At 38.4% G+C, this 288358-nt stretch overlaps 1 protein-coding gene and 2 non-coding genes across 9 annotated transcripts; 1 reads left to right on the forward strand and 2 right to left on the reverse strand.

The window, feature by feature from the left end:
* Positions 1-4081: 4081 nt before the first annotated feature.
* On the forward strand, positions 4082-236649 carry CHL1 (cell adhesion molecule L1 like). Of its 7 annotated transcripts, none has more exons than XM_049862001.1 (28): positions 4082-4328; positions 51257-51336; positions 132124-132291; positions 140466-140571; positions 144552-144739; positions 160412-160534; positions 161625-161795; positions 162754-162801; positions 165390-165510; positions 175275-175459; positions 182634-182765; positions 189811-189951; positions 190269-190380; positions 191734-191900; positions 194846-195011; positions 204322-204446; positions 208688-208789; positions 208983-209180; positions 211340-211410; positions 217133-217355; positions 218658-218773; positions 218901-219105; positions 219308-219430; positions 222702-222881; positions 226131-226292; positions 226901-227032; positions 229150-229222; positions 232829-236649. In XM_049862001.1, the coding sequence occupies exons 3-28, from the start codon at positions 132201-132203 to the stop codon at positions 233043-233045; spliced, it is 3678 nt and encodes a 1225-aa protein (XP_049717958.1). In that variant the 5' UTR covers positions 4082-4328; positions 51257-51336; positions 132124-132200; the 3' UTR covers positions 233046-236649. The 7 variants fall into 7 exon arrangements, with proteins under 7 accessions (XP_049717958.1, XP_049717964.1, XP_049717965.1 ...); XM_049862004.1 differs by lacking the exon at positions 4082-4328 and adding an exon at positions 4565-4693; XM_049862003.1 differs by lacking the exon at positions 4082-4328 and adding an exon at positions 5262-5464.
* Positions 82374-82447, reverse strand: TRNAI-AAU (transfer RNA isoleucine (anticodon AAU)). Its single transcript has one exon. It is a non-coding gene; the product is annotated as a tRNA-Ile (tRNA).
* On the reverse strand, positions 95051-95157 carry LOC126064459 (U6 spliceosomal RNA). The gene has a single exon (XR_007514532.1). It is a non-coding gene; the product is annotated as a U6 spliceosomal RNA (small nuclear RNA).
* Positions 236650-288358: the final 51709 nt, after the last annotated feature.

Consider the following 288358-nt stretch of genomic DNA (forward strand, 5'->3'; position numbering starts at 1 on the left):
CATGGGCATTGATTATGGATCCAAATAAAATGAAATCCTTGACAACTTCAGTATTTTCTCTGTTTATCATGATGTCGCTTATTGGTCCAGTTGTGAGAATTTTTGTTTTCTTTATGTTGAGGTATAATCCATACTGAAGGCTGTGATCTTTGATCTTCATCAGTAAGTGCTTCAAGTCCTCTTCATTTTCATCAAGCAAAGTTGTGTCATCTGCATATTGAAGGTTGTTAATGAGTCTTCCTCCAATCCTGATGCCACATTCTTCTTCATATGGTCCAGCTTCTCGAATTATTTGCTCAGCATACAGACTGAATGAGTATGATGAAAGGATACAACCGTGGTGCACACCTTTCCTGATTTTAAACCATGTAGTATCTGCTTGTGCTGTTTGAATGGCTGCCTCTTGGTGTATGTACAGGTTCCTCATGAGCACAAATGTTCTGGAATTCCCGTTTTTCACAATGCTATCCGTAATTTGTTATGATCCACACAGTCCAATGCATTTGTGTAGTCAATAAAACACAAGTAAACATCCTTCTGGTGTTCTCTGCTTTCAGCCAAGATCCATTTGACATCATCAATGATATTCCTCACTTCACGTCCTCTTCAAATTTGGCTTGAATTTCTGGCAATTCTTTACTGCAACCATTTTTGAATTATCTTCAGCAACAATTTACTTGTTTGTGGTCTTCTTTATCTTTATTAACACCTAAGCTGAAGGTGACTTCTTTGTACCTCCAAGGTTGCCTGTGAAGGGCCTATTCCTCAGTAAAACAGCTTGCTTTCCTGTATTACAGCAGTTGGCAAGAAAACCCCTGTCGATCTGTGACTTTTCTGAACTGCTAGACTGAAATGCCATTTCCCAAACTACAGCTCTTCTGCTAAACAATTTTTCTAGGAATGATGCCATATCACTAGCTACTTGGCTTTGCCAAAAGGCAATACTCCTCCAATGGCCTTAGCTCTGGGAACGATACCAAATGATGGCTCACGGTGGGGGTAGGCAATAAATCAGCAATAAAAGCTAAAAAAAAAAAAAATGCCCTAGCTTTTAATACCTTTTATCTGTTTCCAGATGACTGGTCTATCTCTCTCACCTTCTGCTTCTATTTGTAAAAAAACTCCTTTCTCCCTTTGTTTTGTGGTTTGATAGTTACATTTCTATTTTATGTGGCCTTCTTTGATAAGCCTATTGTGAGAGAGAAATTTATACCTTTCCAGGCTAATGCAATCAAATCACCATGAGATTCATCCAAATCTAGCCTTTCCCTAGTACCTATGTGCCACTGTGTGATGCCTGAAAGATTGCGGGCTGTTTGTTGAGTGGGAAATGGGTCTGAACAGAGTGTCAGAGGGTAGAATGAGAGCCACGAGAGGGTTCCAAAGCAGCAGCAGAAGGTGTCTTCAGCACAAACATCCTCTCTGGATGAAGGCTGCCTTCTGGCTTCCAGCCTCCTAAAAGCTGTGGCAGTGGACTTGTGTGTTTCTTGGGCTGGGAAAGCCAAATTTTCTTACCCTTCCTTGATAATACATTTACAATGTGAGCTTAGCCTTGGAGTTAAGAGCTATCAGGCGTTACTTGGATGTGGCACGCTCAGCCCTCTGCCTGCATTTTGCATTTCTTTTAAAGGACTTCCTTTAGCTGATTAAGTGGGAGAAAGATGTGGCAGTCTGCTTCCTTAAAGATTTACACACTTGTAAACTATAACGCAGTTCTACTCTGTCCTATAGGGACACTATGAGTCAGAACTGACTCCATGGCAGTGGCAGGTTAGTAAGTTAAAGGAGTCCCTGGATGGCACAAAAGGTTAACACGCTCAGCTGCTAAACAAAAGGTTGGAGGTTTGAGTCTACCCAGAGGCATTTTGGAAGAAAGGCCTGGTTATCTTCTTCTGAAAAAAAAAATCAGCCATTGAAAACCCTGTGAGCACAGGTCTACTCGCACACAGAGGGTCACCATAAGTAGGAATCTACTGGTTGAACTGGTCGTAATTGGTCAAAGTACTTTCTATTTTTCTCTCAGTATTGTTCGTTGGACTGGGTGTAGTTGGTTAAAATACATTCTAGCTTTCTATCAATACCATTTTTCTTTCTTGGTTCATCATTGGTTTCCATTCCTCCTTCCTTCTTTCCTTCCCTTTTTCCTACCCTCCTTTTGTCTCTATTCCTGCTTTATTAAAATTTGGCTGCATGGATTAAAGTACACTGTGTATGTGCTGACTTGACTGTCATCCTCAGTAAGCCATGGATGCCGATTCACGTATTTCCTTAATTATATGCAGTGTCAGAGGCTCAGAAGTATGTTATTTCCCTTTCAAGAAAAACCCGTATTTAAGAACTGACACTTCGTCTTCTTGTGCCTTGGTACGCTCTAATTTATTTTGGATTTGTGATTAAGAAAAGATGCACTTGGCCTTGTCTATAGAGTTTCCCACTGGACCCTCATGCTTCCAACATAACTGATAAATAATATATGCTCAATAAATATATTGCATGTGTGTTTATTTTAAAAGATTCAAATGTCAAACAATAAAATCACACAGAAAAAAGAGCTATATGTTTAAGAGTACCCTATTGGTCTGGCCAATGTGATGTTGTGAGTTTCTTCCTGGGTGGGTGTTTACCCAGAAAGTGGAAAACTGAACCTTGAAACCAACTTGGCTTCATGTCTCTTTTGTGGCTCTTTGACCTTGGAAAATATTTTCCTACAGGCACAATATTTTCCCTGTTGGAATTTTATTCAATATTCTGTCTTTGTTTCTACTTTAGAAAACATGCCACGTGAATAACAATGCCTCCAGCAAAGAAATTACTCCTGCTGTACAATTTAAACTCAGGACAAATCCTGCCCTCACTTGCATTTGCAATTTGCCAACACAGTTGTTAGGAACCATGTCCACACACGAACTGACAAAATCAGGCCCCCAAGGTTAGCAATTATTAAAATTTAGAAATCCATTTATTCATTTTGAAAATACTTTCTTCAGTTGCTTCTGAAGCAGAATGGTGAGCTGCCTTCCCTCTTGCTGCTCCCTGTGGTGGCATCCAACTCTGAGGGTAGCTCACAGCTCTCAATGGTCCTCATTGTTCAACACACTAGATGAGAACAAAACCAGACGCCAAGGTCAATCTCACAGCCTTAATGGAGTAAAACTTAGAAGCAGCGATTCTCTCACCATCAAAGAGAATTTATATTTAACGGGATTGTTATAAGTGGAATTGTGTGACAAATTTGGAAAATATGATCATGGTTGCATGGTGGGGAAAAAAAGATAAAAGAGGAGATATGTATCATTTATACGGCAAAATCCTGTGACTTTCTCATATGAATTTTGAAACCCTAAAATAAATATTTATATTTGCTGGTGAAATTTATTAAGCATTGGCAATAACTTTGTTTTTCTGTGTTGGAAATAAGCCCACAGGGCCTTCCTTTCTTATATAATAGTGACTTAGTAAAGAATAAATAGGAGAGACGTTAGGGAACAATATAAAATTATGGATTATAAGCGTTAGGGCAGAGTTTTGAAAAGTGATGACAGTAAAAAAAAAAAAAAAAAAAAAGGCTCCTAAATTTAAGTATGTGCTAATTTGGCAGTTGATGGTAGTGGCACCATTTGTAAATTAAATAGCAGGACCCACCACATCTCTAAAAAAAAAAAAAAAAAAGAAACCACATCTCTAAGCGAGGGAAAAAAAGGAAGGAGACTATTTTTGATAGGTATATGGCACCACGCCCCTCCAACATGCAGCAATCGGGGAAACTCAGACTGGAGATCCGTGTCTGGAATAAGTGCTGAGCGAAACCATCGAGAAAGGGGAGGGGTTTCTTTTAAAATTTTCTTTTGCAGATAAACGGGGCAGAGATCCTACCTCTTCTGATCATAGATGTTGAAAATGACGAGCAAAGTTTTGGCTTCGTCCCTTGCTTTGCACCATGAAATCAAAGTCTTAAACCTGTAACTCTCCTTGTCCCATGGGAGTGTGCAAAGGGAGGGAAAAGAAGCGGCGTGGGTGAGGGGTGGTGAAGCAGAAGCGAGGAAGCGAGGAGGAAAACGGGAGCCAGCCTCCGCCAGGAGGGTGTGGATCCGTTGCAAGCCTGAACAGGTCCTGCCTTCTCCTGGCAGGTGCCAGCTGCGGGAGGGGCCCGGCGGGACCTCGGCTGGCAGAACCGCGTGCGGATCAGCCGGGAGCGGCCGGCGAGAAACTGCCCCGGAACCGCCCAGAGCGGCTGGACGCTGCACGTCCTCCTCCCGACTCCAAGACAGCCTGGGGAGAAGTTTCCCGAGGGAAGGTGTCAAGGATCGGGTGGTGCCGAGGAGACTCAGGTAGGTTGAGGGGTGACGGCTAATTTGCATCTCCAAAAATTTTTTTTTTGATAGCCCAGGGGGCTCTCCCACCCTGCCCATTGGCCAACTCTGTGGGGGAGGTGGAGGGAAGATTAAGCAAGGGTTTGCTCGTCGATGGAGGGTGATCAACCTGCTTATGGACAGGAAACGGTTCGCAATCAAGGCTCTATGCTTGCCCAAAGTGGGGTGGTCCAAAGTCCCCTAGCCCCAAGCAGGGAAAGCACAACCCCTTTCCCAGCCCCGCCCCCAGGTAGCTGAGGATTCAGACCGCTCCGGGTCCGGTGGATGGAGTCAACAGGACCTCCTGGGAGCCTGCAGCCCCCTTGTTCTCCCCTTGGTCACCGGTAGGTTGACCCTCTGTCTCTCCCTTAACCTCGCCTTCTCTACCCCTCCCCACGCCCTGGAGAGGATTCCAGACCCTCCAGAGATTCCAGCCCTGTCTCCAGTAAAAGGTGGGAGAACAAGCTGGGGTTGGGGTCAGTCCCAGGATTCTCCCACCGTCCACCTCTCGGGTCACTGGGCTCAGCTAGCCCCTTACTGCCTCTACCCCCTCCCACCCCAGCACACACACCCAGTCTTGCTCCCACTATCAGGAGATGATTTCAGATCCCGGTGGGGGTCCGTGCCAGCCCCAGCCTGGAGTGAGGGATCTGAGGACATCGGAGGTGTGTGAGAGGGAGCCGGGGACAGGCAGGAGCTCCACCTCCGCAGACCACCGTGGGGGCGACAGGGCAGGCCGGGGGCCTGGTTGCCATGGCTCCCTGGTAGCTGAGCTGGGAGAGCTAGAGATGCCAGTCACGGATGGTCCCTTCTTCCTCTTTGTGCCTCTCTAGCTCTCTCTCTCTCTCTTTCTTTTTTTTTTTTTTTAGTATGAGTGTGCGTGGGGAGGGAGGGAGCTGGGAGAAAGTGATTAATCTGGAGAGCAGGGATTGGAGCCTGGAGGCTGGGGAACGCCGGCCCCTCTATGCCCACTGCTCTCGCTCGCTGCGAGCCGCACTTTCTCAGCCAGGGGCTAGCCTGAGGAATTCCCGTGACAAACGCCAGGTCACAGAAGCTGCCGCCACCGCTGCCGGCCCAGGTACCCTGCCGGGGCCGTGCGCACGGGCGAGCGCCGGGTGGGTGACGGACTGTTGGCCGGGAAGGCGGGCAGGGGAACTGCGGGAGGCGAGAGGAGGGGGCAGGTGTGTAGTGACACAGCGTGGCCACAGTGGCACTGCGCGGCGGGGAGGTGCCCCCGGCCCAGCCTTCAGTGAGGGGCGCCGGGGCCGCCGAGGAGCCTCCAGAGCCGGCAAGTGGCCGCCCGGGCACGCGCGTGCGCCCAGCGCGCTCCCGCTGGAACGGGCGCGGGCAGGTGGAGGTACATTTGCGCGTGCGCGTGGGGATGGGCAACTGGTGAACCACCTGGGCTGACCGGAGGCTGAGACTCGTGGGCACCCACTGGGCTTGATTCCAGCTCTGCCAACTCTGTGATGTGGGACTTTGGAAGAGCCATTTAATTTCCCAATGACTCAGTTTCTCCTTCGAAATAACGGGAATGATATCAGCACTTTCCTTATAGGGTTACTGCAGGGCTGGAATGAGATAATCCAGGTAAAGAGCTTAGCCCCGTACCTGATGCAACAGGAAGCACTCAAAGGTTAGTTCTTATTGAGGATGGCATTACTATTAATATTCATTAATTCTCAATTAGATGTGGTGCATTTCCATTTCTCAGAGTCTTTATTGAAGGCAACTTTCTATGTTTTCTAATTTTAGACGATGGTCAACACCTTAATAATAAATATTAGTCTTATTATTAATGCTCAGCCCAACTCCCACGGATCTCTGTCTTACTTCCTATTGGAACAGATAAACTGACACACTGCTGGTCATGTTGGCTCGTTGGTACATTGATAGAGACAGGCACCTAGAAACATACTTGGGAAAACTTCTAGTGACAAGGGAAAAATACAAGTTTATTCCACGGCTATGTATGTGAGGTTTTGTGTTTCCTCCTTTCCCAGGCTGATGATGTAGTTGAATTTGTCATAATTTCAGTCTCTTTGCGATGTACCACTCTGTGGCTTTCAAAATTTAACTTGGTTCCAGAGTCTAGTGTATGCCCTGGCTTTCCATTTATGGCCTTAAGTGCTGCAGTGGCTTTACCTCTGGTAATGGCAGAGCATGGTATATGATCACTTTGCAAGCTCCTGAATGATTGCCAGCAAATAAATGGAGATAAATAGTTGTCACCGGGCAGGCGTGAGTACTGGCTATGGCAGTTCATTAAAATCTCTTTCAGGGAATGTTTGTACCCACTTCACTGCAAAAGCACACTGGGATTGTTTTATGGTGATTAATACATATATTCCAGAATGTTCTCTATTGCATCTATACTTAATGGCCCCTTCCTCAAAGAAAAGGCTGTTGTAGATGTTTATTGCAACCTCACGGTTATAAAGGGGCATCAATGTACCCTGTGATGCGCAAACTGTACACCCCATGGGCCTAATTGCATATCTGACAGGATTTGATATGGCACATGATGTATTTATTTCCTTTAAGTTAATTCACTTCATTAAATGAACTGGTTTTAAATAAATAAATAAATAATCACTTGCTTATTCAAGAATAGTCATGTCATGGTGAACTTGAGGCAAGTAAAGGCATGCAGATGTCACCACCGTAAAACTCTGTAGTGACTTTTACAAAAGAGACTTCACTTAGAATATATTTGCTAAGCAGGAGTGCGATTTTACAGTTCTCTCCTGCCGCCTTTGAAGATAAGAGGTTATTTGATCCAAAATTGCTTTGTTGAAGTAATATAGCCTGATTCACTTCTACGGGGAATTAAATAAAGGTAATTATCATCAAGACTGATGGAAGTTTTCAGTAGTTTTTATCTGATAAGAAAGAAAAAATTAAGTAATGGAGGGGAGCTAATGGAGTCAGATTTGAAGGAATGGGTGTCAGGAAGCCCTGCGTGTTATCCAGTCAGGTAGTCGAGTACTGCTTCAAGTTTAGCTTTTATACAACACCTCCATCTTCACCGTGATCCTGTCATTTTTAAAAGGTACCTTGAGGAATTAGGGTGACAGCTTGCTGGAAATTCATGTGATCATTTACATCTTGTTTCCCAGGAGATTTGGCATTACGTGTTTCTTTTATTAGAAACATTTTGCCCTTCGGCTTATGATAACCAAGCAGAGCAATAGAGTCTAACATATTTTAGAAACTAGAATTTAGCTTTTCATCATTTTGCGTTTTCCCAAAAACACTAAGACTGCTTATGAAAATGCACATGAAAAACTTAAATTAGGCCAAAGACAAAGGGTTACAATAGAAAAGCAGGACAAATCAAGGAGTGTGGAGTCCTGAATTTGGGGAACTAATTGACTCGCAAAGGTGTAATTGAGGGAATCACTTGTCTGTGCTGAGGCTGTTGTCAGTGATATACTGTATTATCTGATTCAATCAGTGTTCCTTGTTATTTTTTCACACCGAGCCTGAGAATGCTATATTTTCAATTATGAACATTTTGATTACAGCTTCATTCTAACTAACTAATTCAGTCTGAAGAGAATGCAATTATTATGGTGATTTACATACAATATGCTAAGTTAACACGGCTAATGAGTGAAAGCATAATAGTCTTTCTATTCATGCCTGGAAAAATATTGTGCTCAGCATTCTTTCAAAGAAAAGATAACATTCTTCACCCGTGTTTGAAGTCTACCTACAAGTAGATTGGTATTGAGCCATTTTGTCTGCTATTAAAGAGAAATCTCACGTATATTGGTAATCACGTGCCTCTCCCCCTTTTTGGGGTGGGGATGGAAACATTCTCAATTTTTTTAGATATGATACTTTCTCCTTTCTCTACACCTTTATTGGAGAAAAGATTCTCTGTGTTTTCTAGTTTTGGAGGCTGGTTAACACCTTAAACATTGCTAATTACTGCAGTTGATTTTATGTGTGTCGCAAGAGTGTAGTTAGTTAATTATGGCTTTCTTATTAGCTTTTTTTTATTAGCACCATGTAGAGAATAGTGAATTAACACATCCCTTTGATCAAAAGAACATCTAAGTTTATCTTCTGAGAATAAAAGTGTTATTGTGTTACCGAAAGTCACTATAATTTTCCCAAGAAACAAATTAGTTGGAATTTTCTAGCACTGGGTTAGGAGGCTTGATGAATGAGTCGAATTGATCACAACCAGGAGAGAGCAGAGCTGTGGTTGCTTGGCAACCTAACTTTATTCTGCAATTTCTTCTGGTATATTTATCCAGTAAACTAGAAAATTCTGTTTTGTTAATGAATGTTTTCAGTCAGTGCACAAATAGACCATCACTAATTGAGATTTTATGTGTTGTGGATAAAAAATGATCCTGCTTACCTTACCATTGTGCTTATATAATGAAGATACAAACAAAAAGCAGATTGTTTTTTGAATTTTTTTCTGTAAAAAAAAAAAAAATCATGTCATTTTTACATTAATGTGTTTCTACCAAAAGAATACAGCCTGTATATCTCTTTGGAAGTCAGAATATTAAGTGTGTGTGTATGTGTGTGTATGCATAATTTCAATAAGGGTCAGAAATAGAGTTTGAGCAAGATGAGTTCTTCAAAAATCATGGGTTGTTAGTCGAACTGATAATTTGGTAAATTTGGGTGTGTCTATAAATATCCAGTCCAAAAAACGGTGGTGAGTGATGATTTGGATAGTAAAATAAATGTATTGAATTTTGCAAATATATAAATATAGTCTGCTTTGACCAGGGTTTCTTCCCTGGTGGTTTATCACATTCTCCCTTGTGATGTTGGGTCCATCTTATTTCCCCTAGAGTTGCATAAGTATGAACTCAGCAACTTGGTTGCCCATTCTCTGATCTACCTCTCCCTCACTCCAGGGACTGTACTCAACCCATTTTATTATACAGCCTATGAATTTTAGTGTGCATCTCCATTCCCTTCTCAGATCGTAAACTCCTTCAGGGCACACATCCCATTTTATTCATTTCATAAACGCTTACAGTGTCTGGCATAGTGGGAAGCAAAATGCCATGATGGTTAAATGCACTGGCTGTATAGTAAGGCTGCTGATGTTCAAAATCTTAAGTCTTCCATCTCCTAGGTGTGTGGCCTTAGGTAAGTCATTTTAATCTCTCTAAGACTTAATTTCCTCTATGAAAATGAAGGATAATATCCATACCTAGCTCATATGGGTTACTGTGAGCATTATATGGAGCAATCTTTGGAAACAGCTTAGTACACTCACTAAGCACTGAATGTTTTAGTCATCTAGTGCTTCTACAACAGAAGTATCACAAGTGGATGGGTTTAACAAAGAAAAGTTTATTCTTTCACAGTCTAGCAGGCTAGAAGTCCGAATTCGAGGCACTGGCTCCAGTGGAAGCCTTTCTCTCTCTGTCGACTGTAGGGGAAGGTCCTTGTTATCAGTCTTCCCTTGGTCTGGGAGCATCTCAGCACAGGAACTTCAGGTCCAAAGGACGTGCTCTGCTCCCAGGCACTGCTTTCTTGGTGGTAGAAGGTCCCCAACTCTCTGCTTGCTTCCCTTTCCTTTTTATCTCTTGAGAGATAAAAGGTGGTGCAGGCCACACCCCAGGGAAACTCCCTTTACATTGGATCAGGACTGTGACCTGGGTAAGGGTGTTACAATCCCACCCTAATCCTCTCTAACATAAAATTACAATCACAAAATGGAGGAAAACTACACAATACTGGAAACCATGGTCCAGTCAAATTGATACATACATTTTTGGGGGGACGTAATTCAATCCATGACACTCAATAAATGCTGGCTTTTTATTATAATAATTATGATACAAACCAAAAGAACCAAACCCAGTGCCGTCGAGTCGATTCCGACTCATAGTGGTCCTATAGGACGGAGTAGATCTACCCCATAGAGTTTCCAAGGAGAGCCTGGCAGATTCGAGCGGCTGACCCTTGGATTAGCAGCCATAGCACTTAACCACTACAGCACCAGGGTTTCCAGTAATTATGATATATAATTATTATACTTCTGTACCACTGGTGGTGCAATGGTTAAAACACTTGGCTGCTAACTGAAAGGTTGGCAGTTTGAACCCATCAGCCACTCCATGGGAGAAAGATCTGGCAGTCTGCTTCCATTGACATTTGCAGCCGTGGAAACCCTATGGGGCAGTTTTATTCTGTCCTATAGAGTGGTGACGAGTTGAAATCTACTCCACAGCGATGTTCCCCCTCCTTTGGTTTTGTACCATGTTCAGTGTGTGAATGGAGGTTGGAGGTTCAAGCCCACTCAGAAGTACCTCAGAAAAAGGCCTGGTAATGTACTTCTTTGGAAACCCTGGTGGTGTAGTGGTTAAGCGTTATGGCTGCTAACCAAAGGGTCTGCAGTTTGAATCCGCCAGGCGCTCCTTGGAAACTCTATGGGGCAGTTCTACTCTGTCCTATAGGGTCGCTATGAGTCGGAATTGACTGGATGGCACTTTTTTTTTTTAAATGTACTTCTGAAAACTCAGCCTTTGAAAACCCTATGGAAAACAGTTCTACCCTTCACACATGGAGTCACCATGAGTTGGAGTCAACTAGCCAGCAAATGGTAATGATCAGTGGTACTTTCAAATGGAACACTGTAGATACCTATGTCAAGTTTATGCAAATATGCTACCAGTAATTTTCTTCACATATTTGAAAGATGCCATGGAGTAGTGATTGTCAAGCATGGTTGCAAATTAAAATCATCTAGAGAACTTTTAAAAACTACCAACCCAGATCAATTAAATCAGCCTCTCTAGGGGTGGTGCTGTGCATCTGGTTTTTTGAGTCTCCAGTGAGATTCTACTGTGCCACCAGGGCTGAGAACCATGGCCTTAGATTGGGTAGGTCTTCCATGATATCGTGTTAGCCTGAGGCACTGACACATAGTTACCTTGGTATCATGAAATGTGGCTGGAAGAGAAAAACAAGGCTTTGGCAAACCTGTGAGGTTTTTTTTACTAATCCCTTTGGTTTAAATAGCACTTTATTCTCTGAAGAGCTCAAATGCACTTTGCTTTTACTTTGTATTATTTCATTTCTGAGCCAAAGTCTCTCTGAAGATGGTATGAAAGAGGTCATTACCCTGATTTTGCAGCCAGATGGAGTGAACGACGCTGAAATGAAATGATTTGACTAGATTCATATACTTAGAATGGGCCGAGAGATCAAGGTTTTTCTGACTTTCAAGTTCTGAGTATTTTTCTGTTTTGCTTTGAGTTTTCAAATGAGAGAGGGAAAGAGTTATTATTTTTGGACTAAATTACTGTGTAAAAAAGAGCTGTGTAGATGAGAATTTCTACCTTTCTTGTTATTATTTGGCATTGTGAAGAAAAATAGGCATTTTTTTTTTCTAAAGAAGAAGTGCCATAGTCTGTTTAGGATCCAAACTGGTGTCCCTTGGACTGAAACCAGCCCGTATATGTGTTTTCTTTGAACTTAAGGACTGTTTAAGAAATACTTCAGCCAACATTTAAGAACTGGAGATTTCACATAAAAATTCACAATTCTGGATTATCTTGAAAAATTTGAAGTTCTCACAACATTGGGCCCAGATGCCCAGGTGGCAGAGGGTGTCATGGGCTGGAGCAGAGTAGCACGATCCCTTTAGGCAGGGCTTGAGCTTTCTGGTTCCCCACAGCACTACCACTCCCTATTGCCTTAAATCAGCACAGCCTCACATGGTGGTTTCCTGCCTGGAACCAGCAGATGTTTGAATCTGTTACCTCTTTAACAAACAACCAAAAGGTTGGTAGTTCAAATCCACCCAGAGGTGCCTTGGAAGAAAGGCCTGGTGATCTACTTCTGAAAGATCATAGTCGTTGAAAACCCTATGGAACACAGTTCTGTTCTAACACACATGAGGTCACAATGAGTCTGACTGGACAACAAGTGGTTCGTTTTGGTTTAGTGGTTTGAAGAATGAATATTATTCTTGAGAAATACATATGCCCATGGTAGTCTTGAAGGACCCATAGTTCTGTTTTATGTGGGTAAAACACAGCCTCCCCTCCCCTTCACTTTGGTCTTTTCTTCCATAGGCCATACTCAAAATGGTTCCTTGAAGGGAGTTTAAAAAAGGAAGTACAGGCGTGCATTTCTTAAAGTCCACCGTACACTCTGTGAAATAGGATGTTATGTGATTTGGACATTGTTCAAAGGGCATATTTTATACAGGAGAGAGGCATGCAGGATGGTTACTGGGCAGGCCCCAGGCCCACGCCACTGTTGCTACTGCCACCCAGTTGGCTCTGCTGCTGCTGGTCAAGGCCTGATCTTTGAGAGCTGTGCCCAGCCCCCACCATGGGGTGCACTCACCCTCCAGCCAGCTGCCTCCAGGCACACCTCAGGCTCCCATCCCTTCCTTCCTCTGTGCCTGCTTCCCCTGCCCCCCCCCCCACCATGGGCTTTAAACTCTTCCAATTCCACCTGCCCCTCCTCTGCCTCTTCCCTGGCTGCCTTTCCAGCTCCTCCTCCCACCACTACCACAGCCCAGACCACATGGTGGCTGCCACTGCAGGAGGAGCTGTGGTCTCAACTGGGCATGACACGCAGGGCTCCAGGCTGAGTGGGGCAGCAGCCTCTCAGGGGACTCCCCTTGGCAGCCCAGGTGACATCTACATGGTCTCTGCCTGAGGTGAGCACAGTAGGACAGGCAGCCAGCACTCCCTCCCCCTGCCACCTCAAGGCCAGGGCTGATAGGGGACTGAGCCTAGTGAGAGGGACAGTTGAATCTACAGAATGGATGTTATGTGGAACGTACCTGTATTTGTAGATGGTGTTAACGAAAATCAACCAGGGATGATGAAACACCCCTGGAGCTGCCCCTGGTCCTGAAGGAACAATGGAGGGAGAAATTACAGGAAGGAGGTGAAAGCATTAGCTCTGGGGATGGGCTACCAGACAGGACTTATGGCTTTTTGTACAGGAACATGTTTTTGTGAGTTGTCTTCCACTCATGGCAACTACACGTACAACTGAGAGAAATGTTACCTGGCCCTGCAGTATATTCCTGATCACTGGTCTGCTGAAGTCCATTGTTGCAACCATCGTGTATTTTGAGCGCTTTCTAACATATATCTATCATTATATCAGGGGATATTCTGCTGTGATCTGTAGGGTTTTCACTGGCTAATTTTCAGAAATAGATTGCCAGGCCTTTCTTCCTAGTCTGTCTTAGTCTGGAAACTCCACTGAAACCTGTCCACCACATGGGACCCTGCTGGTATTTGAAATACTGGTGGCATAGCTTCCAGCATCATAGCAGCGTATAAGCTACCACAGTACGACAAACTGACAGATGAGTGGTAGAGAGGAACACTGTCAGATTTCAAGATACCACTTTCCTCTTGCCCTCAGATCTCTTGCTGCTTTCTCATAGTGGCCAAACCTGACCAGGACCAGCAGTCAGAGGGCAAGGGAGCTTGGCTGAAGTTGTCTGTAAAGGTTGGTTCCTGGTGACCAACAGAGCAGGATAGAAGAAGACAGAGAAATGATCTGAATCTGACGGGTCAAAGAATATCCAGTATACCTTGAAGACCTCAGATTTATGGAATGTGGTTGTGACAGAGAGCGGAACTGACATTTTTGGAATTGCCAAAAGCTGAGCAAAATGGAGACACATATTGAGTTTGCGTTCAGCGCCATCTTCTATTTTCCTCTGTCATTCCTTTCACCTCCCTTTATCCACTTCCCCAGGTGGGCATGGCAATGCCCATAGCCAGTTTCATCTGTGACATCAAAACACATTTGCCCATTCTCTTGCATTATTTCTGCTTTTAAGATGAGAGCTGATACAGCATTGAGAACAATGAAGGAGAATATGTATTACAGCTTCTATGGTCACATGTATTACAGCTTCTATGGCAACAGGTTTGTATTTTAACAGAGCTTCGCCTAGAACAAAAGCTTTTGTTCTAAGTGGTGACTCAAATGCTAGGGATTGTAGGTGTCATGCCAGGGAAGTGGATATACCCTCAAATAATAGGCTGGCAGCTGAAATCACTGTAACCTGGATATTTGAATCTCTGGGAAGGGCCCCTTTTCTTTGGCATAGTGGCACTGGGCTGTAGAGGATGGAGAAATCGGTCAAAGGTGCATCAGTAGCACCTCAACCTGAGGAATTTGTGCTCTGCTGGGACTAACAGATGTGTTCCCCCATGTGAGGAAGGTAGGTGGGTACGAAGAATGCGGCCAGTACTTATGATCTGAATGCTCTCGGAGCTGACTGTGAATTCAGTTTGTTATCGTACTGGAGACCTTTGCCAAAGGATGTAAAGTGAAAGAATATCAGCTTATTGTGGGATGCTTTATGTACTGCTCTTTTCAAAGGAAATAATACATCTAGTGTGTAAAGGTTTAGGGCAAAGATAAATATTGACCTTTCTTGAGACTTGACCTTCAACACTGCATTTCTGTTCACTCGAAAGATTCCTTCTGAAGGTTTTTATTTAAAAAAAACATCACAATCTTGCATTATTTTGGTGCTTTTTTTTAATGCTTTTTTTAGAGAATTTCCCCATATCATCTCATTTGACTTTTACAACAACATGGAGAACTAAAAGGGACAAGTTGTCAACCCATTTTATAGATGAAATAATTGAGGCAAGGTTAAATAGCTGGTAGAGAGGTCAAGCTCAGAGATAGCTGATTTATAACCCAGTTCATAGTCTGCTCTACTGTTTTTAACCAAAACAGGTTTTTATCTGAGTCAGCTCAGATTCAAGGGGACCCCACATATATTAGATTTCCTCATCTGAAAGAAAAGATATGTTGTGTGACTGATGGTGAATTTTTTTTTTTTTAGCAAACCCAGAATTAAGATACACACTGAAGGCTATAACCAATATAGGGAAAATATTTAAAAAGTTTTATTTCCAGGATTGAACATAATTCTGTCCAAAGATAGGGAGAGTAGATTTTTCCAAAGCATTCTTAATTCTGTGAGATTGTGTCTCTGTGTGTCCTATGAGGCATCAACAGTGACCAATTACTCAACAAACTTTTATTGAATGACTACTTTGTGCTAGAAACAGTACTGAGTCTGTGCAAGGCAGATATGATATTTAAACAGCCACCATTTATTGCTTCTTTATTATGTGTTTTGCAACCTTCACATCAGTGATTTAAAGAAAGTGCTATTATCATAATGCTCATTGTAAGTTGGATCACACAGACATAGAGAGGTCCTTGTCCAAGGTCCCACAATACAGCTTGAAATGGCAGAGTCAGAGTCAGGGCTCTAACTCAGAAGTATCTTATTCCCAAGTCCAGACTCTTAACTAGTACTCTGAACAGCTATGGAGCCCAACACACTCCTCAGCATCCTTTCCCTTTTTTCTTACTTTCGTTTCTGAAGTGTACAATGCCCACCCTCCTCCTCAGGCATTACATGGCAACCCACGCTGGTCCCAGGAGTGGCAGCATTTGAAAAGAGGTTTTAAATTTCTTAATGTGAAAGATTGATTGTGAGGGACGTCCATGAGGAAGATGTATTGGAAGAGGAGGGAACTATTTGTGTTCTTTCCAAAATCATCTTGTGTAAGCGTTTGATAACTCTGTCGCTGTCTATATCTGGTCCTGGGCTCCTGTATATGCGTAAAGCAACCTTCACCCCTTCCATAGCATTTGGTTGCCCTCGTTACCATTTATCATTTCTTGGTAGAAATGTTTCTGAAGCTGTTTGATATGAATATTCATGGATTTCCCTCACATCTGGGTGTTAAATGTAAACAGTTGTATTACACGGTTGGCATCTCCACAAAGGTGTGAGTATCTGCCACTCCAGATTAAGAAAGAAATGGTTGCCAATGGCAGATGACATATCCCAGCCTTGCTGTTCTTGAAAATGACACTGATCATAATGATGGCACTGCCTTTATTACCAGCTGTCAATTAAGACAAAGCTTTGGACAAAAAAATGACACACTCTTTTCTAGACACGGTCAGTATATTTAGGATTTTTGAGAGGTTTTTGATTTTTTGACTTGGGAGTATTTAGAAGAAAATATTAATATATTTTTAAAGTTACATAATATGAATAAATGAAAACCAACTGCCGTTGAGTTGATTCTAATAGCAACCCTATGGGACAGAGTAGAAAAGCCCTATAGAGTTTCCAAGGTTGTAAATCTTTTCTGAAGCAGACTGCCGCATCTTTCTCCCATGGAGCCTCTGGTGGGTTCAAAGCTTTGGCCTTTTGGTTAGCAACAAAGTGTTTTAACCACTGCAGCAACAAGGCTCCTTATAATATTAATAAACCCTTTGCCATGGAGTCTATTCTGACTCATAACAACCCGATAGGATAGGGAAGAACTGCCCCATAGGGTTTTCCCAACAAGCGGCTGGTGGACTCAAACTGCCTCGTGTTCGGTTAGCAGCCAAGCTCTTAACCGCTGTGCCAACAGCATTCTCAAAGCTGAGTGACTTGAAGAGACTCCTTTTTGTTTAACAAAAACCAAAAAAACCAAACCTGTTGCCATTGAATTGATTCTGACTTATAGCAACCCTATAGGACAGAGTAGAACTGCCCCATAGAGTTTCCAAGGAGTGCCTGGTGGATTCAAACTGCCGACCTTTTGGTTAGTAGCCGTAGTTCTCAACCACTATACCACCAGGGTTTCTGTTTTTGTGTACTAGACAGTGGCAAAAGTATGTTTGCTTGCTGCTTTGGCCAGACAGCAGATTCCATTTGCTTGGAACACAAGGAATGGATTCACTATCAGGCTTTTGTCTGACCTATGCTGTCTGACCTATGCCTGCTTCTCTGGAGAACAGCACTTCACTCTCAAGAAGTACATTTATTTTTGTGTTGTAAATTCAGTGACTTTCTGAACTAATTCTCTAAAATGCATCTAATGACACAATGAAGAATTTATTCATCAGATTCAAGTGTAAAGATGTAAAGAATACTTAAGGCATTATAAAGTGGCAAGAATTTGAAAGCATTGCCCACAATGGTAGACAAACAAAACAAAAATAATAATAACAACATTTTAACTTGTAATAGACTATACATATTTTCACAATAGACAATTGTAGGTTGTTATCGTCTACTAATTTTAGACAGATGCTATTTTCGGTAAAACCAAGGAGATCTGAGTGAATGCATACAAATAGAAAGGCAAAACAAACTTGTTTCACTTTGACCTTGACCCATTTCGCCCTGTGACCCCTAGCAATTCTCAGAGGAGCTAGATTTCCAGGGGTCTCAGCAGATCACTTTTTCCATGCATACAAGTTTCTGCATGGAATTGATTTGGGCTGAATAGATTTTGAACACAATTGATTTGCTTGAAATAACATTGAAGGACCAACACTGACCAATTCAGGTGCAACTCATGTATGCTTCTGTAAGTCAAGTTTAAATAAATTGAATTTGACCATAACCACGGTCTTTTCACAATAGGGCCGGCAGTCATCAGAGTGAATGCCATCCAATCATGTATAAAAACTGATATGAGTTGTCTGAACTGAAAATTGGCCTCCATGCAGAAAACCTTCTTCTGAAAACTTGGTTACTACCTTCTATTTTCCTGTCTCACCAGCTGTAAACTGAGGAGAGAAACAACATTTACAGCTGTCTCCCTGTGGCAGTTGGGGGATTAATGAGCTAATATTTGTAAAGTGCTTTGAAGATAAAAGTGCCAGCTATTATTATTACTAATAAGCCATTTTTCTCTGGTGTAATTTTGGACAGCAGCCATTAAAAACCCATTACTGTATTTAACAGTAACAATCTGCTGCAGCCTGGTATTTACTGCTTCAATTAAGCATACGTTCCACTTCCTTTGCCCCTCCAAATTCAGAGCTGGGGAGGAGGGACAGAAAGGTGAGTGTCATCATCTCCCAAGTTCAACTGAATAATGAGTTTAACAGACAGGTTGCTTGTAGTGGAGAATCTTTGCGCTGCCTCTGCTGGAAGCTAGATCGTGTCCCCAGTGAGAGGCTGGCTTGGCTGCACATTTAGTTCTGTGCCTTCTGAAGGGACTGGAATGCCAAGCGCTAGGCTTTTATTCAGCTGGGTTGACACTCCAGTTTACTTTCTCAGAAGGTTGCAGACTAGTACCTTTTTGGTTATTTGATACTATTTCCCTGAATGAAGTGGGATTATTTGGGTATGTCATGTATCTGTGTGTCTGTGTGTACACCTGACAAGTCAATACTAAAAATAAAGTGGAAAACCAAAACAACGATGTAGCTACTCCCAGTTCACAAATATTTAAAAAATAAAATTTGAGGCCTTGAATTTTATAGCTTATTTTATTAACCTTTCATTAATATAAATAAAGATTATTTTATTAACCTGTCATTAATATAGGGCAACAAATTCCCTCAATTCCAACTTATCCTGACTTATGCAAATATTACCCTTAAATATTGGATGATACAGGGCAGTGTCATAGATTGAATTGTGTCCCCCCAAAATATGTGTCAACTTGGTTAGGCCATGATTCCCAGGAGTGTGTGGTTGTCCTCCATTTTGTGATTGTGATTTTATGCTAAAAAGGATTAGGATGGGATTGTAACACTGCCCTTACTCAGGTCACCTCCCTGATCCAGTGTAAAGGGAGGATGGGCGGCAGTTGTGTTAGTGAGGCAGAACTCAGCATACAGGGTTGGAATGTGTCTTGAGGAAATCTCTTGAGACATAAAAGATAGAAGCAAGTAGAGAGACAGGGGGACCCTCATACCACCAAGAAGGCAGCACCAGGAGCAGTGCACGTCCTTTGGACACAGGGTCCCTGCACCTGAGAAGCTTGTCGACCAGGAGAAGATTGAGGACAAGGACCTTCCTCCAGAGCCTACAGAGAGGGAAAGCCTTCCCCTGGAGCTGACACCTTGAGTTTGGACTTGTAACCTACCAGACTGTGAGAAAATAAATTTCTCTTTGTTAAAGCCATCAATTTGTGGTGTTTCTGTTATAGCAGCACTAGATAACTAAGACAGGTAGTGTAAATGTTTCTCATTTATGGCCAAAAAAAGGCTCATTCATTCCTGGTGCTATTTTAAGTTAAGCAAGTAAGAGTAAATAATAGAAAATAAATCAATGACTATAAAAATAGTCATATTCATTTGGTGTTTGCTCACCAACAACTTCTAGTATTTAAATCCTAGGCTACTGTCTAAAAAGCTGACCACAGCATTCTGTGTATCATCCTAAATCTCTGTGTCAGCAAAAATTCACTCGGGTGCAAGCATTTTATTATGGAAAGACTTTCTTCACTCAGTGACTATTTACTCTTAATTTAGAACTGCTCTAATAAGCATAATTGACTTTTATTTTAGTGGATGACAGATTATAAACTGCAAATTAGAGCAGATGAGGTACATTTTGCAGATTCATTAGCAGACAAAAGAAGTGCTAGCTAACATCTCTTCAGCAAGGCATAGGATAGAAACCTGAGAAAAAGACAACTCAGAAATCATAATGACTGTATGGGTAGTCTTGAGTCTTTAAGACTTGCAAAATAATTTAAAAAATATATAAATTTTTGTGTCACCTAAAAAGTAATGATCATTTATCTGAAAATCATGGTGAACCCCTCATTTTCTGATGCTACTAGATTTTTAAGAATGTTTACTACAAAGCCAAAACAAAACCACAAACTGGTATGTTTCCATTTAAAAGCAATACACGAATAACTGTATATCCAAGGTGTTTGAAGGTAGGATCTTGTATTGGCCACTGCAAGTGTACCACAGAGTATGTCTTTTATTACTATCACTTAGGGAGACTCTGCTTTGTAAATACTATCACCATTCCACTGACTTCTGAAACTTGGTTCATGCTATCTTCATCATTTATTTTGTTGAATTGTGTGTGGGGAATTCGCCAGATGGTTTAAAACTTTTTAAGACCTCAGTAGGTATGTGTTTTGCGTATAAGATTCTTGGAGCATATCAGTAGGGAAATACACAAGCTGCTTGTCGTTGGGGGAAAAAAAGGTACCTAGAGGCTTATATGTAGCTTAGAGGGGCATGGTGAAAAATGACTCAGAAATGTGTCCATGTAGCAGTTTATGTTGAATGTGAAGGGACGGTGTACCAGTTATCTATTGCTATGTAACAAACTACCTGATAACTTAGTGGCTTAAGAGAACAAACATTTTATTAAATCTCATGATTTTGTGGGTCAGGGATCAGAAGGGCTCACCTGGGAGAGTTCTGCTCCACGTGGTGACAACCGGGGTCTCTTGGTGGCTGGACTGGTCTGGAGGCCCCGAGATGGCCTCACTTGCACATCTTGTGCTGTGCAAGGAGGGCTGAGCTCAGCTGGGCCCCTGGTCCTTTTTACCTGGTCTCGGTGCTTCTCCATGTGGTCTCTCCAGCACTGTCATTGGATTTCTTACATGATGGCTAAAGGCTCCAAGTGACCAAGTTGGAAGCTTATCAGTTCTCTTAAAGGATAGGCCTGGAATTGGCATGGTGTCACCCCCATTGGACTCCATTGGTCTAACCAGTCAGAGGCCAGTCCAGACTGAAGCGAAGCACTCATCCAACCTGCCTTCCTGGAGGGTTCTAGTGGACAATAAGAAATAGAAAGAGAGACATGCTAATAAATAATAATTCAACCCACTGTGATACTACTTATTTACTACGTAATTGATTATAAAGTGGAAAAAAATTCTAGAACAGGTAGAAAATCCCCTCTATCCTCAGGGGCCAACCTTTCTTTTCCCCACCTCCTAGACATCTTCAGACTATGAGAATAATGGAGCCTTTGAGAAGGGAGAATGAAGTGAGATTGCCCTTTGGCTAGCCAGGGGTGCCTGTGGTTTTGTCTGTAGGCGGAGGCTAGAGGTGAGAGGAAGGGAGCGTCCAGTTGGCTGGAATACTTTTGGCTGATTCTTTAGCTACATGGGCTTTTCTGATGCTTTTTCCTCTGCTCCATTTAGATTTATCCTTACACTTTTCCATTTAGCTTGCAAATAGCTTGGGCTTGGGAGAGCCAGGAGTACTTCCACAGAGCCAGAAGGGCCAGGGTGAAACCCAAACTATGGAAAACAAGGAATTGATGCTCAAGGAACCAGGCTTAAAAGGGAGAGAGAAAGACTTCTTCATTGCCTTCTGTTTATCCAGTATAGCCACAAAAGGAACAGGAAGCAGGCTCTTGGCCCTGAGACTGCGACTATGCATCTGGCCGCAGCACTCTGTTACCTGGAACTTAGAAGCCTGACAGTAATGGAAGGGGGAAAAGGGCAGTTAGTACCAACATTATTCTTCTGTCTTCCTGCTGTGCTATGAGAGCGCAAGGCAAAAACAAGTCAAGAATATACAGCTGGAAACTCTCTCAGGCTATTTTTTCCTCCTGAAATGCCTCCCGATAATGGGTGAAAAACAACTATGCTGGATATGGGATCAGTTTGTGTTTTGGTTGCCTCTGCTTCTTATTTTCCCAAATCCTCTTACCACTTTTTCCTTCTGTGACATAACATTTTTTACGCAGTGCTTGGGAACCATGCATACTATCATTCTTATATCTCTGAAGCATTATCCCGACCTGCCGATAAACATGAGTAGATATTCTCCCGTGATTTTGCTGAAAGCACTTACAGGGCAGTACTTTATACTTTTCATATTACAAACACTATTTCAACATGCAGAATGCTGTGTATGTAACTCTAAAACTATGCTATGGTGAATTTAATTTTATAGTAGCAATGCTATAAAATGCGTTTGAATGAGAGACACAATGCATATATTGAATTTGATACTCAAAAACTAGCTATTTAAGTAAGGTCGAACAAACAAACAAAACTATTGCCAATGAGTTGATTCTGATTCATAGCAACCCTATAGGACAGAGTAGAACTGCCCCACAGAGTTTCCAGGGAGCAGCTGGCAGATTCGAACTGCTGACCTTTGGGTTAGCAGCCATAGCTCTTAACCACTGTGCCACCAGGGCTCCTTAAGCAAGGGAGGTACAGTGACAACTGGAAGAGCTGGTACTTGACGAGACTGCCTTGTCTTTCCAGGTCTCGTAAGTTTTCCGCCCTTGTCAGGGTGCAGTCATAACTCTTTTCTATTGCTTGTTTTTTAGTGGAAAATGTTTGAGTTTTCCTTCTCTGACAGGTTTCTCCTTACACAGGTTCCGGCTTTTGTGGGTTTTAGCCCTGTTGATAGAGATTAGGTGGCTTGCACTCTTCTCAGGGAACTGCTATGTGAGAGATAAAACTTCAAATGTTAGGGTTCAACTGTGCAAAATCAGGATTGCCTTGGCATCATCATTTCATTTACCTGAAAATCATGTGGAAGCCCTAATTTCCTAGCGATTCCAGCTGTCTAAGAACATTAAATCCAAAACCAAAAACAAATCCCAAATTGATAATTTTCCATTTAAAAGCAATGTACTAATAACGTAAATCTAAGCTGTGATTGCTTGCAGATTGGCTTTTTGTATTAAGTTCTTTCAATGACACACCATCCAGCCACTGATAAAAGATGTCCTTAACCAGAACGTGCAAGTTTTCTGAACAAGTTTCCTTTTTAGATGATGTGACCTGATGAGCCTTATAATTTTTAAATTCTGCTTTCTTAGATTTCACACACACACAAAAATAACAAGTGGCAGAGATGGTAGTGGGAGTGGATGCGAAGGGAGAGTGGCGGTAAACTGAGGTTTCTGTAATGAGTTTAGATTTAGAAACTTATTTGGGGCTACTGAAACAGAGGAGAGACCAGTCCCTGGAGAAAGACATCATGCTTGGTAAAGTAGAGGGTCAGTGTAAAAGAGGAAGACCCTCAACAAGATGGATTGACACAGTGGCTGCAACAATGGGCTCAAGCTTAACAACAATTGTGAGGATGGTGCAGGACCGGGAAGTGTTTCATTCTGTTGTATATAGGGTCATTATGAGTCAGAATCGACTCGATGGCACCTGAAAACAACAACATTGAAACAGAAGCAATCCTCTGATTTTCTCTTTTTTTTTTTTGATATACCTAAATACATTTTTATTATAACAGTGCTTTTTCTCCAGTCTTGCTTTAGAGATTTGCCATTTTCTGTCCTCCATATCCTTTCTCTACTTTTAAACTACCACAAAGCCTGCTTCAACTTTCTCCTCGACATGTTAAGATTTATTTCTCACCAGCCATTCTGGAAAATTCCTTGCTCAGTCTTCTAATCTCTAGACCACTGTAACCTTTCCCTCGCTGGATTTCTGCCTCTTATAGCCTCTCATCTCCACTAAGGCTTAAATGTCACTGTTAAAATCCCCTTCCTCGCTTCTCACTTTGACCATGATGTCACTTACTTCCTGAAAATTTCCCCTGGCTCCCCACTGCTTTTTCTGGCCAAGTAGCTGTCACACTTGGTTTCCACATTCAGCCTGACTTAGCCTTCATTATTTTCCTGTATCCTTAGAGACGCTCTCCTTTTTACTCAACAGCTCACTGCTCCTGTCTTTTCAGATGGATTCCTGCTGTTCTCTCATGTGAAAATAACCTGTCACTCAATAATCTCTGATTCTCTAAGGCCATACTCCCTTAAACTCACTGTCGTCGCTACTTTTGTTCTGTATTTGTACCACCTGTTACAATTCACTTAAATTCATTTAAATTTTTAATTGGCTCATGAAAAAATACTTTGATTCAAAATGGAGGTTGTATTTCATTACTATCAATGAAATACCAGTATCAGTGGCAAACGTCTAAAGACAGCTACCAACATTAATACAATGAACAGAAGATCAGCATGTTCTAGTTAGATACAGTTGCCTACCTGGGCTTGAGGCCTGCTCACTTTTTATAGGAGTCCATGACTGGTGCAAATGGTTAACTTGTTCGGCTGCTAACGAAAAGGTAGGAGGTTAAAGCCTACCCAGAGACACCTCAGAAGAAAGGGCTAGCAGTCTGCTTCCAAAAGATCAGCCATTGATAACCCTGAGGGGTACAATTCTACTCTGATATACAGAATGGCAATGGAAACTGGCACAATGGTACTGGCCCTTTTTAGGAAATAGGGAGATTAGTAACTTTAAAGTCATGCCTGGGTGGAGCAAGCAGTTTGTGATTGGCTGCTAACCTAAAGGTTGACGGTTCAAACTCACCCAGCGGCTCCATGAAGTCCTGGCAAACCGCTTCTGTGGAGAGAAAAAAAAGAAAACAAAAGCCAAAACCTGTTGCTGTCAAGTCAATTCCAACCCTATAGGACAGGGTAGAACTGCCCTAGACTTTCCAAAAAGCAGCTGGTAGATTCAAACTGCTAACCTTTTGGTTAGCAGCTGTGCTCTTAACCACTGTGCCACCAGGGCTCCCTGTAGAAATCACAGCCAAGAAAATCCTATGGAGCAACTGTATCTAACTAGATAGGTAACACATGGGGTTGCCAAGGAGTTGGGGGCTGACTTACTGGCAGCTAACATCAACAAAGGCAACGTGAGGCTTTCAACTCTTTAGAGTCAGAAGGATTGAAAGAGAATTTCAAGTGGATACCATTCTCCTGACATGTTTATCTATGTCATTCCCAGAGCACGTCCCAGGATCATCTCCGTGTGAGAATACTGCTCTAGGGGACACAACCCGACTCAAAGAAGATGAAGACACCCCTAAGAAGAATTTGTCAAATTTCCCTCTCTTTCTCCTATGAGTTCCTGCCTTTAGTCATTAAATGAAACTTTTTTTGAATTTCCTGCTATATGAAAACCATTGTGCTGAGTAGATGAATTCCAAGGTGAATTAGACACATTGCTGGCTGCAGATACTTACAGTGACCATTGAATAGCATTTACACTAGTATATATGCATTTTCTGAGGTACTGTACCCCCAAAATATTATGGACCTCCAATTTAATTAAAGATCTGGGACATGCACTCAAGTAAAATGCAAAATAGAGCGTGAAGCATGTCATAGGAATGTAAGCACACGGTGCTATTAGAGATCAGAATAGAGAAAGATTCCTTCCAGCTTGGGCCCTTTTAAAAGCTATCAGGGAAGAGGTAGAATTTGAAAGGCAAAGAGGAAATCCTGTTGCAGTTATCATTTCTCTGCAGCAAAACAAATGTCCTAGCCCTATTTAATGAACATTTAAATGTTAGCAATGTCTATCACAATTTAATCTAGTGCTGTTCCGGTAAAACTTCTGATGTGATAAACTGTAATTGGAATACCTTTTTCAAGTTCTAAAAGGCTTCCCTTTATATAACATGAACCCTCCCTCATTTGGAGTTGGGTTTGAGAAAGACCAGTGTAGGTGGTTGATAGGTACCTTCACAGTATCTGTGCTTAGGGAGCCAGCCTAAAGCCTGCTTGATTGATGGAGAGGTTGGAGGGTGTGGATACACAGAACCACCGTAGGGATGTTCGGAGCCAATGAGATGCTTTTCAATTCTGAGATCACCAGGAAATCAAAAAATCACAGTACCTTCCTTATTTTTGGTTGAGGTAATTTCTCCTCATAGGTTTTTTGGTCCCTTTCTCTACCTGGTTCTCAGTATTAGAAGTCCAGAGGAGCCTGGATGAGGCCATTCTGCAGTTGGTCTTCTAAACATAATATGCATGTAAAATAAAATAAGAAAAAAAAAAAGGAAAAGTGATGACAAGGACTAAAAAATGTACAGTCTGACTGAAAAAAAAAAAAAACACCAAGATTTCTCTTGACTTTTGCTTATATTTACATATTCTTCCTACATTTTTCGAGTGAAAATGTTTTGTGTATTTTGTAAATGACATTGAGACTAATCGCAGCATTATTAATATCATCTCCTTATTGACCATGGAAACGCTTATAGAAGTGCCGTGGGGAATCTTTTATACTTTGCATTTTAATTGCGCTTCCTCTCTAAGTAATTTCACTTTTTTAAAAAAAGGTGTGGAAATGAACAACCACAATATTGATTAGTAATAGATGACCTTGCTTCTCATAGCACCTTGAATAATGCATCCCTCTCTTTGAGGGCTTGGATTTGCCTTTTATACCTAGAAATACAGAAAAATAATCCCCTAGAAAATGGAATTCCAACAAATACTTGCCTTATTAGAGTTTATCACACAGCATGAAATATTCTATCTGCTGGAGTTGCTCCTTGAAAAGATTAATTACATGTACCTGATAAGATAATAGTGACAAGATATAGTTTAGAGACTAGAAAGTTGAGGATTTAACCACACAGCACATATGGCACCTGCGTGCATGCACACACACGTGTGCACACGTAACCCTTTTTTTTTGCAAATCTACATAACCTCACCCATGCTGTGTTCATTCTCTTAGGCTATGCTTTCTCATAAAACATTCATCAGCAAAGTGAAAACCTGTTGAAGTTGTCTTGAATTTGCTTATGCCACTGTATATTCATTAACGGTAAAAAAAAAAGTGACATCTCTTGCTTGGCCACATGCTAGGTGATTAATTATAAACCTGTTTTGCACAGTGAAGCATTTCTCTCAAAAGCTTTACAGCCTGACTTTTGACAAAGCTGCATTGCTATCTAGTGAGTGATTCGATTGTGAAATTTCCTTCTGAGTTTGCCACTTCATGATTTCTCAGTATTTCTCGACTTCCAACATTTCCACTAATGTTTTATTTACCGGCCCCATGAATCAGTTTCAGGAAAAGTTGTGAACTGACAGCCTAAACCTTTGGAAATGGGTAGACAATGACTGTTCTGATGAGAATATGTGCCTTTAGGGATATTGTAAATAAAGGAATGCAGATTCTGAGACATACCTGCCAAGATGTGGCAGAAAATGTAAACAAAAATGCTGTGTAGAAATACCCAGTTTTTCAGAGGGACAAAATTAATCAGATAATTTTTAAAAGCTGATGTGTTAATGGTAGAATTTTAAGTGGGCGAACTGCAGGGGAAATAGCGTTACTGATATTTTAAGTCTGGATGCAACAGGGGGTGAAATTATATCTTTCAGGGTATTTGGCACAGAAATTTTAAATATTGTAGTTTTTTCTTTTTCATGTCCTGTGGTTTTAAGTTTGACCTTCCTATTTGATGATTCAAAAAGATCTTCACTTTTGTGTGTTCTTTTTACCGTGATTAACAGAAGAGTTAAAATGAATGTTTTTCTTTCATAAAAATAATGAAAGTTAATGTTGAAACAATATATAAGAGTATGCTTTTCTGAAAGAAAGAATAGCTTTGAACAGTAGGATCGTGAACGTTGGACCAAACCAGTCTGTAAAAGCACGTAAAAAAACGTAAAAGGGCTGACAGATTCCTTAAGTAGCGTGTGGTTTTAGCAGAAGTGTATGAACTTCACATTTCTGCTATCACTGGCAATACATTGACAATATATTTGGGAGATATATTTTCTAGGTTGTCTTAGTTACCTAGCGCTGCTTTAACACAAGTGGGCAGCTTTAAAGGTCAGAAATTTATTTTCTTACAGTTCTAGAGGCTGATAGACCCGATCAGGGCCTTAGCAGTATTGATTTCTTTCTTGTTGATAGCCCCAGGCATTTCTTGGTTCCTTGGCTTGTAGAAGATTTTCACATGCATGTCTTCCCCTGTGTGTGTGTGTGAACTTTTGTGTCGAATCTGCTCTTTTTATAACCCAGCAGTGATTAGGTTTAGGAGACACCCTACACTGGCATGACCTCGTTAATGTAACAAAACCAAAAAGCCAAACTCATTGCCCTCAAGTTGATCCTGACTCAGAGCAACCCTACAAGACAACATAGAGCTGCCCCATAGGGTTTCTAAGGAGCAGCTGGTGGGTTTACACTGCTGAATTTTGGGTTAGCAGCTGACCGCTTAACTACATAACAAAGAAAACCTATTTCCAAACAGGATCACCGTATTTTTGCACAAATAATGCGTGCCTTCTATGTTTGTTTGCCAACGGTGTCCTCACTCCTCAAGGTATTCTCATAAGTGCGCTATGCTAATTTTTTTTTTACAGCAACGTGTAGAAAAATCGGCATAGTGGCACTTACCTCATGTGGTGGGGGATAGTTGTCAAACAAATGTAGGAGGCGTGTGCTATTTGTGTAAAAATACTGTACATCCACATGTATAAGGATTAGGATTCCAACATATATTTTGGGGAGACATAGCTCAACCCATAACAGACGCCACCCAAGGAACACTATCAGGGTTAGTGAAGAGGCACTGCTAGATACTACTTCGACACTGACAAAAGTGGACCATAGGCTTTGGGAAGGAACTGTTAAATATGGCTATCCTTACCCACACAGCTAGCATCTTCCCAAGCGCGCAGTGGGTTCTGGGTGCTGCACCCAGACTTTCTTAAGCTATGTTGATTTATGGAAATGCTTTGATAGAGGCTCAAAAGGTAACACTGAATTCGCAGTGCAGGGAGACTCCAAGTCCTATTCTTTTTCTTTGTCAATATTTTCATTAGGGCAATGTAAGAGATTAAATCACCAGGAATTAGCGATGTGCCATTTCAGCATCCTCTGTACTCAACCTGCTACAAGCTGGTTGTGCTGGGTAGCAGTTTCAAAGTCTGCATTGGAAGGAAATTTTCAGTAGCTTTATTCCCCTACCCCTTTTTGTCCTGTGCACATTGCGGGAAGGACTCACCTTCTCTGCAATTCCTGGGTAGTTTGATCAGATTCATGCCTAGAAAAAAAGAGTATCAGAAAAATTTGCCTATGGGGCTGTAGCTGTGCTCCCAGATACAAGGCAAAGGAGAGGAACCTGTGCCTCCAAATGGAGAGAGAGAGAGAAGCTCTGATTCCAAGGAGTCACTCATTCGTTTATCAAATACTTATTGAGCTCTGAATAAATCCCGGGCACTGTGCTAAGCCCTGTGATAAAGAAAAATTCTGTGACTTCCCAGAGTTGACCATTACTAAGAATGTCAGCTAATAATAAGTAAACAAATAAAATCATTACAGGAAAGAAACAAAGGACTGTGATATAGAAAAAAATGAAAGGAGGACTTTTTGAAAGGGCTCTCTGAGAAGGTGACTTTCATGCTGAGACAGAAAGGTAAAAAGACAGACAAGAAAGGAGTCAGAAGAGCAGAGTTTCAGATAAGAGGCAGCAAATGGCACGGCTATGTGGAGGAAATTAATGTGGCCTGGTCTGAAACTGACAGGAGGCGAGAACCTGGGGTGCAGTGAGTGTGGAAGAGAGAGGCACAAGGTAAGGCTAAGGATGACCATGTAAGGTCACACAGGTCATGGGTGGGAATATGGATTTCAGGTGCAATATGGAACTCCAAAGCAATTGTGCCACTTGATCTGATTTGTGTTTATAAAAAATCACTCTGGCTCTTGTGTAGAGTGGATTGCAGTGGAGAGGAAGAAGACCAGTTGGTATTCTACACGAGAGATAAGCTTGGACTTGAACTCGGCTGTGATAAAGAGGATTTTTTAAGCAAGGCTGTGCTATTATTTTATTTATTGCACTTTTACTAAGATGTTATGGGTGAGTTGGAGTGATTGTGAAAAATAACACAGAGGCTCTGCATGCAGAAAATTTACCTAGGAAACAACCAATGAATTTGTAGTTGTGAGATGGCAAGGTGTAAGATATGTGCTTCCATGCTGCCTCGTAGCGTGATGAGTTGGATAAAATCCAGAGGGGCTCAGGACTGGGACAGGTGACGCTGGGTGAGCCTCTGGTCTGAATGAGAGCTGGCACTTGTAGAAAGAACTCGTGTATGCTTTCTGCACTGGAAGAACCTGCTCATTAATTCTTACATCAGTTATGTGTAGGGTATAGAAGATGAAAGCCACTTCCCATTCAATTATTGATCTTAAGCATGATGCATGTTGATTGAAATGGCATGATAATTGCATCAAATGAATTTTGGTTACCTTTTTCCTTGCTATATTTTAATGTATCATACTGAGGTTTCCCAAGTCAGTGGAAGACACGTTATCTGCCTCCTTTCTTCCAAGGAAATAACCATTGAATCATTTAAGGGTTTACTCAGTAGAAAATAAGTTATATTGACTTTTGCCCAGATTCCTGCCTTCATTCTTAATATTTATATTAGTTGACGTCAAACGCTGCTAACTGTGCCCCTCTTCTGGGAAAATTAAAGTTTCTGCTTTGGATATTCATTTTCAAATTTATGTGAAAAGACACTATCTATTAATTACTCAGAGAAAGACATAAAGAGCCAAAGGCCTGTGATACAGAAAAAGAGAGGTGGGACTTTAGAAACGGCTTTCTGAGAAGATGACTTTTAGGCTAAAACAGAAAGGTAAGAAAGCAAACAGAAAAAAGAGCCAGAAGAATAGACCTCCAGACTTAGTGGCAGCAAAATGATAAGAAAAAAGGTAATGCAATGGACAGATGAACAAAGGGAGAGCATACATTTCAGAAAAGGGAAACTCATATGACCAAAAATATATATAAAGATGCTCAGCCTCAAGAGCAATCAGGGCAGTGTTTCTCTCTGTTGTAGCTTGGGTTGCTGTGAGTTGGAACCAACTCAGTGGCACTTAACAACAACTACAGTGATCAACAGAAAACATAGAATGTTTTAACTTGCTGATATTAAAAAAAAGTATCGTTTCTTCAGCGATTAGAGAAAAAAAGAGTTATCAGGGCAATGCAAATTAAAATCACAGTGAAGACAAGCTGCTTTATCTATTCAATGGAATAACACTCAGTAATAAAAAAGAATAGACACTCATACTTGTGACAACATAGAGGACTCTCAAAGGCATTATGTTAAGTGAAAGAAGCCAGGCAAAGAAGGCTCCACACTGTATTGTTTCATTTATATCCTATTGTGGAAAAGCAAAACTGGAAAGAAAGAAATAAAATTAGTGGTTAAAAAGACTGGAGGGGTGGGAGTAGGGATTGAGGTGATGAGATTATTTTATATCTTGATTTGTAGTGGTGTTTATACAACCCTAGACTTTTGGCAAGCCCCAGTGGTACAATGGTTAAGCACTTGCTCATCTGCTAACAGAAAATTCAACAGTTTGAACCATCAGCCACTCTGCAGGAGAAAGATGTTGACAGTCTGCTTTTGTAAAGATTATAGCCTTGGAAACACTATGGGGCAGATCTACTCTGTCCTACAGGGTTGCTATGGGTCAGAATTGACTTTACAGCAACTGGTATACTTCGTCAATACTCATGAACTGTAGAGTTAATTCAATGGCATAATGGTGGCAAAATGGTTAAGAGCTTGTCTGCTAACCAAAAGATCAGCAGTTTGAATCCACCGGCTGCTTGGAAACCCTAGGGGGCAGTTCTACTCTGTCCTATAGAGTCTCTATGAGTTGGAAATGACTGGACAGCAATGAGTTCATACAGCATTATGTTGTCTTTGCAGAAGAATATAAAGAAGGTATTGGTTACACACTAGATTATACTGGTTATTTTCAGGAGTAAAGGGAAAATGGAACTTAGAAGGAAAATATCAGGGACTTTAACTTAATTTGCTGTTTTTTATTTATTTAAAAAGCAAGTTCTAAAATCAACATGAGAAAATGTTAATATTTGTTATATCTAGATGTAGTTACATAGATTTTTAATATTTTGTCTGCATTTAAATTTTCTTTATAAAATAAAAACACCTAAGCAACATTGCAAAACTGCAAATATATTAGTTAGTATACTTTGAGCTCTCAGTCGCAGAAGCACCATCACTGAAGACTGATGTGTAGATTTTTTCAGCTCTAGAAGGTGGGCCTATCGGAGTATTTACAGTCACAGACAGGAAACGTATTCAAAGATACACTTGCTTAGATCCAAGTGAAATCTCATACCTTTCCATTTTTAGTGTCATAGTAGTTGTGAGACATTAGACTAAAAGTCAACTTTATCTACTTTTTGCAAGAGTAGAGAGAATCTCTGTAACAGTCCAGTACTTACGGTAACATTCATACAAGGATTTATACTTAAATAGTATTTAGTGTATCAGATTATCCCCTCAATGTTCTTGTTAGTTCTGTAAGCACTCTTTCCATTGGAATATAGATAAACACAACATTGAAGGGAGAGTTTAAATTATTTGTTAAATTTTAAATTAATGAGGATATTCATTTATCTATCGTACCTTAGTATTTATTGACTTAGTTTATACAAATATTTTATTTGCTCAACAAAAATATAACTAAATAGATGACATAAGTCTGATTTAAGAATTTGGGTTTCTATAAGAAAAATCATAATTTTTACTGAGACTTAAGAATATTAGTTCAACTTTTTACAAAGTAATTAGAATGAAGGTACCATATATTTTGTCGAAATCCAAAAGAAGTATAAAAATTGGCCTCAAAAATTAGAATGGAAATTCTTATCTACACATTTTTATGTTATATCGGCTGTAGTGGTTTTCTATTGTTGCCATAACATATTACCACAGTGTTTTTAAACAACTCAAGTTTATTTTCTCATAATTCTGGAGGTCAGAAGTACTGATATCAAAGTGTCATCAGGGCTGTGTCCTTCTAGAGGCTCTAGGGGAGAATTTGTTTCCTTGCCTTTTGTAGCTTTGAGAGACAGCCTGCATTTCTTGGCTCATGATGCCATCCTTCATCTTCAAAGCCAACTGTGTGGTGTCTTCCATTTTCTCTCTCTCTCCCTCTTCCTGTCTCTCTCTCCTGTCACCACATCTCCTTTTCCTACTCTCTGACCCTCTTGCCTCTCTCCTCTAAGAACCCTTATGATTACATTGGGCCCACCCAGATAATGGGGGATCATATCCCTATCTCAAGATCCTTAATCACATCTGAGAAGTCCCACTTGTCATATAAGATACCATATTCAAGGGGCCAGGGATTAAGATATGGGCATCTTTGTTGGGGGTGGGGGGGCATTATTCAGCCTACCACAGCACCATTCAATCAATTTTCTGGTTGAAATATCCACAAAATTAAGTGACATTTTGGTGAAAGTTTTGTAGTCCATCACCATCACTATCTGAATTTAGAAACTGACACTTTAAGTGGAGCGTTACAGGAATCTTCATTACGTGTTACACACAAAAAAACCAAGGTCCTCCAAGTATTGACCTATAGAGTTAAAATAGCTTTTGTGTAAGAACAAATATGTTATACTCTTAGCCTATAGTATCTTTTCTTTCCAGGGTTATTTACTATTCATAATGTGGTCAATTATACTGTAAGTATAATTATTGTATCTAGGATAAAGAATAGGACACACTTGAGGAAATTGTTGCAAGGATTAAATGAGTTGTTATTTTTGAAAATGTTAAAACAGTGACTGGCACGCAGCATTTGCTAAGTATATGCTTGCTGCAATTGTTAATGTTTTTAGAGCCATATGAAGTATTAAAAACCACATCGGCTAGACCAAATTGCAGAATTCGATGGGAGAGAAAAGTGCAAAAATTGATTAAGAGAAATCAAAAGGACTTTGTTAGGACTGTGTTAGTTATGTTGACTAGAAGATTGTTTATAAAATTTTGTTAATTTGACATATAACTGTTGAACATTGGATATATACCAAGTTCTTTGTTAAATTCAGGAAGTCAGTTGTGGTCTCTGCTCAGAGAGTGTAGACAGACAATAAATAGACAAATAATAAATAGGTGCTGTGATAGCTGTACAAGTTCTCAGACTGTCCATTTAGTCCCCTGAGTTATATATCAAATTTAACATCTTTGAAATCTGAAAATGAATATTTCTGTGATAGCTGTACAAGTTCTCAGACTGTCCATTTAGTCCCCTGAGTTATATATCAAATTTAACATCTTTGAAATCTGAAAATGAATATAAATTACAGACTTACGTAGTATGGCAGAGCCCAAATTAATTCATAATGCATGTCTTTTTTTTTTTTTTCTTTATATGATAGCTCAGAAAGTGGAAGGGGCACCTGGGTCAAACACAAAATAATTCAATTTCATACACACTCATACATGCAAACTCATAGTCATACACTCACACAAACACACACATATATAATGACTGTGCTTTCCCGTTGTTATTAGCTGCATCCAGTCAGCCCCTACTCATGGCAACCCTGTTTTTTACAGAGTAGAATGCTCTATAGGGTTTTCTTGGCTGTAATCTTTATAGAAACAGTTTGTCAGGCTTTTCTTTTGCAGAGCTGATGGGAGGGTTCAGAGCAGCAACCTCTAGGTTAGCTGCTGGTCATAAACCACTTGCACTACCCAGGCTCCTAACCACCCAAACCGACCCATTGCTATTGAGTTGATTCTGATTCATAGTGACCCTATAGGACAGAGTAGAATTGCTCCATGATGTTTCCAAGGATCCCCTGGTGGATTCAAACTGCCAGCCTCTTGGTTAGCAGCCGTAGCCCTTAACCACTATGCCACCAGGGTTTCCAAAGGCGCCTGGATATCTAAAATCAAGAGAGGAATGGCTAGTAGGCAATGAGGGGGGTATTAATGTTTGCCTGCCTTCTTTTAAAGTAGAATTATTACCATGACTTCTTAGAGAAAAATGTTTAATGGTTTACCCTTATTGTTGTTTGGTGCTGTGAAGTAGATTTCCGACTTAGAGCGACCCCATGTGATAGAGTAGAACTGCCCCATAGGGTTTCCTAGCCTGTAATCTTTATGGGAGCAGATTGCCAGGTCTTTCTCTCATGGAGCCTGTGGATGGGTTCCAGTTGCCAACCTTTCAGTTAGCAGCTGAGCACTTAACTATTGTACTATCAGGGCACCTTATGGTTTACTCTACAGTGCCTTTAATTTTTTTAATCTTTCTCCTCGTTCCTCAAAATATGCCCCCTACTGACCAACTCTTTTCCCCCATGCATAGAAGACAGGTCAGTAGAGAGCTACATTTCTGAGCAGACTTGATATGGAAGAGTTTTGAAAACATACTAAGAAGTGTGTCTTATTCCTTGTCAAAATATTTTCTTGTTGAAAACAGGCACGCCTTTTGGTGAAAGCTGAAATTCATGTCAAGTTTATTCATGCCTATTATTTCAGGTAAATAATTTCACCAGGTGTCTTCATAGGTAAAATTAATGTTTATGTCGTGGATTTTTTCAAACAAGACAGCAGCGGGTGTGAATGTTACCAGGGCTTTAGGGGAGTAGAAATGTTATCCACTGCCTCTCCACCCCATGCTCATCTAACTCCTCGTTTATAACCACCCCCTGTGAGTGTCGTCTTTTAGAATCAAGCAGGGAGCAGTCCTGTACATCGTTCTTCATATTTTTCTGCCTACCTGCTTTTACAGAGAAGCTATATGAAAAGAAGCAGGGGAGAGAGGAAATGATCAATTATTCCCTCAAAATAGACCTGAAGTTGGGGTCTAGAATAGCATCATGCCTGTGTGCAAGCTTTAATGGTGCTGCTGAAATATCAGCGTTGGTTCCTAGCATTAACTGGGGAGTATTGCCTCTGAGCTAGATGAGAACAAAGGCAAAGAAACAAAAATGTACAAACAAAAAATAAATAAAGAAACCCCCTGGCTTTCCTCTAACATCTTCAGTTACTTTTACATGAAATTAAGGGCTAAAAGCCTTATATCCTTTTGAAAGACCAATGATATGTATGTGGAGAGGAGATATGAAAAGGCATGAAATAAAAATCACAAGCGATCTTCGGAAATAGGATGAATGCTGGAGACAATAGCCCGTGTGGGCAAGTCCTACAGTGTTAATGCTGATGCATCAGAGAAGAGATGGCAGCTGGGTTTATTTCTAAGTAAGCTTCCAGCGTTTTAGGCAAACCGTTCTCCTCTGTGCATCAACATCCTCTTCTTCTCCTGGATTTTCCTCTTGTTGTCTCTCCCTACTTTTTTCTACATTTCTACCCCTTCGGATATCTGCACACATTGTTTTCAACCTCTGGTTAACGATTTTGTTACAGTATCTGCACTCTGCTGTGTTCACTGCAGCGGTGGAGCCAAAGCAAAAGAAACCAGCCATTACCTGTCAGCAGAGACTGTGAGCACAGGCTGGGCTCCCCAGGTGTCCTCACCAGCTCCAGGAAGAGGATAGCAGCGTTTCTCCTTTTCTCTTGTACACTAATTGCAGTTAACACCCTCCTTTATCCAGTTTCCATCTGTCTGTCTGTCTACCTAACCACCTACCCTCCTACCCACCTACCCACCCAGCCACTCATCCACCCATCCATGCATCCATGCATCCCTCCCTCCCTTCCTCCATCCACCCAACCACCCACTCATCCATCCATTTATTTTAGCATACAGCTTTGCGAGAGAGGCAAACAAAGCCCGAATGTATTTGATCTGTAATAACACTGTAGTCAGGATTAAAGAATTTAAGACCAAATTTCATGATGTTATTGGAATGTAAAGTTTGAACAATGTTTTCTTCTCCAAAAGATTTTCAATTCAATTAAGTTTATGATGAAAGCACAGGGGTGGGTTTGAAGACTCATTTAGCCTCTATCCAGGTAGCAATCTTTTGCATGGAATTACAATGATTCTAAGAGGTGGGAGAAAGAAAAAAAAAAAAAAAGAAAGGCTTAGCCCAACTCCCAGTCAAATATTTGAACTGTCTTTCTGCTTAAACTGCAAAATTGTCTATTTAGTGAAGTGTTTAATGAGATACTTGCACATGAATGTAGACATGTTTACAGATACTAACTTGCATAAATATACATCCATGTGTGACAGGGGTAATATTTTAAAAGTGAGTATTTCTAGCTGGTTAATTTCTTTTTATTTTTGTTGTGGAATTAGGCAGGCTATAAATACGATAAATCGAATGCATGGGGGAGGACATGTCTGCATATGGGATATAGTGGCAATGCAATTTTATAATGGTTCATTTGCCCCTGTGAGGTCCCAGTGATATAGGATATCTATAGATGGCTATCGAACCCAGAAGGAAGATAAGGTGGCATCTTTCTCATGTAGATTTCTAAATCCTCCATCTATTTCTTTGAAATCAGAACAATAGCATATTTTAGACTCCAGATAGGCTGTCTTCTGGTTCCTGGTGATTGATTTAATGGTGGATTGGACCATATGTCTATCAGATATGGAAAGCAATATACGTTAAGTGGAGTAAAAAGGTTCTTTTAGGAGGGAAAAAGTGATTTAAATCTTTCGATTCTCATGGGATCTCATTAAAGTTCTCTTTCTCTAATACATTGTGCAGTCTAATAGTTACCAGCAACCCTGCAGTGCGCAGTGCTGATAGGTTAGTTTACACAGGATTAATTGCATAATTATGCAAGCAACCAGCACAGTGAACATTGATTTTTGCATTAGCCCTGTGTGTTGTTTCCAGGGGATTCTGCTTTCTATTTTAAGGTAGTGTTACATTTCACTTTTTATTAATTATAATTTCTGGGAGCTGGTTTTATGCCTGATACAATTTATTAAGCATTTTTCATTATCTTTATTTCTAATTGTTATGTCCTTCAGAAACATCATTAATTTTGAGCACCGATGTGTAAAAAATGACAGGAGAAAATGTCATTCGCGAAAGGTTCTCAGCCCAACCAGCCTCCCCACAGTTTGATCTGTAAGTTGCCACGAAGTTTTCCCTAGGATACAGAAGCGTTTTCAGTTGCAGCCATTCCAGTGAATAGTAATCCAAAATATAACCTGAAAAAATTAGATTTCTCAAACTAAAAAAACGTGGAAATCTGAAGGAGACTTGGGCACTCAGAACTGATTCCATTTTCTGGAGTCAGCAGATGCCCAGAGCCTTGTATTTCCCAGAAATATTTGTGACCGTGGGAGGACTAGAGGAAGAAGTGTTTTGCTTTAATTTTCCAGATAATTAGTTTAACTCTTAGGCACTACAGTTTGTCTACTCTTGGTGGTATTAAAAAGAGCTTATTGTGATTTCAGTGAAATAGTTATAGCTGGCCTCAGAATATACTTGGCGATCTTCCATGTAGTTTTAGGAAAATAATAATGATTGTGTGCAATTTAGACCTTAAATGTCTTTAAACTTTTTTTTGTTTTGAACTTGCAAATCACTTACCTGGCCCTGCCTCTACTCCCCCTTCACCTCAGATTTTATTAGATAGAATTTTCCTCCCTCCATTATTTTGCCATCTTTCCAAGAGAAGGAGCCACACCTTTTTGTTTTTGCTGCTTTGTTTTATTTTGTTTGGGGTGGATACCTCTCCCCCAACTCTACCATGAGCTTCTGCAGAAATATAAAGGCCCAGTAAGGAGCCGTACAAAGTGGGTACAGGCAGTCCTCGGGTTACGAATGTCTGATTTACGTACAACCCGTGTTTACGAACCAACCCCGTAAAGCCTGTCATATTAAAAATTCGAGGTACCTTCAATGATTCCTAACAACAAATGAGCACTACTTCACGAGGCACACCAAAACATTATTATTACTGTATTATTATGTTAAAGATGTTTTAATGTACTTAACTGTTCTAACTTACATATAAATTCGATTTAAAGACAGATTTAGGAACCAAACTAGTTTGTAATCCAGGGATTGCCTGTACCTAAAATGTGTGCACAGTGATCCCCCGGCCCCTATTGGTAGAACCCTCCTAAACATATTGTAACCAGAGCTTCAAAGGGGTTTATTGCTAAAGGATTAAAGGATCTCTTGTGTAACACATTCTGAGCATTCGGCTCATAATGAAGAGAATAAAACATGCTTTTAAGCTCCTAAATATGCCGGGATTATGTGGACAGACTAAGGCAGTGGCGGTTCTCTCTGGCTTTTGTGTCATTCACATTAAACAGGGATAGAGGAAAGCAGAGGTGCAAAACTTAACAAAATCCCAAATAGGAAAGCTCTGGGTTCGCAGCTGGTTCATCTCTCCGCACCGCATCAGCCGTTGATGATTAATTTTTCTTTCCGTTCCCAGCAAATAAATTTATTTTGTGTCATTTTAAACTGTTTATCTTCACAAAATATGAACCTTTTTTTGGTCATAAGGATTGTGTTATGATATTATTGAGAAAAAACTAGAGATAGAATCAGAACACTTGGCTTTTGTTACTTGCTATGTATGACATTGGGTTACTGAATCCTCTGAATTTTATTTTTTTCCCATTTATAAATGAATTTAATAGAATGTACTTGCTATGTTGTCTCATGGGTTAAATAAAATATTTTTGTGAAAGAAATTTGCTAGATTGCTGTTAAAGGTAAGATGTTATGTTACTATCATGTAGGTAGATTGCAATAAAAATTAATTAAGCAATTACAACAGATTTCAGATTTCTGAGATAAGGCTGAAAATTCTTTTTCCATTGAGCTTTTTCTTGAATAGTTTGAATAGCCCAGATAAGAGGTGATTTTTGAAACTGTTGTTACTGTGTCCAGTATATTACACGCATTAAGGTGTTTGTACATGGTATCCTATGAGATAAGTTAACTTCAATTTGGTCCCCATTACAAACATTTTAAGACTTTTCATTGAATGGGCCTATCTTATTTATACATTGCAATTAATAAAAATTAAAATTTATTATAATAAATTAGAAGTTATATAATTAAGGTAACATTTATATTCTGTTAATAACTATAGCCTACTTCATTTTTTGAACATCTTATTACATCTGTTCGTAGCAGTTTTAGGTTTTTATTTAGTTTTCTTAGAGTAACTTATTCAAACTCTGCTGATTAGTTATTGTTTTCACAGTTTTGCAGGTGAGGTTTTGCACCTAGATATTTCTAACACATTAAAGTTCACAGTTGCTAATGTGTGTGTATAAAATCATAACTAACACTCTATTAGACAGTACCTGTCTTACATGTTTTCCCATTTATACATTCTCACAGTCACCCTATGAGGGCTACAGGCAAGGCTGTTAACCTCAGTCAAAAAAAAAAAAAAAAGAAAAAAAGAAGAAACAGACATTTAGGGAGGTTCTGACCTACTGATGGTTACATGAAAGTGAATGCCAGAGTTGGTGCTGTGTCTAGATCATTTGACTTTACACTAGAGTCTAGAATTTTCCCTGCTATTCTACTCCCTTTTCCACTTAAAGATTTTTTTCTGAAAGGTAACAAGGAGCACTGCCAGGCAAAATCAGATAGTCCCTTCGTTCTTCCCTTTTTCCTTCCATTCCTAATGAATCAAGATCTCCAATATCCTTGCAACCTTCAGTGTATCTGAGAACACAAATGTATAAAGCTGGAGTTATCTTCCTGACACATACATCTGATCTTGTCATTTCCTGTCAGAAACCCACAATGGTCTTCTGTTCTAAGATAAAGTTTAATTATCTGAGCGTGACACCTAGGGCCCATCACACTGTCATTGAAGTCCACATTTTCATTCTCATATCTTTTTATTATCTATTTCCTGCCCTCACCTGCACTCATCTTTAGCCTCTCTACACTTCGTACATCTTCTTGACTGTGCCTGCATCCTTAAGGTTCTGAGTTGCCTCCTATCTGTCCTCCCACCCCCAACAGCAATACCATTGCTTCTCTTTGCAGCTTCATAAATTGGACCATTTATTTCCCGAGCACAAATAACTAGGCAGTTTTGGGGGATAAGTGTTTTTATTTTTTATCATGTTTATTTTGGTTCAAAAAAGTAATTCACCTTCATTAGGAAATACAGCTATAAAATCATTTCCAATCTCCATTTTGCCCCTCCCCCCACAAAAGCAGTAGTAGCAATTTGATGTATTTCCTTCCTATGTTATTTTTGATGTATAGATACATATATATTTTTTAATTGAGCTGGTGCTCAGTATCAAATTTTGTAATGCTTTATTTCAGCTAATATAACATGTTTCTTTCAGCATTCGGTATTCTTGGAAAATACATTTTAAAAAAAATTACCAACTTCTCTAATACCCCAAACCAAACCTGTTGCTATCAAGTTGATTCTGACTCATGGCGATTCTATAGGACAGAGTACAATTGCCCCATAGGGTTACCAAGGAGTGGCTGTTGGATTCGAACTGCCGACCTTTTTGGTTAGCAGCCAAACTCTTAACTAGTGTGCCACCAGAGCTCTGATTTTTCTAATATATAAGCTATAAGTATTTAATTATTTCTCTATTGTTGAGCATTTGGGTTTTTTCCAAATCTCAGTGTTATAAGTTACATTCAATAAACATCATTTTATATAAATTTTTAAGCATATGTTAATATGCTGAATCAAAACTTAAGCTGGATTTCTAGATGTATAAATATTGGTCAGTGCCTATGAAAATACAGTGGTATGTTAGATTATTTAATATCAAGGCAAAATGTTCTTAACGTTATATGGAGGCAAGCCACATATGGTTTTTGCATATATGTTGTTGTAGTTATGTGCCTTCGAGTCAGTTCCGACACATAGTGACCCTATGTACAACAGAACAAAACCCTGCCTGGTCCTGTGCCATCCTCACAATCATTGCTATGTCTCAGCCCATTGTCGCAGCCACTGTGTCAGTCCATCTCTTTGAGGGTCTTCTACTTTTTCGCTGACCGTCTACTTACCAAGCATGATGTCTTTCTCCAGGGACTTAGTCCCTCCTGCTAGCATGCCCAAACTAAGTGAGATGAAGTCTTGCCATCTTTGCTTCTAATGAGCTTTCTGGCTGTACTTCTTCCAAGACAGATTTATTTGTTTTTCTGGCAGTCCATGGTATATTCAATATTCTTTGCCAATACCATAATTCAAATGCATCAATTTTTCTTTAATCTTCCTTATTCATTGCCCAGCTTTTGCACGAATATGCAGTAATTGAAAATACTATGCCTGGGGTCAGGCATAACTTAGTCCCCAGGGTGACATCTTTGCTTTTTTAACACTTTGCATGTATGTGTGTGTGTGCGTTCGTATATATATAGTTCCTGCATATTCATCTCTCTATATATACATATCTCTATATAAAAAAAAAATCGTCTCTATATATATATGTCTATATCTATCTATATATTATATAACCCAACCCGGTGATATTATATATATACATAAATATATGTATCTGTGTGGCTATAGCACTAGTTGAACATTTATGTATCAGTTGAGGAAGTAAACACATGGAACTGTTAGTCTTCATTGCCAGCTGCTTTCTATTTATTTTATGTGCGATGTATATGTGTGTGTGTATACATATGTATTTGTATTTTACTAAATCTCTGCAATAAGCATTTATTACTTTAACTAAAAAAAAAAAAAAGCACTTGTAGTTATCCACCTTAACCAATTATCATCTCCTACAAATCCTTGCTAAATTCATGAGGAGAAAGTGAGTTTCTTGTGAGTGGAATTGTGAAACCACTTGAAAATTCCTTATTGTCTCCCAAGTTTCACTGTGGCATGAAACCTAAGGTTGCTGTCAAGACTAAAACACAAAGACAGTGCTGAAAATCTCTAGGAAGTGTGGGCAGAGTATTGAAAATTAGTCATAATCCAAGGGAAAGATGTATTTCAGCCCCGGGTTTGCCTTGGGGAGACGATAGGAAATCAGAGATTCTGAGACCCACACACGCCAATGTCGGGGGGACTCTTGAGGCAGGTCATGGGTTGACAGCTTCTTGAATAAATACTCTGTGACCAAAGTAACAGGTGCAATGGCTGAAGTAGGAAATGGGAATAATATCCTGGGATCAGATTTGTTTAGATAAGCCCCTATTCCAGGGATTAAGGGCTCCCCATTCATGGGTACGCCTTGACCACAGTGCCGAACACAGCATAGCCAAGTAATAAACACTCGAGTGAGTAAACAAAGACCCACTTGTACAATGTTTGGGGTAGAAAGTCCTAATAATAGGGATGTTACCATCTTTGCATACCAAGATGTGCCGGAATATTTGTGTCACCATGCCTGCAACCATAAGAAACAACAGTCTGCTTTAAAATTGTACTAACGATCCCATAATACCTTTGGCAATATTTAAGACTATCATTTATATAGCTGCATACTGGAGAAATCATTATAACCTTAGGGAATAAGTAACTTTTTGGTGTCTGCATTTTCTCATCTTTAAAATGAGGCTATTAAAAAACAAAGTATCTACTTCATGGGGCTGTAAGGTTAAAATGGATTAATATAAATAAAGCACTTAGAACAAACAGTGCCTGCCATATAGTAAGCCCCACATAAATGTTTCCTGTTATTACAAAATGAGCCTGGCATTACTATTACCTGGTTTGATTGGCTGTATCCAAAGAAGCCTTGCTTTGCAGATATGTGAGATTATTGTCACATACATTTTGGACTGTATCTAAAAAACACAGTGCTCCTCTATCAGTTGTGTTCAGAACTGCTACTGCAAGTTTTTAATAGACATTGTACTACCTGGGGAGATAGTCTCCAATTGCATTAGAAAGTAATATAAAATCAAAGCTGGATTCTGTTGGAGAGCCAAAAGCTTGTCTGATTTATTGTTTACTTAGAACATTGATATTTTTGCTTATTGTTTCCAAAACCATTTCAAACGTTATTTCCTTTCATACTAGCTCCTTTGATTAAAGCTTTTGACATTATTGAGAAAATAAGGAATGCTCCTTTCCATCATACTTTAAGGAGACTAGCAGGGGTCTAAAAACCAAAACCCAGTGCCATTGAGTCGATTCCCACTCATAGCGTTCTAGCTGGACAGAAGTTAGACCCTGGCCCCCAGATATGGAGATTTTAAGTTGTATGATTTGGAGAAGCAACAGCCCCTTCCCTAGTGTGGCCGGCACTAGAGTCCAGGCTTGGTGGTTCGACTGCACAACATGGTGGACTTGATCTCCAGTATTGTCTGCCGTCTCAACTTTCCTGGTTGGAAAACCATACATAGTATGATCAGGGGTCTGAGCCCTGCAGGTGTAGCCAGTGGCCTCAGGTTCTGATCTATCACCTTGATATTCTGCTGAGATGGATTGCCTTAAGCACTTGGCTAGAGCTGGTTTCCCAGGAGTTTTGCCAGAAAACTTCCTCTCTGGGTGTTTGGCCTGCAAGAGATTAATCATGTTGATCCTTCCCTCTCAGATCGTCAAGAGAACAAATTAGATTCAAATTTAATTTCAGAGAGAATGAGGAGGTAAGTAATTTTCCCACGGTGACACAGCTAGTAAGGGGCAGACTCATTTATTCATTCAAACAAATATGTGTTGATAGCCTACTATGTGCTACCTGCTGGAGCAGGATCAAAAACCAAACGTTGATAAAATGGGCCGGATTCAGGTCATTCTACGCTGGTTATCTGTAAGATTTTTATGAAGAGCTGTATTCTTCAGAAGGTACGCTGGTTCTCCATGAAGTTTTCAAATGTTAGAGATTAAATATAAACCTTCCTTTTTGTTAATAAACCAAGAATATGTCTCCACCTTTCCAGAAGCTGTTTATTTCTTCAACAGATGTGACCAATCATAGTAATAGAATTTCATTGTGTATAATTTATTTCTGAGGGATCACCCCTCTCTAAAGTTGTGACAGTCCACAATCATAGAAAACAACTGCATTCAACTTTCAAGATTTTATTTTGCTGTCTTCTGTGTATTTATCTTTTATACTAAAGATTTCTAACCTTTTTAGTCTTTCTCTGTGTAATAGTCCCATAATCCCAGATCTTGAATATTTTAATTACCTTTCTCAGTATGTTCTCTAGCCTCATTATCAGAGAATCTTTTTCTTATAATTATAGACCTTTAAGGCAAACAGAATCTGTAAAAACCATTCATTTAACATTTCCATGTTGTGGCTAAGAGTACTGAGGCCCATATTGGCTGAGAAACTTGCTGTGAATAAGCCCGGTGTTAGCAATGGAGCTAGGAATAAAACTCACTAGGTCTTCTGACTTGCCCTGGAACATTCTTTGCTGATTTTCCATATTATGCTATTGACCGCCTTCAGACAGTTGGATATTTACTTAAAAAATTACAGGATAGAGAGAAATAATCATTATGGGGTTTTTTTCTCAAAGAAACTGAAAGCATTTTACATGGATGATGCAATAATGGAGGCAGTCTAGTGTAGATAAAGGTGTGGGCTTTCGAGTTACATAGACTGGGTTTAAGTCTTGACTCTGCCAACCACTATCATTATGACTTTGTACACGCCACTTAACCTATTTTGAATTCATTTGATCTTCTATAAAACTAGGGTCAATACAACCTAAAGAGTGTACGTGAGAGTGTTACATGCGATAACATATTATCTGGAGTTAGGCACGCTGCCAGTTTTGAGAGTACAGTTCACAAGACTTTCCCCACTTCTGACACCAATCACAAGTTCCCAGGGTTCCTCAAATTACCCTCGAGTCTGATAATTTGCAACAACAATTCATAGAGCACATTGAAACTATGATGCAGTTATGGTTTATTATAGAGAAATAATACAAATTAAAATCAAGCAAAGAAACAAATGCATAGGACAGAGTCCAGGAGGGACTTCTGGTTGTCCTCTCTCTGTGGAGTTATTAAGGGCAATCGGTACCTGCCCCTGGCAACAATATGTGAATATATGCACAGTGTATTGCCAACCAGGGAATTCACCTGAGTCATTAGTGTCCAGAATTTTTATCTGGGCTCCATCACATACTGCCCACATGGATGACCTTTATTCTCCTTCCCTTCCTGGAGGTTGAAGTCAAACCTTTAATCTCCAGCACCTCTGAAGGTTGGAATTGATATGGCATGGCCCAAAGCTCCCATCATTAGTTGTATTGTTAGATAGTCCAGTGGTGAAAGCCCTCAAACAAATGCAGATACTCTGAACAGGAAGGACATTCCAGGTGTCTACGGATCACCTCCAAGCAGCCAAGGGCAATGGCCAGACCTCTTTTTGGGTAAGATTAAGTCTTCACTACACGTACATAAATTGCTTAGCATAATATTGAGCATATGATATAACTTCAATTGATGTTAGGAAAAAAAAAAAATCACATATGACCTTTAGTTCTTGTTAGGTACCATCAAGTCGATTTTGACTCGTAGTGACCTCATGTGACAGAGTAGAACTGCCCCATAGAGTTTTCCAGGGTGCAATTTTTACGGAAGCAGATCCCCAGGCCCTTCTCCTGCAGAGCTGCTGGGTGGGTTCCAACTGTCAACCTTTTGATTAGCAGTGAAGCACCATGAGGGCTCCACTGCCCTTAATAAGGGGGCCATTAATGGTTGGTTTTTAATAAACAAATGCAAAAACCAGTGATCAGAAGTGGGTACTATCTTCTTTCAGAATACAATAACCAGGAGTATTCTTAGGAATAAAGTCGGCATCTTTATATTCCTTGTATAAAGTTTTGCCTATAAATAGTTTCTAAAACCAAACACTATCATAGTTTTTCTGGAGTTCATTTTATTGAGTGTCATGTTATACTAGGCATATTGAAGAATTTTTGTTCATATGCTCATTTTTACTGTACTAGCTTACATTCTAGGGAATATTATATGCTTCGTATAGCCTTTCCTTTTTAAAAGACCTTTTCATTTGACAGCTTTGTAGTGTGCATATTGGCACACATTTGAGGCTATTGAACTCCATGATTTGAATGAACAGTTCATTCCTGCTAGGTAAATCTTAATTTGTGCCAGAAAAAAGGTTCTTTCAATCCCAACTTCTTAAGAATATTGACTTAAATACTGACTAAAAGCTGGGGTGCTCTCAGTTTATTTTTTAAATCACTAGAACATAGCCAGCATTCAAAGATCAATTGAGATTAGGTATATTTTTCAAAGAAAAATAAAAAGAAAAAAAAGAGAGCCACTCTTAAGACCAAATGCTACATATATTTATTTATTCATTTATTTGTTTGTTTGTTTATTTATTTATTTATTCGGTGCACATTGTTAAGTGCCCAGTATTGGACAATTTGACAGCCGCTGTGCTTGGGTGCTAGGGAGGCAAAAATTAATACGACAGTTTCCTCCTGGCTTTAAGGAACTCAGGAGCTTGCATAAAGTAGTGTAGAAATGCTTTCATGTCTTGCGAGAAGAAGGTATGCAACTACACAGGCATGTGACTGACACAGCAGTTGTATCCTCCTATTGGCTGAGTTTGACTGGAGACCTTTCAAGCAAGGGGAATCTGGAGACTGATCCAGCTCTCCTGTCATTGACTGCCTTGGGGTGATGATGGGGAAGCTGCCGCTGACCCGCCTTTCACAGTGATAGGTGCTGGGAGCAGCCACTGTTTACTGGACACCTTCTAGATCTCAGCCTTGCGCTAAGCATTTTGTACATGTCAGTCCTATTCATCAAACTCATCCTGCAAGTAGGTACCATTATCCCTTATTCGTCAGTGAGACAAATGACGCCCTGAAAGTTTACAAGATTAGCTGAAGATCACACAGTGACTAAATGCGTTGTATATTCACTGTATTTTCAGCCTAGTGTCCCCTTTGCTAGCTACATTGGTAGTAAACTCATCCCTCTTACAGACCAGAGTATGACCTTCAAACCTGTGACTGTCAAGTTAAGAAACCTTGAAGTGCCACTGTCATTTGATATGGGTAGCTTTCAGATAGTCATTCATTAATTCACCCAAATGTCCTTATTGAGCTTTGTCATGGTGCCAGGCAGTGGAACTGGGGATAGAGCAACAATCGAAATACGCTCTTTGAGAGCTCAAGTTACATTACATTAAATATAGAGTAAAACCTAAGAGGAGTATTTATGAGTAGCCCATTAAGCCTTTAGCTACTTGTGTGTAGAATGGAGTTGCAATCTACATAGGATTTATTGTAAATTCAATGAGTAAGGAAAATTTCACTTTAACAATATCCTACAAAGGTGCCCTGTTGAAAAATGATACATTTTCTCTAAAGAAACCTTGTGCATCCAGCTTTTCCTCCAGCACTGGAAGAGACCACCACTTTATTGTTGAGCACCTGATGAAGTCGTAGTTCTGTTTTCCTGGAGTTGCATGTTATTGCCATGTTGTGTGAAGCATACTGTTTTCAAATATTAGATAAACTTAAAGCAGCAAGATGCTCAGATAGACATACGGAAATGGTTTCAGCTGATTCAGAGCTACCATTTTACATTTGCAATGGAGACCTTTGTTCCCTGAGTGGACTACCCTAGTCCATTTTTTACTACTGCTTGCTCTTGAGCAAATTCTGTTTCTCCCTCTAATGTACACATTCTCTCTTTCTGTTTATTTTTTTTCCCTCAAATGAGAATATTTAATTAGCTCAATTTGCCGATGCGATATTTTCTTTTTCCTCAATAAAAAATCAATCAAGAGCCCAAAGGCCTATTTTGCCTTAACACGCTTCTAAGTTCTTCTGATGTTCCTTTCAATATTCCTGTCAATCTTCCCTTTAAATTAGGCAGGTATATTTATGTGTGTATCACTGAAGTAAAAGAAACGTAGGACCTTTGGAAAAAAAAATCTTTCCACTAAGAATAGAAAATAAAATATTAGTATTTCCTCTGATGGCGGTGGGAGAATGATTAAAGGTTTCTAGATTAAACAACTTCGAAAGACATTTTGTATTTTGCTAAATACAGTAAAAGGTTATGGGTAAGACATTTTCTAAAACTACGGTAAAAAAAAATGTTGCCGTCAAGTCGATTCTGACTCATAGCGACCCTACAGGACAGAGTAACAACCCTACAGGACAGAGTAGAACTGCCCCATAGGGTTTCCAAGTAGCTGCTGATGCATTTGAACTGCTGACCTTTTAGTTAGCAGCCAAGCTCTTAACTATTGCACCACCAGGGCTAAACTGTATATGTGTGTGTGTGTGTGTGTACTCTCATCATAATGTTTAAGCAGGTACCTTCAGTATATGTATATACTAAATTGTATAGCTTTTTTTTTTTTTATAGCTATAGTAGTGTATTAATAATTATCACAGGAAAACAGAAAAAAGAATGAGATAAAAATAACATGTATATATATGTATGTGAATATAGATAGTATCTATATATGTGGAGATATATATGTGAAGGTATGTTATATAATAAAAAATTTGTTTTAATATTAGGTGTTGTATTCTAAAGGATTCTCTGCATCCCTCTTGGGAGATCATGCACTTTCATCATGATGGAATGAAAGGATGCAGAGATAATCCTTCACACATACACAGACACAGACACAGACACACACACAGAGCTAGTGATTAGATTAGCTGCAAAGAACTTACAGACATGATTAATGTGAGTGCCACTGCAACCAAAGTTGAACGAAGCAGCTGAGAGCTCAGCAGGCATATGCTACTGCTGTGAGCATACAAATAAGTTTGATCAGTAGCTACAATCTCCATGTCTAATGCCAAACAACCGTCTTAAAAATCCCAGGCCAGGTTGTGGATGATTCAGCACAGGCACCGATCCCTGCTGCCATGGGTGTCATTGACAGTTGTAAGAAGGTTGGACCTGTAGGGAAGAGCTACCCACCACAGCTGTATGACACGGATAGCTTTTTAAGAGATGCCTCAGAGATTTAACACTGGAACAACAAAAGTGGTTCCTGGCTGTAGAATGCATCCAATTTTATGACATTCTTTATTACTGGGATAAATAAAGGGCATTCTGTATTAAATCATTGAACTTTACCCTTAGGATATGGTGTAGTGAGTCAGCAAATCTCATTTGGAATCAACATGTACAAATACTTCTATTTTTTCTTTCACCCCAGTGAGTGAGTATTTTAACACGCGTAGTTTTTTTAGGATGCTAGGTACGACAAAACGATGGCCAGGTTCTGTGTTCCTCTATGTAGGTGAATTGCTTCTATTAGTCTGCTTTAGCCAATAAAGCAGTTATACCCCAGAAAAGTGTATCACTGGGCCCACTGGTTGGCGCCATGTTAAATGCTGTTGTGTGCATTGTTCGTCCTCCATAAACATTTCTCTTTGTCATAATAGTGCCAATAATAATGGGGTCAGAAGTAGGCCTAATGGGATTGGAATGAGGTTACTAAACAAAAGTATAAAGGGAACAGTTTGTGCAGTGTGTCACTTGGTCAATTGGAAAGCAGTGGGGACTATTCTCATACTTGCCAGGGTAGAATTTTTCTTTTCAGTATATCGGTGTGAGGCTCTCTCCGGAGGAATTGCAATCTGTTTATAAGTTCTTGGCAACAGCTTTTGGAATAAGACCAAAGAGATTGTCAAATTATGCATGGAAAGGAAGTGGACTGCTGGAATATTTTAGCCATCCTTCTTTTTTTAGAACCAAACATATTGTAGTTTTATAAGTATCTTTAAAGTGTAATCACTACCAAAATGAGTTGGAATTATTAGACAGAATTTAGTTCTTCCGAATGAAGCTCACTAATTTATCAAAACTGGTATGCAAAACATCTTTGACTCATTTTGACCTTCTTTATGACTCACAGAAATTCTTAGCTTTTCCAAGGTGTGTTCGTGGGACAGCATCCGAGAAGAAGCTTAAAAGCAATCTCTCAGAGATTAGGAGCCAATCCTTGGGTCATCTGGGAATTAACAATAAAAGGGTCGTATATACTGGTAGAAACACAGCCTTCATTTCACATGTTGAGTTATAAAAAGCTGGGAAGCTTGACAAGAGCACACCTGGGTGAGAGATGGCCTCTTGAATTGACGGCTTATGTTAGCTCCCTCATTCATCGAGGTCTGATCTTAGGGAGTGCTTCCTGAGAGAGCTTTCACTGCCTCAGTCTCTATTGTTTTATTTTGACAGGTTGGTCACAGCATCAGACAAAAGCAAGTGGCTATCCTGAAAAACACTTCATGGAGAACTGCCAAGTAGAAATAATTACAAATTGTGGTCTCTGGCAAAGTACTTCAGGTCGTGAGGGAAGAGACGTCAATAATGCTTTCAGTGAGAAACGTAATTCCGTGGCTGTGTTCTGCAGGCCTACCCTCTCTGGCTCTGTCATTCGTAGACAAAGATTCACACAATGCCTTTTATAGCAACAGAGCACTGCTATTGCTTAGGTATCTGACTGAAAATTTTGGGGGGGCGAATCGACTCGACGGCACTGGGTTTTTTTTTTTTTTTTTTTTTTATACCCTGTGGAGCACAGCTGTTCTTGGGCACACATGGGGTCAACATGAGTCAGAGTTGACTTGAAGGGAACTGGTGGTAGTGATGGCGATCCAAATAGTCAATCAATTTTGTTACACAGGGAAAAGGTAAAAATCAATTTAAAATTAACGGTTAACGTGAAAATTATTTCTAAAATTATAACTTTTACATCTCTCTATAGGTACTGGAAACTGCAAACAATGATCCTGTCTTAATACTGTGTACGCATCATTGTGGAGCTGAGAGGAACTTCATTTACTGGTAAGAATGTTTTCCTTAAATCAGTTGCTTTCTGCATTTTCGAATGTACTTAATTATTACAGTGTGGGGCAAAAGAATAGACAGAGGAAGTGACATAGGATAAGGAGGATGTCACAGAATTCATGTGTTCATTACAGACGTAGAGTAGATATGGACCTGATAGATAATATTGAAGGTTTTTTTTTTTTTTTCTCTCTCCATTGAAAGAACAAAACACTTAACTAAAAGATACTTTTCTAGTTAGCTGACCTCTTGGCATATTTGAAAGTTGTATCCTGATGATATTTACCTAAATGCCATTTTTAATAGAAAAATGAATTTCATCATTTGGAATTGAGAAAGTTTAATTCTTAGGTAGCTTAAAGGTTTAGTGGGAAAACCTATAATTTCAGGGGCCAAATGGAGCTCACCGCCTTTATGCTGTAAGGTTTTATATCTGTTCCTTGGATTTGGATCAATGAGAATTTTGACTTGAATTCTCCTTGGAAGTTTTTTTTTGTTTTGCTTTGTTTTTTAAATCCCTTGTGCAGTACCATACTGAATTGTAACTAATTTCAAAGAGTTCGAAATAGTGTGTAAAAGTCCAGTGTAGAAGGCCAGGCTGACAGTATATAGCTATGGGTAAGCTATTCGGTCCCTTTAAACCTCTGTTTTCTGATTCATAAGATGGAATAATAGTTGTAATTGCTCATGGGTGCAGATTAAATTAGATTAAATTTGATATTGCATTTTAGCGCTGTGTTTTGCTTATATAGTATTCAGCAAATGTCAACTATTAGTATCATTATTAGTTTTTAAAGACAGAGTGATTTCAGGAAAAATGATGGTATTTTGAGATACACTTTTTACTTTCTCAAGAGTATACTTTGTCACCAAGAAAATATGAACTCGTATAGAATTAACATATTATCGGGGCAGAATATTTCTATATATTGATGGTAAACTGGGAACTTAATAAATGTAAAATAATGGATACAGTGTGTAGAACACTTAGATTTTATGAGTCATTGTTAGCATGTCTAGTGTTTGGTAACCCCAAAGACCTTCTAAAGAACTAGGGGTGAGGGTATTCCAAGAATTAGTCTATGAGGCAACTGTGTGTATGTGATTTTCATAACAGATGCCTTCTCATTGTTTTTAGATGCCTCCTTTGGAGCTTGCTCCAAGAGGGCTTCTCTGCACAAGGTTTCTAACTCCAGTTAATCTGTAGGTCTATTAGAAGATTAAAAAGCATTTGAGATATACCCTACTGTCCTTAGGAAATGTTGTTGTTGTTAGGTGCTGTTGAGTCCCTTCCGACTCATAGCAACCCTGTGTACAACAGAATGAAACACTGCCAGGTCCTCCACCATCTTCACAATCGTTGTTATGCTTGAGCCCATTGTTGCAGCCACTGTGCCAGTCCATCTCGTCAAGGGTCTTCCTCTTTATCACTGACCCTCTACCTCACCAAGCATGATGTTCTTCTCCAGTGACTGATCTTCCTGATAACACATCCAACATATGTGAGAAGAAGTCTCCCCACCCTTGCTTCCAGGGAGCAGTCCAAGACAGACTTGTTCATTCTTCTGGCAGTCTGCGGTATAGTCTATATTCTTTGCCAACACTATAATTCAAAGGTATCAATTCTTCTTCAGTCTTTCTTATTCATTGTCCAGCTCTTGCTTGCATATGAGGTGACTGAAAATACCATGGCCTGGGTCAGGTGCACCTTAGTTCTCAAAGCAAAGTCTTGGCTTTTCAACACTTTAAAGATGACTTTTACAGGAGATTTGCCCAGTGCAATGCATCACTTGATTTCCTGACTGTTGCTTCCATGGGCATAGATTGTGGATCCAAGTAAAATGAAGTCCTTGACAAATTCAGTATTTTCTCCATCTGTCATGATGTTGCCTATTGGTCCAGTTGTAAGGATTTTTGTTTTCTTTGCATTGAGGTGTAATCCATACTGAAGGCTGTAGTCTTTGATCTTCATCAATAAGTGCTTCAAACCATTTTTGCTTTCAGTAAGAAAGGTTGTGTCATCTGCATATCGCAGTTGTTAATTGGAGTCTTCCTTGAACCCTGATGCCTCATTCTTCTTCATATAGTTCAGCTTCTTGGATTATTTGTTCAGCACACAGATTTAATAAGTATGGTGAAGGGATACCACCCTGACACACACCTTTCCTGATTTTAAACTATGCAGTATCTCTTGGTGCTGTTCGAACGACTGCCTTTTGGTCTGTGTACAGGTTCTGCATGAGCACAGTGAAGTGCTCTGGGATTCCCACTCTTCCTAATGTTACCCATAATATGTTATGATACACACAGTTGAATGACTTTGCATGGTCAATAAAACAAAGGTAAACATTTTTCTGGTATTCTCTACTTTGAGCCTTAGGGAATACTCTTCCTAAAATCTAATTAATCAAATTCTCTGATAATGATTGTTTGTGATTGGTGCATTTATGCCATTAAAATACTTTCCTGATTTCACTTTAAATGAATTCCTAGTTTATAAGAAACCTAGGTAAATCTTCTGAGAAAGAAATGGATTAAATGCAACTTTCAAGATATTAAATTCTTAAAAAAAGATATTATGCTGCCATAAAGAACCTTAATTGCAGTTGTGTCATGATGATACATTAATAATTTTGTCTTTTGACATCATGAAAATGGATGGTAACCAGAGAAAAACGTTGCTCAGTCATAAAAATGCATTCTTTCCTTTCTTTTATTGAATTATTTTTATTTCTTGTGTTCCTCTCTATGATTAATCAAATCATTATTTCATCCTGCAAAATAAGTTCTTATGCCATCAGTTTTCATTGTGATGCTTGAGGGATTTAACAGTGCAGCTTCCAGGAAATATTTATGGCATTATAGTCCTAGAAAACACACACACACACACACACACACACAAACACGGATACTTAATCTTTAATTTTGTTTTGAAAATTCTTCATTTGGAGGTTTTTTTGACCATATACAACCTGTCAAGAATTAAAAAATGAAGTGAAACAATCCCCAAGGCCCTGATTAGATTATACCGTATGAGTACTTTGCTGTTACATTTTTCAATACTCAAATATATCTGAACTTGTTTAGAACACACTCTGTATTAAAGTATTAGAAATTTTATGAGGTTGAATTGTGCATATCAAATTAATGTAGGTTTACCTGTAAGTTTCAGTCATTGCTATACCTCTTTGTAATTGTCCAAAGATGATTTTATCCATATATCTTCTTAGAGGCCTAAGTAATTGAATGAGAGCTACTACATTTTTACTAGCAGAAGGTCACAATAAAATATGTGCTGTGTTAAATATAGTGGGTAATCTTGGGTCACCAGCTGAGACTGGTTGATGGTGCTTATCTCTGCATGCTGTGCGTCCTACTGATTTATGGATTTGGGTGTGTTTTCTTAGAGCAAAGACCAGGCTAGATGTCCTGACAGTAAGTAAGAGAGAGTAGTATTTTCATTAAAGTCTTAGCAAAGTGTTTTCACGTGAGAGAAGATTATAGCTGCCTCTCCTTGCTGGTCTGTGAAGATTTTATAAGGTATTGATTATTTTTCAAAGACACTCCAGTCTCCTATCAGAGGTCATTCACATGCTTAATTACATCAGGGCTTGGCTCCTGTACTCTGGAGAGGACAAGATGGAACAGACCCTCCTTTTTGAAATGTGTAGTGTGCTACATGCTGTGAAAACCTAACTTGCTTGGCTGATCCTGCCTTGCTCTTAGCTCTGTTTGCATGCCTTATCTGAGAAACACATCTCTGAGGGCAGAGTCCAGGTCAAACTTGTATTTGGAGCATCACTACTGAACCCTCAACTAGGGACACAGTGTTGTTGTTGCTAGTTGCCATCGAGTTGATCCCAATTCCATATGACACCATGCACACTAGACCTTTCTAAATGTGGGGGTGGGAGGAAGAAGATGAAAGAAGCGGAAAGAGAGGAGGAGAGGGTCTCCTGATAGTCTAGTCTTTGGATAAATTCTATGCTGAGACGCTCCTGAATTGCTCTTCTCGTCCCCGTAATCTTCCTGGCCATTTGATAGGAGTTTCCAGTCACACTTAAACTTGGCTACTGATGAGTTTTAATGCCCCTTAGCTACCAGCTCTCTGGTATTCCCACCTGGCCATGAGGGACCTGGCTTTATTGTTGGCTCTGGACTGTGCTAATTCAATTCAGGACAATTAGGAAATAAAAATATGAGGTACTGTCAAATGTGTATTATACAAAACTGAAAATGGCTCCTCGAGAAATGTAAGGAAGAAGACCCCCTCTGTTGAATAAGTAAGTATAGTTTTCCAGCATCTCTTGTGATGGAGCATTCAAAAGTAATAAAAAATTCCATTGAATGCCGGAGTATTTTGCATAAATAATTAATGCTTCATGTTTGACAATAATGATACTACACAGTAGTCTTTCCTCCCCTCCTCCATGATATGCTCCATGCCCTCTTCCCAGAATTAATTATTCCAATCCATATTTGATGTTTACACCTTTTAAATATTTATGGGCTGTTATGTTCCTTTACTGTTGTTTACCCAGCTCTAGAGACATTCAGAAGCCTTGCGTTTCTTCCTTAGCCAAGCACTCCATCCCCTTCATCATTCTCTTCGATGTTCTTTGGATTCCCTCCAGTTTGCATACATAATTTTGGTATTGAGGTGCCAAAAATACATTTGTTTCATTTGTAGTCTTATTGAAGTTACTTTTACTCAAATTGTACCCACAAATAAATGTGATCTCGAAGGTATGAAAATTCAGTGAGGACTTCGAAGGGAAGCCGAGATATACAAACATGTTGTTAAAATGCTACAGGTAGATTCACTAGGGAAATGTTAGAATCAACTCAACAGCACGCGACAACAGGGAAATATACATATCAAAAATCAAAAGATTTTAGAATAAACACTGTGTGTAAAATTACATTTTTAAGCCTGGGATCGTGCTGGCTTTGCAGATTTTTGTTGTTCCTGTCATTTTCTTGTTAGTCAATATTTTAATAGGTTTTTTTTTCTCTTCAATATTCCTGGCCATTTTCTTTTTCTCCCTGTTATTTTTTTTTCTTTCTTGCAAATTCAAAAGGCAGAATTGTTTTATCAAAAGGAAAAAGGTGCTTTTCCACTGCAGAGAAAAGACAAGTAAAATGACAACTAAAATATCAAAGACAAAGAGACACTGAGACCCAACAAAATTTGGGTGATCTTTGTAATAGGGATATATTGCATTTATATCAATATTTCAAATGATTGTTCAAGCAGCATGACAGACTGCACAAATAAAATGTCCATGAAAATATGTAGCCCAACCAAACAAGTGACTTAGAGTAAAATCCAATGAAAGAAGAAAATTGTGTTTCCTCCACAAAATGCCATTTTTGCCCTAGGGCAATCTCTGCTGAGGGAAAAATACCATGTTGTAACACTGACGTAGATCATAGGCGTCTCCCCTCAAAAGCAGATTTTATTGGACTACACATGGGTGCAGATATCTGAGGCCTTGGAATGGGAGAGAACCAATGAAATATATTCCTGCTATCACTGACTGTGCTGGGAGAGGGATAACATGAACAGGCACATCTCAGAGTGCAGTGATGAAGCAGGGACTTAAGAAGTAAATCAAAGCCTCTGATCAAAGGCTACTTTGGCCTACCATAAATGATCCTGCCATGGAAGGAAGCCTTACACACAGTGATCAAGGATTCGTGCCTTCACACACCCACAGCCTCCCCCCACCCTCACCAGGAACGAAGCAGACAGGGAGTGGAGGTGAGAAGAAATACTTCAAAGCTCGCTAAGGACACGGTGCCATATAATTTCCCTTTCTTAAGGACAGTGTTCAAGTGTTAGAAAAATGAAAATAAATTTTGTTTTTTTTAGTGTATTTGAATTTTACTTTTCAGATACCTAGAAGTTGGCACTTTTGGCTTAAGCAACTCATTTGTAAACAGATATTAGGCAGTACTTTTAGCTGCAGTTCCTTCCCTTTAATACCTATATTAGAGTCCTGGTGGGGCAGTGATTAAGGGCTCAGCTGCTAAGCAAAAAGTTGGCAGTTTGAATCCACCTGCCACTCCTTGGAAACTCTATAGGGCAGCTCTACTGTGTCCTATAGGGTTGCTATAAATTGGAATTGATTCAGTAGCAAAGGGTTTGGTTTGGAATGCCTGTATTAATATTCTATTCACAACAGCAGATAGTAGGTAAATAATTTTGTATTTGAGAAAAATGTTGTCTATTGAATTTAAGTTGTGTCAGGACTTCAGTCCACACTCACATGCTAATTGTTAACTTCTTGGTAACCAGCTACATCAACTCTTAGGCAACTTTTGTTGTTTTAGTACACATCGTGAGTGTAGCCGGTTCTTTAACTGTGTACAGATATTCCTACATGCTATATTCTTCTGCCATCCATACTTCATATTTTATAACATTTTAAATCTATGCCAAATGTAAAATGATAGTGCAAGTACAACAAACATTTTTATCAAACATCTTACCCAGTTGTCTAGTTATAGCATGTTTTTTTTTTAGTTTGTAGGGTTTAAAAATGTTTTTAAAAATTCATTAATTCGTTCAGCAATTATTTTTGCATGACTGTTATGAGCTACTGTGCTGAGGACATAACAGTGAACAAAATCTTGGTTCCTGCCCTCATGAAGCTTATACTCTACTAGGGCAGACATATTGATCAACTTATCATGCAAACGGGTGTAAAATTTCAGCTCTGGTAAGTGCTAGGAAGGAGAGTTAATTGTGGATTTCATCCACGGAGATCGGGGGGGCTCCTCGGAGGAACAGGTGCCTGGTCAGATATAAGAAGTAAATCAGACGGAAGCGAGAGCAGCAAGGAGCAGCTAGAGAACTTCGTTGTCAGTACGCTTACAGTTTTCTTGGGGTATACCCTGTGGTTTTTTGTTTTGACTTTTTTGAAAATCAGTACAGCTATGGGGAAGAGAACAGCGCTCTTCCCCATAATAGATAATTTACCAATTAACAGAATGGATTTTAACTTCTGAAAAATCTGAATTCCAAGCCTAATCAGGCAACTTCTCAGTTGAGGACTTTGGGCAAGTTAGTTAATTTCTCTGAACTGCAAACTCCTGACCTGTACAATAGAGATCATAATACTCATTTCATAGAATTATCTCAGTAAATGCTAGCCCTCCTTATTATCATCACATCACCATCATCACTGTGGTAGACTTGAATTCTGACACAGATTTGCAGTGGAAATGTAGGCAAATTATTTCATCTCTTTGAGTTTCAGCTTCATACTTCAGTAAAATGTGGGACGGCTGGATTAAATGATTTCCAAGAGTCATTCCTGCTCTAGCTTCCCATGGTTTTCCAAGCAAATCTAAAGCAGTCTAGAAATCATAAGAAACCTCTACGCTGGTGGGTTAAGGAAAGTGTTGTTTGAGGGAAGTAGATTTTAAACAAAGATACACGATTCCACCACTAAGCAAGCTTGCTTACGTTTTTTAATCCACATTTTAGAACTTTCTATTATCTGAGATTAAATTTTGTGGTACATAATTCTTCTAGTAAAAAGCGCTTGAAGAGTTTCAGTGGGATGTTTAATTTCCCATTATGGTCGGTTTCTCAAATCATTCTCTTTGTAATTGTTACATTTTTACAGTCCTGTTTAAAAAGAATTTAGTTTTCCAACTAAAAATATCAAGCTGAGTTGGAAATTGAAATTCAAGGACTGTGAAATCCAAAGATAAGAAACCAACCTTCAGGCCAAAGTTTTCAACCATCACAACATTGATAAAGACTGCCAGGAAGCAGTGTTTGCTTTTTTGTTATAAAATGTAGAGAAAATATTTGGAAGATACTTATGGCCAAAATAAAATTTTATAGCATTCCAAAACCCAGAAAAGGGAAAATGATTCATTATATCCCTTTTACTTATTTATTTCAATTTGTAAATATTTGGTTTGATTGTAGCATCTTTTCTTGACTCAGTTTACACTTCATTTAAATTACTATTTTTTTAGATTTAAAAAGTTTACTTTTGACAATACTTATGTTAAACATTTAATCTTTGCTTGTAGTACCACAGATATAAGAAAGAATCCAGATCTCTTTTTTCTATTTAATATTTTAAGACCTTCCCCCCTCATGTATTGTACATGATAAAAACTCTAAGTGCTTTCATACTTACCTTTGTCTTTACTCTTAGGAATACATGTTAAATAGGTAGTCCAGGTACTATTGGCCCCAAACTGAGATGTTGACTTGCTTAAGTATTTGTTGTTGTTGTTACCTACCTACTCTTGGGGACCCCATGTACAATGGAGTGAAGTGTTGCCCGATCCTATGCCATACCCATGATCAGTTGGGTATCAGACCATTGTGATTCACAGGGTTTTTATTGGCTGATTTTTCGAAGTAGATTTTCAGGCCTTTCCTCCTAGTCAGTCTTGTCTAGTAGCTCCTCTGAAACCTGTTCAGCATGATAGCAACATGCAAGCCTTCATTCATAGACGGTTGGTAGCTGTGCATGAGTTGCACTGGCCAGAAGTCAAATCCAGATCTCCTGCATTACGTAGAAGGCGAGAATTCTACCACTGAACCACCAATAGACTGATAATCACATATTTCTTCAATGAGAATTAGACCTCATATTGTCCAACTTGTAGACCAGTACATAATTCAGAGTCACCAATGGATCTTCCAAGGTAGCATAGACCCCGACTAACTGAATTAAAACATGCAAATCCTTGATATGAATTAATCATACCAAACTCTTTGCTATCTAGCCGATTCTGACTCATAGTGACCCTATAGGACAGAGTAGAGCTGCCCCATAGTGTTTTCAAGGAGCAGCTCGTGGATTCAAACTGTGGACCTTTCAATTAACAGCTGAGCTCTTAACTACTGCACCACCAGGGCTCCTTGATATGACTTAGAGCTGGCTAAATTGGTCAATCATTTTCTGATTGCCAGCAATTATTACAGCATTAAATGATATTTTATATTGATTTTCCCTTCTATTTTTTTCTTATACTATTTTCCCATTTTGTCGGCCTATGTATGGATGTGCTTTTCATTTGTGAGTGTTTAATTATCATGCCTTCGTATTGGGTGGGAGACCGATTGGCATGGATTAATTAATGTAATGAAATAATTACAGTTATTATAATATAACTATATAACAGCTAACATTAGGAAAGCCTGCTTGGCTAGTGGTTGTGAGCATGTGCTTTGGAAACCTAACTGAAATAGGCCTGAATTTCTCTTTCAATAGTTGCTAATAATGTGTGCCTTTGCAAGTTGCATAATCTCTTTGAGCCTTAGTTTTCTCACCTGTAAGGCAAAGATAATAGCACTTATAGAGTTTCTTTTTTTAAACTAAACACACATATAACTACATTATACTTTATACATGCTAATGGGCTCAACATTGTTATTAATATTAGTTTTATTGTCCTGGTCACAGGACTGTGCATATATCCCATTATAAGCAAATCATATTCTCTTACCCCTGTGGCTTTCTAGAATGGGCTAGGTAATGCAAGTTTGGTCATATACAGTCCTTTGCTGGGAATTTATCAAACTCAAGCTGTCAGGAAAAACAGAGGAGAGTCAGCAAGGTAGACTTAATAGAGTTCGAGTTCCTAGATCCTGGGATACCTGCAGCTGGTTCTCCCTCTGCCTTTTCTATGGTTTTTCTTTGTGGATCAATTCATTCCCCTTATTTAAGTTAAAATTGGGTTTCTGTGACCCACTAATGAAATTAAGTAATATAACATCTTAAGGATCACATTTTTTCGTCCTTCAGTTAACACTACCCCCAACAGAATCTTATCACTTATTTATTTGCATGCTAGATTTCTTTCTCCCTGTAACTGAAATGTAAGTTTCATCTAGACAAGCGCTTGCAAAACTCTGTCTTCAGCTATTGGAAAATTCCGACAACCTAGGAGATATTCAATAAGTGTTTGTTGCATAAATGGATGAAGGGAGAAGGGAAGGAATTGTTTAGTTTGTTTGTTTTTTAATTAAGTGCTACGTAATCAAAATTGCATCCATATCCTTTCCTGAATAGATTAGGGAAAGACACAGATGTAACTTTTATCGAGAACTTACATTGAGCCAGTCATCATGTTAAATACTGTGCACCTTCGAGTTCAGTAGTCTTATCCCCATTTTACAAATGAGAAAACTGAGGGGCACTGAGGCAATAACTTCACAGTGGTGGGCTCTGTGGTGACCTGCCTAGGTCTGTCTTCAGGAACTAGTGTTTCCACATTTCCGGTTGCTGGAAGTACTGTCGGCAGACCACCGTCAGGTGTCAGCCCCTTCAGGGATTGCCTCAGTTGAAGAGAATATTCCCTTGAACAAAGTCACACCTCCTTCCAAAGTAGTTCGTGTCTGTCATGGATTGAACTGGATCCCCCCAAAATATCTGTCAACTTGGCTGAGTCATGATTCCCTTGTATGATTTCTACCATTTTGTCTTCTGATGTGATTTCTGTATGTGTTGTAAATCCTATCACTATGATATAATAAGATGGATTATAATTATATTGATGACGTCTACAAGACTAGGTAATGTCTTAATCCAATATCTTTTGAGATATAAATGAGAGAAGTGAGCAGAGAGGCATGAGAACCACATACCACCAAGAAAGCAGTGCCAGGAGCATGAGGTTCTTGTGCTGAGATGCTCCCAGACCAAGAGAAGACTGATGATAAGGACCTTCCTCCAGAGCCGACAGAGAGAGAAAGCTTTCCCCTGGAGCTGGCACCCTGAATTTGGATCTGTAGCCTACTAGGCTGTGAGAGAATAAATTTCTCTTTGTTAAAGCTATCCACTTGTGGTATTTCTGTTATAGCAGCACTAGATGACTAAGACAATGTCTAATGTGGTGACATAAAGGCCCAGCACCCTCACCCAACTCAAGACAACTCTGAAGAATCATCCCTGCATCAGAAGTCCCTGTAGGGCAGGCTGAAGCCACTCTTTATACTATACCACCACCCAATTTCTCCCAGTGTTCAATTCTGCTTCCCCTCCTTTCCCTCCATGGGTATTGATCCCAAGAGCCCTCCCTAATAAGCCGGTCAGCTTCCCAGGGCAACCAGCATGCTATGGTAACTTCTGAAGATTCCTGTCCTTCCTAGTGACAACACCTCTCTGAGGAGGTAAAGTGGTCCAAGATCTGTCAGAGCTGGCAGAAGTATACCTCAGAAAACTGAGCTGAGAAAAGGTTATATGTTCTCTAGAAATTAAAAGACATGACCAGTGTGGCAGGGACAGTGAGCCAGCTAAAGGTTGGCTCGATAGGCCAGCAGGCACTTGTTTCAAGTTTTCCTACCCTTCTTTCTGGTCAAGTATCAGAATCACCACCCAAAAGCTACAGTAATTCTTCCCTTTAGAGCCCAGATTATGCTCTATGAAATCTTATTTGAATTCAGGATTTGAAAGTTTTTTTTTTTTTTTTTTCGAAATGCTATTCACAGGCACTTTGATTCTTAACCTCCTTACTAGCTTCCTACCATAATTATAGTCTCAGAAAGCAGTTGTTTTCTGGGAAAAGATGTTGTGAGCTATTAGTCCTTATTTAGTCAATCAGTTTTGTGAAATTAAAAAATTTCTTTCCTTATTCACTGGAAAGACTAGGGTCCCAGCTGCTGGGATTTAAAGGCAAAATAGGAAATTTCCTAGTTTCATCAAGTATAAAAACCTTTTCATACTTTTTAAGTGGTTATGATTTATACCACATTGAGCTACAATTAGGAATTATTCAAGTAATACTTTGAATTTGTAATTTCTAGGTCCCGGAGACACAGATGGGCACCGCTGCCATCTTTGTGTTTGAAAACTGGTAGTGGTGGTGGTGCTGTGTGTGCGTGAACTAAATTAGATTGGTATACTGTCTGGGCAAAAGTCTAAATACTAGGGTTTTCATTTTACCTTAGGAAAGTATCACTGCTTTCTGGAAATCTGGAAAATGCAAAGATACATGGATCATATATATGCTACAGGGTTTATTTTCTTACATTGTGTATATTTTTTCCCCAACATTTCCTGACAACCTAGACAGTAGTTGTTAACATTGACTGCCTATAATGATTACCCTTTAAAATCTAAGGATCCTTGAGCCGATAATCTAATTAAGTAGTAATTAAGTAGAGGAAGCCCAGACAACTGTTTTGTTTGTTGTGGTGGTGGCTCTTTTTAATGTTTATACATGGTCTGTTAGACAACTAGGATTGAGGACCACTGGCCTGTTATAAGTCTTAAAAGGAAAATGTCTATAGATTATGGATATTTCTTACTTTGTTTACTGGCATACTCTCCAATTTTAAAAATCCCTGGGATTCATGCCTCCATATCCAAAAGAACAATGAGCTAACTGCCTAGAATTATACCACTGCATTTATTGTAGTTGTTTTGAGCATCTGTTTGGAACAAATACATTGTAGAAAATGTAAGAAGATTACATGCCTCATGACAGAAAGCAAAAAGAAAACAAAACAAAAAAGCATTATTGATGGATGTAATTTAAAAATGTAGTAGAACTTTGGCAGGTATGAGAGCTGTATCCTAGTACCTTATTAAGTCTCTATATTTATGTATATCACTGTAGCATGTACTTCTCATGCGTAATAGTATACAGCAGAACTTCTCCTTTGGGTGATGTACAGTTGTTGCACAACCCTAAGGGATAGCTTCACATGGGATATAAATGAATGGTATTTCCTGGAGGTGTACAAGACAACACTCTTGTTTTGAACCCAGGGAAGAAGGGCTTGGAACAGTGGGTCTTAACCAGGTGGGGTTTTGCCCACCAGGGGACATTTGGTAATATCTGGAGACATGTTTGGTTGTCACACTGGTAGGAAGCTGTTACTGGCATCTAATGAGTAGAGGTCAGGAATGCTGCTAAATATCCTGCAATGCACAGGACAGGCCCTCACAACGAAGGATTGTTCTGCCCAAAATCTCAATAGTGCCGAGGTTGAGAAACTCTGGCTTAAAGAATTGTGCTAGCTATCCTACCACCTCAAATTCCCATATAACTTTGGGGGTAAGAGCAGAAAACTTATCCATCTTTTTGAGGCTATATTCCCAGAGCCTAATACAGTGCCTGGTAGATAGCAGATGTTCAATAAATATTTTCTTAGGTGACTTAATGGTTTGATTTAGACAACCTTGTACTGAAGCCTCTGGGAATCCAAGCAAAAGGGAGCAATATTAGGAGCAGAGACATGAGTCCTGTTTATTTCTGTGATTGTTCTTACATAGAAATTTTAATTCAAGGGGGACCCTAATATGCAAGTGTTGAAAGATGTCTTCTCCTTGAATTTTTCATGGTGCCTGGCATTCTCTAACTAGTTACTCCTTAAGGTTTTGTCTACCTGGGTAGCTTTCGTGGGTTAAGACTTCACGTCACCTTTTATATGGAGACATTAGCTTTGATTAGTTCATTGTGTCCCACATTATGGGATGGATACCACTGACGGGATATAAAATGATCATAGGTAGCCTAAGACTGAAAAGGATTAATAGATTTACATAAAGAAAAAGGTTTTTTTTTAAAATTTTTTCTTTTTAATTCTCTTTCAATAGTTCCAATTAAGTCGATGGCTAACTCTGTGCTAGCATGTTCTTACAATTGTGTTAATACTTGCTACTATCTATTTTTCATAAAGAGAGAGCAGACCTCAGAATCAGGAATTCAGCTGTCCACAACCTCTATTTAGAATTTAATTGATTTTTTTTCAACAGATTTATTTTTACTTAAAGAGGTGCTAATTTTCCATTTACCATGAGAACATATTATCTTAAGATATTTTAATTTAAATAGAAAAGTGAGTCAACTAAAAACAAGTGCCAAAAAAAAAAAAATCAAACAAAAAAAAAGTACAAGTAATGCCTGGCTATAATTGCAATCCTGAACGTGTCATCTGAATGTGTGGGGAAACATTAAATATGTTTATTTGATTATCTCACTGTGAAGACGAAGACAGAATCTGGAAAACACCAGCCTGGATGGTTCTGAAAGAGGCAGTGTGTCCCTGTATATGTTTATACATATGTAGGGCCACTTAGCAGATGACACTGGATGTCTGGGGGACCAAAGCCCCAGCAGGAGGGAGCAAACCCTTAAAGGACATGTGGTGCCCTTTAAAAGGCCAACTGCATCAACTTAAAATTTTTTACGTCGTCCCACGTGGCTGTCTGTCCAGGCAGTGCCAACATGACTTCTGGCTTGCGAGGCCTCTGAGAGTAAGAGGGAGTATTGTTCATGGGGGAAATCAAAGATCCTATTATGAGTCTTAGAATTATGAATCATGCATCATAGGTTCTTTTAGTCAGCCAGACCTCAGAAGTCCTTCAATTCAACCACTCTTTTGAATCTTCAAGCCATTTATATTACCACCCCAATGTGTGGTCATCAATTTGGGCACCCCTAATAATGGTGTCTATTCCTGAGCTTCTAAGTCCACATTTGCATAACGCCACACCTAGAATTATGTTTATGTAAGTTCGTTTCCCCCCCACCCCCAATTTTTCTGTCTTGTGGGACAATAGAAAACAAAATCCAATCCCTTTTCTATGACCTGCAGATGCTTGAAGAGAACACCTCCAGCTCCTTCAACTTTTCCTTCCACAAGATAGTTTCTGTCTCTTGTCACCTGCTGGGAACTCACCACTGAATAAGATCAGCTTTAAAGTAAAGCACCTAGACCTGGATAAAATTTCCCAGGCTTCACTTGAGTAGAAGAAAGTTAGATGAGATCATCACATCCTTTGTTTTAGATACCATATCTCTAACTATATCCTAAGATGACAAACCTTTTGGCAACTTCATCATATTATTGTTCATTAAATAACTGTTTTTAAAAATGTACAATAATTATGCCCCATCTTCTTTATTTTGTATTTATGCCAACATTATACGGCAGGAAGGGACTAGGAATTGTAGTGAAGTATGAGCAAACTGTTAAGTACCAAGAGAAATTGGAAATGTGGTGATACGTGGAAACATCTGACACTAAGTTTGAGCTGAGAAGCTAGGCATCTGTTTTATTTTTCCTTAGTCTGTTTAAAAGGCCTCTTCCGCAAAGTTCCATTCCTGAGCCACATACATGAACATCATCTTTGCAGACACCTCCCCTAAACTTCCCATCGCTTGCTCTCTCACCCACCATTGCTGGATCTCCCTGTCACCCTGTTTTATTTTTCTTCACAGCTCTGATCACTGCTGAGCATTTTGTGTATTTCTATTTATGTATTATTTATTTTTATTTATGAATCCACTGTACCTGGCACATAGCATAATATCTGGTGCAATCAGAATTTAGGTGAATAATCGAATAAATAAGAAAATGAATGAATCACAGTGTTAATTATATATGCAAATTTCTGGGCCTCACCCTGGACCTGCTGAGTTAGAATTTCTGGGGACAGAGCCCAGGAATCTTTGAGTTTAGCCTACTCCTACTCTCATCTATTTTCTAAAATTTTAGTGTTACTCTTTTTGAATAGGAGTCCTTGGGCGGCATAAACTCTTAATGCACTCGATTGTTAACCAAAAGGCCAGTGGTTGGCCTCCATCCAAGGGCACCTTGAAAGAAAGGCCTGGTGATCTACTTCCAAAACATCAGCCAATGAAAACCTTAGGGACCCTAGTTCTACTCTGACGCACATGGGTCTCCATAAACTGGAGTTGACTTGATGGCAAATTTTTTTTTTTTTTAAGTACACCAAAAACTGAAAATAAAATATAAAGAGTAAACTTTTTAAATATCAAAAATTTACCATAGTCCTTTAAATTTTTAAAGGAAGTTGTAAATCTGCACTAAGCCATTAGAATACAATAATTTCCATTTTAAATTTGAAGTCAATTTCATATTACTGGACACTTGGGAATCACTACCTTCCAAAACACAACATTCGCTATAATGTAGGTTTGTTATTTAAAGAGATAAAAGGACCCTGATTAAAGCTTGTTTTGCCTGCCATGCCACCATAGCTTGAGGATCCACTCCCTGAATCACACGCCCATTCCCAGTATAGGAGCCCTGGGGGTGCAGTGGTGAAGCTCTCTGCTGCTAACCAAAAGGTCAGTTGTTCGAATCTACCTGCTGCTCCGTGGGAGAAAGGTGTGGCAGTCTGCTTCAATAAAGATTAAAAACCTATGGGGCAGTTCTACTCTGTCCTGTAGTGTCACTAGGAGTAGGAATCAATCTGACCACAGCGAAGGGTTTTGTTTTTGGTATTCCCAGTATGATAGCAAAGATGTCTACGTAGATAGTTATCCAGGTACCCGGGGGCTTGTTACCAAACACACCCAGGCAGATCGAGGAGAAAAGTTATCTAATTGACACATCTGGGATGTAGTTTTTAAAAACTTGTCTGAAATACTGATCTCAGACAGAAAGGGAGAGGAATGCTGGAGAGAAAGGATACACATAAAAGCTTTCCTTGGAAAGAGAAACTCTTATTTTCCTATAAACTTCATTACTAATCAAATAAGGGAGAAGAGCAATAAGAAACAAACAAGATTAGAGAAGCCAAAATGGTTTTTAAATGAAATTATTTTTCTCAGACTTTTCCATGAGGCGTCAGCAGCTCGTAACTGCCAGCTTGTCTGAAATCTGCCTGGTTTTTGACAATCTGAGATGCTGCTCTGTCTGCCCCATTTATTGTTTATTAAGTTGTAATTAATTTTTTTCAGAAGTAAATGAGGAATCAGCTGGACGATGAGCTAAGATGTTAAATTCCAGAATGTGTTAGTCACCTCCCAGCCAGTCTGACTAGACTCACTTGTGTTTTCACCTTTCATCATCTGTACAAGAAAAGATCCAATGTTGCATAAAACCAGTTGTCCAGTCAATTCCAACTCATGACGACCCCATAAGCGTCACAGTAGAAATGTGGTCCACAGAGTTTTCAGTGGCTGATTTTTCAGAAGTAGATTGCCAGGCCTTTCTTCTGAGGCACCTGTGGGTGGACTCAAACCTTCAACCTTTTGGTTAGCAGCTGAGTGAGTTAATTGATTGCACCACTCAGAGACTCCAGTGTTGCATGAAGCAAGTGTAATTAAACAAAGTTGTACACAAAGGTTACTCAGTGCAGCTGTCCCCTGAAACATCTGTTTATCATGATGCCTAAATTATTTTTTATCTGCAAGTATACTCGGAGGTCTTAAACAAAAAATAAGGAGAGAAGGGAGGAAACGAAGGGGAAGAAAAGAGAGGTAAAGTAAGAGAAGAGAGAAAAGGAGACAAGGAGAGAGGAAAGAAGGAAAAAAAAAGGAGAGTGAGAGAGACTTCTCGCATTCAGAAAATGGTATTTTTTCCCCAATTAGGCATCGTAGATAAGGCTGTAGCTACTATTAAAATTACACACTGGATTGAAGTTAAGAGACGATATTCCATCCTTGAATTTCATACCCACTATTCATGTGATAAGGGGTTAAGCATTAAGCTGCTAACCGAAAGGTCTGCAATTAGAATCTATCAGCTAATCCCTGGAAACCCTATGGGGCAGTTTTACCCTGTCCTGTAGGGTCGCTAGGAGTCAGAATTGACTTGAGGGTAACAGGTTTCATCCATGTGATAAGGAGCCCTGGGCGCAGTGGTTAAGTGCTTCGTTTCTAACCGGTAGGTCATCGGTTGGAACCAACCAGCTGTTCCACGGGAGAAAGATACGGCATTCGGCTTTTTTAAAGATTTATAGCCTTGGAAACCCTATATGGGACAGTTCTACTCTGTCCTAGAGGATTGCTATATGTCGGAATCGACTTGATGGCAATGGGTTTTGTTTTCTTTTGGGGTTTACCCATGTGATCTCAGGAAGTCACAAATACAGTGAGCAAGATTTCCTACTTGTAAACAATATCAATTTCAGTTGAATGATGCTAAAATAACCTTCCAGCCTCAAAACAGTATGGCTCTTTGATTTTACTGTATCTGTCAGTTTTGAAATGCAATGAATGGGATAAGTATTTAAGACGATAAGCCACAAAGTTAAGCACTCAATCAGCATGTGTAAGGAAACATACATATATATACACATTTAAAAGATGGTAATAGTGAAGTACAACTATTGCTGGATTATAATTCAGTCTTCAATATTTCAATAAAAAGAAATTGAACAATATGTAGTGTTAATAATGTCTTCAAGTCATTAAATGTAAGAATTTTAATAGTCTGAGTATATCCCCAGCCTAGATCTACATTGTAGTTCAAGGGCAGAGATTACAAATTTAAATGCTAAGATGTGAAGCAGCAGGAGAAATGTAAGACAATAGGGAGTAGTGGGAACTGTGCACTGGAGAGCACATGGTCATTGTAAAACAGAAAGTTCTGCTTAGCTCTGGAATATTGTTGCCATGTGCCAAAGCAGGCATGGACTTGGGAGACCTTCTGTGTTTTTAAAGAAAGGATAGAAATTGAATTTTAGCATTAAAACTCCTAATGTTTAAGAGATGAAAACTCATTCAAGCTTTCAAAATTCTCTGTGTAGGCAGAAAAAAAATGTTAACGCCTGTGAGCAGAGTTTGTTTCTTGATTCTAGGGGGTCTAGAGTTATGTTCCTCTTATTCAGCTACCAGGTAAACTACTGCCAGTTGTCAATTCTTGATGACACTTCCCTCATGACCTTGTTCAGATTCATAAAGAGAGTATTCTTCCTCAGAGAATTCATAATGGCCCTGAAACATGAAGACTGCACAGTGCTGAATCTGAAATACTACACAAAATGAGGGAAATTTGAAGAGTAGATTCTTCTGAGGATTTCTCTGCTAAATGAGTTGCACCCAACTAGAATCCAGCTTGCCCCAGCCGATAGGCACTCTGGAATTGGAGGAGATGCTCCACTGACCCTCTCCTGTCCACTCTAGTGCCCTGAGACTACGATGGTGATTTATCAAATGAACTTGCCATCTGAAAGAGCTAATTCAGTCTCGTCCCCAGAGTGGTATTGATGCATTAAGAGGTTAGGGCCCTTAGAATAGTTAATGGAAAAAAAAAAAAAAAAAGTCAGTGGACTTGTGTAACATTTAGCTGAAAATATCTCATTTATACCATGATGTTTCTGACTTTTGCCAACTACTTCTTTGCACTATTGTGGCAAATGTTTCTTATTTGTTATTCTGTTTTCTTTTGAGAAAGAATAATATTAGGGAAAGGAAATGTTTATTTATCACTTGAAACTGATGGTGCTGGGATGTACTACACAAGAGGTCATAAAAGATCCCTTGTTCCCACTTGCATTTGTCACTGCTCCAATTCATTCATATATCTACATTATATATCTATATCTAATCCATGATTTATTTATGTAATTGATTTATCTCGTCACTTTTTTTCTTAAACACTAGAATTTTGTTACACCTTACTCATACATTTACTTTGGTGTGTCTTTAAGATTTCTACAGTTCTCTTAACATTGAGAACATTCAACGCATCTGTGTTGGCTTAGTGAATGTTGAAAGAATGATTTTATGATGCCACATATTTTTGCAACATGCCTGACATCAGAGACGGATTTCCCAATAAGCGAGGTATGCACAGGCTTATTTGTGCTTACTTACTAATTTGTAGTGCACAATTTCACCTGTTTTTCACCACATCCCATTTCACCAATGTGGTGAAACCTATGTGAAACTGTGCACTACAGATTAACAAGTCAACACGAATAAGCCCATGCGCACCTTGCTTACTGTAAGCCTGTGTGTGCGTTGCTTACTGGGTAAATAACCCTCCCCTGCTTGACTACGGCCAATTGTATCAGCTCTGCTGTTTGAATATATCCAGGTGCCCTACCAAACAGTGGTAGTTCAAAGTGCTAATATTGACTTTAAAACAGTGACTTTTCCTTTTCCGTCCCTTTCCAGTGACCTGCTTATCTAAGATGGATAGCACTGATAGGCTGCTCTCTCTCTGTCTTAGGACAGATTTGCAGAAATGCCTGCAGTTTTTGTTCTGCACTTCCTTCTCCCTTGGGCACTTTGCTATGGCTCTGTCATTCAAACCTTATTGTAAGGATAACCAGTTAGTAGTTAAATGAGTTGGAGGAGTCATTTTATGTACTCTGTTCAAATGAAACTGAACTCATTGCCACATGAATGGGATGAGTGAATTATTTCTTTATGCACTTTTCAAACACACCCATACTGTAAATGATACTGTTCATAACCCTGCCTTTATTGCTTTTTCCTGTGCCTTGGGAATCATTTTGAAGATGAGCTTATACATCTCCTATGTTGCATTACAGAAGAAATAAAAACTCAGTGGTAATAAGACTGTGTAATTTTTCTGATAAGCAAATACCTTAGCAAGGTAGAAGCAGTTTTGAAGGCAATATTCTAAAGGAATAAGAATCAAACCAAAAAACCAAATCCTTTGTCTTCCAGTCAATTCCAATTCATAACGACCCTATAGGGAATACAATGGCAGTTTGAATCTTTAAGAAATAACTCAGGATTGTCAATAAACTAACAAAATGCCCTTGACCTATATCACTTATGCATGATGCAGATATATATTATGAACCCACTGTGTGCCAAACACTAAGATTGTAGAAGTAAATAATTCTCACTTCCTGTCTTTCAGATACTCAGAGTTTGGAGAAATTTGGGAAGCAAGAGATCAGTGCTCATTATCTCTCAGAATGAACGATCCTTGCTCTTTAACAAAGACCATTCTGATTAATAAAATAGTTTTGGGGTTATAGGAGAAATGTGTCATTCTGGAAAACAAAGACCTACTGTCTCTTTTCACAAGGGACCGTTTGCATAAAAGACCAGAGTGCTTAGTGAATTAGACATCCACAACACTGTGTAAACATTCCTTTCCAGTCATTGCTTCCTGGTCACTAATCCCGGCTGTTTTGAAAAGCCTTTATTTTGAGCCTTGGGGCGGGGAAGGGGGGACTACCAGTGAGATACAGCCTTCTACATTGGTTGTATTTTTGGAAATTTGCCAATAATGACAGAAATTGCACTGTGTAATGGCGGCACCACACCTGTCTAATGTCTACCACTGCTACTACTACTCCTACCACGATTATGACTACTATTTGCTAGGCACAGTCACCATATGCCACATGCTGTGGTTTTTTCTGATTTGCATAATAGACATTACTTAATTGAGGGGTGATCTGGCAAAGTAGTTACGAGTGTGAGCTCCGGAGACAAACTGCCAAGGTTCATATTCAGGCACCTACCAGTTGCTACCTATGTGAACCTGGGCAGATTGCTTAAGATTACTGTGTCTCCATTTCCTTATCTTTAAAATGGAGATGACGGAATACTTACCTAGTAGGTTTTTATGAGATTAATCACATGGTACATGTTGAGTTCTTGGAACACGTAAGTGAGCATTTCATAAAAGTTTGCTATAACACTTCCATAATCTCTATTGATATTTGCTATAATATTTTAATATCATTTACCAATCTCCGTAACTGTAAGAATCAGCTGTTCTTATTATTGTCATTTGAGAGATGAGGAACTGCCTTTCATAATAATTTTTTTTTAGTCAAAAAACTAGTGAGTTTCCAAGCTGAAATTCAAAATCTGGTTGATGTAATTTTAAAGTCCATTTGAGGGATGATGTGAAGGAAGGAGGGAACAGGCCTGCACCTGAAATGTTTCTAGAATTCTACACAGTCATACATTATCCTCACTTTTTTTCAACAACTGTGGGGTTTGGGTGTGTGGAGAATATAGTGTTAGAATCTTTTAGTTGTTTACAGTGGAATAGGGGCTTAATGATGTGGAATTTTAAGGGTTTTTTTTTTTTTTTCTTTTTTTGCTTTGCTTTTTGTATTTGTTTATTTGCTTTTGTAACTTCATAGTGGAATGGAGAGTGAGTTGGTAAATTCGGATGAAATACAGTAAGTCCCTGGGTTACGAACCTCTGACTTATGGACAACTCCTACTTACTTGCCTGTTAATGTTACCTAAATTTGCCCTCACCTTGAAAGGATTCACCCAATCCTTACGTGCAACAAATTCTTTATCACAATCACCTTCCCTTCTGTATGTGCAGCTGTTAAGTCAACAAATTCTTTATCACAATCACCTTCCCTTCTGTACGTGCAGCTATTAAGTCGTTGACAAGTCCTCGAGCCTTTTCTTTTACTAAAACCAAACCCTTCGCTGTTAAGTCCATTCTGACTCATAGTGACCCTATAGGCTAAATAAGAATCATAAATCATATGCACCTACAAATTCAACTTAAAGACACACTTAGGAACTGATCTCAGTCGTAACCGGGACTATCTGTATCCAAGTGTCTCCTGGGATGGAAGGCATTTCTTCTACATATTCAGTGTTCTTGAACCTTGGTCTAAATAAGAAGCCTTTTAAGGAGAACAAACAAACAAAAAATTCCATGTGGCATAAAAGGGATGGAGCCAGTGGGTATTTGAAGGGAGATGGTGGTTATAGGTCTGAGCAACTTGCCCACTAGGGACAGACTGAATTCTCGAGGGACAGTTTATAAAATTTTAAGGCTAGTTATGCTGACTAGTTTTGTTGTCCAATACCCTTGGTTAAACAAAAATGCTTAGGGAAGGACCTTTCTTTCTTGCACTTGAAGAATTATGTAGCTTAGTCAGGACTTGGCACCAGCATCTGCGGCAGCAGGCGGACCAGCAGGTTAAGCCTGAGCTGCCATTCCTTTGGACTCACAGGCGGCCCTGATAGGGATTTACATCGCCGGTGGTGATGAATGGCAAAGGAAGAGGTGTCCTTTTCAGGGGCAGCTCTAGAATTTCCACAAAGGAGGGGTTCAATGGCAGCAACCAGGTTATAAGAAAGGGGCCAGGGCTTATGTTAAAGCTCTATCTGCATAGCAGATACGTTCTACTTACTTAGATTATAAATTCCTGCGGGATGTCTTGGAGTTGATGGAAGTTATGCGGGTGCTAACTCTTTTTGCCAAGGTACATGTTGGCATCACAGCTGCTCTTTGTCTGTAAAACAGTTCATTTCTGGCTTTGGTACAGCAACGTCATCAGCACAGAGGCTTGTGTTGCAGCAACCTATCTATAGAGATTGTGTGGTTTTCTTGCACAGAGTGAGGTTAGGAATGAGATGAAGTTTGAGTTTCATTTCTAACAAAGTAAGTCAAGAGCAAATGGGACAGCCCTTGAGCACTCATTAGCACACAGTGGATCCTTGAACCTGTCAAGCATCAGGACGGATATTCTCCAAATCAGCAAGGTAGTATTTGCAAAATTTTGGTCTAAGACACTCCAAGATACAGTTATCCATATGTCATATTGTAACAATAATAGTTATTGCAACCATAGTAATTAAGACCTAAGCTTGTTCCTTGGTTATTTTGTTGTTGTTGTGTGCTGTTGTAGAGTCAGCCCCCTAACTCGTGACGACCCCATGCACAATGGAATGAAATGCTGCCAGGTCTGGCACCATCCGGCAGCGGGTTGTGGTTAGGACCTTTATGATACATAGGGTTTTCATTGGCTGATATTTGGAAGTAGATTCCAGGCCTTTCTTCCTACTCCGTCTTAGTCTGAAAGCTCTGTTGAAACTTGTTTAGCATCACAGCAACACACAAGCCTGCCCTGTCAAATCATGTATGAGGCGCATTGACTTGAAATCAAACCCAGATCTCCTGCGTGGAAGGAGAGAATTCTGCTGCTGAACTATCGTTGACCACTCATCATTACCCCATTGTCGTTAGTTGCTATCGAGTCAAGTCCAACTCGGTGATGCCAAGTGTGAAGAATAGAACTGCGCCATAGAGTTTTCAAGGCTGTGACCTTTTTAAGGCAGATCTCCAAGCCTGTCTTCTAAGATGCCTCAGGGTGGGATCGAACCACCAACCTTTCAGCTAGTAGTTGACCCCTTAACCATTTTTGTCACCCAGGAAATCATCTTGAAATGCTACAAAACAAATGTACTGGATATTAGTTGCTCACAAATCATGAGGTAGCACCTCCACAGCCTTCACCTGCATAATTTGTCCTCATTTCTTTTGTATTGGTACATATGAAATATGTTTCTTTTGTACTGGTACCCTGCACTCATCTGCTATTTCCAGTATGTATTTAACCCCCAATGAGTTGTACTCGTCACAGTACTATGGGTACTATGGACTCTTTGCTTTGTGCTTCTTCATTGTACACCTAAAAAAACAAAAAAACACCATTGCCGTCGGGTTGATTCTAACTCATAGAGACTCTATATTGACACAGTAGGATTTAAATACATTCTTATTGAACTACTGAATATATAAGTGATACCATTTTTGTTCAGGCAGGTTTATATGACAGAAAAATCTCTGTTCAAAATTATGCTAAGAAGGAGCTTCTTGCCATCATTTCTCCTATGACCTGTGGGCACAGAATTTAATGAAAATTTGTTTCCTTGCCCTGGTAGCTACTTCTTTGCATGAGATCCTAATTAACCACAATGAGGTGAGTTAGGCCTGGGGGGGGGGTTAAGATGATTCATTTTCCTCTATTTTATGTTCACATTTTGGATCCTATTTATCCTTAATATTGCATTTACCTCCTAAGGAATTTTAGCGTGAGAAGTTTCTAGCAGCTTACTTGTATTATCTTAAAATTATGAGAATTTTTACTTTTTTTGTTGTTATTTTCTGTGTAGAAAATTAGAAGTGAAAGCACAGGTTGTAAAATTTCTTTTTTTGAGGATATAAAATCATCTTACACATTATATCGCTTTGTCTTCGCATATTTTAACGGTAGCTCCTAATTAAACCCTTGCATTTTTCTCAAAGGCAGGGCCAGTCTCTTATTAATTTTTTTCCATTAAATTGTTGTACAAAACTCAAGAAAAAAACACTAAATTGTATAGCCTTTTGCCAACAAATATTCTCACTAAGGTTTACGAGTTATTTTGTTAGGAAAAAAATATATGTAATGTGAACTATTTCCAAGAAAACATTTGAAACCAAATTGGGTCACATTTTCTTGAAGAAGAAAGTTGAATAATTATCACAGATATGCATTTGTCTTCGTATTGTCATTTTTAGGTACAAGTTTGATCAGCTCTTCTCTTGATTATCAATTCTAGAATGGTTTGTCTTTCCGATGACAAGCTATGCTTTAGTTTTATACTACAGCTGGTAGTGTATTTAATTCACATTTGTTGTCTTTATCAAGTTTTCTGTTTATTTTTGCTCCAAATGTGTTTTGCCCCAACGCATGTTCAGTAGACAGATCCTTTGCATGAAAATCAAAGTAGATTTTTAAAGCTTGTATGTTACATCCATATCACACAGTGAATAAAAATAATTTGGAATAGTAAAGTTTCCAATTTTCCAGAAGTGGTAGCAGAGCCATGGAAAATCTACTCAAAAGTGATGACTAACTTGTTCTCTCAGTACAGGTGTTGGATTAGATTCCATACTTCGGTTACTACAGGTTTCTTCTGCTCCTTTACCTCAAGATTATTACACATGTCATAATATGTCATGCAAAATTTAATATTAATGCACTTAGAGCTATAATTCTCAAAGTCTTATTTAGCACACAGAAAAGCAAATAAAAAAATAATCTTTGGGATTAGACATATTCAAGTTCAAGTCCTTGAACTCTTCATCATAGCAGCCTCAGGGTAGATGAACTTTATACATGACTGCTGGCTTCCTCCAAAGCAAGCCTCTTAAAGAGGCTCGCGTGCTTTCTTTGACCTCACCTCAGAATATTGGTTGTAAGTGAGTCCTGGTGTCAACCTGGATTCAAGGACGACATCTCTCAATGGGAGGACATCAAACAATTTCTGAACATGTTTAAAATCCACCACACTGTGAAGAGCCAAACCTACCTCCCCAATACAACCAAATTATGTCATAATTTGACAAGAGTTTTTTTTTTTTTTTTTTCTAAGAGATAGGTCAAACAAACAAAAATTGGAAAGAAGAAAACAAGGGTTACCTCCTACATCTACAACATACTACCTGTGAGAACCTGGGCGAGTCATTTTACCTAGCTGATTTGGAACTTCCTCTTACTAAAATGAGAACAAAAATGCCTATTTCACTGTGCATTTTTTAGATTCACACGAGGTATAGTATAAACTGTGTCTGCTACAGGACGGCTTATCATTTATTGCTAATAAATGTAAGTAACTATTATTGAAGTTAATTTGAAAGATATATATTCCTACACTCGTGTGGAAAAATCATAGCGCAAAGCTCTACAAAGACTGTGCTTACGGCTAATCCATGTGCCCAAAGAGAGATTAAATGGAGGGGATTTATGTCTTCATTTCTGAGGGTTTAGAAAAAGTGTCAAAAATCTTGAAACGAGGAAATGTAATTGTGAATGGACAATGGCATAAATTAAAAGCCAGAGTTGCAGAGCTGAGGAGGTTGATATATTCATGTTAAGCTATGGAAATCAGGAAATATGCAATATTGTTATCTGACAAATCGATTCAAAGAAGCAACAGGGGAAGGAAAGGGAAATCAAAGTGAACACTGATGTCTGTGGTATGATATGGTGGGGAAGCGTCATGGTTTTCCACCTAATGTGCATGATGTGTTTGAAGCAGTCTTATGAAAAGTCGTCTTTCATGTTAAGTAGAGATCATGTTTTCGTGGCATTTTCATTTGGTAGTCATATCTCTAGCTATTAAAAATCACGTTGTGATAAAACACTGTTTTGATATATGCTGACTGTGAAGTCAGGTGGTAGACATTTTCTGCACTGTAGCTGCATTTCAACAGAATTTGGTAAATGGAATTTTTATATTTCTACATGTATTCCTATGAATAATTTTACCAGTTGCTATTAAAACAGGGAACTCTTATATCAATGAAGTCCTTTAAAATTTTCTTTGCTTCTCTGCCTTACCATAATAATGCTAGTGTTGTTTAAAGCATGTTAGATTCGTACAAGCACAGGCAACAATGTCAAAAATAAAAGCCTCAGATCTACATTGGTGGTAGTAGTTTATTTCTATCATTACCTCGTTCTTTCTCATATTTGCATGGATTCCATTGTCCACCTCCAAGTCTTAGGTGTAATGGCAAATATATTGCCAATTTATAATTTTTTGTTTGTTTTTATTCCTACCATTGTGCTGTTCTTTGTCATTTTTTGCATGGAGTTCCTCCCGGTTCTCTTCCAAGTCTTAGCTTTAGTGACAGAAACATTTATAATTCCTGATCTTCAAGTCTGCTTCATTTCCCTTTTTCTCTCTCTCAAAAACATTTCTAGAATGCAAGCTCCATTTTTTTTACAGGGTGCCCTGTTTTGGTTTTGTGGAAATAAATAAATTAGACAAAGATCCTGCTCTCAGATAGCTTATATAGTAAGTTAGTGTATTAACCAGGACACTTTAAAATTGCAAGAAGCCTCAGGAAAAGATAATTTAATGCCTTGTAACTAAAAAGACTAGGGAGTGGTTCATAGAATGAAAAAGAAGTTATGAGGTCAGAGAAGAGTTTATGCTCAAGTGGTTGAGAGCAGCAATCACTATATTCTGTGGTGTAACTACCAAAAATGATCACAAAGATAACAGACTGACATGTACTCCCTCTTGATCAATGTTTTATTCTCTCAGTCTTTCATTCATCTAATACTTATGACTCCTTGGCATTCAGTGCTGGGATACAAAGGGGAATAAGACAAACTTCTGCCTTTATGGGAGTTATGTTCTAATCAAGGGAGATAACAAACAAGTGGTTCAATGGTTCAATGATGGAGTTCTTGCCTTTCATGCTGGAGACCTGAGTTTGATCCCTGGCCGATACACCTCATGGGTGGCCGCCACCCATCTGTCAGTGAAGGCTTGCGTGTTGCTATGGTGCTGAACAGGTCTCCACGCTAAGATGGACTAAGAAGAAAGCCTTGGCCATCTCTTTCTGAAAATCGGCCAGCTAAAACCCTATGGATCACAATGATCTGACCTGCAACTGGTCATGGGCATGGCACAGGACTGGTTTTGGGCATAGGGTCTCCATGAGTGGAGGACCAACTCCATGGCAGCTAACAAGAACAAACCAATGAAGAGATAATAAAGCATCAGGTGCTGGTATTTCCTGCTAAGAAAAGTAAAGCCAGGATATGGGCCACTGTTTTAAATAGGATGGTTAAGGAAGGCCTCTGTGAAGTGGTGACCTTGGACCATAGCTGAATGAACTGCACTTCTGTGAATATCTGGGGAGGAGTTATCCAGGTAGAGGGAAAAGCAAATGCCAAGATCCTTGCAAGGAGCAGGAGGTAGAAGTACATTATGTACTTTTTGTAAGTTTTGTGCATTTTCAGCCTTTTCAGGCATAGAGTATGCAAAAGCTAGATTTGCTCAGTGGGTTTTCCATGACCAAAGAATTTGGCTCACTTCTTCCCACTTCATTATATGCTCGGAAAGTGTCTAGTTCTCTCTGCCCCACCAGGGGAGACTTTCACTTCCAGGGAGCTGAATCAATATGTTTTAGTTTAGCTGTCTTTTTTCCACAAGTAGTTAAGCTTTTTAATTCCTTAGAGATGATTATCACTCTCAAACTTAATCATTTTCCCCTCAGCCTCTGTGTTATCTCCTTTAATCTTATTTAGGAGCTGGGTCCTCTAGATCTTTATTGTTTTGCCATTAGACTCATCAATATTTGCTTGGAGCTAAATTCAGCATATATTCACATCCTTTTCTCTTTACTTGCTCTCCCATTTCCCCCCATGGAAGGAAAAAAGGCAAATAAGTTATGAAATTACCAGACCCATGAATGTTGATGTCAAGTTCATGTTTTCTATCGTGAAGATGGCTAATAATTTAGCCATATTGAATATGACTGCTTCTTGTTTTTTTGAATTATTACATCCCTGTCTATATTTAAATTAAGGAACACTGGTGGTACAACATGTTAAGGGCTTGGCTGCTAATCTAAAGGTTGTTGATTTGAACCCACCCAGCAGCTCCTCAAGAGAAAGACTTGCCATCTGCTTCTCTTAAGATTAAAGACAAGAAAATCCTATAAGCAATTTTGCTATGTCACATGCTGTCATTATTAGTCAGAATGGACTGGAAGGCACCCAACAGCAGCAATATATTGAAATTAGTGATGGGGATATTAATATGCTTGTGTCAAATTTATTCCCCTACTGAATGTGCTTTCTAACTACTACTCTTGTCTATACTGGAGCTCATTATGCAGTATCCAGAATATTCTGTCTGAAATATTAATTTGATCATACCGCTGTTCTGCTTAAGATGTTTTGATGCCCTTTCATTCCTATTTGTGTAAAGACGAGCTCTTTACATGGCCTACAAGACCCTTGACGTAGACCCAAGTGATTCACACCCTCAACTCCGACCAAATTGCCTGTTGCTTCACCAGCTGCCGTGCGTTGGCCTTCTTATCCTCCCTGCTATTTTCCATGAGTCTCTGACCACAGAGCCTTTGCATGTGCTGATCCCTGTTACTCAACTTAACTTCCCTCTTTGCCTAGCTAGCTCCTGCACATCCTCCCATAACTCAGCTCAATAATCACTTCATCAGAGTCTCTTTCCTGGGTATATCAAATCCTCCCTCTAAAATAGCACCCCTTGCCTCTCCTTTTAGCACTTATCACATTCTCAATTTTATCTTTTTTATGTGATTATTTAGTTCATATCGCTTTACCTCATTTGAATGTAAGGTCTGGGGCAATGGGAACAATACATTTGCTTATCATTGTATTTTCTTGGTTTAGCCCAGGGCTTGGCACATAGTAAGCACTTTATAAGTGTTCGTGGGGTAAAGGAATATAAATGAACTAATGAGAATGTATGAATGAAAGTAAGTGTATGAATGAAAATAATGAATGAACGTCCACACCAGATCTGCTCTATGGAACTTTCTGTAATGACAGAAATGTTGTACATCTTCACTGGCCAGTATGGTAGCTGCTAGATACTTATGGTTATTTGGCACTTGAAATATGTCTAGGGCAACTGAGTAACTGAATTTTAAATTTTATTTAACTTCAATTAATCTAATTTCAATAGCAGCATGTGACTAAGAGGTTACTATATTGAAAAGAGCAGATCTATACAGAATATCACACGCAATTTCTGGTTCCTATAGAACATTACACACACAAAAACTTTGGGTAATATTTAGAAACCATAATCTTTCAATGTAATTATGTTCATTTTGCCTAGGTTAAATCATGCTCAGATTAGGACATTTAAAACTATTAAACCAACCAAAGCTGCCTTTCCAAAAAAAAAAAAAAAAAAAAAAACCATTGCCGTCAAGTTGATTCCAACTCATAGCAACCCTATAGGCCAGAGTAGAACTGCCCCATAGTTTCCAAGGAGCACCTGGTGGATTTGAACTGTCGGACTTTTGGTTAGCAGTGGTAACACTTAACCACTTGCCACCAGGGTTTCCTAAAGCTGTCTTTAGATAAGGAATAAATATGCTCCCTGTCATGGATTGAATTATGTCCCCCTGAAAATGTGTGTATCAATTGGCTAGGCCACGAATCCCAGTATTGTGGGGTTGTCCTCCATTTTGTGATTGTCATTTTGTGTTAAAGAGGATTAGGGTAGGATTGTAAAACTCTTACTAAGGTCACATCCCTGATCCAATGTAAAGGGAGTTTCCTTGGGGTGTGGCCTGCACAAACTTTTATCTCTCAAGAGATAAAAAGGAAAGGGAAACAAGCAGAGAGTGGAGGACCCCGTACCACCAAGAAAGCAGTGCTGGGAGCAGAGCATGTCCTTTGGACCTAGGGTCCCTTCGAGGAGAAGCTCCTAGTCTGGGGGAAGATTGATGAGAAGACTGATAGAGATAGAAAGCCTTCCCCTGGAGCTGACACCCTGAATTTGGACTTTTAGCCTACTTTACTGTGAGAAAATAAGTTTCTTCATTAAAGCCATCCACTTGTGGTATTTCTGTTATAGCAGCACTAGATAACTAAGACACCTACTATTCAGATTACTCACAATGACCCTAGAGGACAGAGTAGAACTGCTCCATAGAGTTTCCAAGGAGTGCCTGGTGGATTCGAACCGCCGACCTTTTGGTTAGCAGCTGTTGCACTTAACCACTACGCCACCAGGGTTTCCTAAACAAACTCTGGCCTGTACGGGGATCGAGCCCACGACCTTGGCGTTATTAGCACCACGCTCTAACCAACTGAGCTAACCGGCAGCGAGTTGGAATCGACTCGACGGCAATGGGTTTGGTTTTTGGTATTCAGATTAATTAAATGAGGAAAGACCAGCTTTTCAAGATCATAAAGCCACCATATTCTAAGCTCAGATGCTGCACTAGAACATTGTGCAGCTTTTGTTGTTTAATGTGTTTGTGCTACTGAGATGTAGTCTGACACTTCGGTTACCCATAGTTCCTTTTCATCGCAAGCAGCACTTTATTTGGTTTTGAATGCCTGTAATGGATTGAGTTGTGTCCCCCCCCAAATATGTGTCGATTTGGTTAGGCCATGTGTAGTTGTCTTCCATTTTGTGATGTTCCCATGTGTTATAAATCATAACCTCTCCTTGTGGTTAAAAGGATTACTCAGGTCACCTCCGTGATCCAAAAGGGAGTTTCCCTGGGGTTTGGCCTACACCACCTTTTATCTCTCAAGAGATAAAAGGAAAGGGAAGCAAGCAGAGAGTTGGGGACCTCATACCACCAAGAAAGAAGCACCAGGAGCAGAGCGTGTCCTTTAGACCTGGGGTCCCTCTGTGAAGAGGCTTCTCGCCTGGGGGAGCATTGATGAGAAGGGTAACAGAGAAAGAAAGCCTTCCCCAGGAGCCAACACCCTGAATTTAGATTTGTAACCTACTCGACTGTGAGAAAATAAATTTCGCTTTGTTAAGGCCATCCACTTGTGGTATTTCTGTTATGGCAGCACTCGATGGCTAAGACAATACCCCTAAAATGATGCTCAAAATTTAAATAGGATAATTTGACCACTTTCAGGAGTGCCCTAGGTATTTGCAATTGGAAAATTTCTTCCCATAATTTGGGAAGCACAAGATGTATCTGGCCTCAATTGATGTACGGTATTTTCTCCGTGTTTCTTTTGTTTATACGATGATTTACCCAACTATCAATGTGCAAGAAACATCACTGATTCTTTATTGAATCCCTTGTGCTTTCTACGTATACTGCTGCAATCTTGGTGGCATCTTCACTTACCATTCTAGTGGATCACATAAGGTTTCCTCAGCATTTTTATGAGGCAAGGAGCAGTATCTCTCTTTTCTAGCTAAACAATTTAGACAGTAAGCTCTCTTAGTGTTGGTTGCAGTCTGGTTTTGTTCATCATTGTATCCTCAGGTCTAGCGTGGCGCTGGGGACACAGTAGGCACTCAGTTCTCACAGCAGCCTACGGATTGATATTATTCTACCCATTTGCTAAGGATGAAACTGCCCCTTAGACGGGCTGGTGATTGTCCGTTTACACAGCTGGTGAATGGTAGCATAGGGCTGAGGTCAGGCTCTGAACCATTGTGTGACTCATTATCTAGTATAATACTAACATCATACAAATGTTGTTTGCTATATTAAAAATAGCATTTATTTAAACATCCCATTCACTGGCCAGATTTCCATTGTCAGGTTCAGAAAATAAATCACCGTTTGCAAGATGGAAGTAAATATTCTATATACTTTCCATTTACTGTGGAGGCTTTTAACTTTCACGATAGTACTTTTGGTATTTGTGTTGGTGTCCATTGTTGGCAAGGGTGGGTCCAGATTGCCTCAGCCCTATTAAAAAGAAAAACATAAGATGCATTGTTTTAGTCGCTCTCTGAAAAGGTAGAGTTTTGTCATCTGTAGTAAAATATTTACTACTTTGCTGCACAGAAAGCTAGCAGGTGGTTTGTATGATGTCAAGGGCAGGGAACAGTGGACACTGAGGGACCAGGAATTTTCCCTTTTTCTAGTGGCCTAACATTTTTATGTATTTGTAATAATGCTGAGGGGGTCTTTATAGTAAACGTTCTTGTTCTATAAAGAGAACTTTTTAATTGCAGAATTTGAAAAAAAATATGACTATGATTCGAAAGGATAGTTATTACCTTATCAAGTAAGGATAAACATATAAAAGGAAAGGTGTCCAAAAATCTAATATTAATTATACTATCAATAAAGATACTAGGTTCCATATACATCATATATATTGTATATGTCATTGGTAGTGAAATACATTATAAAAGTTATGAAAACAAACATATATTTTTATATCATTTTTTTAGGAGAGTGGTGTAAACAGGTGATTTAGATTTCGGGGTTGACACAGCTTTAACCCCAAATTCCTCTGATGACTAGTTTTTATAACAGGAACTACATTCTTAAACTTCAAATTCTCAGCCTTCTCATCTGTTAAAAGGGAACAATAGTATTTTAAGGATTAAATGAGATAAGATATAAGATGCTTAGTGAATTGCTTGGCACGTAATATATATTCCAAAAAAAAAACACACCAAACCCAGTGCCGTCGAGTCAATTCCGACTCATAGGGTCGCTATGAGTTGCAATCGACTCAAAGGCAAGGGGTTTGGTTTCTTTGGTTTTGGTTTATAGGCATTGTAGATAATAAAATATGTGAAGGAACCATCTTCAGAGAATAGGGTTGTGAAAACACTGACACTGCTATAGCCTTCCTTTGCAGGCTTTTGGGGGGCCTGCGGATGGGGAAAGGCAGAGTTTAGTCTACTTGGAAGAAAGTTAGTGTTTCGTAAAGTCGGTGGTTTAGTTATAGCTGATGGAATCCAGTGATCCAGTTGTCTTTAAGGGTGAGATTTTAACTAAGTGGCAATAGCAAGAAGAATTTGAGTCCCAAGGAAAACCTGAGGATTGGAAAGCCTGTTGTACACTGATTTAGAAAGGACTTGCATGGCAGCGGCGGAACATGAGGGTTAAGAGAGAATGGAATCGGGGCCAGATTATCAGAGTTCAAATCTAGATTCTTCTATTTATTTGCTGTAAGTATATAAAGATAACTTCTCTGGAAACTAGTGATAATTTTAGTATCTACCTCGTAGGATTTTGACTGGTAAGATTAAATGAATTACTTGTAAAATTCTTAGAATAGTGCCTGGTAAATCGTGGGTGCAATATAGTGTTTTTTTTACATATGTATTCATTCCAGGAAATAAACTAAAATATACACAAAATGGTTACTGATCTTATAAAAACATGTATTATACTTTTGCTTGGAAAGTGAAGGATATTTGATAAAATGTTAAGGTACCCCCAGTTTTAGACTTAAGTGATAATATGCACATCCTGGGATCATAAAGGAATTCTGGAGGAAATTTACATTTAAAAATTCAGTTAAAGAACCGGGAGGTAGGAAGGAGTGCCCAGGCTGTGAAATCAGAGTTTAATGGTCTATATCTGTAGACACACATGACATTAACACACTTAATTTGCCTGTTTGCAGAAGAACCTAGCATGCATCTCATGTAATTTCTTGTTGTTTACTCCACCGCATTAATTTCTATTATTTTTATCTTTTTCTGGATAACAAAATTACTTGCATTTCAAAGTACACTCATTGTACTTATGTTTATTTCTCTTACCTTATACTAGGAAAATTATGCCAAAAAAGTGACATTCAGAACTTACATGTTATTTTTATATTAAAAAAAAAAAAAAAACTTTGTTTACGTGACTTTATTCCTAAATGTTATATTTGCTTATTCTTCCGTTTCCTATTTTGCTACTGTCTTCTGTTATCTTTGACATGGCATTTGGGATTGATACAGGAGAAAAAAAAAAATTAACTCAGAATTAAGTAAGGTAAGCCTGTGACAATTTATTATATAACGCAAATATTTTGCTTTGCTCTTTTAACATCGGCCTTTTCTATAAAGAGGAGTTTTACAGCTACAGTTTACAGACTATACATTTATGCATGTAACATAATTATAAAATTCAGTTGCAGTTTGGGCAATTTTGTTTTATTTCGCTAGGCAGATTCATAGAGTAAGTGTCTATGTTTGTGTGCATGTTGGGAGGAAGCGTGGTTGCTTCATTACTTCCTCAACTCATAACTGAAAGTCTTGTTTCAATTCAATGAAGAAAGGAAGCACTCTTCAGAATATAATACTCAATACTTTATTCATTTGCCCTGTGGAAATTAGGCCAGGAAGCAAATTAAATGCAACAATATCCCAAAGAGAATTATTTTGCTTATACTTCCTAGTTTTTGACCACTGCCTTCTATGGTTGTAACCTTTCTAGACGTTCTTTTTTGGGGAAGATTTTCCTTATGGCCCATGGCAAGTCCTACTAAAATCATTTACTAGGTGTTGCAATTGTTCTTACAATCCCCACTGCACTAAGTGGTAACTGATCTGCGAGCTCCCATGTTTGGAAAATACCGTGATGCCACGAGTTAATTTCATCCTTGTCATGAGATCTTGCCTGAGATCTCAAGGGGCTTTTCAGTGTGTCATAGCACTGCAAGCTATTCGTTAGCTCCTTTCAAAGCAATGACCCATGACCAAGAGATCTTGTTGCAACATATGGCGACACCTGTCACCAAGTTTCATGACTGGCATAAAACTAACCTGTTTTCCTCTTGATTTGCCACTATTGACAATATCTTTTCAAAGGATGAGAAGACATTGTATTCGGAACCAACTTACTGTCAATTTCTAGAAGCCTGATGGGAGATTTGGGATACTGGACATATTGAGTGGACTGTGTCTAGCAGAAGTATATATACAGTTACTCAATAAAGATGGCATCTCATGAATTTTTGAACAACAGTCTGCAAAAAATCACATAGAAAGTCCTCTGTTGAGGAAAGAAATAAGGAGAGGAATGATATTATTTTGAGCCTTGTCATGGAAGAAGATTCCAGGATGCTTGGCTTCTACATATGAGTTTGATTCTAACTTCCAACTGTCTTGAAGCAAGCTTCAGATCCCTCTGATTGCTCCTACTCAGATCTGAGTATTTTTATGCGGACATGCACAAAATGAATGTACAAAATAAAAATAGAGTTAAGCCAAATATCTGAGAAAAATAGATTAATAATATTTAGCTTCCAGATCCTTAGCAGTTCATTGTTTTTCCTAGGGGCCGTCGTATCAGTTCCAACTCTTAGCAACCCTATGTACAACAGAAGGAAACACTGCTAAGACCCACTCCATCCTCACAATCGTTGCCATGCTTGAGCCCATTGTTGGAGCCATTGTGTCAGTCTATCTCATGGAGGGTCTTCCTCTTTTTTGCTGATCCCCTACTTTACCAAGCTTGATTTGCTTCTCCAGGGACTGGTCCCTCTTGATAACACGCCCAAAGTACGTGAGATGAAATCTTTGCTTCTAAGGAGCATTCTGGCTGTACTCCTTCCAAGAGCGATTTGTTTATTTTTCTGGAACTTCATACCATAGTCAATATTCTCTGCCAACACCATAATTCAAAGGCATCAATTCTTTTTTGGTCTTCCTTATTCATTGTCCAGCTTTTACATGCAAATGAGGCAATTGAAAATATCTTGGCTTGGGTCAGGCACACCTTAGTCCTCAAAGTGATATCTTTGCTTTTTTACGCTTGAAAGAGGTCTTTTGCAGCAGATTTGCCCAATGCAATACATCCTTTGATTTCTTGACGACTGCTTCCATGGGCCTCGGTTGTGGATCCAAGTAAAATGAAGTCCTTGACAACTTCAGTGTTTTCTTTGTTTATCATGATATTGCTTATTGGTTCGGTTGTGGAGATTTTTGTTTTCTTTGTGTTGAGGTCCTATCTGTACTGAAGGCTGTAGTCTTTGATCTTCATCAGTAAGTGCTTCAAGTCCCCTTCACTTTTAGCAAGCAAGAATGTGTCATTTGCATATTGCAGGTTGTTAATGAGTCTTCCTCCAAATCTGTCGCCACGTTCTCCTTCATATAGTCCAGCCTCTCGGATTATTTGCTCAGCATACAGATTGAATAAGTATGGTGAAATGATACTACCTTGACACATACCTTTCCTGCCTTTAAACCACCCAGTATTCCCTTGTTTTGTTTGAATGACTGCCTCTTGGTCAATGTACAGGTTCCCCATGAGCAAAATTAAGTGTTCTGGAATTCCTGCTCTTCATGATGTTACTGCAATTTGTTATGATCTACACAGCTGAATGCCTTTGCATAATCAATAAAAGGTAAATATCTTTCTGGTATTCTCTGCTTTCTGCCAAGATCCATCTAACATCAGCAATGATATCTCTCGTTCCATGCCCTCTTCTGAATCTGACTTGAATTTCTGGCAGTTCCCTGTCCATGTACTGCTGCAACTGCTATTGAATAATCTTCATCAAATTTTACTTGTGTTTGATATTAATGATATTATTCAGTAATTCCCACATTCTGTTGGATCACTTTTCTTTGGGATGGGTACAAATATGGATCTCTTCCAGGCAGTTGGCCAGGTATCTGTCCCCCAAATTTCTTGGCATAGAGGAGTGAGCACCTCCAGCTCTGAATCCATTTGTTGAAACATCTCAGTTGGTATTCCGTCAATTCCTGGAACTTTGTTTTTTGCCAGTGCCTTCAGTGCTGCTTGGACTGCTTCCTTCAGTACCATCGGTTCTTGATTATGTGCTACCTTCTGAAGTGCTGAACATTGACCAGTTCTTTTTGGTACAGTGATTCTGTGTATTCCTTCCATCTTCTTCTGATGCTTTCTGTGTCATTCAAAATTTTCCCCATAGAAGCCTTCAATATTGCAACTCGAGACTTGAATATTTCTTCAGTCATTTCAGCTTGAGAAATGCTGAATGTGTTCTTCCCTTTTGATTTGCTAACTCCAGGTCTTTGCACATTTCATTATAATATTTTATTTTGTCTCCTTGAGTGGTTGTTTGAAATCTTCTGCTCAGCTCTTCTACTTCATCACTTCTTCCGTTTGCTTTAGCTACTCTACGTTCAAGAGTAAGTTGCAGAGTCTCTTGTGACACCCATCTTGATCTTTCTTTCTTGTATTTTTCATGACCTTTTGCTTTCTTCAGATATGATGTTCTTTTCTTGATGTCATTCCACAACTAGTCTGGCCTTTGGTCATTAGTGTTCAATGCACCAAATCTGCTCTTGAGGTGGTCTCTAAATTCAGGTGAGTTGTACTGAAAGTCATATTTTGGCTCTCTTGTACTTGTTCTAACTTTCTTCAGCTTCAACTTGAACTTGTATATAAGCAGTTGATGATCTGTTCCACAGTCAGCCCCTTGCATTGCTCTGACTGATGATATTGAGCTTTTCCATCCTCTCTTTCCACAGATGCAGTCAATTTAATTCCTGTCTATTCTATCTGGTGAAGTCCACATATATAGTCACCATTTATGTTTGTGAAAAAGGTATTCGCAATGAAGAGGTCGTTGGTCTTGCAAAATTCTATCATATGCTCTCTGGCATCATTTTCTATCTTCAAGGCCATATTTTCCAACCACCAATTCTTTGTTTCCAAATTTTGTTTTCCAATCACCAGTAATTATTAATGCATCTTGACTGCATGTTCAATCAATTTCAGATACAGAAGTTGGTAAAAAATCTTCAGTTTCCTCATCTTTGGCATTAGTGCTTGGTGCGTAAATTTGAGTAACAGTAGTATTAACTGGTTTTCCTATCACTGACAGGGTTGTACTTCAGGATAGATCTTGAAATGTTCTTTTTGATGATGAATGAGATGCCATTCCCCTTCGATTTGTCATTCCCGGCATAGTAGACTATATGATTGTCCAATTCAGACTGGCCTGTACCAGACCATTTCAGCTCACTAATGCTTCCAGTATCAATCTTTATAGATTCCATTTCATTTTTGATGACTTCCAATTTTCCTAGTTTCATACTTTTTACATTCCGTGCTCTGATTATTAATGGATTTTTGCAGCTGTTTCATCTCATTTTGAGTCGTGCCACATCAGCAAATGAAGTTTCTGAAAGCTTTACCCCATCTATGTCATTAAGATCAACTCTCCTTGGAGAAGACAGCTCTCCCTCAGTGGTATTTTGAGTGCCCTCCAACCTGAGTGGATCATCTTCTGGCACTGTATCCGATGGTGTTCTGGTGCTATTCATGAAGTTTTCACTGGCCAGTTTTCACAGAAGTAGATCACCAGATCCTTCTTCCTAGTCTGTCTTAGCCTGGAAGCTCTGCTGAAACCTGTCTGCCATTGGTGGCCCTGCCGGTATTTGAAATACTGGTGGCATAGCTTCCAGTATCACAGCAACTCACAACCCAGTGTTTTGCTTAGCAGTTTAGCAACTACTTTTATGTAGGACAGAAACCCTGGTTGTGCAGTGGTTAAGTGCTACAGCTGCTAACCAAGAGTTCGGCAGTTCAAATCTCCCAGGCTCTCCTTGGAAACTCTATGGGGCAGTTCTACTCTGTCCTCTAGGGTCGCTATGAGTCGGAATTGACTTGACAGCAGTGGGTTTGGTTTTATGGAGGACAGAAAATAAAATACCTGACACTTATCTATGGCTTTCTACATGAGAGAAATAGTAATTTTTTTTTAGATTGATGAATTTCTTAGAGGAGAAATTATCTGGTTCCTTGCATTACTGTGCCATTTTTTTCAATAATATTTTATAGTGTTTTTGGTGAAAGCTTACATAGCAAATTAAGCTCCTATTTTACAATTTCTACACAAATTGTTCAGGGACATTCGATTCATTTTTCACACTTTGTCAACATTCTCTTTAATTGGGTTCTGGTTGTTCCATTTCCAGTACTCTTGTTTCCCTGCCCTCTTACCTTCTGATCTTTGCTTTAGAGTAATTGTTGACCTTTTGGTCTCCTGTAGATGCTCTTTTAATGGAACACTCTACTCATGGATAATATCCTTTATCTTGTGTGCCAATATGTTATTTTGCTAAAAGGTGGCCTTCAGAGATAGTTTTGGTTCAATACTGTACTATTTTTTGATCTTATACATTTTTAGCTTCTTTAAAAATTTATCAAAAGGGGCCTTTTTTTTATATAACTAGTCTTTTTTCTTCTTGTTTAGGTCAAACGCTTCCTAGATTCTGTAAGTTTTAATATTCAAATGCAATGAAAGAAAAAGATGAATTTAGTAGTCATTTTTCTCTATTTTCTCTACAATTCTAAGGAATAAATAGTGTTGTTTGGCTTCAATCTGGACTGGTTGCTCTAAATTCTACAATAATCAATTTTTTCTGGCATTTCGTAAATGATCTTTATTATTTAGTGGATTCCCTTTGAAAGTCTAAACATTAGTCTTTGTTTCATGGACTTGGAAATTGATGGCTACTGTTCTCAAAGAATAGCAAAGTGGGGATGATTGACGAAGTAGACCAAAAAGCTGAGTTAAAACAATGGATGCCTGGGAAGATAGTACTACAGACGGTGAGAGAAGTGAGCAGCCATAGTGAGGTAATCTGAAATAGGGATTGGGGATTTTAAACTGCTTAGACTTGATTAATAGATGTTGTAAAAATGAAATGCTGTGCCAGGGGTAAAAATGGCACTTGAGAGATCCCTGGAAATCATGTTAATGCCTTTAACTTTGTCAAGAATTATTTTTTCATACTGAGTATAAAACCACTGCATCAAAATGTACATCTTTTTTTATATTGTTGAGCTTTTTATTTTTGGTTTTCTTTTTTAACCACTTTTTTTTTTTTATGGTTATGTTGGGACAAAATCAGTATCTGCTAGCCAAAGCTGAAAAGAAAAGAGAGAGAAGAGGTCTATACATTTTGCAGGCATCGTTCTTTGGTGTACGTTTATGTACAGTGAAACTTGTGAGAGCCAGGATTCCAAGGCACTGCCTTGTTTTCTGGGTCTCACAAGTTTTCCCCATTTTCTATCACTTATTTTAGTGGGAAATATTTAAATTTTCCCTCTCCGACAGGTTCCTGCCTTACACAGGCTCCAGCTTTCAAAGATATTGCTGTGACATCTTTGCTAAGTAAACAACATGATAAAATTTTTAAAATAAAAAGTTTTATTTAAAATTAATTTATTTTATAATAATATATATTTTATATATAATTTATAACGTATAAAATCTTCTTGGTAGACCTAAGACATTTATTTTGATGCCAGTAATGGTGTTGGCAATTTTGTACAGAAAATAATGGGGAGGGAAATTTGCAGGGATTTTTCCAGGAAACCATGGTATCTCATTTTCTAACAAAATATGTCAAGAAAATTGAACATCTCTTTTCTTCTTAAAAAGAAAATAGTTTGTAGCCAATTATTTTATTATTAACAGCAAACTGAGGACCTACAAAATTATTCTCAGAAGAATTAAAATGTAGAAACATTTTTATTATTGGTAAAGCTGGATTAAAAACTGCTTCTGGTCTTCTTACTACATATGAGGAGGATCTCAGAAAGACAACTTGAATCTGTTTAGACGAAAGAATCAGGAGGTTCCACCACTCTCAAACCTTGACTAAAATCAAATAAATCACCTTTTCTCAATGAGAAGAAGTCAGTGTAGGGTGGAGAGATGAGCTAGGAGAATTTTTGTTTGTTGATTGTCTGCATAGTTTAATAAATACTCTTCTCTCATGAGTGATGGAATGGAAGTAGCCTTTTCTCCCTGGAAACTTTAGAAGTTTGGTTATAGTAAGTGACCACCTCAGAGCACATACACACACACATACAAACTGTTTGCTATAGGTTTATTTACATCATGTTGAAAATTAAATGAAGTTAATCTATCTTGCTTATTTTCTGTGACTAAACTTACATTGCTTTTGAGGATTTTCCGATTAAAGTTATTAGATTCTGTAACCAAGGTGATTTTCCTCTTGTTCCCCCCACTCTCCATCTCAACGGGACATCTGGAAATTTTTAAAGAAAGTTTTGGTTGTCACTACTTGGGAGTGAGTGCTACTGGCTTCTCTTGGATAGATGCCATGGATGCCCATAAACCACCTATAACTCACAGGATATCCCTGAACAGCAAAGAATGGTTTAGTCCTAGGCTGAGGTCAAGAAACCTGCAACACTTTGAGATAATTTAGTCCCTCTGGTAAACACTCATGTTCCAGAGTTCTATTTTCCATGTCTACTCAAGAAATTGCCTAGAAGCCTGGGAGTTTATGTGATTCTCAGATTGCAATAGAAAGGACTCTCAAATTCAAGTGTTCAGATCCTGTGCTGTCCTCTGCCATTAGCATTTAAGATCAGAATCACCAAGTCATCTTCTCTTTCCCCTCAGCTCCTTTAAAAATATGAACCTGGTAAATTGGTGGTCAGGTTGGTTCTCATGACCTACCAGGGCCCAAACATCTTCCCTTATTGATGGCCCATTTTGTGTTCTGCTGGTGCTGCTAGGCCTCTCTCAACCACATCTTCCATCTATCCAGCTTGGCAATGGATATCCCTCCAAATAGGTAGAGTGGCTATGTGAATTTTTGGTCAGCTATTTCTATGTCCTCCACACTATATCTTAGTTATCTAGTGTTGCTATAACAGAAATACCACAAGTGGATGAGTTTAACAAACAGAAATTAATTCTCTTACAGTCTAGGAGGCTAGCAGTCTGAATTTGGGGTGTCAGCTCCAGAGGAAGTCTTTCTCTCTCTGTTGGTTCTTGGGGAAGGTCCTTGTCATCGATCTTTCCCTGGTCTAGGAACCTGTCAGCACAGGGACCCGGAGTCAAGAAGGGCTTCTTTCTTGTGGTATGAGGTCCCTCTCTCTCCCTGCTTGCTTCTCTCTCTTTTTATCTCTTGTAAGATAAACGGTGATGCAGGCCACACCCCAGGTAATCTCCCCTTGTATCAGATCAGGGCTGTGACCTGAGTGAGGGTGTTGCATCCTGCCCTAATCTTCTTTAACATAACCTATTTTACGTCAGAACCCCTGGTGGCGTAGTGGTTAACTGCTATGGCTGCTACCCAAAGGGTTAGCAGTTCAAATCTGCCAGGCGCTCCTTGGAAACTCTATGGGGCAGTTCTACTCTGTCCTATAGGGTTGCTATGAGTCGGAATCGACTTGACGGAACTGGGTTTGGTTTTTTTTTTTTTTTTTGGTTTAATCTTACCTCCTTAACCACTGACAGAGTTTCAGATTTGCAACACACAGGAAAATTATATCAGATTATAAAATGGAGGACAACCACATAATACTGGGAACTGTGGCCTAGCCAAGTTGACACATATTTTTTGGGGACACTATTCAATCCATGACAAAGCCCATGGAAAGCTCTGGACTTCTCCAAGTCTTCTATTTCTGTGTTGATCATCTGCCTAACTGTTCTATCCACTATTGAAAGTGAAGTATTGAAGTCTATAACAATTGCTGTTGAATTGTTTATTTCGCCCTTCAGTTCTATCAGTTTTTGGTTTATGTAATTTTGGGCTAGTTTATTAGGTGCATAGTATACAGAAACTTTTCTCCAGTATATCCCTGTTATTACTCCCCTCCTTTTTTGCTATTGTCATATAAATTATATTTTTCTAGAGTGTAAGCCCATCAACACAATATTTATAATTTTTACCTTATGCAGTTGTCTTTTAATCAGATAGGAGATGAAAAGAGTTCCGAAGAAAATGCATTCATATTTCTTATTTATAAATTTTCCTTTATCAGTGGTCTGTATCTTTTTATGTGGATTCAGGTTATCATCTAGTGTTTTCCTTTCAGCTTTAAGGACTGACTCCCTTTAATATTTCTTGTAGAGTGGGATTGCTAATGACAAAGCTTGCAGTTTTTGTTTATCTGGGAATGTTTAATTTCTCCATCATTATGAAGGATAATTTTGCTGTATATAAAACTCGCAGTTGATAGCCTGTTTTTGGTCAACGCTTTCAATATGTCATCCCACTGAGAAATATGGAATGCTTCATGAATTTGAATGTTATCCTTATAAGGGGTCATTCAAATATTCTCTGTATTATTCCCATTTTTAGTATATATGCTGCCAAATTGAACACTCTGGATCAATCTACACTACAGGAGAAACACGGAAGACTCGGGGGGAGCTACTTCTGCTTTTCTCTTTATACAAGTTTCTCCTTTGCCACTTCTAACATAATTTCTGAGCCACGTTTTATAGAATGGAGTGCCCTCCAAGGAAACTTCAAAACATTTTTACTGTGCTCCTGGTGATTTAAGTATAAGCCAAACTGTTTGGACATTTTTCCAAGCTTGTGATTGTTTTCTCACACCCCTTGCTCAAAATATTTCCCTAGATTCCAGTTTTCTACCTCATTACATACAGAACCATTCCATCTACACAGTTAATGCAGCTCTCATGTCACACAGTGATTTTTATTCCTGGTGAGGGCACACACCTCCCATTTGAAGAAGACATTATTATATTTGTTTCACGGGTACTTAGCTAATATCTGGTGATCAGGTCCCACTTATAGCCAGTGTCTTCATAAATACCACTAGCATTTAAAGCACAGATCACCATAGTTTCAATATATATTTTTATGCAATTTATCATTTTACTATTAAATACAGAAACTTCTGTGTACAGATGATTAGATAATAGCAAGAGCATGTTTCCTGAGATTCACATCATATACAGTTTATTTCAGTCCTACACAGTGTTGAGACTGCCATCTTTCTAATTATGCATGTATATATCTAGCTATGCAGTGTCCATTCATCCATCCAATGCTGTTCTGTGCAATGTAGCAGCATCTCTGGCCTCCAGCTAGATTCCGTTATCACTCTCCCAGTCGTTTCAAACAAAAATGTCTCCAGATACTGCCAGATATTCTGTGGAGGATAGGCACCTCCCCTACTCTTTGAAAACCACTGTTTAAAAAGCATTCTTTCTTTTATTATATAACGCATGTCAAACAAAATCCATATTTAACAACACCTAATGAATAGGGATATTTATTGGATGAAATGAATATATTTACATATATATTTTCTATGTATTCATTTCTCATTCATTCGTACGCTCCTTTATCATGCAATATATTAAAAAAAAAAAAGACATTGATTCTGACTCATAGCAACCTTATGGGACAGAGTAGAACTGCTCCATAGGGTTTCCAAGGAGTGACTGGTGGATTCAAACTGCTGACCTTTTGGTTAGCAGCCAAGCTCTTAACCACTATGCTGCTATTGAGTACATATTGCATGCCAAGTACTCTTCTAGCAATTGGGGTATTAGTGAAATAGAAGTACCTCCCTTCATGGTGGTTACAGACTTTTTGTGGAAACAAAAAAAAAAAAAAATTTTTTTTTAATGAAAAAATAATTGGAAAAAGAAATATCACTAAGTGTGTTTTTGACAATAAAGCAAAGAATTGTGAGGGAACTCTGGGAACTACATTAGATTAGTGGACAAGGTAGGACACTCTGAGATGACAGTTAAGGTGAGACCTGAATAATAAGAGGACAGCCAAGCAAAGATATGAATGAATTATTCATTAATGGTGACTCATTTCTTAAGGCATAAAAGATTTATGCTAGGGGTCCTAAAGGAGTGCAAAGAGACGATCATCTGGTGGCATATGGCCTTATCTACATGTGGACAATACCAGGGTGTTTGTGTAGAAACCATTAGGGATGGTTCCTGTCTTAGTTGTCTAGTGCTGCTGTAAGGGAAATACCAAAAGTGGGTGGCGTTATTAAATGGAAATTTATTTCCTCACAGTTTTTTTTTTTTTTTTTCACAGTTTAGGAGGCTAGAAATCCAAATTCAGGTTTCTGACACTAGGGGGAGGCTTTCTCTCTTTGTCAGCTGTAGAGAAATGTCCTTGTCTCTTCGCTTTCTGCTTCCTGTTTCCTTGGAGATCTCCATGTGTCTCGGCATCTTTCTTTCCCCATCCCTCTGTCAGTTTGCTTGTTTAATCTGTTTTATATCTCAAAAGAGATTAACTTAAGATATACCCTACACTAACCCTGCCTGGTGGTGTAGAGGTTAAGTGCTATGGCTGCTAACCAAAGTGTCAGCGGCGTCAAATCCTCCAAGGACTCCTTGGAAACTCTGTGGGGCAGTGCTACTCTGTCCTGTAGGGTTGCTATGAGTCGGAATCGACTTGATGGCACTGGGTTTTTTTTTTTTTTGGGTTTTAACCCTGCCTCATTAACATAGCAAAAACAGTCCTTCCCAAATGGGATTATAACCACAGGCATAGAGGTTAGGATTTATAACATATTTTTGGGGGTACATAAATCAATCCGTAACAGTTCCAAACTAATTAAAAAGTCTGGCTAAATTTTAATTGAAGGTGTAAAGCCCTACAAAAGTCAAAGTATTTACTCTTGTGACAATGCCATGAAAGCTGGTAAACCATTGAAAAGCAAATATGAGATATGGAGACCTTGAACTACTGTCTGTGCCAAGAACTAGGGATTATCCAGAGAACCTTCTTGACACTATGTTTCTGGGGAGATGGGAGTGATCAGAGGAAACTGTTCAAATGAAAATCCTGGCCTGATATATTTTAAAGGGAAAACAAAAGCAGAGAAATAATGTATATTTATTTTGGGGATGGCTTCTCCCTCTAACCTCATTGGATCCAAACACATTAATCAGACCTTCTTCTAATTTTTCCATAATATGAGTTGGATTAGATCTTCTTTTCAGATAGGAATAACTATGGATAATTTGGTTTGCATTTTGGGTAGTTATATATAGAGTCGCTATGAGTCGGAGTCAAATGGAGGGCAATGGGTTTGGTTTGGATTTATACATAGTGATGGTAATGAAAAACCACAAGTTTCTGAGTATGTTGATTCATTTATAATTCCATTCTTAGTAGATAATGAAATAAAGTATAAAATACCACAGACTCTATCCTCTCATTCTATGATCAATCACTATAATTTATTCTGTGATTTTATGCTCATGAATATTTCCTGTATAAATAGGAGTTCTAGATAAAACTTTCTGCATATGTTTGCCTTTTTAAAGTGTGTTTATCAAATGGAAGTAAAGGGCTGTTAGGATGAATGATTGGAATATTAATTAGGATAAAGGCTTCATCATCACATCTTCACTTCACCTTTTATGCTAGATGCTGAATCAAGCTGAAACCGAAGTTGGAAGTCAAACATCTTGATGAAATGCAGACTTCTTAAAAAGAAAAGATGAACTAAAAAATAGGATAGTACTTGTTTGAGGCAAACAAACTTACAGCTGGGTGGTTTGGGCATTTAAATGAAATCTGATGAAATCCCTTCCACCATTTTTCCTAAAAATGTCATTGGCATTTCAAAGTAGTGTCGCCCGAGAATTCAATGTGTATTTTTATACCACAATTAAGTAATCAAGAACAGAATTCAGTACAGTGCGTGAGGACGTGATTAGATGAATAAAGGGAGTCAGAGATCATTTCATGTTCTTTCCTTCAATTTGTTTCTAATATAGTAGTTAAAATGACAGGCTTATAGGTCCGCCTGCTCCGCAGTAGAAGCATGGCTTCTCCACAGCTGTGCAACCTCAGTCAAGTTATTTAGGCTCTGTCTCAGTTTACTCAACTGCAGGATGGGAGTGATAGCAATTTATTCCTAGGACTGTTGCGAGATTTAAAAAAAGTGATATACATAACATGCATATGGCATAGCAAGTGCACAAAAATAATAAACTTTATCATTGGAAATTTTTCCCCCAGAAGTGATTAAAAAAAAAAAAATAGAGGCTTTTGTTTGTTTGTTTCTGAGGTCACTGCTAATTCTGAGTACATTGTGACTCTGCCTTGGTGACTGAGATAGAAAGGAAAAAAATGGTGGCCAGTGAGGGAGCAGTGTTTCTGGTCTTGTGATGACTTTATTCCGTTTTCACCATTATGTTTCTTTCTATCAGTTTTTTCTCTTTGCCTACTAGTCACTACCCCTATTTTCATAATTCTGGTTCTGTGTTAGATATCACCTTCTAAGGCAGGCTTTCCTTAACTCCCATGCCTATGTTTACGCCCACCCTATTCATGATTATAGTACACTGTTAGTTTCCAGTTAGCGCAACCTCTAATTTTGTCGTTTATATTTTCTCTCACCCATCATTAGAATGTTGCTGGGGAAATACAATTAAAAACACAATCTCCTGCCTTCCCAGAAAAGCCTCCCACTAGAATGTGATGCACATTCCAGGCAATCTCTACAGAGATTGCAAAGACAGAAAGAAATCACTCCATTCTGTGTAGCCAAGATAATACAGCTCATTACATACGGGACTTCAAGACAAACAATTACCAATTCATCTCTTAGGACTGATTTGGAGTCAGGCACACCGGGAGTTACACTCTTCTCTTCCCAGAAGACTGGGAGATAGAGGCTCTATCTTCCTTGGGAAAAACCACTGAAAGAAACACAGAAAGAGCTTACCATTACAACTTTTCTAAAGTAAATGCTGAATGAAAAGGAGGTGGAGAGGAGCTCTTACTTTATTTTCAGCAGGGAGAATTAAGCCTTTCATTTTGAATTTTCATTTAGAATCTAAAGCCTAAAAGGTGAGGAAGTCGGTTTTGTACCCCACACTGTTCCTAGACATAGCACTGTGCCAGGCACACACAGGCATTCAGTGTATATTGGATGTTGAAGATCTTCTCTTTTTCTTCAAACAATAATTACCATTTGGTAGGTGTCTTAGTCACCTAGCGCTGCTATAACTGAAATACCACAAGTGGATGGCTCTAACAAAGAGAAATTTATTATCTCACAGTCTAGTAAGTTACAAGCCCAAATTCAGGGCATCAGCTCCAGAGGAAGGCTTTCTCTCTTTGTTGGCTTTGGAGGAAGGTCTTTGTCCTCAATTTTCCCCTGGCTGACGAGCTTCTCAGGCACAGGGACCCCGGGTCCAAAGGACTCCCTCTGCTCCTGGTGCACCTTTCTTGGTGATATGAGGTCCCCAACTCTCCACTTGCTTTCCTTTCCTTTTTATCTCTTGAAAGGTAAAAGGTGGTACAGGCCACACCCCAGGGAAACTCACGATGGATCAGGAATGTGACCTGGGTAAGGGTGGTGTTACAATTCCACCCTAAACTGTTTTAACATAAAATCACAATCACAAAATGGAGGACAACCACACAATGCTGGAAATCATGGCCCAGCCAAGTTGATAGACACATTTTTGGGGGACATAATTCAATCTATGAATGTAGGCTTAGACACTTAGATTGTCTTCCTACCTTCTCTTATCTAAATCTAAGCAGAGACACAAAAAGCATATAATTTTGTAGTTATTACTTGCAGTGGACATGTCCAACTGGTAAAGCACCCCCTGTATAATCTTAGAATTTGTCCCTCTTTATAATCTTAGGATTTGTCCTGTAATCTTAAAATTTTATCATCTTAGAATCTGTCTACCTAATTTAGTATCACCCTTTGCTTACTCAGATCAGAGATTACAAATGTCAGTCTTTCACTTGGTATAATTAACCCTTCAGGTTATATTTACAATACGTAGAACTAACTCAACTGAATAAGAAACTGTTTAATATCCTGATAGTCCTATTTATTAGTATGCCCCTCAGATTATCAGGTATGCTAAAAACGATCATTTTTGTTCTGGAATTACATAGATACACCCTCCACAAGCTCACTGGCATTCAAGTTGGCTTTATTTTACTGGGGTTCTGATTGAAATACATCCTCACCCCTTCCCAAATACAGGACAAACCAAAGCTAATTTAAAGTGACCAAATCAATACACTTGGTATGATTAGTGTGTTTTCCACCACTTCAAGTGGTCACTACTTTAAGATATAACCTCAACTTTCCTTCATAAAATGTTGTTTAATTTAGTATCACCCCTTTGTAACTCAAATCATATTAAATTCTTGCAAATTTTAGATGCCAACCATATATAGAATTAACACACACACATATACAATGTACATACACACATATGCACTTTGCATATGCACAGATACAATTTACAGTATAGCCATAAGGTAATTAGCAGCTGGTTACAGTTTGCTGCTAATGAGGTCGAGGTCACGGGCTGACTAGTCCTCAGAGTCTGCCTTTTGGCACAGTTCCATTGCCACAGATTCTACCCTGATGCCTGCGCTGCTGTTTCACAAAAGCTGTTTGTCACAGGATGGGGGCCACGTAGGAGGAGATGGGCGCCCCCCTGCCAACCCCCTACCTCTGCCGGTCAAGGCACTCAGCGTTTTCCTGACAAATGGCACGTGAAGGTTGGGTTCCATCTTTGCATTTTCCATGTGTCTGGAACTGAGCTTTGTCCACAGGTGGTGGACAGAGGAAGTGTTTGAATCAACAGGACCAGGAACACTGTCTTTATATGTAAAAAATTGTCTATTATTATGCATAGCTTGGGGCAAGCTTAACTGTGGAACCGAATATTATTTCAGAAAATATTTGGAACATTAATCAGCCTAGTCATACTTGATGAAAAAACTTTCATTAAGAGAAATTAAATCTGTAAGCTTTCTTTTGTATCTATTTCCCTACTTTTGAGCATGTCTAATCACTATCCTTTCCATCATAAAACAGGCCAAAGGACAATGTGAGGTATTATCTATGGGAAAATATGTGAACAGGAAATCTGCATTTCAAGTGACAGATAACATCTTGGCATCATTTAGTTTGCTTTAATTTCTTAGTTTTGCTCCTTTAACAAAAATCCAAAAGCACTGGCCACAAAGTTATATTCATTCATTTTTATCTTAAAAACATAAATACTTGATATTGTATTTGGGCTGTGAATGTACTTATAGCTAATGTCTTATTCAATCCTTGGATTTATTGATTAATCCTCTTTTAGGAATTAGGATAAGCAGTTTTATTCTCAAACTAATTTACAAATATGATAGAGGGTATAAAGTCTACCTGAAAACAGAAACATTTATGTGCCTTTTACGTTATAAATGAGAGACAGTGAGCTCTTCGTGGTCACCTAGCCAGCCAATGGAAAACCTGGGTTTAGTATTTCCTCCTGTCTCTCGGTACCTCATTCGCTTGAGCGACAGATTTTAGTTCTTCATGCCTGACTCATATAATTTGGGAAGGGGCTATGTCTTCATCACTGTTCTATGTCTTCCTAACCCCTGGTCCATTGCTCGGACTACATACTAGGCACTCAATGCTGAAGGAATACGTGTTCTCTCTTCCCTCAGGAAATTTATGGATTTGTTCTGAACATCAAATGCCAATGAGATGGAAAGAGCTGTAACCACACAAAGAATATTAGCTAGGATGCTGCTTTTAATTGTTTTTAATAAGATAGTAACTGGCATTTTGATTAATTTAGGGAAGATACTATATAATTTAATATATTGATGCAGCCCTTTCTTGCTGTAAAATAGGGACTAACTGTTTACATATGTCCTTTCAAACTTAAGTAATGACTTGGGAGTTCCCTTAATGGAAGAACAGGAGGAGGTTGGTTCACAAAATAAATTGTGTTGATTTTACAGTTAGCAAAGGGGAAGAAGGACTTTTGGAATTTATTTAGCCCTTGGAAACAGAAAATTTAAACTTTTTAACAATATACATTTTAGCCTACCGCTGTTTCTTTATTTTTACAAATACATCCTGCCTTGGTGTTTTCCCTTTTGCACTCATTAGCAAAACAAATTGAATAAGTAAATTATGCAATTTTCTTCACTTTAATTTTTATTTCATTTTTTACCCTTTCTTCCTCAAAGCCATCAAACATCCAGCACTGGAAAGAAGCTCTATCACTCTGACGTGTAAACGAACTTGTGGCTATGTCCTTGGCTTTCCTATGATAATATTTTTAGGACCGCTAGCATAAGTTACAAAATAAATAATTTGATTTTTATAAGCAGTCAAGAAGGACATTTTTCTGAACATTAATATTTTAAATTACTGACACAATTACTCTCCGAGTAAAAAATTTCTTTAAAGACTTTTCTTTTTCGAAATACTAACTGATCCATATTTGCACTGGTAAACTCAGAAGTGTTTGGTCTTTGTTTCTTTCAAAATGATTGTCAGCAAACAATGAGCTTTGGATGAGTCCAGCAGCTTCGCTCCCCTAAGTCTGCAGAAGGACTTTTAACATCCTGCTGACTCGGCTGCTCCTGTCGGGCCTCACAGCAGGAAAACTGTCTCTTGCAGCTCAGCTTATGAATATAACCTTTACATCTTTGGAAATACCCTTTCCGAGGCAGGACTTATGCTTACCCTTGAATCCAAATGCTTATTTTGATATCAGGGCTTAACAGAAGAAAGACGAACTGGCAATGACTTGTCTTGCACTTTTCATGTTAGAAACTGTCTTTCTATTATTCGTATCTCATTCTTTCTTGCATTTTCTGCACTGTACAAGTGCTGAAAATCGTAAAGGTGTTCCTTACAGAACGACACTCCAGAAATGCTGACTCCGTATTTTAAATCTTGTAAAAATATCTAAGTGGCAGACGTATATCATTTTTATTCAAAGATGCTGGAAGCCAGGACTGAAAAAGGTTTGTTGTTACTGCAAACAGAGCAACTGACTTGAATGCCACCTTATCTCTAGGCTCTGAGGGATTTTCCTTGACATCTGCACATATTTAATGATGGCAAAGTTTTGCTTGACTCCACAATATATTTATGTATCACTTACTTAGCTTATGGAAAGCGAGAGTCAGCTTTTACAGTCATTCTGTAAATCCTTTAAAAATTATTCTGTTTTTTTCTAAATAGGAAATGATTTCATTAGAAAGAATATCTACATGACCACAATGGAAATTAATATAATTAACATAATTAGTAGGTATAATTCACCATGCCCCAGGAGGTAAATCTTGTTAGGGGGAAAATAATTAGTATTCTTACCCAAGTGAAATACCAATGCTATTAAATTATTTTTACCAACCCGACTCATGGATTTATGGTAAGACCAAACAAACACTGATTGGTTGCCTTGGTATAAATACATTAATCTGAATGCTTTAGGTTAGTTTAGAAAATAAGTACTAAGTCTTTCTTTTAATAATGGAGCTAATCATCCATTTATTAAAATTTACAAATGGTCAAGTAGAAATTACAAGGAAAAATTTGCTTAGCAGGAATAGAACTCTCTGGAATTCTAAATTAACTAGATTTTTCACTCTGTTTTCCTGAAGTAAAGAAGCAAATGTAAGCACACACAAAAACAATAAATGTAGGATATTTATTCAGAAATCAAAGGCCAGGCAGGATAGATATGTCCTACTGTTTGGCGAGATACAGCCCACTCTCTTATGCCTTTCACCTCTGCACCGGTCAGAGACTCCAAACGCTGCTTCTGAGCCACTGCAAGGCTTGAAGGCATCCTTGAACAGGTCACATGTGTTAAATTATACTTCCTAATGCTTACGTGGAAACCCTGGTGACTTAGTGCTTAAGTGCTACGGCTGCTAACTAAAGGGATGGCAGTTCGAATCTGCCAGGCGCACCTCGGAAACTCTGTGGGGCAGTTCTGCTCTGTTCTATAGGGTCACTATGAATCGGAATTGACCCGATGGCACTGGGTAATGCTTACATGGAAAGGCTGTAGATGATTTTTAATGATTAAATTTAGAACCAAGGAGATTATTTATGACTCTACAGAGTTAACAAGCAAAATAAATTATAACCTTCTCAAGTTGCCCATTTATAATTTTTAGAATTGCATATGCTTAAAAAAAAAAAAATCAAAGACGTACAATTACATATTGACCAAGATTCTAAAAATACTGACCACATCCAAGTTAAACCAAGAACCCTCATAGGCTGTTTGACATCCAACAGGTAATGCTGTCATTTTCTTTTCTCTCTCTCTCCCTCTTTTTTTTTTCGTATTCACTATGAGTCGGAATCGACTCGGCGACACTGGTTGGGATTGTTAGCGAATTTTGAAAAGCCATTCACAGTAGCCATTCAGTAAATTCTTTAAAAAAATGTTTTTTTCTAAATATGAAATTATATTAGAAACAGTGCCTGCATGCCCACAGTGAAAACTAAGATAGCCAACATAATTAGTAAGTTTGATTCACTATGCCCCAGGATGGGACGTATCTTGACTTTCAGAAGTGAACAATAATAGTTGCCCATGAGTTGATTCTGACTCCTGGTGACCGCATGTGTGTCACAGTAGAATTGCTCTCTGTAGGGTTCATCCTCCTTGCCCCCGGAGCAGATCACCAGGGATTTCGTTCAAGATGCCTCTGGGTGGACTCAAACCTCTAACCTTTTAGTTAGAAGTGAAGTTGACCTGGATTCAGTGTTTACACTATGAAAATACATGACAATATATGACAAATTGGCATAAAGTTACATGTCATTAATCCTTTTTATTGATGTGTAATAAATATTTATTGAATGCTTAATATGTAAGACACTTTCACGAAGAGAGATAGTTCAGATGACTTATTATTGTAATTATATTTATTAAAATGATAATAGTTTATATATAGGTAACTTCAATTTTTTCCTCTTCCTTCCTCCCTCCCTCCCTCCCTTCCTTCTTTCTCTTTTCTCCCTCTCCACCTCCATTTCTTTCTTTTCTGAGTATATATCAATAAATATTTTTTCACCAGGTCATTTCTGTTTGTGAGGCACAATTAGCCTTCCAATCTGCACTCTAAATTTATAAGGTTTGGGGAAGGAGCAGGACTTAGCATTCCTTGGTCTATTGGAGTGATAAGGAGCTAAAGGCCCACACAAAATTTTTTTTTTTTTTTTTTTACATGAATAGTTACCAGTCCATAAAGGGTATGGATGAAGTCGAAGAGCATACAGTATTTAATTAAGAGAGTTTTCTAGTGCCCCAGAGCCAAAGAAGCAGCAGCTGCTTAAACATCTCTTGCCCTTTGGCTGATGGACAAAAGCTGGGAATGGGAAAACAGGATTTAAGCGTGTAAGACTTAAACGAAAGTAATAACTACCATCAGAGTAACAACAACAAAAAGCAAATTAAAAAGTAGCATGAAGTCATGTTAAGTTAAGAAAGAGGACATGGGCGCAGAATTATAAAATGCTTTGTTCTTTAAAAGGAACTCATTCTTTCTTTTTTTTTCTCCTGTCTGGGACCATCCATGTCTACCAGAGTCCTGAAATACAAATTGTAAAGGAAAGTGTTAGCGTCACTCAAAAACAGTGAAAGATTAGTTCTCTGCCTTTAGATAAGTAATTTAATTGGAAGTATCCTAATACCGATTAAATGCAATTTCCTGAGCAAGTGGAAAAGGCTGATAAAGCAAAGCCAGGACTGTGGCTTTTCTTTTTTATTTCCTTTACTAGTAACTTAAAAAAAAAATATTAGCTACTAAAAAAGTGCCAGACAGTCTATCTAGTGAACAGGTATGGCTGTTCCAGTGAGCCCAGGCTTATGTTCTAAGCAATGATTGTAAGTAGATTGGTACAATCATCTGGTAATTCTAAATCTCTCTCATTTGGTTTGAGGTTAAGGCCTAACGCCTCAGTACCCCTCCTCTCCGGGGAAGAGCAGGAACCGCAGCACAACTCTGAAGAAATACTCCTCTGGTTCCCATCCAACTCTCGATCCTTTTATATCTTTGATGTGTTGAGTTTAGGCCCCTTCTTGATATATATGTATTTTTTTGTAGCACACTCTTTGGAAAGTAGTGTTACTCAAAGCAGGTTCTGCTCCGTGTGGCTTCTCCTCAGTAAGGCACACGGAAGTGAGGAGAGAGGAAGAGCATTTATTGCAAGCATGTAGGCAAGGAGCAAGGAGGTGTGTACCTCAAATCAAGCTCCCTGAACAACAACAACAAAAAAAAACCCAATGCACAAAGGGAGGCAGAATTTTATACTGTCTCTCACAAGGAAGTGCATACAAGTATTATGAACTACGTATGTTATCACGGCACACAAGCGCAGTAAGACAAATTGTCTTTTTTCTTTGACATGTAGGCTAGTAAATAGGGTTTGACTGGCTTGAGCCACACCCAGCACTTTGAGGACAATGGACAGGAGGGAGCAGGTTTCCCTTGGCCTGAGCAGCTCCCAGCTGAGCCACACCCAGTGCTATCACCTAAGGCTTTTGTTTAGTAATGGCAAAGCAGCTCCTGGCTGCGTGGGCTATCCCTAGTGCCTAAATTTCTTGGTGCCTCAACTGAAACTTTTGTTTTAATATCCCATTATGCACTTAATAATTTAATTGTTGTTGTGTGTCCTTGAGTTGATTGTGACTCATAGCCACCCCATGTGTTGCGTACAGAATAGAACTGCCCCTATTGGGTTTCCTAGGCTGCAAGCTGCACGAGAGCACATCGCCAAGTCTTTTCTCCCAGGGATCCACTGGTGGGTTCAAACCAACAGCCTTTTAGTCAGCAGCTGAGTGGTTAGCCATTGACCCACCAGAGCTCCTTTTAATAATTTAATTAATAGATTCTTATTTGTTTTTTCTTCACATTAGTAATTATTCCTGGTCTATCAGTGAATTAAGGTTTATGCTTCAATATGTATACTTTTGTATCTTTTATATTAGTCAAAACTATATTTTGTTGCAAATGGCAAAAATTGAACTCGAACTAGTTAACATAAAAAGGGACTATTATCTCATATATGAAAAGTATCTGAAAACATGGGTGGGGCTGGTATTAGACCATGAATGCTGTCAACACTTTCCCACGCCCTCCTCTGCTTCTCTCTGTGTTCATTATCTTTTTTTTTTTTTTCCATCTACCTCTCCATGAGTTTAAAAGTATGGTCATTAGCAGTTTCTGACTCATGTTTATGTAGTTTCATGACCACAGAGGAAGAGAGGCTTTGGAAATTCTCAGCGAGTCATTTCGGCCCCATGCTTATCTCTTGTACCCATTTTATTGGACGAGAGAAGTTAGATACTATGGAGTTCCCAGCTTTGATCATAAGCCCACATCTGGGACAAAATGGATGGGAAGTTATAAAAAAAAAAAAATTGGAAGAGGCTGGAGGCAGACAAAGACAATAGATACTCATTCTATCCTGTTCTCTCTATACAAACAAAGAGGATAAGGGGGAAAGTGCAGACAGAAACCAAGTAGAGTAATCAAACAGACACTCATATAATGTTTTTAGGTTTGTTGATATATATATCTGCATATAATTATATCAAGGAAATACCTGATGAAGTCAGGGATCTAAAGTGAAGAGATAGGAAGAGTGGGAAGGAGCCGATGTACATCATGGAAATGCAGAAAGGAAAGCGGGCAATCATAAACTAAGCATCTAAGGAGAGCATAGCTGGGAGAGAGTCAAAGTAAAGAGATTAAGACAGAGACCTGGTTAGGGGATAAGTATGAGGGCAAGAGACAAAGAGAATCAGAGAAAAAGAACAGAGAGTGACATGTAACAGGCTAGGGAAAGAAAGGTATAACTTGTTGAGAGAAAATTAACATGCAGTTAGTATTACCTTTGCGTTTGCACTTTTTGCAATGAGAAGTTTTAGAATTATTAGGAGGTAAATCACAGATTGCGAGGATGGTGCAGGACTGGGAAGTGTTTCGTTCCATTGTACATAGGGTGGCTGTGAGCTGGGACCAACTCGATGGCACCTAAAAACAACAACAGTACCATAGAAAGAAAATTGTGAGCAAAGCTGACTTCCAACTTATAAATGTGTTTCAATAGGGTGTGGATAAATATGATAATACACAATTTAAAAGATTAGGTTTGGTTTTCATCAATGGAAGATAGAACATACATATGTGTATATATGTGTGTATATATATATAGGTATATACTTAAAAAAAAGTCCTACTTCAAAGACTATGAAGAGAGGACAAAGCTATATCAAATAATGCATGAATGGTGTGTATTACAGAAGTACTTGTTCTAAAAGAACACTTCAAATACCATTTGGCTGCAATTTCTCTCTGGGTTTGCTTTGTATCCCATGGAGATGATCTGACCTTAAGCTTTTGTTAGCTTCAAAGAAAGCTTCATTCTTGCCTCATCTCTGCGGGACTGAAGAAACAGGCTCTTGGTTAACAACAGGAAACCAAATTGATTTTAATATTGTGAATGCTTCACTCCGATGCAGGAAATGTTATCTGGACCATCTCAGTGGGGTGGGGCTTGTGGAGCTGGATTAGAGTTCAGAATGGAAGCTGACTCTGTAAGTCAGCTTGTAGTTGCAAGGCCAGAGGGGGAGTATATTAGGTGGCCCTCTTGATAATCATCTGTGATTATGTTCATAGATTGATAAATGGATTGTGACTTCCATTGGAGGTACATGCAACCAAGCTTCTTCGTTGCTTTCAGTGGTTATGACTCAGGGAAGAGACAATATATCAGTCTATGAATTTTGGTTGGTTTTTATATCCAACAAGATTTCTCTCATAATTTCATCCCATTACATCAAATAGACATAAAAATGTGTTCTGTCAGGAAGCATTTATTAGAGGATGAGACAGTACAGTCAATCAGAATGTTAAAACATACCTCCATGAATCAGGGATCTGACCCAATATCAAGCTTTATTAATAATTTTGAGGATACAAGTAATCATGAAGCACAAGTGAAGCAGGAGACATCGTTGCCCTCCAAGGCATCTCTAGGTCTTTGTTGCAGCATTGGAGCACACCTTGAGCCCATATAGACATTATGCTCTAGGTATAATGGGAGATCTCTAGGACATGCTTGAAGTTCACATCACTCATATAGAAGGAGTGTTTAGGCCATCAAAATCTCCATTTTATATTCAGGTAGTCACAGCTTTTTCCAGGAAACCAGACACCATGAATTCATAGATTCCAGGTTTGTTTACCGAAAGCCATGCTAGATGATCAGCATTTCATAAATGAGGACTCTCTCATTAGTAAATGTCATTAACTTGCTTGCCATGAGGTCAGCCATTACCATGTTTAACAGGAATTTAACTGAGTCATCTTATTTATTTCCAGGGGGGTAGTCCTTTGGTAAAGGGAGAGAATGAATCAGGCACACTGCATAACTGTTTTCTTTTCTGTCATGGATTAAATTATGCCCCCTCAAAAATGTGTGCATCCATTTGGCTGGGCCATGATTCCCAGTATTGTGTGCTTGTCCTCCATTTTGTGACTGTAATTTTATGTTAAAGAGGGTTAGGGTGGGATTGTAACACCCTTACCCATGTCACATCTCTGATCCAATGTAAAGGGAGTTTCCCTGGGGTGTGTCCTGCACCACCTTTTATCTTACAAGAGATAAAAGGAAAGGGAAACAAGCAGAGAGCTGGGGACCTCATACCACCAAGAAAACAGTGCCAGGAGCAGAGTGCGTCCTTTGGACCCAGGGTCCCTGTACCTGAGAAGCTCCTAGTCTGGGGGAAGATTGATGATGAGAAAGCTGACAGAGAGAGAAAGCCTTCCCCTGGAGCTGATGCCCTGAATTTGGACTTCTAGCCTACTTTACTGTGAGGGAATAAACTTCTCTTTGTTAAAGCCGTCCACTTGTGGCATTTCTCTTGTAGCAGCTCTTGATAACTAAGCTGCTTCTCAACTATCTTCTTGGTGGTGCAGGTACAGGAACTAGTAAAACCGTCCCTGCCCTCAAATATTTTTGCAAGCTAAGTGGATGAACACAAAACCAGCATCATAGATAATGAATCTAAAACCCTAAACATAGTGTGTGGTACATAATAAGTCTCTCAATAGACGGTAATATTTCAAAAATAGTATTAACAATACAATGCTGAAGTGATAAATCATGATTAAATATTTTTTTGGAGAGCAAAGTCTAAGTGGACCATGCAATTTGAACTTAACCAAAACTCAAGTTTCATTGACATTAATTGAGTGTTCTCTTAGGCCAGACACTCATGAGGTAAATGAGACAGAATTATAGGTTTCTATGAGCTTTCAATCTTGGAGAAGATACAGCCAGATAATTAAATAATTAAAATGCATTATGATAAGGGAGTTAAAAATATTTTTGTTAGGTACAGGAGAGAAGCAAGCTTGACCTTCAGAAATATAGAAGTTCCAACAATGTACTATTTAAATTGAAAGATGAGTAAGCATTTATTAGGTAAAGAAAGAGGGAGAAAGTAAGATGGGCAAGGGGAGCCACCTAAGAGAACATGGAGGACGTGGGTTGCTGTGTGAATACGTACTCTAAGGGAGACGATTAGAAAAGTAGGTGGGGGCTTAAATGACAAATGATGCTAATAGAACTGAATGATAAAAATAAGTAACATTGCTACTTATTTTTTGAGATATTACCATGCTGTAGGTATAGTATTAAGCATGTTACAGACAGTGTATTATTTAATTCTCATAACATATTACACCAAACCAAACCTGTTGCCATTGAGTTGATTCCAACTCATGATGACTTCATGTGTGTCCGAGTAGAATTGCTCCATAGAGTTCTCTTGGTTGTAATCTTACAGAAGCAGATCAACAGGCCTTTCTTCTGTAGTGCCTGTAGGGGAGTCAAGCCAAGCCAAGCCTCTTGCCGTTGAGTCCATCCTGACTCACAGTGGCACTACAGGTCAGAGTAGAACTGCTTCATAGAATTTCCAAGGAGAGGCTGGTGGATTCGAACTACTGATCTTTTGGTTAGCAGCTGAGCTGTTAACCACTATGCCACCAGGGCTCCTATATATAAGTAGTCCAGTGCAAGCCCTTTACACCACCCAGGGACTTATAATAACATATTAAAAAAACAAAACTCACTGCCATCACGTTGATTCTGACTCACAGGGACCCTTTAGGACAGGGTAGAACTGCCCCATAGGGTTTCTAAGGCTGTAAATCTTTACAGAAACAGATTGCCACATCTTTCTTCTGTGAAGCGGCTGGTGGGTTCGAACCACCAACCTTTTGGTTAGCAGCTGAGCCTTTTAACCATTGTGCCACTAGGGCTCCTCTTATAGCATATTATGTGGATAGAATATCTTTTTTTCATGATTCTTGTATGCTGCGTTTGACCATCCTACTATAAACATGAGACCCAGAACATAGAAAGCATGGTTAAATACACATAAATATGAGGCCTAAATTAAATCCACTACCAGAGGTCACATGTGGAACCCTGGTATGTAGGCTCACCTGATTTCTGCAATGGAACCACGTTTCCTAATCCCTGAGTGTTTTTTTTTTTAAGTTTATCTTTTTTATTTTTTTAGATTTTATTTATTTTGTTGTTGACAATATAGAGCCCTGGTGGCACAGTGGTTAAAAACTCGGCTGCTAGCCAAAGTGTCAGCAGTTCGAATCTACCAGCTGCTCCTTGGGAGCCCTTTGGGGCAGTTCTACTCTGTCCAATAGGGTCTCTATGAGTTGGAATTGACTTAACAGCAATGGGTTTGGTTTTTTTGGTCAGGTTGAGAGTATACATAGGAAAACATACACAAATTCAACAGTTTCTACATGTACAATTCAGTGACATTGATTACATTCTTCGAGTTGTGCAAACAGTGCTACCCTCCTTTTCTGGGTTGTTCCTCCCCCACTAACATACTTACTGCTGTCTAAAGTTCCTATATAGTCTTTTGAGTTGCTGTTGTCAATGTAATCCCATACAGATAGATCTTAAAGGGACATAATGCTCAAGGCAGACACTTATTACTAGTTAAACTAAACTACTGTTTGGTTTTAAGAAGATGTCAGGGGATATTTTTGGTTTAAGGTTTAAAGATTATCTCAGGGCAGAGGTTTCAGGGGTTCATTCAGCTTCCATGGCTCCAGAAAGTCTGGAGTCCATGAAAATTTGAAAGTTTGTTCTGTATTTTCTTGATTTTACAAATGAAAATGTAGTCCATCAGCTATTTAGATATGGTATAAGGATTTGACACCAAAGATGTCTTACTTCAAACCCATTCCCTTTCCATGCTACTACCTGAGCTCTCATTGGCTGTGTTTGGTGGTTTGCCCAACCTGATAGGGAAGCAGTAGAGCAGCATCAGCAACAGTGTGTGGCTTCAGATGAACAGTTAGTCTCCATCCATAGTCTACATCAGTGTGCCTCTGCAAACACCCACAGTAACATCAAACGAAGACAAATACTGAGCTTGCTATGGAAATTCAATATCGAAACAAGTCCACTACCAACCTCCCTTCCAGCCAGATTGTAGCTCCTGGCCCATCTTCAACAGAAATTCTGTGACCACCTCTACCTTGAAGATGTCAGTAGAAGAATGACAGGATCATTATTCATTTTCAGAAAGATATACTGGCCATGAATGCGAAGACAAATTGAAGGTTGGAAAATCAGTGATTAGAGAAAATTGTTAGAAGCCTGCTGTAATATTCCAGGAATGAGGTAATAAGAGACAGTCTGGAGAGGCGAACTTGGATCAGCTGATAGAAACTAAAACTGGTAAGATTCGTTGAGGGCATTGAAGAAACTCAGACTTTTAGCTTGGATCACTAGGGTGGGTAGTGATGTTCAAAAACCAAATCCATTGCCTTCCAGTCTATTCTAACTTATAGTGACTCTATAGGACAGAGTAAGACTGCCCCATAGGGTTTCCAAGGCTGTAAATCTTTACTGAAGCGGACTGTCACATCTTTCTGTTGTGGAGCAGCTGGTGGATTTGAACTGCCAATCTTTTTGTTAGCAACTGAGCACTTACCCACTGAGCTACCAGGGCTCCTCCTCTGAGTGATGTTACTGAGATAGAAATTTCTGTAGGAGGAAAATAAGTGTACCTTTGAGTTTGAGGAGCTTGGACGTTGAAGTTTGTATAATTCAGATGGAGAGTTTGTAGGCAGATGTGAACACGATCTGAAGAAAACAGAAATGTTGAGGTAGAAGACAGTTTTGCATAAACTTTGACTGTGGGAGCAGTTGGGAAAGCATATTCAATAGCAAAAGAAGACGATAGGACTGAATACGGTAAAACTGTAGTTTTTACTGTTATTTCTTCATTTTTCTTTGATAGGTAAATGAAGGTTTATTTTATACACCCTCACTCTCATTTTGTTTATTTAAGCAGCAGGTATTAATAGGGTGCTTACTATGTGCCAGGTAATGTCTTTGGCACTGAGGCTCTGACGACAAGCAAAGACTTAGTGGTTCTTGCTCTTAGAGTTTATAGTCTAGTGAGGGTCTACACATCAATCGAATATTACACAAGGAAGTATATCATTCTAACCTTGTATAAGTGCTCTAATGGGAAAGGTATTGTTTCAATGGAAAAAAGAATGAAACTCAAGCCCTCTGCTAATGGCAGGCTCTCTAAGAAAGTAAAGCTTGGTTGTGATCTGAATGATACGGAGGAGTTGTCTACTGATGGAAGTGAAGAGTGGTCCACTGTGAAGGAAGACAATGTGGCAAGAGATAGTTTGGAATATTCGGGGAGTTAAAAGAAGAACATGTCATTGGTGCTCAAGAGCAAGGGGACTGTGGCTGAAAGATGCGAGCATGGTCCAGACCATTCGGAGCCTGTGGAAGACGATAAGGATTTTGATCTGTGTCCTGATAGTAAGGCAATGCCATTGAAGATTTTCACGTTCAGAAGATCATTAGCCCAGATCTTCATTATCCAGATACGGAGTGAAGAAGGAACCAAGGCAAATATAGAATGGATTCATCTTCCCCAAAGGGTCTACATTAGGAATTAGCTTAGCCTCATCAGGCTCTGAACAGAGAGCTTCTTCTGTACGCACAAATGAACATGGCTGCCTTAGTTCAAAGGCCAGTTTTTTGCACCACCTGATGCTTCAAATGGCAGATGACTTATCTCTGGAGCAACTAGATAGTTCTGGCAGTATCAAAAAAAAAAAAAAAAAAAAAAAATTGAGGAAATGTGAAGAAAAGACACTATTCTTTGCTGCTTAAGAGAATTCATTGCCAGCCTCCTAGTGGCTTGAAAGGTCGCAATAAATAAGCAAAAGTGACTTGTTAGTGACTTGTTTATGTTTTCTTTCCAGCACCACTAGCCCCCACTGAATGATTCCACCCAAATGGAGGTGATTTGCCATTGCACAAGAAGGGATTCTTTGCAATTATGTAGCTCTTTGATGAGATTCAGCATTGTCTGGTTAGAAGTGTGAAGAGCAAATGCAGAACTCTTGCTGTGAAAACGACTACTTTTAAAAAGATGGACTTTTGGCATATACTAGTTACCTTTGTTGTGGAATACTATGTGCAAATTGCCTCCTTGCCTGGGACTCTTCTTTCAAAAAGAAGTCACTCTTTGGGTGGCTCTATGGGGTCTTTTATTTATCAGTTGCTCCCTGATAAATTACGCTGTAGTCATACCTGATCATGGATAAACTTTCTTTCCCTTTTGACTGTTAAATTCAAACTGCCTGACAAATCACAACATATATGAAAACAGAATATCTCTAGAGCTGTAATTTATTAGTGCTAACATTTTTCTAACAGTGTTTTAGTAGCAAAAAAAAAATAGATAGTTTGAGTTCACCATTCAAAAGAAAGATATAACGTGGAAGAAATTAAAAAAAAAAAACCGTGGCTAAAAGTCACTTTGAGTTCACAACAAGTTTCATCAAAACATTTACAGATCGCCTTCTTTGTCACTGTCACTTGCTAGTCATTCAAGATATTTCAATGAATATGATATTGTATGTGGAGTCACAAAAAAAATGCAATGCAAAAGAAAACTGTCCTAGAGTACAGTGATTGTTTTTTGTACTTAAAAGTTATACAATGAATGAATTAATGTTGACGGTGTTGACAGACGTAAGAACACTCAAAATACCAGTGGGGACCCCTGTCGTAATTATACATTTATAGCCAGTGAGATTGAAGATCTTTTACAATTTTCCTCCAATAATTAGTTTCCTGAACTGAAATTAGAACTAGGAACTTGTGACTTTCCTAGGAAAAGCTCCAAGGCTCTTCCCTGTTAGTTCTATAAATATCACTCCATAACTTGCCTTTTACAGTTAACAATATATCATAGCTATATGATAGTATTTATTAACAATGGATTATATAACATACTGTAGTATACATTTTATATATATAAAACTTTATGTATTTTTTAATATATATATGTGTAAATTTTTAACTTTTTTACTAAATACATTTCCTTGTCAGTATTTTCTTTTACGGTGGGAATCACTTTTATTGAAAATTAAGTAAAAATAATTTAATTAAACTGGCATGTAATAATAAAAACTGAATATGCTTTAAAAAATATTAGTTTTGGAATCAAAAGGAGTAAGATTATTTTATGTTGTTAAATATATGTATTTAAGTAACTTGTAAAACTCTACCACAGGAAATTGTATCTAACTGGTTATCATACAAATAAAAGGAGGTAATCAGTTCAAAATGACACATAAGCTGATATTGCTTTCCTGTTCTTATTTCTTATTCATGGAAAGAGATTACAAGATATAAAGGGTTTAGGGATCTAGGTCACCGGCCCAGGATTCTGCATTAATTCCTCTCATAAAAGTGTAAAGGATGATCAATCAACTTTGTCAGCTCTAATACCATCATCAGAGCAGAAGATGAGCCAAAGGCAATTATAAGCTTTTTATAAATTTCTCTTAAGTACCTGGAAATCATATTTTGTATTTTATGGTTTGAATAGAATAGGGTTGCTTTTTAAGGTTGTACAGTGACAACTTTAAAATTTCTACCAACACATCCTCAGCATTCTTACATCTATCAGCCTATTTCAATAAAAACATCTATATGATTTTATACATTTGAATAAAGGAATCCCACACAGACAATATCTAGAATGTGACAATACATCCATATTATTTCCTTAACATGCCCCCAGATCTCATTGATCACAGCCGATTTCTTTCATTATGCTCCACCTAAAATATTTGAATTGGCAATAGCGATATTTTTATGAACTACACAGTTTAAGAGAAAACAAGTCTAAAGGTTTTAGTCTTACTATGTGGGAACCCGGGTGGTGTAGTGATTAGGTGCTATGGCTGCTAACCAAAAGTTCACCAGTTTGAATCCACCAAGCGCTCCTTGGAAACTCTGTGGGGCAGTTCTGCTCTATCCTATTCGATTGCTACGAGTCGGACTCAATAGCAATGGGTTTGCTTTTATATGACCTTTAGCATTCCTGGTTAAGAGCTACGGCTGCTAACCAAAAGGTTGGCAGTTCCAATCCATCTGGCACTCTTTGGAAACTCTATAGGGTGGTTCTACTCTGTCCTGTAGGGTGGCTATAAGTTGGAATCACTCGTCCGCAGTGTTTTTTTTTTTTTTTTAGCATTTCTAACTAATAAATTGCTTTGGATACTTCTGCTTTAGACAATGGAAAAAGAAATGAGGAACAAAACAGAAAGGAAGAAAAAATAATAAAAGGTTGTAAGACAGTAAAAACATAGAAAACCAGAGGTGAAATATCCCAAATCATGACTGGTTATGTTCATCATACAGCCTTGTTCTCCCCGAAGAAATGTCTTTTTCATGTGCTTAATATTCACTAGAAGTTGATAATTTGATGACCCTTGCAGTCACTACAAGATTCTTAACTGCCTTTTGACGATTATAGAAAAAATCATATTCAAGTACTGATTGTTGAAAGTCAAACGTTAAAGCCTTTGAAATGGGCCGTATGTGAAGGTTAATGCTATAACTTTCTCAGATTTATGAGAGTATCTTCTTTGACAATGCTTCTTTATAGAACGTTTACAGTACAAAATAATTTCTTCATGTCTGCATCCGGACCTAATCCAGTTTGTTCATTTATCATCATTAGGTTCTTTTTTGTAGACAATGGTAGGTTCCAAGTCTTAGAGAAAAATGAGGCGTTTAGATCTTTCTTCCTTACCCTGCTTCCAGGTGCTCTATGACAGTCTTATGTTGAAATTTGCCAGGTGAGCAAATATTTATTAGCCATCAGATGTGCACATGGCCTGAGCAAATATTTATTAGCCATCAGACATACGCATGGCGTGCACACACAAGTAGGATTATACTCTCTATTTTGTTAGCTTCGTAGGTCCAATCTGCTCGACATCTGAGGCACTATGACAGAATCTTGCAAGGAAGCTTCAGAGGCAGCTTAGACAGTGTTCTAACTGCAGATTCAGCGTCCCTTCCAATTGGAGTCAGAGAACAAAACTCTCTTGCAAGCCTTGAAGCATGGGCCTTAGTGGAATCCTAAGCCTGGAGTGCCATGAAACTCTGTAGGCAGTAAGACTCACTTGATTTTTATGCCTATTAACACACAGGTACATGTGACTGGATAATCATTTCGAATGGATCCACCGATATCTTGAATGGCTCTTGTTTTACTATGGAACGTTTTTCTAGCATCCACTTCATGATTAACAAGCCATATAATTTTCAGAATAAAGACAGCTGAAGAGCTTGTGGTTATCGACTTTACTGCTTTTGATTAGAGATTTAGAAGAGTTTTGTTTAAAGCTTTTTAAATATTAACTAACCATATTTATGGGCTAGATTAACATTGAGTAGCACACACATAACCATCACACAGTCTATGCTTAAGAATTTTAAGGCAAATTTTAGAAAATGTGATACTTTGCTTTCTGTTGGCACATGGGAATCACTGTTGCCTATGAATATGGCTGATTCCACGTAGACACTGATAAAATTGATGAGATTCATGGAAAGTTCTATTTCGATTAGTCTTTATAGAATCATGGCAAAAAGTCCAGTAATGTTCAGCTCAATGATTACACATTCAAACCCGTACCTACTTTAGAAGCTATCTCGGAAAATTCATTTTCTGAGCTTTTTTTGATAAATAAGAAAAAAAAATTAGAGTTTGATAGATATGCTGTATTTAGGCAGAGTAAATGAAATTCATTTATTTAGAAAGATTTATTGAGTGTCTCCTATATCGTAGGGAGGCATAGTAAGGACCATTCAGATCTGGTGCCTGCTTCAGGAAGTTTACCACCTCTTACAAACATTTGGATGAGGCAGGTGCAAAAACAACTTGGGAGTCTTGTTTATTTTACTTTTATAAGTACAATGTACTCATTAAAACCATTTGATTAATATTAAAAACTGGAAAATAGATGAGAACCATCAAAAACTTAGGTATATATTTCCAGTTTTCTATTTTTTAAATATAATTGTTCCTTGTAATCAAACATTGTATAGAATTTATCTTTTTAAAAATGCCATATATCTTGCTTATGGTTGACTTTTATCAATTTCCCGAGTTATTTTCACATGCATTGTATCATTTTCTTACTAATGGAAAACAAAGAGGTTTCAATTTACCTGGAAGTACTCCATTTTCTTTTTGAAAATTCCTTTCTTAATACTGAGCAGAGTTGAAATATACAAGGGGGAAATAGAGGGAATAACATTTAACGGCAGCAGAAAAGTAGAGGAGAAAAACATAAAAAAAAAAACTTTTATCTAATTGTCAGCTGGGTATCCAATAGCTATTTGTTAAAAGCCGGTAGCTTTTTTTAGATACTTTGAGGTGGAACCGGAAACCCTGGTGGAGTAGTGGTTAAGAGTTACACTGCTAACCAAAAGGTGGACGGTTTGAATCCACCAGGTGCTCCTTGGAAACCATGTGGGGCAGTTCTACTCTGTCCTACAGGGCCGCTATGAGTCGGAATGGACTCTACTTGGCAACTTTTTTTTTTTTTTTTTAAATAAGGTGAGGCCAGGAGATGGAAACCTGAAAAGGAGTTGAAGGGATGCTTTGTTAACCTAAGGACTTATTTCCTGAAGTTGGTTTTTGGTTATAGTTTAAAAATCTGTTATAATTGCTTTCTTCTATATATTGCAGTTCCTAAATTTTAAGAAGCTTGCTGTTTGATTATTTCAGATGGGACTATAATCCACAAACTCTCTTACTTGAATTAGAAGAGATGGAATCTTCTTGGTTTAGACAATAATGAATGATGTAAAGTTCTAAAATGTAAAGTTCTAGGTGCCAGTAATTCTTTTCATGAAGAAAATCCATTGTTAGATTATTTTAAGCCAATTTTTTAAAGAAGCTATTAGTTAAGAAATGATGAAATTTATCAGTAGGAAACTTTTTGATCAATTTGGGGTGATTCGTCCTAATTGACAGTCTTTAAAAGGTGACTTACTTAATTTTCAAGTGGTTTTAGGAACCATGGTTAAGAATAAAGGTTCTCGAAACAGATTCCACTGGTTTTCATTTCAGCTCAGCATTTCAGTTGTAAGATTTTGGGCATTCTGTATTTCAGTTTCCTTATATGTGAAATGGAAGTTACACTATCTATATCATGGAGATGTTGTGAGAATGAAATCAGTTTGTGTGTAAAAGTGATTATGACATACAAAAATTAATAAATATCACACACACGTTCTCACAGTCAAATACATTTCTGAAGCCTCTAATTAAGCAAAATAAAATTCTCAGCTTTTAAAATGCTAATGTGCATTGAAAATTTTCAAAGGACAAAATAGTGCATAGAGCATTTACTAATTTACTGACCACACACACATTCTTCTTCTCACTGAGTATATTAAAGCATCAGTATAGCTCAGAGTCAAAATACAAAACAGAAAACAAACCTGCTTCCATCGAGTCCATTCTGACTCACAGTGACCCTGTAGGACAGAGCAGAACTGCCCCATAGGGTTTCCAAGGCTGTCATCTTTATGGGAGAAGGGCTGCCACGTTTTTCTCCTGCAGAGCAACTGGTGGGTTCCAACCACCAACCTTTCAGTTAGCAGCCGAACACTTAACCACTGTGCCACCAGGGCTCCTTCCCAATAGCCTAGAGGAAGATAAACGTATTTTACTCTCTTGTGAGCTGGCCATCTGGAATCCTCAAGAAATGAAGCAAATGGAATGCTTTTGGTGACTAAAACTCCCTAAGAGATTTAAGCAGTGGTTACACGGGCATAAACATGTAAAAATTCACTGAGCTGGATGCTTAAGTTGTGTGTGTTTTAGAGGATCTGTGTTATTCCTCAGTTTAAGCAACAACAATAACAACAACTGCCTAGATGACAATCACGGGTAATAAAGTGTTTTGTGAGAAATGGCTCAGAACGTGACTTACGTGTTGGGATGCAAGATCACCCTTCCCTGCAGTCACTTGATCTGCATGCTCGGCGGTTTCCTTTCCTATCTTCCACCAGGCGAGAATTTAAATTAGATGTCATACAACTTGGTAATAATTTTGAATAAATAGGTAAAAAAAAAAAAGAAAGGGAAAAATGGGGAGAAAAAGATTATATTCCGTTACGCATACATATATCCCTGTCAGAACTTGGCCGCAGTGTTTTCCATTTAATTAAATAAATGGTATTATTAATATTAATTTATTCCACATAGTGATTATTAATTAAAGCTGACATCTTTCCAATAAAATCAATTTGCTTCTAATAAAGTCTGCATGTCTTTGATCTACTGTATACAAATACGCAGGCTCTGCAGGGAAGATGAATTAACACTCTAAGCAATTCCTTTGTCTTGTCACTTCAGTGACATGAAACAGTTTGAATGGATATGGCCATCATGTTCAATATCTCCTTTGTTTTCCTAGTGAAAAGCCACTAACAGTAATTTCAGGATTACTGTGTTTATGATACTTGTAAATTGATTTATGGTATTAGCCAAGCAGGTGATCGACAAAAGCCTTTTAATTTTCTTTTCGTCCCCCCGCCCCTCCTCACTTTCAAGGTGCTGAGTGGTTCAGGTTATATTTCAGGATTATGAAATGTGCTGGGTTTCCTCTGCATAGACCCAATTTTAGAATCTGGGCAACAGTTTACCCTACCCTGACAGTCATATAAAAGGGAGTTTCGTAAAGGGACACGGGAGGTCAAAGGGAAGCAAAGGTGACATCCGTCCCATCATGAAAATGTCAAACAGCCTTATATAAGACACCTTACTTGATGCAGCTCGGTGGTTCTTAAGCCCTTTTAATGTTACAGAAAATAAAATTCAAACAATTCCAAGTTATAACACTGTTCCAGTCTATTATACAAATCTATTGTTATTTTTAAAACTGCAATTTGGGCTCCAGTGTGATAATATATTCCTTCCTGCTGACTATAATAAAAGTTGTCGATCTATTTCAAGCTTCCCGAGTAGAAAAATGTTGTTTAATGATTTGGCATGGGCTGCTATGTATGAAGCTAATTCTAATCCCTAGAATTCATGGTGGCTGAAACATCTTAATGCTGTGTCTTAGTGGACAGGAATGTCCACCGAACACTTTTTGGGACTGTATACATTCCATTCCTTCTTTAGAAATGGCAGATGGACTGTCGCTGACATTTTTGCTTTGTGTAGTTGCTGCCGTAGAAATGAGTTTTTAAAATAATGATCGTAAGAGTTGCCTTCACCCCCCCACCCGCCCCATCGTCCATTTGCCTTGTTATAGTTTCTCTTTAAAATTTTGACCTGGATATGTTTGTGAATAATTACTGAGTGAAAATGCAAAGGATTTGGGAAATATCACTAAGGTAAAATTTACTATCCCATATTACCTGCCTTTCTCTGCTGCTTTTTGACATTCTTAACTACTCAGATTCTATTCCCTTCTTATTTTTAAAGTCAGGCATATCAGTTTGAATAGCATTTGCTGAAAGGAAAAAAATAGAAAGTGTTTACAATAGGACCATTGGAGAACCATAGCATCAAAAGTTTTAGTAAACCTGTTACCACTACTAGTAAGTGAAAAAAAAAAAAACAGCAAGGAAACAAAAAAATGATTATTAGGAAATGGTTATTATTTGGAATAGATTAACAATAGCCAGAGATCTTTAAAGTAATTTTAAAATACTTTGTGTTTCTGTTCAGTTTAAAAGGGTGGAATATATATAATTAATGCAAATTGAGAATTTAGTCTTAACCCACTTTATTCATTTTGTCTTTCCATATTTTATTAATGGAATTTAAATCAGTCTCCAATGGAAACATAATGCAAAATAGGTGAATTAAGAATCAAAGCATGATTAAAAAAATAAATAAAGAAGAAATACAGGGACAAATACTATGTTCACTTTACAGCAATTACAGACATATAAACCCTATAAACAATATGTTGTCTAGATGACTCACTAGAGCATTTAATCCCATTTAAAACTTTTTATCAAAATACAACCTACATACATAAAAATGCACATAAAGGTTTGAAGAAAGAGTTGAAGAAATTTAATAAACTAACACATGCTTGTAAACTGTACCCAGATAAAGATATAGAATATTTCCCACACTGTAGCAATCTCCCGCCTCCTCCTCCAGTCATCACCCCTGGCTGGTGTAACTGCTATTCTAACTTTATGTTTTAATTTTAACTTTGTTTTCATTTTCAATATAAAAAGGATAAATGCTTATTTTAGAAATAGATGGGAAGTTAGAAGGAACCGGCTTACATGAATAATTGTCTACACGAACCATGGGCTCCTCTACCCTAAGACCAGAAGAACTAGAGGGTGCCTGGCTACCACTACAGGACATTCCTATCAGGACCACGATACATGAACCCTGATAGAAATGGAGAAAAATGTAGAACAAAACTTCGAATATTAAAGAAATTCAGATTTACTGTACCCACTGAGACACGAGACATCCCCAAGGCTATTCCCCTGAGATATTCTTTAAGCCTTGAACTGGAAATATCCCCTTAAGTCACCTTTTAGGGAACTAGCAGGTTAGCCCATAAAGGAATGAATACCACCCTTGGGTGCTATGTTCTTTTTTTAAAAAAAAATCTATGTGAGACCAAATGGTCAACAAATAGATTCTAAAGCATAGATTAGAAAGTTGGGGGGCTGTGGGAATAGGTGAATGGGAACAAAACAAATAGAACAGAAATAACGAGAATTTTGATACAATGTAAAGAATGTAATCAATATTACTGAACAATATGTGTAAAAACTGTTGAACGGGAACCTATTTTTCTGTGTAAAATTCTACTGAAAATACAATAAAACATTATTTAAAAAAAAAAGAATCAAAGCATGAAAGAAATATAAAAATACATCGGGGCTATATGCTCACAGCTTCCCAGGTGTAAGTAATTGCTATAAACTGGGCTTCCATTGCCTTTTGTGGGGCCATGACTCTCCAAACCCCTAAAGCAATAGCAATTCACATTTAGTTACATTATTCCAAAGAGACTCAACGCTCGGTAAGTAGCTCAAAGAGAGCAGGGATTGATAGCACAGTTGTCTTAACAAAATCTGTTAGTTATGTGACTGGACTATTCCAGGCCTGCTCAGCACAGCCATAGAAACAGGAAACGGTGAAAGCGAAAGCTTTATTTGGTTGGCCAAGCAAAGGAGCACACCGGGACCTGCTTCACCAGGGCTGCTCCCAGAACAACAGCCCAAAGAGGTCACATGGATGAAGTAAATAGGGTCCGGGGTCTTCAGGAATGCCTTGAGATGGGACCAGCTTGCTGATTGGTCTGGCCCGAAAAGGCGTTCCTGGGGCAGTCCAGCCTTTCTGCGCTTGCTCAGTCTAAACAGGCAGGGGGAGGGGGTCTCTCAAACCGAATCTTAGGCTCCGAGTCCTCTCTTTTGAAAGCCTTCCCCCAATCTTGGGCCGCTAAAGTTGGATTCCGTTGGGTGGGATAAGAGTTCTGGGGTCACCCAGAGGACGGGTCAATGGTTCTGTGCCTGTCAGGCGGGCCAGATCTAGTTCTTGCTAGCTGCACCTGGTGCTGCGACCCCAGTCTCTTGTTTTCCTCACCTTGGCCAGAAACAGTATACCTACATGGGGAAATAGCTTAAAGACAGGGAGTTAGTTCGTATATCACGGAAAATGGCAGGCACAGCCCTTTGCCTATTCAAGATGGTGGGCAGGCAGCCAGTCTCAGTTAGCTGGTTGGTTTTAAACGCCGGCTAGTAGGCATTTTCATGACTTTGTCCACCGTTTGGATAAAAGAATCTCGTTACTGCTGTTGGAATGTTTTAGGCTGATTTCTGATTCCACAGACTGAAGAGACTTTAGAAACTTCATTATTATGGAAATATTAAGATACACCCTAAAATAGAATGGTGCGAGGAACCCCCATATATATATATTGCACATGTTCAACAATTATCAATAGTGTATCAGTTGTTCTAGACTGTCCTCCCTATTTTAATGAGATAATTCTGCATTGAAGAACACCCCCTCTCCCCCCAAAAGATTGTGTCATGCATTAAATTCTGTCCTCCAAAAATATGTGTTGATTTGGTTAGGCGGTCCCAGTATTGTGTGGTTGTCCTCCATTTTGTGATTTTCTGATGTGTTATAAATCTCTGCCTGTGGTTGAAGAGGATTAGGGTGGGATTTAACACCCTGGCTCAGGTCACATCCCTGATCCAACATAAAGGGAGTTTTTCTGTGCTCCATCTTGTATTTTACAAGAGATGAAAGGGAAGCAAGCTGAGAGTTGAGGAATTTATACCACCAAGAGGGCACTACTGGGAGGAGAGCGCATCCTTTGGACCTGGGGTTCCTGTACGGAGAAGCTCCTAGTTCAGGATTGATGACAAGTACTTTCCTCTGGAGCAGACCGAGCAAGAAAGCCTTCCCCTGGCTGATGCCATGAATTTGGACTTCTAGCCTACTTACCAAAAAAAACATCCATTGCCATCAAGTCAATTCTGACTCATAGTGGCCCTAATAGGACAGAGTAGAGCTGCACCATAGATTTTCCAAGGAGTGCCTAGTGGATATGAACTGCCAACTTTTTGGTTAGTGGATGTAGTTCTTAACCACTATGCCACCAGGGTTTCCTCTAGCCCTACTAGACTGTGAGGAAGTAAATATCTCTTTGTTAAAGCCGTTCACTTGTGGTATTTCTTTTATAGCAGCCCTAGATGACTAACACAGAGCGATTCAATACAGTAAACATTAATTACTGTTTATATGTCTACTATTCCACTGGGTAATTTTGCTGATCTTGGGGCCATTCTTAGCTGATATCGACCAACCTGGCTCTTGCATCTATGATTAGCTGGCAAGTCATCTGGAACTGACTGGCATAAGATGGCTGTCCTTTCATGTTTGGCTGACTGGTGGCTAGGACAGGAGGAGGTGATGGGATCACGTGTCTCTCATCATCCAGCTGCCTATCCTAGGCTTATTCTCATGATAGCTGGGTAGGGTTCTGAGAGAGAGAGAGAGGGAGAGAGAGAGAGAGTCAATGTGTGAAACAGCTTTTAAGACATAGGCTCAGGACTAGTATACTCACCATCTCTACTACATTCTATTAGTCAAAGCAAGTCATAAGGTCTGACAAACTCAAGAACTGAGGAAGTACATTCATGATGGGAGGAGCTATCATTTTGCAAAGGTTATGGATTCAAGGGGGAAAGGGAGAAAAATTGAAAATGTCTTTGCAATCACTCCGTTCTACTTTTTTCTTTCCTTTTGAAGAGAACTTCGAATTAATTAACATCATTTGACCACTAAATACTTCAATGAAGACACTTTTATTTTTTAAGTCATTAGGATTTTGTAACTGTAATAGAAGCCATATAAGTTAACCATTGCTTCTGGATCAGAATATTATTAATGGAGCCCCGGTGGCAAAGTGGTTAAGAACTATGGCTTCAAACCAAGAGGTCGGCAGTTCAAATCTACGTCTCATTATTACCACTAACAAAACAATCAGCATCATTATCATTACAACTATTAGTAAATGTCATTTATTATTCTATGCTAAACCTATATGATATTTTCAGTCGCCTCATGTGCATTGCAAAAGTTGGACAATGAATAAGGAAGACTGAAGAAGAATTGATGCCTTTGAATTACGGTGTCGGCAAAGAATGTGGAATATAGCATGGACTGCCAGAATGAACACATCTGTCTTGAAAGAAGTACAGCCAGAATGCTCCGTACAAGTGAGGATGGCAAGACTTCATCTCACGTACTTTGTACATATTATTAAGACGGACCAGTCCCTGGAGAAGGACATCAGGCTTGGTAAAGTAGGACAGCAATAAAGAGGAAGACCCTCAACAAGATGGATTAACACAGTTGCTGCAACAATGGGCTCAAACGTAATTGTGCAAAGTGAGAATTTACTGCCAGGCCGGGCAGTGTTTCTTTCTGTTGTACAAAGGGTCACTATGAGTCAGAACTGACTCAAAGGCACCTAAAAACAGCAAGCCTACATTACACTCATTAAACTCTCATAAGTGTGCTGTAAGGCAGAAACTATTAGGCTGATTTGTAGAGATGAGTAAGACTTTGTATAAACTGCCCAAGGCCATATAGCTAATGGTTTTGAACGTAGATTTCCTGAGTCAGGTCTCCATGATCTTATTCACTACACCTCACTCCCTTCTGTTGGCTGTTCAGCAGGTCACAATAACTTTGCCTTTATATAAGATCTTGGGAGCTTTAGGAGTCCCTGGATGGTGCAAATGGCTAGTGTGCACACCTGCTGACTGAAGGTTCAAGTTCACCCAGAGGCTTTCAGAAGAAAGGCCTGGCCATTTACTTCTGAAAACTCAGCCATCAGAAACTCTACGGAGCACAGTTCTACTTTGACCCTCACGGGGAAGCCATGAGTCAGAATCAACTCAATGTCAACTATTTTTTTTTTTTTTGCAAGCCTCAAGACCAGGTTGAATGGACAAAGGCTGGGCCAACTCACTTTTCCATTTCGAAAGAGAAAACTAACTTGAGTTAAGAAGAGAGTAAGTTGTTTCTAGCTTTGCCACTGTGAAGCTATTTTGAGACCATCAGAGGGGTTATGAAGTTACTTGTGGTATTGATGAGTGTATACTATAGGCCACTGTGTTTTGGAGAACAAAGGGCTTTATTTTTATATTATTGAACTATAAGCAGCCGCATGTGATATGCATGCCTGTCCATGTTTCTGCTTCTGTCTGTAAACCAGTGTGTTCTTAATCCTCATGGAACTGTTCATGCTGAAGAAACAGAGGCAGGTCAGGAAGTGTTAATTATATGATCTTACTGTTGAAAAACAGAATTACCAAACGTTATGGTCTTTTTGCATTCTGACAAGGGAATTATTACCGACTTTCCATTTTCCAAGCTGAAAGCTATTTCAGGGCTATCGTCATGACTTAATGGCGGTCTGCTTCCCCGGGGTTACATTTGAATTTCCAATGACTCTTATGTAAGAGCCTCTGAACACATAAGTCTCAGGTAAATTGAAGCTAATCCCTGTAGGAGATAAGGTCAGATGTGGAATTAACCGTTACCCACAATCTGGAAACTGAAGGTGTCGTCAGTGTTTGTTATGTCTTTTAATATATAGTCTTATTTTAAGCCAGTGGTTCATTGCGCCATCTTTTTATGAAAGAATTTCTTGGATCAAGGCTATGTACTTGAACTATTAAAATTTGAAAAATCAGATCATCACTATCGAACAATTATTATCTCCAAGCGATTTTACTATAGCAATTAGAGACTACTGAACTTGCTTGCCTAAATCAGGAGATGAATTGAAATTGAGTCTGTTCTTACGTATTTGGCTGTCTAGTATTTTTATTCCCTATTTCAGGGTGGAAAGATATATGGTATTTAACCTGGAAATATGGTTTCCTAATAGCATCATGGTTTTGAAACGCTTGCTCCTTACAAATAGAGGGCAGCTATTAAAGAAATACACGAGAAGCCCTTAAATCAATGGACATTGAATATTAATGGAACAGAATAGTATGTACTAGATTGCAAGTAAAGAATTATCTATATGTATAAATAATGAATTTAGATGACTATTATCAAACTGTTTCAGAAGAGGGAAGGAAACAAAAAATTCAAAGTACAGGCATTAATCTTTTCTTCAGACTTTTCATCTAAGAGATGGCTGCCTGGCTCGATGTCTCCTAAATTTGTACAGATAGGTAGAACTTAGTTTATCTAGTTTAGGGAGTGTCTTGCTTTTCATAATTAAAGCAATTTTTTCCCATATGTTTGTTGTTGTAGTTGCTGATTCTCACTATTCTCAGTATTCTCACTATTCTCAGTAGTTATGGCCTATAAAGTCCCCTCAAACACTGGATTAGTGAATACTGAACCATTGCAAACACAGGGTAAGGTTCCTATGAGCCTCTGGCCACATTTTTGCTAACCAATCAATATATAACCTTGTTTTAGTGTGTTTCTGTTTAAGGACACTTTTTGTTGTAGGATCGCTACAAATTGGAATTGACTCGAAGGCAACAGTTTTTTGTTGCTGTTGTTGTCGTTAGGCGCCATGGAGTCGACTTGACTCATAACGACCTATGCATAACAGGAGATATTGTCCAGTTCTGTGACATCATCTCAATTATTGCTATGTTTGAGCCCATTGTTGCGGCCACTGTGTCAATCTAGCTCATTGAGGGTCTTCCTCTTTTTTGCTAACCATCTACTTTACCAAGCATGATGTCCTTCTCCAAAGATTAGTTCCCTGATGACACGTTCAAAGTAAGCCAGTTGACGTCTTGCTGTCCTCACTTCTAAGGAACATTCTGGCTATACTTCTTCCAAGACTAATTTGTTTGTTCTTCTGGCCATCCATGATATTCAATATTCTTCCCAATACCACAATTCGAATGTGTCAATGCCATAAAAGAGGAAAGACACCTTATTTAATACACATTGTTGATTCATTGACATTGAACTCATGACCAATAGCACTATAACTCATACCTCAACCAAGCTTATCTAACACATGTATTTTTTCTTGTAAGGCGCATCACGGCGTTCTTGTGCTTATAAAAACACTAGACAGTACTTTAGCACTAGACTTAAGGACCATCTTAATCAGAAAATCACCAACAAAGAGCAGAAAAACATGGAAACCATGGCACTAAATAAACTTCCAAAAGGACACTTGTGTACAGCAGGAGAGCTAAAGCCAGAGGCAGACGGTTGCCTTGTTCAGCCTCAGCTGGAATTGTGTATGTTGGTAACTGCTATTTTTTGCCACGCTGTGAATGTGAGCAGATGACCACAAAAGTGCTGTGGTATTGATTTTCACTTTACAAATAAATTTTAGGGAGCAGATAAATTCACAATTATGGAATCTGCTTATAATGAGGAGTGACTATAACTCTTTTTATCAGGAAACTGAAGGTTAGTTAGTATAGTCATACATTTGAAAATATCTTTGATTATCAATGCAAGTAATATATCATTTTAGGAACTATTCTAAACTGCACAAAGATTTTTTTTTCCTATTCTCATTTTAGAGATAGATTAATTGAGATAAGAGGATGTAAATAATGTTGTTACTGTAATTCAAGAAGAAATAATTAACAGCTTTTTTCAGGTGATGGTGGAGTTTTTTCCCTTATGATCAATATAACTTTTCTCAAACCAGAATATAAATGGAATTACTCTCTATTCAGACCCTTCAAGCGCATAAAACAAAAGAGCAGGATAGTTACTAATTTAAATTTGACCTACTTGTACACAAGGATCCCTGGTGGTGCAGTGGTTAAGCACTCAACTGCTAACCATTGTTTCTAACCCACAAACTGTCTCTGCAGGAAAGAGATGTGGCAGTCTGCTTCTGTAAAGATTACAGATTTGGAAACCCTACAGAGCAATCCTACTCTGTCCTATAGGGTTGCTATGAGTTGGAATTGACTCAATGACAACTGGTTTGTTTTTTCTTTTTTTGTACACATGCATGGAAGATCTTGGTCCTTAACCTATTAAGATGCAACTGGAGATAAAATTTTAAAAGCCAAAATACTTGGAATTAAATATAAATAGCCTATCTGTCTATATCTACATTATTATTATTATTTACCAGTTCAAAATGAATAGAGTAATAGGTTTCAGGGAAAAGAAAAATCACATACATGAAAAACTGATATTACATTTTGGAGCAAATTGTTGTGTTATCATTTGCAAGAGTATATTATAAACAATGATTAGATGTTTCACACCTAATTTTGTTTTCACAATGTTCCAGAAAAAAAAATTAAATGGTAAAGAGAGGGAAAAGGAAAATTGAAATTTTAATCCTCAATCTATTCGGTAGATTTTGGAGTGATGAACATTCTGTTTATATGGAAGGTAACAGACACCATTATTAACTCCTTGTACCAAACTCACATCTGTGAATTTTAGTTGAGACTCCTGGCCCTTCTCCATTTGTTTTTGTTTTTTCTCTTCTTTATAACTTACTAGAACTATCCAGTTCTATTAGTGTGATACGTTTGAAGACAAAAAGTAATTTCACCAGAAAAATCAAAGATTTCTTTTTGTGATCTTAAATATTGACTCAAAAAGAGAAGCCTGATATAAAGACTTAATGTGAAAGAGTCACTTTTTTTGAATGAAATTAGCTGAAGTTATTCTCGCAGCCACTTACACTCACTGCAGTATACTAAAGTGCCTTCCAGGTAAAAATTTCTGTGGCTTAAAAATATGATTCATTGGAATTGTTTCTGGTTTATAATAAAGCATATAGTTAATGTCCCTTATTTTAAACACAATGAGAGACAACTAATTATATTTATACGGAGTTATTAGAGAACATTTTACTAACTCTAGTTATTAGATCCATTTTACTTGGATCCACAGTCAACACCCGTGGAAGCTGCGGTCAAGAAATCAAACAACATGGTACATTGGGCAGATCTGCTACAAAAGACCTCTGTAAAGTATTCAAAAGCAAAGATGTCACTTTGAGGACTAAGGTGCTCCTTACCCAAGCCATGGTATTTTCAATTGCCTCATATGTATGAGAAAGCTGAACAGTGAGTAAGGAAGACAGAAGATAAGTTGATGCCTTTGAATTATGGTGTTGGTGAAGAATATTGAATATATCATGAACTGCCAGAAGAACAAATAAGTCAGTTTTAAAAGTATAGCCATAATGCCCCTTAGAAGCAAGGATGGTGAAACTTCACCTCACATACTTTGAACATGTCGTCAGGTGGGACCAATCCCTGGAGAAGAACATCATGCTTGGTAAAGCAGAGTCAGCAAAAAAGAGGAAGACCCTCAACGAGACAGTGATCAACACAGTGGCTGCATCAATGGGCTCAAACAAAGCAATGTTTGTGAGGATGGTGCAGGACAGGGCAGTGTTTCATTCTGTTGTACACAGGGTCACTATGAGATGGAACCAACTCGATGATACCTAACTACAACATTAGAGAACAGTTTCGTAAAGAGAAAAAATATTGCCAAACAGGAAAATGTATTTGATTTCTACGTTGATGCTCTAGAGTATATCTAATACACTATTCTGTTTGTTTTGTTTTGTTTTTAGGTTTCCGGGTTAACCACATTATCCTTAGCTGTATACCAAAACTAGTTCTTTCTGTGTTATCTCCTTCCTGAAGAGCAATGAAGATGCTGTTAAGTGGAAGAGGATTAATCATATCTCTAATTTTTTTCCTGTTAAAATTCTCAACAGCGATTGAAATACCACTCTCAGGTAATGTTACAGCCTTTAGTAACTATTCATGAAATTTCATATTTGCATTTTGGTTTTTGAGTACTTGTAAATTGAGGATATGACTCTTATAACATTTTCCTGTAGATTTTCTAGCAAATTGTTGTCAGAAGTCAATCTTGCATTTTTCATTTTTTGGATGACTTATATTTGGCAGTTACTGTTTTGTTTTTTATTTTGCAGCTCAGGTTTGTTGCCTGTGATGCTCCTCTTGCATTTTGTAAGCCATATATATACATATACATACACATACACATGTATAATGTGTATATCTATCTATATCTCTACATCCATATATCTACATATGACAAGGTCTCAATTTACAGTGTTTGTTTCATCCCACTCAAATGATAAGTTTAAATGCTCTAATCTGCATCCGAATTCAAACTTATCACATGACAGGAAACATAACCTATAAATGAGGTGGTATTTTGTTATAAGTCTAAAATTGTCTATGCCTTAGTAGTCTAGTGCTGCTATAACAGAAATACCACAAGTGGATGACTTCAACAAAGAGAAATTTATTTTCTCATAGGTTAGGAGGCTAGAAGTCGAAACTCAGAACGCCAGCTCTAGGGGAAGGCTTACACTCTCTGGTGCCTCTGGAGGAACGTCCTTGTCTCTTCTGAGCTTCTGCTCTTGGGTGATTTTCATGTAACTTGACATCTCTCTTTCCCCATCTCTTCCTGCTCAATGCTTCCTTGTTTAATCTCCTTTATATCTCAAAAGAGATTGACTAAAGATACAGCTTACACAAATCCTGCCTCATTAACAGAATAAAGACAACCCCATTCCCAAATGGAATTATAACCACAGGCATAGAGGTTGGGGGCCACAATTTAATTCATTACATTCCACCCTTTGGTCCCCCAATTTCATGTTCTTCCCACATGCAAAACACATTTACCCCATCACATCATCCCAAAAGTCCTAAATCTGCTCCAAGTCCAAAATCTCATCTTCTGAGTCATCTAAATCAGATATGGGTGAGACTTTAGCATAGTCCATCCCGTGGCATAATTCCTCTTAATCTTTGAACCTGTGAAGTTTAGATTGCAAGTGATCTGTTTCCAAAGCACAATTATGGAACAGGTACAAGGTAGAAATTTCCATTACAAATGGGAAAATTGGAGCGAAAGAAGGGATAAGCATCAAGCAAGTTCAAAACCCAGTAGAACAATTTACATTACGTCTCAAGTCTTAAAAACAGTTCTCTGTTCTCTGAGACCATCTAGTCAATGGCCCTGCCCTCCAGATTCTGGGCATTGGCCACATCCTCTGGATTCTGGATGGAGGCCCCTTGTACTTCAGCTCTGCCTTCCAGGTCCACTGGTTTGGCAACTCTGCTCTCTTAGCTTTGGGTAGCCAAATTCTCCTAGTCCATCTGAGTGGCTATCCCACCCTCTAGGCCCTGGCAAGCCCCATTCTTCTGCTTCTTGGGCATGGCTGCCCCACCCCCTCAGGTTTGGGCAGTAGCCACATCACCCTGGCACACCTTGATGGCAGCTCCACACTCCAGAACTGAGTTGGTGAAAATCCAACTCTTTGAAATCTAGGGGACTATGGCCCTACCATTTGAGATCCAGGAGACCATGGCCCCCACTCTTTGAAACCAAGAATACTCTGCTGTTCATGCTCCTTCCAACAGTTCTGATTTCTTTTTTCTAGGGATGGTCATTTTCTTTTCTTGGAGGACAACAGATGTAGCTCTTTTGTCCTATTTCTTGCCTGTAGAATTCTAAGAGGCAGTGTTCTTTCCTTTTGTTCTCTCTCTGTCCCCTTCCATCTAAGCTGATAGGTTTTCTTCTGTTGTGGTTGGTTAGATACATAAGTCACAGGCTTAATCTCTTTAATAAAAGATTGTATGGCTACATTGTCAGTGAACATTCTAGGACATGTGTCCTTTGTACAACAGAATTTTCCAAACCAGCTGCTCCTTGGAAACCCTATGGGGCAATTCTACTCTGTCCTATAGGGTCGTTATGAGTCAGAATGGACTCATGGCAATGGTTTTTTTTTTTTTTTTAATTCCATATATCATTTGGAGAGCTATAAGGTAATAAGCATTCGCTGTTTCTTCGAATCTTGGCATTGAAAATGCTTTTTGCTGATGATCTAGATTCTAGACGAAGAGTCTTTACCTCAGAAAGTTTAGTAAATGTTAGAGATGCTAACATTGAACTGAAATTTTCTTTCTGAAGGACTTAGAGAAATTGAATGTGAATAGGAAAGGGAATAATTCTCTGACTGTAAAATACAATTTTTTTTAATCTGTTTCTGAGGGCCCGCATAAGTTACTTCATGTAGCAATTTTACATCGTACACTTTGGGAAGCTCTGAACTTGTAGGTCATTCCCAAGGTAAGAGTCCCTTCTCTACTATCCTTGATAGATCGTCAAGCCTCTGTTTCGGTATTGCCACTTCTCAAGGAATTTCGCTTAACTGTCCTGCAAATACAAGTATTTAAATTCTCATTTAATTAAGCTAAATCTGTCATCTTAAACACAATATGAAGTTCTTGGGCAGTGCAAATGGTTAAAGTGCTTCACTGCTAACTGAAAGGTTGTCAGTTCAAGTTCACCCAGAGGATGCCTCGGAAGAAGGGCCGGGCAATACAATCCACTTCTGAAAAATCAGCAATTGAAAACTATGGAGTGCAGTTCTACCCTGGCACACATGGAGTCGCTATAAACTAGAGTTGACTTGATGACCATTTTTTTTTCTTTAACTATGTATAAAATTTCATCACTGACCTGCCTATGTGTTGCAACCTGGTCAAGAGGCTGAAGTACTGCATCTTCAGTGGAGTGTTTTGGTTTGAGTATGCAATGCCAAGTGAAGAGCAAGATTCTTGGTGATGTCTGTAGAAAAGGAGTTAAAATTTTCCTTTATTTCTCCAGTAGCAACAAAGATGCCCCAGGGGTTCCTAATTCAGATTCCTGACTATATTCTCTGGCATATACATTTGCTTTCCATCTTTTCTCACTTCGTTCATCAGTGGTGAAGGATGTGAAATTTTGTATTTTTCCATAGCACACATTTTTATTCTGGTCGTCTCTGTTACTTAGGCATTTTCATGCTGTAATGTCCTTAGACAACAACTGTTATAAAACATTAATGCCATGTTTTCAGAACAACTGAATATCATCCATTTATTTCAGTCCTCTAGAGCACTCACTAGCAAATGCAACTAAGGCAGGTATCCAATTTGAATGTCAACGAGTCTGGTATCTCTATAATTGGCCTAATTATGGAAAGAAGGATTTATGATGTAGAAAATACATTCTTATAAACACCCAAAGGTTATTAGTTCCGTTCCCTGAATAATTACTTATTGCTGAGACTTTACAACCTTAGCAAATTTAAGAAAGAATAATGGCCTAATACACAGGTTGTTTACAAGTTACTAGCTGATATCTCAGGGACTGTTGCTATTGTGCATTGTCCCTCACCATTTATAACTGTAATACAATTTAAATGACATGAATTTTCAATAAGCTCAGGACCTGCTCTGCTTAGAAATAGTGGTAATCAGTAACAGGTAAATGTCAATGAAGATATAGATGCTTTCTGATGTTATTAAAATATTTATGAATATCCACTGAATTAAGACTGAACTTGGGCTAAGACCCCTAAGCTAGTAAATCACACTTATTAGACTTACTAGCAAAAGGAAAGTGAACAGAATTTTAGAATTGGAAAGGGCATTTAGTTATCATTCTAGGCTGGCCATCGAGGCTCAACATATGACTCCTGGACTCCTTGGGTTCCAGAGATGCATTCAGGCATCCTACAAGATCAGGCAGTTTTCATAACAGTGAGGTGTCATTTGATTCTTTTTCACTGTGTTGGCATTTAGACTGATGACATAAAAGTAAAAGTGGCAAAACTGCTCGTATCCTAGCACAGATTATTGCATTGGCACCACATTGGTACCAGTACTCAGTGTACTCTTCAGGGCCGTGGACTCTCATAGTAAAACAAACAAACAAATACAAAAACACAACAAACAAAATCAAAACACTTCAACTTAAGATTGTCTTGGTGAGACAGTAAGCATTATTAATTTTATTCAATCTTGACCCGTGAGAGCATTCTCTTTAACGTCTTGTGGAATGAGTCTGGAAATCCACATAAATCTGCTATGTGACAAAGTAGGATGATGGTCTCCACTCTGTGACTGTAGCATATTTGAGTCCCAAACTGAACACCATTTTTACTTGAAAGTAGAACTGACAGACAAATTATGGTTACTCAGATGCGTAAATGGCAGGCATGTTCCCAAACATGAATCAAGTGAGCCTGTCACTTCAAGTAAAACAACTCACAATATGCAGGCAGTCCCCGAGATACGAACAAGGTCTATTCCTAAGAGTGTTTTCAAATTGAATTTGTAGGTAAGTTGGAACAGGCGCATACGGTTCTTATTTAGCCTTACTTTAGTGCAAGAACAGAGTTCTTGTGGTGAGTAGTTACAACCCTTGCCTGCTAATTAAAATGTTGGTGGTTTGAACCCACCAGCTGCCCCTTGGAAGAAAGATGTGGCAGTTTGCTTCTGTAAAGACTTACAGCCTTGGAAACCCTATGGGGCAGTTCTACTCAGTCCTGTAGGTTTGCTATGAGTTGGAACCCACTGACAGCAGTGGGTGGGTTAGTGCAAGAAAAGGCTCGAAGCCTTTTCAATGACTTAAAAGCTGCACTTGCAGCAAGTGAACCTGCTTGTGATGGAGAATTTGTTGTGAGGGCAAATTTACATAACAGTAAAGGGCAAGTATGAGTTGTCTGCCAGTCAGATGTTCATAACCTGGAGACTTACTGTATGTCGTCAGTGACAGAATTTGAGTGTTTTATACAAGAATGAGAAAGCTTGACAGCTTCCCAACATTTAAGACTTTTCTGGTTAGCTCAGTGATGGTATTAACAAAAGTGATTTTTTAATATTCTATAATGAAATGGGAAACCCTGGTGGCGTAGGGGTTAAAGCTACAGCTGCTAACCAAGAGGTCAGCAGTTCGAATCCACCAGGCGCTCCTTGGAAACCATATGGGGCAGTTCAACTCTGTCCTATAGGGTCGCTATGTGTCGGAATCGACTCAATGGCAATGGGTTTGGTTTTGGGTTGGGTATAATGAAATGGGTGGCGCTGGACTGGGCAGCGTTTTGTTCTGTTGTAAATAGGTTGCTATGAGTCAGAACCAACTTGATGGCACCTAACAACAATGACAACAGAATGAAATGGGTCAGTATTTAGAAGATTTTCTTAATTCAGTGAACTAATATTTTTCCAAATGACCAATTTGTGATGTTACAAAATCATGCATGGGTAAAAGATCCATGACTAAAATATTTTAATGTAACAGAATATGAAATATTTATAGATATGGTTTCAGATTCCACATTGCAGTGAATGTTTAAGAAACTATCAACTTTTTGAGTTTTGGTTTGCACCCAAGAAGACTATCCATACCTATCAGAAGGGACTATAAAATAACCTTACCCTTTTTCAACTACTTATCTGTATTTTCTTCATATATTTCAACAGACACCTGTTGAAACAGATCGAATACAGAAGCAGATACGAAAATCCAGCTATCTCCTCTTAAACTAGAAATTAAAGAAATTTTCAATAATGTAAAACAATGTCATTCTTCTCATTATATTTAGTGTTTATATAATGTTGTTTGTTTTAACATGTGAGAGCATTATTTTAAAATGAATTAATCAATAAATATTTTTTACAGCTCCTCAATTTTAATTCCTGATATGGTAAATATTGATAGGGAGCCCCTGGGTGGTAAAAATTGTTAACACATTTGGCTGCTAACCCAAAGGTTGGAGACTCAAGTCCACCCAGGAACACCTTGGAAGAAAGGTCTGGCGATCTTCCAAGAAATTAGCCATTGAAAACCCTGTGGAGCACAGTTCTACTCGGACACACAAGGGCTTGCCATGAGCTGGTATTGATTCCATGGCAACTATTTTTTGTTTGTTCTTATTATGTTTCTGGTGAAAATATACAGCTCAAGTTAATTTCTCATTCAAAAATTTATACACATATTGTTTTGTGACATTGGTTGCAATCCCCACAATGTGCCAGCACGCTCCTGATTTCCACCTTGAGTTCCCTCTGTCCATTCGTCCAGTTCCTGTCCCTTTCTGCCTTCTCATCTTGCTTTACGACAGGAGTTGTCCCTTTGGTCTCACATTTTTGATTGAAATAAGAACTGCATTCCTCAGGTGTGTTATTTTTCATTTTATAGGCATGTCTAATCTTTGAAAAAAGGGCTTTGGGAATAGTTTCAGTTCTGGGTTAGCAGAGTGTCTGGGGGCCGTAGTCTTGGGGGGGTTCCTCCATTCTCTGTCAGACTGCTAAGTCTGGTCTTTGCTCGTAAATTTGAATTCTGTTCTACGTTTTTCTCTCACTGTGTCCTGGACTCTCTTTGTAATCCCTGTCAGAGCAGTCTTGGTGGTAGCGAAGCACCCACCTAGTTCTTCTGGTCTCAGGCTGGTGTGTTTGTTTAAATATTGATAGCAGTAACTGACATGACAAAAGCTCGTTGGGATTTCCTATGATTTTAAAGAACGTAAAGGGTCCTTGGGCAAACACTTTGAGAACAACTTATCTAGGCCAAATCCTTAATTTTACAAATGAGAAAACGGAGAGAGCGGTTTAGGGCCTGACTGAAAGCCACAGAGTTTAGGGTTCTCTTTGTAATTCCACTGCAGAATATTACACATTTAAATCAAGCTCTGTGCCTTTGGCAAATTGCTTTTTTCAAAATATATTTGCCAAAGTTAGGCTCCTGCTGATGAAGTTTGCACTTTTTTATGAATTTAATTCTGTCCTTTAACTAGAGGTTGTAGTAACTGTTCTAAAACAGAAATGTCTCAATTTGAAAAAAAAAAAATTGAGTGTCAGCAGTAGATCTTTACATACATCATGATCTATGTCCTATTTCAAACTTAACCAACGTTTATATCTTCAGCATTAACATATTTATTTTATAATCACAATTTCATAGACATACGATCTAGCTACCTGACTTGGTGAGAGGCAAAGTCACCCATGAGCTTTTTTAAAGATTGTTTCAGGGTTATTTAACTTGGCAAATACTAACAAAGCTTATCTTACGATGAAAGGGTGTTTGAATATGAAGAATCTTTTCATAAAAAAAAAATTATGCTATTAGCTTTTATCTTTAGATGAATGATTGTCAGTAGGTTTTCTATAAAGAAAAAAAAAAAAAAAGGGCTTAAGCCCCCAACAAGTAAGTGGACAAAAGAAACGAAAGGAGGATTTATAAATGGGAAATGACAGATAATAAGCAAGCCCAAGGAAAACATTTATTATCAAAAGGAATAAATGAAAATCATAATAAAGAGGATAAGGAGGTTACGTTTTCCTTCCTCAAAATTAGTAAAATATTTTGACATTCTCTATGCTAGTGTTCAGTGGGGAAACCACTGCACTCATGCACTGTTTGTATAAAATATGCCTTTGTCAAATGATAGTAATACTTACCCAGGTTCATTACCATTTGTATCTATACCGGGAAATTTATCACAAGTCAATTAATTCGATACGTGAAAAGTCTATATGCTCAAGGGTCTCCACTGAAGCATATGCTCAAAACTGAAAACAATCTGATGTCTAGTAGTCAAAGATTATCAGATAAGTTCTAGCATATCAATAGGAAAAAAAGAATGAGAAAGCAGAAAGTTAATTATAATGGCTATAGAGAAATATGAAAAATTATAAATACAAATCAGAACTTTCAAAATTATAAATACAAATCAGAACTTTCAAAATGATTGAAGTAAGTAAAAATGCATGCACACAAGGGTAATGCTTTGAAAATAGACATTTTAAGTTGTGATGATACAGGTTTTTTTTTCTTCTGCTTTAAAATTATTATATTCTGAGTTCAAATAAAACTAAGCTATATGGCAACATGAAATGATGCAGTCAGGTGTACTCTTATAATTCAATACATATTACAGAGAGAAGGTTAGATTTGTTCTATGATTTTCATTTTTATAGTGATCCTTTTAATTGTCAATATAGAAATCACTTTTAAAGTCTTTCTATTATCATAAAATTAACCTTGCCCAGTTTTTGATGAGTATATTCTTCAAATGCTTATTTTTATTTTTAGTTCAACAGGCTCCAACAATTATAAAACAGTCAAAAGTGCAAGTTGCTTTTCCTTTTGATGAGTATTTTCAGATTGAATGTGAAGCTAAAGGGAATCCAGCACCACAGTGAGTATTCCTTCGAACCAAATTATTTACGTGTGTGCCATCCTTTATACAACTTTCTCCTCCTACCATTATACCCTTGTTGGACTATAAACCTAGATATATTTGAAGCTAACGGTTTCCAAGTGAATGATAGCTATATCGATAAAAATAAAGTTTGGTGATTTTACAAATGTTCTTCTGCCAGTTCAATTACTTTTAATATAAAATAAGGTGCTTTTTCCTAAACACTTAGCATAGGTCAACGAATCCTTAACCTAAACAGAAACACCCAACAGTTCCTTACCCTAGAAGTAAACAAGGTAGACAAACACCAGAGATCCTTTATTTTATTTAGTAAAGGATAACACTTATTAAGTCAAATTTAACACATTTCTAAACAATATTCTATATATATGTTTATTGCTGCAAGTCTAAATCTGTCACATATCTTAGTGACTAGATTGTTACCTGATTTTTATTTTTTAAGTTATCATAGGAATATGAATTCATTCCAGATAGTGTCATACTATTTGTATGGGATATTACTCTCTAATATTATATTACTAATTAAGAAATTGTTACCCTAGGTGCTAAGGATCATTGAGGGAGCTTTTTCCAAGTACCCTCTATGTTCTGGAAGGGAGAAAGAAATGTATGTGTGCTGGGAGGAAGCCATGGGGAAAATTCCAGACTTTAAAGTTCCAGATGATTCTAAAATGGGAATCAACAATTTGTTTGATCTACTTCATCATTTTGTCTCTACTAAGAAGACATTTAATAAAAATAGATTAAATTGTATTGCAACTAACATTACTATCGCATGACAATTTGATATTCTAAAAATCATTATTAGTGAATCATTAACATGTTAAATTATCATTATTCCTACATTTTACCAAATAGAATATATTCAATCAGTGTATGTTAATATGAATAGAATTATAATGGGACGAAGGAGCATGTATTCAGTCAATATGAATATGGATGGATATTAGTGTATATGTTAATATTAACAAAATTATCATGTCAAAAAAGATTAACATACAATTATCATTAGAGATGATGAAATTTATTTATCATGCCCCTGTGCAGTATTGTATTTAACTGTGAAATGTTATTAGCATTTCCAATAAATTCAGAAATAAGAAAACAAAGTCTGCTATTAATACCATTATCATCATTTTTCCAGAGCCATATTCAATATAATTATGTAAAAAATACAATAATGCTAATAAATATTGGGAAAGTGCTATTAAAATTATATTATCATTAGAGTCATATAACTTGATATTCTATCTGAAAACCCAAGAAAATCCACTGGGCAAAAACAAGCTTTATAAATAAGAGGGGTCTCATTAAGTGCCTGATTATAAATAGATCTTATTTTAAAAAATCTTCATTAGATGCCTAGACAAAGCAGTTATAAAATAATTAGAAAATAAGGGGAAAATAACCCTTTTGTCGTAGCAGAAACAACAAATCCAGCAATCTCAACAATTACAGGGACAGCAACATCAACAACATCAAAAGCTGTGTAACAAGAGCTACGTAGGATCCAAATGGGGAGGGAAAACTATACAATTCTACCCGGGATCATAAAAGATTTTGATAAAGGAAAAGAAGTAACATACTTTCAAGTGGGAATGTTTAATTCTGAATACTTTGTGATCCTAGTAAACATATTTCAACTTAAAAAACAGACTCCATGTATTATTTTAGATGTAAAACCAGTAAAATGTAAACATAGAAAGTGAAGTAAAAGAAGGTGTGGGGCAGAGGATGGGTATATTCCTAAGAAAAATACGTATACCATTGAAGGTTTGTTATTCCTGTTGGAGGAATAATAGATAGATTAGTATAAGAATATGGTGTCCTGAAATATATCCAAGTTTGCATGGATAGTTAGTATATAAAATGCTGAATAAAATCTACTTGAGAAATTGTTATTTTTATATCAGATTGAAAAAAAGGCTTTAATAGCACTGTCCAAAGGACTGACACTGTCTTATCCTGGAGTGAGAATTTGTGTATATTTTTTTCTGGAATACAATTCTGCAGCATATATAAAAAGTTCTAGAAAACTTCCTATGTGAAGGAGAGTCAAGAATAGGAGGAGGAAATGGAATGTGTGGCTAATTACCTCCATGAACAACTGCCTCCTTTGCCCTGAGACCAGAAGAACTAGCTGGTGCCCTGCTCCAATTACTGAACACTTTGTTCGAAGATTCTGTAGAAGAATTCTGATCCAAAGGGGGAAAAGGCAGAACAGAATTTCAACTTCTCATGGACTCCAGATTTTCTGGAGCCGTGGAGGCTGGATAAAACTCAAAACCAAACCCATTGCCATGGAGTCCATTTCAACTCATAGCGCTGTGAGTTGAATGAAATCGACTTGCCCCATAGGGCTTCCAAGGCTGTAAATCTTTACAGAGGCAGACTGCCACATCTTTCTCCCAGAATGGCTGGTGGGTTAGCACACGAGCACTTTAACCACTGCACCACCAGGGCGAGAGGCATGGAGGCTGGATAAACCCTTGAAACTACCATCCTAAGATAATCTTTAAACCTTAAACAGAAAATATCCCCTACAGTCTTAAAAGCAAATAATAGCTTAGCTTAACTGGTAAAGAACGTCTACCTTGAGCATTGTGCCCTTTTAAGATCTATCTATATGGCATCAGGAAACCCTGGTGGCGTAGTAGTTAAGTGCTACTGCTCTAACCAAAGGGTCGGCAGTTCGAATCTGCCAGGCGCTCCTTGGAAACTCTATGGGACAGCTCTATTCTGTCCTATAGGGTCACAGTGAGTCAGAATCGACTCGACGGCACTGGATTTGGTTTGGGTTTATATAGCATCAAACTGACAATAGCAACTTGAAAGATTAGATAGGAATCTTAGAAGGCAGTGAGTTTATGTTAATGCAGGAGGAACAACTCAGAAAAGGAGAGTGAGAATGGTTATACAACTCGAAGAATGTAATCATGGTCACTGAAATGTACATGTAGAAACCTTGAATTGGTATATGTTTTTGCTGTGTAACATCTCAACAGCAGCAACAAAAAATAAAATTATTAAAAAAAATTAACCTTTGAACTTTTGAACTAGCTCCAAACAAATTAAAAAAAAAAAAAAAACTTCTTATGGTATTGGTCCATTTATCCTACTTTTAAGGAATTGACCTAATGTAGTATTTGGGCTAGTACCAAAAGATAAATATGTAGTATTGTTCATAAGAAGGAAAAATATTGAAATGGTTAAGTAACTTAAATAGTACCCAGGTAAATGAAGATAATGCAGCCATAAAAACTGTCTCTAATACCATCGTAATAACTAGAACAACTCAGTTGGTGTAATTATATTCATTGTGGTCACAATTGTGTGACAACTATGTTGAAAATACTTGTAGGAAATATGACCAAATTTAATAATACTTGCTTGTGAGTTTTTGGATTTTGGGTTAGAGCTTTACACACACATACACACACACAAACATTATACATTTATATTTATTGCAACCATCAAAATATCAGAAATGGCTTGCATTACCTTTCTGATTGAATATTTAAAAAAATGAAAAATGAACAGAATAAAACCTACCTTCAATTTTTATTCTCTCAGTTGTCACAGCTTTTTACGGCTTGCATGCTTTTCCAGATTTTGTGGGTAGTCTTGTTTATATTCTGTTATATTTCATTATGTTCTATTATATTCCAGTAACCAATATGTCTTGGTTTTGCCATTTGCATGCATTTGTTTATACTTTTGGAAACCCTGGTGGCGTAGTAGTTAAGTGCTACAGCTGCTAACCAGAGGTTGGCAGTTAAAATCCACCAGGCGCTCCTTGGAAACTCTGTGGGACAGTTCTACTCTGTCCTATAGGGTCGCTGTGAGTTGGAATAGACTCAGTGGCGCTGGGTTTGGTTTTTTGGGGGGGTTTAAACTTTTAAATTAAGAAGAAAATTATGATTTTTTGAACTATTAAATTAAATTTTATTTTATAGATTCACGTGGACTAAGGATGACAAGCCTTTTAATCTCTCTGACCCCCGGATAATTGTATCCAACAATTCAGGAACATTCAAGATCCCAAATGAAGGGCACATAGCTCACTTTCAAGGGAAATACCGCTGCTTTGCTGCTAATAAATTGGGAGTTGCTTTGTCAGAAGAAATAGAATTTATAGTTCCCAGTAAGTATTACAACGCAGATTTTATTTTACAAATGTTTTAGTTAAGTGTTGAGTAGGAGTTATACTAGGATCTAATGATATAAGGTGATATTAATTTATTAAGACATGTATAAGACAGCTTATACATGTCTTAAGGAGCCCTCGTGGGTTAAGCGCTCAACTGCTAACCAAAAGGATGATGGTTTGAACTCACTAGCTGCTCCACAGAAGAAAGATGTCACAATCTACTTTTCATAAAGTTTTGGAAACCCTATGGAGCGGTTCTACTCTGTCCTATAGGGTCACTATGAGTTGGAATCGACTTGGCAGCAGCGGGTTATACGTGTCTTATATTTTTTTTATAAGTGAGTCGGCACCAGATATTGATACTTACATGTGGGTGACTTTGAGAAGCAACAAAATTTTTCTGTGCCTCAATAATCTTATCTCCAACATGGGAAGAAATAGCGTCTACTTTCCCTGATAGGATGAGCATTAAGTTAAATACGTTATTAGCATGAGCCAAGTGGTACTGCAGTAACAATCCCAAAGTGCTTGTGTCAACACAAGCCTGTATTTTGATTATCCAGTTTGATGTGGATCTGACAACTCTTCAGAGCACATTCTGCCCATGCAGCCTCCTTGGTGATCAGGCTGATGAAGACATCATTATCCTATAGATGCACCATCTGAAACATATGCCACGTTGGTCAAAGGGGCTGGGGCAGAAAGCATGAAAAATGGTATACAGGCTCTTAAATGCTTTCACCGGGAAGTAACACAGGCAATCTCACTCATATTTAATCGGCCAAAGAAAGTCACACATTGGCATATAATTTGGGTAATATGAGTTTTCCTTAGGAGAGGAGAACCAGTTATTGGTACATATTAGTTATATCTACCATAATTAATATGGCACTGGGTTGGACCATAACTAATAATCATGGAAAACTGTAAAACATTTTTCTATCAATAATTGCCACCAAGATTAGTTTATTTCCTTATTGCCATATGTGGTCTATGTGCATGGAATATCTGATGACCGCTTTCTATATCTGGTCATTGATTTTCTCTGCTCTTGAAGTATGTAACGTTACATGATTCTAGCAGAATAAACTCTTATATATAAAACTGTGTAAACTTCTATTTAGCAATGTCTCCTTTTAGAGTTCTGCTCACTGAAGAAACACAAGGAAAATGTTAGGCTTTGTAGGATACCAATACTTTATTCTAGGGACAGAATGTACACAAACGTCTGAAGAAACAAATAACCAAGAACATGTATACTTATCATAAAAATTGTGGTGGGAGTATATTGTTCTGAAGTCCTTCTGTTATTCCAGAGGAGGCAACATATATTGATTAAATTTAGACTTCTCTAACTGATGTGTGTATCTTAAAATTTCTAGAGTACATACGCTTAAAATATAGGAAAAAAAATTGAATGATTCTCAAACAATGTGGGACATGGGAGGAAAAGAAAAAAACAAGACAGGAGAAAAAAGAAAGCTAGAGAAGTGGGACAAGCAGAAAAAAGTAGAAATAAATTTAAATAGATTAGTAATTATGAAAAAAATGGACTAAATGCTCCAAGTTAAAAAAAAAAAAAACTATACAGTATATATAAAATAGTACATCCAATTCAAAACGATACAGCCTTCCTAGAGATTAATTCACTAGAAATATATAATATCAAAATACATGAAAAAGAAATAGAGCTCTAAGGAGAAATACACAAATGTATCATTATAATGAAAAATATTAACTTATCTCTTGCATTATTTGTTAGTTGAAGGAAAAAAATAAGTAAGCACATATAAGATTTAAAGAACACAATTACAACATGTATATAACACAGTAGCTAAAACTGCAGAATATGTTTTCTTTTTAAGCACACAGGAAAAATATGTATTTGGTAGCATATTGAGATATAAAGAAAATATGACCAAAATTCAATTGAGTCAGAAATCAGTAATAAAAAGAAAACTAGAAAAGTCTCAAAACTTTGGAATTTGATAAACATACTTCTAAGTAATTCTTAGGTCAAATAAAAAATGGCAAGGGAAAATAGTATATTTTTGAACTGATAATAGTGACAATTCTACCTGACAAAATCTGTGAGGCAGGTAAAGCGTTATTTAGAAGGATACTTACCTTTAAAAATTTATTTTAGAATATAAGAATAGATGAAAATTAATGATCTAAGCTGTCTTAGTTATCTAGTGCTGCTATAATAGAAATACCACAAGTGGATGGCTTTAACGAACAGAAGTTTATTCTCTCACAGTCTAGTGGGCGTTAGCTCCAGGGGAAGGCTTCTCTCTCTCAGCTCTGGAGGAAGGTTGTTGTCATCAATCTTCCCAGGCCGACGAGCTTCTCAGTGCAAGGACCCTGTTCCAAAGGAAGCACTATTCTCCTGGCTCTTGTTTCTTGGTGATGTGAGGTTCCCATATCTTTCTGCTCACTTCTCTCTTTTAGGTCACAAAAGAGATTCATTTAAGACACTACCTAATCTTGTAGAGTCCTGCCTCATTAACGTAACTGTTGCTAATCCCACCACATTAATGTTATAGAGGCAGGATTTACAACATAGGAAAATCACATCAGATGACAAAATGGTGGACAATCACACAATACTAGGAATCATGGACTAGCCAAGTTGACATACAAATTTTGGGGGTACACAATTCAATCCGTAATATTCTACCCTTTGGCCCCTAAAAATTCATGTCCTTGCCACATGTAAAACACATTCATCCCATCATATCATAACAAAAGTCTTAAATAAACTCCAAGTCCAAAATCCAAAAATTTCTCTTTATATGAGTTGTCTACTTCCAAAATACGCTGGTGGAACAGGCACGAGTTAGACATTTCCATTACAAATGGGAGAAATTGGAGGGAAAGAAGGGATACCAGGCACCAAGCAAGTCAGCAGAACACATTACATTAGCCCTCAATGCTTGAAAATAATCCTCTGTTCCCTGAGACTGTTTACACAATGGCCCTGCCCTCCAGACTGTAGGTATTGGCCACAATCTCTGGATTCTGAGTGGAGGCTCCTTGGCCCTGGGCTCCAGCTCCACCTTCCAGGCCCACTGGAACGGCAACTGTGCTCCCTTGAATTTGGGTGGCCCAATTCTCCTAGTCCCTCTGAGTGACAGCTCCACCTTTTGAGAGCCCAGAGTTTGTGGCCCTACTTTTGAGACTGAGGCAGTTCTGCTTCTTGTGTCCCTTGTTTCTGCAGCTTCTTCTTTCTAGTTCCTTGGCCTCTTGGCCCCCTGGGGCCTCACTGCCTGTTTCTGCCCTGCTGGGGCAAGTGTTCCAAGGCTCTTCATCTCTATCAATAGGTGCCAGGAGGCACCCTACTCCCATTGCTATCCAGTTGATTCCAACTCATAGTGACCCTGTAGGAGAGTAGTACTGCCGCATAGGATTTCTAAGGAGCAGCTAGTAGATTTGAACTGCTGACCTTTTGGTAAGCAACCTAAGGTCTTAATGCATAGGTTGGAAATGAATATACTAACTTAAGCATAACAGAAAAACTCAAAGAAAATAGAGTGAAGGGAGAAAGTAATATAGAAGTAGGAAATAAATCCAACACAGACGTACAAAGCTTTTATAGTGAAAAGTATACATATTTATGGAAAAACATTAATGAAGACCTAGAAAAAAAAAATTTTTTTTTTTTTTTTAGGTAAGTGGGAAAAAAAAAATACCATTTTCATGTGTTGATTCAATAAAACTATTGTGTGAATTCTGTCTGAATTGATAACACAGATTAAATGAAATGAAAATCCTTACAGTTTGTTTTTCTGTTTGTGGAATGTGGCAAACTATTTCTCAAATATGTTTGAGGAACAAAGGGCAAAATTAGGTAGAAACTCTTAAAGAATAAGAAGAAAGTGGGACTTGCCTTATTAGATATCAAGACTCAATGTAAAATACTTGTAATTAATCCAGTGTGCAGTGTGGCTTTGTGACCAGCACCCAGTGCCGTTGTGGCTTTGTGAAGGGTTAGATAAATTGGCCAGAAGAACCACACAGAGAACCCAGAAACAAACCTTCATGTATGTGAAAACAGTATAAGACAGTTAGATGGATTTTTAAAAATTATTATAATTAAATGGTGCAAAAGAAAGGATTATTGCAGAAAAACGTTCAACTGATGTTCTACCTCACATCATACACACAGATTCCTTCCAGGCGGATTAAAGACTTACTAGTGAAAGGGAAACTCTTCAAATAAAATAGAAGATGATTTGGAAAATGTATTTATGGCCTCAGGGTAAGGAAAATTTCTTAAACCAGATGTCTTAAAGATTAAAGAAGGAATTCATTAAAAATACATCTGACTACATTTGATTTTAGATGTTCTTTTCATTAAAAGACCCCAGGAAGAAAGTAAAAAGACAAGCCACAAACCAGAAAAAGTTATTGGCAATATATACAACTAATAATGTTGACTATCCTGTATATATACATAACTTTAAAAGTAAAAACCCATTGCCATTGAGTCAGTTTGGACTCATAATGACCCTATAAAACAGAGTAGAACTGCCCCCTAAGTGTATCCAAGACTGTAATCTTTATGGAAGCTGACTGCCACATCTTTCTCCCATGGGTAGGCTGGTGGGTTCAAACTGCTGACCTTTCAGTTGGTTAGCAGCCAAGTGCTTAACCACTGTGCCACCAGAGCTCAATCTGTAATAAGAAAAAAAAAAAAGGATGTGGCAAAAGATATAAACTCGCATCTGAGACAAAAAGTAGGGTAGACAATAAAAAATAGGAAAATATGTTCAACATAATTAAAACCCTTTGCCATCAAGTCGATTTCGACTCATAGCGACCCTGTAGCACAGAGTAGAACTGCCCCATAGGGTTTCCAAGGCTATAGTCTTTACGGAGCAGATAGCCAGATCTTTCTCCAGCGAAGAGCATGATGAGTTGAAGCTGCCGACCTTTCTATTACCAGGCCAGCACTTAACCACTGCACTACCAGGGCTCCTTTCAACATTATTACTAATCAGAAATATACCACTTGGAACTCAAATACTAAAAGCATTTGACTCCATGAATTTGGGAAATATTGAAAAGTCTGAGCGTAATGCTTTCAGGTGGAAATGTGCTGTCACAAGAATCCCTCGCTACGACTGGTGAGAGTATAACTTAACCACTTGATCATTGTAAATCATGTTATCATCACTTTCTTAGGTGATATGTTCATATCCTATGACCCAGTGATTCTACTCCCTTGTTTTTGTGCAACAGAGGCATATGCCCCTTGTCCCTGTACCCCGGGAATGTTCATAGTTGCACTGTTTGTATTAAAACAAAAATACTGGGAAAAAACAAGCTCCCATTCATGTTTAGACTAGAAAAAGAAATTCTGGTATATTTACATAAAAAATACTACTTACCAGTAAAAATCAATGAATCTCAAGAATGTGTTGGCAATAAAAGGAAATCTCAGAAGAGCACATGCAGTGTGACTTCATTTATATAAGTTCAGAACTGAAAAAGTAAACAAAACATTGATTAGAAGTACACGTTTCTGTGGTAAAATTATAATGAAAAACACAAGAATGATAAAAAACAAAATCCAAGGTAGTAGTTACCTCTATATGGGGTTGGAAGGGGTTGAAATCAGCTCCAGAGAGATACTGGTGATGTTACTGCTTTGTAAACTGCATGGTGGGTAGGTAAAGTGTGTCAGTTGACTGACTGACTGACTGACTTCCTTCCTTCCTTCCTTCCTTCCTTCCTTCCTTCCTTCCTTCCTTCCTTCCTTCCTTCCTTCCTTCCTTCCTTCCTTCCTTCCTTCCTTCCTTCCTTCCTTCCTTCCTTCCTTCCTTCCTTCCTCCCTCCCTCCCTCCCTCCCTCCCTCCCTCCCTCCCTCCCTCCCTCCCTCCCTCCCTCCCTCCCTCCCTCCCTTCCTCTGTCCCTCCCTCCCTTCTTTCCTCTCTTTTTTCTTATTCTTTACAATCATTTTGTAGTCTTTTATATATTCAAAATAAATAAGTTGTCTGTAGTATGATGATTTGTCTGAAATATAAGCTATGTGTTGTTATGTGAGAAATTAGAGCATAGAAATGAACAGAGCAGTGACAAGTAAACCTTAAGTTGGGCTTAGGACTTTGGATTTGAAGTAAGATTCAATAGAAATTGTCCATGAATTCAGGATCAGAAAGCATTACCATGAAAATTGTGGTTGAGGGTCAGAAAACTGTGTATACTATTAACTGAAATAAGTTAAGACTAGAAATACAGAGTGGAAGAGAGCCAGAGATATTAAAAATCTGCTGTAGAGGACAGGGCTTTAGGGTGAATTCTAGTGGTTGCTATGGAGACACAAAGAAAAATGTAGTATCTAGACCTATTGCAGAGAAAGAAATGCCTTAATTGCAGAGAAAGAAATGCCTTAGTGTAAGAAACTCCAATTAAAGGATTTTAAAAAATATTTTCTCCCCTTATCTAAGCACACCAAGTTAAAGAGATGAACAATGTAATGGTAATTCTGGCCAGAGTCTGCTAGTATTGTAGTTAAGAGATGGAGTTTAGATTTGAGCTATGCAGTAGGTAATTACTCTATTTTTCTGCTGCTGTAGAAAAGAGCAAAATAAATTAGGTTTCTTAGGCATTATTTCCCATCTCTCCTGAAATTACTTCATCATCTAACATCTTTCTGAAATCATCTATGTACTGAATAGGACCACTACCCTTAGAAGTTTATAAATCAGAGACCATTTAAAATGTCCTATGCCTTTAACAATTGATTCTCTTAAGCTATAGAAAATTGATCTTTCTTTATATTGATAGAAATTTTGTGATTTGAGCTTTTAGAGTTTATATTGCTTATTTCTTAAAGTTTTCATTAGACTTTCCTTAAGGGTTTTAGCCCTCTAAGTTTTGACATGAGTATAATAGCTGAATATACCCTATTATTGTTCCCTACAAATGGAAACCTATGTCTCTCTGATATTTTTATGGACAATATTCAGTTTTTGTCTTTCAATGGCATTGCAGTAGTTTTCTAGAAAAACAAGATTTGAAAAAATAAATTAAAAACAAAGTATTATTTTCATATATTTGATAAACCATTTAAATAAATGTATTTCCTGGCACATGACACGGGGTTTTATTCAGTGAATTTTCAACGAATCTTTATTAAGCCAGTCATTTTTCTAGTAATTGGTATCTAAACCCTTTGCCATCTAGTCAAGCCTGACTCACGGCGACCCCAGGCAGGTCAGAGTAGGATTGTGCTCCATACGGTTTCCAGTGGCTAATTTCTTTGAAGTAGATCACCAGGCAATTCTTCAGAAGTGCCTTTGGGTGGACTCAAACCTCCAAACTTTCAGTTAGCAACAAGTGCAGTAACTGTTTGTACCATCCAGGGAAAGTCTCTGTCCCTAAGAAACATCCGTGCTGTGGATATGGGTAGGCGGAGCCAAGGAGCAGCGCAGCTGTTTTCTTGCCTTCATTGTCCTAGCCACCAGTAGCGTTGAGATGATGATATAAAAAGCTCTACTTTTGTCTGTTCAACACTCCCCACCAGTCAATACACAGACCAACCTTCTCTATTGTTGTTTCTTTTTCTTTTAAAATCAGCTTTATTGAGGTATCATTTTTGTGTCATAAAATTCACCTCTTATAACTATATAATCAATGAGTTTTTAGTAAATGTGTAGAGTTGCTATCAGTATAATTCAATATTAGGACACGTCCATCATCCCAGAAAGATTCTCTGTGCCCTTTTGCAGTCAGCCTGTGTCCCAGCTCCCGGGCCCAGGGACCCAATTTACTTTCTTCCTCTACACATTTACTTTTCTGGCCATTTCATATGCATTGAATCATACAATATGTGGCCTTTTCGGTCTGACGCCTTGCACTTAGCATAAGCTGTAGCATGTGTTAGTACATCCATGTTGAGTTTCATCCATGTTGTAGCACATATCAGTGGTTTATTCTTTTAATGTGAAATTCGGCAGTTGGATTGTTTCCACATTTTGGCCATTATGAATAGTGCTGCCATGAACATGCACCTACAAGTTCTCTGAATCATTAAAGCTTTAAGCTGTCTACTGTTTAAGAGAATCTTTTGATTGTCATATGTATTAATTGGGATCCCTAAACTAGGAAAGATGCCATATTATCATATTTTTCCGCCTTTGCATTGCCTTGGAGATGCTGCAAGTAATAATACAATTTCCGTATGCTTAGTAAAATAAGATGGCAGGCTTAGCAATGGCACCCTCCACCAAGACCAAAACAAACCCACGGCCATCGAGTGGATTCCAGCTCACAGGGACTCCTTAGGGTTTTCTAGGCCGTAAATCTCTATGGAAACAGACTGCCACATCTTTCTCCAGTGGAGCAGCTGGTAGTTTCAAACTGCCAGCCTTTCGGTTAGCAGTCCATCACTTTAACCACTTGGCCTACCCTGTTTTAATGAAAACCAGTTAGAATTACTCACATGCTGGATTCGTACAAGTGTACAACTTTCTTTATTCCTAAGATACACCCTGGCTATTTACCACTCTGGTTTGGGAATGATAAGGTCCCGAAAGCAGGTTATGATAGTGTTACCACAATCTGGCGAGTTAAAGCTGCCTGCTGCAAACAGGCAATTCTTCAGACGGGGTGAGGTGGGTAGCAAGAACTTTAGAAGATATACTGGTATATGGAGACAGAGGGGAATGATCTCCTCCTAAAGCGGTCTGTCTCCCCCAAATGGAGATTGGCTCAAAGATTTACAGGGCAAAATCGCAGGTTTCAGGAACTTGCGGAACGTCATTCTCTCCTGGGGTGGTTCTGGTGATCATGATCCCAGGGTATCATGTCATCCGCCCGGGGGGTGGCTGGTCTCCTGGGGTGATTTCGATGGTCATAAGATTCTCTTAGGTCCCGTCATTTGTTTTTACAGTCTGAAAAGGACGTTAGTCATTAGTAAAAATTCAACAAGGAAAAAGGAACTGAGCAGCCAAGAAATAAGTTTAGAAGAGAGAAAAATGGTGTAGGTCCTGTTAATAATGTCGTGGCCGAGGAACCTGTTTCAGTAGCATATGCTTCTTTTTTTTCTAACACATGCAGACCAACCCAAGAAGACGGATTTGTTCCGTTGAGAGTGCAACTTTGAATTGTAAAGGTTTAATTAAGGCCAAGGACTTTGCTTTCCTCTGTCAGAGTATGTGAATGACTGGAATGACACAAGTCGAATTGGGCATCCTTCCTTAGCATGAATTCATTGCGAGCCCCTGGACTGAAAGACAGTTGTTATTTCTCTGCAGTCCTAAATGGATTAATGGGGTGCTCTACAGGAAATGGGAATCAATTAAATCATTTTAAAGCCAGAAACGGGAGTTAGGGGTGGTATAGTGTGTGAGCTCAGTAACATGTATTCATGGTAATGATGCTAATCGCAAGCAATTTGTCAACCACGTTCAAGTGCAATGGAGGGCACTCAAAAGCCCACTAGGCCAGTCCTATAAACAGAGCGAGAAGTCAAAATAGACAAGCTCTCTGGCATAGGAAGGTCAGCCCATTGATGGGAAGGGCGGGAACAATGTTCTAAAAAAAATAGGTTCTACGTGAAATGCATAGCGTTTCTCCCCTTTTGGCCTCTCCTTACCTCCTCTGGAAAAGTTTGTTTGAAACATTTGCATAAAAGTACGGAAGTTGTTAACATATAGGCTACAGGGAAAATCAGCAACAGCAGAAGAAAACTCTTTTCCCTTAGCCACTTCTCTACAATGTGGCTGCATGTTTGTCTTAGCCATCTACTGCTGCTTTAACAGAAATACCACAAGTGGATGGCTTTAACATAGTCTAGTAGGTTACAAGTCCAAATTCAGGGCATCGGCTCCAGGGGAAGCCTTTCTTTCTTTGTCAGCTTTGGAGGAAAGTCTTTGTCCTCAATCTTCCCCTGGTTGAGGAGCTTCTCGGGCGTGGGGACCCCGGGTTCAAAGGACTCGCTCTGCTCCTGGTGCTGCTTTCTTGGTGGTATGAGGTCCCTAACTCTCTGCTTGCTTCTCTTTCCTTTTATCTCTTCAGAGATGAAAGGTGGTACAGGCCACACCCCAGAAAAACCGCCCTTTACCTTGGATCAGGAGGTGACTGGAGTAAGGGTGGTGTTACAATCCCACCCTAATCCTCTCAATATAAAGTTACAATCACAAAATGGAGGACAACCACAGAATACTGGGAATCATGGCCTAACCAAGTTGATACATATTTTTTGAGGGACACAATTCAGTCCATGACAGTGTGCCTAGCAAACTAAGATTATTTGGATAATATCAAAATCAAAGCAAACCCAAGCCATTGCCATCGAGTCGATTCCAACTCATAGTGATCCTACAGAACAGAGTAAAACTGCCCCATAGGGTTTCTAAAGGAGTGGCTGGTGGATGGAACTGCTGATCATTTATTTGGTTAGCAGCCAAGCTTTTAACTACTTGCCACCAGGGCTCCATTTGGATAATAGCTAATGTGTATCGAGTACTTTCTAAGTGCCTGGCAATATTTTTAATTGGTTTACTCTAAATCTTTTATTTAAAAATTGATACAAATCACTGAGTTAGGTTCATTACATTTCCTGTTTTATGGATAAGGAAACTGAAGCACATTAAGCAACATGTTCAAGGTTGCATAGTAAGTGTTGAAACCAGGATTCAACCCCAAGCAGTTGGCTCCAGAGTCCACAGGCATAACCCTGATGCTATCTTTACAGGTTTGCCTCTACCTTGATCATTCAGGCAACACATGCGCTAGATAAGCTGGAAGGTGCTGAAATTTTTTGTTGACAACATTTCTGCAGTAGAGAATCAGAGTCTTGTAGAGTCAGGAGAATATAGGGAAACTTTTGATGTTATTTCTTGAGTGCCAGACAAGGATACCCTGTAGAGGAATACAACTGGATAGCGATTCAATTGCCAGTGTCTTCTTCATTGAGGTGGCTCGTTAGCATGAATTATATTTAGTTAAATGACTCTGATGCAATTTTCATTATTATTCTTTGCGGTTAAGCAAGTTGGCATGGTGGGATTTATAACGTTTAGGTTTTATAGCATTCTCCTCATAAGAGGCTTCTAACCTAGTGAGGCTTTTGAGGAGCCCAGTGGGATGGATTCAAAGAATTTTAGGATTCCAGAGAAAAGTAAGAGGAGATGCAGAAAGGTAAAGATACTGGTCTGCAGCTACGCATCCAGTTAACTTTGGTGGTTTGTCTACAACTCAGATTATTCTAAAGCCCTATCGGATATCCTATAAAGATTAAACTCTTCAGGAATTTTCTTTCTTTCAAGTACATAGATATTATTTTCTCTATATCAGGTTAAAAAAAATTGAAATGGTGAGTTTTTAAAACTTGCAGAGCTCCTACAGATGTCTCAATTGTAAGTCTGCTGTGTCTCAGTATCTCCAGTAAGAAGACTGGTGTGCAGCGCATTTGTCTCTAGGAAACATTTTCCATACTAGATTCTAACAGGGGAAGTTTTCAGAAACCTAGCAGTGAATATCTGTGAGTGTTACTTATACCCTTGGAGTTGTTACTAGAAATTGCCTACTATACTGAATACTAACTGTGAAAGCATATTGGAGAAGAGTGAAGAGGCAGATGCAGTGATACACATGATTTGCTGGTGCACAAAGATTGATGAGATGAAATTGACTTCATCTAGACTGGGCTATGATGGAATTCCCAAACATTCTTAAAGTCTTGATTACCAATACCAGATGCCCATGAGTGGATTCCAACTCATGGTGACCTTATCTGTGTCAGAGTAGAACTGTGCTCCATAGAATTTTCAATGGCTGAATTTTTGAAGTAGATTGCCAGGCCTTTCTCCTGAGGTGCTTCTAGGTGAATTCAAACCTCCAGCCTTTTGGTTAGCAGCTGAATGTGTGAATCATTTGCACCCAGGGACTCCAAGTCTTGATTCCAGTTGCCATCTAGTGGACCCTGACTCAGGGCAACCCCATGTGTTTTGGGTAGATGCTCATGTACAATTAGCATCTGACCTCATTTGCAGAGAGGCCATTCCAGGGTCAAGTCCAGGCTTGTTGAAACACAGTTGGATGATTTTGTTTTTGGTGCTGATGGAATATTCATTTGAAATATGTTGGCAAATCAAAGGAGTGTAGCTGCCTCACACAAAAGGAAAAAAAAAAGAGGGTTTACGATTTATTTTTAAAAGTATTGCATCTGTCCAAACTCAACAATGCTAATGTCTATCACCACAGGAACTCAATTATCAAAAGTCATTGGTTAAAAAAAAAAAATACTTTTAAATAGAATCATTTCTTTATTTGAATTGCGGTAGACTTCATGGCTCCTGTTCAGTTACAGTAATTAAAGTTCACATTTATCCATGAGTGTTAAAAATTTTCACTTTCTAGTATGGCCTCGGGCTCACTAAATAGTTTCAAAATCAAAAAGTAAGGACTAATAAAAGTTGACAAATTAACACCCTTTACAGTATCTCTTCAAGGTCTTAATAAATATATAAATATTCTTCATTGTTTCCAGATATTAATTTCGTCTTGAGTTAAAAGCTGTTCCAAAGATCTACGGCAGCTTGTCTACAGACTTCATCAGTAGTCTGTAGACAAGTGGTAGACTTGTAAACTTTATTTTATTTTTCATTATTGATGCCTTGAAAGCCAGTTGAATTATATAGTTATATGGAATTAGTGTTTTTAATGTAGATTTAACTCATGTAGGCATATTTCATCTATTTAAATTTTTAGATTTTTCGTATGCTCAGAGGGTGCTGCTCTCCAATTCGGGTATTATATATCTTATTAATTACCTACTTTACATTATAAGTCACTCACTGAGCTATGTATTTGTATTCTGTGCCACCAAGTTTTCTAGGCTGTAATCTTTACAGGAACAGATCACCAGGTCTTTTCTCCCTTGGAACGGGTGATGGCTTTGAACTGCCGACCTTTGGCAGCTGAACACCTAACCTTAGCACCACCAGGGATCCTTTTTATTTATATCCGGTAGTACAAAGCTTGCTTGTTTTAGAAGAGGATTACATATTCTTTCCTTTTTATAATCTGTATTTCCCTACCTCTGGTGCCTGTTATAGCTGAGTATAAACGGACTCAATAACTACCCAACAACAAAGCTAATTCCAGTGCCAGTGAATGCTGGACTTCAGTTATAGCAGGTTATGCTAAATAAGTGATTTGAAATTGAAGCTTTGGGCATATAATATACCTCTTACTGCAAGATGACTTGCATGTCTGTCGCTCTCAGTCAAAGCCAAAGCTTTACCAAATCGGTGGCATCCATACTTTACCTGCAAAGATCTTGACACAGTAAACGTACTGAACATACTTTCCTATCTTTTGATGAAAACGTCTTGTTATCTATAGAAAAAGTGTGCTTCAAAGATACATGCCATTTCAAATATGTTTCCAGGTTTACCAAGAGAAACCCAGCAACCATCTGCTAGAATGCCAAATCTCAAAGGATTAAAAGAACAAAAACAAAAAATAACCCTGAATCTGAGTTGACCAAAATGGAATCTACCAAAGGACTGTCACATGACTATAAAATGAGCTGAAGCCTGCCTTCTAAACTTGCAAAGGCTCTGTAATAACCACACTGCCCCATTATGTCAAGTCTGGAAAGGTCCTTGAATTTAGACAAAAAAGCAACTCATTATAACCAGCTGGTGTATCCATAACAGAAATGTCAGCAAGCTCCCTTAACCTCTAAGGAGGTGAACAGGGGAGACTGGGGCAGAAGTGGACAATAAATGCAGAAAATATACAAAGCTTCTCAGAAATAATGATAATCTTTTGTGAACCATAATTTAAGAAAGAAATATGGAAATGGAATACCACCTAATAAATTCCCCAGACCAGGAATATTATAAAAGTCCTTTTAAAGGCCTTCCCTTCCATGAGAAAGGAACTCTGGTAGCACAGAAGTTAAGCCTTTGGCCACTAGTCAAAAGGTCTTCAGTTCAAACCCACTAATGGGTCTTTAGGAGAAAGATGTGGCAGTCTACTTCCATAAAGATTACAGCCTTGGAAACCCTAGGCAGGCCTACTCTGTCCCGTAGGGTCACTATGAGCTGCAATCAACTTGACGGCAATGGGTTTTGGTTGTCTTCCATAAGGACCTGTGTACTTCTGTAATGCAAATTTGTCAACAAAGTTGAAATGTACTAACATAATGTTCAGACAGAATGCATTTTGAATTTTCTTATAAATAAAACCAGACCCATTGTGGTCGAGTTGATTCTGACTCATAGGGAACTTATAGGGCAGAGTAGAACTGCTCCATAGGGTTTCCAAGGAGCAGCTGGTGGATTCAAACTGCCAACTTTTTGGTTAGCAGCCAAGCTCTTAACCATTACACCACCATGGCTCCTTCTTATAAATAAAATAGGATCATATAAATCTTAAACTTTGGTGTTGGATTTTGCAATGGATTGAATTGTGTCCCTAAAAAATATCTGTCAGCTTGGTCAGGCCATGCGTGGTTGTCCTCCATTTTGTGATTTTCCTATGTGTTACATAAATCATTACCTTTGCCTGTGGTTAAAGAGGATTAGGGTGGGATGTAACACTATTGCTCAGGTCACATCCAACGTAAAGAGAGTTTCCCTGGAGTGTGGTCTGTACCACGTTTTACCTTACAAGAGGTAAAAGGAAAGGGAAGCAAGCAGAGGGTTGGGGAACTCACACCACCAGGAAAGCAGTGCCCAGAGCAGAGCACGTCCTTTGGACCTGAGGTTCCTGTGCTGAGATGCTCTCAGACCAAGGGAAAATGGATGACAAGGACCTTCTTCCAGAGCCGACAGAGAAAGCCTTCCTCTGGAGCTGATCCCCTGAATTTGGACCTGCAACTTACAAGGCTGTGAGAGAAAAAGTTTCTCTTTGTTAAAGCCATCCACTTGTGCTATTTCTGTTAAAGCAGCACTAGAAGGCTAAGACAGATTTCAAACTTTGCTCAGTTCTGACTTATATTCTCATTGTCACTCTATTGCTCTTTTAGCAGATTGGCTGCAACATGAAAGAAAAAATAGGCTGACATATCGGAAGGTCCCATTTCCTACATCAATTTCATTTTCGTTTAAAATTTCATTTACTGGGTGTGATTCCAGTGTGAATGCCTCTCTTTGCAACTTAAAGTGGTCCTGTTGGCTTTTCATGGCTTCCTTCCTGATACTTCCATGTGGGTTTTGGATTTTTTCTTTAGTCTGATTAATGCTCTGAATGGACTATTTAGCAATTACTTTCAAAGACTTCACAATAAAGCAAGAGATAGGCAATATGTAACTGCTTAAAAAAGAAATCACAGGGTTTGGAGAAAAAAAAAGAAGATTGCATATCAATCAAAGCTAAAATGAGCAAACCTTGTGACCCAGGGTTTGAACATCTGCCCAGAGAGATAGGCACAAGCATGTTCATGTCTTAGGACATCGCTTACCAAAGATATGTTGTTGATAATTGAAAAATGAGCAAGCATTTTATAAGTTATGAATGGGCACACACCATATTCTTAGAAATATTTATCTCTGCAAGGGAAGATGTGAGCACCAGGATTTGGAGCGTCGAATTTATTCAAATGCGCTCATTTTTTTTAAAAGAAGAATGTATTAAGGTATTACTTGTGACATTAAAAGTGAATTTTTAACATAATGTCTTCAAATGATTTATTTACACCAGGTGTTCCAAAATTCCCAAAAGAAAAAATTAACCCTCTAGAAGTGGAGGAGGGGGATTCAATTGTCCTCCCATGCAACCCCCCCAAAGGACTCCCACCTTTACACATTTATTGGATGAATATCGGTAAGTAAGGTTCCGTTCTGTCAATGGGGGTGGGGAGGCATTTTAATTTTATGCATCATGGCACATAACATAGTGAAAAAAAATTAATATTAGGTATCATTGTGAAATCAAATGGATTTTTGAAAAATTAGACCCACTTTTAGTCGGTCCCCAATCTACACTGATGGGTATACATGAAACACTGAAATACCACCAAATATGCCTTTTGATTTTACCATATTAGAAAAGAGCAGAGACTGCTCTTACGTTAGAGTATGTCTCTGAGGAATACACATTCCATATTCCAAATAACTTTCTTACCTTTGGAATATAATCTCTGTTGTAGTTGAGGACGGCTTGTGTCTGTGTTGCTAGCTTTATATACTTCTATGTTAATAATGTTGGTAATGTTCCAACTGCTAAATACAGTGGTCTACAGAGAAATTCATATTACCTTTGTGTTTCATTTGCTGAAAAGTTTTACTCACTCTTCACTTGAAATTCCAGCTTCTTCTAAATCCCACTTCTGGCCTTTGTCTTAGCAATGCTTCCTAAAAATTTTTTTCATTTTGGCTCGTGAGAAAAATGATCATATTTGTATAGAACTCAGATGAAAGTAAATGAAGCTCCTCTTGGCTACAGCCAGAAAGTCCCAGACTGTATAACGACCCTAGAACCCTGCTGGCTGCATCTGAGGCAGAGAGATTAATATCTCAGACATACCTTTTGGGGAGCTCTGTTTTAAAGAAATACAATCCTAGGAAACTAACAATTATAATTAGACCAGTGTTTGAATTGACAAGTTTTCAGATAAACAAATGCAGACAGGAAGATCCACCCTAGAGGCCCAGACAGTAAGGAGACGTGGATAGGCCCAGACAGAGTGTCCACCAGTGGACTTCTTTGGTCAGTGATGAAAAGCATGCTCCCAGTTTTATTTCATTCATTTTTTTTTCTTGCTCATCCTCTGCTCCTATAGCAAGATCAGACTTGCGAGAAGAAGAACAGACAAGACAAAATAAATAAATAAAATGAAATTAAAGACAAGAAAAGGAGACGAAGCACAATAAGGGTCAGATGCTGCCTTTAATAATAAGACATTTTTTTCCAGAATTAGAACACATCGAGCAAGACGAAAGAGTATACATGAGCCAAAAGGGAGATCTGTACTTCGCGAACGTGGAAGAAAAAGACAGTCGGAATGACTACTGCTGCTTTGCTGCGTTTCCAAGATTAAGGACTATTGTACAGAAAATGCCAATGAAGCTAACAGTTAACAGTTGTAAGTCCAAATTATTTATTGTTCCATCGTGGACGCTGAATGCAAATGTGTCTTTAGTTCCATTCTGGCTGAAGCCATTGAAAGCTGGATTGATATTTTCCACCATTGTCTAGTTCAACTCTAGAGACTTCATCCAGATGAAAGAGACATCTGCAGCTGCAAGCCTGCGGTAGCTCTGTTTCTGGCAGCCAGAAAATCAAATCTCAATTCACGGTACAAATATATTTCACTTGAAGTCTGCTTAGTCGTTTTCAGTGGGAAAAATACACAATGAAATTCCAGAGTTTTGTAAGCAAGTGCCAGGCATTGATCCACAGTGATCTTGGATAACTTAGCCAGCTGGAAATGGTTGGTGGGAGGAAATATCAAAAAAGAGTTAAAAATAAAAAGATGCAGTATTCACATTTTTATTATATCAAGCCTTTTTTGCCCCACACACCTCCCTCCTCCACAAATTGGCAAAGTTCTCTGAACTGCTTCTCTTTCCTACTTGACGATGCAGATGCCAGTCTGGGTTCCCAAATGGGAAAAAGTAATTAGTGGGAGGAAGAATCATAAGATTCAAAGGGCATAGATAATCTCCAACAGTTCACCGACTGCATAATTGGCTCTAACATAGTTGAAAGTTGGCATTACCATTTCATTGTCTGATTGGTCTGCAATTTTTTCATTGTTATGTGTAGATACACGATGCCAGGGCTTCGCTAGAGCATTCTTTTGGTAGCTGCCGTTCTCTTATTTGGATCCTTTCCTCCTAGTTTCATCTGTGGACACTCAAGATTAAGCTCATTGGAGATATTTTTTAATTGTATCCCCCAAGACAATGTTCTAGTGAAGCACTGTCCTATCTCATTTTGTAATGTTTCTAAGAGAAAAAATAAGGCTATTCATTCTTTATTGATAACAGCATCTACCATTATGTTTGCATTTTGTTTCCTTCCATCTTTTCTTATTTCAGTAAAGCATGCTAATGACTCAAGTTCATCTACAGAAATTGGTTCCAAGGGTAAGTGGAACACGTGTAGACTGTTGGCATTTATTTTTACCTTTAGTAGCTCATTGTCATCTCAGAATTTGGACTTTTCCCTTTAATGCCTTTGTGAGTTTATTGAAATACTAATATTTCCTGTTAAAGACAAGGCCTTCTCATATTCTATTGTTTCCCTCCCCCCTTAAAAATATGCAAATGGAATTATCTTTATGAATATATGAACATATGTAAATATATGTTTACATAATATGTAATACATATAAAAATATAAATTTTTATATGCAATATATAAGCATATATGTAAAATATATATAACTACATATTTTATAGGATAATTATTTTGGGTACCCCAAAATGTCTCCCAGAAACCCTGGTGGTGTAGTGGTTAAGTGCTACAGCTGCTAACCAAAAGTCAGCAGTTCAAATCCACCCGGCACTCCTTGGAAACCTTATGGGGCAGTTTTACCCTGTCCTATAGGGTTGCTATGAGTGGGAATCGACTCAGTGGCAATGAATTTTTGGTAAAATGTCCCCCATCGTACATAAATTTAATAGTTCTTACATAAGGAAAGGAAAAATAAATGATGAGCTGTCGACAGGGTTAGGGAAAACACTGGGTTAACAGAAGGTAAATGGATAATTTTTTAAGACTTTTTTGGGATATTTAATATGCAACTGTGTATTATGACTCTCTGAGAAAGAAAACAGTGTTTCAGCATTCTCCAAACTCATTTGTCCATGAAACCTCTCCCATCCTCTCTCCCACAGATCGTCTATCAGAGCTGGTGCTCTGTGGACGATGCCTGAGTCAACCTCAATTCTACAGTAGGCTAGCTTCCACGGATAGGAATCATTTACACGAATGCAACACATATTCTTTAAATCGTTTGGAGCAGTGGCTAATACACCAGCAAGTCAGCAGAGGCTGGTGGAGGCTCCTGCTGGTGCACCCTCAGTTTGAAGGCAGACTGCTTAAACGTACATTCCCAGCATGATTTCCTTGGAGATCCATAACTCAGTTGTGTATACGGAAACCCTGATGGTGTAGTGTTTAAGTGCTCAGAGTGTTAACCAAAAGGTCAGCAGTTTGAATCCACCAAGTACTTCTTGGAAACTCTACAGGACAGTTCTGTTCTGTCCTACAGGGTCACTATGGAGTCGGAATCGGCTCAATAGCAACAGATTTGGGTTGGGTTTGGTTATACATATATGAGGCCCCTGGTGGTACAGTGGTTAAAGTGATTGACTGCTAACCAAAAGGTTGGCAGTTCGAAATCCTTAAAGATTTACAGCCTCAGGAACCCTACAGGGTCACTATGTGTTTGAATTGACTGATGGCAGTGGGTTTCATTTGGGTTTATGTACACACACACACACGCACACACATATATAGGATTGAGTTAACAGCGTGTGTATTGTTACATCTCCAAAGTACTGAATAACAATCATTGCACAGAGCACATGTTCAACAATTACCTTTAGACAAATGAACCCTTGTAAGGAAGGTACGGTAAGGTGTACCCTGCTTCCAGGGCCTTTCACTCCTCTCCTCCGAGACTACAATGTCACCTATTTGGTTCTCTTTCCATATCATGTCAAGTCACATTGACCTTGGATGGGAAATACAATTTGGGTGAACCTTTGGAAAATGACATAAAAATTACAGTGAAAATTGAAATCTCTCAATTTGCCATTGAGGGATTCTTAGAAAATAAAAAATGAAACATGTTGTTACGCAGTTAGTGAGAATGCTGGCCCATCATTCCCTACAATGCTCTTTCTCTGTGAGGGTCTGAGACTCTAAGTAGAGTTGCTTGAAGAGCTTGATAAATTCATAGATGCATAGTGTCCATCACAGACTTCCTGAATCAGAATTTCTGGATAGAGCCCAGAAAAAAAAAAAAAAAAAGCTTCATTTTAACAGGAACCCGATATAATGTTTATAAAAACAAAAACTTATTTCTGATGAGTCGATTCCAACTTATAGTGATGGCACAGGACAGGGAAGAACTACACCATAAGGTTTCCAAGGCTGTAATCTTAATGGAAACAGACTGCCACACCTTTCTCCCTCCAAGCCACTGAGGGATTCAAATCTCTGACCTTTTGGTTAGCAGCCAAATGCTTAACCTTTGTGCCACTAGGGCTCCATATATAGTGCTTCAGTACACTGAGCTAAAGAAACACACACACACATACATACACACACACACACACGGAGCCATAAAACATGACCAGGGATGATGAAAGTGCAGAATATAAAATCATAGGCTATCAATTAATTTAAGGGCCTACATTAAGAAATTAATTATCTAGAACAGTGTTTGAACTTCTGAATTAGAAGATGTGGTCTAATTATAGCCTTCATAAAACTTGGTGCGACACTTAGTTAACACATCTGTGTGACAACCCATGCTTCATGTTAAGAAAGAAGAGGAATCTATTTAAATGGAAAATATGTATATGTATATATGTATGTGCACACACACTCACATAACAATACATACATACATTCATAGGTATGTTTTAAGAAAGCCTTAGTGCCACAGACTTTAACCCTCTTAGCTTGAAAAAGTCTGAGACTCTTCTTTTCTGTTTTATAGCAAATTTGATCAAGCAAAGGAAACCCAGACTGCTGTTGCCCCTCACGGAGAGGGGCAGTCGGTCCTCAGAGGTCATCCTCAAAGGGGAAACGCTGCTGCTGGAGTGTTTTGCTGAAGGCCTGTGAGTAACCTGACTCCTGTTTGTGACTTTTCCAGGCCAGCTCTGTAAAGACTAAGACATCAGTTAAGAGGGTGCCTACCTACACATGTCGAAATTATTTCTTAAAAAAAAAAAAAAAAATGTTACCGCATTTTTGGAAGAAGGAATTCGCACTTCCCTCTATAGACTTCAGGCTGAGACGGAGGAGATTGGCTTATAATTAGATCCCTCTGTCGATCTGTGATAGTGTCAATGGAAAGAACAATGACAACATTTTCCTAAGCTTAAATAGGGGCATCCCATCCTTAGAACTTAAGGTTGTCAGTAGTCAGCACACTGCTACTGATGCCAGGTTTGTTTTTTTTTTTAATCTGTGCTTTTGTTATCTTGCCCCACTCCTGCTTGCGGTGCTGCTAGCCCTGCTCCCTTTCAGGTTCCAAGAGCCCTACTCATCTATACTTTACTCTGCAGCCCTTTGCATACATGGAGGAGGAGATCCATTCTGGGTAATATATTTTGTCATCAAAGCACACGTTATCGCACCTTTTTTTTTTTTTTAAACACCTGAAAAAGCAATCTGCTTTTCCATGTGTCCCAAGAAAAGCCCAGAGGACTTCCACTTGGTTGTCTTTTGCAATTGTTACATTTATTGAGTTAGTACCATAAGTCCAGTAAGCCAGTAAGCAAAAAAAAAAAAAAGAACACCAAACCCTCTGCGGTTGAGACGATTCTATCGAGCTTTCCTATAGGACAGAGTACAACTGCCCCATGGGGTTTCTGAGGAGCACCTGGTGAATTTGAACTGCCAGTCTTTTGATTAGCAGCCAAACTCTTAACCACTACACCACCAGGGTTTCCAAAGATTGGCGGTTCAAATCCAGCCACTCCTTGGAAACCCTGTAGGGCAGTTCTACTCTGTCCTGTAGGGTTGCTGTGAGTCAGAACTGATTCCACGGCAATGGGTTTAGTCAGTCCCTGACTCATGGCGACTCCATGCACAATGAAATGAAATGCTGCTTGGTCCTGTCCCATCCCCATGATTGGTTGGGGATAGGGCCTTTATGATCCACAGTGTTTTCATTGGCTGATTTTTGGAAGTAGACCACCATGCCCTTCTTGCTCCAGTAAACAAAGAAACAAACAAAAAAACACACCATTGCCATCTCGTCAATTCTGACTCATAGCGACCCTATAGGACAGAGTAGAACTGCCCCCATAGAGTTTCCAAGGAGCGCCTGGTGGACTCAAACTGCCAACCTTCTAGTTAGCAGCCATAGCTCTTAACCACTAGGCCACCAGGGTTTCTAGGACCCTCTTATTTAATATTTGGTTTTAAAAGGTCACCTGTTTCCTACCACCACACATCGACTCCTACATTGAGAATGCCATAGGTTAATGCATTCTACCTTCCCAGCACCTAAGTTTTACTTCTTTAAACCATAATCAATTTGTAAGCTAAGGGCTTCTTATAGCCAGGAGTCTAAATACAGAACTAGGACTTGAAAATGTAAAAATCATGTTCATTCATAATTCCGTGTATTCTGAATGACTGACTTTAAATTGGTTCATGAAGGAAAAAGCAGATTTTAATCTTCATTTTACAGCCAATAAGCTGTGTAAATTTCTCTTTCCATCCAGCAGAATTATACAGGTGGCTTATCTGTCTTAAATTGCCGACGCGTACTGATGCAAGTTAGTTACCTGTGCTGTGACATGACTTCTGTCAAGAAGTGTGGTCTTTTTGTATTGTTTTAGAAGACGGAAACCCTCAGATTCCATATGAATCATGATGGTAATCACCTGCCCTATTGGTCTTATTTATTTAAATGGTGGAAATTAATTTTTTCAGGGTTCATCACTATTCTGGGTTGACTCTTTGGGCAGAACGAACATTTCAATAATTTATTTTTCCTATTTTTCACAAATGCTGTCATCTGCTTCTTGACTTGCTTGGCAACTTCACTGCTTATCTTCAAAACAATTGAAATGCTTCTCTCATGTGCCTTTTAGAAAATGATATGTCCTGAAACAATATTTAAAAAGAAAGTGGACCTAAATGTATGGTGTACTTGGTATGAAGATTCTTGGTACATTGTCCTAAGAATTCTCACTTGAAGTGGTTTCTTCTTACTCGTACTAGATTTGCATTGAGTGATCCATGTGTCCTCTTTGAGATGAAGGGGATACATTTGTATAAAAGTACTTTTTAAAAATGTCTTGAAGAATTTAAAAAAATTGTATGTGTTTTATAAACCAGAAACCCAGTGCCGTCGAGTCGATTCCGACTCATAGCGACCCTATAGGACAGAGTAGAACTGCCCCATAGAGTTTACAAGGAGCATCTGGCGGATTCGAACTGCCAACCCTTTGGCTAGCAGCTGTAGCACTTAACCACTATGCCACCAGGGTTTCCATGTGTTCTATAGTAAAACAAAATATAGCTATGATGTATTATGCTCTTATTATGTGTCAGATGCTATGTTTTGCACTTTACATGAATTAGCTCATTCCTACTCACAGATTAGGTAAATGAAGCTCAGATAGTTTAATTCTTTTCTCCAAACATACTATAAGGCACAGCTGGGATTCCATCCTGCCTGACCCTAGAACCCGAAACTACCTCCGAATTTAACTACATCAGGAGGATATTTTAACCAAGTGAAAGCTATTCAGCTCAGTTAGGTGGGGAAAAACAAAATAAAACAATACAAAAAAAAAAAAAGACTATCTCTGAATGTATGTCGTTGTTGTTGTGTGCTGTTGAGTCGATTTTGACTAATAGCAACCCTATAGGACAGAGTAGAACTGCCCCATAAGGTTTCTAAGGAGTAGCTGGTGGATTCAAACGACAGACCATTTGATAAGCAGCCTAAGCTCTTAACCACTTTGCCACCAGGGTTGCCTCTGAATATACAGAAGTGGCATAAAGCGTACATTTCAATAGATGCTAGGTAATAATAAGAATGTAGATAAAATTTATAAAAACAGGGGAGTTTTTATAGGGAAAACCTGTGTCGGGGTCTACGTTCTGTAGTTTCTGTAAGGTGGGAATCAAGAATGATTGAAATTACATTTTGAATCTCATTCAGAAGTGTAAGGTATTCACATCCTGAAAGAAGCACAAGGGCACATTTATGCACCAATCCACACTCACTCACACCCTATGAAATGGGTGGCGGACTCATCTGCCCTGGTCGAAATGTTTTCCCTCTCTCTTTTGAAAATTCATTAGTTTGGGTTACTGTATGATTCTTTTGCCACTTTGTAACCAAAGGAAGTATAGGAATAAAAGCTGGCTGAACAAAGACCTGCACAAAAATTTTAGATCATGAGATAGTTCTTGTTTATGTATAAAAATGGCTTAAGGAATACATTATCCCTCAGCATTTCATTGTTCAAATGCTGTTATTAAATGATGTTTAAGAAAAAAAGGAAAAAATATTTGCAAGAGTGTAGCTGGAAATTCTTGCAAATGTGTAGATATGCTTCTAAATAAATTTTGTCTCACGTTCACCTGATACTTATAATGATCTTATTTTATTCTTTTTTCAATTTTATTATAACATTTTAATATATTTCAATTAACTCATTTTTAGTGTGCTTAAATTTTTTTTTTTTTTTTTTAGGTGAAAGGTTACAGCTCAAGGTGGCTTCTCATTCAGAAATTTATACACATATTGTTTTGTGACATTGGTTGCAATCCTCACAATGTGACAGCACTCTCCCCCTTTTCACCCTGGGTTTCCTGTGTTCTTTTGTCCAGTTTTTCTGTCCCTTCCTGCCTTCTCATCTTGCTTTAGGACAGAAGTTGCCCAATTGGTCTTGTATATTTGACTGAACTAAGAAGCACTTTCCTCACATATGCTATTGTTTGTTTCATAGACCTATCTAATCTTTGTCTGAAAAGTCGGCTTCAGGAGTGTGTTCAGTTCTGAGTTAGTAAAGCGCCTGGGGGCCATAGTCTTGGGGGTTCCTCCAGTAGGTCTGGTCTTTTGTTGTGAATTTGAGTTTTGTTCTGCATTTTTCTCACACTTTGTCTGGGGCCCCCTGTTGTGACCCCTATCAGAATCATTGGTGATGGTAGCCGGGCACCATCTAGATCTTCTGAGCTCAGGCTGGTGGAGGCTGTGGTTCACGTGGTCCTTTAGTCCTTTGGACTAATATTCTCCTACTGCCTTTTGTTTTCTTCATTCTCCTTTGCTCCAGATGGGATGGGACCAAAAAATGTGTCTTAGATGGCCGCTCACAAGCTTTTAAGTCCCCAAATGCTACTCACCAAAGTAGGATGTAGATCATTTTCTTTATGAGCTGTGTTCTGTCAATTGACCTAGGTGTCCCTGTAGACTATGGTCCCCAGCCTTCAGTCCAGCAACTTGGTCCTTCAAGGTGTCTGAATGTGTCTAGGAAATTCTATGCCTTTTTCTTGGTCAGGTTTTGCTGACTTTCCCTGTATTGTGTGTTGTCTTTCCCTTCACCAAAGCTGACACTTGTTTACTAATTGGTTAGTGATTTCCCTTCCCCTTCCCTCCCCACCCTTGTAACCATCAAGTGTGCTTTTTGCTATATGTAAACCTTTTCTTGAGTTCTTATAATAGTGGTCTCATACAGTATTTGTTCTTTTGTGATTGACTTATTTCACTTAGCATAGTGTGCCCCAGATTCATCCATGTTGTGAGATGTTCCATGGGTTCATCGCTGTGATTTATCACTTCATAGTGTTCCATTGTGGGTATGTACCAGAATTTTTTTATCCGTTCATCTGTTGATGGGCGCTTAAGTTGTTTCCATCTTTTTGCTACGGTGAATTGTGCTACAATGAACACAGGTGTGCATATGCCTATTTATGTGATGCCTCTTATTTCCCTGGGATATTCCTAGTAGTGGGGTTGCTGAATCATATGGCATTTCTATTTGTAGCTTTTTAAGGAAGTGCCATATCATTTTCCAAAATGGTTGCACTGTTTCACATTCCCATCAGCAGTGCATAAAAGTTTCAATCTCCCTGCAGCCTCTCCAACATTTGTTATTTTGTATGTGTGTGTGTGTGTTTTTAGTGTCAGTATTGTCGGGGTGAGATGGTATCTCATTGTAGTTTTGATTTGTATTTCTCTAATGCCTAAAAATCGCGAGCATTTCCTTATGTGTCTGTTAGTCACCTGAATATCTTCTTTGGTGAAGTGTCTGTTCATATCATTTGCCCATTTTTTAATTGGGCTATTTGTCTTTTTGCTGCTGAGGTGTTATAGATATTAGAGATTAGACCCTTGTGAGATAGTCTGCAGCCAAAATTTTTTTCCCAGCCTGTCGGTTCTCTTTTTACTCTTTTGGTGAATTCTTTTGAGGATCGTAAGTGTTTAATTTCAGGAGTTCCCAGTTATCTAGTTTCTCTTCTGGTGTTCGTGGATTGTTAATTATGGTTTGTATACTATTTATCCCATGTATTAGGGCTCCTATCATTATTTCTATTTTTTCTTCCATGATTTTTATAATTTCAGGTTTTATATTTAGGTCTTTGGCCCATTTGAGGTAGTTTTTGTGTGTGGTGTGAGAGATGGATCTTGTTTCATTTTTTCACAGATGGATATCCAGTTGTGCCAGCACCATTTCTTTTAAAGAGACTGTCTTTTCCCCATTTAATGGACTTTGGCCCTTTGTCAAATATCAGCTGCTCATAGGTGGATGGATTTACATCTGGTTTCTCAATTCTGTTCCTTTGGTCTATGTGTCTGTTGTTGTACCAGTACAATATTTTATTCTTTCAAATAATAAGTAGTAGAGGATTAGATCAGCTTTCAAAGGTGGGCATTTAAAAAACAAACAAACAAAATAAAACAATACAAAGTGACATGCTTGCACTATTAAAACACAGATTCATGAAAAAAAAATTCTATCTTCATGACACTAACTAAAAGACTGGAAGTTTGAACCCACGGGAGAAAGATGTGGCAGTTGGCTTCTGTAAAGATTATAGCCTTGGATCATGGATGCTCCATAGACACATTCAAACTCCCTGAGGGACCAAATTGCTGAGCTGATGGCTCTGGGGACCACAGCCTTGGGGAACATCTAGCTCAATTGGCGTAACATAGCTTATAAAGAAAATGTTCTACATTCTACTTTGGTGAGTAGTGTTCGGGGTCTTAAAAGCCTGTGAGTAGCCATCTAAGATATTCCACTGGCCTTACGCCTTTGGGAGCAAGGGAGAATGAAGAAAACTGGAGATACAAGGGAAAGATTAGTCCAAAGGACTAGTGGACCACATCTACCATGGCCTCTACTGGACTGGATGGTGCCCAGCTATCACCACTGACTACTCTGAGAGGAATCACAATACAGGGTCCTGCACATAGTTGGAGAAAAATGTAGAACAAAATTCTAACCCACAGAAAAAGACCAGACTTACTGGGCTGACAAAGACTGGAGAAATCCTGAGAGTATGGCCCTAGGACACCCTTTTAGCTTAGTAATGAAGTCACTCCCGAAGTTCACCCTTCAGCCAAAGGTCAGACAGACTCATAAAACAAAATGAGACTAAAGGGGCACAACGGCCCAGGGGGCAAGGACTAGAAAGCAGGTGGGGACAGGAAAGCTGGTAATAGGGAACCCAAGGTCAAGAAGGGAGAGTGCTGACGTGTTGTATGATTGTTAACCAATGTCATAAAACAATGTGTGTACTAGCTGTTTAATGAGAAACTAGTTTGTTCTGTAAACCTTCATCTAAAGTACAAAAAAAATAAAAATAAAAAAAGAGAAAGATTATAGCTTTGGCAACCCTATGGGGCGGTTCTACTCTGTCCTGTAGGGTTGCCCTGAGTTGAAATTGACTTGATGGCAACTTTTTTCTTTTTTTTTTGATAAGGTCCATAGCAGCCTGTAACTTGGCAAATTGCTGTTTTGGCAGATGGAGTGAAAAGTAAGCAGTTAGGAGACTTGGATTAGGCATCCTGTGAGGTGGTATGCTCAGAAAGCCAAGAGCTAATACATACTCACTGCGGCCTGTCTGAACATTGATCCCATTTTCTACGGAAGTGTGCCATAAGGTCCCTAAGTGGTGCAGATTTTGTTCCACTGCTAACTTAAAGGTTGGTCGTTCAAATCCACTCAGTGGCTCCTCGGAAAATAGGCATGGCGATCTGGTCCCATTAAGATTACAGCCAATAATCAATTAAAAAAAAAAAAAGAAAGACCAGACTTGCTGGCCCGACAGAGGCTGGAGAGACCCTGAGAGTATGGCGCCCTGGATGCCCTATCAACTTAGTAATGAGGCCACTCTTGAGGTTCACCCTTCAGCCAAAGATTGAAAAGTCACATGGAACAAAACAAGACTAAAGGGGCGCGCCAGCCCTGGGACAGGGACTAGAAAGTAGGAGGGAACAGGGCAGCTGGTAATAGGGAACCCAGGGTCGAGAAGGGAGAGTGTTGACATGTCATGGGGTTGTTAAATAATGTCATACAACAATGTGTGTGCTGTTTGATGAGAAACTAGCTTGTTCTGTAAACCTTCATTTAAAGTTCAATAGAAAAAAAAAAAAAGATTACAGCCAATAAAACCCCAGAGAGCAGTTCTACTCTGTAGCACATGGGGTCGCCATGAGCTGGAATCTACTCCACAGCAATTAACAACAACAGATGTGTGCCATGCACTCTCAGCCTGGTAAAACATAAAGCAGTCATTCCAGATCTGGAAATAGGTAAGTCCTTGAGCACGAGCAGAGACAGCAAGCGAGAAATGAGTTTCTTCCCAGGGAGTAGATACGTGTAAATTAAAAAACCTTTATCTTGACCTCCAATATTTTTGGCATAATAGTGATTATTTTAACCATTGCCTATTAATACAAATAATTTGAGATAAGGGACACAGCTTGAGATAATTGTTCAGTTATTAACTAGTAACTAACTGATGGTTTGACTTACAAGCATATATTCCAAAAGTAACGGTTATGAAGGACATAGACGAAAATAGCACAAATAGATTACAGGGATCCCACTTACATGAAATAGGCAAGTGTATAAAGACCAAAATTTTTTAATGGTTACTGGGGGTGGGCGGGAGATAGGAGGAAGGAAGACACAATGCCTAGGGAACACTGAGCTTCTGTTAAGGGTGGTAGAAAAGTTTGAGAATGGTTAATATTGATGATTGAACAATATGATAAACATAATGAATGTCACTGAACTGTACATGTGAAGATTGTAGAAATGGCAAATGTTTTGTTACCTACATATTTATCACACACACACAGAAGAACAGATTGAAGTGTCTGACAAATGTAACTTCTAATAAGTCATTTATTACCCCAGTAACCTTAGCAAATTAACTTCTCGTAGCTTCAGATGATGATAATAATGCCTGTCTTTAGCACATATTCAATAACTTACAATGATTAATGGTAAAAAGAAAAAAATAATACAATATGTTTAAGAAGAAAAAGTATCAGCATAAAGATAGCAAAATCAAGCTTCTTTCCATTTACTCATAAAGCCTGATTTATAGAAAGAATAAAAACAATTATCCATCAATGCTCTCTACGTAATTTTAAATCACATGAGCCATAAAGGTACCAATTCTTCACGTCTGAATTACAGGAGAAGAGATTTAACTCCAGCTGGCTTGATTTCACTCTCCTCCCCACTAAGGTAGAGAAAGTAATCTTGTTGGTGTATACAAATTATCAGGTTGTTTTGTGGTTCTTGTTTCTTTGTTCTGATTGGGTGATCTGCTCTGTCAAAGCCCTAAGCAAAGGAGATTTGATTCACTGGTCCTTCCCTCTATTCCCCACAAGAGCAAGAGAGCAACCTTGGTAGCACTATCTGCCCTGCAGACCCTAACATGCCCTAGAATGGGCTGTTTCTAGGTCTGACCAGCATATTTGGCTCTCCCACTACAGCCACATTCTCCACTTCGTTGGGGTTAAAGGGCTATCACTGTCTCCTTCTGGTGACTGTTGTATCCTACTTCATCATATTTTTCAAACTCATCCATGGAAAAGAGCTGCTATTTGTGGCTCCCTCAAACCATCTGCAGGGAGATTTTCACACTTAAAAAATACCTTGTAATACTATTTCTAAGGGTTCTGTCTTCATTTTCTATGGCTGCCACAATAGAAATACCACAAGTGGGTGACTTTAAAGAATGGAAATAAATTTTCACACAATTCTGGAGGCTGAAAGTCTAAATCAAGGTCTTAGCTGTGTCGATGCCTTCTGTGAGCCTCTCTCCTGGTTTTTTGGTGTCTGCTTGTGATACTTGGCAATCCCTGCCTTTCCCTGGCATTCCTGAGTGTCTGTCTTCCCTCCTTGTGTATTTCTGTGCCTATTTTTCTCTTTTTATAACTAAAAAATGACTAGGTTTAGGACCCACCCTACTCTGATATGCCCTTATTAACATGGAAACTAAAACCCCTATTTCCAAACAGGGTCATATTTACAGGTACAGGGTTAGAGTTTCCACACATTTGGGGGGGCACAATTTGATTTATAACAGTCTCCAATTATCCTTCCTCCACCCAGTTACACCTATTCAGCACTTCCATTTAGTTGGCCCTCTTACAGAGGGGCCACAGAAGATTTCAGAGGGAGCAGAATGTTAAAGGACCCTACAATGAGATGGATTTGATGCAACCCCAGAGATCACATGGATGGTGATGTGCTCTGACAAGGCCCCTGTTAGCGGACCCCAAGCACATGTGTAGAAGCAACAGAATGAGGAATGGGTCCTGATGGTTCCTTACATTTTATTTTCAACTCTCAAAAAATGTTTAGTTTGTTTATTTATTTATTTGCAGGCCAACTCCACAGGTTGAATGGGACAAACTGGGTGGTGATTTACCAAAGGGAAGAGTAACAAAAGAAAATTACAACAAGACATTGAAGATAGAGAATGTCTCCTACCACGACAAAGGAATTTATCGCTGCACAGCCAACAATTTTTTGGGAACAGCCACTCATGATTTTCATGTTACAATAGAAGGTACTTTCTCCATGTTGATTTATTTTTCTTCTATTAAAAAAAAAAAATTATGCATGTAGTGGGTCTTAATTCTAAAGTATACATTTTAATACAGATAGGTAAGCTGTCTCAACTTTTAATTGTATTTATAGTAAGTAACATTTTTTAACATTTTATTTGATTAGTTTTATTCTTTACCACACAAAGCCATATAGAAGGGTCAAATGACAAGGAAAGATCCATCTTAGCAATTAACCTGAAGTCCTATATCATCATATTGTAAGAACTGATTTTTATCATAAGGTACATGAGACACTACATAATATTAAGTTATAGAAGAGGAAATAAGTGTTACAATGAAAAGATTCTTGGGCCTGGAAGAAAGCCTGAAATTTGTTTCTCAGTCCTGTCATTTATTTGCTGTGTTTTTGATCAAGTTACTTCACCTTTCTGTACCTCAGTTTCTTCACCAGTGAAATGAGGAAGTCAGATAAATGATTGCTTTAGCTCTTTCCTAGAAAAAATTGTTTTTTTTTTTTTTTTTTTTTTTTGGTTTCCATATCTTGGGTTCAAATGATACTCAGCATGTTATTGTGGGGAAAGAAGAATAGATTGTATGCTATAAATATTGATTCTCTTTCACAAGGTCAAAAAAACATTATATTTTAGTCATCTTCTCTCCATAAGTCTAAGCTTTTTGATCACTAGACATTTTGCTATCATTTGTTGTATTTCTAGAAATAAAGAGCTGATGATGACATCATTTTTCAAAAAGGGGGTGGGGGCATGAAATGTAGATGATTGGGGCTATGCCTGCTGGGCAGAAGTAAGGTTATCTAGTCATCCTGTGAGTTTGATTGATGCAGACTATTTTCTACAAGTCTAATCATGTTTTCTGTAAGTTTGATCCTACAGTTTGGTTGACTGTATTGATCAAATTAAGGGAATGATGACTGTGTTTGCAGTTTAGTGTTGTGTAGGCTTAACTATTGAAAGGAACCGCCTGTTTAAGGCTACCGTTTAGTAGACCAGTGCTCTAGGGCTCCCATCTATTTTCCAACAAAGTTCACCTCTTCAAGCTTTAATTTGCACACGAAAAACCTAAGTAATGGTGATTGTTTTAGTTAATAGCAAAAGGAAAAAAAAAAAAGACAAACACAATCGCATTCCCAAGTAAATGTTAGGATAAGTGCTTTAGTCACGCCACTGCCTGGAGAAACACTGTGTTTCTGAGACTTCCCTACCACGTGTAACATTGGATAGAAAAGCAAGATGCGAATATAATTTTCCTTGATTCAATGAAAGCAAACCGTGTGTAAGAGAAAGCCCAATATTATGGATTAACATCGACACCTGCCAGCTGTGATATATTCCGCTGGAATGAAATTATTCACAAAGAAAGTCAGAGGTTGAGGAATTTATTTTATCTATATTTTTAGTCATCACTGGATGCGTCTGTGTAATTTGGCTAACAGACAACATGGGTGTTTTCTATTAACTCCTCCTCCCCTAGCTCCCGCTCTCACACACATACCCACAACCCAGACATGTCTAATTGTTTGCTGCTTCTACTCCAAGTTGCTGACTATTAGAAATCCTTCCAGATGGCTGGAACATTGCTATGGTAGCTGAATATTTTAACAATCTGGCCACAGCATTTTTTTTTTTTTTTTTGACTCTAAGACTGAAGCTTTCAAAAGAATTGCAAGGGTTGCAAAAAGAAAAAAAAAATCAAGGATGTAAAATTTATTATGCAATTTGAAATGTTGACTCTAGAACTCCAAAGGAATATAGGTGTCCTGAGCAAATTGCCTTCACTATTCATAAAACAGCTATTAGCACCATTGAGATGTAAATAATGTTTTATGGGAAACATTTAATCCTTCCCCCTTAATGAAAAACTACTAAATGTGCCCTCAGCTGTATGTTTTAGGAGTTTCTCTTCCTGCAGGCAAGTGAGAGTCAAACTAAGCTCAGTAAGTCTTTTTTTTTTAATTTCTTTTAAGGGTGAAAGCAGTAAATATAACCTTCATTAATCATGTGGATGGATGAGTTCACATTTATTCAATTTTCTTCTGCCTTTCTGCACCCTCTTCTTTCCTTTTTTTGGTCTCTTGTTTAGAAACCCAAATTAAATAACAAGGATTAGCCATATGGGAAAAGAGCAGTGCTATTACGTAGTTTGAAAATCCGGTCCATTCTGAAAACACTCCTTTGTTTAAATCAAAGCATGGACTGATGGACTGTATTATATTCTCCCCATATGTGCTATTTCTTCTTTATTACTAAACACAATCAAATTCTATGAGCTTGCAATTTAAGCTACAACACTCTAAATATATTAACAAACTGTATTTGCAATGACTATGGAACCCTGGTGGTGCAGTGGTTAAGAGCTTGGTTGCTAACAAAAAGGTCAGCAGTTCAAAACCACCAGCTGCTCCTTGGAAACCCTATAGGGCAGTTCTACTCTGTCCTATAGGGTCACTATGTGTCGGAATCGACTCATTGGCAACGGGTTTGGTTTCCTGGTTTTTATAATATGCATAAGCAAAAACAGCCAGATGTTTTCACTAGATACAACTATACCTCCTAGGTATCCTTGGTATAAATAACTACACATCCAGTGGAAAGGGATATATTAGGACGGCATCTGAACTATTTTAAAATCAGAAATAAAAATATGATCGATCTCAAACACATTTCAACTGACTATCTAAAAATAAACTCCCACTAACAATTTTTGAGTTGTAAACTTTTGGATCATTTAAAGGCTTTTGAACTTTAGTAAGGGTAATAGGAATGTATTTATACATGGTTAACCCAAAAACCAAATCCATTGCCATTGAGTTGATTCTGACTCATAGCCACCCTATAGGACAGAGTAGAACTGCCCCATAGGGTTTCCAAGGAGCTTCTGGTGGATTCGAACCACCAACCTTTTGGTTAGCAGCTATAGGTCACTGTAGCTCTCAACCACTGTGCCACCAGGACTCCTATATATAATTATTTACGTATAATATAATTCATAGTTGTTTAGCATTTTCAAAGGAAATCATGAACTCAGGAACCCTGTGGCCCAGTGGTTCAGAGCTCAGTGTCTAATCAAAAGGCTGGCAGTTGGAATCCACCAGTCCCTCCTTGGAAACCCTATGGAGCAGTTCTATTCTACAGCCTGTGGGGTTGCTATGAGTCAGAATCAACTCAATGGCAATGGGTTTGGTTTTGGGTCATGAACTAAAATGCAATACAATCATTGATATACTTAAGAAAGCCTCATTTTCCAATAACAAACCTGTTCCTAAAAAATTGCAAATAAATCCATTTGATGAGCCTAACAGTTTATTTATTAGAGTGTAGTTATTTAATTGAATCTATCTGTGGTAAAACAATTTTATTAAGAAAATATCCACTGTATTGTATGTTTTATTTTGTTTTTCTTCTAGTGACAAACATCTCTAATTAGCTTGATTATTATATTCTTTATATTCAGACATTTGCGTCTGTTTTCAGCAGCATAAAGGAAATTGATCACCTTGTTTTTTAAATTTACATTTATGAAAAAAATGGATAAAATTTCAACATGGGTAATTTTCATCAGTTACCATATATCTTAAAATAACAGGAAAGAGAATGGGATTTGATGATGATGTTTACATTCCTAATTTTTAGTTTTAACCATTCTTTCCTCTCAAGCCTTTGGTTTTTTTTTTTTTTTTTTTGCATCCTCTCAACTAGATCTTACCTTTCAGGAATAGAGTTGCATGGTCTAAGCTCTGGAACTCATCTGTTTCCTCTCTGCCCCTTCTTGTCTATAGTCTGCACCTCATCCACCAAAAAGTTCCTGTCCCTTAGCTCACATCCTCAGGCTCCACTTTAGTGCCTTCTTTAGTGAATAAAGTTGTTGTTAGCTGCCCTTGCATCAGCCCCCAGCTCATGACAAACCCATGCACAGTGGAACAGAACTCTGCCCAGTCTAGCATCATCCCCACGATTGATTGCAGATTGGACCATTTTGATCCATGAGATTTTCATTGACTGATGTTTGGAAGTAGATCACCAGGCCTTTCTTCTAAGCTCCTCTTAATCTGGAAACTCCACTGAAGCCTGTTGAGCATCACAGCAGCACACAACCCTCCGCCGATGGACAGGCGGTGGCTGCTCCTGAGGTACATTGGCTAGGAATCAAACCCGGGTCTTCTGCATGGAAGGTGAGAGTTCTACCGTTGAACCACCACTGCCCACGTAGTGAATACATTAGCAACTAGCTAACCTGTCAATAAATGGGTGAAATTATCAGAGTGAATGACTTGAAGGCAATGATTTCATTCCAACTAATTTCCCTTCTTTGTTCCCTATGCCTTTTTTACTGGAGTCTTTGGGGATTGCTCATTACAATTCAATTCGAAATCACTTAACATGCGTCAGTTCTGTACCAGACAATGTGTCAATGGAGGAGACACAAGGAAGAATAAGATTGTGCCCTGGCTCTCAGAGATCACTTTTCCAGTGGCCTTCACCACTCCACTGACTCAAAGAGAGTCTCATTCTGGGCTAGAAGTAAGGGCAGTGTCTTGGGAGACACAAGAAGGCGATGTTTCTGAGCAAGACAGGCTTGAAATCACTCTCAAATTGCACAGCAAAGTTTACCTTGAGTCTCGCCCAGCTTACGTGTACGGGAGAAACAGGGATGAGGAGAATAACACTAAATGTTCCAGCATTTATAGAAAAAGCTTATGAAGAAGGGTTAAGGTAAAGTTTAGTGATAATTCCTAGTGAATTCTCAAAACTTGTTGAGTCAGTTGATGAATGTTGGGGGACTTTAGTTTTGGGAGCATAAAGTGGAAGTTGGTGAATTTGGCAAACCTTGCCATCTCTCATTGGCCCAGACCAATATGGCAATGATTGAGAAATAATTAAAGCCATCTTGACTTTAGAGTCACATACCACTCACTGTGTATAGGTTCTGTCCGTAGATCCCTGGAATGGCAAGAACGGGAAAATGGGGCTTCTTTTGCTGGCGATCTTGGGCAAGGTAGATGACTTCTTCAAAGCTCTGTACTCTCATTTGTAAAGTGAAAACGTTGGCTGAAATGATAATTAAGTCGTCTTTTAGGTCAACAATATTAGATTTCAATGCAGACATAAAGGGATTAATGAAGCTTGCAAGATGAGACTAGAAATAGGAATCTTGATTTTCTTATGCACGAAGATGCAGAAAAATATCATCATTGCAAGATCTTTATTTTTACGCGCTCTGAAAGCATGTAGTAGGAGTAAGTATGAGTAGTCCTCGAATTACGACGTAGTCTAGTCACAGCGAACAGCACTTACAACTGTCCATTTTTTTGTACATATTATTGTTAGTAATATGTTGCAGCGTGTAATCTGCTGATGTTATCATTTTCAGATGTTCAATTTTATGATCTACTGTTGAGAAGACTGTCACATTTACATTTATAAAGATACTGATAATAAAAGGCAAGAATAGTGAAAACTAAAAAAGAACAAAAATGTGGTATTCGACTTATGTCAGAACCGACAAAATTCTACCTTAAGTTAGGGACTACGTGTAGTAGTAGTAAGACTACTACTAAGCAGTAGTCTTAGTTTTCTGCTAGAAATATGATTATTTCTACATTAACGGAACTTTTATCTAAAACTTACGAATGTTTAATTTTACTGTGGTTGTATGAAAAATCTGAAATACTGTTAATGACAATAACATCAAAAAAAACACATACAAAAAAAATTCTTCACCTCAGAAAATGATATGCAGTTTATTCTTTGGACTATTGCATTTTAAACTAAATGGATAAATATTTACAGAGTGTACAGATTATAAGTGCAGATATTTAACTTGGGAGTTAACAATTAAGTCCAAACCCTGTGGAATAATTACAAAGGTACTTATCTTGCTTGGGCTTGAACTTGACAGTTATTTGTATACTTTCATGTCCTCTGGCAAATTTATAGATGTTTTCTTTTCACCTAATCTCTTTTTTCCTCCTTTACTTTAAAGATGCAAATGGAATTTTTCATTTAACACATAGCTGTATCATTTTTTTTTTTTTTTTGCTTGTATCATTAAAGACTTGCCTTTTTGACTAAAACGAAAATACAAAAATGTCTTAGGGGAAATAACCAAGCAACACTTGATGGGAATTACTACCTGCAGGTGTTAAGCAATTTTCTCTGAAATGAATTCATCCAAACCATCCACACTTTAATCTAAATCTTTTATTCACTCCTGACATAGTAATATACTTAAGGTGACAAAATATGACAGTGATGTTTGCACTGAAATAAAAATGTCTCATTTTATTCTGAAACACCATTTAGAATTATAATATTGGAGCATAAGGGCATAGAAAGAGTCAAGTCATTTAAATGTAGCTTTTCCTCCATTATTTTGAGGGTGAACAGCTGTTACTTTTATGCTTTCTCCCTTCCAAAAATAAAATCTCTAGGAACGTTTCCCAAATGCACTAGATAGATAAAAAAGATAAATAGGTAGATATAGATACGTAAATGCCGAAAAGTCATTATTAATATTTAAAATCAGTTAATTAATTTTATTAACAATAAAATAATTTCAAAATATAAAAACAAAACAAAACAACAAACATGTTGCCATGGAGTCGATTCCAACACATAGCAATCCTATAGGACGGAGTAGAACTGCCCCATTGGGTGTCTAAGGAGGGGCTGGTAGATTCGAACTACTGATCTTTTGGTTAGCAGCCAAGCTCGTAAACACTGTGCCACTAGGGCTCCTCTCAAAATATATTTACTAAATATCATTCATTTTAGCTGCCAGCCTGCAGCCTGAAAATAAGATGTAGCCAGAACTAAAACTCACCACCTCTTTAGTCCTCCCTCATTTTGTTAGTGAGATGGGTATTTGTGTAGCTAAGTAAAGTGGTTGCAGGTAACTATTTTTAGTATACTGATGTATTATACATACTAAGACCCAACGCGCGCGCACACACACACACACACACACACACCATACAACACAAAATCAACGCCCACCTTGGTTTGCGGAGCAAGCTTATCAAAAAGAGCTGTTTTGAAACATTTGGTGGTGAGTGCCATCTGCTGGTACGTAGTAGAAATACAGGCCTTAATTATTTTTTTTTTTTGCCTTTAATAACAGATAAAATAACTGATGAACCATTCATTTTATTTCCAGAGCCTCCTCGATGGACAAAGAAACCTCAGAGTGGCGTGTATAACACTGAGAGCAGCGATATCTTGATATGTGAGGCTGAAGGAGAACCTCAACCCACAATCAAGTGGAGAATGAATGGCTCCCCTAATATCAGTAAGTGAAAAAACTAATTATAATGTGATGCTATAGGCAATTGTTTGATGGTCAGACACTGGTAATGTGTAAAACGTAGTTGGGAAGTGGCAGGACTCAGCAAGACTCATCTAACCAGAGAATCAGAAATTGCCTCTTCCTAAGTAATGTCATCTTTAAGATTTGATACTTACGGAAGAGCCATTAAATGAAGTCTGTACTGGGTAGGCCATAATAAAAATTATATATGAAAACAAGGTAAAAAATAAATAACTAATGAAGTGAAAGACGATGTATCAAGAAGGAAAGCCAACTGCTCTTCTTTTCCCTGAGAAGAAATAGGTAAAGTGACCTAGTGGTTGAGAGTCAGATCGGAGGTGAATACCTTGCTTAGATGCAGGCAACAGTGACCCAGGCAACAGTGACCCTTTCCTGAGTTCTGCCTTACAGGGACCTGCTTAGCTACTCTTGGACATTCCTGATTCCATGATATGAGAAATCTACTGATTCCATGATATGAGAAATCCACAGGGCCAAAAAGACATGCCAAACCTGGACCTGTACCCTCCCCCTTCTCTGCTCATTCTAGACCATCCAAGACCTGCAAATTCCCAGTGCATTTGACTCTGAGTCCACTCCAGATGGTCTAGGGATGGAAAGGCAGGGATGGGCCAGGGCTGAGGGCTACTCTCCCCTTTCTGCCCTTTTCCAGCATAGAACCCAGAAATTCTAAACATGAACCTGAAGCTCAGGTCATTCTGAATGTATTTATTAAGGTGGTTGTAGTTGATTGCATCAAGTCCGTTCCGACCTATGGTAACCCCAGGTGTGCCTAGTAGAACTGTGCTCCATAGGGTTTTCAAAGCTGTGACCTTTTGGAAATAGATTGCCAGGCCTGTCTCCCAAGGTGCATCTGGTTAGGTTTGAACCACCAACCTTTCAGTGAGTAGTTGAGCACTTAACTGTTTGTACAACTAAATTTTAAGCTAGAGCTCAGATCATTTTTAATGCACCTGTTAAGGTAGGATAATAGGACACATATTATTTATCAATTGCTTGGCTGGATTTAGAGTATTTACAGTATTGAGACATGCGTATGCAGCTTCCATTCATTCTCTTGCCCTGGGTCCACACATGCCAAGAATGGACCCCCCGGTGGCCCACAGACCTGGGGCTCCATCTGGACTGAACACCTTCCTAGCTGCGTAGTCTTGAGCTGTTTAATGAATCTCCTGAAGTCATAATTTTTCAACTTTTAAAACAAGGATATTCGTTGTGATTGAATGAGATAAATGCGAACCACCTAGGAGAGCACACTTTATTAAAGCATCATGGGTAAGTTTATGAACTGTGCAGCCTGACTGCCTCTCATTGCATCCTGGCTCTACCATTTACTAGCTGTGCGATGGGGCATATTACTGAACCTCTTACCACTTGTTTTCTCATCAGGAAAATGGGAATGAAAATAACACGTACTGATGAGAGCATTTTTATGTGAATTACAGGCAACAGTACACAGAGAATGCTCAGTACAGGAACTGCCACACAGACAGCACTCCCAAAGTGCTGTTTATTATTGTTGTTTTCACATACCAAGCGCTCAGGAAAGCTTAATTCTCATTATTAGTATCTTCAAGTATGGAATTTATCCTCATCTGTTTAAAAAACAGAATAAGATTTGAAAAACGAGGCTTTAGGGAAGTCACTGGTTGCCATCAAGTCAATTTTGACTCACACCCACCCTACAGGACAAAGTAGAACTGCCCCATAGGATTTCCAAGGAGTGGCTGGTGGATTTGAGTTGCTGACCATTTGGTTAGTAGCCATAGCTCTTAACCACTAGGCCACCAAGGCTCCTTAGAGAGATCAGAGGGAAATAAAAACTTTTTGTTCATAAAAAATACTAAGGATGCTATAAGGTATGCTGATTCTCTGAGAACATAAAATTCTAACACTTTATATTTGAATGGTGTTTGACACTTTATGAAGGGCATTCACAAATGGTTTTGAAACACATACACACACAAAACAAAATCCACAAAACTTCTGAAGGAGCTATTATTATTCCCAGTTAGTAGGTTCGTTCATCAGTAGACGTTTATTGAGTACTCCCTATGTGCCAGACATTGGGCTAATTCTTGGGATACAGCAGCGAATGAAACAGATAAAATCCCTGTTCTTCTGAGGCTGATATTCTCGTGGGGAGAGACAGTCAGTAGACCAGTAAGCCTGTAAATGTGTACTGCAGGGTGATAAAGTAGAATATAGCTGGATTGTTGTTGTTAGGTGCTGTGCAGTCATTTTTGGCTCATAGTAACCCCATGTGACAGAGTTGAACTGCCCCATAGGGCTCTCTTGGCTGTAATCTTTACAGAAGCAGATGGCCAGAGATCTTTCTCCCATGGAGCCACTGGGTGGGTTCAACCTGCCAGTCTTTCAGCTAACAGCCAAGCACTTAACCATTGTGCCACCAAAGCTCCTTATTGTTGTTGTTGTCAGGTGCCATCAAGTCATTTCCAACTCCTAGCAACCCTATGTACAACAAAATGAAGCACTGCCCAGTCCTATGCCATCCTCACAATCGTTGTTATGTTTGAGCCCATGGTTGCAGCCACTGTGTCAATCCACCTCGTCAAGGGTCTTTCTCTTTTCCGCTGACCCTGTTCTTTACCAGCCGTGATGTCCTTTTCCAGGCGCTGATCCCTCCTGACAACATGTCCAAAACACGTAAGACGCAGTCTCGCCATCCTTGCTTCTGAGGAGCATTCTGGTTGTACTTCTTCCAAGACAGATTATTTCGTTCTTTTGGCAGTCCGTGGTATATTCAATATTCTTTGACAACACCACAATTCAAAGGTGTCAATTCCTCGGTCTTCCTTATTCATTATCCAGCGTTCACATGTGTATGATGCGATTGAAAATACCTTGGCTTGGGTCAGGTGCACCTTTGTCATCAAGGTGACATCTTTGCTTTTTAATCCTTTAAAAGGTCTTTTGCAGCAGATTTGCCCAATGCAATGCGTCTTTTGATGTCTTGACTGCTGCTTTCACGGTTGTTGATTGTGGATCCAAGTAAAATGAAATCCTTGACAACTTCAATCTTTTCTCCGTTTATCATGATGTTGCTCATTGGTCCAGTTGTGAGAATTTTTGTTTTCTTTATGTTGAGGTGTGATCCACACTGAAGGCTGTGGTCTTTGATTTTCATTAGTAAGTGCTTCAAGTCCTCTTCACGTTCAGCAAGCAAGGTTGTGTCATCTGCATAACGCAGGTTGTTAATGAGTCTTCCTCCCATCCTGATGCCCTGTTCATCTTCATATAGTCCAGTTTCTCAGATTATTTGCTCAGCATATAGATTGAATAGGTATGGTGAAAGGCTACAACCCTGACACACACCTTTCCTGGCTTTAAACCATTGCCTCTTGATCTATGTATAGGTTCCCCATGAGCACAATTAAGTGTTCTGGAATTTCCATTTTTTGCAATGTTATCCATAATTTGTTATGATCCACATAGTCAAATGTCTTTGCATAGAACAATGTTTATTTCCTTTTTATTTCAAACTTAAGCCATAGTCTCATTTCTTCTTTTGATAATACCCTGAAGGAGGCCTGGTGGTGCAGTGGTTAAATGCCTGGCTGTTAACTGAAAGGTCGGTTGTTCGAACCCACCAGCCACTCTGAGGGAGAAAGGATTACAGCTTTGGAAAACCTATGGGGCAATTCTACTTTGTCCTGCAGGGTCACTATGACTCGTAATTGACTTGATGTCAATGGGTTTGGTTTTGTGTTTGGATTGTGTTGATTCAGAGCTTGTCATGGGACAGATAGTATAAGCAGAAGTAAAGGGGATAATGGAGTTAATATTAAAGGGCATGGAACTCTGGGCCTGCCATATAAGAGTGAAGAATCAGATCAGACTTCCAGGTCTTTGCATCAGTCTCTTAGAGTTAGCCATAAAGGACTAGGAAGAGCTATCCATCTTGCAAATTCTCAAGAGATAAGTAATAAATTGTCCTAAGGATTGTGATGATTGTGATAGTTTTCTATTGTTACTGTAACAAATTATCACAAATTTTATGACTCAAAACAACACAAATCTATTATTGTAGTTCTAGAGGTTAGAACTATGCCTCAAGCATAACAATGATTGTGAGAATGGTGCAGGACCAGGGATTGTTTCGTTCTGTTGTACATAGGGTTGCTCTGAGTCAGAACAGACTCCATGGCACCTAATAACAACAACATACCCAAACCCAAACCAAACCCACTGCTGTTGAGTTGATTCTGACTCATAGCGACCCCATAGGACAGAGTAGAGCTGCCCGGTAGAGTTTTCAAGGAGCATCTGGTGGATTCGAACTGCCGACCTTTTGGCTAGCAGTGGTAGCACTTAACCACTATGCCACCAGGGTTTCCAACAACAACGTAGGTTACATATATGACACAAGGCACCCTGGGCTAAAATCAAGGTGTCGTCAGGTACCTTAATCATCTAGTGCTGCTATAACAGAAATACCAAACAGAAGTTTATTCTCTCACAGGCTAGAAGTCCAAATTCAGGGTGTCAGCTCCGGGGGAAGACTTCTCTCTCTGTCAGCTCTGGAGGAAGGTCCTTGTCATCAATCTTCCTCTGGTCAAGGAGCTTCTCAGTGCAGGGACCTAGGTCCAATGGACATGCTATTCTCCTGGCTCTTATCTGGTATGGGGTCCTCCTGTCTCTACTCACTTCCCTCTTTTATATCTCAAAAGAAATTGACTTAAGACACTACCTAACCTTGTAGATTGAGTCCTGCCTTATTTATGTAACTGCCACTAATCCCACCTCTTCAACGTCATAGAGGTAGGCTTTGCAACACAAAGGAAAATCAATTCAGATGCCAAAATGGTGGACAATCACATAATACTGGAAATCATGGCCTAGCCAAGTTGACACACATTTTTGGGTGACACAATTTAATCCATGGCAGCAGGGATTACCAGGGATTTCTGGAAGGTCTGAGAAAGAATCTACTTCTTTGCTTCCAGCTTCTAGAGGCTGCCTGTATTCCTTGGCTCCTGGCTTCCTTCTTCTATCTCCAAAGCCAGCAACATTGCGTCTTTCTGACATTCTTCCATATTCGTGTCTTCCTCTGACTATAGCAGAGAAAAAGAAGTTCTCTGAATTTAAGGACTCATTGGATTAATTTGGGTTTATCTGGATAATCTCCCTATCTCAATGTCTTTCATTTTAACCACACTTGCAAAATCCCTTTTACCATGTAAATAGCATATTTGCAGGTTCTGGGGATTAGGGCATGAACCTTCTTTTTGGCGGGGGAGGGGGGAGGGCATCATTTTTCTGTTCATCACAGAGACATAACCAAAACAAAAACCAAACCCACTGCTGTCGAGTTGATTCTGACTCATAGCAACTCTGCAGAAAAGAGTGGAACTGCCCCATATGGTTTCCAAGGGTGTAAATCTTTATGGAAGCAGATTGCCACATCTTTTTCTCGTGGCACAGGCATATACTGGCAGTAAAATTCCACTCCTCTAGCTGTTTTTCACTAATCCCAACAAATACTTTTGAATGTCTCCTCTGTGATAGCCTCTTTTTTAGATGCTGGAGATATACGTACAAACCACACAGACAGGCCCTGTCTTCATGAAGCTCACGGTCAAATGTAAAAATTTTTTTGATTCCAGGGGCAAAAAGATGTAATATAAAATCTTCTATTTAAAAATATCATAATTAATGTCTTCTAAAACATCATATAAAACATCATATAGTTACTGTTTTGTATAATGGAGACACAATAAGCACAAATAGATTTATTGGTGATCTTATCATGTCATTAAATCTACAAATTTTAGTGAATTTGCCCTCGCTTGATGTTTCTAAGTAATGTGTTTCCCTTTGTACTGCTTGTTTTTAGGGTTATAGAAAGGCATGGCATGTGCAGTCTCTGGCATCCAGCTTTCTTACCTCTAAACCAAAAAAAAAAAAAAAATAGACCCACTGCTGTCAATTCCGACTATAGTGACCCTATAGGACAGAGTAGAACTGTCCCACTGGGTTTTGAAGGAATGGCTGGTGGATTTGAACTGCTGACCTTTTGGTTAGCAGCCAAATGCTTAACCACTATGCCACCAGGGCTACAGCAAATATATTTATACTGATCTAGTAGGTTCTGAACAAGGTCAGTGAGATAGCACAGGTGCCAAAGAATTCTTTGTCCCTTAGTAAACGCACCAGAAATGTCAGAGCTCCTCACTTCCAAAAGATATTTCCAGAAGTATTCTTAGATCCAAAGTGGGGTAGGTTTTATAGCCAAAGAATAGAAAACTTGACCCCTGCCTTCAAGAAGGATTTAATCTTCCTGGAAAAGTGAAATACATGGTATATATACCAAGAAAATTGAAATGAAAGATGTAAGACTAGAAAATTATGGACAGACAGAGAAGTGAAGCAGAGCAATAAAGGTGTCAAGGTGAGAAGAGCAGACAATATTGGTGCATTGGGAGGGGTGCTGGGCAGTATCAGGAAGGAAATTCAGAAGAGTAAGCAAAATTCAGAGCCCTGGTAGCATAGTGATTAAGAGCTCAGGCTGCTAATCAAAAGGTTGGCATTTCAGATCCATCAGGCACTCTTTGGAAACTCTATGGGGCAGTTCTACTCTGTCGTATAGGGTAGCTATGAGTCAGAATCAATTGGACAGCAGTGGGGTTTTTTTTTTTTGGAAGTGAGATTCATTTCTTAGTGGGACCTGAACGCTTAACGGGTAGATAATCTGTGATCTTATTCAGGGGTATGGGCATGGGAGACAGTGAGCTGGAAGCTAGCAGATATTTTAGCAATAATATTCATTTGATGAAAGAAATTGAAACCATAAACCAAAAGGGTTTGGGAAGAGAAAAAAAAAACATGGTTGAATCTACAGAATTCTAAAGAATCAGTTTTATGAATTATTATTCACCCTAAACTGGTCTTAAAATATAAATACTGTGTGACATGTTTAATAGACGGCATATAAATATTTTATTTCCTATTCTTTATCAAGCTGACATTCTTTAATCTCTTTCAGATCATCCATTTGTTGTCGATGTCAGGTCCCCAAAGGAAATCAGTTTTACCAATCTACAACCAAATAATACTGCTGTGTTGCAGTGTGAAGCCTCGAATATCCATGGGACCATCCTTACCAATGCCAATGTTGATGTTGTAGGTGAGCATATCTGAAAGCAGACTGTTAACCTACCATTCTAAAGAAGAATGGTCAAGGTCATACTCACACACACAGATTGAATTCTTGACACATAAAATATGGGGCAAAGTCGAAGCACCTTTCACCATGCATTTGAGTATTAGGCTTCACACTAAAACTGTACTTCCAGAAATGAACTAAATTGAGATGCCTTTCTAATTTAAGAATGTGTTCTGTAATATTAAGCTGCTTTCTGTTCCTATAGCATTAACACGGGTACAGTTTAGAACAATGTCATTTGCCATTGTTAAAATTGTATTTATGTTCTTTGCAACTAGATATCCACCCACTGATACAAACTGAAGATGAAGAAAATTATGAGGCTGTAGTTGGGTACAGTGCTTTCTTACATTGTGTGTTCTTTGCATCACCCAAGGCCAGCGTGTCCTGGTAAGCTGGCACACAGTTTTCTTAAGAGAATTTCAGGTGTAGAACCTATCTTGTTTCTTCATCCATCATTTGGCAGGCTGCATTGTGTGGTTATATGGACTCAATGGCTCTGAGAAGTGAGATAGCAAACTTACTTATCTTTCCCGGAAACATTGGCTTAGTTTCTAAATTTTTCTCACATGGGGAAATATCAAGAGCTATTTCTGTTCATACAGGGAAGCAAAGAATTGATTACTGAGACAATTTGAAATGTGGATTTATTTTTTCATTTTGGGGATATTTGAAGTCATACCTAATGTTATCGTTGTTGTTTTGGGACTATCTAAATAATTATCTAAACCTGTATTCATTTCTAAATATATATGCTTAAAAGTTCCCATCATCCATTTTGATTTTAATTTCCAATGTATTGTTGCTGTAATAAGTCTGAACATATTGTCATATGTGTCTAACATATTGGTTACTTTACTGGAAAAGCTTGGTTAAACTTAGTTATACTATTAAACTATTTGCCTAGTTTGGGTAAGGAGAGGGCCATGCCAGTGCAGGACTGTAACCTGTCTTTATTTAAAATTTTGATACTGTGTTCATTGCGAATTTTTGGCATTAATTTTGATTAAAAAAATATTGTATTAACCATTACCTACCTTAATGACTGAGATTTTTGGCACCCCCTAAAATTTTGCCTCTGAGGGAAGCATCCCGCTTGCCTCACCCAAGTCCTGGAAAATGCTGTGTGAGCAGGAGCCCTGATTTGCGCTTTACATTTTTAAGCTCCAGAAGTTGCTTGTGTGAGATTTCCTGTGTAAATCAAGCTGTGGCAGCAAATGCTCAGAAAATGGATGAGTGTAGGAGAAAAGGACCATGGAGTTGATAAGGGTAAATGTAATCCATGTCCACAGGACATACAAGACTTCCTAGACTGTAATATTTCTGAATGACCAGTGTTCTCCCAGGACAGCAGGAGTTTCGGAGGGTTCATTATCTCTTTCAATTACTAGCTTCTCCATTTAGTATCCTGAAGCAGTCATTAACTAAAGAGTTCACCATCAATAAGCCAACAAGTATTTATTAAGCTCAGAGGACAGATGCAAAACGGTGCTGACTGCTATGAGAAATACAGCAGAAGCAAAGAGCATGGACCAAGACTGCCTCTAGCCACAGTCTAGTTGGGTAGATAAGATATACACCCATGACCCATTTTGAGAAAAATGCACACCCCTATGGAATCTTTCATAAGGTCTGCTAAGCTCCTGAAGAAGGAGTTAGCTTGAATGACATCAGCAGCCAATTTCAAAAAGAGTGTACACTCCTGTCACTCTCCAAATTGATTTATGTTTTCTGTGTCCACAGGCAGAAGGTGGATGAAGCAAAACCTCTTGAAGGCATTCGGTACTATATCCATGAAAATGGCACATTACAGATCAATAAAACCACAGAAGAGGATGCTGGGCCATACTCCTGTTGGGTAGAAAATGCTAAAGGAAAAGCTGCCGTCACAGCCAACTTGGATATTAGAAGTAAATTTATTTTAATTTGCATGAATTATCATATGGGTTCCATTTCTCTCTCTCTTTCTTTTTCTTTCCTTCCTTCCTGTCTTTTGTTTTTTATTATTTTACAGTATTTGACTCTTTATGTCCACTAAGTAATTCAATGTGCCAACCCCACAGACTACATTTTTAAAGCACATAAACATTCTCTCAGGATGTCTCTTTATCCCTTATGTCTCACTGCACTCTGAAGTGTCAGGTAAAGATGTTGAAATTTCCTTATAAAGTCAGCGAAGATGATTTTTTTTATACTACAGAAAGCTAAAAACAAAACAAAAACAAACTAACCTAATCCAGATCAAGCAACTCAGCCAGGGTCAAAGTAGCAACAATGTGAAGCTCAAAGATTGGCCCAAAGTGGGCTTTAAACCTGCCTGAGTGGTGAGCTCCTGGCCCAAGAGATGGACAAGTTCACGAAGTTTCAGTCTGCCCTTACAGCCGTTTTATATGTAGTGAGTGTACAGGCAGTCCCTGGGTTATGAAAGAGTTCTGCTCCTGAGTGTCTTTAAGAATTTGTAGGTAAATCAGAACAGTTCCATACGGTTTTATTTAGCCTTACTTTAGTGCAAGCCCTGGTGGCCCACTGGTTAAGAGATATAGTTGCAAACCAAAAGGTCAGTAGCTCAAATCCACCAGGTGCTCCTTGGAAACCCTATGGGGCAGTTCTACTCTGTCCTTTAGGGTCACTATGAGTCGGAATTGACTTGATGGCAATGGGTTAATGAGATTTAGTGCAAGAAAAGGCTCAAAGCCTTTTCAGTGATTTAAAAGCTGCACGTGCAGCAAGTAAAGGTGATTGCGATGAAGAATTTGTTGTGAGTAGGGGTTGGTTCAATGGTTTAAAGTGAAGACAAATTTATATAACATTAAAGGGTAAGTAAGAGTTGTCTGTAAGTCAGACGTTTGTAACCTGCGGACTGTAGGTACACGACTCATATCAATGAAGGATTAAGGATACAAGTTTTTGCATATAAAGATAGTAATGTCAAGAATGGAGTTGAATAAGAGTCTATAGTGTAGTAATTTAGCGCATGAGCTTTACTCTCTACCAGGCCTATGTTCAAATCCCGACTCAGGCTCTTACCAATTAGGAAAACCTGGGCTCATCCTTTAATTTCATTTTTGCCTTAAGTTACCTCCTCTGGAAGATTAAAAACAAAAACAAAAAAACATTGCCATCAAGTCGATTCCAACTCCTACCGATCCTACAGGACAGAGTAGAATTGCTCCATACGGTTTCCAAGGAGCGTCTGGTGGATTTGAAATGCTGACCTTTTTGGTTAGCAGCCATAGCTCTTAACCACTGTGCCATCAGGGTGACAGGGATGTTATTATTTACAGAGTTGTTATAATTATAAAATGCCACAGTGAATGTGAACTTTTTAGCAGAGTCCTGGCGCATAGTGTATGTGCTTCTTAAATGATATCTATTATTATTCAACCGATCCCTGGCTTTAAATTTAAAATTAGGATATTTCATAATTCACTTAAAATTAAATAAATGTAATACTCTCTCAAAGTTTTGTGCCTGGGATACCAAACAATCAATTTTACTAACACTTTCACTTTTACTCTGTCACTTGAGTGACATGTAGATAGCAGATATTAAAACATAATCGAGGAATTGGAGGTGAGATAATTGATACGGCTCCTGAGAGGGCCACCAAGTGCCACATTAGAGTAAAGTAGACCTATCTTTAATCGGGTGTCACAGAGGAAGGATTTTATGTTTTGAAACAGTCATAATGAAGGAGACATTTTTCAAGACAGTTGTAGTGCCAATCTTTGAGCTTCATATTATTGCTAATAATGACTTATTTTGATTTTAAACTATCACTCACTGTCACTCATTTAACAGGTTTACTGCATGCATTCAACAGTGCCTACTGCATGCATTTAACAGTGCCTACAACAGTGCCTACTGCATGCATTCAACAGTGCCTACTCCATGCATTCAACAGTGCCTACTCCATACATTCAACAGTGCCTACTCCATACATTCAACAGTGCCTGCTGCATGCAGACTCCTCCCACCTAGGCTCTGGGGATAGTGCAGTGTGGTGGTATAGGCACAGGCCCTGCCTTCATGGAACTTACTTTCTAATTCCCCACCTTCATATTGATCATTAACCTGTGTAGGTGGCATCATCGGTTAACCTCGGGTTTCTGAATTAACAACAAACATATTAATAGAAAAGCAACTACTTTTCCTTTTTTCTCTGTGGTGGTTTGATCTTATGTCCACAAGCACAAGGGGAAATTATATTAGTTTCACCTCTTAGAGCCGCTTGTTTGCTCACACATTCCTTTTTCCCTTTACCCAGGAAGTAGTGGGGGGGAATTGGTAAACTATTACAGGTAGTCCCCAGCTTAAGATGTATTCGAGTTATGATGAACCACACTTATGACCATCTGTGTTTTTATACATCTTATTGTTGGTAATATGTACTACATACAATGTTGTAGGGCATAATTTGCTGATGTCATCATATCTGTAAGTTTATATGTCATGTTTCCAACTCCCAAAAACAAATAAAGTTCAGATTTACAAAGATTTTGGTAATAAAAGGCAATAATAATGAAAACTAAAAAAAAAAAAAGAAAAGAAAAAGAAGGTATTCAACTTATGTCAGAACCAGCTTACGACAACGGAGTCATTGGAACTGAACTCAGTTGTAAATTGGGGATGACCTGTAATTAATCCTCCCACCCAGAATTTGTCAGTTGCCCATCCTTGAATGGAAAGCAAATAGTAATGATACATGATGTTAGAAAATTACAGTGGGACAAACATCATATGAGGATTCGATGACTATGTTGACAGTTCTGGCTGATTAAAATTGCAGGCTCTTAATAGCAAACTAAGCTGTTCTCTGTAGTTCTAACTACTGTTTTTGTCTGATAAAAAACAGATGCCACAAAACTTCGAGTTTCTCCTAAGAATCCTCGTGTCCCCAGATCACATATACTTGAATTACATTGTGAGAGCAAAAGTGACTCACATTTGAAACACAGTTTGAAGTTGTCCTGGAGCAAAGATGGAGAAGCCTTTGAAATTAATGGCACAGAAGATGGCAGGTAAGTAAACTACCAAATATAATATTTGCATGAGATTAACACTTCTGCATTAAAAAATTATAAAAATATTCTCACTCAATTAAAATACAAAATTTGACTAACGTAGTTCAGTCTTTAAATCAACATTCAAAAGATCATGCGGTGGACTGGTTTCACTTTTCTATCAAATGCTTATCTTGTTTGGCTACCAACTTTTTATATAATGTGTATCATCTTGTAAGGAGCTCTGGTGGTGAGATATTTAAGTGCTTGGCTGCTAATTGAAAAGTCAGCAGATCAAACCTTACGGGGCAGTTCTACTCAGTACTATAGGGTCATTATGAGTTGGAATCAACTCAGTGGCACACAACAACAAAAACATCATCCTGTTAGTGCACAAAGTAGAAGCCACTGCGAGCATTTGGAACAGAAAAGGATTTATTGCATGGGTTTGGTTGGTTACAAAGCCATGGGAAGGGTAAAGCTAGGCTTAAAGGGGGCTGCTTACTAAGCTTTTGGCTAATGATACCCGGCACTGAAGCTGTGATCCAGAGGTCTAGAGACTGCAGCTGCTTCTGCTGCTGCCACTGTAGCTGTCCCCACGGTGCTGCTGGCGAGTCCAGCCACGGCCAGTTCTCATGGCTGCCAGAGTCACTGGTTGCCTCGCCGCCCCAGAGAAAACATTATCCATTTCCCTTCTACCTTCCAAATCTCACAGGAGTGCATCTCTTTGGCAGGATCTAAATCCTATCCAAATTCTTTATGACAAGTAAGAATCTAAGTTTGAAACTTCCAGGCTTTGTAATACAAAAAGAATGTTCCAGAAAATGTGAATAAATGCTGAGGACGATATTAAGCACATCAGAGAAAAACAATGTTGTACTGAGTGCCTAATATGCCTTCGGAAGGCATACCAATGTCCACTCCCCTCCCTCTTGCCTTGCTACTAAACAGGGGTTAAACACTGACCATCTTTGAGCAAAATCTCACCTGCAGTTATGTTTCGTTATTCATCATTACGACTAAAATAAATCTGAAGGTCTTTGGATAGGACACTTTCTCCTCAGATGAGATGGTAGCATAACGTCATGGTTAAGGGCATGGACTCTGGATTTGAATGGCCTGGGTTCGATTCCTAGCTCTGTCACTTCTTGGGTCTATGACCTTAGAGAAGTTACTTAACCTTTCTCTGTCTTACTTTTCCCTTCTATAAAATAGTTTTTGAGTTATACAAAAATTATCTTTGTCCTAGAGTTGTTGTGAATTAGAAAATGCTAAGTACTCAGTATGTTTTAGCTAGTCTATCTAGCCCTGTCTGTGTATGTATGTGTGTTTGTGTGAGACCTCTGTACTAAGGCATTGGTCTTAGCCTGGGTATTTAATTCTTTTCTTCCTCTGCCTTCTATATGTATGTGAAGGTTTGTGGAAAGGCAGCATATGTCTTGTAACCAGTTGTCACTGAAACAAGAGATCAGGTATATTTTCGTACGGCTACACCTTACAACACAGATACCATATCTTCCACCTTAGGTTAGGTCTCAGTTGACCTGTCAGCTACTCAGGCCTCCCCAGATCTCCCCCCTTGTCACTACTGCCTGGTTATTTGAGGTCGTCGTTGTGACCTCTGGGCTGCAGCCAAGAAGAGAGTCAGAGACTCATGTCCTGTTAGTGATGTGATGTACATATTTGGGCTCTGCTCTCAGAAACTCCAACCTGCCACTTTGTAGGACCCAGTTTTAAAGTTTGTGCAGGATGCAGGCTGACACTTAAATGAGCCTTTGGCCATCAGAGTTGACCGAGCATGTGTTGCAGCTGTTCTCCCAATTTCCCCTAAGGTAACCTCAGCTCAGGAGAGGCCTCAGGAGTGGGAACCCTGGGCACTACTGCTGCGGGCTGGCTTTGACTGGTGCCAAGAGCAGGTGTTGGATATAGAGCAAGGGATTGAGATCATAGGTTTTTGCTAAATTTTTAGAGAACCATCAGTAAGCTCCTGTTTCTCACCTCCTCCTGGGACAACTCCTCCTTATCAATAGGCTGGGGACAAGAAGCTTTTACTTAAAAAGAAGTTGAATTTCTAATCAAAGGTTAGAACCATAGAGAACACCAAGAAGTGAAAATTCCTGCTTCTTTTCCTTCCTGCCCCCTTTCACAGATAGGTGCATGCTAAGTGTTAGAAACCACCTTTCTGGACCATTATGCCCACTGGGTGCCTCGTGTTATGCTTGTGGTTCCCATACACAGTTATTAATCCTCACAGCAAAACTTTTAGGTAGGGTGAAATGACTCCAAGGCATTTTCTGTGAATTTCTAACCTGTAAGTGGTTGTACCCCACACACTATCGTTAGGAAAAGTGAAATAGGACATGGATATGAAAGCATTCTTAAAATTGATACTGTGCTTCACAAAAGTAGTGGGTACAGTTCATGGCTGCAGGCAGAATGAAGACTCAGTGGCAAGAAGAGAGGGATAAACAACGTATCAGAAACCAGGACTGTGTGGGAGAAAAGGGTGTTGAGAACACAAATTGGAGGGCTCTATCATTGGCACCAAAGGGGGGCTGTTTTTTCTCACTTAGAAATGGTAGAAAATGAATGGAGGAGGATGATACTGAAATAATAATGAAGTCATAATGAATGGTCCCTTCCCAACAAGTCAGAAATTAATGTAATTGGCTTAAGCATAGGGTCAAGAGGGACGGGAGTTGGGGGGGGGGGGACGTTGAAATATCTTCCGTGAAAAGTGTGATTAGTGATAAGCCAGAAAAGAATAAATGTTTTTGATTAATATCATTATCTAGCCACTATTAAGCACTTATCATGCCAGGCTTTATATATTAATCTCTCTGTGTGCTTTGGAGTCTTGGTGGCACAGTAGTTAAGATCTTGGCTGCTAACCAAAATGTTGGCATTTTGAATCCACCAGCTGCTCCTTGGAAAACCTATGGGGCAGTTCTACTCTGTCCTGTAGGGTCACTATGAGTCAGAATTGACTCAGTGACAATGGGTTTGATTTTCTTTTTTTGGTTCTATGTGCTTTGTCTCATTGACTTCTCCTGAACAGAAAGACACTATTGTTACCTCTATTTTTTAGATAAGGTGAATTAGGATCAACATATTGCCCAATAATATACAGGCAATAATTGGTGGAATAATTGGTGGAAATAAGCTGCAAACACAGATCTCCAAAGAATCGCTTTTGCCATACTGCCTTCAGCAAAACTTCGCTATGGAATGGAGTAAGAAGACAAGGAAGCTTAACAAGGGCCAGGGGCTAGCAAGTTGGATGTTGTAGATGAAGATGGCGAGAGGTTAGAGTAACAATAGATATCTCAGGTGAGATAATTAGGTAGGGGAAGACAGAGAAAAAGACTGGGAGGAGAGGGTAAGAATGGATGAAACTGAAGCTAAAGAACAGATTCTGTGAGAATAGAAATGATAGTACTTCTTTAAGCAGAATCCTATTGTGTTCTGTTCTGTCCTGTTCTGTCGCATGCCGTTGAGTCAATGTTAACTCATAGTGACCCCATGTGATGGAGTAGAGCTGTCACATAGGGTTTTCTAGGCTGTAATATTTATGGAAACAGATTGCCAGGCCTTTCTCTTGTGGAGCCACTGAGTGGGTTCGAACTGCTAACCTTTCAGTTAGTAGCTGAGCACTTAACCATTGTGCCACCAGGACTCATTAAGCAGACTCCAGTAGAGCTATTATCAGAGGCAGATTATCCAAAAGGCATGGTAAGCAAGGTGCTTACATTGCTTTCCAGATCATCTGTAATGAACCATTTCACTTTTTTTTTTTTTTTAACCACATCAAAGATTCAGCTACTAGGAATGGCTGGCATCTAACTCTCTCCCAATCCCATAGCTCCTTTCTGCAGAATCAAAGTCTCTTTTTAAATTTAAATCCCTGACAGAGGTGGATGACTCAATAAGCAAGGTGAGCACAGGCTTACTTGTGCTTACTTGCTAATCTGTAGTGAATAATGTAGTGAACTATGCTGGAAAGATTTCAGCAGAGCTTCCAGATTAAGACAGACTAGGAAGAAGGACTTGGTTATCTACTTCTAAAAAAATTGGCCAGTGAAAACCTTATGAATTGCAGTGGAGCATTGTCTGATATAGTGCCTGAAGATGAGCCCCTGAGGCTGGAAGGTACTCAAGAGACAACTGGGGAAGAACTGCCTCCTCAAAGAAGAGTTGACCTTAATGACATAGATGGAGTAAAGATTTTGGGACCTTCATTTGCTGATGTGGTACGGCTCAAAATGAGAAGAAACAGCTACAAACATCCATTAATAATCGGAACACAAAGTGGATGAAGTATGAATCTAGGAAAACTGGAAATCATAAAAAATGGAATGGAAATCATAAAGTTTGATATCCTAGACATTAGTGAGCTGAAATGGATTGGTATTCACCATTTTGAATCAGACAATCATGTGGTCTACTATGCCAGAAATGACAAATTGAAGAGGAATGGCAACACATTCATTGTCAAGAAGAACATTTCAAGATCTATCCTGAAGTACACAGCTGTCAGTGATAGGATAATATCCATTTGCCCATAAGGAAGACTAGTCAATGCAACTATTTTTCAAATTTATTCACCAACCCTTATGGCCAAAGATGAAGAAATTGAAGATTTTTATCAACTTCTGTGTCTGAAATTGATCAAGCATGCAACCAAGATGCACTGATAATTATTCGTGACTGAAATGCAAAGGTTGGAAACAAAGAAGAAATGAGTAGCTGGAAAATATGACCTTGGGGATAGAAAGGATGCCAGAGATCACATGATAGAATTTTACATGACTAACAATTTATTCATTGCAAATACCTTTCTTTAACAACATAAATGGTGACTACACATGTGGACCACACCAGATGAAATACACAAGATTCAAATAGGCTACATCTGTGGAAAAGATGATGGAAAAACTCAATATCATCAGTCAGAACAAGTTCAGGGGCCAACTGTGGAACAGACCATCAATTACTTATTAAAACAACAACAACAAACCAGTGTCTATATGCAAGTTTAAATTGAAGCTGAGGATAATTAAAACAAGTCTGTAAAAACCAAAGCATGACCTTGATTGTATCCCAATGGAATATAGAGACTACCTGAAAAATAGATTTGACACATTGAACACTAATAACTGGAGACCAGATGAGTTGTGGAATGAGATCAAGGACATCATACATAAAGAAAGCAAAAGTTCATTAAAAAGACAGGGAAGAAAGAAAAGATCAAAATGGAAGTCAGAAGAGACTCTGATACTTGCTCTTGAACTAGAGTAGCTAAAGGTAATGGAAGAAATGATGAAGTAAAAGAGCTGAACAGATTTCAAAGGGTGGCATGAGAAGACAAAGTAAAGTATTATAATGAAATGTGCAAAGACTTGGAGTTAGAAAACCAAAAGGGAAGAACACACTCGGCATTTCTCAAGCTAAAGGAACCGAACAAAAAATTCAAGCCTCAAGTTGCAACGTTGAAGGATTCTATGGGCAAAATATTGAACAATGCAGGGAGCTTCAAAAGAAGATGGAAGGGATACACAATCACTGTACCAAAAAGAATTGGTCAGTGTTCAACCATTTCAGGAGATAGTATATGATCAAGAACAATGGTATTGAAGGAAGAAGTCCAAGCTGCACTGAAGACATTCATCAAAAACAAGGCTCTAGGAATTGATGAAATACCAATTGAGATGTTTCAACAAACGGATGCTACACTGGTGGTGCTCATTTGTCTATGCCAAGAACTTTGGAAAGCCGCTACCTGGCCAACCGACTGGAGGAGATCCATATTTGTACCCATTCCAAAGAAATGGGATTCAACAGATGTGGAAATTATCCTACAGTATCATTAATGTCACATGCAGGTAAATTTTCTTGAAGATAATTCCAAAGTGGTTGCTGTACATGGACAGAAAACTGCCAGAAATTCAAGCCAGATTCAGAGGGACGTGGAATGAGTGATATTACTGCTGGTGTCACATGGATTTTAGGCCGAAAGCAGAGAATCAGAAAGATGTTTACCTGTCTTATTAACTACACAAAGGCATTTGACTGTGTGGATCATAACAAATTATGTATAACATTATGAAGAATGGGAATTCTAGAACAACTAATTGTGCTCATGTGGAACCTGTACATAGACCAAGAGGTAGTCATTTGAAAAAAAAACAAGTGGATACTGTGTATTTTAAAATCAGGAAAGGTGTGCATCAGGTTTGTATCCTTTCACTATTCAATCTGTATGTTAACCAAATAATCCAAAAAGCTGAACTATGTGAAGAAGGTTGGAATGGCATCAAGATTGGAAGAAGACTCACTAACAGCCTGTGATATGCAGATGGCACAGCATTGCTTGCTAAAACGGAAGAGGACTTAGAGTACTTAAGGATAAAATCAAAGACTACAGCCTTTGATAGGAATTACACTGCGATGTAAAGAAAACAAAAATCTTTACAACTGAACCAATAAGTATCTTCATAATAAACAGAGAAAAGATTGAAATTGTCAAGGATTTCATTTTACCTGGATCCACAATCAACGCCTATGGAAGCAGTAGTCAGGAAATCAAATGATGTATTGCATTGGGCAAATCTGCTGCAAAAGATCTCTTTAAAATTTGCAAAAGCAAAGATGTCACTTTGAGGACTAAGGTGCAACTGACCCAAGCCATGATATTTTTAATCAACTCATATGCCCACAAAAGTTGGACAATGAATAAGGAAGACCAAAGAAAAATTGATGCCTTTGAATTATGATGTTGGCAATGTATATTAAATATACCATTCACTACCAGAAGAATGAACTAATCTGTCTTGGAAGAAATACAGCCAAAATGCTCCTTAGAAAACAAAGTCTCAGTTACTTTGGATATATTATCATGAGGGACCAGTCCCTGAAGAAGGATATCATGCTTAGTAAAGTCAGTGAAAAAGAGGAAAACCCTCAACGAGATGGATTGACACAGTGGCTGCAACAGTGGGCTCCAACACAGCTACAATCATAAGGATGGCACAGGACCTGGCGGTGTTTTATTCTGTTGTACATAAGATAGCTATAAGTGGGAACTGACTCAAGGGCACCTAACAACAAAAACAGCAAGGTATATTGTGAGATTGGAAAAAAAAAAAAAAAAAAAAAGCACCTCCCGTAGGCCAATGAGTTAGCAAGAAGCTTGTTTTTCTTTCTGGCCTGAAGCAGCCTGGAACCAGAAAACAAATATTGATGAGAAGACAATGGGCTAGATTTTAGCTCCCATGGGCCCTAGTGGCTATAGTGGTTTTGTGCCTGGCACAAATGGCCTTGTTTGAAGGGGTTGAAGTTATTAATTTGTAGTACTTCATCAAAGAAGGTAAAATTTTCAAGAAATGGTCAGTGCATCCAATATGCTGATATTATGTCAGATGGACACATCACTAACATGAACTGAGAATTTAAGTTGCGTCAAAGCTTTATCAGTCTAGAATTATAGCAAGGCTCTTGACTCCAGGTAATATCAATTGGCAAATTGTTCAGTAATTGGTGTAGGACTTAAGAGACTGACTCTGTCTATATAAAGAAGTGTTTGACCGTACTACACTTTAAAGTGGTTTTCTCTAATTCAAACTGCTAAGGAATTGATAAGAACTCTCCTTTAAAAAGCTCAATTATATCAGTTTTCCCTCCCTCCTCACAAAGATGATACCTTTTAAATTATTTCAACTAAGTAGCAAACTGCTGTGAATTTATCTTAAATTTAATGGACTTTTATTAAAACAATAATTGAATAGCTGTGTTAACAATACATAGATATAGGGTCAAAGGTATTTTTTCACACACACAAAAAAACAATTTTCAGGTAGTAAACCTCATTATAAATTTGCAAGAACAGAATGACTTATAAAAAAGCTAGTCGCAAATGTTTTGCCAAAAGAAGTACAAGACTGCCATCTACTGTTGAGATAAATCACATATTTAACTGTTAGATTTTAATGTGCATTCTATTTAGGGAAACGAGAGCTTGTTAAAAATGGAGATTAGCCAACTCCATCTCAGATATTCTGATTTTGTAGGTCTGGGGTAGGATTCAGGCATCTGCCTTTGCAGCAAGCATCTCAGTTATTCCTGTGTAGGATGGCAAACCAAACCAAACCTGTTGCCCTCCAGCAGTGGCATCCCTAAGGAGGCGAGGGGGGTGATCCCTAAGGAGGGGAGGGGGTGCAGACCACACCAGGTAACACTGTCAGAGGGGGTGACAGCAAAATGACTGTCTGTAAAAATATCTCTGTAGTTAGTTGTAACAAGGAAAACATTTTTTGTAAGCCCAGCTTCCGTGTGTCAATATACGTACAACGCTGAAGCTCTATGCTAATTTACTTTGTGAACCTTCTGATGCACTCCAGTCAGGGCTGTCGTTGTTACCAGTTATGATGAGGCTTCAAATCATGTGGTTTCCTCTGCACACCGTGCAAGCGCGAGCTGTTGTTTTCCTTGCTGCCAGAGTTTGTATAGTCGCGGATTTTGTCAAATCATCTGGTGTTTTAGCTACAATATTGTGGTAATTAGTACTTGTGAACCTATATCAATAACTTTTTTGAGAACGAAGTAGTAATTAAAGGAAAAGAAGGAGTGATACACGGGAATTACGATTTACGAGTAACATTAGCACAAAAAACATCAGCAAGGATTCTGAATGGTCTGATGCTGAAGGAGGTCCATGGGTGGGGTGGGAGGCAGGGGGAGGGAGTGACACCATGAGTTACCGCACAGGGGGGCACCAACCCTAGTGACGCCACTGCCATTGAGTTGATTTCCACTCTTAGCGACCACAGGGCAGAGTAGAAACTGCCCCATAGGGTTTCTGAGGCTGAAATCTTTACAGAAGCAGATTGCCACATCTTTCTCCTACAGAGCGGCTGGTGGGTTCAAACTGCCAACCCTTCCGTTAGTGTCTGAGTGCATAACCACTGTACCACCAGGACTGTTTAAAAAGTATTCAAATAAATCGCAGCTGCTGTAACGTACTATGCGTTCTTTAGGCACATCAGACAACACACAGTTCCATCAATGATCCAGGCATCACAGATGGCTGGATTTTACAATTTTAGTTAAACAATCATGGTCTTTTGCATACATTTGCATACAACTGAATCAAACTTTATCTCTACTTTTCAACTCCGGCATTCTCTAATAAAATTTGCATTATGTGAAGTTTTTCTTTACACTTCTGCTCAAATTGCTTTCTGTGAAAACACACATTTTAAAAAGGATTGTCTTCTAGGTGTTTGTTTCTGTCATTTTCATACTCATCATATACTGACTTTTTTTCTATTAGGATAATTATTGATGGAGCTAATCTGACTATAGCTAATGTCACTTTAGAGGACCAAGGTGTTTACTCCTGTTTGGCTCAAACTGCTCTAGATAGCACTGCTGATATAACCCAAGTAACTGTCCTTGGTAAGTGCACTAATGAGAAACCTGTTTATTTCTTCTCCACTACAGATTAAATTCCATTGTTCCTACGTGATTAAAATGGTGATTATTTGATTCGAGCTCCTGCATGCATATTGCCAGTTGATGTTTTCATGTAAAAAGCTGACCCACTTTCAAATGTTTTCTCCTCTTCTCATTTTAAGGCAATTAATTTGTGCTTAATTGCCTTCCTCCATATGGGTAAGGTTGTCAGTAGAAGTGCAAGGTGAGCAAAGCTCTCAGCAGAAAGAAAAGTGAAGCTGGCTTGAGTTCCCAGAGAACTGAGCCACCCTTTCCTACTGTGCAGAGGAATAGGACCAAGTGATGGAAGTGGGCTGGAGTGGAGGGGCAGGATAGCAGCCTGTGGTGGTGGAACAGAGTCGTGCTGTAACCCAGAAACAGGCTGAACTCCAGAGGTTCCAAGAAGGACTTCGAGGATTCTGTAAAGGAATGCCTTTGATTTTTTTTTTTAATCAAAATGCAAATCAGAAACCAATGCGCACACTTCACTAGTGTGACCGATGCAATTACCCCTCAAATCACCAATGTTTAAACTGTTAGACGGTCTGCTGTGTACCTTCCATTTTCCATTCCAGATTTCTTTTCCACCCAGCTCTCTGACCTGGAAAACTGACCTGTAAGGACATCATCAGTAAACCACTAGCCCTCTGGCTTTCCTTTGGTTCAGCCAATGGAGAGCCCAGGCAGTAGAAGAGGAGGGTTTGGAGGGTGTTTGTACTCACTCCTTCCTCCTCCTAGGCTGGGGGTGTCCCTCTGCCAAAGGTCAGTGTCCCTCTGCCAAAGGTCAGTGTCCCTCTGTCAAAGGTCAGTGCTTCTTTCAAGAAGGCTGTCTCCACACAGTGCTTTCCAACGGGATTCCAGTAACTGCTTCCCCACTCCCACTATTTCAAGTTTTTTTTTTCTTTCTCTCTGCTACCTTGCCCATACCGTCTTAAAGAGTTCTTTATTAAAAACGATCTGAAATATCCTAAAGTGAGTAAGCTATTTCCTGCTGGGACCCTGGCTGATAATGGACATTTTTACAGTTTTCTCTGACTTCCTCCTGTAACTCTGTTTCGCTGAGCACCATTTCCTCTTTCCTTCAACTTGCCGATTTGCTTAAGCTCCCTTATCCATATATCAGATGTCTAAACTAACCCTAACTCGTGCCTTCGAGTTGATGTTGACTCATGGTGACCTCGTGTATTGCAGAGTAGAACTGCTTCATAGGGTTTTCTTGGCTGTAATCGTTGTGGAAGCAGTTTGCCAGTCCTTTCTTCCACAGAGATGCTAGTGGGTTCAAACCACCAACCCTTAGGTTAGCAGCTGATTACAAACTGTTTGCCTCACCCAGGGTCCTCTGTTATATGTCTAGGTCACTATTATTAATAGGCATTTATGTCTTTAGCACTCTGCCTGCTCGGGTCCATAGGTAGGTAACTCAATACAGACTGAAGGAAAAAGAATGGGGTTTCTTCTAGGTGAAAAAAAGGAAAACAGGCTGATCTCCTTAAGTAAAGCAAATGGCCACCATATTGGGCTCCCCTAAAAAAGAGAAGCAGTTTCCAGTTATGTAGAAGGTATAGGCTTTGTTCAAAAAATATTGGTCCTTTTGGGGAGATGTTTGACCATAAAGAATTTAAGTTTCTCCAGGCCTCTAGAAGCAGAAAGATTTAACCTTTTAGTAATTATTCCAACCAGACTGACCTTCAGGTAAATTCAAATTTATCCCAGGCACCATGAACATAGGAATAAGTCTCAAAATTCCTGGATTTTGTCCCTAAATATTTTGAGCAGTGGCAGGCAACAAGGGGACTGGGTTCCTTACCACTTGGTCCTCAACTTCTAAATTTCAGTCTTGTGATTTGGCTGCCATCTTCTAGAACCATTTAGTTTTGGTAATTTTAAATAAGTAGTGGCTCTTTTTTTATGACTATATACTGCTTATGTATAAACTAAACTACCTTTTTTTTTAGAATTGTTATATGCTATTCAGTCGATTCCGACTCATAGTGATCCTATAGAGCAGAGTAGAACTGACCCATAGGGTTTCTAAGGAGTGGCTGGTGGATTTGAACTGCTAACCTTTTGGTTAACAGCTGTAGCTGTTAACCACTGCATCACCAGAATAAAAATAGACAATTTTTAAAGAATATTCTATGAAATTATTCTATGAAATAGGCTGCATTTTCTTAGTCATTTTTTTCTAATAGTTTAGGTCAATCTCTGGTTTTAAAAAAGCTTATCTTAGTGTCATGAATTGAAATGTGTCCCCCAAAGATATCTGTCAACTTGGTTGGGCCATGATTCTCAGTATTGTGTGATTGTCCACCATTTTATGTGATTTTCCTGTATGTTGTAAATCCTATCACTATGATGTAATAAGATGGGTTAGCGGCAGTTATATTGATGAGGTCTATAAGATTGTCTTAAGCAAATCTCTTTTGAGATATAAAAGGGAGAAGGGAGCAGAGAGACATGGGGACCTCATAACACCAAGAAAGCAGTGCTGGGAGCAGAGTGGTCCAGATGATCCCAGACCAAGGGAAGGCTGATGACAAGGACTTTCCTCCAGAGCTGACAGAGAGAGAAAGCCTTCCCCTGGAGCTGACGCCCTGAATTTGGACTTGTAGCCTACTAGACAGAGAGAGAATAAACTTCTCTTTGTTAAAAGCATCCACTTGTATTTCTGTTATAACAGCACTAGATGACTAAGACTCTTAGGAACCAATAGTAACAAATGATTATAGACCCATGAGCAGCTTCCAAGGGGACTCCCCTTCCCCCCGCTTGGAAAACCATTTTTAAAAGCATATTCTTGACCCTTTTTAGATTGAAGTTACTTCAAAAGCCTTCACATGGACTTCCTTTGAGAGTATCATTCTTTGAAGTCTCAGCAGGAAGTCCATCAGCCCCAGGTCAGTTTGATTCCTTTTCATGTCAGAGGGATCAGATTTTAATCTCAGATGCAACCTGCTGCACCGTTTGCTTCAGCAACCTTGAGACATGAGTGGGCTCTTAGTAAGTGTTGAAGGGGAACCTAAGTTTCAGAACTCAGAGATTCTGAAATCTGTTGATAAAGAATTTATTTAAGGCCCTAAAGTTTGAACAGTCACCAAATACATTTTAAAAATAAACATGTTCCCTTATGAGTTGAAGAGAACATTTCTTTGTTTTTTTTATCAATGTAAATTTCCAGTTATTGGTAAACATTCAATAGGAGCAGTATACGTTGCTTCCCGCTTGTAGAAGAAAGAGCCCATTGAAAGGCTACAATTGGTAATATATTCATTGCTTTCTCTGAGAAAAGACCGATGTCCTAGAATACAGGAGAATTCAAACCAAATTTCGAGAGGACCATTACAGAGATCTCTTTTTACTGTTGCTGTTATTTTAAAAGTGTCAGCAATTTCCCTATACTTTGATGCTCTTAAAATTTGTCACCGCCTATTCAACTTTCTAGTTTCTGTCACAGCATTCATCAGTGCCAAACCTTCCTCTTCCAAGATACACTGTCTTCCTACTCTTTTTCAGAACTCAAAGCCAAGAGACTATAGAAGTTGCTAGAATATCCTGAAAATTCATTGTTATAAATTCCAATAAAAATTCAAAGCAGTTGCAGAAAAAAGACTGAGCTCACATACCTCTATCTTATTTTTCTATAACCATCGCACCTCATTTTTATTGCTCTAATACAATTATATGCATGACTGAAGCCATAATGTATTTTTTACTTACTCATTTAGTCACAAAACATGTATATGCAAAGCACTGTGGACAATGCAAAGGTTAATAAAATCTGGCCCCTACTCTGGAAGCCCTGCTTAGTCACATTAAAAAAAAAATACAGGAAATGAATTCGGCGTATGAGTAAGCATACCAGCTGGAAGAAAGTAAGTAGTCCGTTTGAGATAGATCATGATTCTCAAACTTGAGTGCTTTAGAGAATTGTTTAGAAATGCAGGTTCCTAGGCCCAATTCATTCAGTAAGCCAGGGCCTCGGAATCAGCATTATTAATGACTACCCCTTTTGAGAACTATTGTGTGCATAGAGGGAGATAACACCTCCAACTGGGAAACAGATGTGAAAAAGAACCAGAAAGACTGGTGAGATATGGACAACTCAGTGTAGAGACATGGACCGCCAAGAAGAAAAATGGCTAAGTGAGGGAATCAGGTAAACAAAGACAATGATCTGCATTTTCCTTACCTTCATCTTTCATTAGATCTGCCGGATCCACCAGAAAACCTTCTCTTGTCTGAAAGACAGAACAGGAGTGTTCGGCTCTCTTGGGAAGCTGGCGATGACCACAATAGCAACATCAGTGGTAGGGAAGACTTGGGATGACAATTATACTTACATTACAGAATCAAAATTAATATTAAAGTCATTTTGCCACCTTTGGTGGATTATCCTTCTTAAACATCCCTTTAAACTGTCAAATTGTATATAAATATTCATATAACTTAAGCATACTCAGTAGATTCTGTTTTTCCCCCCCCCCATCTTCATAATGCCAGAGTATATTGTAGAATTTGAAGGAAACAAAGAGGAACCAGGAAGATGGGAGGAATTGACTAGAGTCCAAGGAAAGGAAACAACAGTCATGCTATCTTTGGCTCCATTTGTGAGATACCAGTTCAGGGTCATAGCTGTGAATGAAGTAGGGAGAAGTCAACCCAGCCAGCCATCAGACCACCATGAAACACCTCCAGCAGGTATGTAGGTTCTCACATCAGTTTTCTAACAAAATATTGTGGAGTCAATTCCGACTCATAGCAACCCTACAGGACAGAGTAGAACTGTCCCATAGGGTTTTCAAGAGCAGCTGATGAATTCAAACTGTCGACATTTTGGTTAGCAGACGAGTTCTTAACCACTGTGTCACCAGGGCTCCAGTTTTGCTCTATCTTTGAATGTGTGAAAAAAATTAAAAGATTGAGAGAGTGGTGTAGGATTTTAAATGTCCCCACATAGAGAGCTTAAACAATTCTGTAAACTAATAACACAAAATATTCAAAGTATAACCCACTGCCTTTGAGTTGATTCTGACTCATAGAGACCCTGTAGGACAGAGTAGAACTGCTCCATAGGCTTTCCAAGGCTGTAAATCTTTGGGGAAGCAGACAACCACATCTTTCCTTCACCAAGCGGTAGGTTCAAGCAATCAACCTTTTGGTTGACAGCCAAGCGCTTTAAGCACTGTGCCACCAGAGCTCTTTACTCAAAGTATATAAAAAAAAAACATAATTATTGCATAAATGTTTGTTAGACAGCGGGGGATTAGAGGGTATTATACGAGCAAGGAAACCCTGGTGGCATAGTGGTTAAGTGCTACAGCTGCTAACCAAGAGGTCGGCAGTTCAAATCCACCAGGCACTCCTTGGAAACTATGGGGCAGTTCTACTCTGCCCTATAGGGTCACTATGGGTCGGAATCGACTCAACGGCAGTGGGGTTTTTTTTTATTTGATACGAGCAAGCATTGCTCTGAGTAATTTCTGATAGCTATCATGTTTAAATTAGATAGCATAAAGTAAGTTCTAAACAGAAGCACAATATCTAGAAAGTCAAGGATTCACCCTTCTGGAATAAATCTTTTGACTCCTTATGGACATCTTGTTACATTTTTAATTTATCTAACACCATTAGTTATTATACATTTAGTGTATCTTTGTATCTCAATATCTAACTAAATTCCCAGTACTTAAAAAAAAATTTTCATCTTAAGAATAACAGAGCTAAAATTTGTGTTATTAAATTGGCACTGGCCATCTATGAGGTCATAGCATATTTTCTTTCTTTTTTTCTGGGTGAAATAAATATGCTAGGATATAATTCTCTTTTTTGGGCAAAGAAGTTGCAAATAGAAGTACTAACTAAATTAAATACTTCTTTTATTTTTGTATAGACTGAATTTAGCACTGGATTCCATTCTTAGCCCTTTCTGATAAAATCGATCCATTGGAATATATTTAATGGCTACATTAACCAGTTGCCTTCAAGTTTTTTTTTTTTTTTCAAGTTAACTCTGATTCATGGCAACCCCATGTGTGTCAGAATAGGACTGTGCTCCATAGAGGTTGTTAATGGCTGTCCCCCCTTCCCCTCACCCCCACCCCACCAAGTAGATTCCAAGCTTTTCTTCCATGTTGCCTCTGAGTGGGCTGGAATTTCTAACCTTTCGGTTAACATCAAAGCTCATTAATCATTACCACAGCTCAGGGACTCCTATGGCTACGTTACATGCTATTTCCTGTCTAATATCTCTTAAAATTGGTTGTTGATATTTATGGATGATATTAAATTTACATGCCTAGAGGCAAATACTTGCAAATACTTTTCTAATGATAATTCCAATAGAAACAGCAACTTTTTAGTTCATAGTGCCTAAGAAAGCAGGTTTTACAAAAGAATATATATTCTTTTGTAAAACCTGCTTGGAAACCCTGGTAGCATAATGGTTAAGAGCTATGGCTGCTAACCAAAAGTTCAGCAGTTCAAGTCCACCAGGTGCTCCTTGGAAACCCTATGGGACAGTTCTACTCTGTCCAGTAGGGTCACTATGAGTCGGACTTGGCTCGACGGCAACAAGTTTGGTTTTTTGGTTTTAGTTTTTCATACATACACACACTTAGACATATCTACTCTTCATTGAGTGTGGATTATGTCAGTCCAGGAATATTACGTTACTCTTTTAAATAAAACAGTTATTTAAAAGCTTTAAATCTATTTTTAGAATCTAGTGCAGATGAAATTAATAAATATCAAAGTTACTCAAAAATCAGTTTTGGGGAGTGGGGTGGAGGATGACATGGTGATTTACCTGTACATTACCATATAATGGGAAAATCATTTTAATGCTTGGAATTTTTCAGCTCCAGACAAGAATCCACAAAACATAAGGGTTCAAGCTTCTCAACCCAAGGAAATGATTATAAAATGGGAGGTAAATATTCCTCAATGTGCTTTGTATTTTTTTTTTTTTTTTCTTTTAGATCTGCATGCTAAGTACAATAATAGAAGACTGTAGTTTTTAAAGAACAACAAAGTAACTTCTGGGGATGAGATGTATTTGTCAGTCACCATCATTAAATATTATAATGATCGTTGTAATTAGAAGGGTCAGTTGTGAAAGAGAGTTTAGCATGGCTACCTGATTTAAGGAAGACAATATAGATTGAAATTATTTGGAATCTATTGCCAGAAGTTTCAGATTTCTAACACTTTTACTACCGATGTCGTAGATGCTGTAGTATTCAAAAAACCCTGAAAACCTTTTTTCTGAATTTCAGAGTATAGTCTCCTAAATATTACCTATATCAAAAAGATGGCCCACAAGTTATAGTCATCATTTATTAAGCACTGTTAGGCATTTTATATACCCATTTCTAGTTCTTAAAACAACCTTGTCAAGAAAGCATCATTCATATCTTGAGCTAGGCATAGAAACTGAGGTCCAGGGTAATTGTTTTGCCTGTCACTGCACAACTAGAAATTAACAAAGTGAGAACTTGAACTTGGATGTCTTTAGACTTCGAAGTCCACCTTTTTCTCTTTACATATTTCAGTAGTGTTATAAATGCATTTTAATCTTTGAATTTCTTATGAAAATTTATATTTGCTCAGAAGATTAATGTTTTTAGAGTTATTTTCAAATTTATTCTGTAGCAGTGGAATTTTTTTTTTTTAAATCTAATTTCTTGGACATATTTCATGAACATTAACATTCATTGACCCACCTTCAATCATTCTGGTTAGTAATAGGTCACCAACATTGAATTCAATGTTGCTTTCTTTGTAAATAGAGTATTTTTTAACTTATGGTAGAATGTACTAATTTATTTCTGCTTCTTATTCCAGATATGATTTGTTATAGAATTTTAGAATGTGTAAAGTTTCCTTTGCTTTTTTCCCTTATTACATAATCTCATGACCTATACCTGAAAAATATTTAGCCAATAATATTCATATCAGCACTAACCCTTTATTTCTATTTCAATGAATCAAGTTTTATAAATTTAAAATGTATAAAACTTGAAAAAAATTGGTAAGGTAACAAACCTAGATATATTAAGGAATGTTATTCCTTCCTTGAATTTTCTGGTTATAAATAGTGGTCATTACAGTGTTCACAAGAATTGTTTAATTTATAGTCTGGAACTATCCATGAGTCTTTTATTCTTTTAGGGAATCTCCATCTTATCCTCTTTAAATTCTATAGAAATTTCTGTACGATAATATAAGTGGTTAGGTATGAGTAAAACTATATAATTATCAAGTCAGTTTTTCAGAGAAGCACAAAATGTTATACTAACATGGACCCATTAATCCTCACCACTCCAAGCTACAGTAGCTCGATGGTATCAGCCTTGTTTCCTATAGAGAAGCTGGGACTCTCAGAGCTTAAGGAGTTTACCCAGATGCCAGGTAGAGTCAGCAATGAAGAGAGGGCAGAAATCTTCAATCCCCTTAGGTGCTCATCTCACCTAAAAGTTCCTCTATTTTTTTTTTTTTTTCCTTTCTTTCCTAAAAGATGCACAAGACTGTCTACTAATGCTCTGTTCCAGGAAGAATGGGACTAAACTAAGAAAGTGTTTATAATTTGTCTTTAAAGAGCAAACAACATATAATTTAGTAATTCAGTAAGTAAAGGAGGAGTGTAGTCAGAGGGATTTGGAACCAGATTGATAGTTACATTCACAATATGTTTCATTTTGTTTCATATTATTGTAAAATGTCAGAAATCTAATAGCTACAGAAACCCTTTCATTACCAAATTTTTATTTTAAAGATTTTTTTTTTTCCAATGGTGTGTGCTTTCAGTATAGGAATGCATGCTTACTAAATGAATGGGTTTAAATTTTTGGTTGGTAACATGGATTCTGAGAAATGTGATCTGGTAATACAAGCCACTGGAAACCATGGTTGTGTAGTGGTTAAGAGTTTGGCTGCTAACCGAAAGGTCGCAGTTCGAATCCTCCAGGCAATCCTTGGAAACCCTATGAGGCAGTTCTACTCTGTCATGTGGGATCACTATTGTGCTCTATGGCAACGGGTTTGGTTTTTTTGGTTTTAATACAAGGCACCAATGAGGCGAGTGGCACTCAGGTGCCATCAATCCGTGGTATGACAATATACCAATAAGAACTAAACAGAGATTTTATTGTGATGCCTTTTCATTAGGTTACTTGGGGAACCTCTGGTTTTCCAAATATGACACAGAAAAACCAAAACAAACCCATCAGAGCTCCCTAACTATCACAAGGGAAGCCATAATTATGCTTACAAGCCTTATCTCACAAAAATAAAGGAATAAGGGGGAAAAAAAGGCAAAAGCCTAGAAAACTTAAGACATCCAGGAAGCACCCCCTAATCTAATGTTCATGTTACACAACAGTGTGGCTCCAGCTCAGGTCTGCTGAGCTTCACACATTTCAAAAGAGACCCACCTTGATGCTAAATGCATTAGAACCAGAACAATGTCTACCTACAAAATCTGGAGGCATAAAAAGTGACTGGTATACCATTAAACAGATAGTAACTGAAGAGTTAAGAACATTCATTCATTGAGTATTATTTTGCATGGATCATCCTGTAGAAAGGGGTTACATGCCAGAAATTTTCCAAATTGACAAGCAGATACTACGGATAAATTACCACATCCACTCAGACATTGACTCACAAAACTATCTAAAAGATAATGGTCAGAGAGACACATTTGTACTAAAACAAAAACAGTTGATCTCCCACAAACGGATTAATAAAGCATTTCAACACTAGGAACGGATTGTCCATTCTTAATTTTGTTGCCGTTCTTGTTTGTTTTTACATTAAGCATAAGTAAATTAAAAGTAACATGTTAAATTTTAACTTAATGGTAGAGCTAGTCTTTTTAGTTCACATTGTCTTCTAAAAGTCATTTTCCATATATTAGGTGGGTTATGAATCACCATATGTTTTCAGTGTCAAAAAATAATAATGCCGTACTCTTCAAAACAACAGCAAAAAAGAGCCCACTGCAAACCTGGTCAGTTAAATAATTTTATAAAAAGGGTTTTTGCTTGACGTTTCCAGTGTTCTTAATCATATGCATTTTATGTTAATTTTGAGCTTCCCTTAACCAAATATTAAATTTCTAATTTCAAAGGCACAACAAAAACCCCACAAATGTTGGGAAATAGAGATTTCTTCAGTCACTTGGTTATATGGCCACAGCCAAGTTTTAACTGCTAAGGGACCTCAGTTTTATTATTTTTATTGCAAGAGGAATAAGAAAATCCACCAACTTTAAAATGGAACTGGAAACTCTCATGGTGTAGTGGTTAAAAGCTACACTGCTAACCAAAAGTTCGGCAGTTCAAATCTAGCAGATGCTCCTTGGAAACTCAATGAGACAGCTCTACTCTGTCCTATAGGGTTGTTATGAGTCAGAATCAACTCGATGGCAATGGGTTTGGTTTGGTTGTGGTTTAAAATGACATTAAGGCATTACAGCAAACTATCCAGATTCTAGATCAGTAGTATAACCTTGCTTGGTTCACAGATCTCTTCTGACAGTAGTATAGGCTCTCTTTTTACAAAATTATACACAGAAAGTTTTGCTAACCATTTCATAGGCTTCTCAGATTCTTTGAAGGCCATCCACGGAACTCGTCTAGGGATCCCTAGAAAAGTTGGCCAGTTGCCCTCAAGTTGGTTCTGACTCCTGGTGACCCCATGTGTGTCGGAGCAGAACTGTGCTCCATAGGGCTTTTAATGGCTGATTTTTCAGAAGTAGATCTCCAGGCCTTTTTCTTAGGCACCACTGGGTGAACTTGAACCTCCAGCCATTTGGTTAGCAGCTAAGCACGTTAACCTTTTGCACCACTCAAGGACTCATATATGCCCAAGTTAAGAAACCCTTTTCTAAAAATTCCTTCCTCATGAGCAGCTTTATGGGGAGAGGGAGAGGAGTGTGGTCTTCCTCACTGCTCTGCCCTTGCTCCTTCTGGCCTTCCCTTTTTTGGAGCACTAATTCAAGAACTTGCTGAGGTTGTATTGGTCATTATTGGAAAGCCATAGGCAAAGCACTCCCTCTCTTACTTCAGAAGCCCAGGCACCAAAGAGGCTGGGAATTTAGATAAGCAATTTTTCTTAAAACTATTACCTCTATGATACAATTTATTTTAAAATTTGCCAGAGGGCTTTATCAAATGAAACTATTTTCCTTGGAGAAAAACAGAGTAAATTGAATAATATTATTTGTGCACATATAATATCAGTAGAGGCTGAGGGAATTATAATTACAGATTGGAGTGTGGAACTAAAAGCTTGTGGTTCAATTCATCTTGGCAATTTGAAAGCCTCTGGTGGATTTATATCCATATTATACTAAAAAAAATATTCCGGGCCAAAATTTTCCAACGAATGCAAGTATGAACAATGACTGTGGAAAATCTCACAAGGTTTTTGTTTTGTGTTGTTTTTTTTCTCCCAACTAATTTAAGTAGTCACCTTAGAACAAGCATAGGCTTGAAATCATTTTGCTGATATAGCACTATGCTTTCAACCTAATTCCAAACACACCTCTAATAAGTAGTTTCATAAATTAGATTGAGCCGAGAAGCATTACAAATTTTGGAAGAATACCACATATGACATTATTGAATTGCCCACATACACAGACAAAACTACTGTTTATGTAAGTCAATTTTATGAATTAGAATCACATTTTTAAGTGTATTTTATATAAGTGATTCATTTAAACGCATATCCCCATTTTTGTGAAATTTAACAAATGGTTTAAGTCACATCAACAGTTTTTTGAATTGAAGTATTGCTCAATTAAAAACAAAATGGAAAGAACCAATTTCCTCTGCTAGAAATTCTTCCATTAAATATTCCTTTACTACTATGAAAAGTGGGGGCATTTTCTCTTAAAGAAAGAAACAGAATAGTCAAGGAGCTGAGGAATTGCTTTATTACAGAGAGGAGATACAGCTTCTGGGCATTACAGTATAAACATGCATATTCTCCAAAAATACAGTTTTACTTATTCCTGTAATGGAGGGGAGATGGAGAAGAATGGAGCCATATGGAGAAAAGAGTCCTACCTGAAAAGCTGTAGGGAAATCTCACAACCATGGAATTCATGTCCATGCCCTTCATAAACCTGCCAATTCTTTGGGAGTGGAAATGTAGAATAGACAGGAAAGCATTAATAAAAGTTAAAACCCTCTGTGTAATTTCTTAGTGGATTCCTTCGTATATGATTGAACCCAAGGGTATAATCCAGGCGTCTAATGTGTGCACTTCTCGATACTTAGGGAAGTAGGGGATTAAGTTTCAAAACGAAGCTTACAGAATGACAAAATTTTTCACAATTGTTTCTAAACCAAAGAGGGGGATTTGAAATCCCCCAAGAAACGCTCCTGTATTGCAGTGTTTCCTATGCCACATAGAAAGTTCAGATTTCTGGGTAGTAATCCTGTGATTCCAGTTCATTGGGTGGGATGGGGCCTGGACATGTGTGGGATCACATCCACATCATGTGATCATGAGGCAGACAATCAGTCAACGCCACAAGACACACAGATCTATGGCTGGGATGAAATATCAGGTCAGTTGTTGCCACCATCTAGCAGCACGTATCTGTGCTCACACCGCATGTGTCTTGCCTTCTCTTTTAGCCTTTGAAATCCATGGAGCAGAATGGACCAGGACTGGAGTACAGAGTGACCTGGAAGCCACAAGGAGCCCCAGTGGAATGGGAAGAAGAAACAGTCACAAACCACACCTTGCGGGTGATGACGCCTACTGTCTATGCTCCATATGATGTTCAAGTCCAAGCCATCAATCAACTGGGCTCAGGGCCTGAGCCTCATTCAGTGACTCTCTATTCTGGAGAAGACTGTAAGTGATGCACTTGAAAGTCCTAACCACTCCAATAACAGTTCATCTCAAGATATTTTTCTGTGGTCAACAGACATTTTTGAGCACCTACTGCATGCAAAGAAGATAGACTAACTGTAGCAGATAAAAGAAACTTAACACTTGGTTCCTACCTTAGGGTTGACTGAAGGACATTTGTTTGGTATAGAGTACTAAGGAAATTTTGTGAGATTTTCAATTTTATTCAGTTTCCAGAAAGATAGAGCCACTTCTGTATTGAAAATTGAGGACCTGGAATCATCAGTGTAATCAGTTAAGCAGCACAACTGTCCTAACATCTTTAATTGTGTCTGTCCTTACTTGTCAAGGAGCTCCTAACCGCCCACTGCCTGCTGCTGTGCCCTGGGCCTCAGTTACATGTCTGAAGCCCTCCCAACACAGAAAAGATACAGACTTAGACTTATATATGGAATTTCATACACACACACAGACATACACACACGTAGCCACAGCCTTGCAGTACTGGTTGATATCATATTATTAAACACTGATTCCAAAAATAACTGCTATGAATGCAAAAGGATTATTGGAAAAAGGAAAGATGCTGAACTCCAAATAACTATACATTAGAGCTTATTTTCATTGGTTCTTCTAGCACACACAGTAATATTTTCGTAGAAGAATAGGAGCAAGTCGAGAATGAGAAATGACCAACTCTGTATTCACTCATTGTTCCATTTCTTCTATCCCAATAAAAAGACACAGGGCATATCAACTGTGTACTAAAATATCCATCTAGGCTGCTCTGTGTTTGGCTTACTCTCCTGTAGTAAGCTCCCCTATAGCATAAGGATGATAATGTTATCACTTCATAGGATTGTTCTAAGGAGATATGAGCTGATACAGATAAGTCTCTTAAGCAGTGCCTGACACAGAGCACATGCTCAATTCATGCTATCTGTTATTAATGTTTGAATTTCCAAGAAATTTTATTTGTATTACTAGTCTAGTTCACTTGCTTCCAAAGGCAAGATACCCACAGAATATTTCATTGGCCATGGTTCTAAGTTTCCAGTTATATTTGCCCATATTGTGGCCATCTGGGGAGCTGCATTTCTGATGTGGTACAGGCCATATTCTTCTGGAAACCTCAATGGGCTAAGAAACTCTTCCATAATGAGAACCTCTCTTGGTTCCATTCGGAATTGGTTTTATGAAAGGTTTTACCCCAGATTAAACATTATGAAAATGATCTTTGGTGCAGGACACAAGTCATCACACTTAGAGTTTATTAAAAACTAATCAATCTTATGTAATTAACAGATCCGGATACGGCTCCAGTCATTCACAGAGTGGATGTTATAAACAGCACTGTAGTTAAAGTTACCTGGTCAACCATTCCAAAGGACAGAGTACATGGACGTCTAAAAGGCTATCAGGTTTTTAACATATTTTTTTTTTCTTCTTCTCATTGTCGAATTAGTGTATTTCCTGCAAATAAGAACTAGTTTCAGAAGAACCTGCCACACTGGTTGATATGTTAAAGCCTTTCTATTTTCCTTGCAGATCAGTTGGTGGAAAACAAAAAGTCTGTTGGATGGAAGAACACATCCCAAAGAAGTAAACATTCTAAGATTTTTAGGACCAAGAAACTATGGAATGGTTCCTTCCTTAGATGCGTTCAGTGAATTTCACTTAACAGTCTTAGCCTATAATTCCAAAGGAGCTGGTCCAGAAAGTGAGCCTTATATTTTTCAAACACCTGAAGGAGGTAAGAGAATAACAATGTAGAATAATGCCAACAATAGAAATTATCCAATGGCCAAATAAAACATTTCCTTATTATTAATTAAAATGTACTTGACATCAATTACCTTTTCAATTTTTATAAACATTTTTCATCTAATAGGAATTTTTTTTTTTAAGAAAGTCACCAACTTATGAGTGTTTATAATTGGTCTTGTGTTTTCTAGTACCTGAACAGCCAACTTTTCTCAAGGTCATCAAGGTTGATAAAGACACTGCCACTTTATCCTGGGGACTGCCTAATAAGTTGAATGGAAACTTAACTGGCTATCTATTACAATACCAGATAAGTAAGTAGAGATTTGAATTGGAGTTAGCCAATTAAAATATTTTACTTTTGGGTTGAGTATTTGGTTTGCTATGCTGGGAGTCTAGTGATCACTTAAGGCCATGATTTGTAGTCTGGCCTACTTCCATCTAGCGCCAACCAACCAACCAACCAACCAACCAACCAACCAACCAACCAACCAACCAACCAACCAACCAACCAACCAACCAACCAAACGATTGCCATTGAGGCAACTCCAACTCATGGCAATCACAAGTGTGTCAGAATAGAACTGTGCTCCAGAGGATTTTCCGTGGCTGTTTTCTTGTAAGCAGATGCCAGGCCTTTCTTCTTAGGCTCCTCTGGGTGGACTTGAGCCTCCAACCTTACAGTTAGTAGCCAAGGGTGTTAACTATTTGCACCACCCGAGGACTCCTTCTTCTAGCCAGTGGTCTGTAAACTCTGATTTGCAGGCCAAGTCCTCAGCTTGCTGCTTGTTTTTATAAATAAACTTGTATTGGATCACAGCCCTGTCCATTCACTTAGGTATTGTCTATAGCTGCTTCTCATTACAATGGCAGAGTTGGGTATTTAGATCACAGACCGCATGGGCCACAAAGGCTAAAACTTTCTTGACCCCATTTCTAGGAGAAAAGAAAGGACGTGCCAATCAGTACCAGGAAACATGACTTTAATATTTATAGATAAGAGGCCTTCAGGATTAAGGAATATGCCAAAGAGCACAGAGTTAAAAAGTGATGTCGTGGTGATCCAAAGCTAGCCTAACTCCATGGTGCCGCACACAAAATGTCTATACTGCGCTGCCTCTTCTGCATCTAACGCGTGCTTCCAGTCTCAACCTCTAAATATCCTTCTGTCTGTAGAATCCTCTATTGGTGGCCTGTAAGAGGACTAATGAGTTGTCTCTGGACCATTGCTCAGTATACACTGCCCACATTCTGCAATTCCAGTAGGTTGAAAACAACACGATTAGAAAAAATTAGGTCATTTTTAATCATAGCACCTCCATCTCTAATAGTCTACTCAGCTAAGCATCATCTCAAAATGGAGATGAGGGAACTGAAGTCATAGAAAAATTTACTAACAGTTCCACCCTGGAATTTTTAAACTCTGAGGATATGAATACCTAAGCAGTCAAAACACTAGGTCTACAGAGGCCCAGTCTACACAACTTGCAAAAGCCACCTTGATCATAGTCCTAATATGCCACACCAGTTAAAGATTTGCAGAAATCCAGGCCAGGTGCTACTCAAAAATGCCGTTTCTACTGGGATTATGAGCTTGTGATATCCTCTGCTGAGTGGGGAATATATGTTCAAATAGATAATAGACATAATCCCAGAAGAAATAGCATTTTGAGATTTTTGAGTGCTTGCTATGTAGCAAGATGAGTACTAAGCATTCTTCCTGCACATTATATCATTAAAATAAGAAAACTATGAAGCATGTACTGTCCCTAATTCATGGAGGAGGAAACTGAGACATGTAGAGTATGTTTGGCCAGAGTTCCACAGTAAAATCAGTGCTAAGCAAGGTTTTGAACACAGGTCAGTCTCTTTCTAGGCACTGAGCTCCTAAGCCTACACCATTCCATGAACTGCTTTTCAAAAACGTGCAAAGTATTAAAGAAATGGGGCCTTGGTGGTGCAGTGGTTAAAAGCTCAGCTGCTAACCAAAAGGTTGGCAGTTCGAATCTACCAGTTACTCTTTGGGAACCCTATGGAGCAGCTCTACTCTGACTTATAGGGTCACTATGAGTCGGAATTGACTCAACGGCAATAGTTTTTTGTTTTTTTTTTTGGTTTATTGAAGAAATATTGGAGATTTTTTTAATGTCCATTTGTTTGATAAGGATATGCCTTTTCCTTATCACAACAATAAGAAAGTCAACACTAGTTAAACTCCAGCCCTCATATTTATCTGTATGTAAGATTTAAATTTAGAACATGGAGAGAGGAAGCTAAAATATTAACAGTTGTAGTGATTATTGTACTGCTCTATACATGGAATTTTAGAAAATAATAATTATGTACAATTTTGCTATTATTATTATTGTGTGAATGTTTAGGTATTTTGCCCTTTTTTGTTGCTATTATATATTCTAAATAGTTGTTTGTGTATATGAGGACTCTATGTATATACTTTTCTGAATTCTTATATTAATATGATTGCGGTAGTTGTTCAATTGATTCCTTGGTGTTTTACAGGTATGCCCTGAAATAATCTATAAGCAGTGATAATTTTACTGGCTTCTTTCCAATATTTGGATCTTTAGTTTCTTTCACAGGTCTAATTGCACTGTATAGAGCAAGGAAGGCATTTTTATGTTAATAATAAATACAATTTTCTCTTTGACCTTGTGTGGTGTCACGGACTAAGGGTCAAGAGAATTTTTTTCTAATCCTTTTCTTGCCTGCATGGCCTTGGGCAAATCATTGTATCTCTTGCACTATTTCTATAGTAACCATTGCGCAAATCTCATGTCCTTGCTGGGCTGTAAATTCTGTGAGAGCAGCTACTTAATTCACCTTTTTTCACGTAGCCCTTTACACAGTGCTAGCAGACAGTAGATATGTAAAATACTTGGTCCATTCATTTCTTGATTTTCCATATACTGCATACTTATTTGATGACACATATTAAACTAGAAACTGTAGAAGGCACAAATAAATCATTGTCCAAATTATTTCCTCAAAAGGGTAGCAATTAAGTGAAGTGGAAGGTGAAGATATAATAATGGAAGAAAGTCTGTCATTTTAATGGGTATGAGAAAGGTAGAATTTGGGGTCCAGTAAGAACATGGGCTCTGGAATCAAAAGGCTGTAGTTTGGATTCAAATCTCAATTTACCAATTATTAATATTGCTAGGGAATCCCTGGTGGTGTAGTGGTTAAGAGCTATGGCTGCTAACCAAAAGGTGGGCAGTTTGAATCTACCATGTGCTCCTCAGAAACTGTAAGGGGCAGTTCTACTCTGTCCTATAGGGTCGCTATGAGTCAGAATCGACTGGACGGCAATGGGTAATGGGTTTTGAATATTGCTAGATGTGGGGAAAGTGTTAAATCTTGGTAGACTTCAGTTTCCCCATTTATAATAAGGGCATTATAATTTAATCTACCTCATAGAATTAAATGAGTTGATGCATATAAATAAGTTAGAGCCTTGCATACCACAGGCATAAGGAGAAGCAAAAACAAGGAAAGAGACAATGTAACTTGAATTGTTAAGTACTATGAAATTGGAAACATTGTGGCTCATGTTTATTTCTTTAGTAAATGACACCTATGAGATTGGAGAATTAAATGATATCAACATTACCACTCCATCAAAGCCCATCTGGCATCTCTCGAACCTCAATGCAACTACCAAGTACAAATTCTACTTGAGGGCTTGTACATCAAAGGGCTGTGGAAAACCAGTCACTGAGGAAAGTTCCACGTTAGGAGAAGAGAGTAAGTGGTTTCTGCATGCCTTCTCTTTTTAAACAATTTTCCTGAAAGGAGCATGCCATGTTAGACACTGTAAATTAGAAATTATTGTGATCCAAATCTGCCTGACCTTTTGTTTTCCACTGATTTTAATTCAGAATTTATTTATCTTGTTTGTAAAGTTCATATTGACTCAATTTATGGATTTCTACAGAATAGCAATCAATCCATAGTCTTAGTACATATAAGATCAGGAACTATAATTTTACTTAATTAAAATAGAAGGACATAAAATCATAAAGGTATTCACAAGGTTAGTAGAGGCATATTTTTCTTTTGGAAATGTTTCCATAGAGAAAAATATTTATCTCTTGCCTTGGAAGACATTTTGCAACACTCGTCCAATAAATCTTACTTCCGTGCCTTGTCTCATTTATACATTGATTCATATATAAATTTTATTTTACTCTTGGGTGGTTGCTGCCAAATAATGGCTTCAAAACAGTCCCTAAATCTATGTTTTCCTTTTTAAAAATTTTCCTGATCCAATTGCACTTTTCCAATTTTTTTTTTTAACCTTATATCCATTTCCCTTCCCACATTATTTCTTCAGTTACAGATTTTAGCAGCATCCTTGCTAACCTTTTTATGATCACAATAGGAAGTCAACGGAAAACTAAGAAGGTAGAGGGAGAAAGGGAAATGGATCAGAGAAATTGATGTAACTAATCAATGGATAAAGGGGGTCACGTGTTTTGTTTAGGCTGGTCAGGTATGGGAGGCTAAGTAAGGGAAGAAGGGAATGGAGATGATGGAAGGGAAATAGAAAGGATCATTTATTTATCATGTGTTGTGTGTCAGACACAGTTCTGGATGTTCTTCAAAACTGTAGATGAGAGAAAAGGTAGAATCAATGGAAGAAACACCAGGAAGAGGAAATAATAATAAAGAGAAAATTTAAGTTGTCCATCTTTTGTTAATGTTGCATCTAAAAATATAGGTTTGTCAATCCATGTGTTTGTGCGTGAATAGTTATGTTCTGACCTTCATTGTCAGTGTACTTGTTCCTTCCTCATTGTTTCTATTTTATCTAAATAATAAATGGTTTTTGTTTTTCTCATACTCCCTAAACACTCATAACTTCCTTCAATGGGAAAAATATAAATATTCAAATAATTTCTCAAGAAAATTACTTCCAAAGTTGAACTGAGCATCAAGTGAGATGAAGAGCTAATTTATCCACTCATACAAGTTAGATGTAAAGATGGTGATTGAACAATTCCTAGTAATTAAAAAAAATTCTAATTCTCAGATGTTTAAAATTGGCATCAAGTGTTCAATATGAAGGAGACAAATCAGGATAGTAGTAATATAAATACACAACTTCCATATTTTTAAAATAAACTTTAAGGCATGGAGATGGTTGCTATTTTGGTAGAACCAAGACCATTGTATGCATGAGAAATGCTAGTCCCATTTTGCCCATTTGCAGCACATAAGAACAGAAGATTCACAACCTTTCTTACAATAGGTACACATTCTAATATAAATGTTGTAAAATTTGATTCTGGTTGCCTTCATGCTTGACAAATTGTTTTTAGAGGATGGAAAATGCTGTTTGTATGATTTTATAAACAAGGCTGTATCTTTTCTGCAAACTAAAGATGTAACTTTATTCATTTGAGTGTCTTCAAGTAAATGTCTTCTCTGTCTTAGATGCTGGTAATTTGAAAATGTTTCTTACTGGTGTGTTTGTGCTCTTTTTCAGGAATCTACATTTTCAGTATTCTACCTACTGCCCCTTTCCCAGTTGATACTGATTTCTCTTCTATAGGCTTGTCTTCCCCTCATTTATACAGAAGAATCTATAATCTGTTTTCCCACTGGGTTTCTCCATGATCTTTGAAAAGAGAAAAAATACATATATTTTAATTGAGGAGATGCATCTTGTTATCATTAAACACTCTGAAAATGTTAACTTTGGTGCAAACTGGAGTCTCTTACTGTATGTCTTTCTTCTCCCAGCCCTGCCTTGCTGACACACTTTAACATTATTGTATTTATTCAAAGGATGAGATTTAGTAGACAAGCATTTTTTTCCCCTGGTTATTTTCTGATAGTTGGTCCAATTTTAAGATGGTTCACATTCCGTAATGAACAAGAGAAAAAAAGATGGAGTTGAACAGAAATATTCTTTTGTGTGTGTGTCATTAGCAGTTTGAATAAAATACTTGCTTTCCTCAATATTTTTTAAAGCTACACTCCTTAAAGATTACTAATATTTCTGTCTTTCAAGGTCAAAATTAATTGCATCTCTATTTCATTGGTACTCAATCTTGAAGGCTTTGCTCAACTAATATAACTCTGGCCTTCTTTCTCCTGTGGTGCCATTTTTCAATGATGCCCTTTTATTACTCAGTAACTATATATTCAATTTTTACTCTATGGTAAGAAATTATAACTAAATTTAAAACAGGTTTCATAACTTCTTATATTCTTGGCAAGGAATATGTTTATTTTCACGTACAAATTAGTAACACTTTCTGCTTTATGTTTACTGTATTGCATTGATTCCTAGCAAAATCATGGATCAAATGCAAAAATATGTATATTTTAATTCAACTTGACTCATGTTTACTACTCTGATATTCTGCCATTAACATAATGATATGTTGGTATTTTTTGAAAAGTGGTAATGTCTCACACCATCTCAAAATCTTAGTGAAATCCATTTAATTCAAATGCACCTATAGACATGTACTTTATGTCTCTTAAGTTTCTACAAATATCAGATATTTAATATATGACCATATCACGATGCTATTCCATCATACGTATGGAGGAGAACAAGGCAAAAAGAATTAATATATAGTTAATTAGGATTATGTCACATGTTGTCAGTTATAAGCCAAAATGACCATACTGAGTTTCCCACTTGGTTAGTAAAAATCAAAATTGTGTTTTTTTAAGTCTGTATTGGGTTTTGAACAATTTAAGTGATGAGGCAAATTTATAGCACTATTTTCTCACTTAAGAAATACGTTCATCTTAAAGTGGCATTAACTGAATTTATTTCATTTACTCAGTTTTAGCATGTTATTAAAAATACACCATGCAATGTTATGATTTTCTTGATCTCTCTAAATTCAAGAACTCTTTGAGAAAAAATGCTACAAGTGGTTTTCTTACTCATCTCAAATAACAATGTTTTTACTTTTCATCTCCTGTTTCAGTGATTACAGTTCATATGATTTAACTGTGTACATTTTATAGGTAAAAGTATCGGGAAGATATCAGAAGGAGTAAATCATACTCAAAAGATTCACCCAATAGAGGTGTCTGAGTCGGGAGCTGAACATATAGTTCGCCTATCGACTAAGAATTGGGTTGATAACAATAGCATTTTTGAAGATGTAATTGAGACAAGAGGGAGAGGTGAGAAATGAGATTATATTTGGTGCAATCAGAGACAAATCCAGTGTTCTGTAGATTATTTCATTGTATTTATTTCCAATATTACGGATAAAACTACGGAGCACATTTGTTTTGTCATAGCATTCTCAAATTAGCACAATGAAAAATGTTCCACAGTGCTCCGACTTACCACTTGTTATTTTCACCAGGGTGGCTGCCTAAAAATACTATCTCCTGCTAATTAACACATGTTAATAACACAAATTAAAAGGAAAACAAAAACCACAGAGGCTCTATGGCAATCTGCATCTAAATAAGGCAGTTCTGCTTTTGCTTCCTCTCTGCTACTTCTGTATTTAACCTGATCTGCATCCACTATCCTTCTTTGATTTTCATCCACAGAATCAAACGCAACTTAAGAAGACCCTTTCTAAAGAAAGAAGGAATGCTGTATCAGTATTTCCCCCAATGAAATGCCCCTCAAATCACCTACCCTCTGGGGTTGCTCAAAGGAAAAGTGAAATTGATACTCTTTGATAATTTTTAAAAATGATGTCTGATTTTCCTGGTGCAAAATCTCAAAGACTGTTTTCTAGTGTCCAATGTTGTGACTTCTCTCTGTGCAACAGAATATGCTGGTTTATATGACGACATCTCCACTCAAGGCTGGTTTATTGGACTGATGTGCGCCATAGCTCTTCTGACGCTAATCTTGTTAACGGTTTGCTTTGTGAGGAGGAACAAAGGTGGAAAGTACTCAGGTAAAGCTGTTACAGAATTACAGAGTTACAGAAAATGTGGATTTCCACTTCATTAAGTAGTATTTTCTGGGAGGCATTCTTCAGAGACATCTTTTATTTCTATTCTTTAATTTCACATTTAAGTCAAATTTATATTAGGAAATTAGACATAGAATTTACAGAGAAGAAAAAATTTCTTTTCTTTTCTTTTTTAGCAAAATGTATGGTCTAGGAGCCCTGGTGATGCAGTGATTAAGAGCTCGGCTGCTAACCAAAAGCTTGGCAGTTTGAACCCACCAGGCACTGCTCGGAAACCCTGTGGGGCAGCTCTTTTCTGTCCCATAGGGTTGCTATGAGTTGAAATCGACTTGAAGGCAGTGGGTACATGTATGGTCTAGAATATTATCTCCAGGTGGTTACTTGTTTTCCAGTTCCTAGTACTTAAAATAGGCTCTATTTTAAGCCTATTTGCAGTGCTGGCAATGCTTCCATCTTCTTTTTTCTGTTTTAAAATATAAGAGGTGTTTAGGAGACATGTTACTAAGTTTTAGTGTCTTAGAAAAAAAGACATCCTTACCATGTCTCTATATACTTACATGACCCAAAGGTTTTTTGTATGACTGTATTCTACAGTGTTGACTCTACCAGTCAACTTGGTTAAAGTTAACCCTTGTTGGGAATACACCTCTTATTAGCATTACATATCTTTACACTGCCTCTTGAATGAATATGTAAGATAGAAACAAAATCCACCCTGTTGTTAATATGGGATGGTTAAGCCCTCGGCTGCTAACCAAAAGGTTGATGGTTCAAACCCACCAGAGGCACCACGGAAGAAAAGACCTGGTGATCTGCTCTCCTAAAGATCACAGTCTCAGAAGCTCTGTGGGGCAGTTCTACTCTGTCATATAGGGTTTCTTGACAGCACCTAAGAACAACAATAACAACATTATTAAAGTAATGGTTGGCTTTACTTCAATATTTAATTTCCAAATGTATTTTGTCTTTTTTCAAATATACCAAAGGAAAAACCCAAACCCATTGCTGTCGAGTTGATTCCAACTCCAAATATACATATTGCAATATTATTATTTGCTTAGTATTCATGATGTCTTTATATAGGACAGGAAATATAGGTCCTGCTGCTATTAATTTGCTGATGTTCAGATTGGTGAGTTCTTATTGCCTTATGTTTCATCCAGCAAATATTTATAGGAACCCGCCATGTATACAGAGCTACCATTAGCATAATTCCTAAATTTTTCTACAACTATAGGAATAATTTATTCAGTTATGTATTTTACACTTTCCTGTGAAGACTGAATTATTATGGATTAGGTTTTCAAAGACTAATGGATATTCTAAGTAATGAATTAGAAACTTTTAAGAGATAAAGCATTTCCCTTTGAGTATGCCCAACAAATAGTCATTTGCAAAGTAAAACCCTAACCACATTCTACCAAAAAAGCTTCCCCAAATCGTGCCCATAAAGAAACAAAATCAGCATTTCATATTCCAGAAAATCTAAGAGAATCTCCTAAGGTCTCTGGTCTTAGTGAGAAGTACCGTGGTAAAACGATGGTATCTCCTCAGGTAAAGAAAGATTTTTATCTGAGTTTTCCCAGTGAAATGAAGCAAGGCCCTTCTTGTCCTCCATAGCATTGTTTAGAATAACTCAAATTTTAAAATGTCACTATGGTCCTGAATATTTTGATTACCGAGGTAACACTGAGTAACGGAGTATCACCAAATGATTGATTGTTTTACTCTCTTTAGCTTCATGATGTAGATCTGCTATGAACCTCTGATACCTTCAAAAAGCTTTGGATAGTAAAATAAATGTTTAGTAATTTGATCTTCATTAAGAGACCTTAACCAACTTTGACCCCTTCCATAAGGCTTATTGCCCACATGATATTGAGTAGTCACGTGAAGTTTGGCAACGTGCGGAAACTCTGACAACAAATAAGTAGACCCCAGAAAACCTATTTTCTGAAAGAAAACTTGCCTCACTGGTATTAAGAAAAAACAAACAAACAAACAAACAAAAAAATGTTTTTAGCGATTATCCATCTCCCAACAGCACTGGTTAAATACCTTTAAAAATTCTTTGTATTCCTTTTTCTTTTTCCTTTTAGTGAAAGAAAAGGAAGATTTGCACCCAGATTCAGAAGTTCAGTCAGTAAAAGATGAAACCTTTGGTGAATACAGGTAAACATAAGGTTCCATGTTCAAACACATCAAAACACATATTCTTCAGGTGACAAGATCAAAGGGCAAGGTAGTATTTATTCTTAAAACAAAGGTTACTATATTGTAATGCACTTGTAAAGAATAGCTTGAAAAAGTAAGGCCTACTTGAAGCCTTAACAACAGAATTTCTGTTTGTGGGGTGAGGGTGTGCTTAAGAGCCAGCGTCGCGATAGAAGTGTGTGTTAGGAGACTTTTCCTCAAGCTGTATGGGTAAGGCAAGGACTCAATTTTATTTTGACTGAATTTCTGGAGTGATTAAATCATGTTGAAGCCACTTTTCAGCATGGCCGTTATGAACTCAGGTTGTATCCAGTTTACATCCACAAACACATATTGTATGTACCTACTGTGTGCATCTACAAACATAAGTGAGTTACAGATCCTGTCCTCAAGATATACCTAGCCTGCAGAGGGGAGAAAAAAGGAATAAACCAAACCCAAACGCCATTGCCATCATGCTGATGCCAACTCAGGGCGATCCCCCAAGTTTCCGAGTAGAAGGCACTCCGTAGGGTCTTCAGTGGCTGATTTTTTTCAGAGGTAGATTATCAGGACTTTCTTCTGTGGGGCTGCTGGGTTGATCAAACCGCCAACCGTAGAGTTAGTAGCCATGCACAAACCATTCGTGCCACCCAAGCACCTCTGTACAGGAATATTTTTATTATTATTAGGTACCATTGAGTCAATTCTGTCTCTTAGTGACCCTAGATGGCAGAGTAGAACTGCCCTATGGGGTTTTCTAGGCTGTAATCTTTATTTATTTATTTTTAATCTTTATGGGAGCAGATCACCAGGTCTTTCTCCTGCAGAGCTGCTAGGTGGGTTCGAACCACCAACCTTTTGGTTAGCAGCCAAGCACTTAGCCATTTTGCCACCAGGCCTCCTGTAAATGGAAATAACTGTAATTAACCAAATAGACTAAGACAGAAAAAAGGAGAGCAACTATGTCTGCCCAGGAGTGATTCTGGAAAGAGATCACCCCCCAAAAGATAAGCCAGAACTTAAAGGATGAGAAAGATTCTCAAGTGCAAAAAAAAAGTTACTCTTAACTGATGAGCAGAGGGTATTAAAGTGTGCCATACATTTGAGAAATAAGCAAGAAATCTAGCATGAGGTCGATAGCTCTTGAGGAACTGTGGAACCTCTCACTCACCGTTTTTCTTCCCCATCTTAGCCTTTCCACCACCCTCTCTAGTTCTTAGCTCTTCTTGCTTGGGATGCCATCATTGTCCTTGTTTTTCTTGCTTCTACTCAATCGGTACACTCTTTTTATGTTTTTATATTTCTTGAGAAGTCACATTAAATCCATTCCAGAGGAAGCATTAAAGGGAAGAAAAAAGAAAGAAAATTGAAACTTTACTCATTACTGTTGTATTAATTACCAATTCCTTCATAACCATTACCCCAATACTCAGTGGCTTAAAGCAACAAACATGTACTATCTCACAGTCTCTGTGGGTTAGGAATCACAGCAGAGCTTCGCTGCATGCCTGCCTCTGGCTCAAGGTCTCTCATGAGGCTTCAGTAGCATTTTGGCCAGGGCTGTGGTCTTACCTAAAGGCTCAGCTGAAGCACAAGCCACGTCCTAGTTCAAGCATATGGGTGATACCAGGATTCAACTTCATGCAAGGTACTGAACTAAGGACTCACGGGCTATTGGCCAGAGACCATCCATAGTTTCTTACCATGTGGACGGACCCATACAGCAGTTTTCGAAGCAGCAGCTGGCTTCCTTCGCTGTGATTGAGCGAGAAAGAGCACTGAATTTGGAAACGCTAGTCTTTTTAACCTCATCTTGGAAGTGATATCCCATCACTTCTGTCATATTCTATAGAAACGAGTCAATAAGTTCAGTCAACACTCAAAAGGAGGAGATTATGGAGGGGTTTGATTTCCATGAGGAAGAGATCACTGATGGCATGTGATAACTGCTTAATGTACTTTTGGAAGATAAATATTATTAATTCAATTTTATACATGAGAAACTAAGAAAACACTTTCTCCAAAAGCTTATATATAGCAGTGAATGGAGCTCGACTAGAATCCAAGGCTCTCATTCCCTCATACTGTGCTGCTTCTTTAAAAAAATAGGTGAAACCAATCCCCCTCACTAGCTTAACAAGTCATCCCTTTGTAGTAGTTAATATACTTTCCAACCTCTTTCTGGACCCAGTTACTGCATCAGTCAGGATACAACTCCAAAATGTTTTTTTCTTCCACTTGGAAGTGACACATGTTATCCTTGCTCACTTTTCTTTGACCAAATGAAGTCACATGGTTGATTGCATAACTCAAAGTGGTCAGGGATATGCCATGCTGCCAAATTTCCAGAAAACTGAGAGCTGGACGTATTTGACAAACAGCACTCATGACTAACACAAATGATAAAGTGATATTCTTATTTTGGAGTCCTGGTGGTGCAGTGGTTAAGAGCTATGGTGAGCTATAGCAAACTACAGCTGCTAATCAAAGTGTCAGCGGTTTGAATCCACCAATTGCTCCTTGGAAACCCTAATGGCCAGTTCTACTGTGTCCTATAGGGTTGCTATGAGTTGGAATTGACTTCACAGCAACAGGTTTGATTTTTGTTTGTTCGTTTTATTCCTATTTTAATTATATTTTCCCCAAATTCTTCCTTACTCAAATTTTATAAAATTATTTAATTTGGTATACAGCTTTGTAGTATTAGTTGGTACTTCCAAAACAAAATCGTGATCAGGAATTTAGAAGACCATATCATTTTATAGACATTTTATTTACTCAGAATTTCTTTTGTTGAAGATTAAAACCCAACTCATGTAAGTATTTATGCTATTAAACTGCCAGCCCTTTCTTTTTCTTTTCCTTAAAAAAAACCTGAGGTAGTAAACAATATTAGAAAAAGTTCTTGGGTTGCAAACAACAGAATTAAATTGATAACCTGAACAAAAGAGACATTTTTAGAAGGCTATGAGGGAGCTTAAAGGACCCCTGGTGGTACAATGCTTAGTTAAGTGCTCGGCTGCTAACTGAAAGGTCAGTGGTTCGAACCTACCAGCAGCAATGTGACACAAGAAAAAGGGCTTGGTGATCTGCTTCCGTAAAGATTACAGCCTGGGAAATTCTGTGGGGGCAGTTCTCTGTCACGTGGGACTGCTATGAATTGGAATCAACTTGACGGCACCTAAAAACAATGTTAGGGAACTTAACAGGATCAAAGGTAAGGCCAGGAGATCAAGACTTGGGGACATGGAGCTCCAAAAGTCTATGAAAGCAAAGAGAACTGCGTTCATCCTCTTTCTATGTCACTGGTTGAGCTTCTCCATATATCCCACAAAATCTTCCCTTAAAATTCACACCAGTGATGTGAATAACAGAAAAGAGTTTCTCAGTTACGCAGAATGGTACAATCTGGTTCTGACTTTTCAAATGCGTATTTGTGGAAATGCTGTTTGGGGTTTATTTCTCCATCTTCAGTGCTAATATGAATGTCCTGAAAATTATAAGTCCTATTAGCACTTGAGTCTTGCTTTATAAAAATACCTATTATTAGATTTTGTTGAACTATTCTTTTTTGTTTTCTAGTGACAGTGACGAAAAACCTCTCAAAGGAAGCCTTCGGTCCCTCAACAGGGATATCCAGGTCACAGAAAGTGCTGACAGCTTAGTGGAGTACGGAGAAGGAGACCACGGTCTGTTCAATGAAGACGGATCATTCATTGGCGCTTACACTGGATCTAAGGAGAAAGGATCTGTTGAAAGCAATGGAAGTTCTACTGCAACATTTCCACTCCGGGCATAAACACAACACATGCCAACAATACTGATGGTTCACACCAACCTTCCATATGTATCTGTTCAAGGGAGCAAGACCTTTCACATAGGAGTAAAAACATGTAGGCAGAGATTTCATCTAGAATTCAAGCATTCTAGAATTGTGTTGAGAAAAATAGCACTGCCTTGAAAGAATGAAACGCCAAGCACTTCAGGCCTTTTTTTTTTTTTTTCAGGTGCTCAAAATGCAGAACACAAAACAAATCCTGTATTTAGATTCACCTCAGTTGAATCCAAAGTACCCATTCAGTGTACTCCGTATGTACCTGGTTTTCCTCTGCAGCATGTTTGCTTAGGTGTTGCTGCCTTGGGGGCTTTTCTCTGCGTGCACATTTGTACACAGTCTCTGAGAACTTTCTTGGTGACTTTGCTTCAGTAGAGGTTAAAAGATGGTAAGCAAACTGGTTATTTAAAATGTAAAAAGGGTTATGAATGTCTTGTTTAAAACAGTTTACTGAATATATACAGTCTGAAGTTATTATTTAAATTTTGAGTAGCAAGAGTCTTAGGTGAACAAGTGACTAGTATTTATTCAGCTCCTAACTATTTGCCCAGAGATGGTCATGTTTAAACAGAATTATAACTTTTTTTCAGTTTCAATATGGATTTTATATTTCTATTAGTTATGCCATCAACAGACATCTCTCTCTCCCCAGCCTTAGACTAAATTCAGCTGCAAAGGAAGCAGTGGTCAGAAGGTGATCTTTGAAAGAATGGTCATGAAGTGCCCGTTATTCTAGCTACATCTATTTAAACGTCCATTTCTAAATTGACTGCTTTGACCCTTTTTCTGTGTTTATATAATGGTATGCTTGCATATATTTCATGAATGCATTGTACATATTGTGTTAATATTTACACAAGTTAAAATATAGATGTGTTTTATTTTGAAGTGAGAAAAAGAACATTAACAGGCATGTCTGTACAGCTAGAGTATATAGTAAGATATCATTTTTCATCATTACAGAGCTACCACCAATAACACAAGGTTCCAAGACCGAAGACATTGTAAAAAACATTTGGATTTTGTTCTTATTGCTTTTTTTCAACAATCTCAAAATAAGGTATCATATAAATATTGAGGGAAATGTTTTCATATTTTTCAAAAATAAGTTTTTGTTGTTGAGTGTATTCCTACCACAGCCCCAAGAAAGAAAAACTGTTTGCGGTAGAAATTCCTATACATATGTTTGCCTCTATCACACTTCAAACATCTTGAGAGTGGGATTTTTTCTATATTATCCTCTGTCAAAGTCAGTACGAATTTAGAGAACTAATTTCCTGGCATGTGGGCTACTAATCCTTTTAAAATTTTAAATGAAACTTATTCACAAATAATATGAAGACCCACACATACATACCAATAAAATGCAGTGTTCAACCCCTCATTTTATGGAAATATTTTTTTAGTTTTATACTGAAATTCTTATTATGTTTAAGTGAAATTGATGCATGTATTTAACTTGATTTTTTGAACTGTAATTATGGGTGCGAACTGTTAAATCCTCGACTTTGATTTATGTAATCAACTATATTTCTTGGAGGAGCAAAATTAGATGTGTTTATAATGGTCAGTGGAGTAATGCAAGTGGAATATCTAATTGTCCTTTTTAACTTCATGTGTTCTCCAAAATGTGTCAGGAAGAAATGAAAGTCTTATTTAAAACAGTATTTCAAGGGCTCAAGATTTGACCACTCTCATGGAAGTAAGCGTTTCGAAGGGAGAGTGCCATCCTGGTTCACCCCATGTGAGCATAAGGATCCACGTGTCAATCAGTGCAACTTGAGCTTTGTCACCATCTGGTTTCTAAGACACAACTAACTTTTCAGAAGGAAGACTATGATCCCGGTTTGATTTATCCGGGAGGAATTTGTGGTGCTCAGCTACTGATGAGGCCAAGATTGGGACTGCCATTTCTTTTTCTTTGTCATCAACCAAAAGATGGTTTTAAAAGAAGTATGTGGGTTGGAAATAATGTCAAATAAATCTACACCAGGAGCAGATTTATTAGAATTTTTTTTAAATTAGAAGTTAACTCTGAAATACTGAAATGTTTGCTTTTCCTAGACCTCAGTGTTTGCCTTTAGTGATCTGAGAAGCAAGAGTGTCCTGTTCATATTTTCTCAATGGACAGAACTTACATGTATGAAAAATGAGATTAGACTGTGACTGCTTCATGTTATCACTCTCTATTGCCTTTTCTCAATATCACTTGGCTTCTACTGGGAATCTTCAGTGCAGAAGGAATAGGGCCCATGACTTTTCCTGATTTTAATGATCAAATTATTGTTTTGTGAACCAGAGTAAGCTTCAAATTTAAAAAAAAAAAAAAAAGATTCAAATATTTTTAAATGCATTTTGTTCTTTTCCCTCAGCATCTCAATAACAGAGCTCACGATGTTCGATGATGATTATAAATGGATGCTATTTGCAATATGCCCACTAAGTGATAAGGCAGCAGCCAATACCTAGAACTTTATTCTTAATTAACTTTACACTAACTTTCTCTAGTCTATTGTCAATGTTACTTTTATGTCATATATTGTATATAATCTCAAGGATGGTTTGTGAGCATGAGTACCTAAAGAGTTGTCCAGGGTTTGGGAAAATTGAGATCTCTTCCTGGTTCCAGCACTGATTTTGTACACAAAACTTAGACTAGTTGCTTAACCCTTTTGCTTCAAATGGTCTCAACTATAAAGTGCTGACAATGTCCTGGGTTACCTTATCCTTATCACAGGGTTTTCTTTTTTATGAAGACAAATTTGAAAATGATAAAAGCTAAGATGCCTCTTAACTTCATAAATAAATCTTTAATCTAATCATGTATCTAAAAGTCACCCCACCCACAACAACTCAGTTCGTTTTTCCTGTAAACACATAAATATATTTTTATAGAAAAACGAATCTACAGGAAATAAAAGAAATCTGCTGTTCCATGAGCAGTATGATTTGCACATGCCATTGAAAATTATTAATCAGAGGAAAATTAAGCAGGGTCTTTGCTATACAAAAGTGTTTTTCACTAATTTTGCATGCATGTTTACAAGAAAATGTGAATTTGGTGGCTTTATTCTATTGGTGCAAAGGCATCCGATATTTTAGATGTGCCCATGTTTATAAAAATGTAGAGCACAATGAAATTATGCTGGAAGTCTCAAATAATATTTTTTTTTCCTATTTTATACTCATGGAAGAGATAAGCTAAAGAGAGAACAATGAGAAATGTTGGTGTGTTTTTCTAAGCATTTAAACATAATTGCCAATTGAAACCTTAAGTATGTTTACATGTCATTAAGATGTGATTCTTGTAACAATTTAAAACTGATTATAAAGGGATTGGATTTGTAATCTGTGGTAGTGTATATCCTAGTGTTTCTATAGCGAAATAAGTAGGGTTGATCCAAAGCTTACTTTGTTTTATATCATAAATTGTTTGGTAACACTATCAGAAGAGGTAAAGTGTATGTAGAATAGGTTCCCCTAATAAATTTTTGTTTGCTTAGATTAATATTCTTCATAGAACCTTATTAAAATGTGTCTGTATTGTAGATGGTGTTTGTATTATGCTTATGGATATGTAAGGTTTAAAATATTTTCATGAAATTCAACTTTGCAAATAAAGTTCAACTTCATGTACTCTATAAATGTTTGTATTCTTTTCTATTCAGAGAGAAAAACGAGAATTTGTGTATCAACCTTAATTTCGGTTGCCTCTGACACTAGAATATCTATAAATGAAGTATAAATTAATAAAGCACAAATGAGATACAAAGAACATATTCTGATTCCAATGGCTATTTAGGAATAGACCATTTAATATCATCAATATCTATGACATTTAACATGCCAATATATTTTACACTTATGATGCATAAAATTTAAGATGAATGGATATTTATCTGGTTATTTTCAGAAAAATGTAAAAATGTCACCTTTCAAGAAAATGTCAAGAATATTATATTTTAAAATAAGGATAAAAGGCAATTTTGGTTTAGTCCTTGAGAAATGGGACATCCAACCTGACTCAGCAAACAATCTATTGAAAATCATGGTCTTTAAAAAGAACTTTATCTGTAGTGGAGCCCTGGTGGCACAATGGTAAAGAGCTCGGCTGCTAACCGGAAAGGTCGATAATTCACACCCACCAGTCGCTCCTTGGAAACCGTATGGGGCAGTTCTACTCTGCCCTACAGCGTGGCTATGAGTTGGAATTGACTTGATGACAACAGGTTTTTTGGGAAAAGTGCTTTACGTACATTATCACCTTTAGTCAAAACAATCTTTGTTTAATTCAAGACACAGGAAAGTTAAATAACTTTGGTTAAATCTAGAAGTTAAACCTAGAGTTGTCTGACTTTATAGCTTAGGCTCATAATCATTATACTAATATATAACCCCCCCAAAACAAACCTGTTGCCATTAAGTTGATTGCAACTCATAGCAACCCTATAGGACAGAGTACAACTGCCCCACAGGGTTTCCAAGGAGTGCCTAGTGACTTTGAACTGCTGACCTTTTGATTAGCAGTCATAGCAGTCAAACCAGGGTTTCCATACTAACATATACTTTTTTTTTTATTTCTTTACTCCTCCACATTCTCTTTTAGAAAAGCTAAACAAAGGTGAGTTTGAGCCTAAAACTGACTTACTGATCATGTTTAGAAATCTCTTGGTTTTAAGATATGTGAAGACATACAATAAGGGAAAATAACAAATACTATGTCATATAAGGAAACCTTGGTGGCATAGTGGTTAAGAGCTACGGCTGCTAACCAAAAGGTAAGCAGTTCAAATCCACCAGGTGTTCCTCGGGAACTCTATGGGGCAGTTCTCTGTCCTATAGGGTTGCTATGAGTTGGAACTGACTCGACAGCAGTGGGTTTGGTTTTTTGGTTAATGTCATATAATACCATTGAGTGTGTGTAACCTAAATAGTAGTAATTCAAATAAATCAATTTTAAATGGATCTCAGGTATTTCATCATATTCTACTTAGTCCTTCGAGTAACTAAAAAGAGAGTAGAAGATTCTTACCAGAAATGGCTTCAGAAATAATTCTTCAGAATATTTTCAAGTTGGCATCTGTGTCTCCTTATTAAAATTTGAAATCTGTAATTGAGCACTTTTGTTCTTCTTTTGCCATTCTCATTTATTTCTCCATTAACTATAACACAGAGATTTCTCAGGCTGTATATCCTTAGACTAATGGCATTCCACTTGCCAAAGTAAATTGTATAAACATAAGTACAACAACTTTTCAAGGGCTCTTAGTTTGGGATACTGCTATTTTACTACAGTGAGGTTTACATCACACTTGTATCACATAATATGGAGTAGCATCGTACGTATATGTTATTAAAGGCTAAAATATGGACATCTCCAGGTGTAACCTGAAGAAAATCATTAATTGCATTGCAACGCAAATGTGTAAATTCTGTTAACAAATGGAGATGAAAATATTACACTGACTGGCCTAATAATAATGGAATAAAAATATTAAAATTTGTCACACGGATCATCAGTACAAATTTTGTCCAAAGGAGGTTCCTTGAATCACTAATTCCGTGGGATGTGGAAAAAATATTTCTGACCAAACTATTTTGAGAATACTGGTAAAAATAATTAAGTTGATATATTTACTGCATTGTAAATCTCCAGGGGGAGAACATGACATTCAGACTTATTTGACCCTAGAGTTTGCAGACTCAATTTTAGTTCTCTTTCCTACTCTAGTTTCTCCCTGAATTACTTCACCCACATCTAAGACTTAGATTGCAATGTACAGATAAATGACTTTAAGATATTCCTTACCTCATAACTTCCCTTAGATCCTTTATAAATGACTTCCTACTTGAAAGGAAAAATCCTCACAACTGGACAAATAAACCACAGCATGATAAATGGAGAAAAGATTGAAGCTGTTGAGGATTTCATTTTACTTGGATCCAAAATCAGCACCCCTGGAGGCAGCAGCCAAGAAATCAAAAGATGCATTGCACTGGACAAATCTGCTGCAAAGGACCTCTTTAAAGTGTTGAAAAGCAAAGATGTCACCTTGAAGACTAAGGTGCTCCTTACCCAAGCCATGATGTTTTCAATCACATTATATGCATGTGAAAGCTGGACAATCATTAAGGAAGACCAAAGAAGAATTGGAGCCTTTAAATTGTGGTGTTGGCGAAGAATATTGAATATACCATGGACTGCCAAAAGAACGAACAACTATGTCTTGGAACAAGTACAACCTGAATGCTCCTTAGAAGCAAGGATGGTGAGACTGTGTCTCACATACTTTGGACATGTTGTCAGGAGGGATCAGTCCCTGGAGAAGGACATCATGCTTGGCAAAGTACAGGGTCAATGAAAAAGAGGAGGACCCCCAATGAGATGGATTGACTGCAACAATGGCTGCAACACGGGCTTAAGCATAACAATGATTTTAAGGATGGCGCAGGACTGGGCAGTGTTTTTTTCTGTGGTACATGGGGTCGCTTTGAGTCGGAACCAACTCCATGGCACCTAACAGCAACAACACTTGACAGGTCCTTGGGTGACACAAACAGAAGGTATCTACTTTCAAGATTAAACCAAAACCAAACCTGTTGCCGTCGAGTCGATTCTGACTCATAGCAACCCTGTAGGACAGAGTAGAACTGCCCCATAGGGTTTCCAACGAGCCACTGGTGAATTTGAACTGTCGACCTTTTGGTTAGCAGTCATAGCTCTTAACCACTACGCCACCATGTTCTATAGATTACAGCCATTGAAAACTATACGGAGTGCAGTTCTACTCTGACACACAATGAGTAGTCATGAGTCAAAATCAACTTAACAGCAATGGGTTTGGCTTGGTTTTCCTACTTGACATCTCATCTCTGATGTCTCAAGGATATTTCAAACTCACTGTTTCAAAAATGAGTACATAAACTTCCCCCTCAAGCCTGTTTTTTTGCTCATTACACTCTGTAACACAGTGGGTCTCCCTGAATCGGAATTGACTGGATTACGATAGTTTTTTATTGCTAGTTTAGTGAATGCAAAAAACCTAGACATCATCCTTCATACAACCCTGTCTCCCTCAACCCCCACACTCAATCCACCCCAAAATTCTGTTGATAACACATCCTCAGCCTCCCTGGATCCACCATTTCTCTACACTGTCACCACTCTGGCTGGACCACTTTCTTGGGATGGTAACTGGTCAGTCTGTGTCTACTGTCTCCCCCTCCAATCTGTTCTCTATTACACAGGCAGTGATTTTTGAAGTACAAGTCTGTCCATGTGCCTCACTACTTTGAACTAAAAAAAAAAAAAGGCTTTCCGTTGTTCTATAGATAAAGACAAACATTCTCAACTTGGCTTTCAATGCCCTGCATGGTCAGGCTTCTCAAGTCTGGGAAAGTTAGTACTTGGACTACTAATTTATTAGGGAGTGCAGTCCCATGTCCACCAGCTGTGTGTCAGTTTATCTTACTGTGGTGCTCGTATGTTGCCATGATGCTGGAAGCTATGTAACCAGTATTTCAAATACCAGCAGGGTCACCTGTGGTGGATAACTTTCAGTAGAGCTTCCAGACTGGGAAGAAAGGCCTGGAGCCTACTTCTGAAAATAAGCCACTGAAACCTTTATGAATCACAGCTTATTGTCTAAGACTTCAACTCACTTATTTTGGATATACCATCAGAAAGGACCGACTGATGGAGGACAACATGTTTAGTAAAGATGAATAGACAACGTGGCCACACAATGGACTCAAACATACCAACAATCGTGAAGATGGTGCAGGACCAGGCAATGTTTATTTCTGTTATATATGGGATGGTCATGAGTTGGAACCAAGTCAATGGTGACTAACAAAAAAAAATTTCTTCCTAATATGAGACCTTTAAATTTCTTACTTCTCTTTGACAAAATAACTAGTCTATTTTCAAGTTCAATATCATTTCTTTAGGGAGACCTTCCAAGACTTCCACAACTACCTCAAATCACCCTATTTTAATGTATCATCATATTAAGTACTTCTCACTTTTAGCACAAATCACTTTTATTATTTGTCTATTTGATTAGTGTCTGTCTCTCATTAGTCTAAAAATTCTATAGGAGCAGAAAATCTATCTTCATTTTCACAGGAAATCTCAAACATCTAGCATAGTGTATTGCATGTAATAGGCATTCATTAAATATTTATTAAATAAAAGAATGAGAACCAGAAATAGGTAATGTTCCAAATAATGAAGGCATTTGAGGAAATGCTGATTCTGATACATGAAAAAAGTCTCCATTTGCACCATTTATTTGGCATCTATTATATACATATATATACGTATATAGATCCCAAATATTTGTTGTGTAAATTAGTGAACTAAAGCATTAAATGTGAAAATATGCAACTAATAATAGAAAAACTTATTAACCTGCTTATCAAAACCTATTGACTTGGGACTTTAATTTCTTTATGTTGACATATTGAGAGTAAACAGTGGCCTCAACCCAAAGCTTTTCTTGAGCACAGACACACAAAACTTAACATGTAGGCCTCATCACCATGCAACTATTTTTTTCCCCAAAGTTTATGTCAAGCTCTCTCTGATTCTTCTCTTGAGAAAAGAAATTACTACTAATGATTCGTTAAAAAAAAAAAAAAATTATGTGATACGTAATATGCCTTACCATCACACAAAAGTCAGTTTGTCAAACTAGGGTGGCTGGTGTGTTGCTGGGAGCTAATACCACTGATATTTCAAATACCAGCAGGATCAGCAGTGGTGGACAGGTTTCAGCGGAGCTTCCAGACTAAGACAGACTAGGGACAAAGGCCTGCTGATCTACTTCCAAAAATTAGTCAGTGAAAACTCTGTGGATCGCCACAGAATATTATCTAATATTATCCTGGAAGATGTGCCCCCTTAGGTTGGAAGACACTGCACAGTGGCTTTGAAATAGATTCAGACATGTCACACAGAATAAGGCCGCGGTTCATTATGCTGTACATGGGGTCACCATGAGTCGAAGCCCAATTGATGAAGCATTTTTTTTTTTTTAATGCTTTAACTCAGTAAAATGTTTATAATGTATGTTTATAATTCCATGGAGAAATGTTTGTATTATAAAAAGTATAAATGCCTACATAAAGTATGAGAGTTAAATTTAAGTTTTAAAATTAATTTTTAAAATGCCCGCATATACCTCTTTGACGAATTTAAACAATGGAAGTATCTTAAAAATTTTTTTTTTTTAATTTTGTACCGTTTAAAAGAAGAAGATGTAATTACAAGACTCAACCACTAGATGGAAGTGTTTTGAAGTAATATGAACTGCAATGTACAGAAAGCATCCTGTATTCAAGATTTTTTTTCTTGAAGGCAGTTTTTAAGAATAAGTATGTATTATGTATGTATGACCTATAATTTATTAACACTTCTTTCAGTTCTAAATTATGATCTCATTATAATCGTTACTGACTTTCATTAATGCAAGTTTTATGAAATTACATAGGGTCGCTATGAGCCGGAATCGACTGGACGGCACTTGGTTTTGGGTTATAATTTTGGGAGCCCTAGTTTCTGGGAGTGGCACAGTGGTTAAGAACTCAGGCTGTTAACGAAAAGGTCAGCAGTTCAAATCCACCAGCTGCTCCTTGGAAACCCTGTGGAGCAGTTCTACTCTGTCCTGTAGGGTCGCTGTGAGTCGGAATTGACTCGTAGGCAATGAGTTTTGTTCGTTTGTTTGTTTTGAGTTTTCCATAAATTTGATAGGAATCATTACTTTTCAAATCTTGACATAATAAAATTATTTTGTCATTCTACTTAGAGCATAAGAAAAAAATTCATTTCTTAGTTTAACTTTTTTTATTTCAGGTTGAAGCAGAGGGACGTGATCTCTGAGTTATTTATATTATTATCTATTTTTAAAGGAAATATTTCTTAGCTTTTTCTTTAGTATATAAATAAGCCGGGTACAATAATACCATTTTATTTCTGGTGAATCTATACATACCTATACCACAGGATGGAGCCCTGTTGGTGCAGTGGTTAAGAGCTTAGCTGCTAACCAAAAGCTTGGCAGTTTGAATCTACCAGATGCTCCTTGGAAACCCTATGAGGCAGTTCTACTCTGCCCTGTAGGGTCACTATGAGTTGGAATTGACTGGACGCCAATGAGTTTTGGTTTTTTTATATCATAGGATGAATATATACGTACTCATGAAGTCTGTAAAAATAAAAATGAGTTAAAATATGCAAATATCTCAGAATATCTGTCATATGCAAAGTGCTGATCACACATTATGAAAAATCAATTAAAGATTTTTATAAAACTGTTAACTGAGAATGTGTAGTTATAGACATGCTGATAATTCTAAGGTAAAGGATAAGATGTTTTTCTGACCTAAATTCTGTGTCTTGTCAATAAAGATCACTAAGTGAAATCTGGAAACCCTGATGGGGTAGTGGTTAAGTGCTATGGCTGCTAACCAAAGGGTTGGCAGTTCAAATCTGCTAGGCTCTCCTTGGAAACTCTATGGGGCAGTTCTACCCTGTCCTATAGGGTCACCACCAGTCGGGGTTGATTCGAGGGCACTGGGTTTGGTTTTGTTTTAAGTGAAATCTAAGTTGACATATAGTGAAAATAAAGCATCAATTTCAAAATCAAAGGGAACTCTAACTTCAGTACACGAAAGCTGAATGTTTTTACATCATCGGCCATTTCCCATGTTAATTGTCTGATATGTCAACGGGCTTCAGCATTACCTGGAGGGCTTATTAAAGCAGAGACTGTTGGGCTTTACCTCCAGAAGGTTCTGTAGACCTGGGCTGGGTCTTTTAAAAAGTTTGTGTTTTTAAAAAAGTTCTCGAGTGATGCTACTGCTGCTTCGGCTTCGGCTGTTGCAGGTCCAGCGGTCACACCTGAGAACCACTAACCTACGACAGTTCACAGGTTTGAAAACGGTCAGTTAAATCTGGGGAAAATTCAGAGCAAATTGAGTACTAACTACAGTGATGCTCCGTAAGTTCCCCGAACATTCTTTTCAAAGAAGAAGCTAATTGGCAATGTGCTGTAATATCTAAAGAGAATTTTTAGTTTTTACCTTCAAGAAATGTTGGCCCAGGAGAAATCGTTCAATTCTATTGTATTAGTTTTTTTTTTTTTTTTTAAATCAAGACAATGAAGCAGCTGCTCTTGGGGGACTCTGAACAGTAATGCAACGGTTGGAAAACTGCGTCAGCACCCATTCTGGTTCTGCAGCAGAGGCATCTCACCTTCACCCTTGATTCCCTCCAAGTCTGGGCAGGAAATTCCTTGCACGGGGATAAGCAGAGGCAGGACTTTCTTAAATCCTCCTGGTGGATTCAATAACCTTCGCCAATTTGTATTCCCCTTATATCTGCTATTTCTTTGTCTTCCCAGCAGCTTCTTAAGTACATACCTATTGCAGCTTACCATTAAGCTTTTCTAAATCATGCTACTTCTGGGATCCTCCCTGTCTGTCTGCTTCACAAATCTTTAGGAACTTTTGGAGTTAATGAGAACACCTAATGTTCATGGTAAGACAAACGTCCAAATTACCAAATTGAATTACCAACACAAAACTTTGCTGGTGTTACATGACATGAAATCTACTGGATGGCAACCAACAATAACAACAACATGTGAGCCTGGTTTTGTAAACAAAAAGCACCTAAGATAATACTTCTTCATAAAAATATAACTTATCTGAGAGTTAATATTTGACATTTTCGGGTTTTGCCAGAGTAGAAAAATTTACAAGCAAGGCTGTATCTGTGGTAAGTTTAAACCTGAGACATGTAAGCTCAGTGACAATAATATAAAATAAAATTTAAATATAAAGAAAAAAAAACCTATTAGTCCCCATAGAGTTAGCAAAGGGCAAAAAAAAAAATCTAAAGTTGGCAAAGGAGTTGCTAAACCCTTCACTTTTAACTCCTGCTGGTAAGACAAATTGGTAAAACAAGAAAGACAACTGGTCAAAATGTATAAAACAGCTACAAAATATGCTCAGAAATTTAGAGTATTGTACTCACTATTTTTCCTTCAGTTTACCTTCTGGTTTTTTAAACCATAAGGAAAAAAATTTAATTTTATGCAAGTGTTTGAAATGGTGATTTTCTAATAAAGTTTGCATTATGAAGACAGCACTTCATGGTAATAGAATGTCAGGAGGGGACAGAACTCTGGAGTTATCTAGTCCAGAAGTCAATACCTTGACATTATATTTAAATGCTGCATTTATGTACGTATGTATATTTTCTGGGGGAAAATCCATAAAAATTTTCATCAGAGTCTCAAAAGTGACCCCATACACAATTTTGTTACATTCAATATAAGGTTGCTGATTGCCTTCAAGTCAATTCCGACTCATGGTGACACAAGGTGTGCAGAGTAGAATTGTGCTCCGTAGGGTTTTCAAGGCTGTGACCTTTTGAAAGCAGATCAACAGGCCTGTCTTCTAAGATGCCTCTGGGTGGATTTAAACCACCAATCTTTCAACTAGTATTCCAGTGCTTAACCGTTTGTTCCACCCAGGGGTACGTATATATGAAATCCTTGACATCAATATTTTCTCCGTTTATCCTGATGTTACTTATTTCTTTATGTAGAGGTGTAATCCATACTGAAGGCCGTACTCCTGTGCTTCAAGTCCTCTTTACTTTCAGCAAGCAAGGTGTGTCATCTGCTTATCACGAATTGTTAATGAGTCTTCCTCCAATCCTGATACTATGCTCTTCTTCGTATAGTAGAGTTTCTGGGATTATTTGCTCAGCATACAGGTTGAATAAGTACCCTGAAAGAATACAACCCTGACACACACCTTTCCTAACTTTAAACCAATCAATACCCATGGAAGAGCAGTCAAGAAATCAAACAATTGATTGCATTGGGCAAATTTGCTGCAAAAGATCTCTTAAAGTGTTAAAAAGCAAAGATGTTACTTTGAGGACTAAGGCACGCCTGACCCCAACCACAGTACTTTCAACCATCCGATATGTACATGAAAGCTGGACAATGAATAAAGAAGACTGAAGAAGGATTGATGTTTTTGAATTATGGTGTTGGCGATGAATATTGAATACACCATTGACTACCAGAAGAATGAACTAATTTGTCTTGGAAGAAGTACAGCCAGAATGCTCCTTGGAAGTGAGAATGTGAGACTTCTGTCATGTACTTTGGACATATTATCAGAAGGGACCAGCTTCTGCAGAAGGTCCTAATGCTTGGTAAAGTAGAGGGTCAGATGGATGACGCAGTGGCTGCAACAATGGGCTTAAACGTAGCAAGGATTGTGAGGATGGTGCAGGACTGGGTAGTTTCTTTGTGTAGTACATAGGGTCGCTATGAGTTGGAACTGACTGAATAGCACCTAATAACTAAAACGTATGTATATATCCTCTATGATGTGTTTTGATATTTGTGCTCTTGCATTTGCCATTGTTCAGGATTAGAATCTCTTGGTAGAAAAAGTATAACATATAGTTAAATATTGTTATTTTCTAGAATAAGCCCAGAGAAAGGGTCTTTCCCAAGGTTACAATGCTTTTCGATAGTGACAGATATAAAAAAGTAACCTCTCATTGTTTAGGTAGATGTGTTGCATTCAATATTTCAGATTCCAAAGCCTGTCTCCATCAACTTAATAGCTGACTGACTGACCTACCAAACCCCTTTGAAATTCAGTTTCCTCATCTGTAATAATGTCTTACTTTTAGATTTGTGGGGATGAATGAATGAAAAAGATTATAACTCAAATAATAAGGAACAAAATAGATTTTCACCAAATGGTTTCTGCACACTAAAGACATGTTAGATATAATTATTGCCACATATGAGAATAAGTAAGAAAATGATTGCGATTGTCAAAATGGAAGCATCCATCACTGTTTTTTAAAAAAATAGAAAACTTTAATATTACATTAATATCAAGAGAAAACCTTACATTACAGATTTACCAAGAAATATCTTAACATCTGAACTACTCTCTGTACCATAAGTTATAGGGAAATATTTTTTGAGTGGGAACTGTTGAGTCTTTAATCCCACCAGAGGTCTCTCATCTTTCTACTTCGCTACTAGAAACAAAGCTTCCCTAATAACGATTCCAAGTTTCTAAATACTCCCACTGAAATCATCATGTCATAAATGATAACCGTCTGCAGCCTTTTTTCCCTGAAAAATGTCTGGGAGTCATTATAATTGAAACAAGTGGGAAAATTCTGTGGACTGACTTCTAATTGTAGTCTACTACTGGGCTTCCCTTAAATGAGCGGTTCTCCGTTTTGTAGTTTGAGTGAGGATTTTAAGGAAACTAATCTAATGCGACAGAGGAGATGACAACCTCTTTTAAGGATTCTTTTCAGGGCTCTTAAACTTTCTTCAGGACTCTGGGCAGATGGCTATAGTATTCATAACTCCACCCATTAAAAGTGTATCTTTGTTTTTATTCTTTCTCCCTACAAAATTCTTTATTTCTCTGCCAGCCTTGATAAAATCAGAAGACACATAGAAAGCAACTAATTGCTTGCACAAGTCCCCATTGTATAGTTAAGTTCATTGGAACACACATTATACTGGAATCCTGCAGATGGCTGGACACATGGTATCTAAAATGTTATTTATACTTTGAAACTAGTCACAATGTCTACACTTGCCTAAATAATTAAAAATGCATTCTCCATGTCAAACAAAGTCCATGCTCATCACTCTCATCCCGCATGCACTGGAGGACCAAGTTAGCAATTGTTCAGTTCATTTCCTACTGGTCAAAAACTAAAATATGTATATAAACATCACTGTGTGATATTAATAGTGACAGGCTGATAATAACAGATGCTAAAATGTGTTAGCTATTTTTTCTTCTAAGTATATCTTTGTGTTATAAAATACTAATTTTAAAGTACAGTTGACAAGAAAATGGCAAATTATTTTTCATGCCAACTCTAATCACTTGTTCCTGGCGGTCTGGAGAGCTGTCTTGAGAAGGAAAGCACATCGAGCTCCACCAACCAAGAGTGTCAGAATCGATTAGCAATGTCTGCTCTGGATCTAAGAAGAGGGAGTGGCAGCACATTCACAGAGTATTTGCCTTTCTTAGATTTGTGGTTATGGATTTTAGGTTTTAGGAGTCAGAGTTCTGGATTTAATTCCTGGCATCATCACTTACTAGCTAAATGATCTTGAGCAAGTTGTTTAATGTCTCAGAGCCTCGCTGTGCTCAAATGTAAGTTGAGGAAACTAATATTCTCTCTATCTCTCTTTTTATTATCATTAAATGTATGCTGAGTGGTACCTGGAATGTAGCCAAGAATTCAATAAAGTTAGATAGTCATATTACTGCTCCTACTAATGATATATTTTTTAAAAAGTAGTGTTTCTTTTGGTTCATTACAAATTGAAGAAGTAACTGGTGAGCAAGGACATTAAGAACCCATAATAAATCCCTTACCCATCCTCCTAATCTCCCCCAAATCATCTCCCTCAAGCAGATCCAAAACCAAAAGTCTGAAAGCAAAGCCTTCGCTGGAGGTAGCTGTGGCATAGTGGAAGGTGTGCTGGCCTTTGAAACATCATGGCCTCAGGGGGATCCCAGACTCTGCTGTTTGAACTCAGTGCCCTTGGGCCAGTCACATGGTTGGGCTTCAAATACCTACCCACCTTCCTCACTAGCTTGACATAAAATGTATTTGTGACATTATTGTTGTGAGCCATCCAGTTGGCCCCCAACTCATCGTGACCCCATGCCCAACACAATGAAACAACTGGTGCTGTGCCACCGCCATCACAGGTTGTGAATGGTACTGTTGTGATCCACAGGGTTTTCGTTAGCTAATTTATGGAAGCAGATCGCCAGAAATTTCTCCCTGGCCTATTTTAGTCTGGAAGTTCTGCTGAAACTTGTTCAGCATCATAGCAACACACAAGCCTCCCATGACAGATGGGTGGTGGCTGTACATAAGGCGCGTTGGCCTGGAATAGAATCCGAGTCTCCCGCATGGAAGGGGAGAATTCTATCATTGAACCACTACCGTCCTCTATTTGTGATACTGCAAGAAAATTTAAAAAGTACTATGCACATATGAAACTATAGCACATTTTAATGTCACTTAAAAAAAAATCGGAAAGCACAAGGAATAACACGATCTCATTTACCTGTACTTGAAATTATCAAGGTTAATATCTTGTCATATTTGTTTCAGGTCATATGATCATTTTTTTAAAATAGAACTTTTTGAAGAATAGTTCCTTATGTTGTAGTCCTTTAGGTTCAGCCCTCAAGAAAAATTCATCCTGTCGAGATATTTGAGCAATTCTTTTGGTCTAGAATTAAGAAGAGATTTGAAAGCTGATATACGCTGTGAAATTGTGGGGTCATCCAAAAAACACTGGCAATGGCCAAGTGACTTCAGAACTATCTTATAAGGGCCACTGCATAAGGTTGTTCAATCTCCGAGCTGTCAGCTGGAATTCTAGATGGGTGACGGATTTGCCGGGTTCAGCTCTTGCAAATCCAGCCTTTGTTTCCAATAGAGGGAGCTTCTGTGAAAGAGACCTTGACCGCACTGGTTTCCAAACTAATCACCAACACTTTGTACTACCAGGAGAGTCTGTCTCCAATTCCATTAATGCCCAATGAAATTAATACGACTCCTTTAACATTTTGCAATGTAAAATAATAAATTAACTAGAAAGGACTGTAACATGGCTCTTGCTAACATCTGCTCTGCTCTGGTTTTTACTAAAAGAAGCTGCACACTGGCGCCTCGGTGCCCTCGCACTTTTCAGCTCCATTTACAGATGGCAGAAGGAAGTTTAGCTGTGGTGTACAGTCTGTGCATATCATTATGATGAGTTATTTCAGCGGGGAAATGACTATCTAAAAAAGACCATGGCTTTTGGGGCCCAAAATAAGCATTTATCACTGAAAAGTTTCCGAGAGAAGCCAGTCTTGCCATCAGCCTCAGGGTGTGCATATCAGATTGTTGAGTGGAATGTTCAAGCTCATTATGCAGCTTTCTTACTGGTAAAACATCTGACTTGGGAGCTTTCCTTCTCACCCGAAAACCATTCTGACTTTTCTTCTGGAGATTAAAAAAAAAAAAAAGCCCGTATAACCCTGACTCTGTTTCTCTCTCAATCATCACACTCAACACAGTATTATTAGACCACCTAGATCACCTTTCTCAAAGAAGCTTCCCTGAAGCACTAATATTCTACTTGGTAATGTTTGTTCCTGCGATCCATGAGCAGCTGGGGGAGCGAAAGTCTTCTACGACCAAATGAGTGTGAAAATATAAGCCGAATCTCTTCTTGGTGAGTCAAAGTGCATGACAGAGGATGAGAAGACTCGGCATGCAAGCCTGTTGAATCCAGTGTTCACAAACTCGCTTGTTCTGAGAATTCTTTTTTTTTTCCCTACCCCATGGAACCCCTATTAACATCACGTGGGTCATTGTGAGAAACACAGTTTGGGAAACACTGATGTTGATCATTTCCTCTGCCCCACTTAAGGGTATTGCTCGATTTATCCAGTAATTAAAATCTCTCACTCTCTCTCTTTGTCTCTGTCTGTCTCTGTGTATGTGTGTCTGTCCTTGTCTCTCTGTGTCTGTCTCCCTCTCTCGATAGACAGCTAGATATGTGTATCTATATGTGTCTGTCTATCTACCTATCTATAATAAATTTTAGATTTATCTAGTTTGGTTGTTTATAACTCATTCACTGCATAATCTCAAACCCTCTAGTTAACTGTAGGTTGCCTGGTTCTCACCACAGAAAAAAGTAGAAAAGATTTTCCATTGCTTTTGTTCACAAAATGCACATTTTGAATCCACTGCAGAATTATTGCATTTGAGTCCGATTGTGTCCTTGGAAGACCAGATGGAAAACATACAGAGAAATTTCCTCTTCTAAACTGGTGAATGATAAGATACTTCTTCAGCCACACAAAAGAAAAAAGTACTGCATGAATTCTCAGAACATGTTTCCATCCTCACAGATTGAGCGTGTCCATGGAGTAAGTGAGATACAGACCTGGGACAAGCTTTCTGAATGAGGTAGGAAAGGGAAAGGTTAGAATAATATAATTCAGGAGGGTGGTTAAGAGCTCAGCCTATTGATTCAGATAGGTCTGGGATTAATTTGCTATTTCCATGTTCGTTAAGCGTTGTATCTTAGACACATTATTAATTCTTCTAGCATTTGTAACCACCTGTGCTGAATAACATGAGGGTGAAATGAGATAATGCATATGAAAGTGCTTAGTACAATGCCTGCTAATGAATAGCATTCCGATGTAGCTGCTGTTTTTATTTTGTCAGTGGGGACATGAATAGATGAAGAAGCTAAGATGTCCTCTCAAGCTGGCACCGCCCACTTCGCTAAGGGCTGTGCTGCTGGAGTTCACCTGACATTTGTGCTGAGTGTTAAAGCTTATCTTTTTTGTTTTCTTTTTATTTGTGTATTTTCCCTGCTGGGCATTTGAGGAGTTTTCTTCTTTCACCTGGAAGTATCCTTTCTGATGATGATGAGCTGATGTTAATTGAGCAGGTAACCTATGTATTATTATGAATTAGGCTTTATTTCTATTGAGCTAAATAGGCTTAGTAAATCAATAATTATGGAACAGGGTGTTAAAATAGATCCAAAGCTATTCATTATAAAGGATCAGACATCCAATAGTATTGTAAAGGAGCCCACCTGATAGAATTTGCAAAACTTAGGGGATCAAGAACAAGTTAGATGTCATTCAATCAGTTCATCCACGCTGAGGGTATAGGGTTCAAAGGAGACCCTTTGGGGAAGGACTGTGGAGTACCTTGTGTCCTGTGAGTCTCATCTCCCCCTATTTCACCTACGGGAAAAGGATAGAGGGCCTTTCCCCTTTGGACTTCCTGGGTGGTACGAATGGTTAATGCCCAAAAGGCTGGAGATTCAAGTTCACCCATAGGCGCCTTGGAAGAAAGGCATGGCTATCTACTCCTGAAAAATCAGCCACTGAAAACCATATAAGTATAGTTCTACTCTGACACACATGAGTCGCTACGAGTTGTAATCGATTCCATGGCAACTAGCGACATCCGTCTTTACTTCTGGAGAAAATAACCTCAACAAATTCATAAAAAGATCTTGAAATAGGTCTCCTCAGGTTGAGGGACACAGTAGACTATCGTCTGACTCCTATCTGAAACATTTAAAAGGCAAGAAAGGGATAACGGAGGACAGACAGGCTGAAAGGGAGAAACATGTACTTTGGAGTCATGTTGCACTCCCGAAGTCTGCTGGGGCCATGGATGGGCAGTTGTTTCCCAAGACCACACTCTGCTGGGGCCATGGGTGGGCGGTTGTTTTCCATGACCACAGTCTGCTGGGGCCATGGGTGGGTGGTTGTTTTCCATGACCACAGTCTGCTGGGGCCATGGATGGGCAGTTGTTTTCCATGACCACAGTCTGCTGGGGCCATGGATGGGCAGTTGTTTTCCATGACCACAGTCTGCTGGGGCAATGAGTGGGCGGTTGTTTCCCATGACCTCAAAGGAGTGACAGTGAGCACAGGTTGGAGAGTAGGTTAAAGGGCTAAATCTTGTCCCAGAAAATGCTCCTCAAGAAGTGATGAAACATCAAAAGAGAATCTAGCATTGGACTTCAGGCTTCTGAAGGAGCCTGTATAGGAGGAGCAGAGCCCTGATGGCGCAGTGGTTAAGTGTTCGCCTGCTAACCAAAAGGTTGGCAGTTTGAAGCCACCAGCTGCTCCTTGGGAACTCTATGGGGCAGTTCTACTCTGACCTACAGGGTCACTATGAGTTGGAATGGACTCAACAGCAACGGTTTTTTTTTTTTTTTTTTTAAGGTATAGGAGGAGTAGCCAACAGATGTAGAGCTATATTTGCCCCAGCCAATGGAGCTGGAGGGGAGAGCTCCCCAATAAAAGGAGGGGGTTCATTTTCAATGAATGACAAAATCCTCCAGAAGAATCAGATCCAAACACCTGAAAGGCTTAGAGATTGAGAAAATGAAAAGTAAACTGGCTATTCATCCCCCAGCCTCTCCCCCACCCCACTCCCCACACATCCAGATCCTGAATGCTGGTTTACTTTAAAATAAATGTTATCTGGATAGTTCCAGAACCTAAGCTGTGTCTTGTATCTTACAATAACATAAGGACTTAGCAATTCTTAAAATCAACCAAACAAGTCATAGGACTCCCTGTTTGCATCCAGGCTGAGGTATCTTTCTTCCATTGAGTGAAAAGGAAAGAGGAAGACTAAATAAAGTTACTTTATTAATAAAAAGAGTATTTACTTACTTAACCCCCCATAGGCACTGTGCTGGGGTCCTTGAGTGGAGCAAACAGTTGAATGTTTGGTTGCTAAACAGAAGGTTGGCATTTCAAGTCCACCCAGAGGTGTCTTGGAAGAAAAGCCTGGCAATCTACTTCCAAAAAATCAGTCATTGAAAACACTATGGAGCATAGTTCTACTCTGACACACATGAGGTCACCATGAGTTGGAATCAACTCAAGGACAATTGATTTTTTTTTGGAACTATGCGAAGTACTTTCTTCTCATTCAATGCTCCCAACAACCATGTGAGATAAACACTGTTCTCCCAGTTTTCAGGTGAGGCAGTTGAGGCTCTAAGCCTCTCTGGTGGTTTAAATACCAAACTGAAATTGATCCCATACCTAAGTGACTCCAAACCACAATTCCTTTCAAATCATCACAAAGCCAAAGCCTAACTTACTTCTAAGAAGAGCGTAAAGCTCTAGAAAGACTCTCAGTCATTTCAATATACAAAATTTTTATCAAAATATTATGAGGCAATTTAATCATTCTATTTTTCTTTAGAGTTAAGATGGCTTGGCTTTTCTAATTTGTCTTATAAAATTACATCAAAACTGATTTGGTAAAATTGTTCAATTTTCATCTCTAATGAGGAATTTTATTTAAATACTTAGAAACTGGATTAGATAGAAAATATCTTGGAGAATATCCTTAAAAGGAAGGTAAAATCTTCCATTTTGAACATGTATTATTTTCTTTTGCACATCGAATTCTAATTATGGAAGCAGAAACCAGGACAGTGATGCTTACCGGGAAAGAGGAGGTGAACAGTCTGAGGAACCAATTATTTTAAGATTCCCAGAGGTTTTGACACATTTTTATTTCATTCAGATTTTCTTTGCTTTTTTGTTAAAAAACAAATCCAGACTTAATAAGGCGATACTATTTAAAAGTAGTATTGCAAGACTGGGGAAAGGGCCTACGGCAATAGAGGAAGAGGGACTGTTACAATAGGGAGAACACTCTGAAAAAAAAAAAAGATCAGCAAGCATCTGGAAGTTTGACAGAAAAGGGCTTTACTTTTATAACCGATTTTCGTCAAGTTGATTCCAACTCATGGCAACCCCATGTGTGTCAGAGTAGAACAGGATTTTCAATGGCTAATTTTTCAGAAGTCGATCACCAGGCCTTTCTTCCAAGGTCCTCCTGGGTGGGCTCAAACCTTTTACTTTTCAGTTAGCAACTGAGCCCTTTAACCTTTTGTACCACCCCGGGACTTCTTTCATAGAGAGAGTGGGAGACCTTTGTTTCTTGGGTCCCCTCTCTTAAAGCTCTGCATTTAAGGTTTGTACCAATATGTGTAAATCAAGAAAACCAAAAGAGCAATACCTATCAGTTTAATTTTTCTTAAAATAGCTGAAAAAGCTAAATTACAATCAACTTGTTATGTTGGTATTATGTGCCATCGAGTCAGTTCTGACTGATAGTGACTACAGGACAGAGTAGAACTGCCCCACAGTGTTTCCTAGGCTGTAATCTTTATGGGGGCAGATCGCCAGGCCTTTTCTCCAGTGAAGCCACTGGTGAACTTCAGCCCCCAACCTTTCAGTTAGCACTCCAGCACTTAGCTATTTGTGCCACTTTGGCTCCTTCAATTTAGTAGACAAAATTTAAATCACTATATTCACAGTTCCTTTGAATAAAAGTAACAGAATAAACAATTAAATCATCTCACATTTCGTAACCTAGTACCCACTCAATTAGCCTACCCCAATTCAACCATCCAACACAGTCCCAACATATTTTATGTATCTGTGAATTGTACCAATAATTTCTATTTACATACCTTCTTTGGGGGGGGGGGAGGGGAGAGACATTTTATTTATATTCAATGAGAACATCTGGGAGAATTGATATTATGTGCCCTCTGAAACAACCATTCTGACTTTCTAATTGAAAATTTCCTATTTCTTTCTTTGACTTAGGAGGCACTAGTTTGACACAGTCTCCATGCTAAAGCCATACAGAATCATTCCAAATGCAAGGCAGCACTTTAAAACAAAACAAAACAACAACAAACAGAGACAATCATTGGTTGTACATGATTTGGCTAAGGGGAAAATATCTGCCTCAAAAATAAATAAATAAAAGGAGAGAAAAAGTATTTGGCCAAGGGAATCCAAAATCATAAAGGTAGAGAAGTGCGTTGGAAAACAAAGCAGTTTCCAATGGTATGAGACGAACACATAGATAAGATGTAAGGAAGAAAAAAATTTAGCTTAATTCTGAATAAACTACCAAGGGAATATACGCAGGTAAAAAAAAAAAAGGAGTCACCTTTAAATCCTTGATTAGGTTGATGTTCATTTTATCTATTTTTTTTCTTTTCTCTCACGATGTCTATTTTCACACTGTGAACACTTTGACAAGGCAATAGTGATTTCTTTTGTTCTCATCATCAAGGTAATAACCAGTGAAATTATTTGATGGCTTTCTCTGCAGTGGAAAATACGGATTAACTTTTCCATAATTAAGTCTTGATAGTAATTGCCCACAATTATCCTGTATCCACTGTCAAATGCATTTTAGTAAGTGAGTGCACGGTGCTAGAACTACAGACACAAACTTTGCTTATTAGTTCAATTAGCAGTGAAGCATAGTGTCTTTCCCTCCATGATATTTTTGTTTTTCTGGGTTGTTAGGAAGATACTATGAGAGTGCTCATTGCTACACAGCTGGTGTTCATCATTACCTTGGTTCCACCTGAGTCCCTTTGGGTTTGGAAGTTTTTATATAGTTAATAGTTTTTCAGATCTCTTGAGATTCTTCACTTGTCTTTAGCTATTCACGTTCTGACACTTCATTCAATACACTTTTTTGACTTTCAGGGCACTGCACTTTATGCCAGAATTGTGTTGCCAAAGACTTTATGTAGCTCAAAAAAAAGCTCGTATAATTCAAGACTTATCCTGAAACAATGAAGTTTTATATTTATCGACTAAAGGGTGTAATGCCACTTAACAGAAAACAGAGTTCACAACTTACACAGCAAGTTAATTTTTGAACTTATTTTATTTTATGGGAGAGAGGGCCCTGCATGAATTAAGAATTTCTTTTTAAGACTTATATCACACTATTTCAAATGTTGATAAATCACATTTATTTAAAACATAAACACACTAATGTTATAATTGTGTTATATGAAAGGTTTGTAGTAAACCACAAAAGTTATAAACAGGATAAATGAACTAAAGAGAAAGGTGTAAATAAAACAAACTTATTGAACACAAGTGATTACTCAGAGAATAAAAGACATCTGACTTACCAGGCTTATCAACGCCACCCTGAAGAATGGCCTTTATTTCCAAAAGGAGTTCAGCAAATAGATTTCGATTATTGTAAAAATCCAGACTGACGAATGGAGTCTACACAGAACATTCTCTTCAAGGTTGCAGGATAGCATTGGTGTTAAGTGCTCCATGACTGATGAGTGCTGTCTGTCGTGTGTGTGGATGGAGGATTCCAGGCACATGTGCCACATAGTCAACAGTTTAATTAATGACTTGTGTCACATATTAAGGGACCCTGAGCTGGACGTTAAGTAGGTAGAAGACATCTACTGCTCAAAGACTGAGATACCATTTGCTGAAGCCCTGCACACCTGCCTAAATAATACTTGGAGATCACTTTCCCACTGCTAACAACTGAAGGCGTGAAATGCTGCTGCTGAGCACTCAGGCTACCAATCCAAACCTCTGCACCGCTCAGCGTGGTCCAAACATCCGATCACCACTGACTGCATATAGAGTTCCCTCTTCACTCAGTGTTCCAAATCTGGGTACTCTATGTGGACTTCTGACCAAAAGCTAAAAGCACGTTCTCTAGGACCTATGGGGATTGCTTTCTATTAAGAGGGAGCAGAGTGATGTAGCAGAAATAGGACTGAACAGTCAGGACATGGGTTTTCATTTCCAGTTTTGCTGCTACAGAAGTGTGTGGATCTTGGGCAAGTCACTCGACCATTCTGGGCTTGTTTTTTCACATGTAAAACAGCAATGATAATGACTATTTAATGTCTTGTAATACTGCATGAGCATCCGATATCAAGAGAGCTGAGAAAGCTGGTTACAGTGAGGAGTGATTAAGTAAGGTAGGTCTTTAACACAATTTTTACAGCATTGCCCTTAGATTTGGGGATTCCAATACAGTATCAATGTGCATTGCTGCATAATTTCCCAATTATGACATTTCTTCCCATTTTCAGTCATCATCCATTTCCTCAAAGTACTGCAGATCAATGCCTTAATTTGAAATTACAAAAAGATATGCATAGATGACAAGCCAATACTTCCCATTACACATATTCCAAAAACTTTAGTCTTCTATTTAAACCCTTATGATAATAGCGCAGGCATTGCTACATATTTAAGTCTTTGTGCTTTCAGAGCAAAGGTTCCTCATCAGAGGTCTGCGAACTCCACCCCTGGGTCAAATCTACCCCCTGTTTTTGTAAAGTGATATCGGAACACAGTTGTGCCCACGTGTTGACAGAGTCCTCGGCGATTTCACAACTGCAGAGTTGAGTAGTTATGGCAGAGGCGACACAGCTCGTAAAGCCTAAAATGCTTACTATTTGGTCCTTTACAGACAAAGTTTGCTAATCTTGGTTCTATTTTCCTAACCTCAACAAAACAGCACCCACATTTTGTAGTTCGGAAATGCTGAAATAAGCCCCATGAGGAAATAAAAATTAGTGTACTTGAAAGAAAAATGGGCATAGCGTTAAACTACAATCAGCGCATTAGCGGAAATTGAAGCTAGTGATTAGAGGGCAAATTGTAAATAAGCAAGATGTTTATTTAAAAACAAAACAAACAGGCAACTCTTTTTGCCTATGAATATGGGGGGTATAGTATTTAACGTGCATGAAGCCTCTACTGTTTTCAGGCAAACACTTTAAGGCTTCAAGCTGATGACTAAGGAATAGATTTGTTTTTTGCCTATTGCTGTAAACTAAAGAAAGAAAACTAAGCCCATAGCCTAAAAAAATTATCTGAAATAAAGTTGTTATTTTTAGGTGATTCTTAAAAGGCAAAAAACATTTAACATAATGATAAAATTGTACAAAATATTCTTTTGCAGCCTATGTTAGTCAGAGGCCGGGTTGAATTTTCTTTACTGAACTTGGGCTAGGGAAAGTCTGACTTAATGTTGTTTTTTTATTCAGCCTTCCTTATTTGTGACATGGGCCAGGGGGTTAGAAGTGGTCTTTAAAACCACAGGTTGTCTTCGAGGGCATCATTTACAGTCTAAGGGCTTCTTGTGTTACCTAACTGCAGTAGCGGTCCTCAGTGGGGAAAGTTGGTTAGGATATTGTGTTTGATTTCTCCTCAGAGCCCATCTGAGGACAGAATCACAACGCTTCCTTGTCAGGTACTAAAGGAGGAAGGATGAGAGTCATTTCCTCCTGGCTCCCTGATCTTTCACTCCGATGAGTCTCTACCTCAAGTTTGCCTTTGTGGCTCTCATTCTATGGAAACGAAAATAAAACTGCTCCAACCTGTGGTCATGGAGTCCCAAGGTTATACTTGGTCCTCATTACTGGTAGCTTTCTTCGTTTTCTTTTAAATTAGTCAGCTCCCTCCTCCCCCTTTATTATATCTGTTGCCATTCTTTCATTTTTATGGGTTTTTATGAATAAAGGTAATGTTGCTTAATTATATATATATATATTTCCTTATATTTTGCTTTCATTTACAATTAAATGATGCCTTTTTGAGTAGGGTCTGAAAGCTTTGTGCAAGATTTGCCTTCCTGTTTTACGCAGAAGATGGTTCGATAGTGTAGAGGAAGCTTCCATGTGCATTATTTTAGTCATCATTCCACTTGTATACAGAGAGAGTTTAACATGACAGCTAAGAATTCTGAATCTTAACCAGTGTACAAATCCTGTCTCAGAACACTTAACTCAAGATGCAAAGTATTTACTTCCTCCTTTCCTCAATATTCACGTCTGTAAAAAAATTTTTTTTTTTTTTTTTTTTACCATTTAAATGGAGGAGTCCTTGTGGCACAATGGCTAAAGTGCTGAACTGCTAACCAAAAGGTTGATGGTTTGCATCCCAGCCAGTCTGGGAGAAAAAAGACCTGGCAATCTGCTCCTGTAAAGATTTCAGCCTAGGAAACCCTATGGGACATTTCTACTCTGTCCTATAGTACACTATGAGTTGGAATCAACTTGATGTCATACAGCAACACTGTTTAAATAAGTTAATATTTGTAAAAGGCTTAGAACAACGCCTGGTCATGTATAAGTGCCATTTTTATTATTATTAGGACTACAATGTAAGGTTACAGATGCACACTCTGATCTTTATTTTTCCCAAAGCAATTGGACCCTTTCTCCTGTTTGTGGGGGCACCGGGGGCAAACAGCTGACATCAGGGAGGGCTGGCCACATTTCTTTTCTAATGCTGGACATGGGACCTAGTCCCAGTGATATATGAGGAATTATAAGTTGGAGAGCTTCTAAGAAAATTTTCTTCTTTATTAAAGGGGAAGTTTAAGGAGAAATGCTCTGCTCTATATCATTACCTGCTTCATGGTTTAGAAGTGACGAAGACTGTGATGCTCGGAGCTGTTGCAGTCATCTTGTGGCCAACAAAAATAAGTAAACATAGCATAGAAATGTCAGTCTTGAGTTCTGCCACTTTGCAGATCCTGAACCAACCCAGCAAATACCATCTTGTAGGTGTCTTGTCATGTGGGAAGCATAGCCTCCTATTTGTTTAGACCACTGTTAGTTATGTTTTCCTCTTACTTGTAGCCAAAAATATTCCCACTGAGTATAATCTTCTCTTCTACATACCAATATCTGCTTTGCCAATGCATACATCTCTTTTGTGATGGATTCAACCAATGAGCAATGAATATTCTAATTGGCATTTCTAAAATATATATTTGATTATGCAAATTCTTACCAGTAGTTTGTATCACTTCAAAATAACACATAATCTGTTATGTTATTTTTAAAGGAATTCAGACTCTTCCGTAAGGGGATAAGAGAGAGTATTACAAAGCCAAATCAGTGGCTCTCTTAAGATCTGGTCTGGGAGCACATATCCATAAACCTCTGGAAGTCAAGGGATTCTTCCTTACACAACACGTTTGTGTGGGTCTACCTGGATTCTCTTGTTTCCACTTTTATGAAATCTAACTGGAATTTTAAAACTGATTTTCATATGTGCTTCCAACATTTTTGGAGAAAGAAGTTAACTTTATTTAAACTGACAACATTTATGGACTAAATCAAACATCGTAGGTAGTTAAAAAAAAAAAAAAAGAGAGAGATTTATTTATGAGGATGTAACAGAAGAAGAAAAAATAGCACCATCCAGTTGCCCAGCTTTAAAGGACCAGATACGCCTTATAATAAATAAAGCTATGGAATATTAATGGCTTCTTCTCATCAATCCCAGTAAGAGCCTGGAGAAAAATCAGAGCTCTTTTCCCAGTTTGGTAATTGGGTTTTTAATAAGTATTTTTTCATACTACCATAATGTGGTAGCCAGCGTTTTAAAAATTCCCTTCTTCTTGGTATTTTCATGCCCTTGCGTAATCTCCAATGAGCCCTGGTGGTACAGAGGTTAAGTGCATGGCTGCTAACCAAAAGGTCGGTGGTTTGAACCCACCAGCTGCTTCATGGAAGAGCGATGTGGCAGCCTGCTTCTGTAAAGATTTACGGCTTTGGAAATGCTATGGGGTAATTCTGCTCTGCCCTACAGGGTCACTATGAGTCAGAAACAACTCTACGGCAATGAGTTTGATGTAATTTCTTCCCCTTGACTGTGGGCAGGAACTAGTGACCGCATCTAATAAGTAGACTATGGCAACATGATGAGATATCACTTCCGTGGTTATATTACAAAAGACAAGGATATCTGCCTTGATAGCTGACTTTCTTTATTGTCCTCTGGCTTATGTGCTTTGAGGAAGCAAGCTGCCCTGCTGGACAGGTCTGTGTGGCAAGGAACATAAGACTCTTCACAGCTGCATGTCAGTGAGGAATTAAACCCTCAGTCCAATAACCTGTGAGTGACTGAATTCTGCCAACAACCATATGAGGTTGGAAGTAGGTCCTTCTCTAGTTAAGCCTTGAGATGCTATTCCATTCCTGGCCAACAGCTTAATTGCTGTTGCCCCAGCTAAGACTTGTCTGGATTCCTGACTATGGAAACTGTGAGACAATAAATATGTGATATTTTATTTGTTTTTTTATTTTGGTAAATACACACATAACAAAACATTCACCATTTCTACAATCTTTACATGTATAGTTCAGTGACATTAATTCATTCATTATGTTGTTCAACCATCAGAATTAACCATTCCAGAATTTTTCTATCACCAGTAACAGAAGATCAGTGTCTCCCAGGCATTGTGTCTTCCTTCCCACCCACCCCCCACCTCCCCCTGGTAACCACTAATAAACTTTGATCTCTATATTCTTGGCTATTCTAGATATTTCCTATAAGTGGTATCATACAATGTCTTTTTGTGACTAACATATTCACTTAACCCTACCACCCAGAACCTAGGCTTAAGGTCATGTCTAACCGCAGGGGAAGTTAGGAAATATAGTATTGTGCTTTGTTTTATTTTGTTTTGGTTTTCTCCTGAGCTCCATGTATGAAAGAGAGGGGGAAGAGTCTTAGACTGCAGCGCTGTTCTATGCAAGTTTTGGCTAGGCTGTAATTGTGCATTAGAGGAACCCTTCATCCTACAGGAGTGGACCTGCACTAGTATCCCTGCTATGCTCATCATCAGATGGGAGGAGCCCAGGAGAAGCATGGCCTTGGCACAAATGCAGTGGACAACCCAGATGGGTGATTGTCAGCTATCCACACAGCCCTCTTGCCAGTTACCTTGATGGAGATCTGAGCAGCACATTTCAGTGGCTACCAAACACATAATGCCGGGGTGTTTAGCAGGTGGATGGGTTGATCGTGATTATCGAAAATGGCTTCACATGCATATCTAGTGCTCCTGTCAGGGTGACAGGACTGTCCACTGAAGCACCCACACGTGGCCTCTCCAGCATGATGGCCTCCAGGTAGTCTGAATTCTTACATGGTGACTCAGGGGGTATGTTTCCGCGAATAAGCAGTAGTTGCATGGCCTTTTATGATGTGGTATTTGTAGATACATAGAATCACTTCTGTTATACTCTGTGGGTTGAAGCACCTACAAGACTTCCCAGGTTTAAGGGGAGGCAAGATAGACCCTACTTCTCATGGGAGGAATATCAAAGTATTTGCAGCCGTGTTTTAAAAACCACCACGGTGTCCTATGTTCTTTTATATTTCTGCCAGTACCCTGTACCCCAGTCTCACTGTATCCAAGAGGGAATACAATGTAAGTGTTAAAGAGCACATTCTTTGAGATCAGATAGACATGAATTTGTCACCCATAAAAACCCTTTGCCATTGACCCTATAGGACAGAGTAGAGCCACCCCATAGGGTTTCCAAGGAGCAGCTGGTGGATTTTAACTGGTGGCCTTTTGGTTAGCAGCCAATCTCTTAACTACTGTGCCACCCAAAGGCAGAAAAAAATAATATTAATACAGTATTTACTCAAAAAGTTATTCTGAAGACTAAATGAAACAATATATGCAAGTTTCTGGTACATACTAAGTATTCAATAAATGTTTCCTACCCCTTATGTATTTCCCCCATATTTGTACTACAGAATTGCCAAGTCCATTCTTTGGGACAAATAATTATTTCTTCTGCTCCCAGAGGACTATTTTTGTGGCTAGAATTCATTTTTCAAACCACAGACTTTTAGATCTGGAAGGGACACATCCAATTGAATCTAATGTGGTCATCTTAGTTATCTAGTGCTGCTACAACGGAAATACCAAAAGTGGATGGCGTTAACTAAGAGAAACTTATTTCTTCACAGTCTAGTAGGCTAGAAGCCCAAATTCAGGGTGTTAGTACCAGGAGAAGGCTTTCTCTGTCAGCTCTTGAGGAAGGTCCTTGTCATCAATCCTCCCCCGGACTCGGAGCTTTCTGCCCAGGAACCTCAGATCTAAAGGATGTGCTTTGCTCCCAGCACTGTTTTCTTGGTGGTCTGATGTCCCCAGTTCTCTGTTTGCCTCCCTTTCCTTTTATCTCTTGTAAGATAAAAGGGGTGCAGGCTATACCCCTTTACATTGGATCGGGAATGTGACCTGATCAAGGGTGTTACATCCCACCCTAATCCTCTTTAACCACAGGCAGAGATTATGATTTATAACACATAGGAAAATCACAAAATGGAGGGCATCCACACAATACTGGAAATCATGGCCTAACCAACTTGACACATATTTTTGGGCTACGCAAATTAATCCATAACAGTGGTCAACAAGCATTATTGAGTAGCTATTCTGGATTTGGCTTAAAGGATTTAGACAACGACTCTAAATGGAAAAGAAAATAAATTAAAAAGATAGGCATTTTGCTTTTATAATACTGTAAGTGGACTTAAAATCTCGGGAAGTGTGGTACATCCCCCTCACCCCAATCCTTAGCCTTGATCGTCAGCAATGGGCTGGCTGTGCTTCTCATGCCCACGTGTGCCAGGCAGTTAGACAATGGCCATTCTGTGGATGTCCCTTAGTGAGGGTCCCTATCTCAGCCATCTACACTGTGCTGATAGCAGCTGAACACCTCAGACTGGGCGTAGCACCAACTTTTACAGAAAGGTCTGGCTGGGCCCTGAAACCAAACGGCTGGCCTCCTGCCCAGCTACTTTTTCCTCTATCCAATTTCTGAGCCGAATGTTACTATTCCCAGAGGTGACCTGGGGACTATAAATTTTGAGCCTTGTTGATGAGTTCTAAAAAGTACAATGTAAACAAAGCTCATAAAATTTATTGAGCTCTTAAGTCCCAGAGACAGTGTTAAGAGCTTTATAATGGTAGCTCAGTGCTCACATTTCTGAAGTTGGCACTATTATTATATCTACAGATGAGGCAACTGAGGTTCAGGGGCGTGAAGGAAAAAATTAGAAAATCAGGTTTGGAATATTTTATTTATTTTTATTATGCTTTAAGTGAAAGTTTACAGCTCAAGTTAGTGTCTCATACAAAAATTTATACACACATTGTTATATGACCTTAGTTGCTATCCCTATAATATGACACACACTTCCCTATTCTATCCTGAATTTCCTGTGTCCACTCAACTAGCTCCTGTCCCTTTCTACCTTCTCATCTCGTCTCTGGACAGGAGCGCCCATTTAGTCTTGTGTATCTACTTGAACTAAGAAGCAGACTCTTCATGGGTATCATTTTATGTCTTATAGTCCAGTCTAATCTTTGCCTGAAGAGTTGGTTTCAGGAATGGTTTTAGTTCTGGATTAACAGAGAGTCCAGGGGCCATGTCTTCTGTGGTTCCTCTAGTCTCAGGCAGACCTTAAGTCTGGTCTTTTTACTGGAATTTGAATTCTGTGCCCCACTTTTCTCCTGCTCCATCAGGGACCCTCTGTAGTGTTCCCTGTTAGGGCGGTGATTCGTGGTAGCTGGGCGCCATCTAGTTCTTCTGGGGGGTTTTGAATATTTTAAATGAAACTATAGACAATGATAGAGTTCCTGGGTGGGGCAAACAGTTAACATGGTAGTCTGCTAATGGAAAGGTTCACGGTCTGAGTCTACTCAGAAGTTCCTCAGAAGAAAGCCTGGGAGGTCTACTTCCAAAAAAATCATCATTGAAAACCCTATGGAGCACAGTTCTACTCTGACACACATGGGGTTGCCATGAGCATAAATCAACTAGACAGCAACTGTTATAGGTAATGGCGTGAAACTTCTGTTTCTTAATGAAATATAATCCAGTGAGTGGCTTTTGAACCTCATAGTTTAGTTGGTAAAGGAAAATATAATATAGATACCCAATCTGGCAAAATTGGCATTACTATTTTACCAGTCATATAAAAATTTTGGTTAATGTGTGGAATCATACAGTTGATTCACATATAAACATATTAAACCTAAAATATATAAATGTACTTTCATTTATTAATCACTTGATGCAGAGGAGGGTTGTTTTGTTTATTGAGTATGGGTCCGCTGACAGAAGGTCCACCTTGTTCTTTATTCATCAAAAAAAAAAAAAGAAATATTCATGGTGCACCATCTAAAATTTGTAGCTTTAATTTTCTTACAGAAGAAATTATTTTATATTCTGAAAGTTGTTTTCACCAATTATTTAAAACTGTTGTATACTTAATTCTACGATAATTTTTGGCCTAGTTGCCTTTACTGTGTTGTTTCATAGAATACACATATTTCTTCAGTTTCTAAATGTTTAAACAAGACTTAAAACTTGCTTAACATTGAACTGTAATAAGTGGGCTTGGGAACAAACACAACTAACTCTTAGTAAGAACGTAAGTGCAGGAATAGGAGTCACCAGTGTACTAGAATGTAGCCAGAGGAAGGGCAGGTGGTGACATCTGCAACATTGACTAAATGGAGGAGGTAGGTACAGCGAGGGTCTATCTATGGCCACTTTTCACCTATCTTTAAGATCACCTTTCTTTCTATTGACATCAGTACATACATGTGATCAACTGCTTTGGATTACTCTTCATCCTTAAATTCTTAGGATATCCTTTTGTCAATAATTCCCATGTCCCACAGACTTGCAGAAATGAGTGGAGCTCCACTCGTAAATGAGAACAAAACATAAAATGAACTAAAGCCCATCAGTCAAAAACAAAAAAGATAATTGAACAACAAAGATGCCACATCTATAGTTTGACTTCTTCAGGAAGCATTTCAAGAAATTTAATGTGTGGTATCTCTATTAGGGCTATTCAATAGAACAGTCTGTGCTGAAGGAAATGTTCATTATAAACCATTTTTTTCTATATAGTTGTTTCTCTCTACTTATTGATTTGTATGATTGATTTCTATGTTCCATATTTATACTATTCAATACATAGCCATTAGCTACATATGGCTATTGAGCACTCTAAATGTGGCTAGTACAACTGAGTAGTCCTTGGGTGGTGCAAATGGTTGAGTGCTTGACTATTAGCCAAAATGTTGGCAGTTCAAACCCACCCAGGGGAGCCTCAGAAACCCTATGGAGAATTTCCACTCTGCACACATGGAGTCACCACGAGTCGGAATCGACTAGTTAACAACTAACAGCAGTACAACTGAAGAACAAAACAAAACAAAACAAAACAACTGAGGACCTGAATTTTCGTTTTATTTAATTTGAGCTAATTTAAATTTAAATAACCACATGTGACTTGTGTCTATTGTATTGGAAAGCAGAGATTTACATCTATTACTCCAAGATTAATTCACATACAGGGCTAACTTCTACAACTTCTTCCCATAAATAAATGAATTGTGAAAGTAAATCACACTAATGCTTTAATCTTGGACTGGGAGTTTTCCTCTTAGTTTTATTAAAGGAGAGGGTGAGGGTAAGTACATGCATGTCTGTACACAAATATTGCTAACTTTAAATAAATTATTCTCCATAGTTTTCTATATTTTATGTACTGTTGGCTTAGTTTAGTTTGGACCTCATTTGTGAGTGTGTGAGGTAAATCAGAGGGCAGATATCTTGCCATCAGAATATAAACTAACTCTTGTGTAGAATGACATGCAAATCGGTATGAATGTCCATATTCTTACCTATGTTTACCAAATGAGCTGATGAGCAAACAAAATTGTGTAAAATCATGCAAATATGAAAACAGATCGGTCAGTGTTCACATTTGAAATGTAATGATCACTGTGAAACCACCTGGGCTTAGGAAAGTCATTTAAATCATACATATTAATGATTTATGAGTTTACCTGTTCTGCTTCCCCAACGTGCTCAGGAACCAGGACCCTTACTAACCCATGAATTATGTCACCCTAACTTGGGAATCATATGGTCTGCGGACAACTGCATTTCCTAATTTATATCAGAATCTTCCAATGAGCACAGGTAAAATGGAATGAAAGTTTTAAGGTAGAAATATTGATATTCGTAATGATATAATAGTAGATATAGTAGCAAGCAGAATAGAATCTAAACATTTACTGGAATTATTTTACTATTACTTTGGTATGTTAGTGTTTTGGAGGGCATTTAAAATGTCTGTTTTTAACTAATCTTAAAATTAAACAACTCCCCAGACGCCTGGACAATGTTCCAAGACTTCTAGGCGTCTTATCATTAAATACAGCCCTGAAAACCAACCTCATTAATCTCTCAAGAATGCCCCTTCTCATTTCCCAAGGACCTTACTTACTTTGAAGTAACAGATGGTAGATGTTTAGCCTAGAGGTTTCTTTTTCTCAAGACCTGTATATCTAAAGTTTGGTATATCCCATGTGACTTGCTTTTCTGTACTACTCTATAACCTTCAAAAAACTAGCTGTATGACTTCCAGCCAACATGGAGCCATAGATAGAAGCAGCACACCATCCCTCCACAGCAAAGACCCAAAAAACTAAGTAAAACAGAGACAAACGTCATTCCTGGAACCCAAAGTATCAAATGAAGAGATAAAGAACTCAGCCAAACACCGAATGGAATAAGAAACTGACAGAGAACTGAGAGCAAGGAGAGATACTTGCCAAGGTTCCTTATTAGCTAATGCAGCACGGATTTGCCATCTTTGGACTCCTGTCAGAGATCAGCTGACAGGGAGCACGGGAAAGCAATTTCACGAAGCTCCCAGCAGGAGACAGAGCACCGGGTCACCAGAAATACACACTTTCCCACCCCCTATCCTCTTCCTGCTGCTCTACCTCCCAGCTTCCTGGCTGGCTCCGGAGCTTGGCTGCCTGGGAAATGCAGCCTCTGTGCCCCTTGGATTCACCCCACCCACATGGCAGATTGGCAGACATGGAGTATGGGAAAGCAGCTTCACAAAGTTCCCAGGAGGAGACAGAGCACCCGGTAACGAGCGATATATGCTTTCCTAACCCCTACCCTTCTTCCCCTCCCCCTTCGGCCTCCTTTGTTTCCTGCCAGCCGCAGTCCCTTGGCCAAGAGGCAACTGTTTCTGCCCCAGGCCACTTGGATTTGCCCCGTCCACACTGGCCGGGTCCCTGAGCTGGTGTAGCTTCTTTCCGTCTCTTTTGATTTCTTATGTGCCTCCCACCACCTCCCCCTCCTTTATCTCGAACACCTGGCTCCATGTGCCATCTTTGCTTCTTCTTGAAAGCCTGTGAAGCCCTGCTTGACTGGGGATCCACTACCCAGGCCCGTGACACCACGCTGGTGGGATCTCTGGGGCTTTATGTATTTGCTTGTTTTGTTTTACTTCATTCTGTTCTGTTTTGTTTGTTTTCTTTCTCTTTTTTCATTTGGGAACCGCTTCTAGCTAAAAAAAAAAAAATTTTTTTTTTTTTTTTTCTAGCTGGGCTGCACTGCACAGCCTAGGAGCCACTCCCTTAAGCTGCATAGCCGGGATCCCTGGGGGCATTTCTCTTTTTTCTCCTCTTTTTTACTGTTTCTGTCTGTCTTCATTTCTCAGCTCTCCTCTGTCTACACTGGCCTTCTTTTCCAGTCTCCTGAATACCTGGTGCTGTATGACGTCTATATCCCCTTTAGCCAGGCTATACTTGCAGGACTCCCGGGGCTTTTCTTTTCTACTTTTTTTCCCCCTTTCCAAATTTTTGTCTAGTTTTTTTTTTTTTCTTTTTCTTTTTCCATTTCTCCCTTTTTGCTTCTCTCCATTTCTCAGATTCTCATCTCTCTACTCCAGTGGCAACCTCCCTTTGGACTTCTCTTTTTTTTCTCTGTTTGTTTTTGGCTCCTGCTTTTCTCTCCTCTTTCCCATACCCATACTAGCTCCATACATCACAACCTCCCGCATATTTCCTGTCTACCTGCACCACGAGCTGAACATCACACCTCTGAGCAGCACAGGCACAGCCTACTGGAACCTGCCTGGCACTGATTCCCGGTCTGCCCTGTCAGCCATAGTACATGCCACAAACAACCCATCCTACCCCCTCCCCTTCAGCTGGACCTTCCCTGGTGCACCATAGCTGAGTGACCGGCCCCACCCATTGGACAAGGAAGTGAAAAGTATCACCACTACAGATGAGCAAAAAACAAAAAATGCACAGACTGCCTGCTCAGACATAACCAAATAAAACAAAAAAACAGGACAAAACAAATCTACAATCAAGAAATGAAGAAAATAACTACTGAATGTCCTGAAGAGAGCAGACAATATCAAAACATATTAAAAAAAAAAAAAAAGAAAGAAAAGGATGGTTCCAGAAGGTGTCCAAAAGAAAACACCAGATGAATTTCCAGTAGAAGAAAAGGCTTTAGAACTACTGACAGGGAATTCAAATCTCTAATATTCAGACCTATCCAAGGGTTGAAGCAAAAATCAGACAAAAATGAGGAAAAAATTGACAAATTTATGGAAAAGGCAGACAAATTTATGGAAAATACACACAAAAAATGGAAGAATTCAGGAAAATAATAAAGGAACAAATGCCAAAATAAATTCACAACTAGAAATCACACAAAAACAACAATTAGAAATCTAAAAGATAAACAATAAGATTTCAGAAATGCACAGTGTCATAGAAAGACTGAGGAGAGGTTGAAAGGATGAAAGACAGGATTAGTAAAATTGGAGACAAACACTTGGATACAACTCTGAGGAAAAATCAGAAAAATGTGGAAACCCTGAGAATTATGTGGGATACAATCAAAAGCAAAAATATGTGAATGATCAGAATTCCAGAACAGGGAGACAAAACAGAAAACACAGAGAAGATCACTGAAGAATTGCTGACAGAAAAGTTCCCTAACATTATGAATGATGAAAAGCAGAACATCCAAGAAGCTCCACAAACCCTGTATAGGGTAGGACCCCCACAAAAAAACACCAAGGCATATCAAAATCACACTTGCTAAAACAGAAGACAAAAAATCCTGTGAGCAGCTTGAGAAAAACAAAAAGTCACATATAGAGGAGAAACAATAAGACTAAGCTCTGATTATTCAGCAGAAACAATGCAGGCAAGAAGGCAATAGAATGATATACAAAACCTTGAAATAAAAACACTGCCAACCATGAATAATATATCCTGCAAAATTTTCATTCAAATATGATGGTGAAATTTGGACATTTCAAGATAAACAGAAATTAAGAGGATATGTAAAAACCAAACCTGCAAGAATTATTAAAGGAAGCCTTTTGGTCTGAGACCAAGCAACATCTGACCACAGCCTGAATCTAGGATGCAAGATTGTACCAGCCAGATACCAAGGTAGGAAATGAACTCTCAAGGACTATCTAAAATCAAAAGAATTGTAACAGGAAACCAGAGAGTTTCATCTATAAATGACAACAACGTCAGAACAATAAAAGAGGGAATAAATGGTGTAGGTACAGAACTTTCTAATGGAGAAGAAGGCAAGGCGATAAAAATAATAGACTGGTTCAAACCTAGGAAGATAAGTGTAAATTTCAAGGTAACCACAAAGAAAGTTATACCCACTCATCAAAATAAAGAAGAAAAACATAAAGTCTTGATAAAAGCAAAATCTACAAAAACAAAAGAAATCCACAAACAAAAAAACTCAACATAGGAGAGTAAGAGGAACAAAAAAAAATGTTTGCACCACAAAAAAAGCACTACAAAATGACAGCAATAAACTCACACCTATCAATAATTACACTGAATGTAAATGGCCTAAATGTACTCATAAAGAGACTCAAAATGACAAAATGGATTTGAAAAAAAAAAAAAGGATCCATCAATATGCTGTCTACAAGAGACACACCTTAGAAACAAAGACATAATTTTATTAAAAATCAAAGGATGGAAAAAAATATAACAATCAAATAATTACCAAAGAAGAGCAGGAGTGGCAATACTAAACTCAGATAAAACAGACTTTAAAACAAAATCCACCATAAAAGACAAAGAAGGGCACTATATAAGGATTAAAGGCACACTCCATCATGAAGACTTAACCATGATAAATATCTACACAGCCAATGACAGGGCTCCAAAATACATAAAACAAACTGTAACAGCACTGAAAAGAGAAATTGACACAATAATAATAGACTTCAACATCACTCTCAGTAAAGGACAGAACATCTTGAAAGAAACTCAACAAAATACAGAAGAGTGAAAAAGTGCATGACCTCATAGACATATATAAAACACTCCACCCAACAGCTGCAAAGTACACATTCTTTTCCAATGCACATAGAACATTCTCCAGGATAGGCCACATCTTAGTTTACAGAGCAACCCTCAACAAAATCCAAAACATTCAGATAATATGAAGTACCTTCTCTGACCAAAATGCCATCAAAGTAGAAATTAACAACAGGAACAGTAAGGAAAAAAAATCAATTACATGGAAACTGAATAACATCCTGCTTAAAAACCACTGGGTAATAGGGGAAATCAGAGATGGAATCGAAAAATTCCTAGAATCAAATGAGAATGAAAACGCATCATACCAAAACCTTTGGGACACAGCAAAATCAGTCATCAGTTGCAGCAATTGATGCACACATCCAAAGAGAAGAAAGGGAAAAAATCAAAACATTAGCTACACAACTTGAACAAATAGAAAGAGAACAGCAAAAGAAGCCCACAGCCACCAGAAGAAAGGAAATAATAAAGATCAGAACAGAATTAAATGAAATAGAGAGTAGAAAAGCAACAGAAAGAATCAACAAAACCGAAAGTTGATTCTTTGAAAGGATCAACCAAATCGACAAACCACTGGCCAAACTGACAAAAGAAAAACAGGAGAGAATGCAAGTAACCCAAATAAGGAATGAAATGAGGGTCATTACAACAGACCCAACTGAAATAAAAAGGATCCTAGAGGAAATGGACAAATTTCTAGAAACACACTATCTATCCAACCTAACACAATGTTGAAAATCTGAACAGATCCATAACAAGAGAAGAGACTGAAAAGGTTATAATAATAATAATAATAAACCTCCCAACAAGAACAACAGCAACAACAGCTTCACTGAAGAATTCTACCCAACATTCAGCAAAGAGCTTACACCAGTACTACTCAAACTCTTTCAGAACATAGAAAAGGAAGGGATACTTCCAAATTCATTCTATGAAGCCAGCATAACCCCGATACCAAAACCAGGCAAAGACACCACAAAAAAAAAAAAAAAAAAAAAAATTACAGCCCAGTATCTACCATGAATATAGATTAAAAAATTCTCAACAAAATTCTATCCAATAGAATTCAGCATCATATAAAAAAAAATAATACACCACAACCAAGTGGAATTCATACCAGCTATGCAAAAATGGTTCAACATTATAAAATCAATCAATGTAATCCAGCATATAAATAAAATAAAATAAAAGAATTGCATGATCATCTCAATCAACTCAGAAAAGGCACTCAACAAAGTTCAACACCCATTCCTGATTAAAAAAAAAAAAAAAACTTTCTGTAAAATAGGTATAGAAGAAAAATTCCTCAACATAGTAAAGGGCATCTATACAAAACCAACAGCCAACATCATTCTTAATGGAGAGAGGCTGAAAACATTCTCCTTGAGAACAGAAACAAGACAAGGATGCCCTTTATCACCACTCCTATTTAACATTGTGTTGAAAGTCCTAGCTAGAGCAATAAGGCAAGAAAAAGAAATAAAGGACATCCAAATTGGTAATAAAGAAGTAAAACTGTCCCAGTTTGCAGATGATATGACACTACACATAGAAGACTGAAAGACTCTAAGAGAAAACTACTGTAACTAATAGATTCAACAGAGCAGCAAGACACAAGATAAACATACAAAAATCAGTTGGATTCCTATACACCAATAAAAAGAAAGATGAAAAGGAAATCAGGAAAACAATACCATTTATAATAACTCCAAAAAAAAAAAAAAAACTTAAGAATAAATCTAACCAGGGATGTAAAAGCCTATAAAAAAAAAAAAAAAACTACGAAGCATTACCACAAGAAACAAAAAGATCTACATAAACGGAAAAACATACCATACTCATGGATAGGTAGATTCAACTTTGTGAAAATGACAATTCTACTCAAAGCAATCTACAAATACAATGCAATACCAATCCAAACACCAACAACATTCTTTAAAAAGATGGAAAAACTAATTATTATCTTATATGGAAACGGAAGAGTTCCCAGATAAGTAAAACACCATTGAAGAAGAAGAATAAAGTAGGAGGACTCCCACTACCTGACCTCAGAACCTACTATACAGCCATGGTAGTCAAAACAGCCTGGTACTGGTGCAATGACAGGTACATTGATCAATGGAACAAAATCGAGAACCCAGATGTAAAACCACCCACCTACGGTCACCTGATCTTCAACAAGGGCCCAAAATCCATCAAATGGGAAAAAAAGAAAGTCTTTTTAACAAATGGTGCTGACAAAGCTGGATGTCCATCTGCAAAAAAATGAAACAGGATCTGGACCTCACACCATACACAAAAACTAATTCAAAGTGGATCAAAGACCTAAATATAAAACCAAAAACTGTAAAGATCATGGAAGAAAAAATAGGATCAATGCTAGAGGCCCTAATATGTGGCATTAACAGGATACAAACCATAACTAACTACACACAAAGTCCAGACAATAAGCTAGATAACTGGGATCTTCTAAAAATTAAGCACTTTTGCTCATCACAAGACTTCACCAAAAGAGTAAAAAAGAGACCCTACAGACTGGGAAAAATTTTTGGCTCTTACAAATCTGACAAAGTTCTAACCTCTAAAATCTATAGGAAAATCCAACACCTCTACAATAAAAGGACAAATAATCCAATTAAAAAATGGGTTAAGGAAATGAACAGACACTTCACCAAAGAAGACATTTGAGTGGCTAACAGACACATGAGGAAATGCTCCTGATCACTAGTCATTAGAGAAATACAAATCAAAACCACAATGAGATACCATCTCACCCCAGCATGACTGGCACAAATCAAAAAGCAGAAAATAGCAAAAGTTGGAGAGGCTACAGGGAGGCTGGGACTCTTATTCACTGTGGGTGGGAATGCAAAATGGTTCAACCATTTTGGGGAATGTTATTGTCCTTACTTAGAAAACTAGAAATAGAAATACCATATAAGCCAGCAAGCCCATTTCTAGAAATATATCCTAGAGAAATAAGAACTATCATATGAATAGACACATGCACACCTATGTTCATTGCAGCATTGTTCACAACAACAGAAAGATGGAAACAACCTAGATGCCCATCAACAGATGAATGGATAAACAAACTGTGGTACATACACACAATGGAGTACTGCACAACAATAAAGAACAATGATGAATCTGCAAATCGTCTCACAACATGAATAAATCTGGAGGGCATTATGCTGAGTGAAATAAGTTTTTTTTTTTTTTAACACTAATAAATCTTAAATATATTAGTTGTGATGTATATTTCATAACATAAACTGGCCATGTTTTCCCCCAAATTTAAATGAATACAACTCTACTGTCTTAATTGTTATTTAAAGTTATTTTAAGAGCAACTCCCAGATATTACTTGGGGGTGGGATGTAAGTATAAGGTGATTAACGGGAGTTAAGGAAAACCTTCTCTAGGCAAACCAGGTATTTTTCCTCATAGAAGATTTTTATGTTGTCAACACTAGGCATTTGCCAGGTGAGAAGTGACCTTAATGAAACAAAAATTAAATCTTAATGTTCAAAACCATCATATACTGGACATTTTGTAATATTGTACAGTATCGCATACCACGAAAACTTCTTAATGGAGGATCAAACACTGGAATCTTATTCTTTTTTTGTCTTCTTGTTCTGTTGACTGGCTACTCAATTTGATGAATTTTATTCAATTACATTAAACCAATTAATGTCACACAAGAGAATAAAACACTAAATTCAATATCTTGCCTGTTATGAAACTTTCAAAGAATAAATGGTCTTCATTGAAAGAGCCAGAAACAATAACTTCTGCATGAGAGTAGAACTGTACTGTGCATTAAAGTGAAATGAAGTAAAATGCTTGTTCTGGGAAACACTGGGCATGTGGTCTGTGAGACTGATGAACGTGCTGAAATTCAAACTGAAATTTAGATTTACGAATCAACGGTTCCTGGAGAAAGTGGCTTGCAGAGGAGTGGCTTGTCTCTTGCTCAAGAGACATCAACAAATGTTTGGATTAATTTGTCTTGACGATCTCTTGCCACCAACAACTCTTCATGGGAGTAGGAAACTATGTACCAAGCACTTGTGCTCCTATCCTATACTCCACCCTTTTTATGCAAAATAAAAAGAGAGAGCTTCCATTTTACACTGGTTTTTATAGCTATCTAGAATTTGAGACTATATATATTTTTAAAAAGTGGTCTGCATTATGGGCTTAATATTTTAAATAGAGCATCTTTAAGGTGCTTGAAGTCTTTACATACTTCAGTGAACATCCTTGTAGATGTCACATTGTACACATGTGCAAGAGCATATCTAATTTATAAAACTAGAGCTGAAATTACTGGATTGGAGTGTGTATCCATTATCAATTTTACTAAGAAATACAACTATATTTATTAACATAGGAAAATGGGTTGAACCAATTTGTATTTTTACCAGCTGTGTATAAGAGTTCCTTTTCATTCCTATTCTTGTCAACACTTAATATTGTCGGGTTGCTTGATATTCCACTGTTCTTACTAAAGCTTTAATATACATTTATATGATCACAAAGATATTGAACATCTTTTCATATGTTTACTGGAATTTTTTCAGTTCCTATCATGTCCCATGTATTGCATTCTTTATGTAGTTCTCTTTGAATTGGAGAATATATGCATTTAATGGTAACCTGGCTCAATCTCCTGTAGAGAATGGAGTCCATTTTATATAACCGTAGGAAGACCATCGGCCACCATCTATTCAAATACTTCCAATTAGATAGTGTTTATGAACTCCCTAAGAATGTCTTTTAATATTGAAGAATTCTTAAATCTAACAAATAATCTGGTAAAATATTTCTCTATTTGGTAATCCTTACTGTTTAAAATGGAAACCCTGGTGGTATTGTGGTTAAGAGCTCCAGCTCCTAACCAAAAAGTCAGTAGGCACTCCTTGGAAACCCTATGGGGCAGTTATACTCTGTCCTATAGGGTCACTAAGAGTCGGAATTAACTCGACGGCAACAGGTTAACGTTTAAAATCCCTATATTCATCTTCTAATTACATGCTGGTAAGCGTCCCAATCAATTAGTTTTCTTCTTATAGTTTAAATGTATATTTTTTATATACTTAATGTTTCTATTGTAATTTTAAGGCCACTGAGGGCTGAAGTTTAGGAAGTTTCCAAATACCCAAAAGCAGAATTGCTACAGAAATGGCCTTTTTCCATTTTTATTACATCTTAGTTTTTGTGTTATAACTTCCAAGTAACAAATTGAAGAAAGAAACTAGTTTGGTAATGAATTGCAACCGGACAACACACCTCACATATATCAGTGAATCAGTTGGGGCACCTTTAGTTATGCATAATAAAGCCCATTTGAACCAGTTTAAAGAAAACAGGGATAATATACTATGTTTTATGTGCCATAAAATATGATGTTGGCAAAGAATATTGAATATACCATGGACTGCCAGAAGTATGAACAAATCTGTCTTACAAGAAGCACAACCAGAATGCTCCTTAGAAGTGAGGATGGCAAGACTTCATCTCAAATACTTGGAAAACGTTATCAGGAGGGACCGGTCTCTGGAGAAAGACATCATGCTTGGTAAAGTAGTAGAGGGTCAGCGAAAGAGAGGAAGGCCCTCAACAAGGAGGATTGACACAGTGGCTTCAATAATAGGCTCAAGCATAACAATGACTGTGAGGATAGCACAGGACCGGGCAGTGTTTCGTTCTGTTGCACATAGGGTCTCTATGAGTTGGAGCTTATTACCATTTGGCTAATTGTCTTCAGGAGTTGGAAACAATGCATCCTACGCACAACCACCACCCATGTGCCAGTGAAGGGTTACATGTTGGTATGATGCTGAACAGGTTTCAGTGGAGCTTTCAGACTAAGAAGAATGAGGAAGAAAGTCCTGGCAATAGACTTGCAAGAATCTGTCAATGAAAACCCTGTGGATCACAGTGGTTCTATCTGCAGTCAGCATTGTGTTCCCTTGTGCATGGGGACAACTCTGCGGCAGCTAAAAATAACAACACACTTCATGAGTCCCTCCCCAGGGTCAGCTAGGTAAATGTTGATAAATACAAGCCAACATAGTAATGCCATTAAAAAAAATATTGTGGTAAAATATATAAATCGACTCGACGGCACTGGGTTTGTTTTTTTTTGGTTTTATATAAAGGACAGCTTTTCTCATTTTAACCACTTTAAAGTGTAGAAATCAGTGACATTAATTACATTCATCATTTTGGGCAACTGCCATCACTATCACTATCTACTTCCAAAAAATTTTTTTAATTACCTCAAATATAAACTCAGCACCACTTAAGGAATAACACCCTATTCCTCCCTCCCCTTACCAAACCCAAACCAAACCCAGTGCCATCGAGTGGATTCCAACTCATAGCGACCCTATAGGACAGAGTAGAACTGCCCCCATAGAGTTTCCAAGGAGCGCCTGGCAGATTTGAACTGCCAACTCTTTGGTTAGCAGCTGTAGCACTTAACCACTGTGCCATCAGGGTTTCCTCCCTCCCTTTACCCATTGAAAAAAAAAAAATGATTGCCATCGAGTCGATTCTGACTCATAGCGACCCTATGGGACAGAGTAGAACTGCTCTATTGAGTTTCCAAGGAGCACCTGGTGGATTTGAACTGCTGACCCTCTGGTTAGCAGCCATAATGCTTAACCACTACACCACCAATGTTTCCCCTTAGCCCTTGGTAGCCACTAATAACCTTTTAGCTCTATGCATTTCCCTATTCTAGCTATTTCACGTAAGTGGGGTAATACAACATCTGTCCCTTTGTGTCTCGGCATAATATTTTCAAGATTGATTCATGTTGTAGAATGCATTAAAACTTCATTTCTCTTTATGATTGAAAAAAATTCCATTGTATGTATATACCACATTTTGTTTATCCATTCATCTACTGGAGGACACTTGAATTTTGTCCACCTCTTGGCTCTTGTGAATAGCACTGCAATGAACACTGATGTGCAAGTATGTGTTTGAGTCCCTGCGTTCAAGTCTCTTGGTATATACCTAGGAGTAGAATTTCTGGGTCATATGGTAGTTCTATGTTTCACTTTTTGTGAAACCTCCCAAAGTGTTTTCCATAGTGTCTGCATCGGTTTGCATTCCCAACAGTAATGCATGAGGGTTCCCATTTCTCTACATTCTAGCCAATACTTGTTATTTTTCATTTTTCTGAAAATAGCCATTCTGGGTATGAAGTGATATATCACTGTGGTTTTGATTTGCATTTGTCTAATGACTAATGGCATTGATCATCTTTCCATATGCTTCTTGGCCATTTGTATATCTTCAATGAAGAAATGCCTATTCAAGTCCTTCACCCATTTTTAATTGGGTTGGCTATTTCAGACTATGGGACACTCACAGTTTGTCCTCAATTCCTAATTAGAAAGAAAGTCATTAGAAATAGGGCACCAATCACCGATACTGATTTTTCAATGGATATTACGTCTTTCTGATCAGTCTGAACATACCAGATGCTCCCAGGTCATGAACATGTGAAAAGCAGCTTTTATCACTTACAGTAAGAAGCAGACAGCACACCAGAACAAATGCGTAGCTGTTGGCATTCTCTTCGATACAATGGTTATATTTAAGCTTCTTAGAAATTCAATACAAACTTTTGAAATGAATACATGCATATTCACATCAGGAGATGAAAACCCTATTTCAAAACAGGATTACATCTACAGGTATAAACCAAATGAAAACCCACTGCTATCCAGTCGATTTTGACTCATACCAGCCCTACAGGACACAGTAGAACTGCCCCATAGGGTTTCCAAGGAACAGCTGGTGGGTTCCAACTGCCGACCTTTTGGTTAGTAGCCGTATCTCTTAACAACTGCGCCACCAGGGTTCCTCTCTATAGGTATAGGGGTTAGGACTCAAACACATATTTTAGGGGGACTCAATTTAATCTGTAACAGATGCTATTGTAAACTGTTTTATTAATTTCCTTTTCAGCTTGTTCATTGCTGGTGTATAGAAGCACAACTGATTTTTGTGTATTGATTTTATACCTACAATTTTGCTGCATTCATTTATAAGCTCTAGTTTTTTTTAGTAGCTTTTTTGTGGTAAGGGCAAGCAGCAGGTACAATCTGACAAACGCCTCATCTAAGGAATTTTCTGGAGGGACTTCTGGGAGAATTGCCTTCAATCTTAAAAAAGGACAAAAGACAGAGACATACCCCATCCTGCCTTTGGATATTGTCTTATAATGTGATAGTTGGAGCTCTGGCAGCCCCTTGAGACCATGAGGTAAAACTGAAATCAATCCCAGAGAAGTCGAAAGTGGATAACTTATATAATTGGGCCATAGCATTAGCCAACCGTGGAACTACCCACTCAAGACTTCCTATCATGTGAGATAATGCATTTCCTATCATTTAAAATATACAAGTCAGTTTTTTCTGTAACTCATAGCTGTTGGCATTCACTTTGATACAATGGTTATATTTAAGCTTCTTAGAAATTCAATACAAACTTTGAAATGAATACATGAATATTCACGCCAGGAAATGAAGTCTAACCACTAATAAACTTCACCTTTCAAATCTTAAGTTTCTTTTTCTTCTCCTCTTCTCCAAACCTACAGAGTTTTATAAAAATACTAAACATGAAAAGCAGCAGTTTGGTTTCACACCCAGGTAATGTTCTCCAATTTTGCCAAGTTTCATTGTATATTTCCATTTAAACACACACACCCACAGCTGATTCTTTTAAAATAATTTTATTTAAGCTGGAGGCTATGTGCCTCAAAATCAAATTACTAGAAGACAGCCTCACAAAATACATTTGATCTTTGTGGGGGATGATCTGAATACTTTAGAGGAGACCAGAAACCACGGAATAAAAATACTAGTTTCAAAATTGCCCACAAGGCTAGCCATCTCAGTAGGGAAATAGATTTTTTTTTAATAATTTCTAGTGTAAAGCTCTATCCACTAGGATGTGCTGTTGCCTTGTAGCTCTCCATAAAATCCCTTGTTTCCAAAGCATGTTCATAAATTGTCCCTGCCAAATCTGGAATGCTTTATCTCCCTTCCTCAAAGCAAGCACGCATGTTGTTGTTTCCTTATTTCAGTGCAAGCCAGAAAGTGTCTTGCTGTAAGATAGAAAAGAATGATGTTGGAAAGCAGCTGACATGCGGATAAGTTTGATTACTGGCAACATTCTAATGTCTGATGAGAGCGCTGGAGTTGAGGTCTGCCAATTATTCACAGCTCCGAAGGATAAATGATTTCCAACATGGTACCCATCCACCCAGGCAGCCAGAGTGTTGCAGGGATGTTTCTAATTGTGAATTTGAAGGGTAGCTGTCTGCATGCAGCGTTAATAGAGCTTTGTGCCCTGGCAAACATTGACATGAGGCATTTAGACACCCTAAGATTTCTCCTTGGGAATGACAAGGTCAATTATGGACTCCTCAGGTAATCTCATTTGGCAGTGGAGATGCAGCCAGTGGGAGGGGACTCTAACTCAGAAGGGAGACAGCTTATCAGGCCATCAGCAAACAATCATTCAGTGTCTGCAGTAGGCCAGCACGGTAGGCTTTGAATTTTTATTATCAGAACTCCTGACAGAAGATGTGCTGGTCACAGAGGGCTAGGTCTTTGATGAAGATAGACTGGGCTTTTCTTCCATATAACCGCTGGTACCCATGGTGTCACTGAACTGCAAATGCCTTTAAGGACATGGACTTAATTTTGCATATGCTCAGTTTCTTTGTTTGTTTAGATTTTTAAAATTTTAATGAATGAAATAGTTTCCCGGGGAGCACAAATGGTTTGTGCTTGGCTACTAACACAGATGTTGGTGGTTCAAATTCACCAAGCAGGGCCACAGAGAAAAGCCCTGGTGATCTTCTTCCATAAGATTACAGCCATTGAAAACCCTATGGAACACAGTTCTACTCTGAAGCACATGGGGTGGACATGAGTTAGAATCAACTCAATGGCAACAGATAATAAATGAAATTAAATCTAAGCGCTGTTGATACAACGATGAAAAGGCTAGCATGGTTCCAAACCTAAAGAAAATTAGAAAATCAGATGGACATTCTGTATTAGTTTTGTAGGGTTATTGTAACAAAGTAACACAAAGTGGGTGGCTTAAAAACAACACAATTTTATTGTCTAACAGCTCTGGGGGCTACAAGTCCAAATTAACATGTTGACCTGACCACGGTCCCTCTGAAGGCTCTACTGGAAGATTTTTTCTTGTCTCTCCCAGCTTCTGGTAGGCCCAGGCATTCCTTGGCTTGTAGATACATCTTCACATGGCTGCCCTTATGTCTGTCTGTCTGCCTGTGCCTCTTCTCTTTTATATGAATACCAGTCATATAGGATTAGGAACCCTCCTACTTCAGAATGGCCTCATGTTAACTGATAGCATCTTCAAAGACCCTATTTCCAAACAAGGTCATATTCACAGGTACCAAGGGTTAGAACTTTGACAGGTTTGGGGGGAGACACAATTCAGCTCATAACATATCCTTTATGACCTGGCTCTGCTTCCTGCTATGGACCCATCAGTTAATACATTTACCATCCATTTCCATATGGGTTTTCTAGAACTAACCCCACGTGCGGCCACAATGCTCCTTAGAAGCAAGGATGGCGGGACTGCGTCTTACATACTTTGGACATGTTGTCAGGAGGGATCAGTCCCTGGAGATGGACCTCATGCGTGGCAGAGTACAGGGTCAGTGGAAAAGAGGAAGACCCTCAACTAGGTGGATTGACACAGTGGCTACAACAATGAGCTCAAGCATAACAACGATTGTAAGTATGGTGCAGAACTGGGCAGTGTTTCATTCTGTTGTGCATAGGGGTCGCTATGAGTTGGAACCGACTCGACGGCACCTAACAACAACAACAACAACAACAACCCCATGCTATTTTTTCACATGCCCCTCATCTCAGCTTGTTCTTTCACTCCTATGATTTGCTGCTTTTCCTGCTATTCTCTTAGCTTGGAACAAACTTTTCCTCTTCTTCCCTGTGTACCTAATCCTAGTAAGCTTTTTATTCTCTTAATAAACATGATTTTACCTACAAAGCCTTTGTTTATTTCGCCTCTGAAATTTTTTTCCCGAGATTTTAGTGAACTATATATATGTATAGACTCATATGTGAAACAAAATAGAAGCTTAGTAAATATTGGTTATTTTTGTTTTATTTATTTATTTATTTATTTATTACATTCTGTATCATGTATTTATAGTTACATGGTTCTCCTATACACTGTTAGGGTGTCTGCAAAGATGGCTGCCAACACCTCTTGTTATCCTTATGGGCCCATGCTATGCCTTCCATTAGGTGGTGAGATGTAGTTCTTCCCCTCTTAAATCCATGCTGGCCCCAGGATTTACTTTGAGCAATAGGGTGTTCTGAGGTTTCCAGGCCTAGGCCTTAAGATGCCTTGTAGCTTCAGCTTTTATTCTCTTGAGATTTGGTTGCCATGTCAAAGGACTTTGAGAATTATTATAGACACATAGAGTGAGAGAACTGTCAGTCCTCAGCTATTCCAATCACTCTAGCTGAGGTCCCAGATATGTGAATGAACCGTATTAGACGTTCTAGCCCTAGCCAACTTCCAGCTAAATACAGCCTCAATTAACTCAAGTCACTTTGATGTGGAACAGAGGTGATCCATTGCCAGTGAGCTCGGCATAAATTGTGGACTTGTGAACCAACACACGGTAATTAAACCACTAAGTTCTGAGGTGGCTAGATATACGGCAGCAATGTGTAATTGAAACATCTATACTGTGCAACATGCAAGTTCTTTGAGAGAGAGAGCTGCATGCCTTTGTAAATCCCTTAATGCCTAGATTAATGTCATATCAACAGCAGTCATTCAAATAACATCTCAAAATGAATGAAAAATACTCCACTTGATACTTAGAGCTCTCGTTTACATTTACCTGATCCTGTCAGACTGAATGATGGCACTGCAGATATTTTTGGCAATTTGGCTTAGCTGCCATCTCACATTGTACATTGTTGAAATTCACTCTGAAGTGAAGTTTTCCTAACTTCGGTTTCAACTTCAGTGTTCATCATTCTGTCTCAAGGGCCTTCTACTGGATACATCCCTTGTGCTAATGCAAAACTGTGGCCTGATCTGTTGCAAGATAACTTTCAAAGGAAACCTCAAATTATCTATAGCTATGAACATGCACTCTTTCAATAACCAGAAAATAAAGAGATACGGAAATTGATTTCCTTACACAGGGAAATTTCCCTATATGCCACATGACATCCTCAAGTTGCAGCCAAGGCAATACTACTTATTCCCAATTAATGCTGAATTTTCTTCTAGATTTATGATCTCTTCCTCTGCACTCCCAGCTTTTTGTGGCCTCTACAATGTTGTGAAATTTTGAAACCATTCTTTCAATGGCCTGGTGTTCCTTTCTTCTGGATTTCACATCCCCTTTGAAAATATCCTTCTTGTCCAATTGTCAGTGAATCTTGGCACCAGCTTCCGACCTTACACTGAAATCTCAGTGGCAGTAGTTAACATTAGCTATAACATAAGCTATCAATCTTATTCAAGTAAAATATGACATTATGATTAGTTTTTAATATGGAAGAGATAATTTTCCCTCAAATGAATACCATTTATGGAATTTGGCTTTCCAGTGTCCTGGACTGAACTTTCACATCCAATGTTCTTTGTGTCAAGACTGTAAAAGAAAAGTTCACCATAGCCTTCCTTACAACAAACCTTTCGTTTCTACTCTGTTAATAAAGTCATACTATATCAATGTCTTTTAAAGTATCTTTTCTTTTTGGTCTGGAACCCTCAGTCTAGACAAATAAGTTGAGCCAAGTATCAAAAAACAGATCCACTTTCATCTGTGTTGTCAACAATGCTAAAGTGTCTCCTGTGTGTAAGCACTGCAAACAAGAAGTGCGAGCTGGAATCTTCTTTCTAGAAGATTAAGATTCTGAATTAGTATTTGTATATGAAAAAAAAAAGTCATCTGTGGTGGTTAAGGTTGTGTGTCAGCTTGGCTGGGCCATGATTCTCAGTGGTCTGGCTGTTAGATAATGATGTCGTTATCCTCCATTTTATGATATAATGTAATCACCCCCATGATGTGATCTGATGTGATCAGCCAATCAATTTTAAGGGGAATTTCATTGAGGCTGTGGCCTGCATCCAATATATACGGATGTTCTGACAAAGCTTAACGGCTCTTGCTTACTCTGGATCCTTCATCTGGTTTGTCATCATCTGACTTCCTGCTCTTGGGACTTAGCCAGTGGTCTGCTGTATTACCTGCCAATCTTTGGATTCATTGACTTCCACAGCCTGTGAACCAGCAGCCTGTCGCCTAACCTGCCAGTCTTGGATTCATCAGCCCCTGCAGCCACATGAGTCAGGAGAAACCTCCAACCTGACCCCTGACCCACAGACTTGGAACTTTCCAGCTCTACAACCACTTGAGCCATTTCCTTGAGATGAAGCTCTGTCTCTCTCTCTATATGTATGTATGTGTGTGTGTGTATATATATATATATATACATAGATATGCTTCACTGGTTTTGCTGACCTAGAGAGCCCAACCTGAGACATTTGGTACTGACAGTGGTTCTAGAGAAACAAAATTTTAAGGATGAGTTTTCTAAATTGATTCTCAAGTCTGGTTAGTCTTAAAGATGTTGATGACTCTGCTTCTAGTAGTAAAAAGGGCACTGCTAATCAATGGCATGAGGTGGCAATGTTGTTGTTAGGTGCCGTCAAGTCAGTTCTGACTCCTAGCCACCCTACAGGACAGAGTAGAACAGCCTGATAGGGTTTTCAAGGACTGCCTGGTGACTTTGAACTGCTGACCTTTAGGTTAGCAGCTAAGCTCTTAACCACTATGCCACCAGGGCTTCAAAAGGTGGCAACAGACATGTGCAACATATCACTACCAATAGGCCAAGTATCAGTGAGAGGAGGGGCTCGGGGTGATCACATGTTTGATATTCTTCTACATTTTTGTCTGAATGAGAAGTATAAGGAAGCTAATTGGTTGGCCCTACCTTCGCTAGACAAAGTGGTGAAAGAAAAAGATGAGCTCAGGACTTCAAATTTACCACTCAAGTGCTACATAAACGACCTCAAAGTTTCCATGTGTGCCCTGAGCCAAAACAAACAAACAAACAAAAAGTTGCTGTTGAGTCAATTCTGACTTATACGGACCCCACAAGACAGAATAGAGCTTCCTCATAGGGTTTTCAAGGAGAGGTTCGTGGATTTGAACTGCTGATCTTTTGGTTAGCAGCCGAGCTCTTAACCATTGTGCCACAGGGTCTTATTGTAAGAGTGGCTGAATTACAATGCCGGTTGAATTCCCAACCTCAAATGGTGTCTGAAGTTAAAGTGAGGATATTGATTGGGAAGAAATGGGATCCTGAAACTTGGGATGGGGACGTATGGGCAGATAATCAGGAAGCTGGGGACACTGAGCCCCTAAATTCCATTGAATCACCCCTGCCAATAGATCTAGCCTCTCGTTCCCATCTGAAGAGATTACTCTATCTTTGTCTGCTCAGCTACCTTCCCCATTAAACCATTAGCTCCTCCACCCCCATCTGATGAGATTAACCCGACTGTGCCTGAAGAGCCTCTGTTTGAGTCGTCTCCTGGGGAGGTATTTGATGCCTTATGAGATGTTGTTGAATGTTCTCAGATCACATCCCTACCACCCATTTTTTGCTTCTAGATTTGTAACTAGACTTAAGCTGTTCACCAGCTTTAGCGCTTGATCTAGTCATTTTCCGTTTCCTGGTTATTATTTTACACCCCTACAACATGAGTATACTCAAGCTTGATTGCATTTGATGTCACTTGCTTCTTCCTCAAATGCAGCTCCTATCCTTAGTAGCACCCCTTTCCCAGTGCACCATAGAAGGAAAGAAAATGGGAAAACCAACACATTGAGTGTGTGGGGTAGGGACTTTTTTCTGGAAAGAGGAAGGGGAGAATCTGTCACACGTCATAACGCCTCCAACTTATAGGTACACAAAGCAAATCTGTTTTCTTATGATATTCATCCATTCCCCTCACCCTTCTTTTTTTTTTTTTAAATAGTTTCATTTAAAAATCAAAGACATTTTTATGCTTCGTTCCAAAGAAGGAAACATACATCTCCCAAATTCTAGTTGTAATCTGATTAATATAGCATGAAGCTTACAAAAATATGCCCCACTTACCATTCTGCAATAGTAACTAAACTTCTTATGAGAGAAAATAGACAGGCATGAACAAATGATGACTTATTAGAATAAAGCAAAGAACTATAGCTTTATTTGCATTATGAAAGATTATGTTTTCCTGATGGCACCAGCCACCTTATTCTTAACATTTGACATGGGCGTAAAGATTACAAGGGGTTTGGAAGCTTGCCTGTGTCCTAGGCAAATCTGAGAGTGTATTCCTGCTCTTTCTCTTTTATCACCTTTCTGAGTAAGCAGCAGACCACATAACCTGCTTCCATGGCTGAGTGATTAGAACAGTGGTTGTCAACTGACCTTTTTCTCTAGAGTGTTTGAACTGAGATCTCAGAGCCAAGCTGACTATGAGCTTCACTGCTGTAACTGGAAAAATAGATGTAGGTACTGCGGCTGCCATTTTCAAAATAATAGACAGTGTAAGAAGTCATAAAGGAGCTCTAGTGGTGCAAATGGTTGAGCACTTGACTGCTAACTGAATTGGCAGCTCAAACTCACCTAGCTGTTCCATGTGAAAAAAGGCTGGCCATCTGCTCCCTTAAATATTACAGCCTAGGAAACTCCGTGGGGCAGTTCTACTTCATTACCTGGGGTCACTATGAGTTGAAATTGACTTGACAGGACCTAACAAAAACAAGTAGTCATAAAAACAATAGAGTGAGAAAAAGAGAAAAAAAAAAAAAAAGGAAAGAAAAAGACAAAATCAAATAATGGAGAAGAGCAGACACACCCCATCATGGTGGCAGAGACACAGACATGGCTGATCCTTACAGCTGCTTACATTCCTGCCCATTGTAAGCTAAGCTAATAAAATATTTTTGAGTTTCCATCTATGAACATCCTTTCAAAAACTTCCCCCTTTTCCTGGGGTCCCTTGAGCAAGTCTTTATTCCTTGGAAGCAAAATTACCAGGACAACTGGGGTGTGGTACACAGTATTTTGGAAAAAATAACAAAGCATAAGGAAGAATAATACAAAAGAAAGCTCCTGAAATTGGTAAGAGAAGGTATTCAGAAAGGAGGTAAAAACATGGATGCATAAGTCACAGAAAGAGATGAAGGTGGGAAGAAATTTATTTAGAGGCTGAAGTCAGTAAAACAGAGTCAAAACAAGGTGTGGGCATGTTGTTGTTGTTAGTAGGTGCTGTCGAGTAGGTTCCGACTCATAGCGACCCTATGCACAACAGAACGAAACACTGCCCGGTCCTGTGTCATCCTTACAATCGTTGTTATGCTTGAGCTCATTGTTGCAGCCACTGTGTCAATCCACCTCATTAAGGGCCTGCCTTCCTCTTTTCTGCCAACCCTGTACTCTGGCAAGCATGATGTCCTTCTCCAGGGACTCATCCCTCCTGACAACATGTCCAAAGTATGTAAGACACAGTCTCGCCATCCTTGCTTCTAAGGAGCATTCTGGTTGTACTTCTTCCAAGACAGATTTATTCGTTCTTCTGGCAGTCCATGGTATATTCAATATTCTTCGCCAACACCACAATTCAAAGGTGT

Source organism: Elephas maximus, chromosome 20 (assembly GCF_024166365.1).
Source record: "Elephas maximus indicus isolate mEleMax1 chromosome 20, mEleMax1 primary haplotype, whole genome shotgun sequence".
Taxonomy (NCBI): Eukaryota; Metazoa; Chordata; class Mammalia; order Proboscidea; family Elephantidae; genus Elephas; species Elephas maximus.

Bases quoted from the DNA above. Each gene is read 5' to 3' on its own strand.
- CHL1 (XM_049862001.1), top strand. From the start codon at position 132,201: ATGAAGATGCTGTTAAGTGGAAGAGGATTAATCATATCTCTAATTTTT. The intron at 189,952-190,268 runs GTGAGCATATCT...CTTTGCAACTAG, and splicing joins TGCCAATGTTGATGTTGTAG to ATATCCACCCACTGATACAA. The intron at 195,012-204,321 runs GTAAGTAAACTA...TTTTTCTATTAG, and splicing joins AATGGCACAGAAGATGGCAG to GATAATTATTGATGGAGCTA.